Genomic DNA, 245584 nt, shown 5'->3' with positions numbered 1-245584 from the left:
CACATTTCTTTCCTGCAGTTTAGAAAATGTAGCATTTTTCACACTAACTGCTTACCTCATTACCTAGGAGCTGACAATCTCTCAATCAAGACCTTAGGTGTTGATTGACATAAAAACATAGCCCCTCACTTCTTTTTGCCACATGGTAATAGTCAGCATTCGGGCGAGAGACAGCTTACTAACTGGTGCGGTACGTAAAAATGTATCCTGCAATCAAACATAAGCACTTTGAGATTTACTGTATCTCTCTCAAATATGTTTATCTGAATGAATCAGAACACTGTAACTATAAAACTATGATTGGTCTAACTTATATTTTACCCCCAGTGTAGCTAATTATGTTATACTTGATATTATTTAGAAGTCTTTTCACAAAGATGTTTTTTACCACGCACCCTTAATAATGCTGAGTTAAAAGTAACCCAATTTGGGTTAAAAAGTGGCAAAGTTGTTTTGCACAAAACAACCCGACAAAATTTGGTTCTTGTTTTTGCAAAACAACTGAAAGTTTGGGACTCAACTTCTTGGATCAGTCCAATTTTTAACCCTGCAGCTTTAAGGGAGTGAACAAGGGATACACAGTAAGCCATCAAAGAAATCTTATCCCGTACCATTAGAATATTTTAACATCAACAAGACTAAAATAGTTTAACGTTTTTTTTTTTTCTTTCTTCATGATCAAGTGAATACAGTCAAATCATTGCAATTTAAAATTGATGAATGTTGAGCTTTGGGGATTTGTTTACTGTAGATGAAAGTTGCAGCATATTTTGTATCCGACAAACAAAGCTAGCGGCTGCAACTACAATGAGTAAAATGATTCTGTTGCCTAGGCTAGGGATCTTCATCTTGTTGCATTCTATAGTACTCGGTTCATCTGTGGGTAATTCCTAAAAATGTCCAATTATCATGAACCTTTGTATATAATACAGGAGTATTATTTCTTTTCACATTCTGTCTGATTTATCAAAAACAAAAATGTCATGCTTACATTATTTTATTACAGACAATCATTTTGCTAAGAGGCAGCGCTAACTGGCTTTGCAGTGGTAGGGAACACGTTACACAAAATAATTTCTTTATCACTTTTTCAAACCTTTTTTTTGCTGCAGCACGTACAATTGTCACACAAAAATCAAAATGAACAAAAATGCCATGTTTCTGTGTATCTATGTTTCAGAGTTGCACCTTTTCTGATTTTATTATGTGCTACTTTTGTGAAGTACTTTACGATACGATGATCATCTAATCTCCAGTTTAGAAGCCACAAGGACCAGTAGTCCTTGAGAAATTAGATAAATATAAAAATATTACAAATGGACCAAATCATTAGAAGGTTTGAATTACATACATTTTATGTTTTCTGTATTTTCCTGGACAGATTCCTCAACTAGTCTTCAAATCAACAATGCCTTCAAAATTATTTTGGATTCTCAAAACTGAAGGACAATTAAATTTCATTTCCCACATACCCAAACAAGACTTTGACACTTTACAACATTTACAGGAAGAAAATTACAGAAGGGTAATTTCCTCATTTCATATTTTTAAAGTTAAAGTCCCAATGATCGTCACACACACATCTGGGTGTGGTGAAATTTGTCCTCTGCATTTAACCTATCCCCATGTGATTTTGATCCATCCCCTGGGGGAGAGGGGAGCAGTGAGCAGCAGCGGTGCCGCGCTTGGGAATCATTTGGTGATCTAACCCCCCAATTCCATTCCTTCATGCTGAGTGCCAAGCAGGGAGGAAATGGGTCCCATTTTTTATAGTCTTTGGTATGACCCGGCCGGAGTTTGAACCCACAACCTTCCAGTCTCAGCTGAATGTTTAGAAAAATGAAATCCAATTTAAAAATACTTGAAATATGAACAAAAATACATGGTGCTATAGATTTTTCACCCCCTCTTCTGATTTCTGTATTAAGTTGCTACGTAGAGGATAGCTCAGGTCAATAGTGTGAACATGATAAGAACACAAGTGAAGGTAAAATCAGACTCATTGAGTGCATACTGGTTGGATAAACAAAGTGAGAGCATAGAAAGGGCTCAATTTCCTGCTACCGTAGGGGCTTTATACCTTCGAAATGTAAAGTTCTATGTTTAATGGGGCTATGTTGTTGGTATCTCTCTCTCTCTCTCTCTCTCTCTCTCTCTCTCTCTCTCTCTCTCTCTCTCTCTCTCTCTCTCTCTCTCTCTCTCTCTTTCCATATTTTATATATATATATATATATATATATATATATATATGTATGTATGTGTATATATATATATATATACATATATATGTAAATATGTATATGAGCTGCATGGAAGTCATAACTAAAGACAGTGGGCCTAACTCTGATTTATTTATTTGGATTCAACCTCCAATATGCTAATATGGACCAGTAAATCGTTTTCAGCAGTATTTCAGTAATTCTTTAGTTTACTAACTGATCAAAGGTTGTAATACATAGAACAAAGCATATATTAAGACAAAATGAATCCTCAACCCACTGCGTTGCGTATAAAAAGCCAGCATAGGCTCTGTCTTCTTTGGACCCAGCATTGGATTATCTATTTCACCCAATTTGAGTTATGATTTTATGACCCAGCAGTTTAAAAGTGTAATGCAAGTGATTCGCTGTGGTGACTCCTGATAGGTGAAAGTTGCGTCTTCCGCTCTGAAAATGTTGGTACGCTATTAAAACAGTTTGATAAATAAATGTGGGTCAAAAATGGATGACTTACAATTCAATTTGGTTACAAGGTCAATTTGACCTTTCTGGATCGTTTCGCACAAACTAAAATGACACAGAAAATGGTCTGTCCATTTTTTTATGTATTTTATTTTATTTATTTAATGGAAATTGGTATCCCATTAATTGGTAGCTTGAATGCATCAGCATGGGTAGTTTTTACCCCTTTGGGTCAAAATTTTAATCCTACATGTTGTATGAAATCACCACTTGAATCAAATAAAATGAATAACGAAACAATGGCTTGGCACCTTTCGGACTCAGTGCTGGGTTAGCCATTTTACCCAAATTGGATTACTTTAGACGCAGCAGTTTTAAGTGTGTAAGCACCATTACAACGGCAATTATACTCACACAGACCCTAGCCAAGTTTGAAACGTTAGCAAAAATAGGAGTAAATCGTCAAGTGTAGAATACTTGTTTGAGCAATTTTTTACAAATTTCAACAAATCATTTGTCCAGTGTATTTTGATGTTCTCTGATACGTATCTGAGCAGAAAGTATTCCGACTAGCTAGGCCATCTTCCGTTTTCTTGACGTTCGTATCTTGCAGTTCGGTGAAGCGAGGAAATAATCGGATCTGGTGGAACAATAATATAGTCAGTTGTCAAGAACAGCTTTAAAAGTTGGGTTATTTGTTACAGTTAGTCCCGATTGGTGTAAGCACAGTTGAATGGGTTTGTTGTGTTTGTTGTGCTGTCTTTTAAGAGTGTGAAGAACATTTTGGTGAAGGATTATATGATACATTTATTTATTTTCATACAAGTGGAACTATAGAAAGTGAAACTCTAAGCACAATGTCATAGAAAAGTACAGATTGCAATTTACTTATTCCATTAACAAATTAGTTGAAATTAGTGAATTTGGTTCCGAGGCAAGTTGTAAAACATGCTTTTGCCAATAATTAATGCAAAGATTTGTGTTCATTTTCTAGTGACTAGAACATGAATTTCTTGAAAATTGCCCTGGAATCTGTTGCTTGAATTACAAATATGCTTTAAAAAAGCACTTTAAATGAAAGTTGCACTTTTTGTGTTCTACTGTTTTGTAATCAGTTAATCTAGTGGGACTACTTCTATTCATGTCTTGCCAACCATGGATCTAAAACTGTAAGACTCTGATGAGCTGCTCTTTAAAACAACTGTATTCTAATTTGACTCAATAGAATTTCCCCATTTTGTGTAAATCAAATTAAATAAGAGTAGAAGTACATTTGGAAGACATATATTAAAGCAGCAGATAATGTGACTTTACATTCATTAATACTATTTCTTATTATTACCGTATTTTCCGCACTAAAAGGCGCACCGGATTATAAGGCGCACCTTCAATGAACGGACCATTTTAAAACTTTGTCCATATATAAGGCGCACCGGATTATAAGGCGCATAAAATAGAAGCTATACTGCAACAAACTGAGGTTGACTAGGGTTGCGGTATGCATCCACTAGCCAATAACCAACGAGCCCTCTGTAAACAATCGCGTTTCTCAAACGATCTCCTATAAAATGATCGGAAGTGACTAAAGTTCGATCTAACGCATTGGTACTACTTACCTATGTTTCCCTTCCATATCGATCCGTAGATTTACTCGAAACATTAACAGAGCAGCCTATTTTGACATGAAATAGCCTGGTACGTATAGCAGCTATCGTTATAGCATTAGCCATCCGCAAAGTCCCACGAGCCTCAGCTCGCAATCTCCCATGAGCCTCAGCAAAGTGTAAACAATCGCGTTTCTCAAACGATCTCCTATAAAATGATCGGAACTGACTAAAGTTCGATCTAACGCATTGGTACTGCTTACCTATGTTTCCCTTCCATATCGATCCGTAGATTTACTTGAAACATTAACAGAGCAGCCTATTTTGACATGAAATAGCCTGGTACGTATAGCAGCTATCGTTATAGCATTAGCCATCCGCAAAGTCCCATGAGCCTCAGCTCGCAATCTCCCATGAGCCTCAGCAAAGTGTAAACAATCACGATGCGACCTTGTAATTTACTAGTCGTACTAAAACGTACTGAAACATTTTGGCAGAGCACTGTGTACAACCAGTATGGATCAACAAATTCATCAATTGATCCATATATAAGGCGCACTGGACTATAAGGCGCACTGCCGGCTTTTGAGAAAATTTTAGGTTTTTAGATGCGCCTTATAGTCCGGAAAATACGGTAGATGTCATAATAAAAAAATAATCCAAATGTAATAATTATATTTGTGAACTGATCAACTAAGGTAACTTCTTATCATTATGAATTAAAAGTGTCTGCATTGTTACTTGGCAAAATACTGCTGCCTTTTGAATGTTTTTTTGTCTTTGTCTTTAGAGGGAGGAGACAGGGTTAATTCTTTGTTTTATGCGGTTCATGCTTGTAACACACATCTTCCAAGTGCTCGAAAGCACCACATATGTAAATCAATGTGGACTACCTCAAGACTTCAAAGGACAACATTACATTTTTACCGATGAGCATGTTGAATGGTGTCCGAAACCATAAGCATATTCGTCTTTGGAAATGGCACTGCATGTGCTGCTTCCTGTAAAAAAAATGAAAAGCGACACAGCTACTTCCAAAGCATGCCGTAAGCAGTCTGATTTATTTTGGTTTTCCTTTTACTATTTGGCTCAAGAAAAACCAAAACTTCATAAAGCTTATACTGTATAACAATCAAGTGTATTAAAGAATGTGTTCAGCTACAAATAAGTAACAAATGCATACAAAAAGAGCAGACTACTAATAAATGTGTGACACACTATGAATATGCGTTTCATAAAATGTCTAAATATGGTCCTGTTAGAGATGATTCATCCCAAATGACAGCTTCTTCTCTCTCCTACTGTGTTTATTCAGTACTTGACAGTTTTGTTTAGTTGTGTTTACACTAAATGAGTGATAATAACAATCACTGTTCATTTATATAGGTGTGAAAACTTGAAATATTTTGTTTGAACACTAATGACTATACTTAAGGGTGCAATGAACATATAGAATACGTGTCAGTGACATCACGAATGCTAGATAAGATGAGTGATGCAAAGGACTCAAAATTAGTGTTTGGTTAAGGCCAGAAGGGACAGAGATCATTCTTAAGGTATCAAGATTCCTGTTGGCATTATGATCACAAGATTTTCAGACTGTGATGAATAACTCAAAGGAAAATCTGGACTTATAACAAAGATGTTTCCAACCCCAATGCCTTAAAGTACCTTCACAATGCGACTGTATAATTGATTTTCAATGTGTGTTTTTTTTTTGGTTTGGGAACAATGAAGTCCACTGAGGTATATTGTTCTGATTGTGTTATTTCTATGAATTTGGACATGACCATGGTATTTTTGGATGAAAATGATCGTCTAACAAATTACACAAAAAAGGTACAGAGGTGGGACAAGTGGTGACAAAGTGTAAATGTATTTGTGCTTGTCATGTGAATGTTTGTGTACTGAAGAAGTGATAGTTTGCTGTTTCATTTTGCTCTCTCCGCAGTTCTGGAGTAAAGAACTTAAGAGATAAGTTGGGGTTTTGTTTGAAAGTCAAATGACCTGAAAAACATGGTAAGCTGTGTACATTTTAGGTAATTGTTACATATATCAGTGTGACCTGTTGTCCTTTAGAGTATGACATAAAAAAAAAAAAATCTAACTAGTTTTGTACTGTACTAGTTCATCAACTCTATGTAAGGTACTTTATCAGTAATCATTACTTGCCTTGTAATGTTTGAAATAAAGCTATGTTTAGAAATGGTAACTGAAACAGCAAAGTTTTAGAGTGTATGCATGCCATTGGTTGGGTCCTAGTATAAAAGAAAAATTATATGGGGGAAAAAATGGTGCTATATTACATATATAAAGGTGCTTATTTGGACCCAAGCTAAATGCATGCCAAGAGGAGCTATCAGACTAGAAAAAAATAATTTGATGTCTCACTGCTGTTTCCAAATAGTCACATCCACATCCCAAACATTTGTATTTGAAAAGATCAGTTGGAAGTTGGAAGTTTTTCGGCCGTAAGGTTAAATGTTGAAAACAATGACATGTCTACTTAACAGTTGCATAGCCTTTGTGCCTGCAGCCTAGAAGACAGACAATCTTGTATTTTTTCTGTTTATATTTTTTAATGTTCTCTATTATTTAGATGGTTATGTGTTGAAGTATGGTTTAATGTAGCAAAATATAGGAAACATTAAATTCGTCTTATCATTGTTCTTTGAGTTGGGAAAACAAAACAAATGTGGAAAAAAACTACATATTTTTATTGGTTTAACTATTCTTTTCTTCAATAAAACGTTTTCCTAAAGTATCCTGTGCTTAGATTGCTTTTGTGTCATCCTATACGATGTGCTGCACATTCAAACAAACTAGGTCTAATTATTTGAATCAACACTCACGATTTCTCATAAACAAAATCTCAAATTTTCGACCATCTCTTTTCTATAGTTTTAGCTCAGGGATTCTCACCCTGCGGCTTTGCCTTATGACAGTCTGTTCGGCTTAATGCCAACAAACAATGCAAAACGCCTTAGATGCGCAAAATATTACCTTGACAAAAACTAAAACGCATTTTGGTGTAGTATAATTGGAAAGTGAATGAAGTACCCCGTATCTCAAATCGGAAAGGACTTAAAGCAAGAATTTGCAAACCGGAGGATTGGAAAGGAAATGTAGTGAAGAGCGCAAACGAGTCGTAGGGTGGCGGCAATGCAACGCAACAGCCGCTGTTAAACACCAAAGAGGAAGAAGCAGAAGAAGAAGAAGAACAGCGATACAAGACGAAGGAAAAAAGAATAACGATCATAAGCAGTAGATGGATGGAGGACGAAGGAGGACATACACACATATGTAGGAAGCATATTTGTACTTTCTAAGACTGGTTACTCACTCGTTTACTGTACTGTAGTTAGTCAGGGCTGCCACAGTCTAACAGTTAAATTGAGACAAACTGAAGATACCCGGGAAGGATGTCATCATTGTAAACATCGGTAGGTTTAAGCATGAACATATTTTGTGTTTTGTGTCCCTCGAAGACTTCTTCTTTAGTACTGTACTTTTATTTTAAATGCTTTAGCTCGTCTCAGACACAAAACACATTATCTTGATTTTCTCCACAAATCTACTACAGTGATTGATGAACAGTATTGGTTATATGGTTGAATTTAATTTTAAGCAATCAAATTGAGACAATACGTTTTTCCATTGTCACGTGGTGACTGGCCTGTGTTCCCGACACTAGCTAACGATCATTCGGAAAATTAGTTTTGACTGTTAGGATGGGAGTGTATTGAACCGAATGCTTCCACTCTCAAGATATGTATCAATTTATCATTTATTTGGGGGATACACACCACTTGTAAGGTTAGCATAACGTCATGGTGCTGGTTTATTTGTGAGCAACTTGGATCTATTGTATAACGTTTTTATAATTTGCAAAAGTTGCACAGAAATTTAGCGAATAAAGAGATGACATGCTATTGTGTCTTGTTGTGGTGCCACTGGTAAATTTTAGTTGGGTTTAGTTATTTAACTAATCAGTATCCTGCTTTAGTGTGTTGTTTTGAACTCCCTAAATTATTTTCTGTGACTGAAGTTATAGAACTTAGAATGCAACAGAAAACTGCAGTTCCTTATTGTACTGCACAAATGTGTTATTGTTCCTCTGTGATATTTGATGCCATAATGCCTTGTGGTCAGTTGTTAACTTTATGACATCTTCATCCCAGTCAGGTGATGGTAGTTATCAGGACTTGACTGTCTCAGGTATCATGGAGAACGACAGCAGGCCTCTGCTGAGCTCGGAGCAGGCTGGAGAGAGCTTCTCGCACAGAGGTTCCACAGACTCACTGGAATCCAGAGGGAAAAGGTACGTTTCACTGAGCCACAGTCCATCGGTATCCTCTTATTACCAGCACTGCACTTTTCCTCTCAGAAAAATACTAATACGAGATAGGTACACACATTCTCCATCCTCAACAGTTAAAGATAAATGACTTGCATTTGGAAGTTGCAAACCATCTCCACACCGATTGTGTTTTCAAAACAAAATACTATCACATATTGCCATATGATTGAAGGTCTATATTTTTTTAAGATGTCACTTGCTCGACACTGAGTTTGACATGTATGTATGTATGTATGTATGTATGTATGTATGTAAAATGAATACAATTTAGACAACCATAACTACCATACAGGTAAAGAAATAAAATATTTTGCTAGGTTGATGAAGGGCCATGGTCAGGACATAAGCAGAAAATATATCAAAATATTAATTTATCAAAATTAACTTTTTAATTAACTTTTTATGCATAACTTTGCGACATTAAAGAATATGCTGTACTCCACTTTGTTAGAATTCCTCAGGGTAACATTATTCTGATGTATACAAATATTGGTTGATTGTTATATTTATTTTTCTTGAACATGCATCCCTAATTACCGTTTTGGCCCGAATATAAGACAATGTTTTTTGCATTGAAATAAGACTGAAAAAGTGGGGGTCATCTTATATTCAGGGTCTAGACCAGGCATGGGCAAACTACGGCCCGCGGGCCACATCCGGCCCACGGGGCCGTTTAATCCGGCCCGCCAAACCTGAATAAATTGTATTACCGTGATTTCCCATGCATAATGCGCAAAATTTAACTAATTTATTGTCCTAAAATCTGGGGTGCGCATTATGCATGGTACAACAATTTTTGAAGAAAATCTCCCTCGAAATAAAACTTGAAATCACCTTTCTTCTTGTTTGTTGTCAATCGCGCATCGCATTCAGCCATCCTGCCCAACACACTTAGTCAGTAAAATTCATAATTGACGACACATCGTTTGATGCGATGGTGCAATCCTTGATGGTGTGTTATTGTCAAATATTGTTTTTTAATCTCCATCGCAAACCGGATATCATACGGAGGCCGCCATTACAGATGCGCAGAACGGATGCGCAAGACACGTCAGCTATATAAAGAGCGAGAGTTCAGTTCTAAATGCGTATTACAGGTAATATTTTATTTCACAACACTTTGCCTTGTTCCTTTCTTCTCTGCTGTTCACTTCAAACACGCTCCATACGAACACAATGCTCTCGTATCAGACGCTTGCTCGATCACCTGCTCGTTTGCTGTCACAATGTACCCTGCACAAATCCGAAACATTTCTCCGCTATCGAGTTTGCTAGCGCATGCGCAGTGATACTGACCGGCAGAATAACATCCGGTTGTTCCCGAAGATGATCTTTTTTCTGAAATAATTTTACGTTTACGGACTTAAGAGTCAAAATTTGGGTGCGTATTATACATGGGTACAGGCGTTTTTCCAGCATCGACATGCCTTTTTCAGGGTGCGTATTTTACATGGAAAATTACGGTATACATTTTTTTTGGGGTCATTTTCCCTGCAATTACTATGTTTCCCCAGTAGATGGGGAAGCGCCCGCCTGCGCATTTACTCCCGGGAGCCGTGTCAGAAAGCTCGGTGCACACTCGCAAGTGCGTGTGCGTACTCAGTAGTACGTAGTAATTTCATCTATCAGTGCCGAATTTCGAGTGGAGGCTGTGACGTCAATATTCTCGTAATTCGCGCGCTGAGCTTTCAGATACAGTTTTACGCTAATGCCACCCACAAACCTTCCCCTGGAATCCTTCCATTAAAATGAGTGGCCCGAAGAAAAGAAAGGTGGACACTGAGTGGCGAATGTTAAAAAACAGTGGACAATTTGGCTCGACCTGCGTGTGTGAGAAGACGTTCAGCCACATGAACGTCAACAAAGCCCGTCACAGATCTAGGTTAACGGACCGACACCTCGGCTCTATCCTAAGAATTACCACAACAAATTTTACTCCAGACTATGATGCACTAGCAAAAAAGGGAAACCAACAATACTATTGATTTCTTTATTACTTTATTTAGATGTATTCTTTCACTGATTCTTCAAGATGATGTATTTGGTCAGAATGTTTGCCGTTGGATGTGATTTCGCCTCATTAGATAAACATATTTCATAAATCTGACCTGCAGGCGCTGAAGTGATGGAAAATGTTATTCATCATAACAGTGTCGTATTTAATGAGAATCACAGAGTAGTTTTTTGGTGAAATATTTTTTTAATGCTGTTAATGAATGCAATTGTTTTCAAAAAGCTTTTTTTGAATATCCATGCTTTACTACCTACTAAAGGCCAAAACCTTTTATGCAATGACCTTTACATGTCATTTATATTACTTCACACAAACACTACATCCATCTGCTCCTGGTTCGGCCCCCCGGTCAAAATTTAGAACCCAATTCGGCCCGCAAGTCAAAAGGTTTGCCCACCCCTGGTCTAGACACTATACCGATTTTCACTTGTGCGCAGCGGTAAATTAAAGGTTGCTGGTATCGACTGAGTATGTTGCTGTGATCGTGCGTGTCAAAGGTGAGTATATACAGTACATTTCATTGTTACTACTGTCCGCTGTTGTGCCGTTTGTCCGATCGCGGTTTGCTTCGTGTCCGCGCTGTTTGATTGACAGCTCCAGCGCGCTCCTTTAAGTTTGCCTCGCATCGTACGAGTAGCCGTTACGCAGCGGCACGACAACTAACTGTCGCCAGCAAATGTACCGTAATTTTCGGACTATAAGTCGCACCGGAGTATAAGTCGCACCAGCCATAAAATGCCCAAAAAAGTGAAAAAAAAACATATATATGTATATAAGTCGCTCCTGAGTATAAGTCGCCCCCCCACCCAAACTATGAAAAAAAACCGCGACTTATAGTCCGAAAATTACGGTATTTTGTTGTCTCGATCGATGACTTATGTTTGGTGTGTTGCCGAGAGTATTTCATTTATGGTTATTTATTTATTTATTTTTTCCAATAATTCAGTAAAACAATCAAAACTGAACCACGTCTTCTGTCCTGTGTTCTGACCGACACCAGGGGGCGAAAAGAGCATACCGTATTTTCACGTTCAAAAGGCGCACTGTAATAAAAGGCGCAGTCTCAGTTGTGTGTCATGACTGTGTTTAACACACACATAGGGCGCAACGGCTCATAGGGCACGGGTTTTATATATACAATCCACGCCCACACTTAGCCCTTTAACGTCCTCATGGCGCTCTCAACTACGTCCGCCTTACAACAGCACGCACGCACGCACACACACACACACACACACACACACACACACACACACACACACACACACACACACACACGGGGCCAGCAGACATGGTAGCTTTACTTGTTTTACATGTTTACTTTGAACGGCTGGTTCACACCGATGTCCAGCGGTTGGAGTTCCTTTGTCGTGCCTCCCGGAATGACAGCAAGCTCGGCGCTCATTGCTTCAATTGTTTTTTTCACATCGGCTGTGACAACAGCACACACACACACACACACACACACACACACACACACACACACACACACACACACACACACACACACACACACACACACACACACACACACACACACACAGGGCGCACTGCAAATCCACGCCCACACTTCCCCAGTAAACGTTCTCATGGCAACAACACCACACACACACACACACACACACTAGCATACAAGTGTGCGTATTTAAAAATGAAGCGGGAGCAAAACTGAGTTTGGTGTTCACATTTTGATTACAGGTAATGGTCATCAATTAAACCAATCGAAGTCCTCATCCTCTGTTTCCGAATTGAACAGCAGCGCTAAATCTCCAACTGACATGCCAGGTTCACTTTCTTCACTGTCAGAGTCACTTTCCGTGCCATGTGGCTCCTCGAATATGATGCCGGCTTTTACGAAAGCTCGAACAATAGTGCCAGCAGACATGTTAGCATGTTAGCAAGCTCGGTGTTCATTTGCTTCACTTGTTTTTTCACATCGGCTGTGAGATGGGCACTCAGAGTCATAGATCAACAGCGATGGTGATGAGTGGAAAAAACCACCTGGTCTCCTTACATATGTTTGTGTGTATATGTATAGATAATAATGAGACAGAGGACGACAGCGAGTGCTCAAGTGTGTGACTGTATTGAACCGACGCCCGTGCGTCATGACGTAACACAACACAGCAGTGCCACATTGCATGTGGGGGCGGGGGGTTTTCCACTCCCTCTAACATCTCCCCTTTTATAGATAGTACCTTATACATTGCTTCAAGCTCCCGCAAAAAATATAAGAAACAAAACTGGTGCAGACCAAATTTAAATTCATTCATACTGCAAATCCACACCCACAATTCTCCCTCTAACGTTCTCATGGCGCTCTTTAATACGTCCGCCATACAACAACACACATAGGGCTGCATCATAGGGCGCGCCGCACATTTTGAAGAAAATCTTAAGACTTTTATCCGCGCCTAACAAACGTGAAAATACGGTAACCATCCAAGCCAACCCCCTATACCAGGGGTGGGCAAACTTTTTGACTTGCGGGCTGAATTGGGTTCTAAATTTTGACCGGGGGACCGAACCAGGAGCAGATGGATGTAGTGTTTGTGTGAAGTAATATAAATTGAATAAAAGGTTTTTACTTTTAGTAGATACTAAAGCAGGGGTCACCAAACTACGGCCCGCGGGCCGGATACGGCCCACGGGACCGTTTAATCCGGCCCGCCAACCCTGAACAAATTGTATTATTAAACTTTTTTTTTTGGTCATTTTGCCTGCAATGACTGCGTTTCCCCAGTAGATGGGGAAGCGCTCGCCTGCGCATTTACTACCGGAAGCCGTGTCAGAAAGCTCGGTGCACACTCACAAGTGCGTGTACGACGTACACTGTACGTACTCAGTAGTACGGACATGGCGCACTCGCGCTCTATTTGTATCAGTCCCGAATTTAGAGCGTGGGCTGTGACAACAGCATTCTTGTAATTCGCGCGCTGAGCTTTCAGATGCAGTTTTGCGCTAAAGCCACCCACAAACCTTCCCCTGGAATCCTTCCATTAAAATGAGTCGCCCAAGGAAAAGCAAGGTGGACACAGTGCCGAGCGTTTAAAAGAGAGTGGCCAATTTGGCTCGACGTACGCGACGTGACGTTCAGCCACATGAACGTCAACATCAAACCGTCACAGATCGAGGTAAACGGACCAACACCTCGGATCTCGCCTAAGAATTGCCACAACAAATTTTACTCCAGACTATGACGCACTAGCAAACTTTAACAAAAAAGACAGCGGTGTCTACAAGCCTACTGGAACCTACAAAAGGATTATAAGGAAGGAACACAAGAACTTTAAGAGACTGCTCATATGTGTCAGAGAGATTCTGCTCTGACAACTGAGCTGAACTTTTATCTGTTAAGATTGTGCATGGCACAACAGAAAGTTAATGTTCCATCGCTTTTTTTTTCTATGAGGAACCCAGAGAGAGTTATTTAGTTATTATTTATTTCCTGTTTTTTCTGTGAAGAACTCAGAGAGGGTATTTAGTTATTATTTATTTCATTAATAGTGTTATTATTTGTTTCCTGACTTTTTTTCTGTAAAGAACCTGGAAAGGGTTATTAAATAACCGTTATTTGGTTATATGTGGCTTTCTGGAAAACAATAAATTTTTTAAGCTCCCCTACGATCGTCACACTTTTTCTGTTACAAACTGACACCGGCCCCCCATCAGAGAAGGGAAAAGTTATGTGGCCCTCACAGGAAAAAGTTTGGGGACCCCTGTACTAAAGCATGGATATTAAAAAAAAGCTTTTTGAAAACAAATGCATTTATTAACAGCATTAAAAAAATATTTCACCAAAAAACTACTATCAGTGATTCTTATTAAATACGACACTGTTATGATGAATAACATTTTCCATCACTTCAGCGCCTGCAGGTCAGATTTATGAAATATGTTTATCTAATGAGGCGAAATCACATCCAACGGCAAACATTCTGACCAAATACATCATCTTGAAGAATCAGTGAAAGAATACATCTAAATAAAGTAATAAAGTAATCAATAGTATTGTTGGTTTCCCTTTTTGGCTAGTGCATCATAGTCTGGAGTAAAATTTGTTGTGGTAATTTTTAGGATAGAGCCGAAGTGTCGGTCCGTTAACCTAGATCTGTGACGGGCTTTGTTGACGTTCATGTGGCTGAACGTCTTCTCACACACGTAGGTCGAGCCAAATTGTCCACTCTTTTTTAACATTCGGCACTCACTGTCCACCTTTCTTTTCTTCGGGCCATTCATTTTAATGGAAGGATTCCAGGGGAAGGTTTGTGGGTGGCATTAGCGTAAAACTGTATCTGAAAACTCAGCGCGCGAATTACGAGAATATTGACGTCACAGCCTACACTCGAAATTCGGCACTGATAGATGAAATTACTACGTACTACTGAGTACGCACGCACACGCACTTGTGAGTGTGCACCGAGCTTTCTGACACGGCTCCCGGGAGTAAATGCGCGGGCGGGCGCTTCCCCATCTACTGGGGAAACATAGTAATTGCAGGGAAAATGACCCAAAAACAATTAATACAATTTATTCAGGTTTGGCGGGCCGGATTAAACGGCCCCGTGGGCCGGATGTGGCCCGCGGGCCGTAGTTTGCCCACCCCTGCCCTATACAGTCCTCAGACTCCCCAACAATAGCGGTAGCAGTTTGCAATGTTGCAATGTTTTTCCTTATTCAGATTTGTTTCAAGACTACAGTTAGACTTCACTTTGATGGTTAATGCACTTATTGCAATTTTGTTGTTTTATCACAGTAGATTGGTTTATTTACATTTCAAAAATCAGGAAGGTCGCTTGAGGCTGAGCAGTCTTTGAGAGACTACTTTGGGTCTACTGATTGGGATGTGTTGCTGGGCCACACATTGAGGACGTTGAGGAGGCTGTTGACCGTACCACTGAATGCTCCCTGCACATTAAGTTTATTATGGTCGTCGCTGAGATTTTTACATGTTTGTATGTTTGCAGAGCTCCGTCATCTCTGTCAATAAATGTTATGCTAATAAAAGGTATGCGTCCCCAAAGAACCATCTCTTTGTGTGACAATGACAATAAAGATCTATTCTATTCTATTCTATTCTATTCTATTCTTTCCTGACAATCTTCTTTGTGTATATTATCCATCCATTTTCTATACTGCTTGTACCCACTGGAGTCGTGGGCGTGCTGGAGCCTATCCCAATAGTCATCGGGCAGTAGGCGGGGGACACCCCGAAACGGTTGCCAGCCAATCGCAGGACACACAGAGCACTCGCACTCATACCTAGGGGCAATTTGGAGTGCTCAATCAGCCTATCAAGCATGTTTTTGGGATGTGGGAGGAAACCGCAGTGCCTGGAAAAAACCCACGCGGGCACGGGGAGAACATGCAAACTCCACACAGGAAGGGCCGGAGGTGGAATCAAACCCGCACCTTCATAACTGTCAAGTCAAGTTTATTTATATAGCCCTAAATCACAAGCAAGTCTCAAAGGGCTTCATATATACAAATAAAATTGACAATTACAGTCAAACCTCGGTTTTCGAACGTCCCGGTTCTCGAACAAATCGGAATTCGAAAGAAAAATTCGAGATTTTTTTTGCTTCAGTTGTCGAACAAAATTCGGAGGTCGAACCTCGCGAGATGAGCCGAAAAGACCCGAGAAAACCTGACCGCGCGGCCCGGATGCCGACTGACTCCGTTCGTTATTGTATTTTCATTACTTTGAGGATTGTATTAACCCCTAATCTTGCCTCCAAAGAAAGCAAGTGGGAGCAATAAAGCCATCCTAAAACACAAAGACGCTCTTAAAGCAATGCGACAGTGAGCGCCCGGCGCGCTGCGGTTGCGCGATCGGACCAAATTAAGCTCCCTGCGCACTGAGGTCCACTTAAATTTTGGAAAGTACATCAGGACTTTAAAAATATTTTCTAAATTTCAGCGATGGCTCTGTCACAATAATGCGACCAGCGCGGTGCAGTTGCGCGGTGCAGTTGCGCGGTGCAGTTGCGCGGTCAGCGGCGCGCTACGGTTGCGCGGTCGGCGGTGCGCTGCAGTTGCGCGATCGGTCAAAAATGCGCAAATGAAAAAATGCTTAAAAAAGGCGTTCTTTTTAGTCTTGGAACGGATTAAGATTTTTTCTATTATTTGTAATGGGAAAAATAGATACGGAATTCGACCGATTCACTTCTCGAACCGCCTTCTGGAACGGATTGTGGTCAAAAACCGAGGTTTGACTGTATTCTCAAACATCCCCTGATCTTAAACTCCCAGGAGGGCAAGGAAAGCCTCGAAAAACCCCTACTAGGGGAAAAATGAGAAACCTTGAGAAGGGACCACAGATGGGAGGATCCCCCTTCCAGGATGACCAGGCAGTAATGGATGTAGAGAGGGCACATAGAATACATAATATAAAAAAATCTAAGAAAAAGTGGATATCCAATTCAAAGTGAAGAGCTGCAGGAGGTGAGGCAGACGTGCTAACCAGTGCGTCACCGTGCCACCTGTGTATGTTATACTCTTACAAATGGTAATTAAACACACACACACACCTTCTGCTTATAGTCCGGTGTGTGGCGTATATATGAACAAAACAAGATTTCCCCCTAATTTTAGCTGGTGTAGCTTATAGTCCAGAACAGGGGTCACCAACTCCGGTCCTCAAGGGCGCCAATCCAGCCTGTTTTAGGTGCAGCCCTACAACAACACACCTGATTCAAATAATCAGGATCGCTATCAGCCTTAATAGAGCTTGCTGATGAGCTGATCATTTGAATCAGGTGTGTTGTTGTAGGGCTGCACCTAAAACAGGCTGGATTGGCGCCCTTGAGGACCGGAGTTGGTGACCCCTGGTCCAGAAAATACAGTAGTCAGGAAGGCTGCTGGTAGCCGCCAGAGACACTGATTGATCCGCAGAAATGATGGATGAGATGTCCTGTCCATCGGTTGGTGCTGCATTATTAAGGTGGTGATGCTCGGTATCCTGGCTTCCTCCAGAACGCTGATGTTTGTGCGTCTGTCCTCCCATTTGATCCTGAGTATTTTCCTCAAGGTTCTCTGGTGGTGTTGTTCAAGAGCTCTTAGGTGCCTGCTGTAGGTTGTCCATGATTCTGTCCCATAAAGTAAGGTAGGGAGAACCACAGCTTTGTAAACCAGGAGCTTGGTGTCAACCCGGAGGTCTCTGTCTTCAAAGACTCTTTTCCGGAGTCTGGCGTACGCTCCACTGGCACAGCTCAGGCGATGGTTGACCTCAGAGTCAATGTCCGCTTTGGAGGAGAGAAGGCTGCCGAAGTAGGGGAAGTGGTCAACATATTCAAGTGCAGTGTTGTCCACACTTATAATGGGCGGAGTAGATTGCTGGTTGGGAGGGGGTTGATGTAGCACCTGGGTCTTCTTGATGTTCATGGTCAGACCCAGGGCTCTGTATGCCTTAGCGAAGGAGTTCAGGATGTCCTGGAAGTCTTCTGCAGAGCGTGCAATAAATGGCATTATCGTCTGCATGGTTTTGGCTTTGAACCTGTTAAGGTTGAAGAGCCTGCCATTAGTTCTGTACCAAATTGGGATTTCCTGTGTTAGTTCTTCGTCAATGAGCTGGAGTATGGCGGCAATGAAGACGAGAACAGGGTGGGTGCAATGATGGATCCCTGTTTGACCCCTATCTCTACAGTGAAAGGCTCAGTCAAGGATCTGTTGTTGAGCACTGGCTGTCATTCCGTCATGTATTAATCGCAGTATTCTGACGTATTTATCCGGGCAACCATACCTCTGAAAGATGCTCCATAGGGCCTGGCGATCCACCGTGTCACAGGCCTTTGTCAGGTATATGAAAGCCATGAACAAAGGCATTTCTCCTGAAGTTGGCATGCTGTAAAAACCATGTCTGCAGTGCCTCTAGATCAGGGGTGGGCAAACCTTTTGACTTGCGGGCCGAATTGGGTTCTAAATTTTGACCGGGGGGCCGAACCAAGAGCAGATGGATGTAGTGTTTGTGTGAAGTAATATAAATGACATGTAAAGGTCATTGCATAAAAGCTTTTTACTTTTAGTAGATACTAAAGCATGGATATTAAAAAAAAGCTTTTTGAAAACAAATGCATTTATTAACAGCATTAAAAAAATATTTCACCAAAAAACTACTATCAGTGATTCTTATTAAATACGACACTGTTATGATGAATAACATTTTCCATCACTTCAGCGCCTGCAGGTCAGATTTATGAAATGTTTATCTAATGAGGCGAAATCACATCCAACGGCAAACATTCTGACCAAATTCATCATCTTGAAGAATCAGTGAAAGAATACATCTAAATAAAGTAATAAAGAAATCAATAGTATTGTTGGTTTCCCTTTTTTGCTAGTGCATCATAGTCTGGAGTAAAATTTGTTGTGGTAATTCTTAGGTTAGAGCCGAGGTGTCGGTCCGTTAACCTAGATCTGTGACGGGCTTTGTTGACGTTCATGTGGCTGAACGTCTTCTCACACACGTAGGTCGAGCCAAATTGTCAACTCTTTTTTAACATTCGCCACTCAGTGTCCACCTTTCTTTTCTTCGGGCCACTCATTTTAATGGAAGGATTCCAGGGGAAGGTTTGTGGGTGGCATTAGCGTCAAACTGTATCTGAAAACTCAGCGCGCGAATTACGAGAATATTGACGTCACAGCCGACACTCGGAATTCGGCACTGATAGATGAAATTACTACGTACTACTGAGTACGCACACGCACTTGTGAGTGTGCACCGAGCTTTCTGACACGGCTCCCGGGAGTAAATGCGCGGACATTATACTCTTTCATCACAGCAACGTCTTCATTACAAATCAAACAGACACACTTTCTGTTGATTTCTTTGAAGAAATACTCATTTTCCCAACGTGTTTGAAATATTCTACACTCACTTGCTATTTTGCGTTTCTTCGGTGCAGCCATTTCTGGGGACTCGTGGTAAAAGTTTTTCTTCGCTTGATTTCATTTGTGTGGCGGGCTCCATCTAGTGTTGAAACTGAGAGGTGCAACAGAGTTGAGCTCAAGCTTCTTGTGCGGGCCATATTCAATTATGTTTTCAGAATTTGCTGCGGGCCAATAAAAACTGGAGCGCGGGCCGCAGTTGGCCCGCGGGCCGTAGTTTGGACACCCCTGCTCTAGATGGATGAAAACCGCACTGCGATTCTGGGAGAACTTCCTCAGACAGTGGCAGTAGGCCAGGGGTGGCCAACCAGTCAGAGACTAAGAGCCACATTTTTTACTGTGTCATCGCAAAGAGCCACATCATACACATGAGCACACATGCACACAAACACGCACGCACACGCACGCACACACACACACGCACACACACCCCTCTGCTCAGCCAAATTTATTGTGTGACATTATTATGTCACGCACCAACATGATAATGACAAATTGACTCCTACAGTACTAAAACCACAGACCAAAGACCACATTTTCAACAATGAGCATTGTGTGCATTGTCTCACACAGACAAACTCTCAGTTCAACAAATTCCACAAACAAAAATATAATAAGTTTTTTCACTTACTATGTGTGGCGGGACATTTCGGGACCATTCGTTTTAGTTTGTCGTTTTCAGGAGACAAAATTTCAATAACGTCACTGAGGCATATTTTAACGAACACTTCATTGTATGGCTTTTTAGCCCGTGCAATGTTCCAAGCCAGTTGAAACAATGCAAGTGTGACAGTCTCTGAGTGCTTCGTAATTTTTTTGAAAAACTGTACCTGTTTTTCTGCCTGACTTTTCAAAGTCTCCAAACTTGTGCTTGCGAAATTCAGTCCCTTTTGCAAAGTCCTTATCGATATTGGCATGAAGTGAGCTGAAGTGGCGCTGACCATTTGAAGCTTTTAAATGCGCCAATGACGTCCGACATATCAGGCAGAATGGCTTGCCATAGCGTTCAACAAAAAACAACTTTAACTCTGTTAAAAACGTCCTGTGTTCATCGTCATATATTCGTTTAGCTGTGTATTTTTTCCTTGCCATTTTGGCAAGCGTCTTGTCAGCCTTTCTGGACCTAATGGGCCCCCGTAGTCACAGTCGCCATTCATAAAAAAAGCGGGCAAAACCAATTCACCTCACGCGCATGCGCGTTTGACCAAAATACCATATTGAACTCAAGCGAAGCAAATACGCACGAAAAATAAACACAAATGTTGATATGAACGTAAAAGAGCCGCATGAAACTAGCCAAAGAGCCGCATGCGGCTCGCGAGCCGCGGGTTGGCCACCGCTGCAGTAGGCGATTGGTAAGAACACGAGCAAGTACTTTGCCAACTGTTGAAAGGAGCGAGATGCCCCTATAGTTTCCGCAATCCGCTTTGTCCCCTTTCTTGAAAATGGTCACTATCAGAGCGTCCCTGTGCTCCGAGGGGAGTACTTCTTTTTCCTAGACCTTCAGAAGGAGGGAATGGAGGTGGCGCTGGAGCTCTGGTCCACCTTCCTTTAGGACCTCAGATGGGATCCCATCTGGCCCGAGGCCTTGTTGTTCTTCAGGCTCCTGATGGCATCTTGGACCTCTGCTAAAGTGGGAGGTTCACCTATGTCTTCCCTGATGGGACTCTGAGGGATGTGACTGAGGAAATCTGACTGAGTTGTGCTGTCACGGTTGAGGAGTTCCTGAAAGTGCTCTCTCCACCAGTTGTTTATGGACTCATTGTCCTTCAACAGCTCCTGCCCGTCTTTAGAGCGTAGGGGGTTTTGGCTGCGATGGCTTGGGCCGTAGACAGCTTTAGTAGCGCTGAAAAAGCCTCTGGTGTCACCAGAGTCTGCCAAACTCTGGATTTCCAGTGCCCTTTCTGTCCACCAGGAGTTTTTAATCTGTCTCACCAGGCTCTGGACGTCAGCCTTGGCTCTGGAGTGAGCCTGTCTCTTTGCTTTGCAGGTGATGTCATTTTGCCAGACACGAAAGGTTTCCCTTTTCTTGGAGATGAGCTGTTCTATCTCTGTGTTGTTCTCATCAAACCAGTTCTGATGCTTTCTGGACTTGAGAGTAGCACTGCAGGTATCGATGATGGAAGACTTGAGCAGGCTCCAGTGTTCTTCAATGTCCTCAGGGTATTTCTGATTGAGGCTTTCTCCAAGAGAGGCCTGAAACAGCTGCAGGGCGGCAGTTTCGTTCAGGGTCTCAAGGTTTAGTCTCTACCGGCTCAGCTTCTTTTGCAGTCTGCTCTTCCTCTTGAGTCTGATGGACATCGTGGATCGTATCAGGCGGTGATCTGTCCAGCAGGCCTCTGAATCCATCATGGCTTTTGTGATGCTCACGTGGCTCTGACAATGACATAGTCCAGGGGTGGCCAACCAGTCAGAGACCAAGAGCCACATTTTTTACTGTGTCATCGCAAAGAGCCACATCATACACATGAGCACACATGAACACCCCCCCCCCCACACACACACGCACACGCACACACACACACACACACACACACACACACACATACACACACACACCCCTCTGCTCAGCCAAATTTATTGTGTGACATTATTATGTCACGCACCAACATGATAATGACAAATTGACTCCTGCAGTACTAAAACCACAGACCAAAGTATGGCTTTTTAGCCCGTGCAATGTTCCAAGCCTGTTGAAACAATGCAAGTGTGACAGTCTCTGAGTGCTTCGTAATTTTTTTGAAAAACTGTACCTATTTTTTTGCCTGACTTTTCAAAGTCTCCAAACTTGTGCTTGCGAAATTCAGTCCCTTTTGCAAAATCCTTATCGATATTGGCATGAAGTGAGCTGAAGTGGCGCTGACCATTTGAAGCTTTTAAATGCGCCAATGACGTCCGACATATCAGGCAGAATGGCTTGCCATAACGTTCAACAAAAAACAACTTTAAGCTTTCCTGGACCTAATGGGCCCCCGTAGTCACAGTCGCCATTCATTAAAAAGCCAGCAAAACCAATCGCTCTGTTTGTCCCTCCTCCTTTGCGGGATTTCACCTCACGCGCATGCGCGTTTGACCAAAATACCATATTGAACTCAAGCGAAGCAAATACGCACGAAAAATAAACACAAATGTTGATATGAACGTAAAAGAGCCGCATGAAACCAGCCAAAGAGCCGCATGCGGCTCGCGAGCCGCGGGTTGGCCACCGCTGACATAGTCAATAAGATGCCATTGTTTAGAGCGAGGGTGTCTCCATGAACCCTTGAGTTTGTTCTTCTGGCAAAAGATGGTATTGGTGATGGTGAGGTCGTATTGAGCACATTTGCTAACAAGCAAAACCCCGTTGGAGTTTGTTTCCAATGCCTTCCTTTCCAATGGTGCCCTTCCAGAGGTGGTGGTCTCGGCCCACTCTGGCATTGAAATCTCCCAACATAATAATCTTGTCCTCCTCGGGGATTTTTGACAATACCTCATCCAGACAGGCATAGAAGGCCTCTTTTTCTTCCTCATTGGAAACGAGGGTAGGTGCATAAGCACTAAGAACTGTTGCCGTCTGGTTGTTGGCCAGCACCAGACGGAGGGTCATCAGGCGCTCACTGATTCCCATAGGGAGTTCAGAGAGCTGACTGATCAGTTGGTTCTTGATGGCAAAACCAACCCCATGAATCCTAGGCTCATCTGTGTATCCACCCTATTCCTCCTTCAGATGACCTTCCTCTGCCCGTCGGGTTTCTGAAAGAGCAGCTATGTCAGTCAGGCATCTTCTCAGTTCCCTGGCAATGATGGCGGTTCTCCTCTCTGGCCTATCACTGGTTACACTGTCCATTAGTGTCCACACATTCCATGCTCCAAAATTCATGTTTCTGTGTTTTTGACTGCATATTGGTGATCCCTCTGAACGCGGTAATCCAGTCGGGAGGTTTGAGGCAGGCTATGTTTAGGGCACCTTTTCTAGCCCCTTCCCCGTCAGGGGTGAGCCGAGTGGATCTTAAAAAGGGCTGCTCAGTCGTGGATGCAGCTACCACAGAGCTCTTTCTTCCTCGGTCCAAGAGCCCAACGATCATCTAACATCCACCGCCTGATGTGCCAGCTTGTGACTAGGGGCTTCCAGACTTCACAATCCTGCCCCCGTTGCCACTTACTGGTCGCCACAGGACTTTAATCCGGGATGTAAGGTGGATTCCCTGAAAAAGACGCCTGTGCGTGACTTTGTTTAAAGTGGGGAGACTGGTGCACAGACAGTCACCACACTGTCCTTGACAGATCGGGGTCAGAATCCAGTGGCATGGAGACCAAGACGACTGGTGACCCTTTTCTGCTGCAGCCTTCATCCGCCTTCCCAGCCGTTGTGACGCCTCCCCTTAGGTCAGCCATCATCCTCTGCCTGGTCCACCATTGAGGTCTTCACTATTTACCCATAGCTGGAGCTGTTTACCCAGTGGTTGATGGGCAGTAGGGCGCAGAGATGGGGACTCGAGTCACTGTGACTTGGACTCGAGTGGACTCGAGTGGACTCGAGTCGCTGTTTTGATGACTTGTGACTTGACTTGACAAAAATAAAAAAACTTGAGACTCGACTTGGAAGTTAAAGACTCAGGACTTGACTTGACTTGAGACACGATGACTTGAATGACTTCAGTGTTATTTAGTTTGTTTTCAGTTTGAATATAAAATTAATAATACATTTAAAAAAGTAATATCGATAACACGGTAGGAGCGCAGGCTGAGAATGGCGTTGTCATGATTGGATTGCTACCCTGTCAATCAATCAGTCGTGCCCTCTCTACCTACCTAACGTGTTTATTGGAGAATCACGCCCCTTTATATCAGACATGCACAAACATGTCAGCGGGAGAGGTACCTTCGGCTATCGTAATTACCTTTATGACGGCAAAAGACGGACAGCACAGTGCAAGCTATGCAACAGAAACATTTCAGACAGCCAGACGACTTTGTCCGTTTGAAGTTTATAGAGCTCTGGTGTCTCCAGATGTTACAGATGAAACATAAAATGTTTCTAATGCTCTTTAATGTGTTTCTTCTTTCAGATTTTTTTTCAGATTATTTTTTCATATTTGCAACTCAAATGTGTCAGACACTGTCGGCAGACGTTCATTTGTTTAGATTGAGCTGTCAATCATTGTATGAGGTAATTTCTTTTTTGTTTGATTCCATGTGTATTTTACTGAATATCAGTAATTACAGTGCAAATCCAAATTATTGTCATATTTTTTAAACAGGTTAGACACATTGGACAATGATGGTTACTTAAAGTTACTTATATCTTGTCTTTTCACGTTACTAAGATCATATTCTGCGGGTAAAATTGCAATAATAAGGTGACTTGACTTGGACTTGACTTGACCTATTTAAGGACTTGACTTGGACTTGACTTGACTTATTTAAGGACTTGACTTGACTTGCCGAAGAAAAAAATGACTTGGGACTTACTTGAGACTTGAAGGTTAAGACTTGAGACTCACTTGAGACTTGCACATGTGTGACTTGGTCCCATCTCTGGTAGGGCGTGTCCACACACCGGTGGGCCTACATGCCACATCTCTGGGGCCCACTGCTGCTCCGAGATCCTGCACAACTTAACCTGGGACCGCAGGGTGCCAGTTGCCGTGTGTGTCCACGAGGAGGCGTGTGTAAGTCTTGGCAATGGAGAGGCTGTGTACCAGCTGAGGAGGCTTATGCACTCGGCTCCTCTTTTCACCCCCAGAAACAGAGGGCTAGCCGGTGGCGGTAGCTGAAAGCAGAAAAGAGGCAAGCAGAGGCAGCATGCAGCATGCACAAATTACAGGCACTACTAATCCAACACTACTGCACCGACGCATCACATGCCCTGTGTGCTGATGGAAAACACACACACGCACACACAATATTAATCAGAATACTATATTCAGACTAGTGGTGGGGGAAAGGTTATAACAATTATTGTAAAGAAATATTTCAACTTGACTCCATTATAAGATGGTGTGCACCCCTGCTACCACATCTACTTTTTTTTTACTTCTCTAAAATATAAATTTTTAGGTTATAGGTCACATTAATGGTGGAAAAAGTTCACATGATTCATCTTGGTCTCTGTTTTTTTTATATCACAAAAACCTGGCACATAAGCAGTGGTGTGTGACTTCAATCTATTGTAATTTCAAGGGAAGAGGCAGCTTTGGTAATGTCGTGACACGAGGGGAAGGAAACATTCAGTCATCTTTAAACGACATTGCTGAACTAAGAAAACTATCCTCTATTTTTCAGTCTAATGTTTTTTCAAGTTTGTGAAATGAAGAAGTAGAATACTTTTATATCACTGATTCAAAAATCAGTAGATTAAGACTACTTTCATGCTGTAGCTCAATTCACATTTTTTTTGCCAATATGCAACCTGTGTCGGACAGTCTGAATGGCTCAATTTCAATTTTTTTTTCTTTTTTCAAATCCGACTGGGGCCCCTTTTAATAAGTGGTTCTAGATCAGATATTTTGGACTGCAGCTGCTGTCTGAATAGCCCGATTGCGTAAATCCAACCAAGATATCATCATTCAGGCAGACAGACTGCTTGGCAGGGAGATTGTCTTGTTTTGCGTAGCATTATTGACTTTATATTTTATTTTATTTTAATCCTTCTTGAAACATGAAGCATAAAGTGGACATTTGTGGTGTTAGTAGCCATGTAAAACACGACAATGATGTGATGTCATTTTCAGTGACGTCATTTTCAGTGACGTCGCCATGAAATGCGATCGAAAAGCTTTACCTCACGTTCCCTAAATACCGTATTTCCACCGCTTCCGGAATCACTCCTCTGTGGATATGAGATAATAAAAAGATAAGCCCATGGCGCATTCTGGTTAGCCCAAATTTACTTCCTCAAGTAAACTGTGTTGCAAATGACTTTGTCTATTCTGTGCTTGCGGGTCTTTTTGGGGACTGTCTATCAAATCTCACAAGATATTTCCTCATAATCCACAAACCTATACAAAGTAGATGGCCTCTCACTCCTCCGGAAAGGCTCAGCAGTTTTCTAAATCAGCGTTTTACTTGAATTTATTGCGTACCTTTGAGGAAGTAGTACTTGTGACAAACAATAGCAGACTGATGACCTATGCTGTCATCAGCAGTATGCTGCATGTGGCACTGAGCCCTCCAACATTTTGCTTTGCTATACCTCATTTTGTGCTACATTGTTTCTATAGTTATAGGAAACATGTAAACTTGACTTTCCATTGTTTGTATACAATTAGTTGAGAACCTAGTATGCCTGCCCATCAAGTGAGAAGTCCTGTGCATTTTGTCGTCACAATTTGGTTCATTTACATAATAAACTGCCCAACAGCTTTCACGCACTAGACTGTCTCTAACAGTGTCAAAGCCGAAAGTCAAGCTGAGCTGCATTGGCTTTTTTGGAGACGCACAGATAAGCTTTTGCTTCTGATAAGCCGCAGCCCATATTGATTGCAGGGTAAAGCTGTCAATACGGTGGGGTTAGCTGGTATTGGTGTCGGCTGCATGCGTACTGCATGCGTACATCAATTGACAAACGCACCCTGCGACTGACAGAACCATGTTATACATCTAAAATCTGGGGTGCGCATTATGCATGGGTACAACAATTTTTGAAGAAAATCTCCCTCGAAATAAAACTTGAAATCATCTTTCTTCTTGTTTGTTGTCAATCGCGCATCGCATTCAGCCATCCTGCCCAACACAGTCAGTAAAATTCATAATTGACGACACATCGTTTGATGCGATGGTGCAATCCTTGATGGTGTGTTATTGTCAAATATTGTTTGTTTTTTAATCTCCATCGCAGACCGGATATCATACGGAGGCCGCCATGACAGTATGCGCAGAACGGATGCGCAAGACACGTCAGCTATATAAAGAGCGAGAGTTCAGTTCTCTACCTATTAGTTTCAATTCACAGTTTAATTAGCAGTTTCAATCAGCAAATAACAAAATGCGTATTACAGGTAATATTTTATTTCACAACACTTTGCCTTGTTCCTTTCCTCTCTGCTGTTCACTTCAAACACGCTCCATACGAACACAATGCTCTCGTATCAGACGCTTGCTCGATCACCTGCTCGTTTGCTGTCACAATGTACCCTTCACAAATCCGAAACATTTCTTCGCTATCGAGTTTGCTAGCGCATGCGCAGTGATACTGACCGGCAGAATAACATCCGGTTGTTCCCAAAGATGATCTTTTTTCTGAAATAATTTTACGTTTACGGACTTAAGTAAGAGTCAAAATTTGGGTGCGTATTATACATGGGTACAGGCTTTTTTCCAGCATCGACATGCCATTTTTAGGGTGCGTATTATGCACGGGGGCGTATTTTACATGGAAAATCACGGTATATATACACACACACACACACACACACACACACACACACACACACACACACACACACACACACACACACACACACACACAGTCAAATCTCGGTTTTCGACCACAATCCGTTCCAGAAGGCGGTTCGAGAAGTGAATCGGTCGAATTCCGAATCTATTTTTCCCATTACAAATAATGGAAAAGATTTGAATCGTTCCAAGACAAAAGAAACATTTTTCAACAATTCAAAAAATGACACTCTATGTACAAGACAATATTTCCCAATTTTGGCTCGATCGCGCAACTGCAGCGCACCACCGACCGTGCAACCGTAGCGCGCCGCCGACCGCGCAACTGCACCGCGCTGGTCGTATTATTGTGACAGAGCCATTGCTGAAATGTAGAAAATATTGTGCGCAGGGAGCTTAATTTGGTCCGATCGCGCAACCGCAGCGCGCCGGGCGCTCACTGTCGCATTGCTTAAAGAGCGTCTTTGTTTTTTAGGATGACTTTGCTGCTCCCACTTGCTTTCTTTGGAGGCATGATTAGGGGTTAATACAATCCTCAAAGTAACGAAAATACAATAACGAACGGAGTCAGACGGTATCCGGGCCGCGCGGTCGGGTTTTCTCGGGTCCTTTCGGCTCATCTCGCGAGGTTCAACCTCCGAATTTTGTTCGACAACCGAAGCAAAAAAATCTCGAATTTTTCGTTCGAATTCCGATTTGTTCGAGAACCGGGACATATATATATACAGTAATCCCTCGTTTATCGTGGATAATTGGTTCCAAAAACCACCTGCGATCATCTGTACATTTTTTTTGTGTCAATAAATGTATATGGGCGGCTCGGTGGCGCACTGGGTAGCACGTCCGCCTCACAGTTAGGAGGGTGCGGGTTCGATTCCACCTCCGGCCCTCCCTGTGTAGAGTTTGCATGTTCTCCCCGGGCCCGCGTGGGTTTTCTCCGGGCACTCCGGTTTCCTCCCACATCCCAAAGACATGCTTGGTAGGCCGATTGAAGACTCCAAATTGTCCCTAGGTGTGGGTGCGAGTGCAAATGGTTGTTTGTCTCTGTGTGCCCTGCGATTGGCTGGCAACCGGTTCAGGGTGTCCCCCGCCTACTGCCCGATGACGGCTGGGATAGGCTCCAGCACTCCCGCGACCCCCGTGGGGACTAAGCGGTTCAGAAAATGGATGGATGGATAAATGTATATGAAACCATTTAAGTGCATATTTTATCATTAGAACATTAAATAATTTTTCAAACATGTAAATAATACATTAATAGTACAAATAACATACAGAAAATTTTGTATAAATATACGGAAAGTTACTTATATCTTGTCTTTTCACGTTACTAAGATCAGATTCTGAAGGTAAAATTGCAATAATAAGGTGACTTGACTTGGACTTGACCTATTTAAGGACTTGACTTGGACTTGACTTGACCTATTTAAGGACTTGACTTGACTTGCCCAAGAAAAAAATGACTTGGGACTTACTTGAGACTTGAAGGTTAAGACTTGAGACTCACTTGAGACTTCCACATGTGTGACTTGGTCCCATCTCTGCTATCAGACTAAACATGCTAACACATACAACAAGCTAACAGGGAGTGACCGTGCTGATAAAGTGAAGCAGCTCCAGGCTGAACTGGCATCACAACAGCAATTCTTCACGCGGGGCTGTGAATCAAAAGCAAATATTACTAAAGCAAGCTTCAAAGTGACCATGTTAATACTGTTGATGTTATGAACCTGTACTTTTGCGCTATATTCTGACTGTCTGCTGTATGCACACTTGCTCCGTTTTGCTCCTCTTATTTATTTATTGTGTTGTTTGTTTATTTATTATTTATTCATCACTCTTATTATTCATTGTTTGTGCCTTCTTGTTTTTATTTTGTGTTGTTTGCTTGTATGTATGTCGTGTACTATGTCTTGTCACCGTGGGATAGTGGAAACGTAATTTCGATTTCTTTGTGTGTCTTGGCATGTGAAGAGGTTGACAATAAAGCAGACTTTGACTGTAGACGTGACACAAACTATTACTTTCTGAAAGATATTGCAAATGATAAGAGCGAAATTCCTCAGACTCCCTGGTAAGGTCTATTCAGTGGTGCTGGAGAGGAGGGTCCGTCGGGAGGTCGAACCTCGGATTCAGGAGGAGCAGTGTGGCTTTCGTCCTGGCCGTGGAACATTGGACCAGCTCTACACCCTCGGCAGGATCCTCGAGGGGGCATGGGAGTTTGCTCAACCAGTCCACGTGTTTTGTGGACTTGGAGAAGGCGTTTGACCGTGTCCCTCGGGAAGTTCTGTGGAGGATGCTTCTGGAGTACGGGGTGCCGAGCCAACTGATAAGGGCGGTTCGGTCCCTGTATCACCGATGCCAGAGTTTGGTCCGCATTTTCGGCAGTAAGTCGGATTCGTTCCCAGTGAGGGTTGGACTCCACCAAGGCTGCCCTTTGTCACCGATTATGTTAATAATTTTTATGGACAGAATTTCTAGGCGCAGCCGAGGCGTTGAGGGTGTCCGGTTTGGCGACCTCAGCATCGCATCTCTGCTTTTTGCAGATGACGTGGTGCTGTTGGCTTCTTCAAGCCATGATCTCCAGCTCTCACTGGAGCGGTTCGCAGCTGTGTGTGAAGCGGTCGGGATGAGGGTCAGCAGCTCCAAATCAGAGTCCATGGTCCTCGGTCGGAAAAGGGTGGAATGCCCTCTCCGGATCGGGGATGAGATCCTGCCCCAAGTGGAGGAGTTCAAGTATGTCTTGTTCACGAGTAAGGGCAGGATGGCGCGCGAGATCGACAGGCGGATCGGTGCAGCGTCGGCAGTAATGCGGACTCTGTACCGGTCCGTCGTGGTGACCGGTCGATCTACGCTCCTACCCTCACCTATGGTCACGAGCTATGAGTCGTGACCGAAAGAACGAGATCCCGGATACAAGCGGCCGAAATGAGTTTCCTCCGCAGGGTGTCCGGGCTCTCCCTTAGAGATAAGGTGAAAAGCTTGGTCATCCGGGAGAGACTCGGAGTAGAGCGGCCTTGGGATCCCCAGGGATGAGCTGGATAAAGTGGCTGGGGAGAGGGAAGTCTGGGAGTCCCTCCTAAATCTGCTGCCTCCGCGACCCGACCCTGGATAAGCGGAAGAAAATGGATGGATGGATGGATGGATGAATGGATGGATGGACAAGAGCAAAATTCACTTGTTTTAAGTCTTAATAATAAGAGACAATTCAGCATTACTTATAACACCTGTTTAAAATGTTCATGAGGCAAAAATAATTTTAAACTCATGTAAATTTAAGTTATTTCATACAGTTTGTTCAATGTTATGTGACTCTTCAGATATGAATAATAGGCATAATTTGTGTTTTTAGAGTTGTTCACATATGCCTGAGTGGCTTATATTTGGATATTTTGTCATTTGAAAAATAAAGACAATTGTTACAATGAAATTTGTATTATAACAGTGTGTATTTGCATGAAATTTCTGTAGTTAAAAAATGTCCAATTTAAACTATTGGCCCCTTCACTTCATCAAATCTGGCCCTCCTTGCAAAAAGTTTGGACACCCCTGGTGTAGGTGTTGTATTACAGAAAGAAATGTGTGAATTACCCGAGCCAATTATTGTTATTATTATACATCAATTTTTATGTAATTAATTTTTTTGGGAGGGGCTTGTGTAGTTGTATTGTTTGATGTATATGGGTTGTTTCCACGGGATGTTGTAATATAGAGGAAAATGTGTGCGTTGCCGTTGTCGACATTACCGTGTGTTTACTTGATTGTTTTTTGTCTGGTGTATTGTGAGGTGTATTGCTTAGTTATGTATGAACGGAAAAAAACGGATCAGTGTGTGTGTAGGGGGTGGGGAACGATTCATTGAACGATTCGTTTGAACGTATTTTTTGAGTGAACGGATTCTAAAGATTCAGTTCACATAAAAGAACTGGAATGCACATCACTCACATGAACGTAAAACAGGAAGTGGTATCGCCTGAAAACGGCCTTCAAAATAAATCATTCTACCTCAAATCAAAGCACGGCTGAATAACATACCGTAATTTTCCATGTAAAATACGCCCCCGTGCATAATACGCACCCTAAAAATGGCATGTCGATGCTGGAAAAAAGCCTGTACCCATGTATAATACGCACCCAAATTTTGACTCTTACTTAAGTCCGTAAACGTAGAATTATTTCAGAAAAAAGATCATCTTCGGGAACAACCGGATGTTATTCTGCCGGTCAGTATCACTGCGCATGCGCTAGCAAACTCGATAGCGAAGAAATGTTTCGGATTTGTGTGGGGTACATTGTGACAGCAAACGAGCAGGTGATCGAGCAAGCGTCTGATACGAGAGCATTGTGTTCGTATGGAGCGTGTTTGAAGTGAACAGCAGAGAAGAAAGGAACAAGGCAAAGTGTTGTGAAATAAAATCCAAGATGGCGGCGCCCCAGTTGGCCGCGGCCGCTACGCGTCTCAGCAATCGACGAGGATATTCACAAAATATGTCGCCTAGGACACTACAAACAACACAAAGTTTAGTTTATCCATCCAGTAGAGTAGTGTACGATCGCCAGCGCCTGCTGGAGGTACGGTCATCGAGTGTTTTCGGACTCGTAGCCACAACTACCCTAGTCTGTTTGCGTAGCCTCGGAGTGCTTAGGGCGCTAGCCCCAGGAGCTCACGACGCAGCGGGCTCGCCGGGCAGCACACGCCGGAGGAGGAGTAAGCGTAGGCGGTGTGACCGGCGGCGAAAGCGCGGCTGTCGAGGTGGGCTAACGGCTAAGCTGAGAGCTAACCCCTACAAACCGCCGCTTCCATCCATCTTCCTCTCCAACGTCCGCTCACTGGATAATAAAATGGACCATCTAAAACTGGAACTCTCTTCAAAGAGGGAAGTTAGAAACTGCTGCGCTCTCATCCTGACGGAGACATGGCTGAACTCATCAATGCCGGACAACGCCGTTAGCCTGGAGGGGCTCGCTACATTCCGCGCCGACAGAAACAGCGAGCTAAGCGGTAAATCCCGAGGAGGTGGGCTGTGTGTCTACATCAACAACAACTGGTGCAAAAATGCTAGATCTGTCGCCAGCTTCTGCTCTTCGGACATCGAGCTTTTGACTGTTAACTGCAGACCCTTCTACCTGCCCAGAGAGTTTACTGTTGTTAGCATCACGGCTGTGTACGTGCCTCCTAGCGCTAACACTAAAGAGGCCATGAGGGTTCTCTATCGGACAATCAGTGAGCTGCAATCCACGCACACAGAGGGGGTTTTCATCATTGCTGGGGACTTCAACCAGGCTAGCATGAAGACTATTCTCCCTCATTTTTACCAACACGTGGATTTTCCAACTCGGGGAGAGAACACTCTGGACTTGGTCTACACAAATATAAAGGATGCATTCAGAGCAGCCCCCCGCCCCCACCTCGGCTCTTCAGACCACCTATCTGTTATGCTAACCCCTGCATACAGGCCCCTGCTGATCAGAGCAAAACCCACAGTGAAGCAGGTGAGGGTGTGGTCTGAGGGGGCCATGGAGGCACTCCAGGACTGCTTTGAGTGCTCTGACTGGGACATGTTCAAATCAGCAGCAACATATGACAATCAGATCAACATTGATGAGTACGCCATGACTGTGTCAGCCTACATCAACAAATGCTCCGAGGACGTCAGCACCACTAAGAACATCATCACCCGAGCCAACCAACGACCCTGGATGACTGAGGATGGACGTCATATGCTACGAGCACGGAACTCAGCCTTCAAGTCTGGCGACAAGGAGGCACTGAGGACAGCGAGAGCCAACTTGAACCGTGCCATCAGGCTAGCGAAGCGAAGCCACAGTCGGAAAATTCAGGATTTTTTCCACGACGCCAATAACACCAGGAGTATGTGGCAAGGCATACGGGCGATCACGGACTACAACTCACCCTCCCCCCCGGTGGGTGAGGTTGATGCTGACTTCCTAAATGGTCTAAATAACTTCTTTGGGCGTTTTGAGGCACTAAACAGCACTCCGGCAGTTAAAACTGTTCCCCACCAGGAAGAGGAGGTCCTCTGCCTTGACTCAGCCGACGTGTGGAAGACTCTGAGAAGAGTCAACCCACGTAAGGCCCCAGGCCCCGACAACATACCTGGGCGGGTGTTCAAGGAATGTGCAGGCCAGCTGGCTGGTGTCATCACAGACATTTTTAACATCTCGCTGGACCAAGCCAAAGTGCCAGTGTGCTTCAAGGCTGCCTCCATCATTCCGGTGCCGAAGAAACCTCAAATCACCTCATGGAATGACTACAGACCTGTGGCACTGACTCCCATCATGATGAAGTGCTTCGAAAGGCTGCTCAAAGATCACATCGTCTCCAGACTCCCCCCAACATTCGATCCGTTCCAGTTTGCCTACCGGCAGAACCGCTCCACTGAGGATGCCATCTCCTCCGTTCTTCACCTGAGCCTGGCTCACCTGGAGGAGAGGAACACCCACGTGCGGTTGCTGTTCCTGGACTTCAGCTCAGCGTTTAACACCATCATTCCACAACATCTGGTGGAAAAACTGGAACACCTGGGCTTCAGCACCCCCCTTCGGAACTGGCTGCTAGACTTCCTCACCAACAGACCTCAGTCAGTCCGGGTCGGACAGAACACCTCAGATGTCATCACCCTCAGCACAGGCTCCCCTCAGGGCTGCGTCCTGAGCCCCCTGCTGTTCACCCTGATGACACACGACTGCGCCCCCAGGTTCACCACCAATCACATCGTGAAGTTTGCAGAAGACACAACGGTGGTGGGCCTCATCAGGGACAACAACGACCTGGACTACAGAGAGGAGGTGGAGCAGTTGGTGGGCTGGTGCAGAGAAAATAGCCTGATCCTGAATGTGGAGAAGACGAAGGAGATCATCGTCGACTTCAGGAAGAACCAGCCTCACCACGCTCCACTGATCATCAACAGCTCAGCTGTGGAGGTGGTCAGCAGCACTAAATTCCTGGGAGTCCACATCACAGACGACCTCACCTGGACTGTGAACACCACAACACTGGTCAAGAGGGCACAGAAGCGCTTGTACTTCCTGCGGAGGATGAGGAGAGCCCACCTGCCCCCACCCATCATGAGGACGTTCTACCGAAGCACCATAGAGAGCATTCTGACAAGCTGTCTCTCGGTGTGGTGTGGAGGTTGCAGCGCCTCCGATTGGAAGAACCTGAGGAGAGTGGTGAGGACAGCAGAGAGGATCATCGGGGCTCCTCTTCCCTCCATTCAGGACTTGTCATCCCAGCGCTGCGTGTCCCGAGCCCGAAATATTATCAGTGACCCATCACACCCCCACCATGGACTGTTCTCCCTGCTGCCCTCTGGGAAGAGGTTTCGCAGCATCCGCTGCAGGTCCACCAGGTTCTGCAATAGTTTTTTCCCTGCTGTCGTCAGACTGTTGAACATTCAAACGTAGCATTCCTCTGCACACTTGTAAATACTGCTTTTGTCTCCTGCACTGTTCACATACTTTATCACTGCTGCACTTTGTACTTTATAATTATCTTATTTCATATTTTTATATAGAATGTCACTTTTTTTAACCAGCCGAAATACCTCTACATTGCTGAAAGCCGTATGAAACGAAATTTCGTTTTGTACACACCTAGTGTTGACAAAATGACAATAAAGTTCTGTCTAAGTCTAAGTCTAAGTCTAAAATATTACCTGTAATACGCATTTAGGTAGAGAACTGAGCTCTCGCTCTTTATATAGCTGACGTGTCCTGCGCATCCGTTCTGCGCATCTGTAATGGCGGCCTCCGTATGAGATCCGGTTTGCGATGGAGATTAAAAAACAAACAATATTTGACAATAACACACCATCAAGGATTGCACCATCGCATCAAACGATGTGTCGTCAATTATGAATTTTACAGACTAAGTGTGTTGGGCAGGATGGCTGAATGCGATGCGCGATTGCCAAAAACAAGAAGAAAGGTGATTTCAAGTTTTATTTCGAGGGAGATTTTCTTCAAAAATTGTTGTACCCATGCATAATGCGCACCCCAGATTTTAGGACAATAAATTTGTTAAATTTGGCACATTATGCATGGAAAATCACAGTAAATAACATGGAGAATTGTTAACACATACTGTAAATATGTTTTTAGAACATCTTTTATTATTATAATTTTTTTATAACAAGGTACAAGTGTACATACTGTAAATATGTTTTTGGAACTCTATTATTATAACAATTTTTCTATAACACACTGTAAATATGTTTTTAGAACTCATTATTATAACATTTTTTTATAAAAAGGTACAAGCTCAAGGTACAGGCCTAGTCCGACCTGAGACTGGAAGGTTGTGGGTTCAAACCCTGGCCGGTCATACCAAAGACTATAAAAATGGGACCCATTGCCTCCTTGCTTGGCACTCAGCATTAAGGGTTGGAATTGGGGGGTTAGATCACCAAATGACTCCCGAGCGTGGCACCGCTGCTGCTCACTGCTCCCCTCTCCCCCAGGGGATGGATCAAAATCACATGGGGATGGGTTAAATGCAGAGGACAAATTTCACCACACCCAGATGTGTGTGTGACGATGATCATTGGGACTTTAACTTTAAGTGTACACACTGCAATTGTGTGGGCACTCCCTGCCTTCTGCTGGCCTGTGGGCAACTTTCCATAATTCCCCAAATTAGAAGTTTTATTTTGAATTTTAATTAGTTTTTTAATTTGGAAAAAAAATCCGCGATGTAGTGAAACCGCAATAAACGAACCGCGATGTAGCGAGGGATTACTGTACTTATTCAACTTCTCTTAAGTAAAAACTACGATTTCTAAAAAGTACCCACGCATGAGAGGAAAATGTAAAGAAAAAAAATTAAATCAGTCTTGGAACCAACTTCAAACCATTTTAAAACTACTGTAGTATATTTTTTAAATCATAGCACTTGGTGACACAGCTGTGGGGTGGGGAGCAGTCTCTAGGTGCCCACTTCCTGGCACAAATATACTACTTCTGCTATGTCGAGACTTGCAAATTCACCCTTTTTGTGGATTTTGTAACATTATTCTGTATTATAATTGTTTTATTTAATTTTTAATTCTATTTATTGTTTAAAAAAATCAGTTTATAACAAATTATAATATTATATTTTTATTTTTATAAAAAAATATTATTTTTATAAAAAGGTACAAGTGTACGCACTGCAATTGTGTGGGCACTCCTTGCCTTCTGCTGGTGTGTGGGCACGTTTTGTGCCATAATTCCTCAATTTAGAAATTTTATTTTGACTTTTAAATTTTTTTAAATTTGAAAAGAAAATCCGCAATGTAGTGAAACCGCGATAAACGAACCGTGATGTAGCGAGGGATTACTGTATATACACACGACTGTACAATTTTCTTCCCTCCAATGCATTTCATTGGGCCTCAGTTTTACATGGATTTTCGCTATTTGCTCCAAATTCGCTGTGAATAGTAGGGGTTCCACTTTTTAGGACAAATAGAAGTAAAAAGTAGATAAGACGAAATGCTTACATAATACTTATGTTGTATATCTGTATAGTATCTGGAAAATCAATGAAAACCATGTTATCCAGACATTGATTCAGACAAGCTTATGTTTACTCAGGATTATCTTTGTGAAAAGTTAAGTCAATGACGAAGCTCAGGCAAGGAATGGACCCCAGATAAGTCAAGTGACCGTACATGACCATGCACGTCTGGCATTTCCTATAGTGTGTGCTAAATAATAAATTATGTATTTTCTTCGAGTAGGTCTTCCAGGAATTTAGTTGACATGCAATTCCTAATGTGCTTGTTTGACCAAATCAATCACAACCGCTTTAACTCTCTCTAGAATTTTAATCCAGTTGGGAATTTCACAATGACTGACTAAATTTCAAAACACCTTCTTCGAATAAGTCACATTAATGTGCCAATGTTGGCCATTTGAAACTATGTGTGTGTGTGTGTGTGTGCGTGCGTGCGTGCGTGCGTGCGTGCGTGCGTGCGTGCGCGCGCGCGCGTGCGTGCGTGCGTGCGTGCAAGATTGCCAGTACCTGCATTGGCCACACAGCCCCACAGCATGTTGGAACCACCACCAAATTTGACTATGGGTAGAAAGTGTTTGTCCTGGAATGCTGTGTTCTTCTTCCACCATGCATATCACCCCTTATGTCCAAATAACTCAATTTTAGTTTCATCAGTCCACAGCCCCATATACCAAAATGATGCTGGCTTGTCCAAATGTACTTTACCATACCTCAAGCGACTCTGTTTGTGGCATGTGTGCAAAAAGGCTTCTGCCGCATTACTCTCCCATACAGAATATCCTTGTGCAAAGTGCGCTGAATAGTTGAACGATGCACAGTGACACCATCTGCAGCAAGATCATGTTGTACAGGACTGTCTCAGAAAATTTGAATATTGTGATAAAGTTCTTTATTTTCTGTAATGCAATTAAAAAAAACAAAAATGTCAAACATTCTGGATTCATTACAAATCAACCGAAATATTGCAAGCCTTTTATTATTTTAATATTGCTGGTTATGGCATACAGCTTAAGAAAACTCAAATATCCTATCTCAAAATATTAGAATATCATGAATAAGTATACTAGTAGGGTATTCAACTAATCACTTGAATCGTCTAATTAACTCGAAACACCTGCAAGGGCTTCCTGAGCCTTGAAAAACACTCAGCTTGGTTCAGTAAACTAAATCACAAGTATGGGGAAGACTGCTGATCTAACTTCTGTCCAGAGGACCATCATTGACACCCTCCATCAGGAGAGTAAGACACAAAAAGAAATGTCTCAGAGCAAGCTGTTCACAGAGTGCAGTTTCAAAGCACATGCACAAAAAGTCTGTTGGAAGGGGGAAATGTGGCAGGAAACGCTGCACAACCAAGAGAGATGACCGCAGCCTTAACAGCATTGTGAAGAAGAGTCGCTTCCAGAATTTGGGGGCGCTTCAATGACAGTGGACTGAAGCTGGAGTCCAGGTATCAAAAGCCATTGTTCACAGACGCGTCCCGGAAATGGGCTACAATAGCTGTATTCCCATGGTCAAGCCACTGCTGAACTCAAGACAACGGAAGAAGCGTCTGACTTGGGCTATGGAAAAGAAGCACTGGACAGTTGCAGAGTGGTCCAAAGTCCTCTTTTCAGATGAAAGCAAGTTTTGTATTTCATTTGGAAGTCAAGGCGCCAGAGTCTGAAGAAAAGGCTGGAGAGGAGCAAAATCCAAGTTGCTTGAAACCCAGTTTGAAGTTCCCACAGTCTGCGATGGTTTGGGGAGCCATGTCAGCTGCTGGTGTTGGTCCACTGTGTTTCATCAAGTCCAGAGTAAATGCAGATTTTAGAGCACTACATGCTTCCGTCTGCTGAAAAGCTCTATGGAGATGATGATTTCATTTTCCAGCATGATCTGGCACCTGCCTACAGTGCCAAAACCACCAGTAAATGGTGTACTGACCAAGGCATTACTATCCTTGATTGGCCTGCCAATTCCCCTGACCTGAACCCCATAGAGAATTTGTGGGGTATTGTGAAGGAGAAGCTGAAAGACACCAGACCCAACAATGCAAATGAGCTAAAGGCCGCTATTGAAGCATCCTGGGCATCCATAACACCTCAGCAATGCCACAGGCTGATTGCCTCCATGCCACGCCGCATTGATGCAGAAATCCGTGCAAAAGGATTCCCAACCAAGTACTGAGTGCATCAATGGACATTTTCAAATGTTTGATTTTATTTTGCTGTTAAATCTTTTTTTTTACTTAGTCTGAGGAAATATTCTAATATTTTGAGATAGGATATTTGAGTTTTCTTAAGCTGTAAGCCATAAACAATAGCAATGTTAGGCAAACCAAGAGAGTCTGTCGGGCAGCTGAAAGAAAATGGAGGAAAACTAGACTCACAGTTCATCGTGATATATACAGAGACGCCATGACTGCTTATAATAAAATAATATGTCTGGCAAGAAAGGATTACTTTTCTAAGATTATTTCAGAGAACACTGGAAACTCTAGAATATTATTCTCCACTATTGATCAACTACTCAACATTGCCTCCACACCCCCACAGTTCTCTGCATCAAAATGTGAAGAACTCGCATTATTCTTCACTAGTAAAATAACTTCAATTAGAGCCAGTATTGTTGCCGATATAAACATAGATGATCTCAGTAAATCCTATAAGAATTGTGTAACCATGGGAACATTCACCTGTATTACATTGAATGAGCTTTGCAAGACTGTCACTGAGTGTAACTCCTCCACTTCAAGTATTGACCCTGTACCGACAGCATTCTTTAAGCGGGTATTCAACAGTGTTTCAAGTCATGTCCTAAACATTATAAACACATCCCTTCAAACAGGCATCTTCCCAGATGCCTTTAAAACAGCTGTGGTAAAACCTTTATTAAAGAAGCCCAACCTAGATGGAAATGTACTGACCAGCTATAGGCCGATATCCAACCTTCCTTTCATTAGTAAGATACTTGAAAAGATAGTTTCAGTGCAAATAAACTCGTTTCTGAAAGAAAACAATATCCTGGAGGAATTTCAGTCAGGCTTTAGAACATACCACAGCTCTGAAACTGCTCTTACTAAAATAATCAGCGACCTCAGATTAAACTCTGATGAAAACAAGGTGTCGATTCTTATCCTCTTAGACCTAAGTGCAGCGTTTGATACCATTGAGCATGATATCCTAATCAATCGTCTTGAAAGGTTAGTCGGTCTTTCGGACTGTGTGTTAAACTGGTTCAGAACATATATCAAAGGGAGAAAGTTCTATGTCAGTTTAGGAGAGCATGTGTCCAACACACATGACAGTCGCTATGGGGTTGCACAAGGCAGCTGCCTTGGTCCACTATTATTCTCACTTTACATGCTGCCGCTTGGCGACGTCATCAGAAAGCACAATGTATATTTCCATAGTTATGCGGATGACACACAATTGTACATATCTGCAGAACCCAATGAGGCTACACCTATAAACTCCATCACCAACTGTCTTCTGGCTATAAATAAATGGATGAGCAACAATTTCTTAAAGTTAAACGAGGATAAAACTGAAATCTTGCTAATCGGCCCTAAAACTAAAAGAGAAATGCTGTTTAATAATTTGGGGAAATTAACTCCCTGGATTAAATCCGAGATTACAAGTCTTGGTGTTATTTTAGATTCAGATCTAAGCTTCAGGTCCCACATTAACAAGGTTACCAAAACATCATTTTTCCACCTTAGAAATATAGCCAAAGTAAGAGCGTTCATAAATCAAAATGATGCTGAGAAACTGATTCATGCCTTTATTTCAAGCCGGCTTGACTACTGTAATGCACTCTTTACTGGTCTCCCGAAAAAAACCACTGATAGACTTCAGCTCATCCAAAACGCTGCAGCTCGCCTATTAACCAGGACCAAGAAGAGAGAGCACATTAGACCAGTTCTAGCTGCTCTGCACTGGCTTCCTGTAACATTTAGAATTGATTTTAAAATCCTTCTCCTTCTATACAAAGCCCTCAATGGGCAGGGACCAAGCTACATTGCAAATTCTCTTGTTAGCTATATACCTCCAAGAACCCTGCGATCATCTGCTGCTGGTTTATTGGAGGCTCCCAGCAACAGCAGAAAGAAGATCGGTGATGCAGCCTTTGTTAATTACGCCCCCAAACTATGGAACACACTGCCAATAGGTATCAGGGAGGCCAGGTCGCTAGATATTTTCAAAACAAAACTTAAAACTCATTTCTTTACCCGAGCATTTAACTAATTACGTTTTATAAATTTCATTTTAAGCCTAATTTTATCTTTATTTTATTTTTACCTTTTCTTAAAGATATATTCTTTATTTTATTAAAGCGTGCTCCTATTTTAAACTCACTTATTAATTGTGTATGCATACATTAATGTTTTGTTTTTATGTATTCATGTTTTTCTTTCATTGTTGTAAAGCGCTTTGAGCTGCATTTCTTGTATGAAAGGTGCTATACAAATAAAGTTTATTATTATTATTATTATAATCAGCAATATTAAAATAATAAAAGGCTTGCAATATTTCAGTTGATTTGTAATGAATCCAGAATGTATGACATTTTTGTTTTTTTAATTGCATTACAGAAAATAAAGAACTTTATCACAATATTCAAATTTTCTGAGACAGTCCTGTAGGTCTTTGGAGCTGGTCTGTGGGTTGATTTTGACTGCTCTCACCATCCTTCGCCTCTTGCTTATCTGAGATTTTGCTTGGCCTGCCACTCCGGGTCTAACTAGAACTGTGCCTGTGGTCTTCCAATTCCTCACTATGTTCCTCACAGTGGAAAATAACAGCAGAAATTTCTGAGCTAGCTTTTTGTATCCTTGCCCTAAACCATGACGTTGAACAATCTTTGTTTTCAGGTCATTTGCCAGTTGTTTTGAGGCTCCCATGTTGCCACTCTTCAAAGATGCAAAGAGGAGAAACACTTGCAACTGGCCACCTTAAATACCCTTTCTCATAATTGCCTTAACAAGTGTATGTAGATCAAGGGTCAATGAGCTTACCAAACACATTTTGTGTTCCAATAATTAGTGCTTAATAGGGGTGTAACGATTCATCGATACACATCGATTAATCGATTTAATGCTCTACGATTTATTGGCATCGATGCTAAACGTAAACATCGATTTATATCGCCGTGTTTGACCTCGGACATTAGACGCGACTTTATTTTGAAATCCAGTTCATTGTTGCTTGCTTCCTCTTTCCGGGAGCAGTACGCAGCGTGTTGTGTTGTGAGCAGAGCAGAGCAGGCACGTGAAAGGGGAGCCGACAACTACGCGGCTCCTGGGCTGGTGCTATGGCTAGTGTCCAAGAAGACGAGGAAATTCGCTCCCCTTTGGGCTTCAAGTCATTCGTTTGGAAGCACTTTGGATTCCAAAGAAAAGATGGCTCAACGGACAATTAAAATTATTGTAAATAAATAGTTCAGTAATGCACTTTAAAGTTAATGGTATTACAAAAAAAGAAAGAATATTTTTCTCTACTTATATGAGAAAAAATATAGGAATTTGATAAAGTTCAGTGTTAAAATAAGCACTTTGTATACTACAATACTCTTGTAATTTCCTAAATAAAGAGTTTGCAGTACCTTGTTGATTTTGCGTATGAATTGTTATAAATCAGGATATTGTATTATATATAAAAAAAAAATAAAAATATCGATCGTGGAGCACTATATCGTGATGTATCGTGAATGAATCACAGCAGGCTTTAAGATATCGGCAAATATCGTATCGCGGTTCTTTGTATCGATATGATATCGTATCGTGACAAAACCCGCGATTTACACCCCTAGTGCTTAAGGTATTCAGATCAATAAAACGGGTGCCTAAATTTCTGCATCTGCCTAGTTTTGTTTAAGTAATGATTGCACACTTTCTGTAATTGTCAAATATCACTTCAACCGAATGAATGTGTGTGTGTGTGTGTGTGTGTGTGTGTGTGTGTGTGTGTGTGTGTGTGTGTGTGTGTGTGTGTGTGTGTGTGTGTGTGTGTGTGTGTGTGTGTGTGTGTGTGTGTGTGTGTGTGTGTGTGTGTGTGTGTGTGTGTGTGTGTGTGTGTGTGTGTGTGTGTGTGTGTGTGTGTGTGTGTGTGTGTGTGTGTGTGTGTGTGTGTGTGTGTGTGTGTGTGTGTGTGTGTGTGTGTGTGTGTGTGTGTGTGTGTGTGTGTGTGTGTTGAAGTTGGGAAATTGTGTAAAATGTAAATAAAAACAAAATACAATGATTTGAAAATCCTTTTCAACCTATATTCAATTGAATACACTACAAAGACAACATATTTAATGCTCAAACTCATAAACTGTATTTTATTTTTCAAATAATAATTAACTTAGAATCTCATGGCTGCAATACGTGCAGTAGAAGTTGGGAAAGGGCATGTTTACCACTTCGTAACATCACCTTTCCTTTTAGTAACACTCAATAAACATTTTGGAAAGGAACTAATTAGACTAAAGAGACTAATTCTCTTAGCTTCTCATGTGGAATTCTTTCCCATTCTTGCTTGATGAACCGCTTCAGTTGTTCAACAGTACGGGGTCTTCCCTGTCGTATTTTACACTTCATAATGCACCACACATTTTCAATGGGAGACAGGTCTGTACTGCCAGCGGGCCAGGGGAGAACCTGGACTCTTTTACTTCGAAGCCACGCTGTTGTAACACGTGCAGAATGTGGCTTGGCATTATCTTGCTGAAATAAGCAGCGAGGTCCATGAAAAAGACGTCGCTTGGATAGCAGCATATGTTGCTCCAAAACCTGTAGGTACTTTTCAGCATTTATGTTGCCTTCACAGAAATGTAAGTCACCCATGCCATGAGAACTGATGCACCCCCATACCATCACAGATGCTGGCTTTTGAACTTAGCGTTGATAACAGTCCGGATAGTCCGCTTCCTCTTTGGTCCGGAGGACACGACGTCCAGTGTTTCCAAAAACAATTTGAAAAGTGAACTCATCAGACCACAAAACACTTTTCCATTGTGCATCAGTCCATTTTACAGGAGCTCGGGCCCAGAGAACCCGACGGCGTTTCTGGATGTTGTTCATAAACGGCTTTTGCTTTGCATGGTAGAGTTTTAACCCGCACTTACTGATGTAGTGACGAACTGTATTTACTGACAGTGGTTTTCTGAAGTTTTCCTGAGCCCATTCGGTAATATTCTTTACACACTCATGTCGGTTTTTAAGGCAGTGCCGTCTGAGGGATCGAAAGTCACGGTCATTCAGTCTTGGTTTCTGGCCATGGCGCTTACGTGCAATGATTTCACCAGATTCTCTAAACCTTTTGATGATGTTATGGACCGTAGATGTTGAAATCCCTAAATTACTTGCAATTTTGCTTTGAGAAATGTTGTTCTTAAACTGTTCAACTATTTTCTCACGCAGTTGTGGACAAAGTGGTGAACCTCGCCCCATCCTTGGTTGTGAATGAGTGAGCATGTTTGTGGAGACTCCTTTTATACCCAATCATGGTACCCAATTGCCTGATCACATGTGGGATGTTCCAAATAGGTGTTTGATAAGCTTTTCTCAGCTTTCTCAGTATTTTTTGCCACATTTCCCAACTTCTACTGGAAGTGTTGCAGCCATGAAATTCGAAGTTAATTATTATTTCTCGCTTCGACGCTCAGAACAGCACTTGCCCGCTGAAGGCCACTCCCCCTTCCCACGAGCTGCCCCTGTGCCTCTCCGCCGACAGCGTGAGGAGGACGCTTGCCGCTATCGACATCCGTAAGGCGGCGGGCCCGGACAACATCCCGGGTCGAGCGCTGAAGGACTGCGCTGGTGAGCTGACGGGTGTCTTCACGGACATCTTTAACACTTCCCTGCAGCAGGCCATCGTCCCGTCGTGTTTCAAAGCTGCCACCATCGTACCTGTGCCGAAGAAGCCTGCTCCGTCCTGCTTCAATGACTACCGCCCCGTGGCACTTACGCCCATCATCATGAAGTGCTTTGAGCGGCTTGTCTTGGAGCACATCCGGTCAGTTCTCCCCCCCACCATTGACCCCTTCCAGTTTGCGTACCGAGCCAAACGGTCCTCTGAGGATGCCATCTGCTCTGCCCGCCACTCGGCCCTCACCCACCTGGAGGGGAAGGACTCGTATGTGAGGTTGCTGTTTGTGGACTTCAGTTCTGCCTTCAACACCATTGTGCCGCAGCGTCTCATCAGCAAACTTGACAAGCTGGGCCTCAGTACCTGCCTCTGCAACTGGCTACTGGACTTCCTCTGTCAGAGGCCACAGGTGGTACGTGTTGGCGACAAGATCTCCGCCAGCATCACGCTGAGCACAGGGGCCCCCCAAGGCTGCATGCTCAGTCCGCTGCTCTTCACCCTCCTGACGCATGACTGCGCTGCCACCTGCAGCGGCAACCGCATAGTGAAGTTTGCTGACGACACGACTCTGGTGGGTCTCATCACCAAGGGAGACGAGACTCAATACAGGCTGGAGGTTGACCTTCTGACCGCGTGGTGCAGGGACAACAACCTCCTGCTGAACGTCGACAAGACCAAGGAGATTGTTGTTGACTTCCGGAAGGGTCACGCCCAACACCTGCCGCTGACCATCGATGGTGCTGTGGTGGAGAGAGTGAGCAGCGCCAGGTTCCTGGGGGTGCACATCAGTGAGGATCTCTCCTGGTCCACCAACACCGCGTCGCTGGCGAAGAAGGCCCAGCGCCGCCTGTACTTCCTTCGGAAACTCAGGCGAGCGGGGGCTCCTCCGGCCGTCATGACTACTTTTTACCGCGGCACCATTGAGAGCGTCCTCTCCAGCTGTATTGCTGTCTGGGGTGGCAGCTGCACTGACCACGACTTGAAGGCCCTGCAGCGCATAGTGAAAACGGCTAGTAAGACTATTGGTGCTTCTCTCCCCTCCTTGAAGGACATTTACACCTCCCATCTCACCCGCAAGGCGACCAAGATTGTGAGTGATGTGAGTCACCCCGCTCACTCTTTGTTTGAACTTCTGCCCTCTGGGAGGCGGTACAGGAGCCTGCGCTCCCGCACCACCAGACTTTCCAACAGCTTCGTACTCCAGGCTGTTAGGATCCTGAACTCGCTCCCCCTTTCAGCGTAGCGTCCTGTTCTTGCTGTATGCACACTGGCTCGGTTTTGCCCCTCTTATTTAATGGGTTATTGGTCTGTTATTTATTCATCGCTCATTTTATTTTATTTATTATTTATTATTTATGGTTTGTGCCTTCTTGTTTTTGTTTTGTGTCGCCTACTTGTATGTCTCGTCACCGTGGGATGGAGGAAACAGAATTTCGGTTTCTTTGTGTGTCTTGACATATGAAGGGATTGACAATAAAGCTGACTTTGACTTTGACTTTGACTTTATTTGGCAAAAAACAATTAAGTTTATCAGTTTGAACATTAAATATGTTGTCTTTGTACTGTATTCAATTGAATATGGGTTGAGAAGGATTTTCAAATCGTTGTATTTTGTTTTTATTTACATTTTAAACAATTTCCCAACTTCAACCGAATCCGGGGAGATATATATATACTATATATATATATATATATATATATATACACTATATATGTGTGTGTATAGTTGTGTTTATTTATAATTGAAATTTAAAATTAGCTTCCTTTTTTCAACATCTAGCCAAAACCCGTAAAATATAAAGATAGATTTTACACCTTTAATTGTACTCATCTGCTAAATTTGTCATTATAATCAATTTATAATCTACTGAAATTGTCAAGCAGGCCTCTCTAGAAAACATCTGTGAATCTGCATTAACCGTTTTCTCACGTACTACTCTTCCCACAAAGTCAAATTTGTTGTTATTTTTTTGCCTAATCCTGCTCACAAAGAGACATAATAACAGTAAATCTAATGAATTTCGCTTTTTGTCCATTACTTCCAGACCATTCTACGTGGAGCCTAGAAACATCATAGATGATGAACCGCAAGAGCGCGTGTCAGCCGAGGCTGCCATCCTCAACAGCAGAGTGCATTACTATAGCAAACTAACTGGTTCTTCTGACAGGCTGTTGGTAGGTCTCATCCATCATCTTGCACTTCAATACAGTAGTTGAATAATCATGACATACACAAACTGCATACAAGAAACTGGCTAATCTCTTAAATCCTCCCAAAGGTCCATTCACAAGAAAGAATAAATAACTTGCATTATTTCCATTTCATTTATCTGAGCCTGAATAGTCTTTTATTTTGTAAAAGGGACCGGATTCTCTGCTGCACCTCGGTGATGTGAACATAACATTACTCACGTTATGTTGTTGGTGCGATGTTATGTATGAGGACGCTGCTAGTAAAGTTGCATAGGAGTACAAAATGGATTCACATTTATTATTGTATTATACCATTATCTTTATGCCGGTGGTGTAATTTTATTTTGTTGTATTTATCTGCCACACCTTAAAGGCCAGGCTGTGAAATTATTGTCTGTCACTAATCCGGTCCGCCATTAATTGGGGACCGCTGATCTAGATGGTAGGTGGCAGGTAAGATCCTTTTATTCAATAAGAATTATAGAATATTGATATGATTTTCTTTTTTTCCCCCCTTCCTATCCTCTAGAGTCCGCCAAACCATGTCATCCCCAGGGCAGAGGAAATCTACATCTACAGCCCATTGGGGACGGCATTTAAGATGTCGGGAAAGGATCACATGACTAAAAACCCCAGTATCATTACCATGTAAGCATCTTGAGTCAAATCCAACCACTGTTCGAGCTGATGTCATTATTTTGGTCTGCGTTTATTTCTGTCATCTTGCAGATTTGCAATATGGAACACAATGATGGGCACATCCATACTCAGTATACCTTGGGGTATAAAGCAGGTAAAACAAGTTAATTTGACATATTACCAAACAAATAGTGTATGTCTGTGTATGTTAAATATTGTCCCAACAACAGAAAGCCTGTGATTGTTTTTTTGTGATTGTTTCTTAGGCTGGTTTCACTCTTGGGATCCTCATCCTTATTTTTGTAGGCTTGCTTATGCTGTACTGTTGTTACATTGTCCTCAAATCACCAAAAGCAATACGTGAGTATCACAAATTGAAAGCATTACTTCAACTATGCGTCTTTGTAATCTGCTGAGGCAAACTCAAGATTTTGGAAATGCTAGAACTCAACAGTAACACAAGTGAATTGCTTTTGGCCAGTCTTTTTACATCATTTTCCCTACAAGCCTCTCTTTTCCCATATTTCATTACAGCCAATTTATTAGCTTATTTACTGGCTAAACTGTAGTATATGTGAACATAACTTGACATTCTGTTAATATTGTATTTATTTCAGTTCTTTGCACTTTATTGCATTCCTTGACAAACTGGGTTGTACTGCCAGAGGTATTTATTTGTCAACTGAATCTTAGTTTTTTTTTTTTATTGTGTATTCATTATAAAATCTCTTTTTAATCCAACAGAGAAAAATACAGAAATTGCTTTTAATTTAATTACATTTTAAGTAAAAATTCTATTCATTCTTAAATTATAACTATTGTGAAGTATTTTTGTAAAACCCCAAAATGTATTTTTATGTGAGAAATCTATCGTTTACTGTCATCCTCCACAAACTATGAACACAACACAATTTTAGTTGGTTTCTCTAAAAATCAATTGAAGCCATTCATTAATCAACTCAGCCATGGTTTGCAGATGATGCAAAATTTTAGCATAGAATACGGGTGCGCTGCTGTAATGCCATTTTCCCTACTTGAGTGGACGTGTAGCAACCATGAAGCGGGTAGATACTTCAATAATGCGAAAATGATTCACGCCACAACACCAAATTCTGACCCCCTATTTTACTAGGCATTTTGCCAGCTATTACATACAATCGACAAACCGCATTTACAGTGATCCCTCGCTACTTCTCGTTTCGTTTATCGCAGTTTCACTATATCGCGGATTTTTCTTTCCAGATTAAAAAACATTTAAAAGTCAAAATAAAACTTCAAAATCGAGGAAACATGTTTCTAACCTCTAGGACGGGGGGTAGGCAATTCCGGTCCTCAAGGGCCGGTGTCCTGCATGTTTTCTGTCACACTGTTGCAACACCCCTGATTCAAATGGTCAGATAATTGGCAAGGTCTGCAGAAGCTGAATAACAATCCTGATCATTTGAATCAGGTGTGTTGCAGCAGGGAGACCTATAAAACATGCAGGACACCGGCCCTCGAGGACCGGAATTGCCCACCCCTGCTTTAGGACAATGTAGTATTGCTCCAAATGTTCGTTTACGTTCCTTTAGAAGTCCGTTTTCGCATGTTAGCCGATCGCAAATTAGCATCTTTCCGCTAACTCGTTAGCCTGCCCAGTACTTCTTGTTGGTGACCGTACTTCGCGGATTTCACTTATCGAGGGTGGTTTTTGGAACTAATTATCCGCGATAAACGAGGGATTACTGTATGCGAAATTGTTTGACTCTGATAAAAGAAAATGTGGGTTTTGTATGCCAATGAACAACTATGTGTTAGTACCATGAAATATTTGTCACCCCTCTGTCTTTGTCTTGTGCAGCCTATGTGGACACATCCGACTGGGAATTTCCTGATGTTTGTCGGTACTACTTTGGCAAGTTTGGCCAGTGGTCCAGCTTATTCTTCTCAATGGTGTCTCTTATCGGAGCCATGGTGGTTTATTGGGTCCTCATGTCCAATTTTCTCTACAACACTGGGCAGTTTATCTACAGTAAGACAACAAAATTCTTATCCAACCAGAAAAGCATTTTAGACCCGTGCCGTGTAACCTAAATCTTTGTTGAAATTTTGTTGCAAGCTACTTTCTTCTTTCGTTTTATTGAGTTTTCATAAAAGCTAGTGACCGAATACGACTACACACGGATGTGAGAATATGAAGGCCATTAGTTTTAGTTTTTGTAGAGTTTACAATAAATGCATTTATAAATTTGCCTTCATTCATGGATTCCCTCCTCCTGTGTACAGACTATGCTCATAATGTTAACATGTCAGATTGGGAGTTTGGAACCAATGGGACAGATAGAGGTAAGTGAGAGATTACATTTTTATGTACAGTACATATTAGAATCACAAATCGCAACAAAAGATGTCTGATGACCCCTGGCTTTCATATCATCTCACATTTGTATACAATGTAGGAATAGTCCGTGTTCATTTATTGTTACTGATGATATTGATTAATAGCGGGTTTTAAGTTAGATGAGAGACAAGCACCCATGTAGCATGGCTGAGCTCCCATTAAAAAATGGTGTGTTCATTTGTATGCATGTTTAATCATGGTAAAAAATATTTTATTGAAACTATTGGATTTTCCAAGTAAAAATTATTGTTCATGTTAATGAGGAATATAAAGGATATAAAAACTCATACATAATAACACCCCCATTCAAAAGATGAGACCAAGACGAATCATTTCAACTCATCATTACAACTCAGCTGTTGAAAAATGAAATGGAAATGGAATTAGAAATAAATGACTAAACAAACAAGCGGCAAAAAAACAACAACAACTGATGTAACATGGTAGCTCAAAGTCTGCATAATTTCACAAAACCAAAACAATATCTCAGCCTAGATTGAACTTTTTAGCGGTAAAATATAAATATAAAAAACGTCTCTGCTTCTGGGTCCACTGTCCTGCTATTTTGTGGGGTTTTTTGTACAGTTTTAACTTTTTTATTCTTCCTCCTGTTTATTTAGGGTATAATTCCACTGACTGCCAGCCACTAGTAGGTGATGGCACGCTATTATATTTGACAATAAATTTGAACGAAGAGTGAAAACAGGCCGGTCCTAGAGAGCCAATGTCCTGTCAGTGTCCTTCACACAAATTACGTTATGTAGAAGCCTTATAACGTCCATGATGATTTGAATCAGGTATGAAGGAGGTGGCTCTCGAGGACAAGACTTGCCTACCCTCTCAATCACTATATAGTCCCGCACTATAAGCAGCACTAAAATGTAGTTCCCGCTCTTTGTTTGGCGACTGTAAACAATGTTATAACTTTTTAAATACTAATGTGTGTGTGTGTGTGTGTGTGCGTGTGCGTGTGCGTGTGCGTGTGCGTGTGCGCGTGCGTGGGTGGCTGGGTGGCTGGGTGTGTGTGCCTCTGTGTAATACAAGTATATATAAACATTCACATAAATATTTATTTTAGTTTATAAATTTGGAGTTAGAATTGCAATACCGTAATTTCCGGACTATAAACCGCACCGGACTATAAGCCGCGCCAGCTAAAATTCGGGGATATTTTAGTTTTTTTTTCTTATATAAGCCGCACCGGACTATAAACCGCACGTGCACACGAGTTTTTTTACAAAGAAAGACAGTACACAGAAAGCCTTTTTAAAGTTTTAATAACATATTTTAACATGTCTTTCTAAACATTGCCTGTGACGCGGCAGTAATACCGCAGCAACACGGAAGTAACACAGCACTAATAGGGTTTGATGAAATAAAAAATACCGGTAAAAGTCACTGAGACGCGGCGGTAACACAGCAGCAACACGGTAGCACAGCACTAACAGGGCTGATTAAAAAAGCATACAAGTAAAAGTAAAAAAAAGAGCTTCATCGTCTTCATCTTCCTCCTGTGCATTGAAACCATCGAAGTCTTCCGATTGGAATAGCGTTAGTTATCCTTTGCCACACACGTTCTCAGTATCTCTTTCGTCGTCGGTTTTATGCATTTCTTCTAGCATTTTCCATGATGAGGGTCTGTTCATGCTAATTTTATTCATGCACGAAGCGCTAAATTACATTAAACTAGCGAGCGACACGTATAGCTCCAGAGTAGACGGGACCACGAAATAAAGAAAAGGGTGATGCAACACAATGTCATCAACATCGACTGCCTTTAGCTTAAAAGCGGCATCATATGCATTTCTTTTGTCCCCCATAACGACGGTTTGTGTATAAAAGCTTCCTTTCAGTAATGTCCGTCTTGATCTCGTTCTGTCTCTTCTTTGTGTGAATTATACGGCACTATTTGCCTGGCGGATGGACATGCGATCAACACACCATTTTTCTCCCCAGTGACCGTGTCCATATATCCCTCCGCCCAACAAAGCGGTGCCGCACAACAGCGGTCCACAGCCTTTTTACCAGTGTATAAAAGTGATCAAGTCATCACAAAAATCACGGAAATAATCATATATAAGCCCCCCATAATGATGGTTTGTGTATAAAAGCTTCCTTTCAGTAATGTCCGTCTTGATCTCGTTCTGTCTCTTCTTTGTGTAAATTTTACGGCACTATTTGCCTGGCGGATGGACATGCGACAACACACCACTTTTCTCCCCAGTGACCATGTCATATCCCTCCGCCCAGCAAAGCGGTGCTGCACAACAGCAGTCCACAGCCTTTTTACGAGTGTATAAAAGTGATCAAGTCGTCACAAAAATCACGGAAAAAATCATATATAAGCCCCCCATAATGACGGTTTGTGTATAAAAGCTTCCTTTCAGTAATGTCCGTCTTGATCTCGTTCTGTCTCTTCTTTGTGTGAATTATACGGCACTATTTGCCTGGCGGATGGACATGCAATCAACACACCATTTTTCTCCCCAGTGACCGTGTCCATATATCCCTCCGCCCAACAAAGCGGTGCCGCACAACAGCGGTCCACAGCCTTTTTACGAGTGTATAAAAGTGATCAAGTCATCACAAAAATCACGGAAATAATCATATATAAGCACCCCATAATGATGGTTTGTGTATAAAAGCTTCCTTTCAGTAATGTCCGTCTTGATCTCGTTCTGTCTCATCTTTGTGTAAATTTTACGGCACTATTTGCCTGGCGGATGGACATGCGACAACACACCACTTTTCTCCCCAGTGACCATGTCATATCCCTCCGCCCAGCAAAGCGGTGCTGCACAACAGCAGTCCACAGCCTTTTTACGAGTGTATAAAAGTGATCAAGTTGTCACAAAAATCACGGAAAAAATCATATATAAGCCCCCCATAATGACGGTTTGTGTATAAAAGCTTCCTTTCAGTATTGTCCGTCTTGATCTCGTTCTGTCTCATCTTTGTGTAAATTTTACGGCACTATTTGCCTGGCGGATGGACATGTGATCAACACACCACTTTTCTCCCAGTGACCGTGTCACATATCCCTCCGCCCAGCAAAGCGGTGCCGCTCAACAGCGGTCCACAGCCTTTTTACGAGTGTATAAAAGTGATCAAGTCATCACAAAAATCACGGAAAAAATCCTATATAAGCCGCACCGGACTATAAGCCGCAGGGTTCAAAATTTGAGAAAAAAGTCGCGGCTTATAGTCCGAAATTTACGGTACTTTGTTTATTTCTCCACCAGTAATTTGTCCATACCCAAACACCGACTCTGGAGGGAACCACAATTTCAGCACACATTACATCAGTACCAGTGGAAATGATACATCTGATGTCAATTCCTTTGAACACTGGTGGAGCAAAGCCAATACTGTGCCATTCTTCCTCATTGTTCTACTGCTGCCATTACTTTGCTTCCGATCAGCCTCCTTCTTTGCAAGATTCACCTTCTTGGGTAAGTCTGAATGTGTATGTTTCCAAGCTGACTGTGTCTTAAAACTACTTTAGACATGTTCCATTTAGCTATTGTATGTGTTAGATAAAATCGTATCAAGGTGTAATTTCACTTGTTTTCGCCTTCAGCCCCCATCTTATTCAAACATCTTATTTTCCGATTTTGTCAATGTTGAGAAATATATAATTACAATGAATTATAAACCAGAGTGTTTTACTGTTGTTACTGCATGAATATAAGATTAAAAAAATTGTTTAAGGGAAAGACAACCCCAAAATCTACATTGTAATATGTTCTGTGCAGGCCAATTTGTCCGAAACACAGTGTTCTGATTAATGTTTTGTTCGTGGAACATGGATTAAATAGGCAAATTCCACCTGTTTTTGTCCATCTCGGGTGTAGGGGGGGGCAGTCAAATCCAATTTATTTATATAGCCATTGATCACAAAAACATCTCAAAGGTATTTACAAGCCCACAATTGACAATTATTCTCAACATCCCCTGATCTTAACCCCCAGGAGAGGAGGACAAGTAAAAGCTCAACAACCCCTTGCCATTTTTCAGCTGTTGATTGAAAATGAAATCACAGTTGCCAAATCTAAGGTCACCGCTCACCAGATTCCTGAAGCTGAGCCTTGATTGGTTGTGATGTGAGACCTGGCAACTGTGATCTCATTTTTAGTTGACAGTGAGTGGCAAAATGGGTCGATAAAAATGGGGGAATTTAGCTACTTAACTTAAATTTCACAAAAGCAATATTAAGAATGCAGTGGGAGGGGGGGCATACAACATATTATTATAAAGAAAATTTCAGGTTTGTTGTCCCCTTTATCATTTTAGATTGTGATGCATTGAGTACAATCACTGAAGCTCTGTCATTCATTGTCTAGGCACCATATCAGTGATCTACCTAATTGTTCTGGTCACAATCAAAGCTGCCCGTCTTGGTTTTCACCTTGAGTTCCACTGGTTTGACAGTACTAGCATCTATGTTCCAGGTAATCCTAATACGTACCTTCTTCGTTGTGCATTTTTCCCCTCTTATGAATCTCGTTTTCTTTTCATCCCATCTTATTACTTTCTGTAAGTGCTCTGTTCAGACTATTCAACTCCAGATTGTAAAGTGCAAAGTTAAAATATGGTGGGTAATCTCTTGGCACTTTTGAAACCGTTTTTTCCCCCTCAGACTTTTTGTGTCACAGAAACATTTGAAAAAACACAGGTAAATGTAGACTTTCTATATACATTGGATACGTTTTCACGTGTCACTTTGTGTTGGTCTATCACATGAAATATAGTGTGTTGGCAGCAACAATCTCAAGTAGGTGCTTCCTCTTTTGGGGTTGTTGTCCTGTTGCATCACCCACCCTCTATGCCATAGAGGGTGGGTGATGTAACATAGAGTCTACGGTGTTTTAGCTGCCTTTTTTTTTGTTATTTAGTATTTAAATGATCATCCTCCTGAAGCAACAATTCTGTAATATTTAACAGGCGATGTTAACCACACAGCAAGTGGTATGTAGTCAATATTGATGAATATTTAGTTCAGTCAAAGTGAATAATGTTTATTTATATATATGTTTATATGTTTGGGGTCATTGTAGAATTTCTGCTGTATTGAGTTCTGCCTATAACCTCAATCTCATGCTCCCCGCTTATAAGAAACCATGTCTGGTTTTGACTGATTTAAACAAGTGCTGCAAGTAAGGGGAGATGCATGGTATCTGTATGATTTTTGTTCCTCCAGAATTGCGGCTGCTCTTCCCTCAACTGACGGGTGTCCTTACGCTGGCTTTCTTCATTCACAACTGTATCATCACATTGATGAAGAACAACAAGCATCAAGAGAACAATGTGAGCCTTTGTTATTCTCGTTTATACTGCGCTTCATGGGATGTAAACATACCTTGATCTCTGGAAGCTCATACTAGTTCTGAGTGAATCATTGCTCACTGGGGTTCTAAATTCCACCCTTGACACGAGAAAGAATCCGCAGTTGCGCCATTCAGTTACTCCAACCTTTGTTTTCCTCGAATACTCTCTGCTTGACTTAGAAGCACAATGTGACTGAGTTTTGCTGCTTTCAGGTACGGGACCTGTCTGTGGCTTATCTCCTTGTTGGGCTGACCTACATCTATGTGGGCGTGTTGATCTTTGCAGCTTTTCCATCACCCCCTCTCAGCAAAGACTGCATTGAACCAGTAAGACTGAAAAATGTTCTGTACATACTTGATTGCAGAGAGGTTGTGCTTTTGTGAAACAAATTCACATTTTCTCATGTCGTGTTTTAAGACAAACTAGTACATCATTTGGCATCAAATTTTTTTGAAACTCAAAACATACCTATTGCTGTACCTCTCTCCTCAGAACTTCTTAGACAATTTCTCCAGTGGTGATGTGATGGTGTTTGTTGCTCGGTCCTTCCTGTTGTTCCAAATGATCACAGTCTATCCTTTGCTGGGATACTTGGTGCGAGTCCAGATGATGAGCCAGATATTTGGCAATCATTATCCCAGGTAAAGCAGTTCATTATGCATACACTTGCAATGCAAAATAATTCAGGCTGAACAAATAATAGAATTCAGATAGACATGGCATTGAAGTAGAATAATGCAATTTTTAAATCACAAATGCTGCAATTTAAAGAAAAATCATACTGTTGACAATATTGATAATTACTTACTTTTTGTGTACTTATTAAATAATACCTTTAAAATAAAATTGCATAGATATCAAAACATAGAGCCTTTACTGACGAATTTAACATGGAGTCCTGCGATGGTCTCTTTGTTAAAGCCCCGATCACAAAGTGACACAAACATTGACGAGTCGCACTCACGCAATAAGAAGAGAGTAAAAGAGAGCTATTGTAAACAATCGTTTACATTGATACGCTTTTGGGACATTATTTCCAGGACTATGGCTCTTCTACCATGGTGAAGCACGTTTTGTGTTTATATAGTGTTATTTTCTCATGTTTCATTCATTTCGAGCTCGTTTTTTGCCTTTTAAATGTCCAACACATGCCAAGCTATGTAGTTAGCTGAAATGGATGGTCTGTAGGTTGTAGATATGTGATGTTTTTGTAAATAGCAGAACTTTTTTCTTATATATATATATAAATATACCGGATCCACCTTGTACGCCGACCCCCAATTTCCTGTCTGAGTCGTGTAATCTCTTCAGCTTCATGATAATACGCTTGGAACATCCGGAAAAAATAGAAAGAGTCCGGATGGCGAGCGAACGGCAGCGGCGCACTGTAGCCAGTGTGAGTTAACTTGTTGAGTCCAATACTGTCTAGTCCTTTCGGCGTTCGGTGGATGACCGCGCCGCATCCATTCTGCATCCGGTGTGAGTGAGGCACAATTCATCGAATCATTCAATGCTTCATAGTTGGGTTTATAATAAAGGACTTCTGTATTCATATATTTCTTTCTATCTCTTTAGTTTCTTCCATGTCCTCATCCTGAACATTTTGATTGTTGGAGCTGGTGTCCTGATGGCAAAGTTTTATCCCAATATTGGATCCATCATTCGGTATATTTTGTCTGTTTTTATGCATTTCATCTTTTAAGTTGTCTAAACTTTTTTGCAGCAAAGTTCTCAAGGACCTATTGTTTATTTATTGCAATGTCTTGTTGCAGGTTTTCCGGAGCAACGTGCGGCTTGGCCTTAGTGTTTGTATTCCCCTCCTTGATTCACATGATCTCCTTGAGACGACAGGGCTCCCTCCGCTGGCCGTCAGCTGTCTTTCACAGTTTTCTTATCTTGTTGGGTATGACCAACCTGGTGGCTCAGTTCTTCATGTAAATTCACACCTTCCCTGGCAGGGTTTTGATTATGTGATGGACCTTTAAAATGATTACCAAAAAAAGACATATAGAATAGAATAGATCTTTATTGTCATTGTCACACATGTACAACATCCACCAGGAATGTAATGACATTGTTATCTTCTGTCGCCCAGCGAGTGGGATTGTGATGTGATAAAAGGTTCTTTGATGGTAACTTTAGATGTTTGATTACTCCTGCTCAGACGAGTCGTAGGGATGTATTTGACTGCGGGTCAAAGGGACTATAGGCTATAAGGGATGCATAATTATACATTTAATGTTATCTTTCCTTGGAATCAATATGTATGGCTTTACAGTTGCATTTTGTCATCATTTTGTTGACTGAATGCTCTTGGTGATTATACCAACTGTATGCATTGTAAATGGCATGTTGTAATTTTTAACCAAATTTGCCATTTTATAACCCATCTTCAGATAATTCTGATATTCTGTATTCGGTGCTCGATAAGAAGATACAAAGGGAACCTGAGTGGAAATAAATCTCAGGTAAAAAGAAGTGTGGTCTTTTCATTTAAAAAAAAAAAATCAAATGAGATGAAATCAAGTACTGTATATTTCTCAAATATATACAAAAACGTGAAACGTAACGCTAACCATTTTGCACAGAATAACTCCTAGCTAGCATAAAAGACTGACAGTCACCATGCAGCATGATCAAGCAAGAGGTTAAATGTGTTAGTTGGATGAAGCCAACATTAAAAACATTTTATTTTGAATGAATGTTTGGTTCAGAAATATTGCAATTACTCAGTATGATCATGGTCGTGGGAGCATCATGTTTTGGGCTTGTTACTTTTATTTTTGTTTTACATTTATGGTGGGCCTTTAGTCAAAACTTTTCAAAAAGGGTTGTGTTTACTGTTGTCCTTGTGTCAATATCAAATCTTAAACAATTTAACAATCTATTGATTCATTATAAAAATAGGAAAACCTCCCCAGCATTTTTTATTTGCCTTTGTGACAAATGGCCTCTTCTAAACAAAAAAAAAGTGAACGAAAATGCTGAGTATAATCAATATGCGGGTTTCTAATTCAAGGGCCTGACAGGAAGTCCTCTCCCACAGATACCATTACTGGTATTAATTCTGTCTGAGGATTGGAAAGGGTCACCACAGGGTCAGCTTTCCGTGTGGAGGTTACCTGACCTTTCTTCATCTTGTTTGGGCCCTCGAGCCCCAGAAGTCCTTGGATTGCTTTGGAAGCCACTTACCTGATGTCTTTGGGTTATATACTTAATAGTTTTAATGGTGGTCTGGTAAACCTTTATAATGCTTGAAGGGGCTCTTGACGTTTACGTCCTGTTATTTGTCCCTGTAGGACAAATGTCTGTTTCAATCCAGATGTTAAGGAATCACTTCTTAAAATAGTATATATATAACAGAATTAATGCACCGTCGATGATCAAAGCACCATCTTATTCATTACCATTATTGTCTGTGTTATTACTCGGTTACTTGAGAGGACAGGAGCACACTGGCTCTATCCTCCTGGGATGGATCATATGTCTGCTTGCTTGGCTCTTTCCCCTGGATACAAAACACACCCTTTGGTTTCGGCATAATCAATGGGGGCTGCTGTTGGAGGAGGTGGCTGGAGCAGTTGGCTTGCCTGTGATTCGCTGACATGGGCTCTTAATTGGATTAAGGAACTTGCTTAGCTTGATGCTTTGTGCTGGGATTGGGAGCAGCCTGCACAAGAGCGCACGGACGCAGTGGCAAGACAGGAAGTGAAGGAGAGAGAGGAGGAGGCCTGCCCCGCTCACCACTTTAGTGAGAGAGGAGGGGTGAAAGAAGAAAAAGGGGAGTAACCCATCTTCTTTGCCCTAGTGTGCTGCTGCCGCTGCTGCTGCAGCCAGCCTCCCTCACTCCCTCCTGCCCTCCCACCTCCTCTCTATCATTCTCTCTTTTTTCCCTTACTCATCTGTTTCTGTGGTTGCTCTGGAGAGGAAGGACACCTGCCGCTCCCTCATGATTCAGCCATTCTGCTGCCTGAAGCTTCACAGACAGACAAGGCAGCATGTTCCGCCTGCCACTGCAGTGCCTGGCCGTCCTATCCTATGCACTTCAACTACCGCAGCTGCAGACGTCCCATCACGACAACGCCATCTCCTCCGTCCAAGTACTCAGGTGAGTGAGTCTTCACTATTCCCATCATCCTCTCAGACTATGCAGAACCTCCATGGAATTAATGAAATCTTTTCTGTTTTTATCCTGCAGCATATCTGAATATTCCACTTGTAGACACATGAGTACATTTCTTTGAGCGCATGGAACTCCTTTCCGTTGTGCATGGAAGGCCGTCCACATAAACCCCAGACTGTTAACAAGGTCAAAATCAAGAACGTTTCCCCACTTTCCTCTGCAATCCTGGCTCACCTAGTGATGGATAACATACTTAAAGTGACTGGCGGCTGACGCTGTCTTAGTTAATCGTGTTCCGAGACCTGCATCCAGCAGTTAAGATGACTGAAGGAGTGGAGGATTTCTCTGCAGAGCCAGTCCCCCCTTCTGGATTAGCCTCCCCCTCTGGCTCCACCGTTGATACTGGACAAGTCCCAGAGGAGAAACCAGAGGAGACAGAGGCAGCTGGAGAGAACGGGGAGGAGGTTGCAGAGGTAACTGCAGAGGGAGGCGGTGATGATGATGATGGTGGGGAGCATCCGGGAGCTTCAGGAGTTATGGCTTTGTCAGCCACCTGCTGTGTGTGCATAGAGATGGAACAGATTAACAATTGCCTGCACTCTGAGAAAATCTGCATTCTGCCCATCCTGGCCTGCCTGCTTAGTTTAGCTTTGTGCACAGCTGGACTCAAATGGGTCTTCGCCGATAAGATCTTTGAGTATGAACCCCCCACTCATTTAGATCCTAAACGCATAGGGCAGGACCCTATTATCATATCAGTGGACCCCACACTGGGACTAACTATGTCAATTGCTTATTCGTCTCCGTCAACTGTCTCCCTGACCACCACCGCCGCCATAACCTCGGCACATCCTGACGTTTTACTGGAGGACAAGTCTACACGAGGTTCATACGTGCCTCCACGAGGAACCCAACCTGAACCGTCAGTCACAGTTAAATCAACTGCTGAATTTCCCACCATCCCAAAGCAGACACCTCTCCCTTTTACAACAAAAGAAGTGAACGACATATTCATCCCAACTCTCTGTAAGTACATACTTCTCAAAAGAACTGGGAATGGGTTATCTTTTCCTTTCTTTGTTCCATAAATGCCTGCGAGACATCATGATAGGAATTTGGGATAGGCAAGGAGCACTTCATCTGCATCTTGAACTGTGATTTTTATCAACAGAAACAAAAAAGGTGTTTTGTTCCAAAGCAATTATCGGTTCTATCGACTACTGCAGGAAGGAAGTATAGGCTGTCAGGCCTTTGCCTTAGAGCGGGCACGTTGTGACTTGCTGAGAGCACCGTGGAGGTGCATGACTAAGCCTCTGAAATATTGCTCCCCCTCTAGGTATGTGCTAGTCAAACTGACTTCAACATACAACAGTGGCTGAATGTAATTATCATTGTTTCAAGTTCTACACTTAGATTTTGGCACACAAGAATGGATTTAGCTGGCGCTAATTTGCACATCTGCACTTGGAGGAAGCATACAATATTACAGTCCTAAGAAAAAATGAAAATCAATAATGCATGACAAACTGAAACACCAGGCTGTGGGCACAGGAAGACTTCCTGTTCACTGCCAGTGCTTCTTTTCAAGGTCAGAGCTGGCTGGAGGCTAATTGATGTCCCCGACCGGCATCCCTTTACCGCAAGGGGGAAAACACAACTCGCTAATGCTGTCTGCAACATAATGATTCCATGGTAGTCACATATACGTAAGATTTATTGCAATGTTCTTTGGATGATCAATGTAAAGCTAGTGGTGAGGGATGACAGCTCAAGTGTCCAAGTTGGACTCCAGTATATTACTTTCTAGTCTAATAGTGATAACTGTCACGGATCGGAATGGAAATGGAGCAGGGCGACCAAGTGCAGCTTGGACCAGGGTTTATTGACAAACACAAACTAACAGACTCGGTAAACTGACATGACTCACTAACAAAACCAACAACAGAAACTGAACAGAGACGTGAAACAAAAAGACAGAGTGACATTGACAATGATCCGACAGGGAGTGACACACAGACAGGACTTAAATACAAGACGGGTAACAAGAGGCAGGTGACTGAGATTACAATGATTGTGAGGTAACACAGGAGGGGAGGGGCGACGCGAACAGAAACCATGACAACCTACATAATAGAGCAACCCGGGACGAGTCCTGACAGAACCCCCCCCCCCCCCCACAAGGGACGGCTCCCGACGTCCCAAAAAACCAACCCCCCACGGGGCACGCGGGGGGGCGGGGGGAAGCGCACCAGTCCAGACGACCCCACTGGTCTGTGATAAAGACTGAACCGCGCTCGGCGGCGATTGGGGAAACAACCGCTCTCAGCGGCAACTCGGGGAAACGGAACCGCAATCGGCGGCAACTTGGGGAAACAGAACCGCAATCGGCGGCAACTCGGGGAAACAGAACCGCAATCGGCGGCTATTTGGGGACAGAACCGCAATCAGCGGAAACTCGGGGACAGAACCGCAATCGGCGGCAACCCGGGGAAACAGAACTGCAATCGGCGGCAACTCGGGGAAACAGAACCGCAATCGGCGGCTAATCGGGGACAGAACCGCACACGGCGGAAACTCTGGGACAGAACCGCACTCGGCGGAAACTTGGGGAAACAGAACCGCACTCTGCGGCAAACGGAGAGTCAGAACCGCGTGCAGCGGCAAGAGTCACAGCCGCACACACAGCGGCATACAGGAAGCCAGAGCTGCACGCAGCAGCAGGAGTCAGATGCGTGTTCCAGCAGTGGGAGCAGGGTCTCTGATGATCGCGGGTCCGGCATTGTTGGCACGAGGCCCGGCAATGCCGCCTCCGGTGACGCTGGGATGGGGCCCGATGGCGGCCGCGAGTCCGATGACGCTGACAATAACTTTATCAGATGCAAAATTATCGCTCCAACTGTACCACAAAAAAAGTTTCACTTTGAAAATTGCTGGGACAAAAGTAAGACAAATTGGCTGAAATGGCAAACCAAGTACTGGGTCCAAAAGGGAGTGAGGCAATGCTGAGTTATTTAATCCCAATTTGATCAAGATGTAAAAACTACCCATATAATATGGGTATCAATATGATCTTGATAAGTTAAAGCTGCTAAGAAATTGATTGCGAGATCATCAATTTAACAGTGGTGGTTAAATTCAATTTTCTAAGAAGCTGCAACTTCCCCCCTTTCAGGTGTTTGCCACTGTTTTTAACACCAAATGCACTTCTAGATGCAGCCCGCACATTTTTTATGGGTGGACCACCTTAAACCTCTGTGTTAAAACAATATTTAACCCAACCTTAGATAAAAGTAACCCGTTCTACTCGATATCCACGCTACCCAGCAAGTGGGCTAGGAAAGAGTCTTTTTAGTGTATGTCTGTTCAAATGCTCATTAATGTTTCTCAAAACATTATGATGATGATGATACAACATTGACATTTGACATTTTATTCCTCACGACTTCTCAGATTTTTTTGTCACAACCGTGGCACTTTAATAAAGCAAAAAAAAAAAAAAAAGAGTAGTGGTTACAAGAGTTGTTGTTCAAATGAACACTGCATTCCTAAAAGAGGGAGGATTTGTCTCAGCCAACCAGTTAGAAATAATTGTAAATTTGAAAAATTGGTAAATTGTAACGGAATACTGTGAAACATACTTTTATTATAATGCTTATGGTTGGATAGATGAGTGATATAGCATTACACGCTACATGATAATACAAATACTTTTTTTTTTAATTAGCTAGTTATATAGGTGCTGCTAATAACTGTGGAGGTGTGTAATTCTGGATTTCCAAGTTTGTAGGCGGGAGAGCGGAAGTGAGCACTGCTCCCTACCAGCAACACGTTCATTGGTTTAATTCCAGCTTGGATCCCTCTTCAGTCCACTCACCTTAGGGTTCATTGGGACTCCCCATGCCTACAAGGGTTCTCTGTGTGCTCTGGTTTCCATCATAATTATAAATGTGTGAAGTTAATTACCTGTGAGCTTCATTGAACAAGATCTGAATATGGCCCCCAGAAGCAATATGGTTAATGCCCACAACTCCCTGGGGAATAGTGATAAAAAAAAGTACCTTCACCAACAGTAAGCCCAACATTATATGTATGTGTGCTCTAAAAAGGGCAGGATAGAAAATAATAAGATTAAAATATTCATTTAAAATAACACTTTACGGGAAATGAAATTAAATGAAATAAATTAAAAATGAAATTACACAATGAAAAGCACAAAATACACACGCATAAGCGCATGCGCATGCGCACGCACACACGCACGCGCACACACACACACACACACACACACACACACACACACACACACACACACACACACACATACAAATTAAGAACAAGAACACAAGCAACATGAATTTATTATGACTAAAAGCTTACAGCATTGTACGCTGACCATCACCGACTCACGAATCACTGACGCATATTGGAAAAGACGGCATTTATAATGTTACCTTTCTATACCACACCAATGAATGTGAAATAAAACCATCAATACCTATTGGTGGTTTTATTTTAGTGTGTCGTGTAGACTAGGCTTTTCTCAGTTTTTATATTGGCCCTCACCACTCAGAAATTCCACCCATTTTCCATTTGTACAGTAGTGTTTAAAAATATTTGAATAATTAACATAGTCATACTAAATTTTTCAAACTGATGCAGTAAATGGTTCATGCTCTGTTTGGTTTAGATTAGGTGACATCAGTGGCGTAGCCAGGAATTTTTCCAGTAGGGGCGCGCGCCCACAGGAAAAAAAATCGAACATCACCCACGCCGTTCGCTGATCGCTAAAACAACATCCGGGTCCGGGAGGCAAACGGTGAATGGATAACATCGCGCACATAGAATAGCGCAAGCACATTCGCGCAAGACCGAAAGAAAAAAACGGCATGAAAATGAAGAATCGAAAAAGCTCGATTTTTTTTCAACCGGGGCGCAGGGAGTCCTAACCGGGGCGCCGCCCCGGCTCGCCCCGGCTTGGCTACGCCACTGGGTGACATGGCAAATACTCAAATTCTCTCAAGTAGAAATACAGCTACTTGTTTAAAAAGGCAACAACAAAAAAAGTGGTACAGTAATCCCTCGTTTATCGCGGATAATTTGGTTCCAAAAACCACCCGCGATAAGTGAAATCCGCGAAGTAGGATGACCCGCTCATCTGTACATTTTTTGTGTCAATAATTGTATATGAAACCATTTAAGTGCATATTTTATTATTAGAACATTAAATATGTGTTTCAAACATGTACATAATACATTAATAGCATAAATAACACAGAAAATTTATAAATATTTTAAATATAAATATTATACGTGTGCGTGTAACAGTTAACAATAAGTACTGAGCGGAAAGATGCTAATTCGCGATCGTGCTAACGCGAAAACGGACCTCTAAAGGAATGTAAACCAACATTTGGAGCAATACCGCATTGTCCTAAAGGTTAGACATATGTGATCGTTCGTTTCTCTTGTTAGGAGACCCACTTACATCGTCAATGACTGCTGTACCACTGTAACATGCAGGGACGTACGGTCAGAGGAGGCAAGGGAGGCCACGACTCCCCTGCCATCATGAAAAGGGAAAAAACAAATTCAATCGTTTTTATTATAGTCATTTTCCCTTTTAATTTCAATAGTTTTGTATCATTTTGAACCAAAATTGCTGAATTTTTATAGTTATTTTAAAACCGAAGACGATTTGCTCGGAGGAGCCAACTTCCTGTCTAGCCTCCTCTGAAGATTGCGTAATCACACGGCTGCCTATTTTGAAAGGCTATGCAGTTAGACAGAACTGCTCTCTGTCTTTATGTCCCTGTTTAAGTGTTCAAACACTGTGGCTATATTAACTAATTTCCGTAGTTAAGCTGACGTAGTATATAATATCTTGTGTTTTTTGTCATCTGTCTGTAACGTCGTGTTTCTTTAGATCACAGGTGTCAAACTCAAGGCCCGGGGGCCAGATACGGCCCGCCACATCATTTTATGTGGCCCGCCAAGACAAATTGTGTATCAAATTTGTGTGTCATTACTAGAATTGCAAATTGTCTTCACTTTTAATATCTTTTTTTTTTTTAAACATTTGACCAGTTTTTAACGCTTCTGATTTGAAAAAGAGTTATTTGTCAGTTTATTTTGTAGCTTTTACTGTATATAATATGAGGTGCTCATACATTTATTTGGGTTGACAGTCATAATGGCCCTCCGAAAGAAGCTATGACTACAATGCGGCCCGCGAAAAAAATGAGTTTGACACCCCTGCTTTAGATGAACAAAACGGCTTTGAAAATATACCTTACGGAGGCCACAGCCTTATGGCATGGGGTGCTAGTGATCCCGGGATGCTTCATGCGCTTACCTGAAGAATAAGAGATCTCCAGTTCAAATTTACAGTGAACAACTGAGGAGCACTCGTCCATTTCTTTCGTTTTACATTCTTTTTTTTTTTTCTTTCTTTTTTTTTTTTCGTTTTTACATTTCGTTTTACAAGGGAGGATTACATATCCAAACGATTTTCAACTATGGATTTTCGGTCGAAGCCGGAGGTAATCAGTAAAGGAAGAGCAACTCCGGAGTTAAAAGGTTTGATTCGGACAACGGGACTTCGGAACGGAGTGGTACGCACGATCGAAAACAAGTTTTTGATTCCATGTGCTTTATTGAGTGTTTTTATGTGTGAAGACTGCTGATATGAGATTTTAATTAAAATAGTTCAAATTAAATAATGAATAAGCCACACTCGAGCAGCGTTCCCTAACCTTTTTTGTGACACGGTTAGGTGCCGGACAAATTTTACCGGGGGGGAGGGTGTGTGTGACCTCAGTGTCTCCCCAGTCATGAACCTCACCGCACGTCACTAGTAACATGTATGTACACGAACGTGAAACAGGAAGTGGTATCGCCTGAAAACGGCCTTCAAAATAAAGCACCCTACCTCAAATCAAAGCACGACTGAATAACATAACTTGGAGAATTCTTAACACATACTGTAAATATGTTTTTAGAACAGCTTTCATCCATCCATCCATCTTCTTCCGCTTATCCGGGGTCGGGTCGCGGGGGCAGCAGCCTCAGGAGGGACTCCCAGACTTCCCTCTCCCCAGCCACTTCATCCAGCTCCTCCCGGGGGATCCCAAGGCGTTCCCAGGCCAGCCGAGAGACATAGTCTCTCCAGCGCGTCCTGGGTCGTCCCCGGGGTCTCCTACCGGTGGGACATGCCCGGAACACCTCCCCAGGGAGGCGTCCAGGTTTTTTAGGCATCCTGATGAGATGCCCGAGCCACCTCATCTGGCTCCTCTCAACGTGGAGGAGTAGCGACTCTACTCCGAGTCTCTCCCGGATGACCGAACTTCTCACCCTATCTCTCAGGGAGAGCCCGGACATCCTGCGGCGAAAACTCATTTCGGCCGCTTGTATCCGGGATCTCGTTCTTTCGGTCACGACCCATAGCTCGTGACCATAGGTGAGGGTAGGAGCGTAAACCGACCGGTAAATTGAGAGCTTTGCCTTTTGGCTCAGCTCTCTCTTTACCACAACGGACAGGTACAGAGTCCGCATTATTGCCGACGCTGCACCGATCCGCCTGTCGATCTCGCGCTCCATCCTCCCCTCACTCGTGAACAAGACCCCAAGATACTTAAACTCCTCCACTTGGGGCAGGATCTCATCCCCGATCCGGAGAGGGCATTCCACCCTTTTCCGATCGAGGACCATGGACTCGGATTTGGAGGTGCTGACCCTCATCCCGACCGCTTCACACTCGGCTGCGAGCCGCTCCAGTGAGAGCTGGAGATCACGGCCTGAAGAAGCCAACAGCACCACGTCGTCTGCAAAAAGCAGAGACGCGATGCTGAGGTCCCCAAACCGGACCGCCTCAACGCCTCGGCTGCGCCTAGAAATTCTGTCCATAAAAATTATGAACAGAATCGGTGACAAAGGGCAGCCTTGGCGGAGTCCAACCCTCAGAACAGCTTTTATTATTATAAAATGTTTTTATATAACAAGGTACAAGTGTACATACTGTAAATATGTTTTTAGAACTCTTTTTTTATTATAAAAAATTATCTATAACAAGGTACAACACTGTAAATCTGTTTTTAGAACTCATTATTATAATTTTTTTTTATAAAAAGGTACAAGTGACCAGCTCAGTGGTAGAGTGTCCGACCTGAGACTGGAAGGTCGTGGGTTCAAACCCCGGCCGGTCATACCAAAGACTATAAAAATGGGACCCATTGCCTCCTCGCTTGGCACTCAGCATTAAGGGTTGGAATTGGGGGGTTAGATCACCAAATGACTCCCGAGCGCGGCACCGCTGCTGCTCACTGCTCCCCTCTCCCCCAGGGGCTGGATCAAAATCACATGGGGATGGGTTAAATGCAGGGGACAAATTTCACCACACCCAGATGTGTGTGTGACGATGATCATTGGGACTTTAACTTTGTCACACTGCAATTGTGTGGGCACTCCCTGCCTTCTGCTGGCGTGTGGGCAACTTTGGTGCCATAATTCCCCAAATTAGAAGTTTTATTTTGAATTTTAATTTTTTTTTCTAATTTGGAAAAAAAATCCACGATGTAGTGAAACCGCAATAAACGAACCACGATGTAGCGAGGGATTACTGTACTTATTCAACTTCTCTTAACCCTTTGGTGTGCAACATATGCACACCCCCTGTTATGTGCAACATGGGTCTAAAAAGACCTGCATTCATTTCCAATGGTATTTCATGCTGGCTGAGTTTTTATTTGTTCTATCTTTTGAAATCAGTTTATTTTATGATTGAATATTCCAAATATTCTTTAAATATCTTGTACTTTATCACCACTGATCATTATTTCTATTTTTATTTCATACTTTATGAACTAATATAGTTTCTATACTATTACATATGCTATATTTTGCAGGCTGTCTTGGCATATATTGCCGGAACTTGCACCTGCCTGCCTTGGAAAGGTACAAGCTGCTCATCTATGGTGACACAGTCACTGGGGATGAACCGTTTTCTGCAGTTTGCCAGGAAACAGTCCCATACATATCTAAAGGGTGCCATGTGATCTGTGTCCAGTCGCAGAGCCCTGGTCCTCTTGTCATCAAAGCATATAGTGCAACGGAAATCTTTATATCTCCTCAGCCCCATGGTGGCTTTGTAAAGTGGATTCTGCAGGGGATCCAGAAACAGCTCCTGTAAAACCACATCCCAGCTCTTCTCCTTCCCTGCAAGGAGGGTCAAACCCAAAACTGCCAAAAATGCATCTTTATCTACGCTTCTCCACTCTTTCCCTCTTGCTGTTGCTGTTCGTCGTCCCTCTAAGTTGGTGCATTTTAGAACCTCCTCAATGATGTTGTCACTCATGAATATTTCCTAGGCAAATTTTGGTGAAACAGCTGTTGATCCAGGTGTAGGTCCTGGGCTGCTCCTGAGAATGTTATGGCTTCTGGTTCTGCCACGAGTGGGAGGATTCTCATCCCAGTAAGATTGCTTTTTACTCAGTCTGCTGGACTGGGTCTGAGTTTCCTCTTCAGAAGACTCCTTTGATAATACGGACAACACATCTGACTGATGAGTCGTCTGTATTATCAAAGGAGTGGTCTTCGTGAAATGTAGATGAATTCCCAGAAACCAATTCACCCTGTGGCAAATATTCTGGGTCATGATAAGAAACCTCACACTCTAAGTTTGGAAAAATTTCCTCCTCATCTTCCTCATCTGCTTCTTCCTGCAGCATTGAAATACTCAGCCATACATGAAATACCATAGAAAATGGATACGGGTCATTTTAGACCCATGTTGCGCATTAGAGGGGTAGTGATACAAAAACGTTTTTTGTTCAAAAAGTAAAAATGAAAATAAGGATGTAGGGATGTCATAAACTAGTTAATTGAGGCATTCCTTGAGTACCAACCGGTGGAATTAATTTATTGCAAAGATATATAAGATATAAACTCAGCCGGGTCTTTTTAGACCCATGTTGTCCATCAAAGGGTTAAGTAAAAACTACGATTTCTAAAAAGTACCCAAGTATGACAGTAAAATGTAAAGTAAATATTAAATCAGTCTTGGAACCAACATCAAACCATTTTAAAACTACTGTAGTATATTTTTTAAGTCGTAGCACTTGGTGACACAGCTGTGGGGTGGGGAGCAGTCTCTAGGTGCCCACTTCCTAGCACAAATATACCACTTCTGCTATGTCGAGACTGTTGTCCAGTATGTGACTGGACACTTGCAAATTCAACCCTTTTTGTGGATTTTGTAACATTATTCGATATTATAATTGTTTTATTTCATTTTTAATTCTATTTATTGTTTTAAAAAAATCTACTTTTTTGCACTGGTAGGAAAATAAAATAATTTTACATTGGTTAAACCCTTTGCTGTGGAAGGCTGGCTTTTAAACATACTCAGAAATGTATTGTGAAAAATTAAGATATTTTACTGTACATTGATTCAATAAAAACAGACATATCCACGGATTTTGACCATATTTAAAATTACTTTTGGTCATATGCTTTCGAAATGCGTGATGTGAAGTATGTGGTAATTGTAGCTGGCGAAGCGATGCGTATGTGTAGTGTTTTACGCTAAACATCCAAGTATGGTAATAATTACCATTGGGATTTCACATCAGAGTTATCCTTTCAGTTATCCAGTCAGGTGTGGTAGGAGTTCACAACTGTCCATTTGTCACCTCTTTGGAATTTGCTCTCTTCCACTCTTCTGTACCACAACCACCTTTGCAAGAATGAACTTGTCTTGGACATTTCAAACAAGCGCTGTGAACGTTATTGTCTGGTATACTAACATAAATAGTGCCCTAGATTCATTTGTCTAACTTAAACACCCACATTGTGAAACCAGGAGTCATGCAGGAAAATGATGTAGCATTGAAAGATTACACCATGTGTTATGAAGACTAAACATGACAGTTTATCTTAACTGTTCAATATGATTGGCATTGTCTTCTTCCTAGAATACTCCATTTTGCATTGTTTTAAAATGTACTGTCAATACATTTTGAGTGTGTTAATATAAGATTATTTTTTATTTAAAGACATTGTTCCTCTTCATACTAATCTGCTGTCGTTTTTAGACTATACAAATGACAAATTCCAAGACAGAAAAAACCAACGCCTTTTTAAGCATTTTTTCATTTTCGCATTTTTGTCCAATCGCGCAACTGCAGCGCACCGCCGAACACACAACCGTAGCGCGTCGCCGAACGCGCAACTGCACCGCGCTGGTTGCATTATTGTGACAGAGCCGTCGCTGAAATTTAGAAAATATTTTTAAAGTCCAGATGTACTTTCCAAACTTTAAGTGGACCTCAGTGCGCAGGGAGCTTAATTTGGTCCGATCGCGCAACCGCAGCGCGCCGAGCGCTCACTGTCTCATTGCTTTAAGAGCGTCTTTGTGTTTTAGGATGGCTTTACTGCTCCCACTTGCTTTCTTTGGAGGCATGATTAGGGGTTAATACAATCCTCAAAGTAACGAAAATACAATAACAACGGAGTCAGTCGGCGTCCGGGCCGCGCGGTCGTGTTTTCTCGGGGCCCCCTGGCTCATCTCGCGAGGTTCGACCTCCGAATTTTGTTCGACAACCGAAGTAAAAAAAATCTCGAATTTTTTGTTCGAATTCCGATTTGTTCGAGAACCGGGACGTTCGAAAACCGAGGTTTGACTGTACTTTAATAGTAACGGTTCCTGGAGGTAAAATAAAGCCCTTGAAATTTTTCTCGAGGATTACTATCTAACTCACAGGTGTCAAAGTCAAAGCCCGGGGGCCAAATACGGCCCGCCACATCATTTTAGGTGGCCCGCGAAGACAAATTGTGCATCGAATTCAATTCAAAATTTCAAATTGTTTTCACTTTTAAAAAATAGAGATATTGTTAACCGTTTTTATTACCAATAATTTTTAAAAATAATTTCTATTTTCAAATATTTGATTTGATTTGATTTCAATATTTCATTTTTAAATATTTGAAGAGTTTTTATTAGTCTCTGTTTTGAAAACGTGTTATTCATCAGTTTGTTGTGTAGCCTATACCATATATACAATATGAGACGTTCATACATTTATTTGGGTTGACAATTTGAATGGCCCTTTGAAGCAAACTATGACTATGATGCGGCCCACCACGAAAAGAAGTTTGACACCTCTGATCTAACTAGTGGGTAAGCGCAACGGTTCTGTTGTAATATAGAAGTATTATCCATATCCAATGATCCGAGCCTCTTTATCCTCACAAGGGTCATTGGTGTACCGTAGTCTATCCCAGCAGCCTTTGGGCAGTGAATGGGAAACACCCTGAACTGGTCGCCAGCCAATCGCAGGGCACACACACACAAACAACCATTCACACTCATACCTACGGGCAATTCATAGTGCTCAATTTACTTACCATGCTTGGAATGTGAGAACAAACTGGAATACCCAGCGAAAACTGATTTAATTTAAATTAATCAATGTTTAATAAATGTTCCCACTTCAATCGGTTGAATACTTGCTTACAGCTTCTCCATCCTTATACCACTCACTGCTTTATTTCTACTGCATCCTCCTCTGCTGTTGTTGTTTAGGTTACACACACTTGGTGACAAGGTTGAAGGCTTAAATACCGTTTTTTTCCGTGTATAATGCGCAAAATTTAACTAATTTATTGTCCTAAAATCTGGGGTGCGCATTATACATGGGTACAAATTTTTTTAAATTTTTTTTTTTTTTTTTTTTTTTAAGAAAATCATGGTACAACAAAACCAACAACAGGACTGACCGACAATAGTGTGTTTGTACTGTGCTCTGGTCATTTCGTCAAAGAAGGGATAATAGTCCTCTTCTCTTCTTGACTGACAATGAATGTGATAGTTTAATACAATCAGCAAATAACAAAATGCGTATTACAGGTAATATTTTACTTCACAACACTTTGCCATGTTCCTTTCGTCTCTGCTGTTCACTTCAAACACGCTCCATACGAACGCAATGCTCTCGTATCAGACGCTTGCTCGATCACCTGCTCGTTTGCTGTCACAATGTACCCTACACAAATCCGAAACATTTGTTGCGGCTCCGAGTCACGACGAGGGGCAAGTTTTGGTTTCCAAGGGTGTTTTTATTCCTCTTCAACGTCTCTCCCATACAGAGCCGCCTTTTTCACATGTCCGCACGTCACTTTCCTCTCTTTTCATCTGATCGCGGTGGTGCCTTTACGGGCAGTCGGAGAAATCAACGCCAACAAAAAAAAAATACATCCAGCCTAGTTAAGACCATACCAAAGACTATAAAAATGGGACCCATTGCCTCCCTGCGTGTGTGACGATCATTGGGACTTAAAAAAAAAAAAAAAAAAAAAAAAAATTGGGTGCGTATTATACATGGGTACAGGCTTTTTTCCAGCATCAACATGCCATTTTTAGGGTGCGTATTATACATGGGGGCGCATTATACACGGAAAAAAACGGTAGTTCCTTTCACCTTGTCTACTTCATTTTGTTCATTTTGTTTTGCTAATTGTTACTCTCTTCCTGAATCTGTACATGTACTAGTCCAGAAGGACATTTTCTGACCTGCTTATCCTTACGAGGGTAGCGGGGGAATCGTCATTATACTGTATATTTTCATGTTTTTTACAGGGATGAGAATCTTCCGCGGATCCGCGGATTTGTGTGTTTTTTTCCGTCGGGAGTATCATTTTCGTGAATCGTGTAGATCTGTTGAGAAAATTGTTTTTATATGGCTCTGGCAGCAGTATTGTGACAACAGCCGCCTTATTTTCGGCAGCATTTTGGCGCTACTTTCGTCACATCATTTGCCTACTCATTTGCCTAATTAGCAAAGGTTTTAGCCAGCATGGCGAATGTTTTAGAGAAAAAGACAAGGATCGTGCCAGGGAAATAGACAAGTGGAACGGGATCAGGAACTGTTTCAGATGGGCATGGCAGCAGCATCATCTTACAACTCGGAACACAAAGACGCTCTTAAAGCAATGCTACAGTGAGCGCCCGGCGCGCTGCAGTTGCGCAATCGGACTAAATTAAGCACTGAGGTCCACTTAAATTTTGGAAAGTACATCAGGACTTTAAAAACATTTTCTAAATATCAGCGACGGCTCTGTCACAATAATGCGATCAGCGCGGTGCAGTTGCGCGGTCGGCGACGCGCTACGTTTGCGCGTTCGGCGGTGCGCTGCAGTTGCGCGATCGGACAAAATTAAGCTCCCTGTGCACTTAGGTCCACTTAAATTTTGGAAAGTACATCAGGAGTTTAAAAATATTTTCCAAATTTCAGCGATGGCTGTGTCACAATAATGCAACCAGCGCGGTGCAGTTGCTCGGTCGGCGACGCGCTACGGTTGCGCGTTCGGCGGTGCGCTGCAGTTGCGCGATCGGACATAAATGCGCAAATGAAAAAATGCTTAAAGCCTCAGAACGGATTAAAACATTTCCATTATTTGTAATGGGAAAAATAGGTTCGGAATTCGACCGATTCGCTTCTCGAACCGCCTTCTGGAACGGATTGTGGTCGAAAACCGAGGCTTGACTGTATTATATTCACCTTGGTAGCCCACCAAGCAGGAATATTTTTTTAACAAAACTGTTGAAATTGAGTGATGAAATTAATAGTTTTGGGGTTGCTATACTGCCAAAATCCAGGAGTTTCCAGGGAGCTTTTCCCCCCGAGCATGCGAACCCCAGACCCCGGCTACTTTTCAGTGGTTTTTTTAATTTGCCGTTCTCATCCCTGTTTTTAAGCAATGGGAAGGAACAATAATGTTTTTTTTCTTTAAATGGATACAAACTTTTTTCATGCAATTCTATTTTAACCTCGAACTCTCGGGGTCCTTTGAAGTTGCCTGTATTGGTAAGTCCATCCTTGTTGACATCTTGGAGTCTTATGAGGCAGAAAAACCCCCATCTAACTGTATGTACGCAATGTAGTGTAATTTTTAGACTTCTGTACCGGCGATTACTCACAATGCACTCAGGATGTAATTATACTATGAGTCATAATGATGGTCAGTTATGTAGTAAATACAACAAATCCTGACATCAGCTCCCTGTCTTCGGTTTTTAATTTACCAGTATGAGGGGTAAATAGTCAAATATATTAAAAATAGTTAAATAGTAAATAGTCATTATTGACAATAAATATATATATATATATATATTTTTTTTTTTTCCGGTATGGCGCCGTAAGTGGCTGCCTCCCAGCAGTGTTCTCTCTTTTCCTCGTTATTTCCTTCTTTTCGCCTTTTTCTTTCTGACTTTTTGTCCATTCGGTGATGCTGGTGCCTTCTACCGCACCTCGGTATCTCTTCGGATCGGATGTTTTTTATTTATTTTTTTCTTCGTGGGACCGGGATCATCGGTCGGCGTAACTCTACGGCGGCTTCCTGCTTATCCGGCCAGTGATGACCGGGTCCCTCGCCTTGGCCTTGCAGCCGCGACCCCTGTGGGGAGTCCGCTCCCTCGTGCTCGTCGGAACCAACGACTTTCGCCATGCTAGCCCCGTGGTGACCATCTGCACGTGCACCCGACTGGGTGCCCAGGACGCTGCTCACACGTTTGCCTGCTTTGTGATGTTTTTCACCGATTCACGACCACGGTCCATTGGGCGCCGTTGAACTGGACTGGCCTTACACCTGTATATGGACCCCGTGGAGGCTATTTTGTGTGTTTTGGGGTGTTCTCTTGTATTGAGGGGTGCTGGTTGGCCGCTGTTACTTTTTTTCCTTTGTCTTTTAGCTTTGTTTTTGCTTTGATGGCTTTTATCTTGTGCACTTTCTGACTTTCTTTGTGGCGCCGTTGTGTGGCAGCCTTATTGAGCTATTGAGTTGCGCTCATGCCATCTGTGTGTCTTTTGTATACCCACTCTGTGGTATGGATACTGCTGGGGCCTGAATTTCCCCACCCCTGGGGATCAATAAATATTCAATCAAAGGCTAATCTTGAATCCGATTTTTGTTGTTCTTGTTGTTAGCTAATAATTGCTTTCAAATCACAAGTGAGTATTTGAACCACTCTGTTAGTTGTATATTGATTCATAGGTGAACAGGGATACCTGAGTCACTCTACGTGCAGTAATAAGACAATCATAATAGTTTGAATTATAACTGATTGAAATAGAGAGACTGATGTATTCCAAGAATATTTTTGATTCACTAATTTATCACAATAGTCTATGTATTTCAAGAGCAACTGCACACTGTCTCCCCAAATATGGTTCAGCTCGAGCCACACCCCGATACTGCAACAGTCAACGTTGCACTTGCATCACCTCTGTCTGCCACGCTTGCATTCGCATTCTCAATAGTGCTGCACTAGAATGACACTACATCCTCTTTTGCCGCTGACTGCGGCATCTGATGTTCAAATTCCCCTTTGGGATTAATAAAGTTGACTCTTCAAATTGATTAACGGATTCACCATATACGTACTTAGCTAATGAAAGATCACGTTCTTTTTTTGTTGCACAAAGACACATTTACAAGACCTCATATAATAGACGCGAGTGATTGATGAAGTTGGCCAGGCAGATAAACCAGAATGAGCTAGGAATTAAAGAAAGAAATGGCTAGCAACAAGGAAAGGCATATTTTCAAAGGACAAAATGCTCTTTTGTGTAGAGGAATACCAGAGAGTAAAATGGTGTAGAATGATACAGTAGACAAAAAATGCAACCACTTCAAAGGCTTTTTGCTGATTGTGCAGCATACATAAATGCATGGTTCCACGTAGACTCCAGAGAGGAACCATTTGCTTGAAGGCACAGAGAAAAAAATTTGGTTGCGCGAAGTCTGAGGCCACAAAAGATCAAAGTTAGAGAAGTAGGAAGAGACTGTCAGATAAAGCATGCATGCATAGAGATAACAGCTACAATGACAATGTTTAAGAGTACTTAAGTGAACAGGAGTGACAAAGATCTGCGGAAGAAGAAATCATCCTGTTGGGGATTGCGGTTTGCATGCTATCATCGTTTGATGAAGGCAAGGCGTTAGGAATTCCTGGATTGAGAAAATGCATATTTAGCTAGATTAACAATTAAACCTGTAATTGTATGCTAGTTAAAGTCTGATTTGTTTTTACTTAGAAGCGAGTGTTCTCAATAAAGATAATGGAAATGGAATAAATCTATTACAGACACCCTGGGGAGGAAACTCAGGATCATTGAAGGAAGGAAGCAACTATAATAGTTTCCCAGTAGATGAGCTACTAGCTCTATCGATCTCCTAGCTACTATCACATCTGCTCGGGCGTTCAGGTTGACTCGGGGGCCTAAGCCTTTTGATGATGTCACACTACAATGTAGTGTGACATAATCAAAAGGCGTGTCAAACTCATTTTTTTCGTCGGCCGCATTGTAGTCATAGCTTCTTTCGGAGGGCCATTATGACTGTCAACCCCAATAAATGTATGAGCACCTCATATTATATACAGTAAAAGCTACAAAACAAAGTGACAAATAACTCGTTTTCAAATCAGACGAGTAAGAACTGGTCAAATATTAAAAAAAATATATATTAATAAAAGTGAAGACAATTTGCAATTCTAGTAATGACACACGAATTTGATGCACAATTTGTCTTTGCGGGCCACATAAAATGATGTGGCGGGCCGTATCTGGCCCCCGGGCCTTGAGTTTGACATCTGCGCACTACATAATTGTCTAGGACAGTACAGTGACGTTTAAGATTGTGGTTGGTCTGTTTTGCGGAGATGGGATTGTAGTTCAAACACTGACCCTAACCAAAAGGCAGACTACACCTTGAACTGGTTGCCAGCCCGTCACAGGTCACACATAGAGATCTAAAAATAAATAAATCTTACACACTCTTCCTTTAAATTTAATATAGATATTAAACAAATGAACTAGAAAATTTGCAAAATTCATGGGCAGAAAACATTGAAAAGATGCATGTAACTTTTTCGTAAGATTATTATAACATAATGCAAGGCCTTCACTATACAATATTTTCAGTAGTTAGTAAGTGTGGGATGATAGCCACCAAAAGCAATGGACTGCTACTGTAATTTATTTTTAGTATGATGTGTAATATTTTCTCTGGCCTCCGTGAAGACGATGGATTGTGCCCTGAAGTGATTCTCAAACGTTTGTGATGGCTGTATAGCCCTATCTTTGAGTGGCTGTGCAGATGTCACAGATGCAAGTTGTGTGATTTTGGGTACTCTGGGAACCTCCTACCAATCGTTTTTCTCTTTTCTCATTTTGTGCCTGGCTAAGTCGAGTGTCTGTATCCTTTACTCCCTTATGTACAGCATGCCTCCAAGATTGGCGATCTTCTGCTGTGTCCTACCACATGTCTACATCAAAGTCATGTCTAAGATGAGAGCGGCCTTGCTAACGTGTGCCAACTTCTAGCTGACCGTACAACGCAATGCACTGCTACTGTAATTTATTTTTAGTATGATATATATGTATAGTATATGTAATATTTACTAACATAGTATTCTGGGGGATCCTAATGTGTGCTGGAAAGAGTTCAAAATATATTTCCTTGCACAGGGAGTTTAGTATTTGAAGTGTATGTGCACATTTTTCACTGAGAAAAAACGGAAATAATTGAACAAAAAAGATTTGGTAAGCAAATACATCCCATTAAGGGTTAAAAATTGGTTACAGCATGCCAGGTATTTGTGAGTATTACTAATATAGGCTCTGGATTTGGCATCCTGTGCTTCCTACCAAACATGCCAAGTCATAACCTCATTGCTGTGATGGTTTGCCATAATCGTCATCTTGAACTTGAACACCATCCATCTAATGAATGAGAAAAGTAGAATGGCTTGAATGAGTCATCATTTTTTTCCCAAGGTTATGTGAGAAAGTTACCCCCGCAGTCCTCAGCCAGCTAACACAGTGACATGGACAGTAGGGACAGTAGAGCCCTCTTGTGGCTATTTTTGATATTCATTTGGATGAGGGCGTGTCCCTTAAAAATGCTACAGTTCGTCCGTCCATTGACACAGTTTTGACATATGCGCTTGCACTGTGTGTAACCAATGTTAATTGGTGTTTGGATTGAAGTATTATTTTTATATACATTTTTCAGTTCACTTGAACAACTTGTAAATCAAAATAGAATTGCAGTCTTGACAAACTCTGAAAGGGTTAGGATAAAATTACCTACCTTTTCCCCCATGTGTTGCCTTTGACGATGTGTTGAATAGACAAATGTTTTAAGGCCCACATTAAAGCAAGACAAGGACGTCCTTTTAAGAGAAAGGGAAAAAAGCCACAAATTCTCCATGAAAAGAGTCATAACAAGAAGAAGGTGAGTGTTTGAATACTAAAGTTGTCTTGCATTCGATTGAAAACAATAGTACCAAAATAAAGATGGCTTGATGGGTGAATAGAGTTCACAGTTTTTTCGGTTGTCGAACCTCGCGAGATGAGCCGAGAGGACCCGCATGCCAACTGACTCCGTTCGTTATTACATTCTCGTTACTCTGAGGATTGCATCAACTCTAATCATGCCTCCAAAGGAAGCAAGTGGGAGCAGTAAAGCCGTCCTAAAACACAAAGACGCTGCTAAAGCAATGCGACAGTGAGCGCCCGGCGCGCTGCGGTTGCGCGTCGGACCAAATTAAGCTCCCTGCGTACTGAGGTCCACTTAAATTTTGGAAAGTCCATTAGGACTTCAAAAATATTTTCTAAATTTTAGCGACAGCTCTGTCACAATAAGGCGACCAGCGCGGTGCAGTTGCGCGGTCGGCGGCGCGCTACGGTTGCGCGATCGGACAAAATTAAGCTCCCTGCGCACTGAGGTCCACTTAAATTTTGGAAAGTACATCAGGACTTTAAAAATATTTTCTAAATTTCAGCGACGGCTCTGTCACAATAATGCGACCAGCGCGGTGCAGTTGCGCGGTCGGCGACGCGCTACGGTTGCGCGTTCGGCGGTGCGCTGCAGTTGCACGATCGGACAAAAATGCGCAAATGAACAAATGCTTAAAAAAGGCGGGGTTTTTTTTGGCTTGGAACGGATTCATTTTTATTCCATTATTTGTAATGGGTAAACATGATTCACTTTTCGAACAGCCTTCTGGAACGGATTGTGGTCAAAAACCGAAGCTCCGTTATATATATATACATATATATATATAAACTAAATCACAAGTATGGGGAAGACTGCTGATCCTGACTGCTGTCCAGAGGACCATCATTGACACCCTCCATCAGGAGGGTAAGACACAAAAAGAAATCTCTCAAAGAGCAAGCTTTTCACAGAGTGCAGTTTCAAAGCACATCCACAAAAAGTCTGTTGGAAGGGGGAAATGTGGCAGGAAACGCCGCACAACCAAGAGAGATGACCGCAGCCTTAACAGCATTGTGAAGAAGAGTCGATTCCAGAATTTGGGGGAGCTTCAAAGACTGAAGCTGGAGTCCAGGTATCAAAAGCCACTGTTCACAGACGTGTCCGGGAAATGGGCTACAATAGCCGTATACCCATAGTCAAGCCACTTCTGAACTCAAGACAATGGAAGAAGCGTCTGCTTGGGCTATGGAAAAGAAGCACTGGTCAGTTGCAGAGTGGTCCAAAGTCCTCTTTTCAGACGAAAGCAAATTTTGTATTTCATTTGGAAGTCAAGGCGCCAGAGTCTGGAGAAAGGCTGGAGAGGAGCAAAATCCAAGTCGCTTGAAATCCAGTGTGAAGTTCCCACAGTCAGCGATGGTTTGGGGAGCCATGTCAGCTGCTGGTGTTGGTCCACTGTGTCTCATTAAGTCCAGAGTAAATGCAGCTGTGTACCAAGAGATTTTAGAGCACTACACGCTTCCGTCTGCTGAAAAGCTCTATGGAGATGATGATTTCATTTTCCAGCATGATCTGGCCCCTGCCCACAGTGCCAAAACCACCAGTAAATGGTGCACTGACCATGGCATAAATGTCCTCGATTGGCCTGCCAATTCCCCTGACCTGAACCCCATAGAGAATTTGTGGGGTATTGTGAAGAAGAAGCTGAAAGACACTAGACCCAACAATGCAAATGAGCTAAAGGCCGCTATTGAAGCATCCTGGCATACAGATCCATAACACCTCAGCAATGCCACAGGCTGATTGCCTCCATGCCACGCAGCATTGATGCAGTAATCCGTGTAAAAGGATTCCCAACCAAGTACTGAGTGCATTACTGGACATTTTTAAATGTTTGATTTTGTTTTGCTGTTATAAATCTTTTTAAATTTTGAGATAGAATTTTTGAGTTTTCTTAAGCTGTAAGCCATAATCAGCAATATTAAAATAATAAAAGGCTTGCGATATTTCAGTTGATTTGTAATGAATCCAGAATGTATGACTTTTTTTTTTTTAATTGCATTTCAGAAAATAAAGAACTATACAATATTCAAATTTTCTGAGACAGTCCTGTATATAACACTTGAATTCAGTCACAAGATTCTATGGCCTAATTCTCCTTATTACTATTTTGTTTGTTTTCAATGTGGACAAGATTTGCCTTTCTTGAATGGAAATTATTTCTTAAAATATTCATGTTTTTTCAGTGACATGTGAGATGACGCAAGTGAAATATTCCTGGACTTCTGATGCAGTGCATCATGTTTTGTCCTTAACGTGACTTAACAGCAGCACCAGCTACTGCAGCAGACTTGGACCCATCAGAAAAATTAAACCAGTAGCCTGTTGGCTAAGCTCCAACATTATTATGTTGGACCCAATATCAACAATAAAAGCAGTACTATTTGTATGCCTTTTAGGATGTTAAGAATCAACAAAGCAGTCTTATTTTTGATCAGTATAAGGCAGACATGTACATCACATCGGGTGGTCAGGCACAAAAAAAACAACTAACATTCCTGAGTGTCTATGTTATAAAACATTAACAGTATTTCATTTGATTGTAAGTTGATATTTTAATGCATAATGAAAAATTCATGAATACAATCATTTTTGTATTGAGCCTCCACCAAAGTCCACCCATGTCTTTTACAGAAAGTCCAGTGTCAGTTCTCACAAGACATGAATAAATTCCAGTTCAACTTCTGATTCATTCTGTCTTCTGCAGCTTCCACCAGCACCACCACTACAGCCAAGACTTCCAGTCATGTGACACGCTGTAGTGATAGCCAGAAGAACTACTGTGTCAATGGAGGGGAGTGCTTTACCCTTGAAATCATGCCTGGCAGCACAAAGTTTTTGTGCAGGTAAGAAGATGGAACTTAAGACACTGCCTTTGAGTCAAGCTCAAGTGAGTGTGTGATGGTTTTGTGTTTTACTGCGTTCGGTCCCTCAAGCTACTTTGGAAACAATTTCACACATTCCACTTTCTTGACAATGACCCTTAAAGGCAAGCAAGGAAACTCTACAGCACAAGTAGCCTGGAAATCTAGACTCAATGCTGTACCAGTGATTGAGTCCGGCTAATTCACAATGATGCGTTGTGGTGTCTGTACGGAAGACATTTTGAATGCAATGCAGATCGACTGCGGTGCATGTGCGGTGCGTGTCCCAAAATCTGCACAGGCGAGACCACAAGATCACGGAAGTTCACGCAGAAGAGTTGAGTTCACGTGATAACAACCGTGTACATAGAGATCTATCTTAAACAATAGCCATCCTTTCGTTACATTGATACGCCTTTTGAACATTATTTCTGGGACTTTGGCTTTTCTACCATGGTGTCGTGTTCTTTAAATGAACCAATATAAACATGGGACAACTGCAAGGTTGTCGATAGCTTCTTCTATCTTAACTGCTACCACCACCATCATCTGTGTTTGTTGTGTTTAGGTGCAAATCGGTGGGAGTGACAAAGTCCTTAATTGGTGTCATGTGCTCCTCCTCCTGAATATCTTAATATTTTTATCTCATTATCTGACAATGTTTAGGGGATTTAGGGGTTTTGATGCTTACAATCAGCTAGTGTGTAACCCAGATCGTGAGTAACACAGCTGGTGAATAATGTGCTGGAGTCGTCTAGTTTACATTATAAGGTAAGGTAATTTGTCTGATCTTACTTGAACATATCCCCATTGCTACATGTGGGTCATCAAGTAAGAATGTGACTTTTTTTTTTTTTTTTTAATTCACCATACACCAAGGTTTTACTCCCACATCAGTGTTTTTGTTTGTTTTGTTTTTTGTCCATCTTGTTTGTCCCGTGTGTTACGTACTGTTATTCTCTTGTCCTTTCTACCCATTGGCCAGGTGCTTGACCGGATTCACTGGGCACCGATGTGAACAAGCTGTGCTTAAGAAAGTCTCAAACCCAAAACGTATGTGACCACTGTATTCAGTCCCACACGTCATTACTGGTGTTTCACCCTCATGTTTTGAAAAGTTGAGAAGTTCATCTTTCTTTTATGAACAATGATGGTTAAATTTGGTCATGAGAAAGCCATAATTAATTCTGTGATCTGGTTTTGATCGAGGACTGACGTCTTCCTTTTAGAACAGCAATGAACTGAAACTTGCATGATCTTCGACTTCATCACATCCCATTCTGGTGTCCGCCACTGAAAAACAGTCTTTTTTTTTCTTCTTTTTCAAACACTCAACCCACTACTAATTTTTCATTCAGTACGCCCCTCCAACACCAGCGTGTAGGCTAACACTTGCACGTACAATTCTAGATTGTGATTTTTTACAAAGTTTCTGATCAAATGTCTGCCAACACTGGGATTCAAGTGACCACTGGGGGCTGAGGCTCCTCCTTTGGTCTTATGAGTCCTGTGTGTCAGAGCCAATGTATTCCCTAGGTTGGACTTCACCGAAACCTGTATTTGGAAACTACAGAATGGATCAGTCCAAGTGGCTACCTATTTACATGCACATTTCAGTCATCCGCTTGAAGTAAAAAAAAGTAGTAAAAGTAAAAAAGTAAAAATTCCAACTAGACATTTGTCTAGCTTGCCCTTTCTGTCAACACCAGTGATGACCATTGTGGGTTATTCTTCACTTTTATAAACTAACTGCCTGTTTCCTCTTGTATGTTTCTCTTTTTTCCTAATCAGGTGTCCAAATGAATTTACTGGTGATCGCTGCCAAAAATATGTAATGGCCAGCTTTTACAGTATGTCTAATTCCACTTGTCTCTCTTTTTTTAATGTTGCATGTTTAATTAGCTGTGTGTGTTTTGTGACTCCTTCCATGTTATGCTTCACTATAAACCTGCATGGTTTTGCTTCATTATGTTAAAGCTGCATGCAGATTTGATTAAGTACACACACACACACAATTACATGTACATGCACACACACACACACACGCACGCACGCACGCACGCACGCACGCACGCACACACACACATGCACACACACACACGTTCTGTTAAAAAAATAGAAAGGAAGCAACAGGGATGTAAAAAATGATTAATTATGCTAAACTACATATACGAATGTTCTAAAAACGCAGTGCACAAATAAAATCCCCGCTAGTAAACACTTTTACCCTGTGGTACTTCTGATCCAAGTATTCTCAAAACCCTAATTTGAAACCCTACTTTGAAACACTCACCCTAGTGTAAAACTCTATTTTGAAACCCCAACCTTAGTTTGAAACCCTAATTTGATTCAATAATCCTAGTTTGAAATCCTAACCCTACTTTGAAACCCTAACCCTGGTTTAAAATACTATTTTGAAGCCATGAACCTAATTTGAAATCCTACTTTGAAACACCAACACTAGTTTGAAACCCTACAGCATAGGTGTCAAACTCAAGGCCCGGGGGCCAGTGGCGGCCCATCACATCATTTTATGAGGCCTGCCAAGACAAATTGTGGATCAACTCCATGTGTCAATGATAAAATTGCAACGTGTCTTCACTTTTAAAAACTATAGATATTGCTATGAATTTCTATCACTATTCATCTTTTTCAAATATTTGAACAGTTTTTACTAGTCTCTGATTTCAAAGCGAGTTATTCATCAGTTTGTCATGTAGCTTATACTGTATATAATAGAAGGCGTTGACAGTCATAATGGCCCTCCGAAGAAAACTATGAGGACAATGCGGTCCCCGACAAAAATAATTTTATCACCCCTGCCCTACTGCAAAACCCTAACCCTATTTAGAAGCTCTGTCACGTTCCTGCGTCGCCTGACTTCCAGCCAAGCCCCAATCAAGGAATTGCCAGCACCTGCTACAGCTCGGTAGGTCCCCTACTTAACCTCTGTGTATTCTGCCAGTGGTTGTCAGTTCGTCTACTTACCCTGCTCATGACACCACTGCCTTTTTGTCCCCTGAACGATCTCTGTTGCCAACTGCTTCCGTAAACTGACCGACCACGCTTTGATCGCCGCCTGCCCCGACTACTTGCTTGTCCTTTGACCACGCTTCTGATCGCCGCCTGCCTCGACAACCTGCCTGCCTCTGACTACGACTATGCGCTGTGGTCTGCTGCTCAGCCACGCCTGCCAGACCGCAAGTCCAGCGTTCCACTTCCCCTTTCCCCCTTTTTTCCATGAAGGATCGTGCTGCACTTGGTCGCCCTGTCATCTTCCGTGACATCTAAATTGAAACCTTAAGACTATTTGAAAGTCTAGCTGTAATTTGAAACCCTACATTGAAACACTAACCCCAGTTTGACACCGTAAGCCTTAGTTGAAACCTAACTTTGAAATATCGTAGGTGGCCTGGTTGGGGGCGCGAATCACCAATGGACGCACAATTGTGGTTGCAAGGCAGTCTACAATTGCCCATGTCTCAAGTAAATCTGAAGTCATTCAACCCCTGAGTTGAACCCCCCTCAGGAGTTGCATATAATCCATTTTATTAACTTTTAAATATAATTGTCGGTGCTTATTTACCGTGTTTTTCCATGCATAATGCGCCCCCGTGCATAATACCCACCCTAAAAATGGCATGTCGATGCTGGAAAAAAGCCTGTACCCATGTATAATACGCACCCAAATTTTGACTCTTACAGTGCCTTGCGAAAGTATTCGGCCCCCTTGAACTTTTCAACATTTCGCCACATTTCAGGCTTCAAACATAAAGATATAAAATTTTTATTTTTTGTCAAGAATCAACAAGTGGGACACAATCGTGAAGTGGAACGAAATTTATTGGATAATTTAAACTTTTTTTAACAAATAAAAAACTGAAAAGTGGGGCGTGCAATGTTATTCGGCCCCTTTACTTTCAGTGCAGCAAACTCACTCCAGAAGTTCAGTGACGATCTTTGAATGATCCAATGTTGTCCTAAATGACTGATGATGATAAATAGAATGCACCTGTGTGTAATCAAGTCTCCGTATAAACGCACCTGCTCTTTGATAGTCTCAGGGTTCTGTTTAAAGCGCAGAGAGAACCATGAAGACAAAGGAACACACCAGGCAGGTCCGAGATACTGTTGTGGAGAAGTTTAAAGCCGGATTTGGATACAAAAAGATTTCCCAAGCTTTAAACATCTCAAGGAGCACTGTGCAAGCAATTATATTGAAATGGAAGGAGTATCAGACCACTGCAAATCTACCAAGACCCGGCCGTCCCTCCAAACTTTCATCTCAAACAAGGAGAAGACTGATCAGAGATGCAGCCAAGAGGCCCATGATCACTCTGGATGAACTGCAGATAACTACAGCTGAGGTGGGAGAGTCTGTCCATAGGACAACAATCAGTCGTGCACTGCACAAATCTGGCCTTTATGGAAGAGTGGCAAGAAGAAAGCCATTTCTCAAAGATATCCATAAAAAGTCTCGTTTAAAGTTTGCCACAAACCACCTGGGAGACACACCAAACATGTGGAAGAAGGTGCTCTGGTCAGATGAAACCAAAATCAAACTTTTTGGCCACAATGCAAAACGATATGTTTGGCGTAAAAGCAACACAGCTCATCACCCTGAACACACCATCCCCACTGTCAAACATGGTGGTGGCAGCATCATGGTTTGGGCCTGCTTTTCTTCAGCAGGGACAGGGAAGATGGCTAAAATTGATGGGAAGATGGATGGAGCCAAATACAGGACCATTCTGGAAGAAAACCTGTTGGAGTCTGCAAAAGACCTGAGACTGGGACGGAGATTTATCTTCCAACAGGACAATGATCCAAAACATAAAGCCAAATCGACAATGGAATGGTTCACAAATAGACGTATCCAGGTGTTAGAATGGCCAAGTCAAAGTCCAGACCTGAATCCAATCGAGAATCTGTGGAAAGAGCTGAAGACTGCTGTTCACAAACGCTCTCCATCCAACCTCACTGAGCTCGAGCTGTTTTGCAAGGAAGAATGGGCAAGAATTCCAGTCTCTCGATGTGCAAAACTGCTAGAGACATACCCCAAGCGACTTGCAGCTGTAATTGCAGCAAAAGGTGGCGCTACAAAGTATTAGCGCAAGGGGGCCGAATAATATTGCACGCCCCACTTTCCAGTTTTTTATTTGTTAAAAAAGTTTAAATTATCCAATAAATTTTGTTCCACTTCACGATTGTGTCCCACTTGTTGATTCTTGACAAAAAATTTAACTTTTATATCTTTATGTTTGAAGCCTGAAATGTCGCGAAATGTTGAAAGGTTCAAGGAGGCCGAATACTTTCACAAGGCACTGTACTTAAGTCCGTAAACGTAAAATTATTTCAGAAAAAGATCATCTTTGGGAACAACCGGATGTTATTCTGCCGGTCAGTATCACTGCGCATGCGCTAGCAAACTCGATAGCGAAGAAATGTTTCGGATTTGTGTAGGGTACATTGTGACAGCAAACGAGCAGGTGATCGAGCAAGCGTCTGATACGAGAGCATTGTGTTCGTATGGAGAGTGTTTGAAGTGAACAGCAGAGAAGAAAGGAACAAGGCAAAGTGTTGTGAAATAAAATATTACCTGTAATACGCATTTAGGTAGAGAACTGAACTCTCGCTCTTTATATAGCTGACGTGTCTTGCGCATCCGTTCTGCGCATCTGTAATGGCGGCCTCCGTATGATATCCGGTTTGCGATGGAGATTAAAAAACAAACAATATTTGACAATAACACACCATCAAGGATTGCACCATCGCATCAAACGATGCGTCGTCAATTATGAATTTTACTGAGTAAGTGTGTTGGGCAGGATGGCTGAATGCGATGCGCGATTGACAACAAACAAGAAGAAAGGTGTGATTTCAAGTTTTATTTCGAGGGAGATTTTCTTCAAAAATTGTTGTACCCATGCATAATGCGCACCCCAGATTTTAGGACAATAAATTAGTTAAATTTTGCGCATTATGCATGGAAAAACACGGTAACCCATCTTTATTTTGATTTTTGATTTTATCACATTCATAATCAGCAAATGAATTTCATCTAAAAATAATCTACATTCTCCCTGTCACTGCTGCTACATGAACATCTTGGAGTTGAATTTATGGGTATGGACCATTCCTTCTTTAATTCGTTTGAAAATGTAAGCCCTTAGTTAGTTTAGCTTGTCAAATGAAGGGGTCGTACATCCAGAATTGGTAGCACAAATACGATTCTTTAGACACTAAACCAGTGGTTCTTAACCTTAGTTGTACTAAGTTCATTTTATCTTCACTTGTAAATTAGTTGACTGGTTCTTTTATCACAGACAAATTATTTAGGTTGTTTTATTTACCTGACATGTTTCGGCGTGTACTTTCGCCTTCATCAGACTGTCACTGGTGTAGGTGTGACGTGTCTTTATCAGCTGATGAATGAAGGCGTGGCTCACCTGTCATGGATCTTAACCTTGTTGGAGGTACCGAACCCCACCAGTTTCATATGCGTATTCACCGAACCCCTCGTTAGTGATTTTTATTTTTTTATTTTTTAAATTCAAGATATAGATGTTTTTTACTGGTGCACAAAATGAGCCGTGCATGAACATCACCTTGTTCAAAGAACAAAACCAGCACATCGCCTAAACTCACAACAAATTACATACTGGCGAATCAGGATTTACACAGTAAATCGGGTTTGTTTGGACCTCCTCAGTGGAGGCTCTGTCGACCCCCTGAGACCGAGTCACCGAACCCCGAGGGGTGATCGAACCCAGGTTAAAAACCACTGCACTAAACCAATTAAAACAAAAGAACAATTACTAATTGGAATAATTTCCTTTACAAAACATACATATGAAATAGCAGTTGTTTGAACACCAAATACATTCATTTTGAAAATGTAAGTCAGGCAAACATTGTCTGATTTCTCCATGAAAGGGTAATGGGGTTTTAAATATCTGATACCGTATGTTTACATCCCTTCAACTATTTCTTGAAACATATCGTGTTGTCGTGTTTTCTTCAATGTGATTCAATCTTGATACACAACTGTCTTGCTCCTTTTTTTTTCAACCTCATTTCCATTTCCACCATTTCCATCTTCTTTACTGTATATCCCCATTCCCTCGTGCTGCAGTTCTTGTTTTGCTTCTCTTCTACAAACCTTTATGTCCGACTGATGTTTGTACACAAGTGTGTTTGCGTGTGCGTCTGTGTGTGTGTACGTGTGTGTGTGTGTGTGTGTGTGTGTGTGTGTGTGTGTGTGTGTGTGTGTGTGTGTGTGTGTGTGTGTGTGTGTACGTGTGTGTGTGTGTGTGTGTGTCGACGATATCGTATTGACTTTATATGTACCGTATTGGCCCGAATATAAGACGACCCTGATTATAAGACGACCCCCTCTTTTTCAAGACTCAAGTTTGAAAAAAGACCTTTTGAACACCAAATTTAATTTTTATACAGAAAATAATTACAGTACATCTGACACAAATGATTCTAACAACATACTCGAGAGAAAAAGCATGTTATTTTGCCTCATTCAAATCATGCAAAACCTTTCTATCACATCTTAATATCTGAACATTTAAATTTGTAAACTTAAGTGCAATCACATTTGTAAATGAATGGCTTCTGGTTTTTGAAATGTAAATAAACCAATCTACTGTGATAAAACAACACAATTGCAATAATTGCATTAACCATCAAAGTAAAGTCTAACTGTAACTGTAGTCTTGAAACAAATCTGAATAAGGAAAAACATTGCAATAAAATAATGCAAACTGCTACCGCTATTTTTATTTTTCTTCTTCGCGACAGGGGTTCGCCTTGGCCTGGGGAGTTAAGTTCAGCATTCGCTTTGAAGATATCTGGCGCCATCTAGCGTTGTGAATGGGTATAATGTTTATACCCCAAATGTAAGACAACCCCCACTTTTTCAGTCTTATTTCAATGCAAAAAACACCGTCTTATATTTGGGCCAATACGGTATGTGTGTGTATATGTGTGTGACCTGAGTTTTAAAGAATGTACTGTCCTCTTTTTCAGAAGCTGAGGAGCTGTATCAGAAACGTATTTTAACAATAACAGGAATCTGCATTGCACTCCTAGTCGTTGGAATCATGTGTGTGGTTGCCTACTGCAAAACAAAGTACAGTATTCCACATTTTTATGGATGATTTTGTAGAACTAAACAGTACAATGATGATACAATGATGACCCAATAGTTACAATGATTTAATTATAGCAGAGGTGAGCATTGTCAGTGAGCCTCCATCAATATACTATAAGGCCAGCTAGGATGGATATCCAAGTCGTCAGCGACAGCCAAACAGCGTTGAGAATGGACGGCTCGCGCAGGTGTTGCACACCTAACATGCAGCCAAATAAAAGAAGAAATGAAATGAAATGAATAGAATAGAATAGAATAGAATAGTGTTATAAACCTTTCGGTCAATCAAATCACAAATACATTGTCCCATATTCCATCCATCCATCCATCCATCCATCTTCTTCCGCTTATCCGGGGTCGGGTCGCGGGGGCAGCAGCTTCAGGAGGGACTCCCAGACTTCCCTCTCCCCAGCCACTTCATCTAGCTCATCCCGGGGGATCCCAAGGCGTTCCCAGGCCAGCCGAGAGACATAGTCTCTCCAGCGCGTCCTGGGTCGTCCCCGGGGTCTCCTACCGGTGGGACATGCCCGGAACACCTCCCCAGGGAGGCGTCCAGGAGGCATCCTGATGAGATGCCCGAGCCACCTCATCTGGCTCCTCTCAACGTGGAGGAGTAGCGACTCTACTCCGAGTCTCTCCCGGATGACCGAACTCCTCACCCTATCTCTAAGGGAGAGCCCGGACATCCTGCGGAGAAAACTCATTTCGGCCACTTGTATCCGGGATCTCGTTCTTTCGGTCACGACCCATAGCTCGTGACCATAGGTGAGGGTAGGAGCGTAAATCGACCGGTAAATTGAGAGCTTTGCCTTTTGGCTCAGCTCTCTCTTTACCACGACGGACCGGTACAGAGTCCGCATTACTGCCGACGCTGCACCGATCCGCCTGTCGATCTCGCGCTCCATCCTCCCCTCACTCGTGAACAAGACCCCAAGATACTTAAACTCCTCCACTTGGGGCAGGATCTCATCCCCGATCCGGAGAGGGCATTCCACCCTTTTCCGATCGAGGACCATGGACTCGGATTTGGAGGTGCTGACCCTCATCCCGACCGCTTCACACTCGGCTGCGAACCGCTCCAGTGAGAGCTGGAGATCACGGCCTGAAGAAGCCAACAGCACCACGTCGTCTGCAAAAAGCAGAGACGCGATGCTGAGGTCCCCAAACCGGACACCCTCAACGCCTCGGCTGCGCCTAGAAATTCTGTCCATAAAAATTATGAACAGAATCGGTGACAAAGGGCAGCCTTGGCGGAGTCCAACCCTCACTGGGAACGAATCCGACTTACTGCCGGAAATGCGGACCACACTCTGGCATCGGTGATACAGGGACCGAACCGCCCTTATCAGTTGGCTCGGTACCCCGTACTCCCGAAGCACCCCCCACAGAACCTCCCGAGGGACACGGTCGAACGCCTTCTCCAAGTCCACAAAACACATGTGGACTGGTTGGGCGAACTCCCATGCACCCTCGAGGATCCTGTTGAGGGTGAAGAGCTGGTCCACTGTTCCACGGCCAGGACGAAAGCCACACTGTTCCTCCTGAATCCGAGGTTCGACCTCCCGACGGACCCTCCTCTCCAGCACCCCTGAATAGACCTTACCAGGGAGGCTGAGGAGTGTAATTCCCCTGTAATTGGAACACACCCTCCGGTCCCCCTTCTTAAAGAGGGGAACCACCACCCCAGTCTGCCAATCCAGAGGCACTGTCCCCGATGTCCACGCGATGCTGTAGAGACGTGTCAGCCATGACAGCCCCACAACATCCAGAGCCCTTAAGAAATCCGGGCGGATCTCATCCACCCCCGGGGCCTTGCCACCGAGGAGTTTTTTAACTACCTCAGTGACTTCAACCCCAGAGATTGGAGAGTCCGCCTCAGAGTCCCCAGGCCCTGCTTCCACAATGGAAGGCGTGTCGGTGGAATTGAGGAGGTCTTCGAAGTATTCTCCCCACCGACACACGACGTCCCGAGTCGAGGTCAGCAGCACGCCATCTCCACTGTAAACAGTGTTGACGTTGCACTGCTTCCCCCTCCTGAGACGCCGGATGGTGGACCAGAATTTCCTCGAAGCCGTCCGGAAGTCATTCTCCATGGCCTCGCCGAACTCCTCCCACGCCCGGGTTTTTGCCTCAGCAACCGCCGAAGCCGCGTTCCGCTTGGCCATCCGGTACCTGTCAGCTGCCTCCGGAGTCCCGCAGGCCAAAACGGCCCGATAGGACTCCTTCTTCAGCTTGACGGCATCCCTTACCGCCGGTGTCCACCAGCGGGTTCGGGGATTGCCGCCACGACAGGCACCAATGACCTTACGGCCACAGCTCCGGTCGGCCGCCTCAACAATGGAGGCGCGGAACAAGGTCCACTCGGACTCAATGTCCCCCGCCTCCCCCGGGACGTGGGAAAAGCTCTGCCGGAGGTGGGAGTTGAAGCTCTTCCTGACAGGGGATTCCGCCAGACGTTCCCAGCAGACCCTCACAGAACGTTTGGGTCTGCCAGGTCGGACCGGCATCTTCCCCCACCATCGGAGCCAACCCACCACCAGGTGGTGATCAGTTGACAGCTCCGCCCCTCTCTTCGCCCGAGTGTCCAAAACATGCGGCCGCAAATCCGATGACACGACTACAAAGTCGATCATCGAACTGCGGCCTAGGGTGTCCTGGTGCCAAGTGCACACATGGACACCCTTATGTTTGAACATGGTGTTCATTATTGAAAATCCGTGTCGAGCACAGAAGTCCAACAATAGAACACCGCTCGGGTTCAGATCGGGGGGGCCGTTCCTCCCAATCACGCCCTTCCAGGTCTCACTGTCATTGCCCACGTGAGCATTGAAGTCACCCAGTAGAACGACGGAGTCCCCAGAAGGAGCGCTCTCCAGCACTTCCTCCAGGGACTCCAAGAAGGGTGGGTACTCTGAGCTGCCGTTTGGTGCATAGACACAAACAACAGTCAGGACCCGTCCCCCCACCCGAAGGCGGAGGGAGGCTACCCTCTCGTTCACCGGGGTGAACCCCAATGTGCAGGCGCCCAGCCGGGGGGCAATAAGTATACCCACACCTGCCCGACGCCTCTCACCGTGGGCAACTCCAGAGTGGAAGAGAGTCCAGCCCCTCTCGAGAGGGCTTGTACCGGAACCCAAACTGTGCGTGGAGGCAAGTCCGACTATATCTAGTCGGAACTTTTCTGCCTCGCACACCAGCTCGGGCTCCTTTCCAGCCAGAGAGGTGACATTCCATGTCCCAAGAGCCAGCTTCTGCAGCCGGGGATCAGACCGCCAAGGTCCCTGCCTTTGGCCGCCGCCCAGCTTGCAATGCACCCGACCCCTTTGGCCCCTCCCACAGGTGGTGAGCCCATGGGAAGGGGGACCCACGTTTCCTTTTCGGGCTGAGCCCGGCCGGGCCCCATGGGCGAAGGCCCGGCCACCAGACGCTCGCCTTCGAGCCCCGCCTCCAGGCCTGGCTCCAGAGGGGGGCCCCGGTGACCCGCGTCCGGGCGAGGGAAAACGTGATCCATTCATTTTTATCATCATGTCCCATATTGTTTAGTATATTCCACAGATCACGAATCGGTGTGTGTGTGTGTGTGTGTGTGTGTGTGTGTGTGTGCGTGTCTGTCTGTCTGTCTGTCTGTCTGTCTGTCTGTGCGTGTGGTGTTCATTTGAGTTTTTTCTTTATTTCTTTGAGCGTGTCCTGCAATGTGACATGAAAATTACGTTATAAACGCTGATTGGCTGTTGTCACTGGGCCTATATAAGAGCCTGATATTCTGACAGAAACTCACTTACAGACTGACGATACCCACCACTAAAATTTGCAGATTTCCGAAAGGAAAAGAAGAAGATCTGCGCATGCGAGAATCAAGAATTGAAAGAAAAAAAGGCCACCGAATGATAAATGGTTTTATATGATAGTATATACTGTAAGTGTATCTCTAATGGTATACCTTAAAACTAAAAGGCTTTAGCCTTAAAATGACACTTAGTGCACCAAGTGCCATAAATAAATGCAATAACTACAGTATGATGTGTTGTTCCAACAACATGCTGTACGTACACAGTAAAAACATAATAACGCTATTTAATGTAGGGGGAAAATGAATAGTTCAGCTCAGTGGGCTGCCCTGAGACTGGAAGGTTGTGGGTTCAAACCCCGGCCGGGTCATACCAAAGACTATAAAAATGGGACCCATTGCATCCCTGCTTGGCACTCAGCATTAAGGGTTGGAATTGGGGGGTTAGATCATCAAATGATTCCCGAGCGCAGCACTGCTGCTGCTGCTCCCCTCTCCCCCAGGGGATGGATCAAAATCACGGGATGGGTTAAATGCAAAGGACAAATTTCACCACACCCAGATGTGTGTGTGACGACGATCATTGGGACTTTTTAACTTTAACTTATATAGTTTTAGCACATCGTCTCTGAGTAGCATCATAATGTAGTACTGTATGTTTCTTCTAAAACAGGAAGCAGAGGAAGAAGCTCCATGACCGTCTCAGGCAGAACCTGAGAACCAAGAGGAACAAGCTGGCAAAATCAGCCAGCCGACGGCAGGTTTCCAATTTGCCGCTCCAGGATTTGCAGCAGACCAACGTATACTTTAACTCACAGACATGTAATATAATGCTTCAAATGTAATGAATGGTTGATACTAATCACTTACTTTCTTTTTCAAAATGTTTTCATCGTAGTGTAATGGGGCAGCAATCCAACATGCAGCTGAGAAAGAGACAGAGACAACATTCTCCACAAGCAAATATGCTTTATCAACTCAACAAGCTACCACACTCACCAACACCTCCAGCCAAAGGTAAAGAGAGACTTGTTTGTACTGGTATCATGTGGAGGATTCCATGGTTGGTTCAGATGTTTTATACTGTAATGGTCAGGATTGCATTTCTAAAAGTAACAACTGATTCATATTTACTCCATTTCACTTTAGTAGCCGACTTGACAGCTAAATTTATTGCTCATACTCATTCTTATTTTTCCTGAAAGTAAGTAAGAACGAAAGAAAGTCAGAACACATTTGTTGCTGATGGAGAATGTTCCCTTCCCTCAGATCAGACTAAGTAAATTAATCACACAATTTATCTACCAGGTAATATTGATGTATTCATTTTTCTTTTTCATACATTACACCACAGAGCCATTTTTTACGCATGCTGCCAAGGGAGTGATGTTAAGATGAGTTAGATCAAATGTGTTGGCTTTTTAGCTCTTTGAGGGTTTGAAACTGGATTAGACTGAGTTAATGCAGGCATTCTTTACAGAAAATGCAGCCAATGGTACTTTGTACAAGTGATGTGATCTTAATCCTTTGCCATAAAAAATTACTTTGGATGTTGCAGTGTGCCCATAGTGACTTTGTCACTAGACCGTGTCACTTTTGACTCTTGAGCAAGGACCCTTGTCGTTGAAGGCCTGGAATTATCACGCCAAATTTATACAACAGAAATTTTCTTGTGAGCTTGCAAGATTTTCTGGGGAACATAGTTTTGGCATGGTCTTGGACTGATGGAAGAGTAACTGGCTTAAAAGGTGCTTTTTCAGTACCGGTATTGCACATTGATGAATTATTGTGGTTGGAGCAAAAGAAAAGGCATTGTAGCTGTTTTCATTGTGGCTCCAGCTAACCTTTTAATTCTGACTTTTAGCATGCTAAGCAGATGATGTTGTAAAAAAAAAAAATGATAAAAATAAAACAAAAAAGATATACAGGGGGTCCTCAGTTTACGACGTCGATCTGTTCGTACATGGCAATGTAAACCGAATTTCGGTTTAAGTCGGAACAGTAATAAAATGAAACAGTACAGTAATGAAAAAAGAGAAAACAATTCAAAGTCAAAGTCTGCTTTATTGTCAATTTCTTCACGTCAAGACATACAAAGAGATCGAAATTGCATTTCCTACTATCCCACGGTGACAAGACATATTACACATTCAAGTAAACAATACAAAAAGTAAAAATAAGAAGGCATATACCAGGGGTCTCAAACTCCAGTCCTCGGGGGCCGCATTCCTACATGTTTTCCAAGTTTCCCTCGTTAAACACACCTGATTCAAATGATCGGTTCATCCTCACGTTCTGCAGGAGCCTGATAATTGAATCAGGTGTGTTTAACGAGGGAAACTTGGAAAACATGTAGGAATGCGGCCCCCGAGGACTGGAGTTTGAGACCCCTGGCATATACAATGAATAAATAAGAGCAATGAATAAATAATAGAAATGTGGTGGAAATGGTGCAATTGTGCATACAGCAGACAGTCAGTATAATAGCGCAAAAGTACAGGAGGAGTAGTGCAAGTGGAGTAGTGCAAGGCAGCCATCGTGGCCCAAAAGGCCAGGACGTCATGTAGCAGAGGGTAGAGGGGGGAGAGAGTGCAGGATCCTAACAGCCTGGAGTATGAAGCTGTTGGTGAGTCTGGTGGTGCGGGAGCGCAGGCTCCTGTACCTCTTCCCAGAGGGCAGAAGATCAAACAAAATGTGAGCGGGGTGACTCGCATCACTCACAATCGTGGTCGCCTTGCGGGTGAGATGGGAGGTGTAAATGTCCTTCAGGGAGGGGAGTGAAGCACCAATAATCCTTCCAGCTATGTTCACTATGCGCTGCAGGGCCTTCCTGTTGTAGTCAGTGCAGCTTCCACCCCACACAGCGATACATCTGGAGAGGACGCTCTCAATGGTGCCTCGGTAGAATGTGGTCATGATGGCTGGTGGAGCACTTGCTCGCCTGAGTTTCCACAGGAAGTACAGGCGGCGCTGAGCTTTCTTCGCCAGTGATGCAGTGTTTGTGGTCCAGGAGAGGTCTTCACTGATGTGCACCCCCAAGAATCTGGTGCTGCTCACTCTCTCCACCACAGCACCGTCGATGGCCAGTGGCAGGTGTTGGTTGTGACCCTTCTGGAAGTCAACAACAATCTCCTTGGTCTTGCTGACGTTCAGCAGGAGGTTGTTGTCCCTGCACCACGTGGTCAGAAGGTCGACCTCCAACCTGTATTGAGTTTCGTCGCCCTTGGTGATGAGACTCACCAGAGTCGTGTCGTCAGCAAATTTCACTATGCGGTTGTTGCTGTAGGTTGCAGTGCAGTCATGCGTCAGCAGGGTGAAGAGCAGCGGACTGAGCAGCCTTGGGGCCCCCCGTGCTCAGCGTGATGCTGCTTGAGATATTGTCGCCAACACGTACTACTTGAGGCTTCTGACAGAGAAAGTCCAGTACCCAGTTGCAGAGGTAGGTACTGAGTCCCAGTTTGTTGAGTTTGCAGATGAGTCGTTGTGGTACAATAGTGTTGAAAGCAGAAATGAAGTCCACAAACAGCAATCTCACGTACGAGTCTCTTTTTTCCTGGTGGGTGAGGGCTGAGTGGAGGGCACAGCAGATTGCATCCTCAGAGGACCGTTTGGCTCGGCATGCAAACTGGAAGGGGTCAAGGGTGGCGGGGGGAATGGATCGGATGTGTGTCATGACAAGTCGCTCAAAGCACTTCATGATGATGGGTGTCAGTGCCACGGGGCGGTAGTCATTGAAGAAGGGTGGGGCAGTTTTCTTCGGCACAGGTATGATGGTGGCAGCCTTGAAACATGATGGGACGATGGCTTGCTGCAGGGAAGTGTTAAAGATGTCTGTGAAGACACCCTTAAGCTCCTCAGTGCAGTCCTTCAGCTCTCGACCTGGGATGTTGATAGCAGCAAGTATCCTCCTCATGCTATCGGCAGAGAGGCACAGGGGCTGCTCGTGTGGAGGGGGAGAGGTCTTCAGCGGGCAAGTGCTGTTCTGAGCGTCAAAGCGGGCAAAGAAGCGGTTCAAATCGTTGAGCAGAGGGATGTTGCTCTCACAGCTCTACGGCGCGGGCTTGTAGTCCGTGATGGTCTGAATGCCCTGCCATAGGCTTCGTGCATTCCTGCTGTCTTTGAAGTGGGCAGTAATCTTGCAAGTGAATGCCTTTTTCGCTTCCTTGATGCCACGGGACAGGTTGGCCCTCGCTGTTCTCATGCCAGCTTCATCCCCAGCTCTGTAGGCTTCGTCTCTGGCCCTCAGCAGCCTGAGGACATCCGCTGTCAGCCATGGCTTCCAGTTAGCTCGAGTGATGATGTATTTTGTGTGGGTCACATCATCAATGCACTTTGTGATGTAAGAGGTTACAGAGTCTGTATACTCCTCTTTGTCTGTCTGATTGTTGTAAGTGGCTGCCTGCTTAAACATTTCCCAGTCTGTTGTGTCAAAGCAGTCTCAAAGAGCATCAGAGGCTCCCTCAGGCCACACTTTTACCTGCTTGCGAACCGGCCTGTATGCTTTCACTCTTTGTCTGTATGCAGGCATTAGCATAACAGCGATATGGCCAGAAAGTCCAATGTGGGGGAGCGGGGTGGCTTTGAAAGTTCCTTTATGCGTAGTGTAGACCATGTCCAGGAAGCTGTCTCCTCGTGTTGGAAAATCAACATGCTGGTGTAGCTTTGGAAAAACAGTCTTCAGGTCTGCATGATTAAAATCCCCAGCGAAGATGGTGAAACCATCAGGGTGCGCCGTCTGTTGTTCACTGACAGCCTGGTACAGTTCACTAAGAGCCGTGATCCTGTCGCTTTCAACGTTGGAAGGCGGGATGTATACCGCGACTAGCAGAATCGCAGTAATTTCCCTTGGCAGGTAAAAAGGACAGCACTTTAAGATCACAAACTCTGCCAGTGGCGAGCAGTGTTTGCATACAACCAGTGTCCCGGCACCATTCGTCACGGATGTAAACACAGATTCCTCCTCCCAGTGATTTTCCACCCTTTACAATGGCCCGGTCTGCTCGATAGCATGCTAGCTGCCCCAGTTGTACAGCAGAGTCCGGAATGTTGACATTTAAGCAAGTCTCAGTGAACACGAGCACACAGCAGTTACTCACTGTCCGGTTCGTAGATCTCAGCAGTCGTATGTACCGTATTTTCCGCCCTAAAAGGCGCACCTAAAAACCTAAAATTTTCTCAAAAGCCGACAGTGCGCCTTATAGGCCAGTGCGCCTTATATATGGATCAACTGATGAATTTGTTGATCCATACTGGTTGTACACAGTGCTCTGCCAAAATGTTTCAGTACGTTTTAGTACGACTAATAAATTACAAGGTCGCATCGCTTCCCAGCATTACGGCAACTGTAGTCAGGGGGCGTCACCGAATAGCTGTTGTACCCGCGAGGCTATTTCCTGTCAAAATAGGCTGCTCTGTTAATGTTTCGAGTAAATCTACGGATCGATATGGAAGGGAAACATAGGTAAGTAGTACCAATGCGTTAGATCGAACTTTAGTCAGTTCCGATCATTTTATAGGAGATCGTTTGAGAAACGCGATTGTTTACACTTTGCTGAGGCTCATGGGAGATTGCGAGGTGAGGCTCGTGAGACTTTGCGGATGGCTAATGCTATTGCGATAGCTGCTATACGTACCAGGCTATTTCATGTCAAAATAGGCTGCTCTGTTAATGTTTCGAGTAAATCTACGGATCGATATGGAAGGGAAACATAGGTAAGTAGTACAAATGCGTTGGATCGAACTTTAGTCAGTTCCGATCATTTTATAGGAGATCGTTTGAGAAACGCGATTGTTTACACTTTGCTGAGGCTCATGGGAGATTGCGAGGTGAGGCTCGTGAGACTTTGCGGATGGCTAATGCTATTGCGATAGCTGCTATACGTACCAGGCTATTTCATGTCAAAATAGGCTGCTCTGTTAATGTTTCGAGTAAATCTACGGATCGATATGGAAGGGAAACATAGGTAAGTAGTACAAATGCGTTGGATCGAACTTTAGTCAGTTCCGATCATTTTATAGGAGATCGTTTGAGAAACGCGATTGTTTACACTTTGCTGAGGCTCATGGGAGATTGCGAGGTGAGGCTCGTGAGACTTTGCGGATGGCTAATGCTATTGCGATAGCTGCTATACGTACCAGGCTATTTCATGTCAAAATAGGCTGCTCTGTTAATGTTTCGAGTAAATCTACGGATCGATATGGAAGGGAAACATAGGTAAGTAGTACCAATGCGTTAGATCGAACTTTAGTCAGTTCCGATCATTTTATAGGAGATCGTTTGAGAAACGCGATTGTTTACACTTTGCTGAGGCTCATGGGAGATTGCGAGGTGAGGCTCGTGAGACTTTGCGGATGGCTAATGCTATTGCGATAGCTGCTATACGTACCAGGCTATTTCATGTCAAAATAGGCTGCTCTGTTAATGTTTCGAGTAAATCTACGGATCGATATGGAAGGGAAACATAGGTAAGTAGTACCAATGCGTTGGATCGAACTTTAGTCAGTTCCGATCATTTTATAGGAGATCGTTTGAGAAACGCGATTGTTTACACTTTGCTGAGGCTCATGGGAGATTGCGAGGTGAGGCTCGTGAGACTTTGCGGATGGCTAATGCTATTGCGATAGCTGCTATACGTACCAGGCTATTTCATGTCAAAATAGGCTGCTCTGTTAATGTTTCGAGTAAATCTACGGATCGATATGGAAGGGAAACATAGGTAAGTAGTACCAATGCGTTGGATCGAACTTTAGTCAGTCCCGATCATTTTATAGGAGATCGTTTGAGAAACGCGATTGTTTACACTTCGCTGAGGCTCGTGAGACTTTGCGGATGGCTAATGCTATTGCGATAGCTGCTATACGTACCAGGCTATTTCATGTCAAAATAGGCTGCTCTGTTAATGTTTCGAGTAAATCTACGGATCGATATGGAAGGGAAACATAGGTAAGTAGTACCAATGCGTTAGATCGAACTTTAGTCAGTTCTGATCATTTTATAGGAGATCGTTTGAGAAACGCGATTGTTTATAGAGGGCTCGTTGGTTATTGGCTAGTGGATGCATACCGCAACCCTAGTCAACCTCAGTTTGATGCAGTATAGCTTCTATTTTATGCGCCTTATAAGCCGGTGCGCCTTATATATGGACAAAGTTTTAAAATGGGCCGTTCATTGAAGGTGCGCCTTATAACCCGGTGCGCCTTTTAGGGCGGAAAATACGGTAATCCATTTTTTGCCCAGTGATCGAACGTTCGCCAGAAGAATGGAAGGTATGACCGGGCGAGTTGGGTCGGCCGCTAGCCTGGCCCAGACGCCTCTGCGCTTGCCCCTCTTCTGCCTCCTCGCACACCGCTTCCGACGCCTCCTATTCGGGGGAGGAGTAACAGGCGAGTCCGGTGTTATTTCAGGCCGGAGTAGTCCGAGTTCCTTTAATGTCTCTGTTTCGAAGTTCAGAACGTTGCAAAACTCGCTTTTGCCAATGTCTAGTAGAAACTGCCTACTGTACTTGTACCACGACGTAGTAAGACGAGACGAACACGTAAAACTGCCGACAAACACTTCTTAAATGAACAAAACACTGATGTTTTCAAAATCATGTTTAAAAAATTAATTAAAGAGTATTTGTTAGCTATGGAAATATAATGAAGGATAAGTATAAGCGTATAACATCTTAGAACAGAAACATATATAACATTATAATGTTATTGCTGTCAAGTCTGTATTTGTTCTGGGCCAGATTGATCTAGAAATTATGATGGTAAAGTATATATACCGTATTTTTCGGACTAAAAGTTGCTCCGGAACATAGGTCGCATTAGCCATAAAATGCACAATAACGTGAAAAAAACCATATATAAGTCGCTCCGGGGTATAAGTCGCATTTGGGGGGAAATTCATTCGACAAAATCCAACACCAAGAACAGACACGAATGAGCAACAACAGGCTAAACGATAGGTATGCTAACGTGACATAAACACAAACGAAGAGCTGAGAACGGGCCTGACGTAACATTCAGAGTTATTCAAAAAACTATTACATAAATAACACGTTTATAAAACCATCTGTGTCACTCCAATTCATTAAATCCATCGATCGTCCTTTATGTCAACAATGGGTGCACGCCGCTGACGGCGCTTGCACTTCAAAATATTCCACAGGCCCATATAACGATATATAAATTATATATCAAATAACTATTATATAAGCAATAATATTATCAAACCATCTTTGTCACTCCAAATCATTAAATCCATCGATCAAATTCCTCGTCCTTTGTCAACAACGCCACGCGTGTGCCTTGACGTCAGCCTCGTCGTTATTCCACAGATCTAGTATATAACTGTATTGAAGCGTTAACAAAATACAAGGAAAGACGTGGGTTTGGTAAACGCCCCCTTTTCAGTTTTTTATTTGTTAAAAAAGTTTAAATTATCCAATAAATTTCGTTCCGCTTCACGATTGTGTCCCACTTGTTGATTCTTGACAAAAAATAAAAATTTTATATCTTTATGTTTGAAGCCTGAAATGTGGCGAAATGTTGAAAGCTTCAAGGGGGCCGAATACTTTCGCAAGGCCTGTATATATATATACTATATATATAGTATATATATATACAGTCAAACCTCGGTTTTCGACCACAATCCGTCCCAGAAGGTGGTTCGAGAAGTGAATCGTTTGAATTCCGAATCTATTTTTCCCATTACAAATAATGGAAAAAAATTTAATTCATTCCAAGACTAAAAAAACGCCTTTTTTAAGCATTTTTTCATTTGCGCATTCTTGTCCAATTGCGCAACTGCAGCGCACCACCGAACGCGCACCGCCGAACACGCAACTGTAGCGCACCGCCGACCGCGTAACTACACCGCGCTGGTCGCATTATTGTGACAGAGCCGTTGCTGAAATTTAGAAAATATTATTATAAGTCCTGCTACGGTTGCGCGTTAGGCGGTGCGCTGCAGTTGCGTGATTGGACAAAAATGCGCAAATGAAAAAATGCTTAAAAAAGGCAGGGTTTGGTTTGTTTTTTTTGCTCGGAACGGATTAATCTTTTTTCCATTATTTGTAATGGGGAAATATGATTCGGAATTCGAACGATTCACTTCTCGAACAGCCCTCTGGCACGGATTGTGTTCGAAAACCGAGGCTCCACTGTACACATATATATATATATATATGTATACACACGCACACACACGCACCCCCCCACACACGTGTGTGTGTGTGATATATGTATATATGTATATATATATATATATATATGTATATATATATATATGTATATATATATATATATATACATATATATATATATATAGACGGGCAGACGGCAGCTTAAGGTCTGCAATACCAGCAATATTATCCCTGGATTTGTTCTGAAAAATTTTAAACAAAAAACTGAACCTTTATTATGTTGTTCCGTGTAACTTGTAATCGCGACACTGACCAAAACCAACTGGGGTAATAGTGAATCTAACAACTAATGTATAAAAAAAAAAGAAAAAAATTATGCAAACTGCAATTTTCCCTCCAAAACAGTGATGTCATTTTAAAGAAGCCTGTCTGAGAGCTGTCTACATATAAATATCCCCCTCCCTGTCTCCACAGCTGGAATAATGACTGGAGCAACAGTGTTGTGTCTGACACTGATTCTGTCTCCATGATGTCAGTGACGGAGAATAGCCAGCATGCCACACAAGCCCGTAGGGGTCGACTGAATGCCACTGGTGGCATCAAAGACCTAAGTGCTTATTCAAAGAAGAGCAGAGACATATGCAACTCCAACAGGGATGTGCCTTAAAGTAAGGTAACCGATTAATTTCAACTTTGCGTCACAAACAAGACCAGTTGGACCAATAATAATTCCAAGACTTTTCAGAAGAAGCACAAAAGAAAATCCAAATGTAAAACATCCTCAAATAAAACAACAACATAATAATATAATCCTGCTAGCCTAGTGGACGACTGGTTAACACCTCTACCTCACAGTGCAGAGGTTTATGAGTTTGTACCTGTGCTCGCAATTTCCTGTGTTGATATTCCAAATAGTCCTGTGGTGTGAATGTGAGAAAAAATGGTTGTTTCTCTATAATATACTGTATGTGCTCTGTGATTGGCTGGCACTCAGTCAACGGTGGCTCCTGCCTCTTGCCAGAAGTCAGCTGGGAGAACCTCCAGCACATCTCTGATCTCAATGAGGATAAACGGTGTAGTAAATGGATGGCTAGATATTAGAATTTTAATCAATATATATACATTTAAAGTTCCTGTAAAGTGATAATAAATGTCTTCTAAAGTTGATGCATCACAGAGAAGAGTGTTGTGAACAACATTGACAAATTTGAAGTAGGTTTATGTGTAAGTGTTTAAAATGAGGGCTTCAGAATTGGGAAAAATCAAGCATTTCTCACCCCAATTGAAGACCGAATGCGTGAGCTGAATGTTCAGAAAGCACTCCTGCTCAACTTAGTCAGGCATCTTCCCTATGACTGTGTCATTTAAATGTATGAGCCACAAAAATGTGTGTGCTAAAACGGATGAGTTTTTTGCAATTTCTCCATCCCAAAAGGCATAACACACAAACATTGAAAGCCCATAACTTGAAAACTGTTTGAGCTAGGATGCGCAAACTTCACATTAGGCATGAATATAATTAAAATACAGTGGAGCCTCGGTTTTCGAAAACAATCCGTTCCAGAAGGCTGTTCGAGAAGTGAATCGTTCGAATTCCTAATCATATTTTACCATTACAAATAATGGAAAAAAATTGATCCGTTCCAAGCCAAAAAAACCCACCTTTTTTAAGCATTTTTTCATTTGCGCATTTTTGTCCAATCGCGCAACTGCAGTGCACCGCGAACGCGCAACCGTAGCGCGTCGCCGACCGCGCAACTGCACCGCGCTGGTCGCATTATTGTGATAGAGCCGTCGCTGAAATTTAGAAAATATTTTTAAAGTCCTGCTGTACTTTCCTAAATTTAAGTGGACAGCAGTGCGCAGGGAGCTTAATTTTGTCCGATCGCGCAACTGCAGCGCGCCGCCGACAGCGCAACTCCAACGCGCTGGTCGCATTATTGTGACAGAGCGGTCGCAAAAATTTTAAAAATAATTTTGAAGTCCTAATGTACTTTCCAAAATTTAAATGGACCTCAGTGCGCAGGGAGCTTAATTTGGTCCGATCGCGCAACCGCAGCGCGCCGGGCGCTCAGTGTCGCATTGCTTTAGGAGCGTCTTTGTGTTTTAGGATGGCTTTACTTCTCCCACTTGCTTCCTTTGGAGGCATGATTAGAGTTGATGCAATCCTCAGAGTAACGAGAACGTAATAACGAACGGAGTCAGTTGGCATGCGGGTCCTCTCGGCTCATCTCGCGAGGTTCGACAACCGAATTTCGTCCGACATCCGAAGCAAATAAATCTCGAATATTTTGTTCGAATACCGATTTGTTCGAGAACCGGGACGTTCGAAAACCTAGGCTCCACTGTATGTTAATTTGAAGAAGTTACATTTGGGAGGGTTTGTGACTTAACATGGAGTGCAGTCAGTATGTTCCTGGTATCATTCTCCACAAACTATTGCACACATGAGGATTGTTTAAATATAAATGACCCCGCATGAGAAGTTAATTGTGTTCTTGTTGGTTTTACAAGCTGTGGTGTCCTTGTACTGTGCACAAGATGATCAACATATCAAACCTGCAATCAAGTCTTCAGTGAATGAATAGAAAATAACCTACAGATCTTTATGGCACACTTTGGGGGCGGAGCTTGGTTGGGACAGTCTTCAGCTTCCCGCAAATGTAAGCATGGATAACCAGTATAGAAAATGGATCAACAGAGGAAAGGGCTTTCTTTTCAAATTTATATAAAACAACAACAATAAATACATTCAGAAGTACTCACAGCATTTGCCACCAAACTTAAAATTCAGATCAGGTACGTAATATTTCCAATATTTAATTGGAATCCACTTGTGTTAAATTCAGTTGACATGAATTATTTTACACTCACACATCTATCAATATAAGGTCCTGCAGGTGACAGTGCATGTCAGAGCACAAACTCAACTTGAAGTCAATGGTACTGTCTGAAGACCTCAGAGACAGGATTGTCTCGAGGCACACATCTGGAAAAGGGAACCAAAACAATTATGCTACTATGAGGGTTCCAATGAGCACAGTGGCCTCAGTGATAAGTAGAAGATGTTCAAAACACCAGAACTTCTCAGAGAATTTACTGACTGTCTAAACTGTGCAATCTGTGGAAAGGGGCCTTAGTCAGGCAGGTAACCAAGAACCTTATGATTGCTCCAGCGATTCTTTATGGACAGAGGAGAACCTTCCAGAAGGCCATGCATTTCTGCAACACTCAGGCCTGTATGGCAAAGTGGCCAGACGGAAGCCACTTCTTTGTAAAAGGCACACTCTCAGATTATTACAAAGAAAATTCTCTGTCTGGTCTGAGTGAATTATTTGGCATGAATGCCAGGTGTCATGTTTGATGGAAACCAGGCAGCGTTCATCACCTGACCAATACCACCAAGAATGTTGGAGGCAGCATCATCGTGTGGGGATGTTTTTAGAAGTCAGAAATTGGAGCAGGTCCGCCGCTTGACAAATTGTGGCCTGGTGCACGATTTTATTTGTTACGCCCCCCCCAACAGCCTATGAATTTATTCCATTTTGGGAATATGTTGTAACCTAACAAAATGTCTAAAAGCTCACTACTTTCTAGAGGTGCATTTATCATCATTTTTAGAGGGGTGTCTGTCCACCATGTCTTCTTGAATGCTCCTGCTAAGATGAGCATCGCTTCAACTACTTTAAGTATTTACTATTTCCTTGTTTGTTTGACATGTTCTTGTGTTGTTTTTTGTGTTGTAGGCATCCATCAACTGAAAAAACCCTGCCTCATCTGTCTTCAGTTTCCTGCAGCACTCCTGGAACTCCAAACTCTCCTCCCTCAGAGATGTCTGCCACTCTTTCCAGCCAAGCCATCTCTGTCCCCTCTGTGGCTTTAAGCCCCTCTGCTGAAGAGAAGCGCCCCCTGCTGCTGTCAAAGGCACATCAGCCATCTAAGTCCTTTAGCCGTGATGAACTAAACAGGACCTCTGCACATTACAATCATGGCCAAGAAGCACATAGCTTACCACCTAGCCCGCTCTGTGCCATGGAGAATAACTACCAAGTCACAGTCACTATTGCAGCTAGCCATATGATCTCAGCATCTACAGAGAAGCTAGTTAATGCAAACAACACTATTAATAACCATAGCATCAGAAAAGCAACGGTTATGAATGGTCATGTGCTGCATAATAAAGAGTTCAATATTGACAGCATGTTGGCCAGTGAACCAGAGGATCCAAAGGGGGATCACACACCATTCATTTCGATAGAGAACGCTAAAGCCCTGCTTTTAAGGGCTAAAGATAGCAGTAGGACTACTGCAACATCACGAAATGGTGACCTGCAACTCATGTCATCCACCAAACAAGACCCAAGAACTGTGTAAAGAAGGGCAGAAAGTTGCTTGTTTAGAAAAAATTACACTCACTACTTAACCTTTATTTTCTACTAAATTATTCGCAGCAAAAATACTTTTAATGATAAATGAAAAGCAAGACTTTTATTTTAATGTTGTAGTGAATAGAGAGTTTTATAAATTTAAAATAATGTACAAAATTGATGATGTCCTGTAGATGAAGTGCCATACACGAGTATGTAGTAGTGTGTGAAAATATACTTGTATATAGTAGCGTGTAAAAATATCAATCGTGCCTTTTTGTTAGGTATGCTTAAGGGAACTGCAAATATAACAGGGCCATATATTCACCATCCTAATTTTCTAATCAAGAATAACATGCAAACTGCCTTCAATGTCTCATAGTTTGAAGTGAAGAAGCTCAAATATTTCATTTTGGTAACAAATTTTAAAATGCATGCTACATCCTGTCCTGGAACGACTGCGTGATTTTGTGTCATAAAGACATTGGATCTGTCCAGTCAAATCATCAGTGTTGTTGTCCATTGTGTCCTGAATGCAATATAAAACCGCAACAGAGACTGGACTGATTTGGATGATTTCATGTCTATTTTAACGCAATGTTTGTGATCAGAATATGTAGAGATGTTCATACTTGTCAGTGGATTACATTACAGGTAACACATGCAAGCAAAATGCAGATGTAATCATTGAGTTCTAAGAAACACTAAACACTAAGAAACACGATCAATAGTCTCGTCTTTGTCAAGTTTCCTTCAACCTTAATGTCAGTTCATCAATGAATCAGTAATGCACGAGTGTGAAATTTTAAAGGATGACATCGGGTTTCCGATTCAAATATCCAATACGATTTCCCGGGTTTGGTGATGATGTCATCGAAGGCAAATATCTAGTTTGTATGAAACATGAATAAATACAAGGCTCTTGATTTAATTTGTAAAGACATCAATGTGACTTGAGCAATGCTTTTTTAGAATAAAAAAAATATGCACCATATGTATACGTACATGTTTTGACTCATCTATTTGCTCCATACCTTGCATTTCTATCAACTTTCAAAACCTAAGTGGGGATGAGAGGTGTGGATCTCAGCAACAGTAACATGGAAGTTGAGCGTTTGCCTCGAGAACTATTTATTATTTTGCATCACCTTTCTATTCTATAGTTGGCCGTTGGCAAAACTGGAATGTGAGATTCTACTTAAGCCTGAGATTTTAAAATTGTCGACTTCCAAACTATGAGAGACTCCACATTGGCTGGAAAAAAAAATCACAGGTATAACAGTTTTGAACATGACGTGTGCTGCCTAACCACGTGGCAAGAGCAACAAATCACACTCGAAGGGATTTCATTCACAAATATTCCCATGTCAGATAAGAAATCTCGCTAATCCTCCCGAAATTGAACGTGACTTCAGAGTAAACAAACACGACAGACAAAGAAGTGATTTGTTTCTAGCAGAAAAAAAGGAGTCAAAGGAGTGAAGACAGCACGAGCACGGTATTTCTGTTGTGCCATGACTGTTTTGATTTTGGATTCCCCACCGCGCTGCACATCACTTTCAACTGGCTGCATGCTTGTTTTTTTTTGTTGAGCTGCATGCTTGTTTTTTTTCTCGAGCTGCATGCTTGTTTTTTTTTCTCGAGGGACACCATACACGGTGTGAAGTCATTCCATCCATCCATCCATCCATCCATCCATCCATCCATCCATCCATCCATCCATCCATCCATCCATCCATCCATCCATCCATCCATCCATCCATCCATCCATCCATCTTCCGCTTATCTGGGGTTGGGTCGTGGGGGCAGCAGATTTAGGAGGGACGCCCAGACTTCCCTCTCCCCAACCACTTCGTCCAGCTCATCCTGGGGGATCCCAAGGCATTCCCAGGCCAGCTGAGAGACATAGTCTCTCCAGCGCGTCCTGGTTCATCCATAGGGTCTCCTACCTGTGGGACATGCGCGGAACACCAGGAAGCATCCTGATGAGATACCCAAGCCACCTCATCTGGCTCCCTTCAACGTGGAGGAGCAGCGGCTCTACTCCGAGTCTCTCCCAGATGACCGAGCTTCTCACCCTATCTCTAAGGGAGAGCCCGGACACCCTGCAGAGGAAACTCATTTCGGCCGCTTGTATCCAGGATCTTGTTCTTTCGATCACAACCCATAGCGCGTGACCATAGGTGAGGGTAGGAACGTAGACCGACCGGTAAATTGAGAGTTTTGCCTTTTGGCTCAGCTCTCTCTTCACCACGATGGACCGGTGAAGAGTCCGCATTACAGGACAGCCCCACAACATCCAGAGCCTTTAAGAACTCCGGGCGGATCTCATCCACCCTTGGGGCCTTGCCTCCGAGGAGTTTAACTACCTCAGAGACTTCGACCCCAGAGATTGGAGAGTCCACCTCAGAGTCTCCAGGCCTTGCTTCCACAATGGAAGGCGTGTTGGTGGAATTGAGGAGGTATTCGAAGTATTCTCCCCACCGACTCACGACGTCCCGAGTCGAGGTCAGCCGCACACCATCTCCACTGTAAACGGTGTTGACGGTGCACTGCTTCCCCCTCCTGAAACGACGGATGGTGGACCAGAATTCCCTCAAAGTCATCCGGAAGTAATTCTCCATGGCCTCACCAAACTCTTCCCACGGCCGGGTTTTTGCCTCAGCATGCTTATGCTGCGTTCCGCTTGGCCATCCGGTACCTGCCGGTACACCCTTATGCTTGAACATGGTGTTCATTATGGAAAATCCAAGTCAAGCACAGAAGTCCAATAATAGAACGCCGCTCGGGTTCTGATCGTGGGTGGGGGTCGTTCCTCCCAATCACGCCCCTCCAGGTCTCACTGTCATTGCCCACGTGAGCATTGACGTCACCCAGCAGAACGATGGAGTAAAGAAGGAGCGCTCTCCAGCACTTCCTCCAAGGACTCCAAAAAGGGTGGGTACTCTAAGCTGCTGTTTGGTGCATAGACACAAACAGTCAGGACCCATCCCCTCCACCCGAAGGCGGAGGGAGGCTACCCTCTCTTTCACTGGGGTGAACCCCAATGCGCAGGCGCCCAGTCGGGGGACAATAAGTATGCATACATCTGCTCGATGCCTCTCACTGCGGTCAATTCCAGAGTCCAGCCCCTCTCAAGAGGGCTTGTACCAGACCCAAACTGTGTGTGGAGGCAAGTCTAGTCGGAACCTTTCGGCCTCGGACACTAGCTTGGGCTCCTTCTGTGCCAGAAAGGTGACATTCCATGTCCCAAGAGCCAGCTTCTACAGCCGGGGATTGGACCGCCTTTGGCCTCCGCCCAGCTCACTTTGCACCCGACCCCTTTGGCCCTCCCACAGGTGGTGAGCCCATGGAAACGGGTAACCATGTTTCCATTTCGGGCAGTGCCTGGCCGGGCCCCATGTGGAGTCAAGCCCCAAAAAAATTCAACATGTTGAATATCCGGGCGGCACGGTTTATATATACCGTGATTTTCCATGCATAATGCGCAAAATTTAACTAATTTATTGTCCTAAAATCTGGGGTGCGCATTATGCATGGGTACAACAATTTTTGAAGAAAATCTCCCTCGAAATCAAACTTGAAATCACACCTTTCTTCTTGTTTGTTGTCAATCGCGCATCGCATTCAGCCATCCTGCCCAACACAGTCGGTAAAATTCATAATTGACGACACATCGTTTGATGCGATGGTGCAATCCTTGATGGTGTGTTATTGTCAAATATAGTTTGTTTTTTAATCTCCATCGCAGACCGGATATCATACGGAGGCCGCCATGACAGTATGCGCAGAACGGATGCGCAAGACACGTCAGCTATATAAAGAGCGAGACTTCAGTTCTCTACCTATTAGTTTCAATTCACAGTTTAATTAGCAGTTTCAATCAGCAAATAACAAAATTCGTATTACAGGTAATATTTTATTTCACAACACTTTGCCTTGTTCCTTTCTTCTCTGCTGTTCACTTCAAACATGCTCCATACGAACACAATGCTCTCGTATCAGACGCTTGCTCGATCACCTGCTCGTTTGCTGTCACAATGTACCCTACACAAATCCGAAACATTTCTCCGCTATCGAGTTTGCTAGCGCATGCGCAATGATACTGACCGGCAGAATAACATCCGGTTGTTCCCAAAGATGATCTTTTTTCTGAAATAATTTTACGTTTACGGACTTAAGTAAGAGTCAAAATTTGGGTGCGTATTATATGTACATGGGTACAGGCTTTTTTCCAGCATCGACATGCCATTTTTAGGGTGCGTATTATGCACGGGGGCGTATTTTGCATGGAAAATCACGGTACACTCCGGTTTCCTCCCACATTCCAAAAACATGCATGGTAGGCTGATTGAGCACTCTAAATTGCCCCTTGGTGTGAGTGCGAGTGCAGATGGTTATCCGTCTCTGTGTACCTTGCGATTGGCTGGCAACCTGTTCAGGGTGTCCCCCGCCTACTGCCCAATGACGGCTGGGATAGGCTCCAGCACGCCCGCGATCCCTGTGGGGACAAGCAGTATAGAAGATGGATGGATGGATGGATGGATGGATGGATGGATGGATGGATGGATGGATGGATAGATGGATGGATGGATGGATGGATGGATGGATAGATGGATAGATAGATAGATAGATAGATAGATAGATAGATAGATAGATAGATAGATAGATAGATAGATAGATAGATAGATAGATAGATAGATAGATAGATAGATAGATAGATAGATAGATAGATAGATAGATAGATGGATGGATGGATGGATACAGTGCCTTGCGAAAGTATTCTAGATAGATAGATACAGTGCCTTGCGAAAGTATTCGGCCCCCTTGAACCTTTCAACATTTCCGGCTTCAAACATAAAGATATAAAAGTTAAATTTTTTGTCAAGAATCAACAACAAGTGGGACACAATCGTGAAGTGGAACAAAATTTATTGGATAATTTAAACTTTTTTAACAAATAAAAAACTGAAAAGTGGGGCGTGCAATATTATTCGGCCCCCTTGCACTAATACTTTGTAGCGCCACCTTTTGCTGCAATCACAGCTGCAAGTCGCTTGGGGTATGTCTCTATCAGTTTTGCACATCGAGAGACTGGAATTCTTGCCCATTCTTCCTTGCAAAACAGCTCGAACTCAGTGAGGTTGGATGGAGAGCGTTTGTGAACAGCAGTCTTCAGCTCTTTCCACAGATTCTCGATTGGATTCAGGTCTGGACTTTGACTTGGCCATTCTAACACCTGGATACGTCTATTTGTGAACAATTCCATTGTAGATTTGGCTTTATGTTTTGGATCATTGTCCTGTTGGAAGATAAATCTCCGTCCCAGTCTCAGGTCTTTTGCAGACTCCAACAGGTTTTCTTCCAGAATGGTCCTGTATTTGGCTCCATCCATCTTCCCATCAATTTTAGCCATCTTCCCTGTCCCTGCTGAAGAAAAGCAGGCCCAAACCATGATGTTGCCACCACCATGTTTGACAGTGGGGATGGTGTGTTCAGGGTGATGAGCTGTGTTGCTTTTACGCCAAACATATCGTTTTGCATTGTGGCCAAAAGGTTCGATTTTGGTTTCATCTGACCAGAGCACCTTCTTCCACATGTTTGGTGTGTCTCCCAGGTGGCTTGTGGCAAACTTTAAACGAGACTTTTTATGGATATCTTTGAGAAATGGCTTTCTTCTTGCCACTCTTCCATAAAGGCCAGATTTGTGCAGTGCATGACTGATTGTTGTCCTATGGACAGACTCTCCCACCTCAGCTGTAGTTATCTGCAGTTCATCCAGAGTGATCATGGGCCTCTTGGCTGCATCTCTGATCAGTCTTCTCCTTGTTTGAGATGAAAGTTTGGAGGGACGGCCCGGTCTTGGTAGATTTGCAGTGGTCTGATACTCCTTCCATTTCAATATAATTGCTTGCACAGTGCTCCTTGAGATGTTTAAAGCTTGGGAAATCTTTTTGTATCCAAATCCGGCTTTAAACTTCTCCACAACAGTATCTCGGACCTGCCTGGTGTGTTCCTTTGTCTTCATGGTTCTCTCTGCGCTTTAAACAGAACCCTGAGACTATCAAAGAGCAGGTGCATTTATATGGAGACTTGATTACACACAGGTGCATTCTATTTATCATCATCAGTCATTTAGGACAACATTGGATCATTCAAAGATCCTCACTGAACTTCTGGAGTGAGTTTGCTGCACTGAAAGTAAAGGGGCCGAATAATATTGCACGCCCCACTTTTCAGTTTTTTATTTGTTAAAAAAGTTTAAATTATCCAATAAATTTCGTTCCACTTCACGATTGTGTCCCACTTGTTGATTCTTGACAAAAAATAAAATTTTTATATCTTTATGTTTGAAGCCTGAAATGTGGCGAAATGTTGAAAAGTTCAAGGGGGCCGAATACTTTCGCAAGGCACTGTAAGAGTCAAAATTTGGGTGCTTATTAGCATGGGTACAGGCTTTTTTCCAGCATCGACATGCCATTTTTAGGGTGGGTATTATGCATGGGGGCGCATTATGCATGGAAAAACACGGTAAATAAGCACCGACAATTATATTTAAAAGTTAATAAAATGGATTATATGCAACTCCTGAGGGGGGTTCAACTCAGGGGTTGAATGACTTCAGATTTACTTGAGACATGGGCAATTGTAGACTGCCTTGCAACCACAATTGTGCGTCCATTGGTGATTCGCGCCCCCAACCAGGCCACCTACGATATTTCAAAGTTAGGTTTCAACTAAGGCTTACGGTGTCAAAGTATAAATTATCCAATAAATTTCGTTCCACTTCACGATTGTGTCCCACTTGTTGTTGATTCTTGACAAAAAATTAAACTTTTATATCTTTATGTTTGAAGCCTGAAATGTGGCGAAATGTTGAAAGGTTCAAAGGGGCCGAATACTTTCGCAAGGCACTGTAGATAGATGGATGGATGGATGGATGGATAGATAGATAGATAGATAGATAGATAGATAGATAGATAGATAGATAGATAGATAGATAGATAGATAGATAGATAGATAGATAGATGGATGGATGGATGGATGGATGGATGGATGGATGGATGGATGGATGGATGGATGGATGGATGGATGGATGGATGGATGGATGGATGGATGGACGGAGAGAGAGAGAGAATGAGAGAGAGAGAGAATGAGAGAGAGAGAGCGATAGATAGATACAGTATGTACACACATACACACTCAAACACACACACACACACACACACACACACACACACACATACACACAGTGGAGCAAAAAAGTATTTAGTCAGCAACCAATTGTGCAAGTTCTCCCACTTCCAAGATGAGAGATGCCTGTAATTATAGGTACACTTCAACTATGAGAGACAAAAGGAAAAAAAAAATCCGGAAAATCACATTGTCTGATTTTTAGGGAATTTATTTGCGAATTATGGTGGAAAATGAGTATTTGGTCAATAACAAAAGTTCATATTAATACTTTGTTATATACTCTTTGTTGGCAATGACAGAGGTCAAACATTTTCTGTAAGTCTTCACAAGGTTTTCACACACCGTTGCTGGTATTTTGGCCCATTCCTCCATGCAGATCTCCTCGAGAGCTGTCGCTGGGCAACACGGACTTTCAACTCCCTCAAACGATTTTCTATAGGGTTGAGATCTGGAGACTGGCTAGGCCACTCCAAGACCTTGAAATGCTTCTTACGAAGCCACTCCTTTGTTGCCCAGGGGGTGTGTTTGGCATCATTGTCATGCTGAAAGACCCAGCCACGTTTCATCTTCAATGCAAGGGCATCCATGGAAGTTGGTTTTCACTCAAAATCTCACGATACACGACCCCATTCATTCTTTCCTTTAGACCAGGGGTCCCCAAACTTTTTCCTGTGAGGGCCACATAACTTTTCCCTTCTCTGATGGGGGGCCGGTGTCAGTTTGTAACAGAAAAAGTGTGACGATCGTAGGGGAGCTTAAAAAATGTATTGTTTTCCAGAAAGCCACATATAACCAAATAACGGTTATTTAATAACCCTTTCCAGGTTCTTTACAGAAAAAAAGTCAGGAAACAAATAATAACACTATTAATGAAATAAATAACTAAATAGCCCTCTCTGAGTTCTTCACAGAAAAAACAGGAAATAAATAATAACTAAATAACTCTCTCTGGGTTCCTCATAGAAAAAGAAGCCATGGAACATTAACTTTCTGTTGTGCCATGCACAATCTTAACAGATAAAAGTTCAGCTCAGTTGTCAGAGCAGAATCTCTCTGACACATATGAGCAGTCTCTTAAAGTTCTTGTGTTCCTTCCTTATAATCCTTTTGTAGGTTCCAGTAGGCTTGTAGACACCGCTGTCTTTTTTGTTAAAGTTTGCTAGTGCGTCATAGTCTGGAGTAAAATCTGTTGTGGCAATTCTTAGGCGAGATCCGAGGTGTTGGTCCGTTTACCTCGATCTGTGACGGTTTGATGTTGACGTTCATGTGGCTGAACGTCACGTCGCGTACGTCGAGCCAAATTGGCCACTCTCTTTTAAACGCTCGGCACTGTGTCCACCTTGCTTTTCCTTGGGCGACTCATTTTAATGGAAGGATTCCAGGGGAAGGTTTGTGGGTGGCTTTAGCGCAAAACTGCATCTGAAAGCTCAGCGCGCGAATTACAAGAATGCTGTCGTCACAGCCCACGCTCTAAATTCGGGACTGATACAAATAGAGCGCGAGTGCGCCATGTCCGTACTACTGAGTACGTACGTACACGCACTTGTGAGTGTGCACCGAGCTTTCTGACACGGCTTCCGGTAGTAAATGCGCAGGCGAGCGCTTCCCCATCTACTGGGGAAACGCAGTCATTGCAGGCAAAATGACCAAAAAAAAAAAGTTTAATAATACAATTTGTTCAGGGTTGGCGGGCCGGATTAAACGGTCCCGTGGGCCGTATCCGGCCCGCGGGCCGTAGTTTGGTGACCCCTGCTTTAGACGGATCAGCCGAAAGTTTCCAAATAAAAAGCATCTTTCTGAATGAAATTGAGTTCTACTTAACAGTTTCCTGCAAGACAGGAAATGCATTCGTACATCCTAACCGGGAGAAATATGTCACTTGATTTCCTGTTTTCTGACACACGGCTGTAATTTGAACAAGATTCCCTTTTTCGCGGTTATAAAATTATAGTAGCCGAAATTATAAAAACACTGTGCAAACTTTCGGCGGTTGGCAAAGAACAAAATTATCGCCACCTATCGGTTAGGAGTGTGGACCAGAATAGCCATACAGTATTAAATAACATAACAGTAGCGTTCAAATAAACAAACGTGACATTCAGTGCATACTCAGAGTACCACTAAAAAATACCAAATTCAATGGAAAATAACAATTTAACTGATTATTGGAAATAATGAAATATTCGATCTCGTAATACATTCTAAAACAATTTGGTAGTGATAGCCCTATTACCAATTGCTCCTAGGCGCATGTGTCCTTCCTTGCCAAGTCCACCCAAAAATCCCCCCAAAAAAACAGCCAGGAAAAACAGAACATGACCTCCAGCCGAATATCAGACATAGTCGCCGAGATGTTCCCACGGTGGTCAGTGTCTTTCATAAATATAGATTCTTCTTCCAACTTTACCCTCAGGAACATGAGTGTGAAATAAGTCGGCCATTTTCTTGTAGTTATTGTCCCGCAGAAACAGAGAGATCTCCTACAATATGAAATGCATTGGGTCATTTGTCCGCTTGAGCTTTCTATAAGCCGACAGATGCAACGCCACGTTTACCTTCTCCAAGACGTTAAAGAGAACCAAGTGCGTCGGCTGTGACTGCGCCTGTGGAAAGGAAGTCCGAGCCACAGAAGCGGATCATCGTAGAACCTGTCCGCTTCGTCCACGTGGCCAACTCGGCCGAGATCAGGCGGGCACTCAAGAAATGCCGTCTTTAGTGGGCAGTGGACGTGGCTGCAAGGCGACAGAAAACTTTCAACACTCTGTTCTACGGGGCGTATGACAGAAACATCCTAACTTGAGAATCTTATCTGTCTAGTTGCCGTGGCAATGGCACTTTTGGACCGAAAAGCGTGTTACAGAACAGCGTTTCCTAACTTGGTTTGCTATTTCAAGATAAGAAAAGTGTATTACAGAAGCATCCTAACTTCGAAAAATCTTAAATAAATTGTCCTAACTTTAGGATAACCCCCCTTGCTGTCCTAAGTGGTGTTTTGGGGGGATGAGCACAAGGACAGACAGGCCTCAATAATGTATCAGCTCAAAGGATAGGCCTATATTGTTGCAGTAGTCCAGTGCTTCTCAAATAGTGGGGCGCGCCCCCCAAGGGGGGCGCGGTGCAATACCTGGGGGGGCGCGTGTGACCCTGGGGAACAGGCTTTTTTTTTGGCAGTACTAGAATAAAGTGTAATTGCGCATTTACTACAGTAGGCGGCAGTGGCGCTCTCATTGTTACTTCTGAATATAAATAAGTTATTATTTTTTTAGTTTTTGTAGTTTATTAGTTATTATAATTATTAAATATTTTTTATTGATTTGATTTAATTTTGCAATGGTACAATTAGTTGGTCAAACATGTTTACAGTTCAAACAAGGATTTATTTATTCTTAATTTCAGGCATTGATGCACTTAAAATCTTTTCTGTTGCAGACTTAAAACACGATTTGATAAAGTTATTCTTTGTAAGTTTGACCATATGTCTTTCTTTTTTTCTTTAATGTTAATAAGGATAAAATGTTATGCAGAGATGGATAGTCACGGTGGGGAGTGGGGGGCGCGAATAGTTTTCTTCTTGCTAGGGGGGGCGTAACAGAAAATAATTGAGAAGCACTGCAGTAGTCAGACATACCAAACACAAAACACTGTTCTTGAGACAACGCATACCTTTAAAAAGGCCAAACCATCAGAAAATTGGCACAAAATGTTGAGTGAACCCACTCTATTAGATAGGAAGTGAACCCTTCCGTGAATTAAATAGAACATCTGCAATAATTGAGCCCCCTTAAAAAGCATTACAGTGTAATGCTCAAACTCATTTTTTTCACGGGCCGCATTGTAGTCATAGCTTCTTTCGGAGGGCCATTATGATTGTCAACCCAAATAAATGTATGAGCACCTCATATTATATACAGTAAAAGCTACAAAACAAACTAACAAATAACTCGTTTTCAAATCAGACGAGTAAAAACTGGTCAAATATAAAAAAAAAAGATGTTATTAAAAGCGAAGACAATTTCCATTTCTAGAAATGACACGAATTTGATGCACAATTTGTCTTCGTGGGCCACATAAAACGATGTGGCGGGCCGTTTCCGGCCCCCGGGCCTTGAGTTTGACACCTGTGCTTTACACTGTACTGTAATTGCCAAGAGATGCCACAGGGTGGCGCCAAAAGCTACCAAAGTGTCACATTTGAATAGCTACACCGGATGAAAATGATGAAGCATCACTTCAAAACCTAACCGGCAAAACTCACACTAGAGGCCACCTTCGACATTACCCAAAGTTGAAACCTTGACCACTTTTGAAGGCATACACAAGGAACCGACCAGTGTTGTTAAAGCTTTATTGCAGGTGAGTACTGACGCATCCAATCCAACTTTATGTAGATAGCACTTTGGAAACAACACAGATGACCAAAGTGCTGTTCACAAACGGAAGGGAAAAAGCACAAATGGACAAAAACAATAAAAGGAGACATAAAAATGAAACATAACAAGAGACAACTTAAGCCGATTTAAAAGTCGGTGAGAATAAATGAGTTTTCAGCAGTGACTCAAAAACAGAAAGTCAATTGGCCTGTCTGATGTTCAAGGGAGAGCATTCCACAATTTTGGCACGGCGACTGAAAAGGCCCGATCAGCGTTCAGCTTCCTCTTGCCACAAGTAGAGATACATCTGGCACCAGCAAACAAATTAGTGCTGACGGACGTGCCAAACCATATATCTTTCAAAGCAAACAGGGGAATCCATCCATCCATCCATCCGCCCGCCCGTCCGTCCGTCCGTCCACCCTTCCATCCATCCATCCATCCATCCATCGCCGGGCACACAGAGACGAACATCTATCCGCACTCGCCGGGCACACAGAGACGAACATCTATCCGCACTCGCACTCACCGTATACATTATTTCATTATTTATATCATCTGTACGCATGTTATTAGTGGAAACTTTACACTTATAACATGCGTTATTTACACTGTAAAGGATCGACTCCCAGCATTTTCTTCCTCACGTTTGGAGCTTTGTTGTGACGAATCCAAACAGGAAGTGCTCCTCCTGTTGCGGGTGACTGCGGGAGCGAAGGCCAGAGAGAGGGAGAGGCTGAATCCTACTTGCTGCTGTCAAACAGGTTTGTGCTTAATTTTTTTCATTTTTTTTTTTTTGTCAGTTTGTCGCGTCTCTTTTGCTCACGTATGACACTGTGAATTAGGAAGAAGATCAAATAACTAAAATGAGAGGAATTGAGTTTATTGCTATCGTGAAACGTGCTTAAATCCGGTTCCGCTCTTATTCTACACTGCACTTGCATTACATAATTACATTTACAAACCCATCAATGCGTAGCGGTTATTGATAATTCGCCAGGTTTGGTATGATTTTTATGTTCTGCGGCTTCACCGATTCGTTCACCAGGCCATATATTTGTCCGACAGTACGTACAACAATAAACGTGTTGTGTCGCCCTGCAATCGGATCTAATGGTACTGTGTTCTGGTGTAATTTACACAATGATTATTATTGAAGTCTAGTCATTAAATTGTATGGTCTTCTATTTTGACGGGTTTGCCCCTGTCCAATTGCCGACGTCGCCGCGCCATTGCTTGCCTCTGCAGTGAGTAGCCCTTCTCTCTCTCCCCCTCTGGTTTAGGCTGGTTTTCAACAATGTAACCGTGGCAGTGCAGCAATGCCAACAGCCCACCGGGTGCTGACTGCTTTTATATCAAGTTCTTGACCTTAACAGATCACTATTTTTGTTTATGGTCAATTCAACTGAATTTCTTAGCGTTATATTACAAGGCTAAACCAGAAGAAAAGAAGTGTGGGTGAGCTGGTTAATATATATTTTACACACAAATGCCATTATACACACAATAATGCAGCCTAGTCTATATGCAATTTGGGGACAACATCTGTCGTCTAATGCAGTGTTGCAAGCACATATATTGAAAAGCTCTCACATCACAACACTAACCAAAAATGTCATCTGTGGTTACACAGGTTAAAAAAGGGGCAGTTTGATTTTTCAATGTTCAGTCATTTATTTTAAAAACCTACAATCAATTTCAGTAATATGCAAAAACATGTCAATGTACGTTTTTATATATTATATAATTGCAGGTCTAGTAAAATCTCATTACTCTGCATTGAAATTGAGAACCAAAAATTTTAAACGTTATTAATTCTGGAGGCGGCTCGGTGGCGCACTGGGTAGCACGTCCGCCTCACAGTTAGGAGGGTGCGGGTTCGATTCTTCCCTGTGTGGAGTTTGCATGTTCTCCCCGGGCCCGCGTGGGTTTTCTCCGGGCACTGCGGTTTCCTCCCACATCCCAAAAACATGCTTGGTAGGCCGATTGAGCACTCCAAATTGTCCCTAGGTGTGAGTGCGAGTGCGAATGTTTGTATGTCTCTGTGTGCCCTGCGATTGGCTGGCAACCGGTTCAGGGTGTCCCCCGCCTACTGCCCGATGACGGCTGGGATAGGCTCCAGCACACCCGCGACCCCCGTGGGGACTAAGCGGTACAGAAAATGGATGGATGGATGGATGGATGGATGGATGGATGGATGGATGGATGGATGGATTAATTCTGGAGAAACGTGTTGTTGGTGCCAGTTCCAATATTGTAATGATATTTATGTATGGTATCTAAATTCGAATATTAAATACCAAACCCTTACTACACTACAACTACGACACTTTGACAAAGCTGCAGGAATGTTCCATTTTTTCATTGCCGTTCTCATGTAAAATTACCCGCAGTCTAGTTTCCTGAATGTCAATTTTTTTTGTTTCTCTTTCATCCAATATTACAGGTCTCTAACCATGGAAGTGGATCTCAGTGGAGTGTCGAGGGCTCATGTTTCCATTCTACCTTCAGCTGAGATCAAAGCTACGTTGAAAGCGGAAGCAGAAAGACCTCGTTGCGCCAGCACGCCATGCTCCCCCATCAGAGGTACTGTAGCAGGATACCAGATCCTCCACATGGACTCAAACTATCTAGTGGGCTTCACAACTGGTGAGGAGCTGCTCAAACTGGCCCACAAATGGTCGGAAAACTCCCCTGAAAAGAGTTTGTTATCAGAGGCTGTGGCCAGTCCCATCCAGACGAGTGTCGCTAAATCTTTAGATGTGGGAATCCATCGGTCGTCAAGGATCTTTAAGGCCAAAAATCGCTACTACCAGCCTTACGACATTCCTGCTGCTAATGGTCGGAGAAGGCGGCGCATGCCCAGCTCGAGTGACACCTTCCTCAGGTCTATGACTACAGGAGAACATGGCAGGGGTGTGCACGCACCGCTGCCCCTGTGTCGGCTTAAAGGGAAGAGGACCCAGTCCAAGTCTTTGGACTACCTTAACCTTGACAAAATCACTATCAAAGAGTCATCAGACACAGAGGTGTTACAGTACCAACTGCAGCACCTCACCCTGCGGGGAGAGCGCATGTTCACTAGAAATAAAACTTAAAGGCACAGAAGATGACATCATTTAGACGTCTTTCACACTGGTAGTGGGATATGGGTGCTATTTCCAGCTCAGTTTCTGTGCGCTCAGATGAGAAACAGTTCTTTAATAAGACGGCCTGATAATTGTGCTCTCTTATTAACTGGGATTAAACCCTGCACTGAAAAAGTAACGTTGAAGAGAAGCCTTTTAGTACTCGCACTGTATTGAGATAATGGGGGTCAAAATGTGAATGATATCTTAGCAATAACTGGTTTACTTACTGTATTTATTACAGCTGATACATGCACATATCACAGTGTATCAGCTTTAAATTACAATCATGCCAGTTTTACTGCCTAATGTCATCTATAAAACTTGTTTAATGTGTGATCTTTGTTTTGATATGACTCCTGGGACTACTGTAAAATTAACATGACAAACCACATCTGTTCTATTTGTTTTAGATACTTTGTCTATTTAATCGTGTCATTTAATAATTGTGTTTTTAAATTGATTCCCCCAAAGATGTTTAAAGGTTTTGTGCTACACTATACAGAATTCAACTAACCACTGCTTGAATGTTGTGTGTTAAAAAAGCCTGTTCATCCTCAAACAGATAATAATCAAAATAAATGAATTTGTAATAAAACTAGATAGTATAAATTATTACTGACATAATTGAGCATTTAACACTTTACTGGTGATAAACCAGAGGTGGGCGCATCAGTAAATTTTGCCGGTGCGTCATTCGCAACAGAGTTACCCATTCGTTATCGTAAATCCGTCAATTCAAGCCAAGTGAATTTGTTATCATCAGTCACTATTTAGGGCTGTCAGACCTTTTTGTTTGCCAGCATCGCATCGGCAACAGCCAATCGGTGTTGAGAACGACATACTAGTTACTTGTGACTATTTGGACGCATTTGCAGCATGAGCAGTAAAGAACCACGCCTTGTAGTGTGTCTCAAAGTATATATAATATATTTGCTACAATCCGTCCATCCATCCATTTTCAACACTGCTTCTAAAAATTACCAATTTAAATCAGATTGCTGAATCCTCACTTGAGCCTCAGCTGAGCTTTAAACTCGTTGCACTTATCAAATATTGTGATAACACCCCGTCATTCTACACAGTAAAGACAGATATGACAGTGAAATTTCATAGTACGAATTGAACAGGTCAGATTGGACCAATTTTACATGCTAGAGATAAGTTAGGCGTATTTATGTGGAAAACCACTTTACATCTGTTTAGTACTTGACGCTTTGCTTGCATATACAGTGGGGAGAACAAGTATTTGATACGCTGCTGATTTTTCAGATTTTCCCTCTTGCAAAGCATGTAGAACTCTGTAATTTCTATCATAGGCACTCTTCAACTGTGAGTGATGGAATCTAAAACAAAAATCCAGAAAATCACATTGTATGATTTTTAAACAATTAATTTCCATTTTATTGCAGGAAATAAGTATTTGATACATCAGAAAAACAGAACTTAATATTTGGTGCAGAAACCTTTGTTTGCAATTACAAAGATCAGACGTTTCCTGTAGTTCTTGACCAGGTTTGCACAGACCGCAGCAGGGATTTTGGCCCACTCCTCCAGACAGATCTCCTCCAGAGCCTTCAGGTTTCGGGGCTGTCGCTGGGCCACACGGACATTAAGCTCCCTCCAAAGATTCTCTATTGGATTCAGGTCTGGAGACTGGCTAGGCCACTCTAGGACCTTGAGATGTTTCCTACGGAGCCACTCCTTAGTTGGCCTGGCTGTGTGTTTTGGGTCATTGTCCGGCCGGAAAATCCAGCCGCGACCCTCGGTCTTCCTCGGTCTGGGGCGCCATGCAAGATCTCACCTTGTGGGGCATCAATGATCATGAGGAATGTGTGGAATGAGCCCAGAACTACACGGCAGGACCTGGTCAATGACCTGAATAGAGCTGGGACCACAGTCTCAAAGAAAACCATTAGTAATACACTACGCTGTCAAGGATTAAAATCCTGCAGTGCACGCAAGGTGCCATTGCTCAAGCCAACGCATGTCAAGGCCCTTCTGAAGTTTGCAAATGACCATCTGTATGATCCAGAGGAGGAATGGGAGAAGGTCATGTGGTCTGATGAGACAAAAATAGAACTTTTTGGTTGAAACTCCACTCGTCGTGTTTGGAGGAAGAAGAATGATGAGTACAACCCCAAGAACACCATCCCAACTATGAAGCATGGCGGTGGAAACATCATTCTTTGGGGATGCTTTTCTGCAAAGGGAACAGGACGACTGCACCGTAGACAGATGGATGGGGCCATGTATTGAGCGATCTTGGCCAACAACCTCCTTCCCTCAGTAAGAGCATTGAAGATGGGTCGCGGCTGGGTCTTCCAGCATGACAACGACCCAAAATACACAGCCAGGGCAACTAAGGAGTGGCTCCGTAGGAAACATCTCAAGGTCCTGGAGTGGCCTAGCCAGTCTCCAGAACTGAATCCAATAGAGAATCATTGGAGGGAGCTTAAATTCCGTGTGGCCCAGCGACAGCCCCAAAACCTGAAGGCTGCGGAGGAGATCTGTATGGAGTAGTGGACCAAAATCCCTGCTGCAGTGTGTGCAAACCTGGTCAAGAACTACAGGAAACGTCTGATCCCTGTAATTACAAACAAAGGTTTCTGCACCAAATATTAAGTTCTGTTTTTCTGATGTATCAAATACTTGTTTCCTGCAATAAAATGGAAATTAATTATTTAAAAATCATGCAATGTGATTTTCTGGATTTTTGTTTTAGAGTCCATCACTCACAGTTGAACCTATGATAGAGATTAAAGACTTCTACATGCTTTGCAAGTGGGAAAACCTGAAAAATCAGCAATGTATCAAATACTTGTTCTCCCCACTGTATGTGGGGATGTACATATATTGTATGTGCATTATTTGACACTGGCCCAGCACAGTATAAATTGTGTGTTTTTTTACGAGTGTGTTTGTTTAAAACTTACTTGTTTTCTGTCCCTGATGGCATCGCAGTCAAAAACAGTTGTGAATCTTTTTGTGTCAGCACCAGATCACACACTTTGCTGCTTTATTTAACTTTTGCAAGCCATGGACACACACAGTCCTGGAGAAATGTTTGTACACCTTTTGAGTTTTTGTTTTTCGGCACATTTTATTGTTTTGCTCTGAAATTAAAAAAATATTTTGCCCCACAACAGATCATCTCCAGTGTGGGATGTGATATGCAATATAATTCATAAAATATTCCTTTGATTAAAATAACTCATGAACATTTTATTAATTAACAAACTACAACACATTCAAAGGGTGTACAAACCTAATGGTACTGTGTACTGTATATAAACTCACCTCTTGCATCCCTCTGTTTCCATTCGCCAATCACACATGTACTGTTCACCTGATGTTAACTAATGACTGTTACAGTACTGATTAAAGCTTATTGCAATCTAAGATGACAGGGAAGCTTGTAGTCTTGGGTTTTTCCTTGATAGTAATTATTGACCTAGAAGATTTTAAAGGATTCCTTTAACAGCCTGTTAATCAGCAGTTGACAGTTGTTGATACAAAGGTGGTGTCGCTACTTCAAAAGAAGTGAAATAAAAAATAAAAAGACTGAATGCATCAGGACTATCCACAGGCTTGTTTTGGCGGTCAAGCCAGTTATGTTCACGCCCACAATGGTGCAAAACACCCATTTTAAACTACGTCAAGCTGGGTAAAACACCAAAACAAAGTCTCGCCTGTGCTCGACACTCAAAATCAGAGCCCATGGTCAGAATACAAGAATTACAAATTCAGCAAATGAACTTCAAACTCTTTAAACTCAGCAACAACCTCCTTTGAAACACAGTTTAAAAAAACATTTGCTGTAAATTATATTGAGTATTTAAGAATATTAACAAGAATAATGTAGAGAGAGAACATGCTTGCATGTTGCATGAGTGGGATCCAAGTGGAATGGTGAGGCTACGGGGAGAAGAGCTCCAAAAGGTAGAGGATTTTAAGTACTTAGGGTCAACAGTCCAGAGCAACGGAGAGTGTGGAAAAGAGGTGAAGAAGCGCATCCAAGCAGGGTGGAATGGGTGGAGAAAAGTGTCAGGGGTGATGTGTGATAAAAGAATATCAGCAAAAATGAAGGGAAAGGTGTACAAGACCAGCGATGCTGTATGGTTTAGATACAGTAGCACTGGGGAAAGGACAGAAGGCAGAGCTGGAGGTGGCAGAGATGAAGATGCTGACCCTGAGGGGAAAAGCCAAAAGGAAAAGAAGAAGAAGGAGAACATGCTTCATGCACATCAGACCAGTTAAGATTTAAGATTCAAGAATTTTTATTCGCCATGTTTGAGCGTGCCAAACAAGGAATTTGACTTTGGTACATCACAGCCTCTGTTCAACATTTAGGTGACTAACAACACTCAGGATGTGTGAAAAATGACAAATATTCTCAAACATCCCTTGATCTTAAACTCTGATCTTAAACTCCCAGGAGGGCAAGGAAAAACTCAAAACTCCAACTAGGGGAAATGAGAAACCTTGAGAAGAGACCACAGATGGGAGGATCGCTCTTCCAGGATGACCAGGCTGCAATGGATGCAGAGAGGACACATAGTACAATAGTGTAGACAATTCAAAAAAAGGTTTGGAGAGCAGGATGTTATTGCACAGCAATGACTCTGAGACTCTAAGAGTGATGTGAGCGACAGCCTGGGGGAAGAAGCTGTTTCTGTGTCTGCTGGTTTTGGCGTACAGAGCTCTATAACGCCGTCCAGAGGGGAGTAGTTCAAACAGACTGCAACCTGGGTGAGAAGGGTCTGTAGAGATGTTACTTGCACGTTTCCTAGTCCTGGACAGGTACAAGTCTTGGATAGATGGGAGGTTGATTCCAATTATCTTTTCTGCAGTCCTGATTGTCCGTTGCAGTCTGTGCTTGTCTTGTTTGGAGGCCGATCCAAACCAGACAGTGATGGAGGTGCAGATGACAGACTGGATGATGGCAGTGTAGAAGGTCTTCAGCAGCTCCCGCGGCAGGTTGAACTTCTTGAGCTGTCTCAGGAAGTACAGCCTCTGCTGGGCCTTCTTCCGGACAGAGACTATGTGGCCGGTCCATTTCAGGTCCCGAGAGATTGTGGTTCCCAGGAACTTGAAGGTGTTTGTGGAGAGAATAGTATTACTGCGGATAGTGAGGGGGAAAGTGGTGAAGGGTCTTGGCTGAAGTCCACTGTCATCTCCACGGTCTTGAGCGGGTTCAGCTCTAGGTGGTTTTGGCTGCACCAGTGGACCAGCTGCTCCACCTCTTGTCTGTACGCAGTCTCGTCACCGTCCCGGATCAGTCCGATGAGCGTGGTGTCGTCTGCATACTTCAGGAGCTTCACATCTACCACTCAGTAAGTACACACACAAACGTACGCGCGCGCACGCAAACACACGCACACACGCACACACACGTATACAGACACACACACACATCTTTTTGTACAGTTTATTAGGAAATCATACCTTACCGAATGCAATTATTATTCATACCGTATCGGCACAAAAGCTAAGCATCTAACTTATACCCTTAGATGCATGAGTGGGTCAAAAATGACCCGGTGAGGTTGGTTTTTTAAAATATCTTTGTAATTGAAAACTGTTATTTCATATTCCAGAAATTCCTCAAAAAACATGTATTTGACATCATGCTATTGACATTTTTAACTTACCTATTACCGTTTTTTATAATGCGCAAAATTTAACTAATTTATTGTCCTAAAATCTGGGGTGCGCATTATACATGGGTACAAATTTTTTTTAATTTGTTTTTTTTTTAATTTTTTTCTTTTTTTTTTTTTTTTTTTTTAAGAAAATCATGGTACAACAAAACCAACAACAGGACTGACCGACAATAGTGTGTTTGTACTGTGCTCTGGTCATTTCGTCAAAGAAGGGATAATAGTCCTCTTCTCTTCTTGACTGACAATGAATGTGATAGTTTAATACAATCAGCAAATAACAAAATGCGTATTACAGGTAATATTTTATTTCACAACACTTTGCCATGTTCCTTTCGTCTCTGCTGTTCACTTCAAACACGCTCCATACGAACGCAATGCTCTCGTATCAGACGCTTGCTCGATCACCTGCTCGTTTGCTGTCACAATGTACCCTACACAAATCCGAAACATTTGTTGCGGCTCCGAGTCACGACGAGGGGCAAGTTTTGGTTTCCAAGGGTGTTTTTATTCCTCTTCAACGTCTCTCCCATACAGAGCCGCCTTTTTCACATGTCCGCACGTCACTTTCCTCTCTTTTCATCTGATCGCGGTGGTGCCTTTACGGGCAGTCGGAGAAATCAACGCCAACAAAAAAAAAATACATCCAGCCTAGTTAAGACCATACCAAAGACTATAAAAATGGGACCCATTGCCTCCCTGCGTGTGTGACGATCATTGGGACTTAAAAAAAAAAAAAAAAAATAAATAAAATAAATTGGGTGCGTATTATACATGGGTACAGGCTTTTTTCCAGCATCAACATGCCATTTTTAGGGTGCGTATTATACATGGGGGCGCATTATACACGGAAAAAAACGGTATATATTTTCAGAAATTGTAGTTTTTGTATTACTACCCCAAGTTTCCATAAGTGGGTCAAAAATGCATTTTCTATGAAATCCAGTGGGAACCTTTGATCCTCATCAACTGTGGCTGTGGACCACACAATCTTGTAAGGGATCGGACAGTCCAGCCAAGTGCGTAGCGACAGAGACTTTATTGCGGGTGGGGGTAAGGTGGGAGTAGCTGGAGCTGGCGCTGGAGCGGCGATCTGGCTGGGGAATACAGGCTATTCTGCTGGATCTTCGAATCTTTCAAGGAAGTCAGTTTCTCGTGGACCGGAGAGCGAAGCAACATCACGGGACAGACTGACACTCGGGTCTGCGCTGGCGGCGTTGATATAGCGCTGTCCGTGAGCCTGTGGCAGGTGGCGGCGATTCCGCTGATAGGGGAGGGCGTGGTCCTGTCACAGGTGGCGCCAGTACGTGACAGAACCCCCCCCACAAGGGACGGCTCCCGACGTCCCCAGAGCACTACAACACAAAAAAAACCCAGAAGGCAGAGGAAGGCAACCCCCCGGACGACCAGGCGGGGCGGTTAGTACTCCGTTGAAACGTCCGACTCCTCGCCGGACGCAGGATTGACGGACGCGGGGGCAGAAGACTCCGGCACCAGCGGACAAGGCCGTCCCGGGCCCTCTCCCCCGGGCCCCACGACCCTCCTCGGGCGCCCGCGCCGAGGGCCCGGTTGGTCCGGGTGACAGCGATGGAACTCTGAGATGAGCGAACGGTCGAGAATCCAGCGGCTCGGAACCCAGGAGCGGTGGGCGTCGTCATAGCCCTCCCAATCCACCAGGTATTGGAAGCCACATCCGCGCCGCCGCGATCGGAGCAGGGAGCGTGTCAGGTTTAATTCACTGACTGAATAACTATTAAGAGAAAAGCATCAGCAAACAAACCACAAGTGAGACGGAATATTAGTTCTTTTCTCGCGAGGAGTGCAGTACAGACCGCTTACAACAATCTCACTACACTAAATATCTGTACGCACTCCTGCGCTTTTTATTTGGATTGGCCCTACCCACAAAATGAGATAAAGCCCCTAAAGGGGAGGGGAATAGCACGTGGGCTTTGTCTCGTAAGAAGAAAAATCACAAGGTGTTACATATTAAAAAAGGAACAGTATGATGAGGAGTATGAGTGATCAGCAACCATTCTTTGTGTCTGTGATGAAATCAGGAAACATGAGTGATCACTTGCAGGTTCATTGGGGGGTGCAAGATAGCGATGAGGCATGTTGTTGATCAGATCAAAAGGGTCTTTGTTAAAAAGGAACTGTCTTGGTAGATGTCTTCATTTTGCTGAGTTGTCCGCTGCGACCTGTCGGACCCAGCTGTAACCTCTCTCTTCTGTGGTACAGCAAGGCCAAACAGCAAGCATATATTGCAGTAATATTGCAGTAAAGCATCGATTAGAGAACGCATGATAACATATATATACATTTTTCTAACAATTCCCTCCTGTTTATCATAAGTTCTCAGAGACCATCTTATCACCTAAAAGCGGCCACTTCAAAAAGATTTTCGGCCGTAGGATCACAATTCATAAGAACAAATTTACACTCGGGAGGAGATTGAGCCTTAATATTCAATGTCAGAGTCGGGAAACAATTGGGACAAGTTTACCACAGAAGCTTCAAAGATGGAGCCATTGCTAGAAAGACAACCCTCGTCAGTCACAAAGTCGTCCCCTTGGAGCAACGGAAAAGTCTCAGCTGCTGGAGAGATAGCAGTTGTAATTAATCTGTTAATTAGAGACCGGAGACACGGAATACAACAACATCCACACAAGGTCAAAACAGCAGAAAAAACGGCAAGGGAGACTAGGACCGAGGAAACCAGGGTACGGTATTTTCCGAACACATTTAGCCAGTTGTTCCAAACCTCCGTGTTCACTACACTGTGTTCCTTCATTTTGCCATTCAAGGTCCTCAGGCCCTCAAGAGCCTGGGACAGGCTTCCATCAGCGGCAGTATTATTTGGAATAAACGTGCAGCATTGCTCCCCAAACATGGCGCAGACGCCGCCCTCTTTTGAGAGTAGCATGTCAAGGGCCATTCGGTTTTGGAAAGCCATTAGGGAAGTAGCGGCCAGTTGGGAGTGGACCGCCTTAAAACCCGCCTCGGTCCAATTTCCAAGCCTCTGCACGTTGTAATGGATGTAATTGATCCTGTCGACATTTTTGTTAAGAGTGCACCACCAACACAGGGCAGATTCAAAACCAGCTGCCATCTGATTCACCAGCTTATACTCATCCGGTACTCCTCTAGGAACACCAATGGCATCTATGTACGTTGGATCTGTCGCGCCCTGCCATTCAGCGCTTCGCTTCGTTCTTAACCAGAATTTGGGTACCATAGACTTAACAAAAGATCCCAGATCATAAGGAGTCATGGGTATCAATTGAACAGGAAGCAAAGCGCAAACTCCAGAGCTATTCAAAGGCAACCCATCATAAAGTTTGCTACTATTACACCAAAACCAAATATCACTACGAGCAATGGGCAAAAAAGGGGCGGTAACATCTATCAGGGAAGCACACATTGGTGCAGCTAGAGCACCCAGCTTCACACCGGTACCAGGCAGCTTGATGCACGTGTAAGTACCCTTAGCTACAGTGGAAGAAAAAAGGGGTTTATTTTTCGTCATGGGAGTAACTGGATAAATCCTATCCCATATAAAACAATCATGAGTAGGTGGTATGGATGAGTTCAACATTAAAACAACAGCACACTTTGGAACAACGTTTGCAGGTATAATTTTTAAAAGGGGTCTTGGTCCCATACACACGACGCAACTGGTGTTAGCCATCTTTGCGGCTTGTTCAATCATAAGAAGCCAGTTGTTCGTCTGACCACTTATTCCTGTGGAGGCCATGAAATAGCTATCTATATCAGTGAGGAGCACACTCGTGATCCTCACTCCAGCTGTTTTAGTATAATTCTTCTTCTTCAGGAATGTCCCATATATTTTTAAACTGAGGAAGCCTATAAGGTCTTCCAAAAACGATTTCGTAGGGAGTTAGCCCTGTTGTACTTGTTATATTAATGTACATTTTGACCAAGTCTAAACACTGAGTCCATGGCCGTTTGGTTTCTTCCATACATTTCTTTAGCCTGTTTTTTATAGTTCCGTTAAATCTCTCAACCAGACCTGCAGACTGCGGATGGTATGAGCAATGATTTTTTATATTTATGTGGAACATTTTCCCAATGTTCTGTACTACCTGATTAACAAAATGTTGACCATTGTCACTATAAATTGTTTCTGGAATACCATATCTTGGAATGATATCTTTGCATAAGGCTTTTGCCACTGTGAGTGCATCAGCATGTTTGGTAGGAAAAATTTCTACCCATTTAGAAAACGCATCTATTATGACCAAACAATATTCCTTTCCTTCGCTTTTATTTAATTGGATATAATCCATATGTATTGTCTGAAACGGATATATTGGAGTCGGGAACTTCCCTCTCCGAGGTCTTAAGTTACCTTGTGGATTATGTTTAGCACAGATCAAACATGCCCTACAAAATTGCTGTGAAAAACCCGCAAATCCGTATGCCGTATAAATAGCTTCAACTTGTTTTACCATACCCCCCGTCGAGACATGGGTGACCCCGTGACTCGAAATAGCAGCCCACTTGAACAAGTTCCGTGGCAAAACTGGCTTGCCCAGAGGTCACACCAAAAGGCCATCGTTGTTTTTTAGCGCCCCTCGCTTCTCCCAAGAGAGCCTTTCCTGAGAGGGGCTCTGAGACTGCATGTCAAGCAGCACATCAGAGGAAATGTGCGACATCGAACTAAAATCAGTGGAAGACGAGAGGACATGGAGCAGGCCCTCAGCGGCGGCCTTGGCAGATTTATCAGCAAAAGCATTTCCAAGTGAAACAGGATCAGTCCTGGCAGAGTGAGCAGCACACTTGCAGACAGCCACCCTAGCGGGCAATTGGACAGCGTCCAAAAGTTGAGGCAGCAACGTAGAATGGGTGACGGGCTTGCCCGTAGAAGTTATCATACCGCGGTTGCTCCATTGTTGAGCAAAAACGTGCACCGTAGCAAAAGCATACCGGCTATCAGTCCAAATAGTGACAGATTCGTTAGCAAACATTTTGCAAGCCTCAGTGAGAGCAATGAGTTCAGCGGCCTGTGCCGACATATGGGACGGCAGTTTGACAGCTTGTAAAACCTTAGTAGCAGAAACAATGGCATACCCAGAGAGGGTCACGCCTAGTTCACTTTTCTTCGACGACCCATCAACGAAAACCACATGACTGTCAGGTAAAGGTGTATCTTCCAGATCGGGTCGAGCCTTCGCAACTTGTTGAGCAGCATCGACACAATCATGGAACTCGCCATCGTCAGGAAGGGGAATAAGAGTAGCAGGATTGAGTGTCGTGCACCTCTCAACGGTCAAATGCGGCTGAGAAAGCAACGTAGCCATGCATGACAGATGACGTGCAGGTGACAAAAAGGTCATATTTGTTTGCAGCAAAAGAGCCGAGACCGCATGGGGAACCTTCAGCGTCAAAGGATGAAATAGCACAACACTAGCACTGCTTTCCACAGCCATGGAGGCTGCCACCACGGCCCTCACGCATGGCGGGAGAGCACAAGCAACACTATCCAATTTAGAAGAATAAAAGGCAATAGGTCGAAACTTTGAGCCATGCGATTGTAGCAAAACGGAGGTCATATAATGACCTTTGCAATCAACAGTTTGGACAAACGCTTTGTCATAGTTAGGTAGGGCCAGAGTGGAACTGGAGACCAGAGCCTGCTTGATTAGCACAAAAGCATCCTCAGCTTCGGGAGTCCATTTTAATCGAGTGGACATTGAGATGTTCTCATCATACATCAATTTGGACAGAGGAGCAACAATTTGTGCATAGTCAGGTATCCAGCTTCTACAATAACCCGTGAGGCCCAGAAAAGACATCATTTGTTTCTTTGTGAGTGGTTTGGGAGCTTGCAAAATAGAGGTCATTCTACTGTCTACTATAGTTCGACCGTGGGAACTCAGATTGTGGCCTAAATATTTAATTTCAGTGGACCACAATTGGAGTTTATTTTTGCTGACTTTGTGGCCTTCTTTTGCTAAGTGATGCAGCACCGCAAGTGTGTCTGACTGACAAGAGGCATAATCAGGGGACGCAATCAAAATGTCATCAACATAGAGCAAAATCTGACTCCCCATCGGCGGGACAAATTTTGCCATGCTGGCTGCCATCGCCTGTGAGTAAATTGTTGGGCTTTCACAGTACCCCTGGGGCAACCGGGTAAAGGTGTACCTCAAACCAGCATATGTAAAAGCAAACCAAAACTGACTTTCTTCAGCAATAGGGACAGAGAAAAAGGCATTGCTAATGTCAATCACTGAAAATATCTTCGCATCAGGTGTTAACGAATTCAACAGAGTATGCGGGTCAGGGACACAAGGTGCTCTTTGAATGACAGCATCGTTCACGGCTTGCAAATCTTGCACCAACCTCCAACCGACAGAAGGTAGTGCCTTTTTTACAGGGAAAATTGGAGTATTGCAAGGAGAATCAGGGCAAGGAATGATGACACCTGCCCTTAATAAATCCGAAATAACAGGTGCAATACCCTGCAAGGCATCGGGTTTCAATGGGTACTGTCTCACACAAGGACGGTATTCAGTTTTAGGTCTAATAACAACAGGAAGTGCTCCTTTCACCAAACCCACGTCAGAAGGACCTGTCGACCAAAGTTCACTTGGAACCCCAGCAAGAATTTGCTCGTCATCCGACGACAGCACAAGATTTCAAAATGAGGATGATTTCTCAGAATAGGAGTCAGCGTGAACTCCACTAATAAATGACAGGACCCGGTTCATGTTTTGTTTAAAAAGCTTAGTAGAAGGACTATAAAAGGAGTCAGGCCCAACTTGAGTCCAATCAGAAGCCGACAATGCATCTCTGGCCATAAATCCCAAACTCTGCCATGTGGCCGTGAAAGGCCGAAACAATGAGATGTGGAGCGGAGTGGGAGACATGTGTAAGTTCTGTATCTCAGAGGGAGCCGGCCCTATGACAACACAGGCCCGGCTTTCTCCATCATGCAGGAGGAAAGATGCCCTCAAGGAGGCAGGCGTAACAGCCTCAAGCATGTTTTCGTAGTTGTGATCAGGACCAGGCGTGTCTTTATGCCACATGGTTACGTGCAGGCTGGTTGGGTCCACCGCCTGTTCAGGGCAGCGCAAAAGGGTGCTAGTTTGGGCTAGAAGAGGGGTTCCAAAATGCACAACTTCTGCATCAGTCAAATCCAATGAATAGAAATAATAGCAATGAAACTGGCCAAAAAATCTGCAATTGGTGTCACCTTTTGACAACGATTTTGTCATTAAGGGGCACAAGGGAAAGACCAAGCGCCGTGAGAGCATCTCTTCCTAGCAAATTAACAGGGCAATTGGGCATCAGCAAAATGGGAATGCAACAACTTCCCCCTTCTGGGTCCCGTATCCAGACTGGACGGGACTGGGGTACCGGAGTTGTCAAACCATTTGCCGCTCTCACCCAGAAAGTCTTCCCTCCTTCACGCACATCAGCAGGTATGTCGCGACACGTGGTCACACACGCGCCTGAGTCACACAAAAACGTTATGGGAGTCCCATTTACCATCAAAGTTATCACAGGTTTCTCTACATTGTTCATCAACAAGTCCTGAATATTCAAATCTACATCAGCAGGGGGAGTTGTCACCAGGACAGTCTTTTCAATTTTCTGTTGACCATCGGTTAGTCATAAGGGAGGATTAGCCTGACCCTTATGGGGATTCGGACAGTCCTTTGCTATATGGCCCTCTCTGCCACATGACCAACAAATAGGAAGTCGGGAGCCATATCGCTTTGACTGACCCTGGCCGTTTGGGTCATAATCGAGCGCACCACGATTATACCCTCCTCTGCCTCTGCCACGGAAATTCTCACGACCGCGCCCTCTCTGGCGTGGTTCGAAAGTTCTATTTTGATAAAACACGTCAGATGAATCATCATTTGCAAAAAAGATGGCGGCCACTTTCCCTTTTTCCTTTCCCTTCTTTAAATTGACAACTTTTTCAGCGTGTATAGCATGATCAATAAATTGGGGCAATGTAGAGGTTGGGAAAGTAATCATGTGTTTAGCAACCCAGCTCTGGACTGCTGGCCGTGAATTTGCATGTAGAGCATTTTTGAGCTGTTGGTTATAGACATCAGTTCCAGGCACCAAACCACTATTGGCTTTGAACACCTTCTCCAATCTGTGTCTATAATCTTCAAACAACTCATCCTCTTTTTGTTTGATTCGGCTAATATCCGTATAATTTGCTCTACGTTGAAATCTTATTTTGATCCTACCCAATAGTTGGTCAATTTGAGTTCTCAATGGCACCCCATTATATTCTAATGGACGGCCATGGTCATCAAAAGGATTCCACCCGCCCTTGACACTGGCCCAATCTTTGGTCAAGGTAGCCATAAAAACCTGCTGTACCTCATCACCTCTCAAGTTATAGGAAGCAATGAGGTGTATTATGTCGGTGCAGTATTGTTCAACGTCTTCAGAAGGCAATGCTATTCCCTCTGTAGCTGATTTTACATCAGCTTGTGTCCATGTTCTGTATACTAAAATTGTGGGTCCCCCGTCATCATGAGGATTTGCTACTTGAATCATTGGGTAAGCGTCAGCTACTTCCGCTCCCATGTAGCTTGGGCCGCAGCTTGCCGCGGGAGCCGAGGGAGAGGAAGCTTCTGACTTCACGCGGCTCCGCGTCACCATGGCATGACCAGAATCGCTATATTTTGGAGGATCATCTGCGCTTGGCAATTTGGGGTACAAAGTCGGAAGGGATGGTTCGCTTTGGCGTCCCACAACACCTTTCTTTGTAATTTGATCATCCTTCTCATCTTCATTTATCACACCCTCAGCTACGGCCCTCAAACGAGGCCGCGCTGATGTCGTTTCATCATCTTCCTGCCTATGCAACAACAAGCTCTCTTTGGACTTTTCTTCACCTCCCTTATTCTTCAATTTTTCTTTCATTTGTCCACATTTTCTTTTCTCAGCTTCCAATTCCCATTGTACTATTAAATGATACCCGTCTTTATTCTTTTTATTCGCGCCACACTTGGCTTTAATTGATTGCTTGAGGTCGTTTAATGATTTTGAGCTCAGCTGACCATCAAAACTGTAATTGGTTATCCATTTGTCAAGATATTTTACATTTTCTTGGTCGACCCATTCCATTAATTTCCAATCCTTGCATTTTAATTCATGTCGGGGTAGAGACTTTCGCTTACTACATAAGTTTCCCATGGTTTATTTTCTCTAAATTTTGGAGTTGGTAGTTTGAATGGCACCTACAGTGTCCTAAAACCAACTTTATTCACAGGACAGTGGTTAAAAATTCGATGTGTGGTAAGTCTCCTTTCACCTCCCCGAAGGGAGCGGAGAGTTCTTGCCTCTGCATCCACACAAAGCCACTGTTTACAATCCTGTGTGTTTATATAGAGTAGCGCTCTAATGAGATCACTCTCAGTCAAACCATACACAATCACACCACGCGCGTTTTTTAATAACAGAGGAGCCCGCACTCCTACTGCGGAATTTAACTAACGTAAAAAGTTAGGGGGCTCCACACCGCCCCTGCGGAATTTAACTGTTTCTAATTGCACTTGACAGGGTCTAGAATTCCCAAGGTCTTTAAGTGACTTCTTGTCACTGCTCGTTTCAAGTGACCTCTTGTCACAGCTCATTCATTCCTTTTCAGTAGAATTAATATTCCTACTCACGGTCTGCTGATTCTCCTCCTCGGAAGATCTCGTCAACCCTCCCGGTGTCCAGCCGGACTGATCGAGACAGTCCCGTCAAAGGGCTTTTGTTTACCTCGGCCGAGGATTTTCGCCTGCGTCGAAGAGTCCGCTGGAACCGCCAGGTGTGTCGAGACCCCGGAACGAGCCCCCAATTTCTGTCAGGTTTAATTCACTGACTGAATAACTATTAAGAGAAAAGCATCAGCAAACAAACCACAAGTGAGACGGAATATTAGTTCTTTTCTCGCGAGGAGTGCAGTACAGATCGCTTACAACAATCTCACTACACTAAATATCTGTACGCACTCCTGCGCTTTTTATTTGGATTGGCCCTACCCACAAAATGAGATAAAGCCCCTAAAGGGGAGGGGAATAGCACGTGGGCTTTGTCTCGTAAGAAGAAAAATCACAAGGTGTTACATATTAAAAAAGGAACAGTATGATGAGGAGTATGAGTGATCAGCAACCATTCTTTGTGTCTGTGATGAAATCAGGAAACATGAGTGATCACTTGCAGGTTCATTGGGGGGTGCAAGATAGCGATGAGGCATGTTGTTGATCAGATCAAAAGGGTCTTTGTTAAAAAGGAACTGTCTTGGTAGATGTCTTCATTTTGCTGAGTTGTCCGCTGCGACCTGTCGGACCCAGCTGTAACCTCTCTCTTCTGTGGTACAGCAAGGCCAAACAGCAAGCATATATTGCAGTAATATTGCAGTAAAGCATCGATTAGAGAACGCATGATAACATATATATACATTTTTCTAACAGAGCGGATGGCGTAAGCCGGACCCCCATCGACGAGCTGGGGCGGCGGCGGTGGAACGGGCGCCAGCGCCAATGCGCTCTCAAAGAAGGGCCGCACGCGGGATACGTGGAACGTGGGGTGAACCTTCATGGACTCAGGAAGGAGGAGACGGACGGCGGACGGGCTGATCACCTTCTGAATGGGAAACGGTCCAACAAAGCGCGGCGCCAGCTTGCGGGACTCCGTTCGCAGCGGCAAATCCCGCGTCGAGAGCCACACCCGCTGACCCACTCTGTACTCTGGAGCCGGTGACCGGCGCTTGTTCGCCTGGCGGGCGTAGCCTGAAACAGAGCGGAGAAGAGCGGTCCGGGCCCTCGCCCAGGCTCGACGACAACGGCGGACACAAGCCTGGGCCGACGGGCACACCGTGCCACGTTCCTGGTGGGCGAACAAGGGTGGCTGGTACCCGAAGACGCAGTGGAAGGGCGACAGTCCCGTAGCCGAGCTGGGGAGGGAATTGTGAGCGTACTCCACCCAAGGAAGCTGTTGGACCCACCCACGCCGGTCCCCGGCGGCCATGCATCGGAGGGACCTGCCCAGCTCCTGGTTCAGACGCTCCGCTTGACCATTAGACTGAGGGTGAAACCCCGAGGAGAGGCTGGCCGTAGCGGCGAGGAGTCGGCAGAACTCCGCCCAGAAGGTGGAAGCGAATTGCGGGCCTCGGTCTGACACGATGTCCTGTGGGAGCCCGTGGTGACGAAACACCTCCCGCACCATGATGGATGCAGTCTGCTTCGCGGACGGAAGCTTAGGCAGAGGAATGAAGTGTGTCATCTTGCTGAACCGGTCCACCACCGTGAGGACCACCGTGTTTCCCTCCGAGGGGGGGAGGCCCGTGACAAAGTCGATTGACAGGTGAGACCAGGGACGCTGGGGAACCGGGAAGGGTTGGAACAGCCCGGCTGGAGCGTCCTCCAGCCGGGCTGCTCCAACCCTTGCCGGACGAGTAGACGTCTTACAGCGGTTACAAATTGAGCAGGCTCTGACGTAATCGCTGGTGTCCACTTGCCAGGTGGGCCACCAGAAACGCTGTGCTACCACGTACCTCGAGCGTGCAGCTCCGGGATGACAGGCCAGGCGTGAGTCGTGTGCCCATTGCAGCACGGACGAGCGCAGGCCCTCAGGGACGAACAGGCGACCCTCCGGGCAGTTGCTGGGGCCGGGTTGATCGCGCGATGCGGCTTCCACTTGGCGTTCGATGTCCCATGACAGAGCCGCGAGCTCGGGAGGATAGTGGGAGGCGGATCCTGTCCCCCCTCCCCCCCAGGAAACAAACGCGACAGGGCGTCCGCCTTCGCGTTACGGGAACCCGGTCTGTAGGAAAGAGAGAACTCGAACCGGTCAAAGAATAGAGCCCACCGTGCTTGCCTCGCGTTCAGCCTCTTGGCCGATCTCAGGTACTCCAAGTTGCCGTGGTCGGTCCAGACAATGAACGGTGAGGCGGCGCCCTCCAGCCAATGCCGCCACTCCTCCAAGGCCAACTTGACGGCGAGGAGCTCCCGATTACCGATGTCATAGTTCCGCTCCGAGGCCGACAAGCGGCAAGAAAAAAAAGCGCACGGGTGGAGACGATCGTCCTGGCGGCTACGTTGGGACAACACCGCCCCGACACCCACGTTCGAGGCGTCCACCTCGACCACGAACTGCCTGTCGGGATCGGGGACTCGGAGGATGGGAGCGGACGTGAACCTCCTCTTGAGCTCCCGAAACGCCTGTTCTGCCCGTTCCGTCCATTTGTACGGGGAGGCGGGGCAGGTAAGGGCGGTGAGGGGCGCGGCCACCGTGCTGTATCCACGGATAAAACGGCGATAGAAGTTCGCGAAACCCAAGAATTGTTGCAGCCGCTTGCGTGTCTCGGGAACAGGCCATGACGTGACCGCTTGCACTTTCCCTGGGTCCATCTCGACGGATCCCTCACGCACCACGTAGCCGAGGAACTTGACAGAGGAGGCGTGGAACTCGCACTTCTCTGCCTTCACGTAGAGCGAATTCTCCAGGAGGCGGCGTAGCACCGCCCGAACGTGCTTGATGTGTTCAGGGAGCGAGCGGGAGAAGATGAGGATGTCGTCCAAATAAACGAACACGAATTTGTCCAGCATGTCTCGTAGCACGTCGTTTATTAAGGACTGGAAAACTGCTGGGGCGTTGGTGAGCCCAAACGGAACCACCAAGTACTCGTAGTGTCCGCTCGGGGTGTTGAAAGCCGTCTTCCACTCGTCTCCTTCCCGGATGCGGATCAGGTGGTAGGCGTTGCGGAGATCCAGCTTCGTAAAGATGGTGGCACCCTGAAGGCACTCGAAGGCGGAAGAAAGAAGAGGCAGAGGGTATCTGTTCTTAACAGTTATCTCGTTTATTCCCCGGTAGTCGATGCACGGGCGGAGCGTGCCCTCCTTCTTCTCCACGAAGAAAAACCCCGCTCCAGCAGGTGAAGAGGACAGCCGTATGATCCCAGCCGCCAGGGACTCCCGGATGTATTCCTCCATAGCCCGGCGCTCAGGAGCGGACAGGGAGTAGACGCGCCCCTTGGGGGGGAAGGTGCCGGGCAACAGGTCGATGGCGCAATTGTAAGACCGGTGTGGGGGAAGAGAAGAGGCACTGGCTTTACTGAAAGCCTCTTTGAGTTCGTGATAAACTGCCGGTACAGTGGAGATGTCGGGACTGTACCTGGGCGGGGCTCCACCGAGTGGGCTGGTGGCCGCCCTCAGGCACGTCCGATGGCAGCGTTCACTCCACTGCCGAACCACCCCCACCTCCCAGTCCAGTACCGGGTTGTGCTGCCGCAGCCAAGGGTGCCCCAGAATGAGCTGCTGTCCTGGGAGGGGAAGAAGAAAAAACTGGATGGTCTCGTGGTGATTGCCGGAGAGCAGTACCTTCACTGGTTCTGTCGCGAAAGCCACCTCGCCGATCAGACGGCCATCAATGGCGCGTGCGGGAATGGACGGGCTCAGAGGCAGGAAGTCGATCCCCCACTGACGTGCCAGGCAAATGTCCATGATGTTCCCCTCCGCCCCGGAATCCACCAGGGCAGCCACGTTCTGGTCGCCCGCCGCGAGCTGGACACGTGCCCGTAGCGTGAGCGTACTGGAACTTGGAGAGCCGGTGCCGGTCGAGCTCACGCGGATCCCCCGACGCCGCGTGAGCTCCGGCCTTTTAACGGGCACACCGCCACTCGATGACCCCCCTCCCCACAGTAAAAACACAAGCCCAATGAGAGGCGTCGACGGTGCTCCTCTGAGGGGATCCGCGCCCCACCCAGATCCATGGGCTCGGCGGGTGGTGTGGTTGGCGGGTCCCCAGCCGACGGAGGAAGGCGACCACGCGGGTCCTGCAGGGACCTCCGCTCCCGATCGCGCCGCCGCGTCCGGATCCGCCGGTCTACTCGGGCCGCCAAGTCCATCGCGCCCTTCAGGGTTCGCGGGCGATCGTAGGACACTAGTTCGTCCTTCATGTACTCAGCGAGACCGTTGAGGAACATGCTGACGAGCGCCCGCTCGTTCCACCCGCTGCTGCCGGCCAATGTCTGGAACTTGAGCGCGTAGTCTGCGACCGATCGGCTACCTTGACGCAGCGTCGCCAGTTCCTCGGCGGCGTCTTCAGCGGCAGAGCCCAGGTCGAATAGGCAGAGCAATTCTTCCGCGAATGCGTCGAACGAATCACAAGCCGGGGCCCCCCTCTCGTATTCGGCCAGACCCCACAGCCGCGCCTTGTCCGTGAGGTGGGTTAGGACGAACCCGACTTTGGCAGACTCCGATGCAAACGTGACGGGCTGGAGGCCGAACATTATACGGCAGTTGGTCACGAACGCCCTCACGTGCTTGGGATCTCCGTTGAATTTCTCGATGTTGCCGAGGCGGGGATCCGGAACGTCCACGAGCCTCCTGGCCTCGGTTGACGGGCGGTGTGGGGGTGCCGTGACAGCCGGGGGCGCAGCCACCGACAATCTCTGGAGGGCTTGGGCCATCTCCTGCTGCTGTAGCTGTTGTTGTTGGCCCACCTCGATCAGAGTCCGGATGTCGGCGGACAGGCTGCTAATTGTGGTCTCGGCTCGCTCCAGTCGGGTCAATGCCGTCTCTTCGTTCGCTGGCTGCATAGCGTTGGTCAGTCTGTACTGTAAGGGATCGGACAGTACAGCCAAGTGCGTAGCGACAGAGACTTTATTGCAGGCGGGGGTAAGGTGGGAGTAGCTGGAGCTGGCGCTGGAGCGGCGATCTGGCTGGGGAATACAGGCTATTCTGCTGGATCTTCGAAACTTTCAAGGAAGTCAGTTTCTCGTGGACCGGAGAGCGAAGCAACATCACGGGACAGACTGACACTCGGGTCTGCGCTGGCGGCGTTGATATAGCGCTGTCCGTGAGCCTGTCGCAGGTGGCGGCGATTCCGCTGATAGGGGAGGGCGTGGTCCTGTCACAGGTGGCGCCAGTACGTGACAAATCTATATGAGAAGTGTCACTCCTCACAAAGATATTTTACATAGCAAGAGCTGATACATGTCAGTATTATCTCATATAATATGTACAAGGCCACGATGTCGATTGGGAGATTCGAAGACATTCGCCGTACCTTGTGCTTTGATGATAAAAGGACCAGAGCCTTCCGGCTGGAAACAGACCACATGGCAGCCTTTCGTTATGTATGGGACCTGTTTCTGGTCAATTGCCGACAGCGATTCATCCCCAGTGATTGTGTTGCTGTGGACGAACAGCTTGTGCCTTTCAGGGGTAGGTGCAAGTTCCTACAGTACATGCCAAGCAAGCCTGCAAAGTACGGCCTAAAAATCTTTTGGGTTTGTGATGCACGCATCCCCTATGCCAGGGGTCGGCAACCTGCGGCTCCGGAGCCGCATGCGGCTCTTCAGCCTCCTTATAGCGGCTCCCTTTGGCCTTGACAAAAACAAACAAAAAAAAAGAACATAATAAAGAGTATTTCTTAATTCATTTGTATTCACATATTATTAGTTTATTTTGTTGCGCAGTTATCTTGGAGTTTGAGTTGATACGATCCAATTTTTAAAAAGCTAGACCTATTTCGAATTCATAATTTGTCAACAAAATATAGGCTACGTCACATCAACGTCAACATCCCGCGCCTTTACCTGCTGGCAGCTTTTAGATTGTGTGAACCCGTGCGAACCTGTGTGCGAAGTTGTGAACCCTGAATAGCCATGAAAAAAACCCAAAAAAGGAAAGTTTCGGAAGAAAATAGAGTTTAATTCAGCGTGGACTTATTTATTTGCATTCACCACCAACGACGCTGGCTTACCTGAATGCTCTTTTCCTGTCACACCGCTGGACATCGACCCATCCCTGCTGAACGCAGTTGCATTCACCGGAGTAAGTAAGCCTGATCTAGAAATTGAACTGGCCGACATAGTGGATAAAGATTTATGGGTAAATAAGTTCAAATCACTGACGGCGGATATTGAAGAAGTCGCCCGTCAGAAGGCTACACTCGTTAAAGAGCACAAATGGAATGATATGGAGAAACTCCCCCACCCCGCCAAACTTGTTTTTGAAACATGGAGTGCCATTTAACATGAAAAGAACAAACACCGTTCCCGCCTCGTAGATGAGAGCCTACAGGCCTGTAAGAAGATCCAAGTCACATCCTACAGCCCTGACATAGGGAAGATCTGCAGCGAAGTTCAGACACAGAAGTTGTTAGGGTTTACAGATTATCTTGATCGTATGATTATGTTGGAATGTAACCTGTAAAAATTAACCTAGCTTGTCCTGTCTTAACAAAAGTAGTAGAACAAAGTGCTAAGATCTTTTGAACTGATTGACTAGCTGCAGAGGAAGCAATCAAAGTTGCTTTGTTTACACAACGTCGTAAAAGACCCCCTGCTATGCTTTGATCAGCAGGCCAGGGGCTTCAACCCCATCCTGTCCACTCTCACCCCCACTCTGTTTCTCTCAATAAAAATGCTCCTGCAGGAGGCCTGAGTCAGACCTCATTCGATCATCGCTGTACGCACAGCGACGAATGGACTCTCCACCTGCAGGTGTCAAAAAGGACTTACTTGTCTCCCGTGTGGTTCTTGCAAAATAAGTTAGAGTGAGCACCACCCTAACATTTTGGTGCCGAAACCCGGGACCCTCATACCCGCCATCTGGCTGACGGAGGAGGACGTGCTGCATTGTCGACAAGCCAGCGTCCTTTAGGAGGACCTGGTAAAGAAAGACCTGGGAAGAGAATTTCTTCGCTGGGCCAGCATCTTAGGTCTGCCTTCATATGACAGAGGTGGATTGACGGGATCCGGCAATGCAACGAACCAGGGGACAAGTAAGTTAAGCCCTAACGTTGTGTGATTGTGTTGTTGTGAAACGTGTAAAAAGTTAAAGGTGCACGAGCTATACGGCTTTGGTTTGTCCGAGCCAAATAGGCAGGACAGAAGATTTTAAGTCTTGTGGAAGGAGGGGGTGTTGTAGAGTCCCCCTCCGGATGAAGTGGCTCTTCTGGAGCAGTGGTTCTCAACCTGTTTTATATATATTTTTGTAAAATCTCACGTACCCCCTAGAGCAGTGGTCCCCAACCTTTTTTGCGCCACGGACCGGTTACATGTCAGAAATATTTTCGCGGACCGGCATTTATATAAATAAATAATACATTTATATAAATAAATAAATAATACATTTATAATAAATATATAAATACGATGAAATAAAATGATACGACTGACATAAAAACAAGTACAAATGACAAAAATAAAACTCACCATTACGTTGAATTAGTGGGAGCACTGAGTTTGTTTCTCAGAAACGAGCCGGTCCCATCTAGACGTAATCGGAGACAATGACACCTGAAGTGATTAAGGTTTGTCTTTTATTGCAGGATGCTTGGTCTCCATGTGTTGAAGCAGTTTTGAATGCTTCATTGCCTGGTTAGTTAGCCTGTCACCACATATTAGCTTTGCGGGCTCGACTGGGGAAACATGTCACGTGACCGGGACGAGCGTCTTGACCTGAATTAATTGATCGTCGATAATTTTTTTTTTCTTCTGTGCGGCTTGGCGGCCCGGTACCAAGTGACCCACGGACCGGTACCGGTCCGCGGCCCGGTGGTTGGGGACCACTGCCCTAGAGTACCTCCGTGTACCCTCATTTGACAACCACTGTTCTAAAGAGTACAACTTCGCGTTGGCAGGGCTGGGTAACAGGACTGTTGTCTTTAGTTCCCAGGGAAGGAAGGGGTGTTGTAGAGTCCCCTCTCCGGATGAAGCAGCTCTTTTTTTAAAAAGAGGACTTCGCGTAGGCAGGGATAAGAAACTTGTGTGGTTGAGAGTGTGACTGGTAGGATAAATTGACTAGATGGCAGTTCTAGCATTGATCCACGGCAATAACACAGGCTAGTAATTTGTTGAAAGGTCAATTTAAACCTGCATTGAGGATCCTCAAAGAAAGAAAAAAAAATTTTTGAAAAAAATTGTATAAACCTAAAAAATACCAAATTAAGATGGGAAATAAGAATGATAAATCCCTAGCTCTTGATGGAGATGAGAAGTACATGGTGAGTAAATTTCTTAATACATGCCGAAGTGGAAGAAAAAGTATGGAGTAGAAGGGAAGTTGAAAGTTGACGTGTGGAAGATAGTGGTAGAACCTTTGGAGGAAAATGTGGCTAGGAAGGGACTGAGAAAGGAAATAAAAGAGAGAGAGTTGAATTGTGCTAGAATGTGGTTGAAAGCTTCACAAGAGAGAAGAGAACAAATTCAAAAGACAAAAAATAGAAAGATACTCTCTCTTTTATTTCCTTTCTCAGTCCCTTCCTAGCCACACTTTCCTCCAAAGGTTCTACCACTATCTTCCACACTTCAACTTTCAACTTCCCTTCTACTCCATACTTTTTCTTCCACTTCGGCATGTATTGCATACAATTAAGAAATTTACTCGCCATGTACTTCTCATCTCCATCAAGAGCTAGGGATTTATCATTCTTATTTCCCATCTTAATTTAGTATTTTTTAGGTTTATACAATTTTTTTCAAATTCTTTTTTTTATTTCTTTGAGGATCCTCAATGCAGGTTTAAATTGACCTTTCAACAAATTACTAGCCTGTGTTATTGCCGTGGATCAATGCTAGAACTGCCATCTAGTCAATTTATCCTACCAGTCAATGCCGCCATTCAATTAAGATTTGAAAAAGAATTCTGGGCGCACAGTGGCATCCCATTCAATGATGCAGCTGAGAGTGCTTATCAGCAACATCTTAAAAATGCGCTCCTCACTGGTTTCCCCCCTGACTTAGGCAACTGGGTGAGGAAACACTTGGTGGAAGCGGACACTGCTTGTGTTACAACCATGCAGTGGGCCAGAGACGCTGACAAAGTGATTGAGAAAGGCAAAAGTTCTGATGTATTTCATCTAGATGATGATAATGATCTAAATGAAGATACAACGATCTTCTTCCAAAGTTCCCAAAGCTGCAGAGGAAGACTTAGAGACCAACAAGGTCGCAAGCCACCATTCAAATCAAAACCCCCATCAGATTCTGACAACTGTTGGAACTGTGGGAAACGTGGACACTGGTCAAAAGAGTGTCGTCGTGTAAAACAAAACCAATGAAAGGGCAGAGGAAGAGGCAGAGGAAAAGTCACATTTTCAGCATGACAAGCTTCCTCCCCTTTGACCGCTCAAGCTAATACAGAGAAAGAAAGAATAGATGCCCATATGACAGCAAAACATGTCATAGTCAGATTATTGGAATTTTTTTTATTATTAGAGCTCCTGTCCACACAGGAAGTATGACAATGCTGTTTGTATGCCCAATGACAAATGACCAGAGATCAAATTGTGTGTGTACACTAAAGTTAAAATTTGCAAATCAAGTGGTAAATAAATGCAACTTGCTTCTAGAAGATAAATGAAAAATTAGAATGTGCTGTCCTCGTGTGCGTGGGAGGGACCAGCTCATGATCGACCGCAGGAAATGGCCAGCCTGTGACGAATCATTGGTGCTGGGACCTACCTTACGCGCGCGAGAGCTGTGCATGTGTGTTAAAATGATGAAAATTGGCTAAACTTTTAGTGTAAAGAAATTTGCTAGACTGTGGTCTATCCAATTTGCACCGCAGAACAGAAACGATTTTGAAAGATAAAAATGAGAGGAAAAGAGAGAAATCTGTTTGCGAGCAGAAACTGATCCACACTAGTGCATGTTAAGTGTCAAGCCCTCATGAGAAATTCGAAAAAAAAATAAAATAAAATAACAGAACATGCTTTCAGGAATTGGAAGAAGCAAAATTGTGAATTTAAGACATTGCAATGCTACATTTAATAGAAATAATTGATTGGTTGTGTTATAAGATTATACAAACTTCTATATGCGAGCTGAATCTGAGAGATTGAGTTCTTCAAATTTAAAAAGAAAGAAGAAATTCTGATTAATTTGCCAGCAGTTTTTTTGTGTTGAGTTTTTTTGGATTGGTGGATTGTTCTATCAGGAACCTTGAGTTGAAAATGGTATATGAATGTTGTGTGGAGAGCTTAGATGAATTGGGACCAATGTGATAGAAAGACTCCTTTTTGGAGACTGTGTGTGAGATGCAAATGAGCATTGATGACTGAATGCCTGAATGAAAGGAAAATACAGGTTGAATGGTTGAAGTTATTGGAGACTACTATGGAAAATTAGTCGAGCGACTTTGAAGAAAGACACATTTGTGTAGTCAATTTAGACACAGGTCGAAACAACTTCTTCACCAGTGTGCCACTTGCGCAGCATCTCTTGGATAAGGATCTCACCATTGTGGGGACTATGCCAGAACAAGCCAGATATCCCTCCTCTGATGAAGCCTTCCAAGTCCAGGGAGGTTCACAGCACAGAGTTTGGATTCAATGGCAACCTTACCATGGTCAGTTATGTCAGGAAAAGCTGTTGTGCTCCTGAGCACGATGCACCACGACAAAGTAGTGGATGAAACTAGCGCGAAGAAAAAAAACGAGATCACATTTTACAATAAGACGAAAGGAGGTGTCGCAGTGGCGTAGCCAGGAATTTTTCCAGTAGGGGCGCGCGCCCACAGTAAAAAAAATCGAACATCACCCACGCCGTTCGCTGATCGCTAAAACAACATCCGGGTCCGGGAGGCAAACGGTGAATGGATAACATCGCGCACATAGAATAGCGCAAGCACATTCGCGCAAGACCGAAAGAAAAAAACGGCATGAAAATGAAGAATCGAAAAAGCTCGATTTTTTTCAACCGGAGCGCAGGGAGTCCTAACCGGGGCGCCGCCCCGGCTCGCCCCGGCTTGGCTACGCCACTGAGGTGTCGACACTAGGGGTGTAAATTGCGGGTTTTGTCACGATACGATATCATATCGATACAAAGAACCGCGATACGATATTTGCCGATATCTTAAAGCCTGCTGTGATTCATTCACGATACATCACGATATAGTGCTCTACGATCGATATAGAACAATATCCTGATTTATAACAATTCATACGCAAAATCAACAAGGTACTGCAAACTCTTTATTTAGGAAATTACAAGAGTATTGTAGTATACAAAGTGCTTATTTTAACACTGAACTTTATCAAATTCCTATATTTTTTCTCATATAAGTAAGTAAAGAAAAATGAATATTCTTTCTTTTTTTGTAATACCATTAACTTTAAAGTGCATTACTGAATTACTAAGAGATGTCGTGTTTTTTCTTTAAATGTGCGGCGAGATTTGTGGTGTTCCCTGAATATTTGATCACCGCATGGCAGGATTTACAAACTGCACGTGTCTTGTCCGTTGAGCTATCTTTTCTTTGGAATCCAAAGTGCTTCCAAACCAATGACTTGAAGCCCAAAGGGGAGCGAATTTCCTCGTCTTCTTGGACACTAGCCATAGCACCAGACCAGGAGCCGCGTAGTTGTCGGCTCCCCTTTCACGTGCCTGCTCTGCTCACAACACGCCGCGCACTTCTCCCGGAAAGAAGAAGCAAGCAACAATGAACTGGATTTCAAAATAAAGTCGCGTCTAATGTCCGAGGTCAAAAACGGGCGATATAGATCGATGTTTACGTTTAGCATCGATGCCAACAAATCGTAGAGCATTATATCGATTAATCGATGTGTATCGATGAATCGTTACACCCCTAGTCGACACCACTAACCAGATGGTTAGCACATACACCTGCAAGCGCCAAACACAGAGGTGGCCACCTGAATGCCTACACGTTTTTCACAGCTCAACACCCAGATTTCAAGAGTGGCATCACCAATGCACGACGGCTCTTCCTCAAAGAGCTGTCAAAGGAGCTCGTCACACCACACATGAGGAGTCGGCTGGAACACTGCCCCCAGCTACAAACCCCGATTATGGAAACAATGGAAAGGTGTGGGGTGACAAAACGCACAACCCAGCCACAGGAAAGTAGCAGCCTGGACCAACCAAAGAGGAAGCGGTGTCAGATCTGCCCAAGCAGAAAAGACCGCAAGGTCAGCAATAGGTGTGTACCTGTGTGCAATGATCACAGCCAGAAGATGGCAGTTTGCCTGAACTGCAGGCAGTGATGAGAAAATGAGGCAAAAAAAACACACACACACACACACATACACACACACACACAACAACCTCCTGCTGAACGTCAACAAGACCAAGGAAATTGTTGTTGACTTCCGGAAGGGTCACACCCAACACCTGCCGCTGACCATCGACGGTGCTGTGGTGGAGAGAGTGAGCATCACCAGATTCCTGGGGGTGCACATCAGTGAGGACCTCTCCTGGTCCGCCAACACCGCATCACCGGCTAAGAAAGCTCAGCGCCGCCTGTACTTCCTGCGGAAACTCAGGCGAGCAAGTGCTCCTCCGGCCGTCATGGCTACATTCTACCATGGCACCATTGAGAGCGTCCTCTCCAGTTGTATCGCTGTCTGGGGTGGTAGCTGCACTGAATACAACGTGAAGGCCCTCCAGCGCATAGTGAACACGGCTGGTAAGATTATTGGTGCTTCACTCCCCTCCCCGAAGGACATTTACACCTCCCATCTCACCCGCAAGGCGACCACGATTGTGTGTGATGTGAGTCACCCCGCTCACTCTTTGTTCGATCTTCTGCCCTCTAGGAAGAGGTACAGGAGCCTGCGCTCCCGCACCACCAGACTCACCAACAGCTTCATTCTCCAGGCTGTTAGGATCCTGAACTCTCTCCCCCCTATAAAACAGTCAAGAGACCACAAAACAAGAAGAAGATTGCATTTTGGGGGTTTGTTTTTAAACTTGGTATCCCAAGAAGGTTATACTGGTAAGTACTACAGAGTGACAAATGCAATGATGGTAACAGACTTACCTTCTAATGGCCAATATTGATGAAAATGTTTCATTTGAATAATTGCAGCTCATTCACTGGCCACGTTGACTGTGTGGTTGCACTGCTCCACTTCTTATTGTTACTATTCTCACACATAAAGCAGCTTACTATGTCTAATCTTCAGTGATACCGCAGCCAGTATTGATATTATTAATATTAATTCAGTGCTCATCGTTTCATGCTTGCCAAGATGACGGAAATGATCCAGCATCAAGAAAATTATTTATGTGTAATGACTTTTGATACATTTTAGGATGCTCATATGATGAAAAAAACCCCAATTATAATTGTTCAAATTTTAATATCTTATTATTTATTTATACACTGCTCAAAAAAATTAAAGGAACAGTTTTTTATCAGGGTATGGCATGAATTCAATTACACTTTTCTGATAAGGTTTTGGTCAGGTACGAGGCAGAGGGGGTTGTTAATCAGTTTCAGCTGCATTGGTGTTGATGGAATTAACAACAGGTGCACTAGAGGGGAAACAACGAGATGGTCCCCAAAACAGGACTGGTTTTGTAGGTGGAGGCCATTTGAAGTTCATCCCTCTTGATCTTTTTTAACTAGTTTTCCACAAGTGTTGGCTTTAAGTCAAGTCAAGTCAAGTTTATTTGTATAGCCCTAAATCACAAGCAGTCTCAAAGGGCTTCACATAGACAAAAATTGACAATTATTCTCAAAGCATCCCCTGATCTTAAGCTCCCAAAAGGGCAAGGAAAAACTCAAAAACCCCTGCCAGTGGAAAATGAGAAACCTTGAGAAGGGACCACAGATGGAAGGATCCCCCTTTCAGGATCACCAGGCTGCAATGGATGCAGAGAGGGCACAAATAATACATAATATGAAAATCAAAAAAAGTGGATGTCCAAGTCAGAGCGAGGGGCTGCCGGAGGAGCCCTCTACTATCCTGGCAGTGTCTTCGAGGAGGTTGAGCTGCAGTTCCCCCAACCTGAATTGACCCACGAGAATCCAGATAGCCGCTGTCAGCTTGGGTGCCACCTAACCACCTCCCCGGCCGGGGAGGGGGGGGAGAGAAAACAAAACAAACTCCGGCCGAATCGGCCACTACAGGTTAGTTAAAGGCCATGTCATAGAAATGTGTCTTTAAACGTGTCTTAAATGTTTCTACTGAGGTAGCAGTCCTAATATCCATTGGTAGGGCATTCCAAAGCTCTGGAGCCCGGATAGAAAATGCTCTAGACCCTGCAGACATTTTCTTGGCCCTCGGTGTCGCTAAAAGGGTAGCGTTTTGCGAACGAAGGTTACGAGACGGAACATAAGGAACAACTAGGTCGACGAGATATGAAGGCGCTAAGCCATGCAGTGATTTATAGGTTAATAGAAGAACCTTGAAGTCACATCTTAAATGGACCGGGAGCCAATGTAAGTTGGCTAATATTGGGGTAATGTGATCAAATTTTCTTGTCCGTGAGAGCAGCCTTGCAGCAGCATTTTGTACTAACTGTAGACTTTTGATGCGGGACTTAGGAAGACCAGAGAATAGTACATTACAGTCGTCCAGGCGCGACGTGACGAACGCATGTATAATAGTTTCCGCATCACCGGTCGAGAGGATCGGACGAATCTTTGCAATATTACAAAGGTGAAAAAACGCAATTCTGGTTATATTCTTAATGTGCTTTTGAAAGGAGAGAGTTTGGTCAAACACTACCCCGAGATTACTTACAGTATCGCTCTGAGTGATAGTACGGTTATCTATAGTTATAGCGGTTTCCTTGAACAAGTGTTGAAAACGAGTTGGACCAATTATCAACATCTCAGTTTTATCTGGGTTAAGACGAAGGAAGTTGAGAGACATCCATTGCTTGATCTCCGCAAGGCATGCCTCAAGATTACAACAATCCCGCGGATCCGTCATCGATAACGGCATATATAATTGGGTGTCATCCGCGTAGCATTGAAAACTAATATTATATTTACGTATTATGTCCCCAAGCGGAATCATATAAATATTAAATAGAATTGGTCCGAGAACCGATCCCTGTGGGACACCACACGCAACATTATAGAGCAGTGATCCCCAACCTTTTTTGCGCCACGGACCGGTTACGTGTCAGAAATATTTTCGCGGACCGGCCTTTATATAAATAAATAATACATTTATATAACTAAATAATACATTTATATAAATAAATAATACATGTATAATAAATATATGAATACGATGAAATAAAATGATACGACTGGCATAAAAACAAGTATAAACGACATTAAAATAAAACTCACCATTACATTGAATTAGTGGGAGCACTGAGCTTGTTTCTCAGAAACCAGCCGGTCCCATCTAGGCGTAATCGGAGACAATGACACCCGAAGTGGTTAAGGTTTGTCTTTTAATGCAGGATGCTTGGTCTCCATGTGCCGAAGCAGTTTTGAGGGCTTCATTGCCTCGTCAGCTAGCCTGTCGCCACATATTATGCAGAGTGGGCTTGGCGCGTCATAGTCTTTTAAATGCAACTTTCCTTTTCTTAGAAGTCGTAGCCTCTTCTTCTTCCGTCTCCTCATTGGGCTTTTTTCCCTTTCCGAAGAAGCTTTCCAAACATCTCTGTTTCTTGCTCATTTTTGCTTGCTTCACGGGCTCAACTGAGGTGACATGTCACGTGACCGAGACGAGCGTCTTGACCTGAACCGACGGATGTAATTGGGAGAGAATCGCCCATTTTTTTATATTTTTCAAAATAAATACTTACTCATTTTTGCTAGCTTTGCGGGCTCGACTGGGGAAACATGTCACGTGACCGGGACGAGCGTCTTGACCTGAATTAATTGATCGTCGATTAAAACAATTTTTTTTTTTTTTCTGTGTGGCTTGGCGGCCCGGTACCAAGTGACCCACGGACCGGTACCGGTCCGCAGCCCGGTGGTTGGGGACCACTGTTATAGAGCTCCGAGGACGCATTGCCGTGGACCACTCGGTGCGTCCTATTTGATAGATAGGAATGGAACCAGCCTAGTGCTGACCCTGAAATACCAACACAACTTTTAAGACGCCCTAATAAAATATCGAAGTCTACAGTGTCGAAGGCAGCACTAAGATCGAGTAGTAACAGTACAGATGAAGTGTTTGAATCCATAGCTATGAGGAGATCGTTAGTCACTTTAGCAAGTGCTGTCTCAGTGGAATGATTAGCTCTAAAACCAGACTGAAAAGAGTCATATCGATTATTGACGACCATGTAATCAATAAGCTGCTGTGCTACTACTTTTTCAAGAAGTTTTGCTATGAATGGGAGGTTTGAAACTGGCCTATAATTACTGAGACAGTCCGGGTCAAGATTTGGTCGCTTAAGTAACGGTTTAATGATAGCGGTTTTAAAGGCTGTTGGCACTATCCCAGAGGAGACAGACAGATTGATTATATTTAGGACAGACGGTCCTAAAATTTGAAATAATTCTTTAAGTAGTTTGGCTGGAAGAGGGTCGAGTAAACATGTTGTTTGTTTAGCCGCACTAACCAATTGTGTAAGCCTTTCAAGGGACACGCTATTAAAAGTTGAGAGGGTTGTTGCATGATCATCAGCGTTGGTAAACGGCGGGCTCGACCGAGCGATTGGAATGGTATTCTTGATCTCGTCCCTAATGGATTCAATCTTTTGAGCAAAAAATTTCATGAACTCGTCAGCTGAGTGGAAGGAACTATCGGGGGTCGGCTGGCGTAGAGTCAGCTTTGCCACTGTATCAAATAGGTGTTTCGGATTGTTTTTATTGAGATTAATAACTTGCGAAAAATACCGAGTTTTTGCTAAGATAAGCGCATCTTTATATTTCAGGAGGCTATCCTGCCATGCCTGATGGAAAACCTCAAGTTTGGTTAGACGCCATCTGCGCTCATGCTTTCTACATAATTGCTTAAGCGTACGCGTTTCATCTGTGAACCACGGAGTAGGCAATCTACGGCGAGTTTTCAGACATAACGGCGCCACAGAGTCAATGGCATTTAACAATGTCGCATTGAATTCATTTGTAAGATTATCAACAGAGCCGGTGTATGCGGGAAATATAGCGGTTGCCGGCGACAGTAACTCAGATCGCGCAGTTGCAGTCATGGAGTTAAAATTACGGCTCCTATAATTCCGATTGCTCTCTTGTCTTTGACAAGGAACTAGAATTTCAAATTTTATTAAGTAATGATCAGACAAAACAGTAGTGTATGGCAGTACTGCTATATTTGAGGTTGCAAGTCCTCGGGATAATACCAGATCTATGGTATTTCCATTCTTATGCGTTGCTGCCTGTACGGCTTGCGTAAAACCAAACGTATCAGTTAAAGTCTGAAACGCCGAAGTAAGTGGCTCTGACGGTAAATTCATGTGGATGTTGAAATCGCCCATGATAATTATATTATCCGCATTGGTTACTAGATCAGCCACGAATTCTGAAAATTCATCCAGGAAGCCAGAGTAAGCCCCGGGTGGACGGTAAATAACAGCAAGATAAAATAACGGTAAAGCGGTGGATCGGACAGTGAGAACTTCAAATGTTTTAAATACGTTGATCGAACGAGGCCTAAGTCTAAGCTCGGAATTCGAGATGAGGGCGACACCCCCACCCTTTTTTCGAGGACGCGCCACATGCGAGCTCACAAAATTTGGAGGCGAGGCCTCGTTAAGCGGCAGCAGTTCATTAGGTTTTAACCAGGTCTCGCAGAGACCAAAAACGTTTAGATTATGTTCCGTGATGAGGTCATTAACGAGAACTGCTTTTGTATGAAGCGATCTAATATTCATAAAACCGAGTTTAAGTGTAATCACTTCCTTTACTTCACTGGTTCTTCTATATCAAACAAATGTTTGTATTGTTTGATATAGAAGAACCAGTGAAGTAATTGAAAAAGAAAAAACAAGATGAACCTAGTACAACTATTTAAGTGTAATCTGTCGATCAGGGTGCGTATCTATCGAAGGATATTTAAACGAGATGCGAGTAAGATTGTGTTCTCTAGGCCTGACATCACCTCTCGAATGTTTGTTAGCGCGGCGGGACGATACGACCGTGGGAATCTGATAGTAAATATTTGTTACACATGTAAAATTATCTGAAACAGGCACCGTTTCATCAGCAAAACCGGTCGGGGTGGAGTGATTGGATTTGTCTACTACCCCAGTAGAAAGTGTGTTTATGTGTACTGTAGCACTATTCAAACTGTCACGCTCTAGTCTACACGAGGAGCTATGTGCATGCTGGAAGTCTAGCCTAGCGCTAGTTAACTTTAGCTTAACAGACTCCAAACCCATCCTGACAGGTGGTCTAATCACCTGTGCCCCGGCCTGCTCTAAAGTGACCTGTCATGTGTGGCTCAAACAGTAAAGAAAGAGTGAAGGCGCCTTCACGGTTAGGGTGAAGGCCGTCCTTCCTCAGCAGGTCGGGGCGGCCCCAGAAGGAGGGCCAGTTATCTATAAAATACAGTCCCTGCTTTTTACAGAACCCAGCCATCCATCGATTAAGGGAGACTAATCTACTAAACCTCTCATCAGTGCCTCTCCCAGGCAGGGGGCCAGAGACAAATACTCGATGCCGACTCATCTTTCTGGCGAGATCACAAGTCCTCGCTATGTTTCTCTTTGTGATCTCCGATTGCCTCATCCTAACATCATTGGAGCCGACGTGTATCACTATGTCCGAGTAGCTAGTGTTGTTGGAACTACGCTGTTGACTAGACCTATTGCGAGTCAGCTCCCTAAGATTAGCTTCTATGTCGGGTGCTCTGCCCCCAGGAATACACATTACCGTGGCTGGATTTTTAAGCGTAATATTTCGGGTAATGGAGTCACCTATGACCAAAGTGCGAGGGCCAGTAGACCGAGATGACTTTGGACGGCTATGCGTCTTACCTGGCTCATCGCGATTAGCAAGCCGCTTGGGGCTAATGCTAACTGGGCTAGCGGGCTGACTACAGTCCGCGTCTGTATCCGCCACATCTACTGTTATCGCGCAATTCTGCTCTAACTGGCGGACACGTCCCTCTAGCAGGGACAACCTCTCTAAGAGAAGGGTGCAGTTGGTGCACGAAGCCGTACAAACCTCTTGATCCGCAGCCATACTTTGTGTCCGATGATCGACGGTAGACAAACGGCCACGAAGCCTCCGCTCTCCCAGGCACTCCGGCTGCGAAGTAAAAAAGATCGAACAGTGTAATAAAAAGATTCAAACTTACTTTAGGGTCAGGGAGATGAGTTCCACGCTGGAGAAAACAAAATCGTCCAAGCCTGAAAAGTATTGGGAGTCTGGGCTGAGAAGCTAGAGTCATTATCACGACTGGGAGCATGAGGTGATTTCTTAACCCTCCTGAAGTTGAGCAGATTGTCCAACTCCTCCAGGATGGCACATCCATGCGTGCTGTTGCAAGAACATTTGATGTGTCTCCCAGTACAATCTCCAGAGCATGGAGGAGATTCCAGGAGGCAGGCAGTTACTCTAGGAGAGCTGGACATAGTCTCCGGGCCTGTAGACCAGGGGTCTCAAACTCCAGTCCTCGGGGGCCGCATTCCTACATGTTTTCCAAGTTTCCCTCGTTAAACACACCTGATTCAATTATCAGGCTCCTGCAGAACGTGAGGATGAACTGATCATTTGAATCAGGTGTGTTTAATGAGGGAAACTTGGAAAACATGTAGGAATGCAGCCCCCGAGGACTGGAGTTTGAGACCCCTGCTGTAGACAGTCCTCATGCCATCAGCAGGACCGACTGCTGCTTTGTGCAAGGAGAAACCGGTTGAGCACTGCCCGAGCACTACAGAATGACCTCCAGCAGGCTACTGGTGTGAATGTCTCTGTCCAAACAGTAAGAAACAGACTTCACGAGGGTGGCCTCAGGGCACGACGTCCTGTAGTGTACTGCTCAGCACCGTGGAGCTCGATTGGCATTTGCCATAGAACACCAGAATTGGCAAGTCCGCCACTGGCGCCCTGTGCTTTTCACAGATGAGAGCGGGTTTACCCTGAGCACCTGTGATAGACGTGAAAGGGTCTGGAGAAGCCAAGGAGAGCGCTATGCTGCCTGCAACATCATTCAGCATGACCGGTTCGGTGGTGGGTCAGTGATGGTCTGGGGAGGCATATCCATGGAGGGACGAACAGACCTCTACAGGCTAGAGAACGGCAGTCTGACTGCCATTAGGTATCGGGATGAAATCCTTGCACTCATGGTCAGACCCTACGCTGGTGCAGTAGGTCCTAGGTTCCTCCTGATCCACGACAATCCACCCGGCCTCATGTGGCAGGAGTATGCAGACAATATCTGGAGGATGAAGGAATTGACACAATTGAATGGCCCTCACGATCACCTGATCTAAACCCGATAGAACACCTCTGGGACATAATGTTTCAGTCCATCAGACGCCGCCAGGTTGCTCCTCAGACTTTACAGGAGCTCACTGATGCCCTTAGACAGATCTGGGAGGACATCCCACAAGACACCATCCGTCGTCTCATTAGGAGCATGCCGCGGCGTTGTCAAGCATGCATACAAGCACGTGGGGGCCGCACAAGATATTGAAAATAATTTTGAGTTGCAGAAATTGAATTTAGGCAAAATGGACGAGCCTACCACATAATTTTTTCACTTTGATTTTTGGGGTGTCTATATACTGAGCCCTCTGTAGGCTGAAAACTTTTACTTCCATCAAAAGATGTGGCATCTTTTTGTTCCTGAGACATTAAACTGTCCATATCAGTATAGATATCCAACATTTTTGTTGTCACCATTGAAATCTGATGTATTTTCAAAGTGTTCCTTTAATTTTTTTGAGCAGTGTATATTGATGCATACATCTGAAATAAACATGCTCAAATCATCACTATTATTACCTTTTCAGATTAATCTTTGAAAACACAATCATGTTCATGATTGTCACGCCCGTGCCAGAGCACGCTCGGCAACTTCCCTCAGCCACACCCCTTCATTACCGTTATGTCTGTCACCTGCTCCCTCTTGTTGTCTCATGTATTTAAACCCTGCCCGTGTGCTCCTCCTTGTCGGTGTCTACTGTTGTCTCCCGTCTTTGTAAGCACCTTGTGTTCCTGTCCTGCTCGTCCAGTCCCCCCCAAGTCACTCAAGTAAAGAACAATAGAGCAATCATTGTTTTTCTCTCTCACAGATTGATGTATACACATACATATGTCACTATTTAGATGCAACACCTTAATGAAGAGGATAAATTCCAAATGTAAATGATTTAAGATTGTTGAAAAAAAAAAACACCTTGGAAATCCAAAGACACCTCCATGACAACAGGATGCATTGCAAACACTTTATTACACAAATAACATTGTTACTAAAATAGTACCTTTGCAGCAAAACCAGTGTTACAATAAATATCAGTTCACATGTGACTGCAACATCCTATATCCATGGCATGCTTTTAATACATTAATCATTCAAATGAAGCAAACAGACATGTATTTGGTGGACGGAAATGTATCTACCAAGTAGAACACACAGGGAAAACGTTTTCGCTTGCTTCTTTAGTTTGAGCAAATTTGTTGTTTATTTTCAAACTTAAACAAATTTAGAAGTAGGTCAGTTTAATCCAAAATTATTTATTTTCATTGCATGTTTATTTTTAGCACATTGTCCGTGTTTGTACATCCAAATGAAACCAAATGCACTATTGATTACTGAGTAAGTATGGCCTTCAATTTTGGCTGGCCAAGAATTCAGCGTATACCCCACCTCTCACCCAACGTCAGCTGGGATAGGCTTCACCTCACTCATGCCCTCAGTGATAAGTGGTATAGAAAATGGACTGATGGACTATTGAGTAAATAATTGAAATGAGTGTAACATAATCCTGGACACAGTGCTATGGATGAGGCAGTTCACCAGAGTCTGATCGACCAATTACATTCCCACAAAACAAAACATTTATGAGTAAATGTGTCATTTTTCCTCTGACGTGAAGGAAGAAAAACCAGTAAAGGAGTACAAGCTATAGTAGCAGCAGCAATTCTTCTCTTATAGTACATTTTGTAATGGCAGATGATGACAAAAGGCAAAATATGAAAAGGCACACAATTGCAATCGAAATGTGACTGACTCAAGCCGCGGATGTAAGTTGAATAGAAATATAATAATGTATGGAATTATAATACACAAAGATATTTATCGTTGGAAGGATGTACTTTTACTGTTAAATCTTGCATTAAATTAAAAATATTAAATCTTCTAAATCCAAACATCTTTGTATGCAATCCAAAATCTCATGAAAAGCTTACAGGTCTAACAACACAAATTGTAGAACGTTAAGTCAAAGCTCATGAGCAATTGGGAGAGAAAAAAGGTAACTGTTATTACCAAGCATGTGTTTTTTGTTGTCCTATCCTCATCATTATTATGGAGCAAGCACAACAACCAGCATAAACACTTGTGCCATCTAAACAACACTTAGTCTGGACATATAAAACAAACAAAACAGACAAACTACAATCTGGACATTTTGGAACTTATACTAATGAAGAGCCATGATATAAGTGAAGTAATATGACAGAGCCATGTAGTTTTGTTTTCCCCAACTGTGATCATATTTACCATCCAGATGTTTACATGCTCATCCTGGTTGTAATGCTGCTATAAAATGTCAAATGTGTCTAATAATTCAATGTGAAAAACGTTTGGTGGACTTAAAAAAAACAACAGTACAAAAATTTAATTCAATGAAACTCTAGGAAATAATTTCACTGTAATTTGTTCAAGTTGAGAATCCTAATTTACTGTAAAAACACGGGCACGTTAAATTAAGATAAAATAAATTGATTTAAGTTGTAGTAAATATTTTATGTACAACTCATACTTAAATATATAAACAATAAGGCATCGAACTCAAGAGTTATGATGATGAATGACATGACATACACCTGGCATTCTAAGCAGAAGGTTGTGGTGCTGTCCAAATTTCCTAAGAGGAGGATGGAGGCGGTGGGGGACGAGCCATGTACTCTTCATTCTCAGACTCACTGCTCTCGCCGTTCCTTTCCTGGTCGCTGCCTTCAGTACTGAGTTGGTCAAAGCCCTGTCGACTGTAACCCTTATGGGAGGCAAAGAAGTTTCCAAGGTTCAGGCTGCCGACTGCTTTACCTGACCGGGGGGGGGGGGGATACACCACAAATAATATGACAACATGTAGAGCATATTGAAACTTAATAACACCTTATAAATTGGAGCAACAACTCTGCCTTTAAAACATATAAATCATTCTGTAAAAAAAGGAAAAAAGTTGCATCATTTTAGTAATACTGAATTTCTCTTTGCACAAATGCCTCTCTCTAAGAATATTAGTCCCAATTGAGCTGCCAATATTGAAAGGTGGCTGGGTTGGTTGGTTCATCAGAAAGCATGGAATATGCCTGTATGAGCCATCTGGCCCTCTTGAATCGTTTTTGGGTTGATGTGGTTTACCTCCACGCCACTAGAGGGACTCTCTCGTATTAATTACTTGGGAAGCCTATAAAACCCGGGGTGAATTAGGACACGGGCGCGGTTGAAAGGCGGAAACAGTTTTCGATTGTGCCTAAATGCCAGAAAGGTACGAGATTGTTCTGATCACCGTTGTGTTAAGAGTTATTTACAGTGTCAAGGAAAAGGAAAATAAACCTGCAAATATCTTTTTATTTGTTCCATCAGCAACAGAACTCTCCGCCTGCTTATTTACTTATTTTAAGTGCAAAGGCTCACGTCCTAACGTTCAGCCATCAGCCCCCGGAAGCGACTATACAGGGTTAGTCACTTCAATGCCCAAAATATACACAACTGATTCCTCTCAAACTGATTAGAAGGGCTGCACATCTACCAACAAACAACACATTCAATTTTGATTTTCATTAAAAGGTGTGGACACAATCACTTGATTTCACGTCACTATTAACATCCACTTGAAGCACGGCCCTGTAAGCCAGGTGGCTACCAGATTCAGTAGATATTGCTACAGTTACTGCGCGGCTGGAAAATGTATGAATCACATCAAACAGCTTTGTCAAGGATTTTAAGTCCAATACAAAAAAAAAAAACAAGTGGAGAACGTGAAAAAAAATACAGTGAATAAGCTGTGGGTTCTGCACATAACGGCATATAGGTTAAAAATGAGAGGGTGACACTGCTTCGCGGATTTTCACCTATTGCGGGTGGTCTTGGAACCAATTATCCGCGATAAACGAGGGATTACTGTATATTGGATTTTACCCATATGGCCTGGGCTTTATGTTCTCCTCTCGTAATATTTTGAAATTACTTCACCGAAGTAATTTGAACATGAAGACAGAAGAGCCTAGCTGGATTACATCCAATATGGCAGTAGATGTGGCAGACAAAATGGAAGTGAGAACATTTTGCTTTGAAGCTGTTTTTCTGCAACGGGGACAAGTGTTCTGTGTTAAGCAAAGCATTGATCCCAGTCAATGTGATGCTTTGAGCCAGAACGTCCTTCATCAATGAGAGTGTTGAAGATGAAATGTTGCTGGGTCTTCCATCTTAAAAAAGATTCCAAACACAACGCTCGGGCAATGAAGTTGGGGCAGTAAGAAGAATTTCAAAGACCTGCAATGGCCGCGGCAGTTTCTAGACCTCAACCCGAGAAAATCTGCAAAGGGAATTGCACAGCGACTGCAGAAGAGATCTGCATGGAGGAATGGGCCAAAATACCAAACAGCGTGTCGATCTGGTGATTATCGAAAGTAAATTCTGTAATTGCCCAAAAGTTACTCAAAAGCATGAAATTGAACTTCTGTTAGAGACTTATTTCACTCCATAATTTACAAATAGATTCTTTTCATGTCTCTCACAGTTGAAGGGTACCTATGATGAAAATGACAGAACTCGCTCATCATTTTAAGTGGGAAAACTTGAACACTAACTAAATTGACTCACTAAATTGTATATAAATATATATACGTCAAAGGTTTTTCATAATAATATTTGATGTTCATGTTTTAATTTTTGTCCCTTTCAATGTGCCTCAGCTGGGTGGTAATGTGGTGCCCTAGTTCCCTTTATTTACAGGCCATCACAGATGAGAAATAACTTACCACTGATTTTTCCCAAAATCCCTCCAACAGCACTGGGCTCTGTTTTCACCTCATACCGGTCTGCAGATAGATCAAAGTTAAGAGTGAGTGAAAGAAACAATCTAGCAAAGCAGGTAGTGTGCACTGCAGAAACAACATGCATGATAATCCAATCTATCTGTCATTATGGCCACTAGGTTACTTTGCTTAAAAAAAAAAAAAAATCACACTGAACATGAAACCCCTTTAACAGAGATAACCACAGCGACATAATTGCCTTCCTGTCATACTTACTGTTTTTCCTCCAGCAGATGAAGACTCCTACAGAGATAACAAGCAGAAGAGGGATGAGCAAGAGCACCATGATGGCCACTGGTAGGAAACCATGCTCTTTTTTTGGTTGTGGAACAGTCTTTTTCTTCTCATTTTCTAGTGGCTTAAGATGTTGAGCCACATATGGCTTCTGTTTAACTGCTGCTGTCTTTGAGATGTTCTGCTCTGGAGTCACCTTGGTTTGGATAAATGTCTCCATTTCTACACAGAAAACAATGAAAGTAAGAAGTGTCGTTCACAAAGAAAACGAGATTTTTATTTGTTCTATTTATTTTTTAAGCCGCATGTCTGTGATGTCTGTTTTATATTTACTTGAGTAGTCTTTTTAAGACACTGAAATTAGTTTGATGAACTGAAATGTTTAACCCAAATAAATATGCAAAAGAAAATCCAAAATCAGGAAGGGGGACAATGTTGTATGTATATATACAGAGTGGCTTGCAAGAGTTTTCAGACTTTTTTTTCTCCACATTTGGTCACATTTCAGTCACAAACAAATGTATTTTATTTGTGTCTGGGGTAGCAGTGTGTGATTTCTCATTTTGGCACACAAAGTAGTGCATAATTTGGAAGTGCTTGGAAAATAGGACATTATTTTTGATACCACTTTTTCTGTTTAGGGTCACCAGGGAGCTAAGTCTATCCCAAATGGTTTTAGGCAAAAGGAAGATGTCAAGTGGCGCAGCAAATGGTTGGAGCGGCAACCACTGAAATTTTAAGAAATGCCAATGACCCTGATGAATGATGGGAGCTGCCTTAACTTTTTGTTTTAAGATGTTTACTGTCTAAGATAAAAAAATATATATAAAAATCTGAAAATCAGAAAAATTGTCCAATATGCCAAAAGACTTTTCCGAAAGAGTTCATTTTTATTTTGATGCCAAAGTTTTTTATTTTACTGAAAATTAATATCAGCTCCAAATATTGGTTATTGGCATCCTTGAGTACTAACAATCTGCATTGGCCCAGAATAAAAAATATTGGTCAATTTCGATTCTCTAACAAACCAGGGCTTTGCAGCAGCAGTATTTATAAGAATGTCCCAATAATGTTTTCACTTACAATATGATACAAAGAGTGCAGCCTTGAGTATAAACTGATATTGACATCAATGTGATTTTAATTCAGCATGAACCATAACCTCCTTCTGGGGACTCCATCGTTCTACTGGGTGACTTCAATGCTCACGTGGGCAATGACAGTGAGACCTGGAAGGGCGTGATTGGGAGGAACGGCCCCCCCGATCTGAACCCGAGCGGTGTTCTATTATTGGACTTCTGTGCTCGACACGGATTTTCTATAATGAACACCATGTTCAAACATAAGGGTGTCCATGTGTGCACTTGGCACCAGGACACCCTAGGCCGCAGTTCGATGATCGACTTTGTAGTCGTGTCATCGGATTTGCGGCCGCATGTTTTGGACACTCGGGCGAAGAGAGGGGCGGAGCTGTCAACTGATCACCACCTGGTGGTGGGTTGGCTCCGATGGTGGGGGAAGATGCCGGTCCGACCTGGCAGACCCAAACGTTCTGTGAGGGTCTGCTGGGAACGTCTGGCGGAATCCCCTGTCAGGAAGAGCTTCAACTCCCACCTCCGGCAGAGCTTTTCCCACGTCCCGGGGGAGGCGGGGGACATTGAGTCCGAGTGGACCTTGTTCCGCGCCTCCATTGTTGAGGCGGCCGACCAGAGCTGTGGCCGTAAGGTCATTGGTGCCTGTCGTGGCGGCAATCCCCGAACCCGCTGGTGGACACCAGCGGTAAGGGATGCCGTCAAGCTGAAGAAGGAGTCCTATCGGGCCGTTTTGGCCTGCGGGACTCCGGAGGCAGCTGACAGGTACCGGGTGGCCAAGCGGAACGCGGCTTCGGCGGTTGCTGAGGCAAAAACCCGGGCGTGGGAGGAGTTTGGCGAGGCCATGGAGAATGACTTCCGGACGGCTTCGAGGAAATTCTGGTCCACCATCCGGCGTCTCAGGAGGGGAAAGCAGTGCAACGTCAACACTGTTTACAGTGGAGATGGTGTGCTGCTGACCTCGACTCGGGACGTCGTGTGTCGGTGGGGAGAATACTTCGAAGACCTCCTCAATTCCACCGACACGCCTTCCATTGTGGAAGCAGGGCCTGGGGACTCTGAGGCGGACTCTCCAATCTCTGGGGTTGAAGTCACTGAGGTAGTTAAAAAACTCCTCGGTGGCAAGGCCCCGGGGGTGGATGAGATCCGCCTGGAGTTCTTAAAGGCTCTGGATGTTGTGGGGCTGTCCTGGCTGGCACGCCTCTACAACATTGCGTGGACATCGGGGACAGTGCCTCTGGATTGGCAGACTGGGGTGGTGGTTCCCCTCTTTAAGAAGGGGGACCGGAGGGTGTGTTCCAATTACAGGGGAATTACACTCCTCAGCCTCCCTGGTAAGGTCTATTCGTTCGCCCAACCAGTCCACATGTGTTTTGTGGACTTGGAGAAGGCGTTCGACCGTGTCCCTCGGGAGGTTCTGTGGGGGGTGCTTCGGGAGTACGGGGTACCGAGCCAACTGATAAGGGCGGTTCGGTCCCTGTATCACCGTTGCCAGAGTTTGGTCCGCATTTCCGGCAGTAAGTCGGATTCGTTCCCGGTGAGGGTTGGACTCCGCCAAGGCTGCCCTTTGTCACCGATTCTGTTCATAATTTTTATGGACAGAATTTCTAGGTGCAGCCGAGGCGTTGAGGGTGTCCGGTTTGGGGACCTCAGCATCGCGTCTCTGCTTTTTGCAGACGACGTTGTGCTGTTGGCTTCTTCAGGCCGTGATCTCCAGCTCTCACTGGAGCGGTTCGCAGCCGAGTGTGAAGCGGTCGGGATGAGGGTCAGCACCTCCAAATCCGAGTCCATGGTCCTCGATCGGAAAAGGGTGGAATGCCCTCTCCGGATCGGGGATGAGATCCTGCCCCAAGTGGAGGAGTTTAAGTATCTTGGGGTCTTGTTCACGAGTGAGGGGAGGATGGAGCGCGAGATCGACAGGCGGATCGGTGCAGCTTCGGCAGTAATGCGGACTCTGTACCGGTCCGTCGTGGTAAAGAGAGAGCTGAGCCAAAAGGCAAAGCTCTCAATTTACCGGTCGATTTACGCTCCTACCCTCACCTATGGTCACGAGCTATGGGTCGTGACCGAAAGAACGAGATCCCGGATACAAGCGGCCGAAATGAGTTTTCTCCGCAGGATGTCCGGGCTCTCCCTTAGAGATAGGGTGAGAAGTTCGGTCATCCGGGAGAGACTCGGAGTAGAGTCGCTACTCCTCCACGTTGAGAGGAGCCAGATGAGGTGGCTCGGGCATGTCATCAGGATGCCTCCTGGACGCCTCCCTGGGGAGGTGTTCCGGGCATGTCCCACCGGTAGGAGACCCCGGGGACGACCCAGGACGCGCTGGAGAGACTATGTCTCTCGGCTGGCCTGGGAACGCCTTGGGATCCCCCGGGATGAGCTAGATGAAGTGGCTGGGGAGAGGGAAGTCTGGGAGTCCCTCCTGAAGCTGCTGCCCCCGCGACCCGACCCCGGATAAGCGGAAGAAGATGGATGGATGGATGGATGGATGGATGGAACCATAACCTATTTTATTACATCTTAGAAAATGCAAAAAAAAAAAAAAAAAAACACTAAGGAGGGGAGAGGGATGATTATTAACCTCAGATGTGGAAAACCTCAAGAGGTATGACGACATTCAGAACGACATTTGCATAACAAGTATTTTCAAACTTACCTTCAAGTTCTTGAACTTCAATACCAGCCTTCTTGACAGAACGATGTGCCTCTGGGACAGCAAACAAAAGTATTAACAATGTCAATTAATGTGGAAAGACAAAAAAAGTAGAGTTGTGATAAATGTAGTAGTACTTACTTTCAGCTGTAAATTTGAAAACAGTCATGCTGGCTGCATCCCCCACAAAGACACTACCGTTTTTGGTTACAGCAATGTCGTGAGGCATTTTGAACTCCTGAAAATGAATTTAAATATAATGTGAAACAAATACAATAAACTATATCAACACAGGTATAGCAGATCCAAAGCAGAATGTTATTAGGTTGCATATTATTTTTAAGTTGCTATTATCAACATTTGCTATTTGGGGACATTTTGTTTTGAGTTTGACCTTCAATTTGGTTTGCGGGTTTTAGCCCTGCAGTGTTCCTCATTGTGTTTCCCAATCAAGTATGTACGTACATTTCTGGTTACAGTCAGTGCTACCTTCAGAACTAAATGCTGCAAAAATTCGTATAAAAGCATCCCTCTAAATTTTGTTTATAACGAAGCCAACAAGACTATCACTGGGAAGACAAGCAATGCAATCAAAATAATTTGTGTCAAACTCTCAGGGATCACCTACAGTGTAATTTAATATTACGTATGCTGGAGCAGTAAAATCATAGCATATTTAATAAAAATAAGTTATTTTCCCCTGGAGTTGGGACTCGAAGGCGAGCGTCTGGTGGCCGGGCCTTCGCCCATGGGGCCCGGCCGGGCACAGCCCGAAAAGGAAACGTGTTTCCCCCTTCCCAAGGGCTCACCACCTGTGGGAGGAGCCAAAGGGGTCGGGTACAAAGAGAGCTGGGCGGCGGCCAAAGGTGGGGACCTTAGCGGTCTGATCCCCGGCTTCAGACACTGGCTCTTGGGACACGGAATGTCACCTCTCTGGCTGGAAATGAGCCCGAGCTGGTGTGCGAGGCAGAAAAGTTCTGACTCGACATAGTCGGACTTGCCTCCACACACAGTTCGGGTTCTGGTACAAGCCCTCTCGAGAGGGGCTGGACTCTCTTCCACTCTGGAGTTGCCCACGGTGAGAGGCGTCGAGCAGGTGTGGGTATACGTCTTGCCCCCAAGCTGGGCGCCTGCACATTGGGGTTCATCCTGGTGAACGTGAGGGTAGCGTCTGGCAGAATCCCTTGTCAGGAAGAGCTTCAACTCCCACCTCCGGCAGAGCTTTTCCCACGTCCCGGAGGAGGCGGGGGAGGGGGACATTGAGTTCGAGTGGACCATGTTCCGTGCCTCCATTGTTGAGGCAGCCGACCGGAGCTGCGGCCGTAAGGTGGTCGGTGCCTGTCGTGGCGGCAACCCCCGAACCCGCTGGTGGACACCAGCGATAAAGGATGCCATCAAGCTGAAGAAGGAGTCCTATTGGGCTGTTTTGGCCTGTGGGACTCCGGAGACAGCCGACAGGTATCGGATGGTCACCCGGTATGCAGGATTTCACAGACCATTCGCTTGAGTGACTAATAAGCCCTTCGAACAGTATTATGGCTGGATAATCGGTGTTAATGTGGTTGTTGAAATACAATAAAAGGACGGTGACTTTATAATCTTAACTGTAATAATAAATCCAACAATTTATACATCCATACATACATTTATGTGCGTATAAAGGTTTGTTTACCCTTTTCTTTGGGGCGAAGGTATCCAGAATGTCCTTAGTTCCATAATTTATAGCAAAACCAGTTGGAGGAGGAAAGTTTTCAGACAGAGAGTTTCCATTTACTGCAAAGATTATGCCATCTTCACCTGCAGACAAGCACATTCAAAAGAAAATTAAAATTTCATACCGCAGTAGCTATCTTTGGACAAAAAAATAAGAAAGACATAAGTTCTATTAGAAAAATGCCAATTACTGTATTTATTCTAATTATCACCCAGGGCGATAATTAGAGAAGGTTTATGTCCAACCCCCCCGTTGGCGATTAACACTTTTTGTCCGATCGCCAAGGGGCACTGAAATGGGCGATAATATGTATATTTTCCTTATGTAGTATGCAATACCTGCATCTCACTGGTATTCTTAACACTAGAACAGCAGCTGTTTTGATCTACCTCTAACAGCGGGGTGCATCAATTGACGCTCCACCGATGCGACACGTTACCGTCGCACATCACATGTTGCACACGTCACGTTATTGCGATCGTCTTGTTCGAGCGCACGCCCCGATAACGTAATTGTGTGAGGATACTGTAGCGGAGTGACGAGTGTAATTGTATCATAGTTTATGGAGAAAAGGGACATTCGGCGTGCTGTCAAATCAGTCATATTTAAACTTGGGCAATGACGTCGGCATGCGGTCGCGGAGGAAAACCCAAGTTTTGGGGGGGAATTTTTAGCAGCATGGGCGATAATTAGAGGTATCAATGTTTTTTATTTATGTCATCGCTAACACACACTGGGCGAGTATTAGAATATGGGCGATAATTAGAATAAATACGGTAGTATACCATCCCTTAGTCAGTAAAATTCATAATTGACGACACATCGTTTGATGCGATGGTGCAATCCTTGATGGTGTGTTATTGTCAAATATTGTTTGTTTTTTAATCTCCATCGCAGACCGGATATCATATGGAGGCACCGACTGGCTTACCCTGTGATCATTGTTTTCCAAAATAAATGCAAAGGTTTTGTTTTGATTCAACACAAATATAATCAGTCTAAGGGTTTGGCCAATTTAGTACATTTAATAAATACATAAAAAAGTATCAAAATGCTTACACGATTATCAAAAATCATTATCGATTAGTTTATTAATCAATTTATTGTCAATTAGCCAATTAATTGCCACGCCGCTAATTCTTTGATTTTTTTTTTCCCCGATACCCCTATATGGCTGTCTGACATTGCAGTTTACATAAACCATGAGACCAAATTGTCAATTTTTGCTAAGGACACAAAACATTTGATACATTTGATTTGCGAAGTACAACCAGTGGTGAATATGAGACAAGAGACAAACATTTTCAGTTGCAGTAGTTACTGTCGATTAAGATCTGATACACAACTTAGAAGACAGGGTTGTTATTTGAAGCTGCTCATTATTTTTATACAAGCAAAAGTACAGGAACCACACTTTGCCCAGGTGTGTCCTAATACATTATGTAAACAAATACCATTCAACTTCCACACTCACTTATGTATTTGGATTTTACCGATGAAGACGGGATTTTGATAACAGAAGAGAAATTGAAAAATCAGTCAACACAACCATTTGGAATGTCCTGAAGAGTAAGGGCGTAAAACACAAATCAAAGAAAGCTCTATGTCCCGGTTTGTGAACTCACCTCCAGCCGGACTGAAAGTGATGGCATAGACACTTTCACCAAACTCTTCTTTTTTAATTTCCTTAACAAACTCTCCAGTTTGAGCTATGAAGCACTGGATGCGTCCATTCTCCCGGTCAGCCACACACAATTCATTTTTCTCAGGCAGAAATGCAAGGCTATGTGGGATCCGGAACGGCGTACGCCTTCTCCGGTCTGATGAGCCTAGATGACAGGATTCTTAATGATTATCATGACATCACTTTCCTTTATCAAACTCCGATCCACAGTCAAGGTACTTTACATAAGGACCATTTAAATTGGCAAGGTTTTAGCCCTGCTCCTGATGTGACGTGCCTTGGTAAAGCTTTGTAAATTAAAGAAAGAAAACTGAAACTGACATAGTAACCACAACAGGTCGCTCGCTATTGGTTATGCTTAAATAGAGTCTCAGTACGATTTCTTTCAACTTGAATCCAGAATGATCTGGATTGATAGAACATAATTTTAGCTTGTAAAATACTTGATTTAGCCTTTTACTAGTATTTTGTTCTATTGATACTGTGATGTTCATGTTCTTACCAGCTCCCCACTCTGAAAGGTATCTTCCATCAGCAGAAAATTTCAGTATCCTTGCATTACAGTAGCCATCAGACACAAAAATATTCCCAGTTTCATAATCTACGGCCACATCAGTGGGCTGACAAAAATGGTTATGGTCACTTTCTGGTGTGAAAGCCTCTCCCAGAGACAGCAAGATTGTATCACTACCATCACTGCTCATTTTTAAGACCTAAGTGCAAAGAGTGTAAGAGAGAGCATTTTATTGATTTCTTCTCCCAAAACTTTTCCATTTTTATTATTTGCAGAAAACTATCAAAATAAAACAATCTGATTCTATCACTTTGTTAGAATAACAATTTACTGTAAATAATTAGCATAATAGTGTTATTCAAGGCAATATTTTACGTAAAACGCACTTATGTCCTTTTTTATTCAGCTACATACTAAGTACCGTATTTTTCGCACCATAAGGCGCACTGGATTATAAAGCGCACCCTCATTGAATTTTTTATTTTAGAAATGATTTCATATATAGGGCGCACCGGATTAAAAGGCGCATAAAATAGAAGCTAAACTGCAACAAACTGAGGTTGACTAGGGTTGCGGTATGCATCCACTAGCCAATAACCAATGAGACCTCAGTAAACAATTGTGTTTCTCAAACTATCGCCTATAAAAGTGATCGGAACTGACTAAAGTTCGATCTAACACATTGGTACTGCTTACTTATGTTTCCCTTCCATATCGATCCATAAATCTACTCGAAACATTAACGGAGCAGCCTATTTTGGAATGAAATAGCCTCGTGCGTATAGCAGCTATCATTATAGCATTAGCCACCCGCAAACTCCCATGAGCCTCAGCTCGCAGACTCACATGAGCGTCAGCAAAGTGTCGTGGCAGCCCCCTGTAAACAATCGCGTTTCTCAAACTATCTCCTATAAAATGATCGGAACTGACTAAAGTTCGATCTAACACATTGGTACTGCTTACTTATGTTTCCCTCCCACATCGATCCGTAAATTTACTCGGAACATTAATGGAGCAGCCTATTTTGAAATGAAATAGCCCTGTGCGTATAGCAGCTATCATTATAGCATTAGCCACCCGCAAACTCCCATGAGCCTCAGCTCGCAGACTCCCATGAGCCTCAGCAAAGTGTTGTGGCAGCCCCCTGTAAACAATCACGTTTCTCAAACTCTCTCCCATAAAAGTGATCGGAACCGACTAAAGACTGATTTAACACATTGGTGCTGCTTATTTATGATTCTGTTGGATGTTGATCCGTAAACGTACTCGAAAACATTAACGAAACAGCCTATTTTGAAATGAAATAGCCTCGCAGGTACAACAGCTATTCAGTGATGCCCCCTGACCACGGTTGCCGTAATGCTGGGGAGCGATGCGACCTTGTAATTTACTAGTCGTACTAAAACGTACTGAAACATTTTGACAGAGCGCTGTGTACAACCAGTATGGATCAACAAATTCATCAATTGATCCATATATAAGGCGCTCTGCATTATAAGGCGCACTGTGCGTTTTTGAATAAATTTTAAGTTTTTAAGTGCGCCTAATAGTGCGGAAAATACGGTAGCTGATATGTACATATAGTTTATACAGTTTTCATAGAAAAGCACAAAAGTTAAAGTACATCATATGTAAAACTAACACGAGAAAGTTAATAAAAAGTTTAAGCAAAAGGTTGAATTGCTTTTACCTGATGAAGAGCCACATCAGTTACCCAGTAGTTATTGTCCTTGTCCGTCGTTATTCCATGAGGTAAGTAAAATCTGTAAAATTGCAAAAAACAATTAACCTTTACAAAGTGATAAAATAATACAAATAATCCAAATAAGGATACATTTATGACAGCTTAAATATATATATTGTTCAAAATTGTTCACACAAATATACATACAATTTTCACGTTTTTCAAATCCTACATACATTAATTTGTGATTATCACGTGATTTTTGGATCTACGTACTATCATATTTGTGATTTTCACACGTTTCTTTCCGATGCATGATACAAATATGTGATTTTCAGTTTTTTTTTATTTTTGTCTGTGCGTTTATCATTTGTAAATATTCATGCGTTTGTGAATCAACAAACACGTGTATTCATTTTTGACACAAACATCATGCCGTTTTCAAGAGATCCACACACAGACACAATTCTCAGATATTCACATGTTGAAAGCCAATCTCTCTTCCATCCACGGGGAGACAGAGTCACTGTCTGCATGAACGGGAGCAGGGCGTTTCCCGTTTAGAAATTGGCCATTGAAAAACAGATAAGCCTTTATATGATCTATCATTTGTTTGTTTAACACAAGTCCGGAATAATAATAGAGGGGAACCAGCAATTTTACTCTCGTGTGTCAACTGTAAAATATTCGTTTGACTGCGTGTCAGCCTTGTGGACTGGTGTACTCTCCTTCTCAGTCTGAGAATAATCTGGGACAGCCTCTCGCATTCACTTGACATGATAGGAAGAATCTTACTAAATATTGTTTTAAGTCTCAGTATGACTTACATATTTCTTCCAGAAGCCTTGAGGATGTTTCCATTCTCTCTGTTAACAACCAAAATAGTGGACTGTTGAATAGGGCCAAGGAACCTCTGCTGATATATAGCTTGGCTGTCAAAAGAACTAAAAATAAGATGGACAAAAAAAAAATATCAGTTTCATAGATTCTTCACAAGACAGTATTAGTATTTGCTTCCAAAGGTTCTTGTCAGTGATCATTCAGTCTCAAATGTTCATCTGTACAAGGGAATTTTGAACATGTTCAAAATTTTCCCGGAACATAAAACCCCCCCACTAAACTGTTGGTGCACATTTTTGATGAACCCTGTATGTGTATATACCCTGTATAATATTAGTGGTGTCAGTTAATCGAGTTATTAACGTGTTTAATCCAACCCATTTTTAATGTCATTCATTTTTTTAATCATGCAATTAAGGCTTATTTTGGCCTAAGAAAACTTATACTCTTTTCACGTACTGTTGCTGCAAAAAAACTAACACCTCACCAGATCTTGCGATACCGTAAATAAACATCAAGTATACACCACAGTGGTGAAACTAGTCTTGGCTTGTGCAGACATTTCATCCGTTTTTAGAAATAAAAGCATCATGGCGAATGGTCTGTTGATTCTTTGAGAAATCAAAAACAGGGTTAGTAGGTAATAGTTCAAAACAAACTTTAAAAATGGTTTGTTGCACTATGAGGCTGAGTCTTTGTTTACATTTCGTATGCATGATATATTTTTTTATATTGCCCAAATTGTCAATTCTTAGAATGGACCATTTAGGGGCTGTTTGTGTGACTTTTTATAAATTGAATCCAATTAGATAAAAAATGTGTCCGCATAAAAAAATCAATCCTCTTCTTCGTCTTAAAGGTATCAAAATTTGCTAGAAAAAATGGATCAGAAAAGAAAATGAAGAGATCTTTTATGAGAAATAAAACTTAATCACATCAATCACAAAAATTTTATCAATTGCGATATTTTAATCGCTTGACAGCACTAATATATTGCTTGTTTGATTTTAAAAAAAAACTTACTCTGGTCCCCAGTGGTGATCACCTCTGTGGAAAATGACCAGATTGGAATCTGAGTCAATGGCAAGTCCTGACACCTGACCCAGCTGAAGAGAATTCTGTGGCCATAGTGGGTCTTGCTCCAGATGGACATCTAAACAAATAGTTACAATTTGTAGATAGAATAAAATTACAGACATGAGAGACATTATTATTTTCAAGCTTGATAATAATAATAAGATTACTAAATGTTTTCCCTATACTGGGTTTTCTCAAGCTACCTGTTTTTTGGTTAATTAAAGACTTTAAATAGCTCATAGATGTACTGAGTGTGAATGGTTGATTGTCTCATGTCCTTTTCAATGCAATGGACTGATAAGTCTCAGGTTACCCATCATCCTACTAAGGTCAAGCAGAATAAAAAAAACAGCCTACTGTATTTTCTGGACTATAAATCGCAGTGTTTTTCATAGTTTGGCCGGGAGTGCGAGTTATACTCAGGAGCAATTTATGTGTGAAATTATTGACACATTACTGTACAGTCAAACCTCGGTTTTCGAACGTCCCGGTTCTCGAACAAATCGGAATTCGAACGAAAAATTCGAAATTTTTTTGCTTCGGTTGTCGAACAAAATTCGGAGGTCAAACCTCGCGAGATGAGCCGAAAGGACCCGAGAAAACCCGACCGCGCGGCCCGGATGCCGACTGACTCCGCTATTATTGTATTTTCGTTACTTTGAGGATTGTATTAACCCCTAATCATGCCTCTAAAGAAAGCTAGTGGGAGCAGTAAAGCCATCCTAAAACACAAAAACGCTCTTAAAACAATGCGACAGTGAGCGCCCGGCGCGCTGTGGTTGCGCGATCAGACCAAATTAAGCTCCCTGCGCACTGAGGTCCACTTAAATTTTGGAAAGTACATCAGGACTTTAAAAATATTTTCTAAATTTCAGCGACGGCTCTGTCACAATAATGCGACCAGCGCGGTGCAGTTGCGCGGTCGGCGGTGCGCTACGGTTACGCGTTTGGCGGTGCGCTGCAGTTGCGCGATCGGACAAAAATGCGCAAATGAAAAAAATGCTTAAAAAAGGCGTTTTTTTCGGTCTTGGAACGGATTAAAATGTTTTCAATTATTTGTAATGGGAAGAATTTATTCAGAATTCGACCGATTCACTTCTCGAACCGCCTTCTGGAACGGATTGTGGTTGAAAACCGAGGTTTGACTGTACATCATTTCACCTGTTATTTTCACACTTAACCAAATGAGGGCGCTCTAGGCCTGTGGAATAACTGGAACTGCAACTGACGATGAATCTGACGTACGCCACATAGAAGAGGAAGTGCTGCATCTTCTACTTCCGGGGTTTGCGGAGTTGTTTATAAGTTGGATTTAATGATTTTATAATGTTATAGTTATATATATATATATATAGTTATATAGGCCTGTGGAATAATTGGAACTGCAACTGACAATGAGTCTGACGTCAGCACCACATCTACTTCCGGAGTCAGAAGAGTTGTTTATAAGTGACACAGACGACGAAGATTTCGATGGATTTAATGATTTGGAGTGACGTGGATGGTTCGATAAACTTATTTATGTTCTAGTTATTTGATATATAGTTTAGATATAGTGTAGGCCTGTGGAATAATTGGAACTGCAACTGACGATGAGTCTGACGTCAACATCGCATCTACTTCCGGAGTCAGCAGAGTTGTTTATAAGTGACACAGAGGACTTCGACGGATTTAAAGATTTGGAGTGACACGGATGGTTCGATAATCTTGTTAGCATGTTATTTATGCTATAGTTATTCAAATAACTCTTAATATGTTACGTTAGGTACGTTCTCAGTTCCTTGTTTATGTTTATGTAACGTTAGCATACCACTCCATTCAGCCTGTTGTTGCCTATTCTATTTTTATTTTAAATTGCCTTTCAAGATGACATGTCTGCTCTTGGTGTTGGATTTTATCAAATACATTTCCCCCAAAAATGCAACCTATACACCGGTGCGACTTATACATGTATTTTCATTCTTTATTTTGCATTTTATGGCTGGTGCGACTTATATTTCGGCGCAACTTAAAGTTCGGAAAATACGGTAATACTACCACTACTACTACTACTACTACTAATAATAATAATAATAATTCAAATTTTAATTCATTTAAAATCAAACCACAAAAGCGGAAAATTAACATGCAGTATCATAACATTCTCTTTATGATCCAGGCAGAGGGAAGATGAAAAAGGAAGGAAACAGGAGTGGAAACGAGAAAGATAATGAACATCACGTATTGAAGAGACAAGAACTTTGATTTATAGCACAGTCTCGAAGATATGTTTGAATACTACAAAAGGTATGACTGATTATTTGAATTCCTACACCCATACACCCACCTTGTCTTTGAGACAGCAGTTTGCTTTTTGTCAGCTTGGGCACCGCCTCAAGCTGATGGAATTTGTGGACTCTGTCCCTCATCAAAACAGGATGCCTGTTGGTTTGAAGAGCTAGTGGAGGACCAGGAGAGCCCAAGTTTTTCTTTTGTATTAAGCTATGAATCTGAGACATCAGCTCTGGCTGGACCCTCTGTATCTTACTGGGGTTGTACTTTTGAATGTGTACTACATCCTTGTTTTGGCCTAGCAACTTGGACATTAGAGAATAGAGGTCACCTGCACAAACGGCAAAGGAAAGGAAGGAAATATAAAAAGATAAGAACAGAGGAAGCTTTGACACAGAGGCTTGTTTAGCTTTGCACAGAGGCAGAGGTGTTAGTCAGGTGTTTAAAAATATATATTTTCAATTAATTGAAATGAGAAAATACTGCATAAAACAAATGTTAAATCATTAATTCAATTATTGCAATCAACAGAATTCAGAATCAACCTTCTGACTGCATAACAGGTGCAATGCTGCAGCAACTTAAAGTCCTTTATCACAGGCAGACATTTCCTATTGCAGGTCATGAGGAGATTTATCACATCCTATTTACTGATAGAAAACCAGAGTAGATTCATGAGCCATTTTACGCAAAGGTTTTTAAACAAAAATAGAACAAACTTGACAAAACAGTGTCTCAAATTGGACCCACCCCTAAACTTAGACGCATTATTGTTGCCGTATGAACAGTAGTAAAAAAAGAATAAAAAAAAAAAAAAGAATAAAAAAAAGTTAATTCAGTTTCAGTTTATTTAAAGGAAAGGTCGACATGTAACATCAAAGTTTCATGGACTGGCCTGACTCAGTTCAAGAACTGTTTTACAGCAGGTTCCTATAACATTACATACATTTCAATACAATATATACAATATATATATATATCTTATTGTTAATGGGTGCAAGTTTGGTTTGTTATTAAAAAATATGTGTATAGCCGTTTAAATTGCATAATAGAGGTGGCTGATCTGATTTGAAGGGGTATCTTATTCCAAATCAAAATAGATGTGCGGATAAATGAGTTATGACCAAAATTGTTTTGGTATGCTGGGGTTCGGATGAGGTCCTGTGTAACTGAGCGGGTGATGCGGGCCTGTCTTTCATTACGGCCTGGGATGAGTGAATTAACTATAGGTGGGAGAGAATTTATGTGTCGTTGATGGAAGAGTTTTATTGCCATGAGAATTGTGTAATTCTGGAAGGTTAGTGCATTGGAGCGTGCAAGTGACGTGCAGTGATGGGTCCAGATTGATAGTCTGCCATGTATTTTGTATGCTCTATTGTATAGTCTGGCTATAGGATCCAGAGTTTCTTTTGTGGTGAGAGACCAAATGGGAAGACAGTATGATAGGTTAGACCAGGGGTGGGCAAACTACGGCCCGCGGGCCACATCCGGCCCACGGGACCGGTTAATCCGGCCCGCCAACCCTGAATTAATTGTATTATTAAACTTTTTTTTTGGTCATTTTGCCTGCAATGACTGCGTTTCCCCAGTAGATGGGGAACCGCTCGCCTGCGCATTTACTACCGGAAGCCGTGTCAGAAAGCTCGGTGCACACTCACAAGTGCGTGTACGTACGTACTCAGTAGTACGGACATGGCGCACTCGCGCTCTATTTGTATCAGTCCCGAATTTAGAGCGTGGGCTGTGACGACAGCATTCTTGTAATTCGCTCGCTGAGCTTTCAGATACAGTTTTACGCTAAAGCCATCCACAAACCTTCCCCTGGAATCCTTCCATTAAAATGAGTGGCCCGAAGAAAAGAAGTGAGTGCGGAATGTTAAAAGAGTGGCCAATTTGGCTCGACGTACGCGACGTGACGTTCAGCCACATCAACCCGTCACAGATCGAGGTAAACGGATCTCTCCTAAGAATTGCCACAACAAATTTTACTCCAGACTATGATGCACTAGCAAAAAAGAGAGACCAACAACACTGTTCCCACTGAAAATAAAGGGGAGGCTCTCAAGTTTGTTGTAAAAAAATGCATTTTGAATATGATTTGTACACATAGCAGGTATTGAAACTAGCGACCATTCTCATTTTGAAACAATGCAGGATGCTCAAGGACATTGATGCACCACCTGCTTGCGACTAATCTTAACCTGTAAAGTTCTTAAGGCTTACTTTAAGGAAGTGTTTCCCGTTTCCTCACCTCTGTTACCAGGTGTTTGTGAGTTAAAACTCTGCTCTGATGTTCAGATACCCCTCACCGTGTTGCCGTTTTGATTACTTTATTTGGATGTATGCTTTCACCGATTCTTCAAGATGATATATTTGGTCAGAATGTTTGCTGTGATCTCATAAGATAAACATCTTTCATTAATCTGACCTGCAGGCACTGAAGTGATGGAGACTGTTATTCATAATAACAGTGTCGTATTTTATGAGAATCACTGATAGCAGTTTTTTAGTGAATTATTTTTATTTTTTTTAATGCTGTTAATAAATGCATTTGTTTTAAAAAAACTTGTTTGGAATATCCATGCTTTACTACCTACTAAAGGCCAAAATCTTTTATGCAATGACCTTTACAGGTCGCTTATATTACTTCACACAAACACTACATCCATCTGCTCCTGGTTCGGCCCTCCGGTACAAATTTAGAACCCAGTTCGGCCCGCGAGTCAAAAAGTTTGCCCACCCCTGGGTTAGACAGTATGATAGAATGTAGATAAATATTCGAGACATTATGGGTGAGATATGGCCTGATCTTGTTATAGACATACATTTTCTGTTTGAGCTTATTAGTGAGAGTGTTAACATGTTTTTTGTAGGTGAGGTGGGAGTCTAAGTGCACTCCAAGATATTTATATGTGTTTGTGACTACTAGAGTTTGATCGGATAGAGTAATGGGGACAGTTATGGAGATGTTTTTCCTAGGGGAGTGGAAATACATTATTTCCGTTTTTTTTTTATATTGATCGTCAGATGGTTTACTTTTAGCCAGTCATGTAGGAGCTGAAGATCAGAAGTAAGTTTGGAGTTTATGGTTTCGATGTTCGAATCTGAGGTGAAAATAACTGTGTCGTCAGCATATAATATGATTTGAGTTTGTTTGCATATGTTAGGCATGTCATTGATGTACATAATGAATAATAATGGGCCCAGTATGCTGCCCTGGGGGACACCAGTGGGAGATGGTTAATGGAGTAAATGTGGCCTGACCAATATTAACAACCTGGATTCTACCCGAGAGGTATGATGAGAGCATAGTTAGCATTGACGGGGAGAGATGAAAGGAAGCTAGTTTGTTATGGAGTATTTGGTGATTAACTGTGTCAAAGGCTTTACGGAAATCTACAAAGACTGCTCCTGTGATGTGGCCTTTATTAAGAGAAGTGCGTATATATTCTGTGAGTAGTAGCTGTGCAGATAGTGTAGAACGAGCTGATCGGAAGCCAAATTGTGAGTTGTTGAGAAGGTTGTTTCAAGATGTTCTATAAGTTGTTTTGACAGGGTTTTTTCTAAAAGTTTTGATATAGGTGGGAGGATTGATATGGGACGGTAGTTGGATAGGGTTGTTCGGTCGTCTGATTTAAATATGGGGGTAATTTTTGCTTTTTTCCACGCAGTCGGAAATATGGAATGTCTTATGCAGAGATTGATTAAATGAAGGATTAGGGGTAGGAAGCTACTGGCATGGGTTTTGTAGAAGTCTGTGTTTAGTTCATATATGTCTTTGGCCTTTGAGTTATTGAGTGAGCTGAGAATACTGGATAACTCTGAGAGCGTAATCTCAGAAAAGGTTAGCTTGTCTGATGAGGGAGTTATAGGTGTGGGTGGAGACGGAGGATCAAAGTGTTCTGTTAGTTCTTTAATAGAGGTGATGAAGTAATTATTAAATGCATTTGCAATCTGTTCCTGATCAGTAGTGAGTGTATTTTGTAAAGATATTTGTATGTTGTTGTTTGTATTTTCATAAATTTGCCCAGTGATGGATTTTAGTGTCTGACAGAGGATTTTGGGGTTCGTGGCGGCCTGAGTGACTTGCTTCTGGAAGTAAGTGGTTTTAGCCTTACTTATCTCTAAGGTGCATTTATTTCTAAGATGTGTGAGAGCCGTTTTATTTTCAATAGTTTTTATTGACCTATACAATTTCAGTGCAGTGGTTTTCTGTGCGATTAAATTGAGAATATCTGAGTTTATCCATGGTAATTTATTCTGTCGTAGACTGAGTTTTCTGGTAGTAGTGTATTTTTTCCGTATGGCTTCTATAAGATTCTGGAAATCTGCTAAGATTTGTTCTGGGTCGGTGAGTGCTCGTTGATTGCTCCAATCAATATTCTTTATTTCGGTTTCATACTGTGGTAGCTTAGATCTTGGTATATTTGAAATAGTGCACTGTTGATGATTTTTCCGAGGTTTCGGGTTTTTCCTAACTGTGTATATGAGAGAATGGTCTGATACAGCTACGTGGATGACTCCTGATATGCTATATTTTGCGGGTTGATTGGTGAAGATGAGATCAAGAATAGAGCTGCGAGTGTGACATATTCTAGTTGGTTCTTTTATCAGTTGGTGGAGTCCTAGTTTTTCTGCCATGCTTTTTAGAGGTTTGGATGATTTGTCTTTGTAGTCTAAGTTCAAGTCGCCAATTATGATATATTCCTTTGTTTTTATATTTTTTATAATCCATCCATCCATCCATTTTCTGAACCGCTTAGTCCCCACGGGGGTCGCGGGAGTGCTGGAGATTGGATAGATTTTTAATATAATCTGTGGGGTTTGTGTTAGGCGGCCTGTAACTGGCAATAACTGTGATTGCATGTTGGTTGGTAAAGCTGATGACCAGTTGCATTGTTTCAGTTTCTGTTGTGATTGGGGTTACTGTGTGTGCATATAATTTATTTACTAGTAATAGAATACCACCACCAGGTTTATTTGGCCGGTCTCTTCTGTGTAGTTGATAATTGTCTATGGAGATAAACGAGTCTGGTGTGATAGGAGAAAGCCACGATTCTGTAATGATGAGAAGATGTGGTTTGCCTTGTTCAGTGAGTATTTTTATTTCATCAAGCTTTGATGTGATGCTTCTTGCATTGAGATGGCATATTTTAAAACCTTTAATATTGCTTAATTGGGATATGGTTTGAATTTGTTTTATGTGATACTTATTTTTTAATTAATTAATATGCCACTACTGGCAATACAGCTCCAAAGTGAAAGGTGGAAATTTAAGTGGCAATACATGTCCAGAGTGGAAAGTGGAAATTTAAGTCCAGTGTGGACATACTACTCCACTAACAATCCTCAACTCAAAGATGGAGATACGTATTTCTTAATTGAGATTTTTTTTTGCAGTCTATGTAAAAGTTTACCATTTTAAGAACATTTTGTGATCTGTATGAGAAATTTCATGAAAACACAAGGCGTCATTCTCATGTAAATGTGGTCCAGGAAAACTGGCAGAAAAGGACAAAGATGAATGGAAAAGATACTGTCACTCCAAATTAGAGAAACATTACAAAGCAAGTCATATTCCTGAAAAGAGCAAACTCGTTTTTAATACAAAGAATGTGTGATGAAAATGTATGGTCACAAACGCCAGCGATTGTATCCGGGAGAACCTGTTGGATGTTGGAAGAAATAATTATGTACAGCTTTTCAACCCTCCGAGTTTGGTAGAGTAATTGTTTTATGGAAAATAGCCATAATGTCCAAAATTATTGCGTAACCTTTAAGACAGAAATTGCACAATTCTAAAAGGATGAGTGACTCCCGTGTCATGTTTATTGACACAGATTTAGTAGAATGTGGGATTTCATACATTTTATTACGTCCCGTATTTTCCGCACTGTTAGGCGCACTTAAAAACTTAAAATTTACTCAAAAAACCACAGTGCGCCTTATAATGCAGACCGCCTTATATATGGATCAATTGATGAATTTGTTGATCCATACTGGTTGTACACAGCGCTCTGCCAAAATGTTTCAGTACGTTTTAGTACGACTAGCAAATTACAAGGTCGCATCGCTTCCCAGCATTACGGCAACCGTGGTCAGGGGGCGTCACTGAATAGCTGTTGTACCCGCGAGGGTATTTCATTTCAAAATAGGCTGTTCCGTTAATGTTTTCGAGTACGTTTACGGATCAATATCCAACGAAATCATAAATAAGCAGCACCAATGTGTTAAATCAGTCTTTAGTCGGTTCCGATCACTTTTATGGGAGAAAGTTTGAGAAACGTGATTGTTTACAGGGGGCTGCCACGTCACTTTGCTGAGCCTCATGGGAGTTTGCGAGCTGAGGCTCATGGGAGTTTGCGGGTGGCTAATGCTATTATGATAGGTGCTATACGCACGAGGCTATTTCATTTCAAAATAGGCTGCTCCGTTAATGTTTCGAGTAAATTTACGGATCGATATGGAAGGGAAACATAAGTAAGCAGTACCAATGTGTTAGATCGAACTTTAGTCAGTTCCGATCACTTTTATAGGAGATAGTTTGAGAAACGCAATTGTTTACTGAGGGCTCATTGGTTATTGGCTAGTGGATGCATACCGCAACCCTAGTCAACCTCAGTTTGTTGCAGTATAGCGTCTATTTTACGCGCCTTTTAATCCGGTGCACCCTATATATGAAATCATTTCTAAAATAAAAAATTCAATGAGGGTGCGACTTATAATCCAGTACACTTTATGGAGCGAAAAATACGGTATATATTAAACCTGTATTAACAATACATTGTATTCAGTTTGCATGTTCTCCCCGTGTCCGCGTGGGTTTTCTCCGGGCACTCCGGTTTCCTTCCACATCCCAAAAACATGCTTGGTAGGCCAATTGCCCCCTAGGTGTGAGTGCGAGTGCAGATGGTTGTTCGTCTCTGTGTGACCTGCGATTGGCTGGCAACCAGTTCAGGGTGTCCCCCGCCTACTGCCCGATGACGGCTGGGATAGGCTCCAGCACACCCGCGACCCCCGTGGGGACAGAGCGGTACAGAAAATGGATGGATGGATGTATTCATGTACATCGTATTAATTTATTAATACATATTAATTGATTTATTCCTAATATGCAACAAAGAATACGGCAGTTCTCAGTGATGCAAAGACATTTGAAAGAAAAAAAAAAAAAACTGTTTTGCCTTGGTACTCTTGTATATTTGCTCCTTGTTGTTTATTTGCTTACCCTTATCGACTGGCTGCTCTTCACTAGTTGTACCTGGCATCGATGAGCTATCTTGATGACCTTTAAGGTGAGTTGGTGAGAATGATAAGGTTACTAAGCTTACGGTATTTATTATTTTCAAGAACTGTATGGACAATATGGGTAGTGCCTTAGGAAAGTATTCACAGTGTATGTTGATCTTACAGCATTCTTCATATAAGAACTCTTGATAACATGAAAAAGGTTGTTTAGATGTGTTTTTTTTCCTTACGAATTTATTGAAAAATAAAACATGAATACTGTACAAACACTAAGCATTCCTATCTTTTGCTCACTGCTGTTTGAATATTTTGATGATGCCACATTCGGTTTGGCACACTTACATATGGCCAGGTTTACACATTCCTCTTTGAGGCACCACTCAAGCTCTATAAAGTTGGATCTCTAGCTAGGCTGCCCACAGACATTTACAGAGTTGTCCCGAAGGGCACTCTGACAATGTGTTTTAGTCATTGTTTTGCTGAGAATATTCACCATTGTCCCAGTCTGAGTCAGATCTGAGTCTGATCTCAAACTCCATGGGATCTAACATACAGCCCCTGATTTGTGGATTGCTGCCCTTCTTAATGTTCTCCCCTTTCCACAAATAAACACTGGAGCTCTGACATTGTGACAATGTTCTGTGTTCAACAATCCAACAAAGGCGATTCCTCCCCCATTGGCTTATTTCACAATGGTGACCAGTATTACAAAGAGTTCTAATGGTTCATAATGACTTTCCTTAATGGATATGGAGACTACTGTGCTCACTGGAACAAAAAAAATCATCATCACTGAGATGTCATTATATGGTATTGGGTGTACAATTTAGATTTTTTAATCTATTTGGATGGAATTAGTCTTAATTTAAAATGTGAAAAAAGTGAAGCACTGTGAACACTTTCCAGTTACACTGGAATCACATTTTACCACATGCAGTATTGACATATAAAATTGCAAAGAGTAGGAATGTACCTGTTGAATGTTCCATATGCATTATGGAGTTCATAGTTTCGGGACTAACAGCAATGGGAATATTGGCTTCAGGTGGAATGTGCTGAAACAATTTGGTAGAACCTTGCTTCATGCAGTTCATATATGGGATGGCATGTTTGCTGTCCATGTAGTACATAATATAGAAATTGCACATTTCGTCATCAGAGGAACCCCTGTGGTAGAAATTAGAAAGAAAGAATAAAATCAAATGTAAATATAGTTAGGCATGTTAGTGTGTTATATGAAGAAAAATGTATTGCTGGATTACAAAAGGGAAATGATTGTTATGCAAAATCTGGTGAAAGCATCTCTTCGTGTCTTCTGATTAATTATTGTATGTACACATTACCCATTCACATTAAAAAAAAAATGCATGGATGTAAATAAATCAGCCGATGACAATGTGCATATATATTTGCAGGTCACAGTTAGTGAAATCTTTCACAGGTAAATTATTGTTTTATATCTTGTCTTCCCCATTGTATCGTACAATCACTGGAATGGAATGCAGAGCACAACTTACCCAATGTACGTTTCTTTGCTTCTGCCTTCACCAGTGAACATACATCTGGCTGCGAGCATATCTCCATACTGCACATCCACATCATGGTTTGTAGGATAGAAAGCCTAGAGAGGGTTTTACAGTAGATCATGTGAGTGGTAAGTTATTTTCTTTGTCATGAGAATGATGCACTCAGTGGTGCAGCCATGTGTCAAACTGATTAACTATGTATTTGAGTTGGGGCTTTAATCACCTGCCAACAGATTAAACTGACTTTCTGAACAATTTATCTGAATTAATATATTTTTGAATTCCTGCCAAAACCATTACAGCGGGACAGGGTGGTACATTGTTGTATGTTTGTGTGCGTGAGTGTGTGTGTGTGTGTGAGAATGTGTGTGTGCGCATGTGCCTTGCCTATCAAAAGTATTACCTACCCCTTAACCATTAGAACTCTAACCCTAACCCCAACACCAAGCAAAGAAGCTTATGGCAAACTTCAAACAGGACTTTTTTATGGTTTTCTATGTGAAATGGCTTTGTTCTTGCTATTCTTTCATAAAGGCAAGATGTGTTCAGTATGCGACTAATACGTTACACACAAACAGATTACCTAACCTTAGCTGTGGATCTCTGCAGTTCATTCATAGTTATTATGGGGCTCTTGGCTGCATCTCTGATCAGTGCTTTCCTTGTTTAGGCTAATAGTTTAGTGGGGCGGATGAATCTTGGTAGGTTTGCGGTGGTCTGATACAATCTCCATTTCAATATGACTGATCAAGCAGTGCTCCGGGAGATGTTTACCTCATTCAGTGCCATTGACGGTTATAGACGTCAAATATATTAACTGGGTTGGCAGTGAATGAGTTAAATCTTGTGTATCTTTTTATATCATGATGCGGCTTTAAACTTTAAACACAAATTTACCTCGGACCTGTCTGGTGTGTTTCTTGGTCTTCCTGATGCTGTTTACTCCCCAATATTCTTTTAACAGACCCCTCAGACAATCACAGAGCAGGCGCATTTGTATACTGAGACTTGATTACACAACGATTTACTATAATAATAATAATAATAATAAGTCTTTTAGCTTAACATTATCATTAGGGAACTACTAAATTCTTCACATAAAACAGATTGAAGCCTAAAATGTGGGGGGAAAAAGAAGTGAACTCTGAAGTCAGTTTGCTGCACTGAGAAAATTTCAGATTCCCTACTTTTCAGTTATTTGTAAAAAAACAAACAAACTGTTTTGTGCAAAACTGTTATATACTCTATCTACCGACCGACCGACCGACCTACCTACCTACCTACGCACGCGCGCACAAACGCGCACACACACGTACATCTATCCATCCACGCACGCACGCACGCACGCACGCACGCACGCACGCACGCACGCACGCACGCACGCACGCACGCACGCACGCACGCACGCACGCACGCACGCACGCACGCACGCACACACACACACACACACACACACACACACACACACACACACACACACACACACACACTGTATCGAAATTAAACAGTTGGGCAAATTTGCCATTAAACATGCCAAGTTCCCTCTCGTCATTGTCACGTTGCTCTTCTGCAATGATCCTGGCTTTCCAGAAAGCTCTAATTGTGCCTCATAAGCATGTCACTTTGTCTATGTCATTTTAGAGGGTTCTAATGCTGTTTTCTTTGCACAAACGATAGTTTTTATTTGTCAATGGCAGCGGAGGTACGTACAGTATTTTCTGCACTATAAGGCGCACTGGATTACCTTCATTGAATTTTTTATTTTAGAAATTATTTCATATATAGGGCGCACCGGATTAAAAGGTGCATAAAATAGAGCTACTGGATCAAACTGAGGTTGACTAGGGGTGCGGTATGCATCCACTAGATGGTGCTGTGCTAAATGGAATAAAGGGAATGTCAACCCAGTCAACGAGGTAAATTCCTACTCCCTTTCTGTAGGAAAGTTATACGGTTTGGCTTCTTAGTTGTTCCAGCAACCCTACTCGTTTTTTATGGTCATAAACTTTCTTTAATTTAAAAGAAAAAAGCAAGTGCGTGCGTTGATGCGTAATGCGTTGATTAGCTTTGATGACGGGCTTGCGTTATGTGCTGCGGTGGGGGGGGGGGGTTCACTGTGCTTGTCTCGCGATAGGCTTACCTGTATGTCAATCAAGCGATGGGATTAAAGTGATTTGGTTTGGCTTCTTGGTCCAGCAACCCCACTCATTTTTGCTGGTAATAAACTTTATTTAGTTTAAATGAAAGAAGCGAGTGCGTGCGCGGTGATGCATAATGCGCCCTCTCGAGAGGGGCTGGACTCTCTTCCACTCTGGAATTGCCCATGGTGAGAGGCGTCGAGCAGGTGTGGGTTTTGCCCCCCAGCTGGGCGCCTGCACATTGGGGTTCACCCCGGTGAACGAGAAGGTAGCCTCCCTCCACCTTCAGGTGGGGGGACGGGTCCTGACTGTTGTTTGTGCACCAAACGGCAGCTCAGAGTACCCACCCTTCTTGGAGTCCCTGGAGGAAGTACTGGAGAGCACTCCTTCTGGGGACTCCATCGTTCTACTGGGTGACTTCAATGCTCACATGGGCATTGACAGTGAGACCTGGAAGGGCCTGATTGGGAGGAACGGCCCCCCCGATCTGAACCCGAGTGGTGTTTTATTATTGGACTTCTGTGCTCGACACGGATTTTCTATAATGAACACCATGTTCAAGCATAAGGGTGTCCATGTGTGCACTTGGCACCAGGACACCCTAGGCCGCAGTTCGATGATCGACTTTTTAGTCGTGTCATCGGATTTGCGGCCGCATGTTTTGGACACTCGGGTGAAGAGAGGGGCGGAGCTGCCAACTGATCACCACCTGGTGGTGGGTTGGCTCCGATGGTGGGGGAAGATGCCGGTCCGACCTGGCAGGCCCAAACGCTCTGTGAGCTTCAACTCCCACCTACGGCAGAGCTTTTCCCACGTCCCGGGGGAGGCGGGGGACATTGAGTCCGAGTGGACCATGTTCCGCGCCTCCATTGTTGAGGCAGCCGACCGGAGCTGTGGCCGTATGGTCGCTGGTGCCTGTCGTGGCGGCAATCCCCGAGCCCGCTGGTGGACACCGGCGGTAAGGGATGCCGTCAAGCTGAAGGAGTCCTATTTTGGCCTGCGGGACTTCGGAGGCAGCTGACAGGTACCGGATGGCCAAGCGGAACGCGGCTTCGGCGGTTGCTGAGGCAAAAACCCGGGCGTGGGAGGAGTTTGGTGAGGCCTTGGAGAATGACTTCCGGATGGCTTCGAGGAAATTCTGGTCCACCATCCGGCGTCTCAGGAGGGAGAAGCAGTGCACCGTCAACACTGTTTACAGTGGAGATGGCGTGCTGCTGACCTCGACTCGGGACGTCGTGAGTCGGTGGGGAGAACACTTCGAAGACCTCCTCAATTCCACCTACACGCCTTCCATTGTGGAAGCAGGGCCTGGAGACTCTGATGCAGACTCTCCAATCTCTGGGGTCGAAGTCACTGAGGTAGTTAAAAAACTCGTCGGTGGCAAGGCCCCGGGGGTGGATGAGATCCGCCTGGAGTTCTTAAAGGCTCTGGATGTTGTGGGGCTGTCCTGGCTGGCACGCCTCTACAACATTGCGTGGACATCGAGGACGGTGCCTCTGGATTGGCAGACTGAGGTGGTGGTTCCCCTCTTTAAGAAGGGGGACCAGAGGGTGTGTTCCAATTACAGGGGAATCACACTCCTCAGCCTCCCTGGTAAGGTCTATTCAGGGGAGCTGGAGAGGAGGGTCCGTCGGAAGGTCGAACCTCGGATTCAGGAGGAGCAGTGTGGCTTTTGTCCTGGCCGTGGAACAGTGGACCAGCTCTACACCCTCGGCAGGATCCTCGAGGGGGCATGGGAGTTCGCCCAACCAGTCCACATGTGTTTTGTGGACTTGGAGAAGGCCTTCGACCATGTCCCTTGGGAGGCTCTGTGAAGGGTGCTTCGGGAGTATGGGGTGCCGAGCCGACTGATTAGGGCGGTTCAGTCCCTGTATCACCGATGCCAGAGTTTAGTCCGCATTTCCGGCAGTAAGTTGGATTTGTTCCCAGTGAGGGTTGGACTCCGCCAAGGCTGCCCTTTGTCACCGATTCTGTTCATAATTTTTATGGACAGAATTTCTAGGCGCAGCCAAGGCGTTGAGGGTGTCCGGTTTGGGGACCTCAGCATCGCGTCTCTGCTTTTTGCAGACATGGTGCTGTTGGCTTCTTCATGCCGTGATCTCCAGCTTTCACTGGAGTGGTTTGCAGCCGAGTGTGAAGCGGTCGGGATGAGGGTCAGCACCTTCAAATACGAGTCCATGGTCCTCGGTCGGAAAAGGGTGTATGTAATGCGGACTCTGTACCGGTCTGTCGTGGTGAAGAGAGAGCTGAGCCAAAAGGCAATGCTCTCGATTTACTGGTCGATCTATGCTCCTACCCTCACCTATGGTCACGAGCTATGGGTCGTGACCGAAAGAACGAGATCCAGGATACAAGCGGCCGAAATGAGTTTCCTCTGCAGGGTGTCCGGGCTCTCCCTTAGAGATAAGGTGAGAAGCTCGGTCATCCGGGAGAGACTCGGAGTAGAGCCGCTGTTCCTCCACGTTGAGAGGAGCCAGATGAGGTGGCTCTGGCATCTCATCAGGATGCCTCCTGGACGCCTCCCTGGGGAGGTGTTCCGGGCATGTCCCGCCGGTAGGAGACCCCGGGGACGACCCAGTACGGGCAGGAGAGACTATGTCTCCCAGCTGGCCTGGGAACGCCTTGGGACTTATATGTGAATTTTTTCACAAATTTTCAAAATTCAAAAAAAAAAAAAGACAAAAGTTAAACTGCGATAAACGAACCGCGATGTAGCAAGGGATTACTGTAATTTGAATTTCAAGTGACGTCAGTGGCGCGGCGGTTGTTTACATAAAGGACAAAGATTCGATCACGGGATGACGAAGATGACGAAGGGCCCCGCGGACTACCGGCATCATTAGCGGCTTTGTTTGTAAGTGACACGGAGGATGAAGAGTTTGAAGGTTTTAATGATTTGAAGTGACACAGAAGGTTTGAATAACTATTATGGGTTTTACGCACGCCCGGTCCTACTCTACGGAGCTCTCTTTCACCTTCGTGGATTGAAGTCGGGGGCCGGGGCTCGGCCGGGTGGCTGTCCAGGGACGGTGGATGGGGCTCGGACATAGCTTTTACGCACGCCCGGTCCTACTCTACGGAGCTCTCTTTCACCTCCATGGATGGAAGTCGGGGGCCGGCGCTCGGCCGGGTGGCTGTCCGGGGACGGTGGATGGAGCTCGGACATCGCTTTTACGCACGCCCGGTCCTATTCTATGGAGCTCTCTTCCACCTCCGTGGCTGGAAGTGCCACCTCCGGGGATGGAAGTCCACGCCGCCACACACCTGGAAGTCCACGCCGGTGCTTGGGGCCGTGTGGTGGTGAACTATTTATGTTATAGTTATTTGATATATTTTATTTCGTATCGCAACTTGTATATGTTTTTATCGTTACAGTTCAGTACTTGTTGGCTCGTTGAACTCTTGTTTTGTTAAATAAAGAGACGTTTACCAAACCCACGTCTTTCCTTGTACTTTGTTAACGCTATAATATAGTTATATACTAGATCTGTGGAATAACGACGAGGCTGACGTCAGGGCGCACGCGTGGCGTTGTTGACAAAGGACGAGGAATTTGATCGATGGATTTAATGATTTAGAGCAGGGGTGGCCAACCAGTCAGAGACTAAGAGCCACATTTTTTTACTGTGTACCGCAAAGAGCCACATCCCCCCCCCTCGAATGGGTTTGCCCCTCCTCCTTTGCGGGATTTCACCTCATGCGCATGCGCATTTGACGAAAATACCATATTGAACTCAAGCAAAGCGAACACGCAGCGTTTGACGAAAATACCATATTGAACTCAAGCGAAGCGAACACGCACAAAAACAAACAAACAAATAAACCCACAAATGTTGATATGAACGTAAAGGAGGCGCATGAAACCCGGCAAGGAGCCGCATGCGGCTCGCGAGCTGAACGTAAAGGAGCCGCATGAAACCCGGCAAAGAGACGCATGCGGCTCGCGAGCCGCGGGTTGGCCACCCCTGATTTAGAGTGACACAGATGGTTTGATAATATTATTGCTTATATGATAGTTATTTGATATATACTTTATATATCGTTATATGGGTCTGTGGAATATTTAGAATATTTAGACGTCAGCGGCGCGGCGCATACGCGGCATCGTTTCCATAAAGGACGATCGATGGATTTAATGAATTGGAGTGACACAGATGGTTTTATAAACGTGTTATTTATGTAATAGTTATTTGAATAACTCTGAATGTTACGTCAGGCCCGTTCTCAGCTCTTCGTTTGTGTTTATGTCACGTTAGCATACCTATCGTTTAGCCTGTTGTTGCTCGTTCATGTCTGTTCTTGGTGTTGGATTTTGTCGAATAAATTTCCCCCAAAATGCGACTTGTACTCCGGAGCAACTTATATATGTTTTTTTTCACGTTATTGTGCATTTTATGGCTCATGCGATCTATATTCCGGGGCGACTTTTAGTCCGAAAATTACGGTATGTATACTATATATAGTATATATATATACAGTATGTATATATAGACACACACACACACTCTGCTCAAAAAAATTAAAGGAACACTGAAAATACATCAGATTTCAATGGTGACAACAAAAATGTTGGATATCCATACTGATATGGACAGTTTAATGTCTCAGGAACAAAAAGAGGCCACATCTTTTGATGGAAGTAAAAGTAAAAGTTTTCAGCCTACAGAGGGCTCAGTATATAGACACCCCAAAAATCAAAGTGAAAAAATGATGTGGCAGGCTCGTCCATTTTGCCTAAATTCAATTTCTGCAACTCAAAATTATTTTCAATATCTTGTGTGGCCCCCACGTGCTTGTATGCATGCTTGACAACGTCGCGGCATGCTCCTAATGAGACGACGGATGGTGTCTTGTGGGATGTCCTCCCAGAACTGTCTAAGGCAGGGGTCACCAACTCCGGTCCTCAAGGGCGCCAATCCAGCCTGTTTTAGATGTATCCCCCCTGCAACACACCTGATTCAAATAATCAGGATCGCTATCAGCCTTAATAGAGCTTGCTGATGAGCTGATCATTTGAATCAGGTGTGTTGTTGCAGGGCTGCACCTAAAACAGGCTGGATTGGCGCCCTTGAGGACCGGAGTTCGTGACCCCTGGTCTAAGGGCATCAGTGAGCTCCTGTAAAGTCTGAGGAGCAACCTGGCGGCGTCTGATGGACTGAAACATTATGTCCCAGGGGTGTTCTATCGGGTTTAGATCAGGTGATCGTGAGGGCCATTCAATTGTGTCAATTCCTTCATCCTCCAGATACTGTCTGCATACTCCTGCCACATGAGGCCGGGCAGTGTCGTGGATCAGGAGGAACCCAGGACCTACTGCACCAGCGTAGGGTCTGACCATGGGTGCAAGGATTTCATCCCGATACCTAATCAGACTGCCATTCTGTAGCCTGTAGAGGTCTGTTCGTCCCTCCATGTAAATGCCTCCCCAGATCATCACTGACCCACCACCGAACCAGTCATGCTGAATGATGTTGCAGGCAGTATAGCGCTCTCCTTGGCTTCTCCAGACCCTTTCACGTCTATCACAGGTGCTCAGGGTAAACCCGCTCTCATCTGTGAAAAGCACAGGGGTTCAGGGGCGGACTTGCCAATTCTGGTGTTCTATGGCAAATGCCAATCGTGCTCCACGGTGCTGAGCAGTGAGCACAGGGTACACTACAGGACGTCGTGCCCTGAGGCCACCCTCGTGAAGTCTGTTTCTAACTGTTGGGACAGAGACATTCCCACCAGTAGCCTGCTGGAGGCCATTCTGTAGGGCTCGGGCAGTGCTCAACCTGTTTCTCCTTGCACAAAGCAGCAGATATCGGTCCTGCTGATGGGATGAGGACCGTCTACGGCCCTGTCCAGCTCTCCTAGAGTAACTGCCTGCCTCCTGGAATCTCCTCCATGCTCTGAAGATTGTACTGGGAGACATCAAATTTTCTTGCAACAGCACGCATGGATGTACCATCCTGGAGGAGTTGGACAATCTGCGCAAGTTCAGGAGGGTTAAGAAATCGCCTCATGCTCCCAGTCGTGATAATGACTCTAGCTAAAGCCAACACTTGTGGAAAACCAGTTAAAAAAGATCAAGAGGGAGGAACTTGAAATGGCCTCAACCTGCAAAACCAGTCCTGTTTTGGGGACCATCTCGTTGTTGCCCCTCTAGTGCACCTGTTGTTAATTCCATCAACACTAATGCAGCTGAAAATGATTAACAACCCCCTCTGCCGTGTAAAACCAAACAATGTACACCCAATCTTCAATCACTGCAGCTGTTTTGTTTTTTTTAATACCTGTGGTAGTTGAGGAGACTGTCTCCCAATCAGGCTCCATTTTCCATTTCGAATCCTGTAGCCACTGACCACTTTTCCTATTGGAGAAATGGGTAGTAAATAATGCTGTATGTTTGTAGTAAAGTCATGAATGATTAAGTAAAATACAATAATTTTCTAATTATGTAGTGTTTTCACAATGCAATGGGCTCGTGACCTCTGTAGGTCTTTATACAGTATTATACCACAAAATAATTTGAACCACTGGGTCACAATGCATCTTTTTATTATTGTTTCATCAGCCAAACAATTAAAATTACATCTGCATCAACACTAAATTCATAACAGAATGGTCCCTTTTTGCTGGCAATAGTCGATTTATGTTACACTTCCCAAAAAGCCTCTGACTACATTTTTGTATTCACAACAGTAATGAGAACTCAGAAGCACAGTGACAAATATTGCATCCTTCCCTATTGCCTCAAAGATAAAATGTTCGCGCATATACGTATATGTATATTTTTAAATATTTGGGCATTACTTACCCAGACGATGTGTGTGGGTCCTAAAGGCAAACGGGTAAATTGGATAAGATTTGTAGTCACAGGCGATGTCCGCATTTGTAACTAAAAAGATAAACACAAAGTAAGTAGCAACAGTCTCAACATTTCACAAGAACACAAGAATATCTATTGTAGCTTGAAAGGAAGTTTCCGATTTGCCGATAGACATATCATGGAAAATCCATTTCTTTTTGCTTTTATATTCATTTTATTGTGCACTTGGAGTCTCTATGATTGAAGAAAAGTGTAATCTATACCTCCAGGTGTTGCAGAGATACTTTTATGATCTTTTTGGGGGCTATTCTTTACTCCGTTCAGTTTTCTCCATTTTCTATTATGTATTTTTTAGGGGTGTAAATCGCGGGTTTTGTCACGATACGATATCATATCGATACAAAGAACCACGATACGATATTTGCCGATATCTTAAAGCCTGCTGTGATTCATTCACGATACATCACGATATAGTGCTCCACGATCGATATTTTTATTTTTTAAATAAAAAATATAGAACAATATCCTGATTTATAACAATTCATACGCAAAATCAACAAGGTACTGCAAACTCTTTATTTAGGAAATTACAAGAGTATTGTAGTATACAAAGTGCTTATTTTAACACTGAACTTGATCAAATTCCTATATTTTTTCTCATATAAGTAAAGAAAAATGAATATTCTTTCTTTTTTTGTAATACCATTAACTTTAAAGTGCATTACTGAACTATTTATTTACAATAATTTTAATTGTCCGTTGAGCCATCTTTTCTTTGGAATCCAAAGTGCTTCCAAACGAATGACTTGAAGCCCAAAGGGGAGCGAATTTCCTCGTCTTCTTGGACACTAGCCATAGCACCAGCCCAGGAGCCGCGTAGTTGTCGGCTCCCCTTTCCCGTGCCTGCTCTGCTCACAACACAACACGCCGCGTACTGCTCCCGGAAAGAGGAAGCAAGCAACAATGAACTGGATTTCAAAATAAAGTCGCGTCTAATGTCCGAGGTCAAACACGGCGATATAAATCGATGTTTACGTTTAGCATCGATGCCAATAAATCGTAGAGCATTATATCGATTAATCGATGTGTATCGATGAATCGTTACACCCCTAGTATTTTTATCTATTATGTCACATCCTTTGGGGTGGGACAATCAAACAAGGTAATGGGTGTGGCCAAACGGTTTTGCAAATCTGCCATCTTTATTACTCGGAGAGACTTTTGTAGTCCAAACAACTCAAGGATGCCGAAGTGGAGAGATCATAATCTTCCGTTGTTGGATGCACCAATCCACACAACTCATTGCACCATCCCCCAGCATCAGAATCTCAAACAAGTGCCTGATCATTTTTCAAGCAGTGTTCCCACATCTGTAGGCAAAGTCCTGCTTGTTCAAGGATGAGTGTCTTTTGTCTTTTTTTGTCAGTATAGAGAAGGATTGACCGAAAGACTTTGTTTCATTGATGGTTCAGTTCCTTCAATCTATGGAAACGACGTACACAGTAAAGCAGTAAGCTTGAGATGACAAAAATAATAAATTGTATTTCACTTGTATAATAATATTGCGTGTCTATGCACTCGTTTTCATAGCATTATAGTCAGTCTTTCTGATGATTTTAGAGCTGTGCGCTCTGTTTTCACTTCTTGTGGGTGTATTTTGAGTAGTTGTATCAGATGAATTGCACCAAAGGTGCTGTATTATTCTTGGGGAACACAATAATGTGTTCAATGCATTTGTTAGCTTCTCGCTAACATTACCATTAGCTTACTGGTTAACTTGTCTGCAATGCTTGTTTACGAGACGTGTTCATAAATATTGCGAGGGGATTTATTTTGTTACGTGTTATGTATGTACCAAGTCTTCTGCCATTGACATCTTTTAATCGATCAAAAAGTTTGAGGCGCAAGTAAACGTTATCTCAGCTAAAAAAAAACTACAAATAGGTCAACCGGAAAGTGAAGCGCACATCTTGTGGTCTGGAGGGTGTGGAGTATCTCATTTGCATTTAAAGACACTGGACCAAAACGGCTTGCTCTGAGCCGCACCTCAGAACAAGTATAAAAGAGGGACCTGTAATGCTATCAAAATGAGGAACTCAAATTAAAGCATCGCTGTTCCACTTTATATAGACCACAACTGAAGGAGTAAAACGGAAGAATTTAGAAACGTGATATGTAAGCTTTAAGGTCCCATTCCATCAAAGTGAATCCCACTATTTGACAGGTCAAAATGAGTCTGTGACATGATTTAAGTTTGAAAATTATGTGGTTTGTTGATTTTTTGCAAAAAGAGTGCATCTGATTTTTAAGTCATTGTAATGTGAATTGTCATTATTCAAGTGCCTACCTACTTCATGACTGCTACAGGCCCACTCAACCTGCATCTGCATCACTTGCCAACCATAGAGGTGTTGAAGAATAAACTGCTTTAAATTTATTTTGAGAGAATCCCTCAACCATTTCGGAATGATAACTGTGTCAGTAGAGCAAGGCTTCCTATTAGGGTTGTCACAAGAACCGATACTTCTCATACCAATTCGATACCTGCTTTTTTGTGGTACCTGAATATTTAACTTTCCACTTGGCGAGCTGTCTCGATTCTTACTGGAACTGAAGGGGGCAGTATACACGTGAGAGCAGCACGGAGCAGCAGTCAGCAGCGCTGAAGAAGAAGAAACCTTTTGGTCTTTCATAACAATGGCTTCAGCAAGTGTGAGTGGAAGTCCAACACGCCGCTCTAAGAGTCATGTGTGGAAATATTTTGCATTCGAGGCGGATGCAACTGGAGCAATAATAGATTCGAACAAGCCAATGCGCAAAAAATGATTGAGAGGTTTGAGGCTTGAGAGTCTCCATGCCGCTGCTGCTCTTTTTTAATGTATTGTTGAATATTTTTATTTATATTTTTAAAAGTATTGATTCTGTTGTTTTGTATTTTTTTACCATGGTACCGAATTAGTATAGAGAATTGTGGAAAATCACAGGTATTGGTGAAATTCTGGTATTGTGACAACCCCACTTCCTATAGCTTTCAAACATGCTAAAAATGTATTTGAGGGTTTTAGGCAACAGCCACACATACACAGATATTTGTCAGTCCACGAGCATCACCATGGAGATGCGTTTAAAAAAATGGGAAGCCTTTTACCATATCAGATTAAAGCGAAAACCAAAATAGCATAAAAGATAATGTAAGTTTGGGGGTACATGGGAACTTAATTAGAATAAAATACATTTACAACACTAAATTACCTCTGAATATTGTGTTAAGGTGTATTACCGCAACTTTTGGACTATAAACCGCACTCGAATATAAGCCGCAGCAGCTAAAATTAGGGGAAAATCCCGTTTTGTTCATACTATATGTCACACTGAACTATAAGCCGCAGGTGTGTTAATGTTTAATTTCCATATACAAGAAAATAGGCGCATATCATGCAATATCATAAAAATCATCATAGATCAAATCAAAATCCATAGAAAAGCCGCACTGGATGCAGGCAGTGTTCCCTCTAAGCTGCGCAGTTGCGCATTGGTCGCGCAGTCTTTGCGCACAAGAAACTCCAGGCTGCGCACAAAATAAAATTCAGCATAAACTGATTGATTAATATCTAATGATAGAAGTAATCTAATCTAATTAAGTGGACGAATGATTTTATTTCTGTGCATTTTTGTAGTGTAAATAAGTAATTGACAGGTGTCCAGCCAATGATATGACATGGTTCACTTACGCTACATATATGTATGACACATTTGTGTCCTGCCCATCCGTGCCGTGCAGGTTAGCTAGCTAACGACAGTGCGGCGATGTCAAGCGATGCAAATGCTAAATTAACTAATCATGGCAAAACGAATGAGCAGCATCACATTCACTCGCTAAGCCAAAATAAAGAAGAGATGCGGCAGTTCTTTTAAGATTGGATGGCTGTCGGAGTGTGTGCAACTACAAGAGGAAACGGTGAAACTTCTCTTTTTCAAATGAGAAAGGTCTCCTCTGCAAAACATGCAGTGAAGCCAAAGTGGCGGGCGAGTTCACGGAGGGAAAAATATGGAAGGAATGGAAGTTGGACTACCTCAAGTGTCACATTCAGCAGAAATGTTATTTGAAAGCTGTTGGAATTGTACAAAGACTCAAGATGTGACAGGGGATCGGTACATTATTGCGAGAGAGCGCAAAAGGTCGACAGAAAAGGAACGAGCTGTCACACAAAACAAAATCCGACCCAGAGCAAGTTAAAGTTCCCATTGACTTTATTTATTTATTTATTTATTTAATCTGGTGTTGCACACAGTGGTCCACAGTGTGCACTTGTGCACATGGAGCTTGTGTGTTTGCATAGACACTTGAAGAATTAGAGGGAACACTGGATGCAGGGTTCAAAGCTTGTGCAAAAAGTAGCGACTTATAGTCCGGAAAATACTATCCTTATGTTCTATTTACAAAGATTCAGTGGCCACCATAAATGAGTACAACCCAATTTAGTTTTAAGAACTACTATTTTCTATGGCATACTATGTGATAAAATACTCCCACAAATGTGAGCCATTAATTGCAATTAAGATCCGTGAATGTGCACACATAAAATCATTACAATGTTGCAGATTTCAATAAGTTACAGTCTTATAAGAATTTGCATAGAATTAATTGTTCATTGAAAAATAAGGGGGAAAGCTTACATTTTAAGAGGGAGCATACTCATGTACTATGTTGAACACATTTATAGACTCAATCATTATGAAATATAACGACTGAAACCAACACAAATGACGAGGCAGAAAACAATTTAAACTTCTCGTGCTAGCCGCTGGCTAGCTGGTCAGCGACTAGCAAGCTGCCATATTGCCAATTGTAGTGTTGTGTTTATTTTCTAATTTTAATTATTAATTAATTAATTAAAATCTATTCTCTTCCTCTATTTCGATGTCGTTTTTGTCGTGTCCGATGTTATATTGTGACAAATTTGACAGATTTAGCCATATAGGGATATGACGGGAATTTGTCAGTCTGTAAAACCAAATATTATGCAGAGGTAATTTTGACTTAGACTCAACTACCCTCTAATGGAAAATATAATAATCGTAATTTGAGATGTCGTTTTTGGTGTGTCCAATATTATATTGTCTATCTGTTTATTTACAGTGCCTTGCCGAATAATATTGCACGCCCCACTTTTCAGTTTTTTATTTGTTAAAAAAGTTTAAATTATCCAATAAATTTTGTTCCACTTCATGATTGTGTCCCACTTGTTGTTGATTCTTAAAATTAAATGTTTATATCTTTATGTTTGAAGCCTGAAATGTCGCGAAATGTTGAAAGGTTCAAGGGGGCCGAATACTTTCGCAAGGCACTGTATGTATTCAACTGCTGGCAAATGAATTTCCCCCCGGGGATCAGTAAAGTATTTACCGTTTTTTTCCATGTATAATGCGCCCCCATGTATAATACGCACCATAAAAATGGCATGTTGATGCTGGAAAAAAGCCTGTACCCATGTATAATACGCACCCAAATTTTGACTCCTACTTAATTCCGTAAACGCAAAATTATTTCAGAAAAAAGATCATCTTTGGGAACAACCGGATGTTATTCTGCCGGTCAGTATCACTGCGCATGCGCTAGCAAACTCAATAGCGAAGAAATTTTTCGGATTTGTGTAGGGTACATTGTGACAGCAAACGAGCAGGTGATCGAGCAAGCGTCTGATACGAGAGCATTGTGTTCGTATGGAGCGTGTTTGAAGTGAACAGCAGAGAAGAAAGCGCATCTGTAATGGCGGCCTCCGTATGATATCCGGATGAAAAAATAAAAAAAATAAAAAAAATTGTACCCATGTATAATGCGCACCCCAGATTTTAGGACAATAAATTAGTTAAATTTTGCGCATTATACATGGGAAAAAACGGTATACTCAACTACCCTCTCATGGAAATATAATATAGTTTGATTTCTTTACATTCTTAGTAATGGTCAGGTCTTACATATACAATGTGGCTCACGTAATACTGAAGGTGGATAGTTCCTATTTGATTAAATTGTAGGAGAACAATGTAATACAAGACCATCTCCCTGAGAAAAGCGAAAACAATGCTAGTCAGATAGAACATAGTCCATGTTAAGTAAAGATAGTCAGGCATGGATTACACAAGGGTAAAAGAGAAGCTTAGAAAAGTATTTTTCAAAAACCACTGTGGAAGCTGCTTTTGCTGTATGTTTATTGTTTCTTTTTGCAAAGATAGGTCATCTTTGAAGTTCTTTAAAGTGTGAAGTAAACTTGATCAACCATATTTTAACAGATGAAACTCGATCGATCAGTCGGTCTGTCTGTCTGTCTAATAATCACTGGTTAAATTCTGTTTGATGTTTCATTTCTCATTGGTGCAAGGTTATAGCAGTTCATGCATCGAGGCTAGTTACAACAGCTGTAGCCTGGGTTTTGTGTGGAAACTTAAGTACTTAATATCCAAATTGGGACTAGGCTCCTAACTACAAAGGGTATTATATTTTGGAATGCAAAGTGACAATTGTTATGATGCCCCAAGGACTGTCAACAAGAGTCTTTAGGTGATGCATGAACTGATCAAGCCTGCTGGGATGGCAAAATTCTAAGACAACCAGTCCAGTCAATTCAATGCCCTGAAATGAAATTACTGGATGGATGAGAATATTCTCTGGAATCTTTTCTATGCCAACTTTCTACAGTACATTGTGTATCACAGAAGCACGTAGTATGTACATACCGGACCATTGGACTGGCAAAACACATTGCTTTGTATTGCAAAATATGATGCAGAGAATTGGAATTTATTAACTTTCCCAAGCACTACCACATGTAGTGGACATCAAAATAGTTTACCTCTTTTTCCTGGCTGGATAACAGTGTCCATGGACATGAGCAGGTATATACCAGCAATAAACGGCTGCCTGCAAACAAAATAACAATTGAATCAGAGGTTACAAGAAGTAATCTGATAAAATATTTATACATTTTCCCCCACAAGCCATTTCTCTCTCATTGTCTCTGAGTGTGAGTGATGAATGAGTCACATAATAAATAACGCTGTGTGTCTGTCTACTCTCAGATTTGGGTTTTGTTGGACAAGACAACATTTAGACAAGTTGAAGACACAGGTGACCAAATGGTCCCTTCGTCTGTCACTGAAGAACGCCCGTTATGCGGACGAGAGACGAGAAAGTTCCAAAAAGGACGGACAGAAGTGTCATCAATCATCCCTATCCGCGTCAAGTGCTGACCAACCTCTCATGCTGTCACTGACGGACGCCCATTTCACTGAAAACTGATGGAAATGGAAACGCTACGCTCAGACCAAATGTGAATGTTAACCTGGAAAAATGGGTGCCCTTAAGTGAATGTGAATAGTAAATTAGCCAACTAATGAGCTTTAAATGGTTATTTATTGTTATGAATTATGAAACCTCTGTGGCTAGCCTCTCTCTCAGGCCTCTCACATGACAAAAGATGAAAGCCGTTTGAGAGAATGTCTCCTCAGCTTAAGATCAGTTTAACACGACCATAGACACACCTTAAGAGGGTCGAATCTACCTTTTCATATCTATAGCTATTGCTTACTCTTGCTAATGCGTTGTGTACTATCTTTTAAACATGCGTTATTGATTTTGTTGCAGCACAGTTGATTTTGTCAAGCTCTTCTCTTTGGCATCCAATCATAACTGTGATAACAAGGGTCGCAGGCCAACCTCATGACTCATTAAACTGACTAGCTGCACACCAATCATCACCCCTTCCAAGCACCAACGAGGTCAGTCTGGTTAAAACTTTGAAAAAAAAGCTAACTGTAGTATGCTGGATGTTTTTAGGCCACTCTCCCCTTTATTACATCAAGGTTCCACTTTACCGTACTTAAAGGGATAGTGCATGTATTTAGCAATTTTCACCAATATATAGGTAATATTTTGTTGACAATTTCATTATTTTTCATGTACATTTAAAAACGAATTTCACCACTTACTATCAAATGAAAATAACATCAGGCATTAAGCAAATGGCATAACACATTTTCAAATGTATTAAGTGAACAAGAAAAATAATATTGTCAAATGAAATTAATGATAGAAAAAATCAAACTTTCTTGCTGGAAATGGCAACGTGAACTCTTTTAGCAAACCATTATTATTGAACGTAGCATAGCTTACAATGTAGTTTGTAAAAAAATAAAAATAAACAAATCCAATACGCACGGGGTGGATGTTATTCTTAGAGTGACACCTGAGCAATCTTTGTGATGATCTGTAGAAGGAAGAAAAACAATTACTGAAAAAGATTAATTGAAAAAGCAAATAATACAGCAGAGATACAATACAAATTGAGTTATAAATATAATAAATGGTGTTTTTTTAGTTTTTTTTTTACTTTGTACTAATACGAATAACCAAGACTAGAATGTTACAATACTTAAGTGTTAACAATACCTTATTTTTCGGACTAAAAGTCGCTCCGGAATATAGGTCGCATTAGCCATAAAATGCACAATAACGTGAAAAAAAACCTATATAAGTCGCTCCAGAGTATAAGTCGCATTTTGGGGGAAATTTATTCGACAAAATCCAACACCAATAACAGTCATGAACGAGCAACAAAAGGCTAAACGATAGGTATGCTAACGAGACAAACACAAACGAAGAGCTGAGAACGGTCCTGACGTAACATTCAGAGTTATTCAAATAACTATTGCATAAATAACACGTTTATAAAACCATCTGTGTCACTCCAATTCATTAAATCCATCGATCGTCCTTTATGTCAACATAAATGCGCACCGCTGACGGCGGTTGCACTTCAAAATATTCCACAGGCCCATATAACGATATATAAATTATATATCAAATAACTATTATATAAGCAATAATATTATCAAACCATCTGTGTCACTCCAAATCATTAAATCCATCGATCGTCCTTTATGTCAACAATACCAGCCGGGTGCGCGCCGCTGCACTAGCATTTCAAAATATTCCACAGGCCCATATAACGATATATAAATTATATATCAAATAACTATTATATAAGCAATAATATTATCAAACCATCTGTGTCACTCCAAATCATTAAATCCATCGATCAAATTCCTCGTCCTTTGTCAACAACGGCGCGCGTGCGCCCTGACGTCAGCATCGTCGTTATTACACAGATCTAGTATATGACTATATTGTAGCGTTAACAAAGTATAAGGAAAGACGTGGGTTTGGTAAACGGCTCTTTATTTAACAAAACAAACTTCCAGGCATGTGGCGGCGTGGACTTCCAGCCACGGAGGTGGAAGAGAGCTCCATAGAATAGGACCGGGCGTGCGTAAAAGCCATGTCCGAGCCCCATCCACTGTCCCCGGACAGCCACCCGGCCGAGCACCGGCCCCCGACTTCCATCCACGGAGGTGAAAGAGAGCTCCGTAGAGTAGGACCGGGCGTGCGTAAAAGCCAGGTCGGAGCCCCATCCACCGTCCCCGGACAGCCACCGGGCCGAGCGCCGGCCCCCGACTTCCATCCACGGAGGTGAAAGAGAGCTCCGTAGAGTAGGACCGGGCGTGCGTAAAGCCATGTCCGGGCCCCATCGACCGTCCCCGGACAGCCACCCGGCCGAGCGCCGGCCTCCGACTTCCATCCACGGAGGTGAAAGAGAGCTCCGTAGAGTAGGACCGGGCGTGCGTAAAAGCCATAATAGTTTCTCAAACCTTCTGTGTCACTCCAAATCATTAAATCCTTCAAACTCTTCGTCCTCCGTGTCACTTACAAACAAAGCCGCTAATGATGCCGGTAGTACGTGGGGCCCTTCGTCATCTTCGTCATCCCGTGATCAATCTTTGTCCTTTTTGTAAACCGCCGCGCCACGCCGCTGACGCCACTTGAAATTCAAATTACAGTAATCCCTTGCTACATCGCGGATCGTTTATCACGGTTTCACTTTTTTCTTTTTATTTGAAAATTTTTGAAAAAATTCACATATAAGTCGCTCCTCAGTATAAGTCGCCCCCCCACCCAAACTATGAAAAAAAACGTGACTTATAGTCCGAAAATTACGGTATGTATGTATTAGGGATGCACCGAAATAAAAATTCTTGGCCGAAACCGAAAACCAAAAATGAGGAAACCAAGGCCGAAAACCGAAAACCGAAACACCGAAAGAAATGATTATGCCAGTTATTAGAACCACAGCATTTATGGCTACATGTGTACTAACCTCACTAAAATCAAGGCATTGCAATAAACCAGTTACAAAAGTATGAAAATATTTATTTAGCACTGACATTACAACAATGCACAATATAAATTCAAATTCAAAAATAAAATGAAATAAAAATAAAATGTTTAACTTGACCCCACTCATGTGTACATTAAATAATAATTTACAGGCTTATAACTGACTGGCCTGCTGAAAGACTGTAAAATTAAATATGTTCTCTTGGCAGAATCACTGGAGAACTTTCTTGCCTTTTCAAAAACGCTTGCCACAGACGGAGTGGGCGTGCTCGGTGTCAGTTTCCTTTTCTGTGTCGCCTTCTTCTCATATTCAGAATGGCGATCGGGATGTTTGGATTTCAGGTAATGAATTAAACCCGACGTGGAGAAACTTTTTGCAGATGCACCCCTCTTGAAATTTCAGCATTGCATGTTTTGCAAATCGCTATCCGTGGGTCTTTCTCTGAGATAGTGAAATCAGTCCACACCGCAGACATGCTGGCTCTTATCCCGTTTTCTCGCGTGCTGGCTGCGCTGTTTGCTCACGTCATCAAAAGTTTCGGCCGTGTTGTTTCTGTGATTTAGGTCTTTCGGCCAAAAACCGAAAATGCACTTTTGGGTCATTTTCGGCCGAAAATTTTCGGTGGCCGAATTTTCGGTGCATCCCTAGTATGTATGTATGTATATGTATGTATATTTTCTGGAATGCAATTAAAAAAACAAAAATGTCATACATTCTGGATTCATTATATTGCAGGCCTTTTATTATTTTAATATTGGTGATTATGGCTTACAGCTTAAGAAAACTCAAAAATCCTATGTCAGAAAAATGGAATATTTCCTCAGACCAAGTAAACATAAAAGATTTAAAACAGAAAAACAAAATAAAACATTTGAAAATGTCCATTAATGCACTCAGTACTTGGTTGGGAATCCTTTTGCACGGATGACTGCAACCAATGCGGCATGGCATGGAGGCAATCAGCCTGTGGCATTGCTGAGGTGTTATGGATGCCCAGGATGCTTCAATAGCGGCCTTTAGCTGATTTACATTGTTGGGTCTGGTGTCTTTCAGATTATTCTTCACAATACGCCACAAATTCTCTAATGGGGTTCAGGTCAGGGGAATTGGCAGGCCAATCGAGGACAGTAATGCCAAGTCAAGTCAAGTTTATTTGTATAGCCCTAAATCACAAGCAGTCTAAAAGGGCTTCACATAGACAAAAATTGACAATTATTCTCAAAGCATCCCCTGATCTTAAGCTCCCAAAAGGGCAAGGAAAAACTCAAAAACCCTTCCAGGGGAAAATGAGAAACCTTGAGAAGGGACCACAGATGGAAGGATCCCCCTTTCAGGATCACCAGGTTGAAATGGATGCAGAGAGGGCACAAATAATACATAATATGAAAATCAATAAAAAAAAAAAATGCCATGGTCAGTACACCATTTACTGGTGGTTTTGGCACTGTGGGCAGGTGCCAGATCATGCTGGAAAATGAAATCATCTCCATAGAGCTTTTCAGCAGTCGGAAACATGTAGTGCTCTAAAATCTGCATTTACTCTGGACTTGATGAAACACAGTGGATCAACACCAGCAGCTGAAATGGCTCCCCAAACCATCGCTGACTGTGGGAACTTCACACTGGATTTCAAGCAACTTGGATTTTGCTCCTCTCCAGCCTTTCTCCAGACTCTAGCAAGGCGCTAGAACTCAAGGAGAGTTCCAAATGAAATACAAAACTTGCTTTCGTCTGAAAAGAGGACTTTGGACCACTTTGCAACTGTCCAGTGCTTCTTTTCCATAGCCCAAGTCAGACGCTTCTTCCATTGCCTTGAATACGGCTATTGCAGGCCATTTCCCGGACACGTCTGTGAACAGTGGCTTTTGATACCTGGACTCCAGCTTCAGTCCACTGTCTTTGAAGCTCCCCCAAATTCTGGAAGCGACTCTTCTTCACAAGGCTGCGGTCATCTCTCTTGGTTGTGCAGCGTTTCCTGCCACATTTCCCCCTTCCAATAGACTTTTTATAGATGTGCTTTGAAACTGCACTCTGTGAACAGCTTGCTCTTTGAGAAATGTCTTTTTGTGTCTTACCCTCCTAATGGAGGGGGTCAATGATGGTCCTCTGGAAAGCAGTCAGATCAGCAGTCTTCCCCATACTTGTCATTTAGTTTACTGAACCAAGCTGTGTTTTTCAAGGCTCAGGAATCCCTTGCAAGTGTTTCGAGTTAATTAGACCATTCAAGTGATTAGTTGAATACCCTACTAGTATACTTTTTCAAGATATTCTAATATTTTGAGATAGGATATTTGAGTTTTCTTAAGATGTATGCCATAATCAGCAATATTAAAATAATAAAAGGCTTGCACTATTTCAGTTGATTTGTAATGAATCCAGAATGTATGACATTTTTGTTTTTTTAATTGTCCATCCATCCATCCATCTTCCGCTTATCCGGGGTCGGGTCGCGGGGGCAGCAGCTTCAGGAGGGACTCCCAGACTTCCCTCTCCCCAGCCACTTCATCCAGCTCCTCCCGGGGGATCCCAAGGCGTTCCCAGGCCAGCCGAGAGACATAGTCTCTCCAGCGCGTCCTGGGTCGTCCCGGGGTCTCCTACCGGTGGGACATGGCCGGAACACCTCCCCAGGGAGGCGTCCAGGAGGCATCCTGATGAGATGCCCGAGCCACCTCATCTGGCTCCTCTCAACGTGGAGGAGTAGCGACTCTACTCCGAGTCTCTCCCGGATGACCGAACTTCTCACCCTATCTCTCAGGGAGAGCCCGGACATCCTGCGGAGAAAACTCATTTCGGCCGCTTGTATCCGGGATCTCGTTCTTTCGGTCACGACCCATAGCTCGTGACCATAGGTGAGGGTAGGAGCGTAAATCGACCGGTAAATTGAGAGCTTTGCCTTTTGGCTCAGCTCTCTATTTACCACAACGGACCGGTACAGAGTCCGCATTACTGCCGACGCTGCACCGATCCGCCTGTCGATCTCGCGCTCCATCCTCCCCTCACTCGTGAACAAGACCCCAAGATACTTAAACTCCTCCACTTGGGGCAGGCATCCCCGATCCGGAGAGGGCATTCCACCCTTTTCCGATCGAGGACCATGGACTCGGATTTGGAGGTGCTGACCCTCATCCCGACCGCTTCACACTCGGCTGCGAGCCGCTCCAGTGAGAGCTGGAGATCACGGCCTGAAGAAGCCAACAGCACCACGTCGTCTGCAAAAAGCAGAGACGCGATGCTGAGGTCCCCAAACCGGACCCCTTCAACGCCTCGGCTGCGCCTAGAAATTCTGTCCATAAAAATTATGAATAGAATCGGTGACAAAGGGCAGCCTTGGCGGAGTCCAACCCTCACTGGGAACGAATCCGACTTACTGCCGGAAATGCGGACCAAACTCTGGCATCGGTGATACAGGGACCGAACCGCCCTTATCAGTTGGCTCGGTACCCCATACTCCCAAAGCACCCCCCACAGAACCTCCCGAGGGACACGGTCGAACGCCTTCTCCAAGTTCACAAAACACATGTGGACTGGTTGGGCAAACTCCCATGCACCCTCGAGGATCCTGCTGAGGGTGAAGAGCTGGTCCACTGTTCCACGGCCAGGACGAAAGCCACACTGTTCCTCCTGAATCCGAGGTTCGCCCTACCGACGGACCCTCCTCTCCAGCACCCCTGAATAGACCTTACCAGGGAGGCTGAGGAGTGTAATTCCCCTTCTTAAAGAGGGGAACCACCACCCCAGTCTGCCAATCCAGAGGCACTGTCCCCGATGTCCACGCAATGTTGTAGAGACGTGTCAGCCATGACCGCCCCACAACATCCAGAGCCCTTAAGAAATCCGGGCGGATCTCATCCACCCCCGGGGCCTTGCCACCGAGGAGTTTTTTAACTACCTCAGTGACTTCGACCCCAGAGATTGGAGAGTCCGCCTCAGAGTCCCCAGGCCCTGCTTCCACAATGGAAGGCGTGTAGGTGGAATTGAGGAGGTCTTCGAAGTATTCTCCCCACCGACACACGACGTCCCGAGTCGAGGTCAGCAGCACGCCATCTCCACTGTAAACAGTGTTGACGTTGCACTACTTAAGGAAGTAAGATGGCGGCGCGTGCACACGCTGCGGCCTCTCTCTGTCCCGAACGGTGTTTTGTTTTGTCGTTTAATGTGGGTTTGTCCGCCAGTTTTGTGTGTTCGTCTCGTCGTACCGGGTTGTGCTTCAAGTGCGGCGGGCTGGTTCTGCTCGACATCGGCGAAAGCGAGTTTTGTGGCGATCTGCACTTTGAAGCGGGGACATTAAAGGCGCTCGGTCTGCGCCGTCCTGGAGCGTCGCCGGACTCGCCTGCTATTCTTCCCCCGGTTGGGCGTCCGGGCCTGGCTGGCGGCCACCCCAGCTCGCCCGGCCGTGCCTTCCATTCTTCTGGCGGACGTTCGATCGCTGGACATCAACATGCCTGCTGAGTTCTGCGGACCGGACAGTGCGTAGCTGCTGTGCGTCTGGAGCGGATGGCGCGCTATCGGGCGGACCGGGCCATTGTACGAGGGGGAACATCGCGTAGAGGTGGACTGTGCGTCTACATCCGTGAAGAATGGTGCCGGGACTTTGTTGTGGGATGCCAGCACTGCTCGCCACTGGCGAAGTTTGTGATCTCCGGGCTGTTGGGGTCCTGAACTCTCTCCCCGTTGTTTTACTTGTGTGTTAATCGTGTGCTGTGTCTCGTCACCGTGGGATAGGGGGAACGGTATTTCGGTTTCTTTGTGTGTCCTAGCATGAAGGAATTGACAATAAAGCTGACTCTGACTTCCCCCTCCTGAGACGCCGGATGGTGGACCAGAATTTCCTCGAAGCCGTCCGGAAGTCATTCTCCATGGCCTCGCCAAACTTCCCCCACCATCGGAGCCAACCCACCACCAGTTGGTGATCAGTTGACAGCTCCGCCCCTCTCTTCGCCCGAGTGTCCAAAACATGCGGCCGCAAATCCGATGACACGACTACAAAGTCGATCATCGAACTGCGGCCTAGGGTGTCCTGGTGCCCTTATGCTTGGTGTTCATTATAGAAAATCCGTGTCGAGCACAGAAGTCCAATAATAGAACACCGCTCGGGTTCAGATCGGGGGGGCCGTTCCTCCCAATCACGCCCTTCCAGGTCTCACTGTCATTGCCCACGTGAGCATTGAAGTCACCCAGTAGAACGATGGAGTCCCCAGAAGGAGCGCTCTCCAGCACTTCCTCCAGGGACTCCAAGAAGGGTGGGTACTCTGCGCTGCCGTTTGGTGCATAGACACAAACAACAGTCAGGACCCGTCCCCCCACCCGAAGGCGGAGGGAGGCTACCCTCTTGTTCACCGGGGTGAACCCCAATGTACAGGCGCCCAGCCGGGGGGCAAGACGTATACCCACACCTGCTCGACGCCTCTCACCGTGGGCAACTCCAGAGTGGAAGAGAGTCCAGCCCCTCTCGAGAGGGCTTGTACCGGAACCCAAACTGTGCATGGAGGCAAGTCCGACTATATCTAGTCGGAACTTTTCTGCCTCGCACACCAGCTCGGGCTCCTTTCCAGCCAGAGAGGTGACATTCCATGTCCCAAGAGCCAGTTTAATTGTATTACAGAAAATAAAGAACTTTATCACAATATTCTAATTTTCTGAGACAGTCCTGTATATACCTTATTTTTCGGACTAAAAGTCGCTCCGGAATATATGTCGCATTAGCCATAAAATTCACTATAAAGTGAAAATATAAGTCGCTCCAGAGTATAAGTCGCATTTTGGGGAAAATTTATTCAACAAAATCCAACACCAAGAACAGACAGCAACAACAGGCTAAACGATACGGTATGCTAACGTGACATAAACACAAACGAAGAGCTGAGAACGGGCCCGACGTAACATTGACGTTATCCAAATAACTATAACATAAATAACACCTTTATCAAACCATCTGTGTCACTCAAAATCATTAAATCCATCGATCGTCCTTTATGTCAACAATGCTGGGTGCGCGCCACTGACGGCGGTTGCACTTCAAATTATTCCACAGGCCCACATAACGATATATAAATTATACATCAAATAACTATTATATAAGCAATAATATTATCAAACCATCTGTGTCAGTCCAAATCATTAAATCCATCGATCGTCCTTTATGTCAGCAATGCCGGGTGCGCGCCGCTGACGGCGGTTGCACTTTAAATTATTCCACAGGCCCATATAACAATATATAAATTATATATTAAATAACTATCATATAAGCAATATTATTATCAAACCATCTGTGTCACTCCAAATCACTAAATCCATTGATCGTCCTTTATGTCAACAATGCCACATGCGCGCCGCTGACCGCGGTTGCACTTCAAATTATTCCACCGGCCGATATAACAATATATAAATTATATATCAAATAACTATTATATAAGCAATAATATTATCAAACCATCTGGGTCACTCCAAATCATTAAATCCATCGATCATCCTTTATGTCAACAATGTGCGGCTGCGGCCGGGTGCGCGCCGCTGACGGCGGTTGTACTTCAAAATATTCCACAGGCCCATATAATTATAAACAACAATTTTATCAAACAATCTCTGTCACTCCAAGTCATTAAATCCGTGATTGAATCCTTTGTCCTTTATGTAAAACACCGCCGCGTATGCGCCGCAGTTGCAGTTCAGATTACAGTAATCCCTTGCTACATCGCGGTTCGTTTATCGCGGTTTCACTACATCGTGGATTTTTTAATTTTGAAAATTTCACATATAAGTCGCTACTGAGTATAAGTCGCCCCCCTCACTTAAATTATGAAAAAAAACGCGAGTTTTAGTCCGAAAAATACGGTGTGTGTGTGTATACATATATGTATAAAATCATAACCTACCGGTGTGGCATAACCACTAACTAACCCTAACTATAATTAACTACCACACCCTGTTTTTCAGGTTTCAGCCTCATCCCGCGATCTGACACTTTCACCCTCAGGATATTAATTTTCCTTTAACATAACCCCTACTCGGCGGGTCGGTGGGGCACTGGGTAGCACGTCCGCCTCACAGTTAGGAGGGTGCGGGTTCGATTCCACCTCCGGCCCTCCCTGTGTGGAGTTTGCATGTTCTCCCCGGGCCCGCGTGGGTTTTCTCCGGGCACTCCGGTTTCCTCCCACAACCCAAAAACATGCTTGGTAGGCCGATTGAGCGCTCCAAATTGTCCCTAGGTGTGTGTGCGAGTGCGTGTGGTTGTTTGTCTCTGTGTGCCCTGCGATTGGCTGGCAACCGGTTCAGGGTGTCCCCCGCCTACTGCCCGATGACGGCTGGGATAGGCTCCAGCACGCCCGCGACCCCCATGGGGACTAAGCGGTACAGAAAATGGTTGGATGGATGGATAACCCCTACTCCATTTCTCTTCCAATCTATACCGTAGCAATCGAAACTCTGCCCCCGAAACGTCTGGCCTTACTACCTGTCCACCTAGCAGAGATGGGGACTCGAGTCACTGTGACTTGGACTTGAGTTGACTCGAGTCACTGTGACTTGGACTCGAGTTGACTCGAGTCGCTGTTTTGATGACTTGTGACTTGACTTGACAAACATAAAAAAACTTGAGACTCGACTTGGACTTGGAAGTTAAAGACTCGGGACTTGACTTGACTTGAGACACGATGACTTGAATGACTTCCGTGTTATTTAGTTTATGTTTTCAGTTTGAATATAAAATTAATAATACATTTAAAAAAGTAATATCGATAACACGGTAGGAGCGCAGGCTGAGAATGGCGTTGTCATGATTGGATCGCTACCCTGTCAATCAATCAGTCGTGCCCTCTCTACCTACCTAACGTGTTTATTGGAGAATCACGCCCCTTTATATCAGACATGCACAAAGATGTCAGCGGGAGCGGTACCTTCGGCTATCGTAATTACCTTTATGACGGCAAAAGACGGACAGCACAGTGCAAGATATGCAACAGAAACATTTCAGACAGCCAGACGACTTTGTCCGTTTGAAGTTTATAGAGCTCTGGTGTCTCCAGATGTTACAGATGCAACATAAAATTTTTGTAATGCTCTTTAATGTGTTTCTTCTTTCAGATTTTTTTCAGATTATTTTTTCATATTTGCAACTCAAATGTGTCAGACACTGTCGGCAGACGTTCATTTGTTTAGATTGAGCTGTCAATCATTGTATGAGGTAATTTCTTTTTTGTTTGATTCCATGGTGTATTTGACTGAATATCAGTAATTACAGTGCAAATCCAAATTATTGTCATATTTGTTAACCAGTTAGACACATTGGACAATGATGGTTACTTAAAGTTACTTATATCTTGTCTTTTCACGTTACTAAGATCAGATTCTGCGGGTAAAATTGCAATAATAAGGTGACTTGACCTGGACTTGACGACCTATTTAAGGACTTGACTTGGACTTGACTTGGCCTATTTAAGGACTTGACTTGACTTGACTTGCCCAAGAAAAGAATGACTTGGGACTTACTTGAGACTTGAAGGTTAAGACATAAGACTCACTTGAGACTTGCACATGTGTGACTTGGTCCCATCTCTGCCACCTAGTCTCATGGACACACGATATACTTTTCACCTAATCATCAAATCAACTAATTCCAAACAATTGATCTGGTGAATGATATATAATCTATTTCACAGAAGGGGAAGTCAGACAATAAGTCATGTACATCTGCATTAAAGTGTAGCATAGCAATCTAGCAATTTTTGCCAACAGAATTTGAGTACTTACCACGGAAAGCATTGACATCTCCATAATGGATTTGTAGCACAAAGTAAGACACTCCTGAATTCCGTCCAACTTCAAACCCAACATCTATCAAGGAACAGGGGCAAATTAAAATGAAGGAAAACAAGAATACAATTTTATAATACAGTTCACTATCAAAACAAAAACATAAAATTATTGAATTTGTCTTTTGGTATCTTAATTGTACATGAAAGATAATGCTATTAAATTAATTATAGACAAAATATTTATTTATTTAACCATAATCAGCTGAAAAAATAAAGTCACATTTTAAAAAATTAATGTTTCACTTTGGTTGTCATGACAGTTATATTTTTAACTGAAATTCTGAAATGTACTACAGGTTGCTTTCAAGTAAAATGTATCATGCAGTTAAACGTCAGCAATTACAAGTTCTTACTTTAAAACTTGTTATACAAGTGTTTTTGTAGAATAATGTTGAATTAAAGTAGCCTACATGTTCAAAACAATTCCAAGACCTAATGGTACCTGTTTTGGGTGCCATTATTGGGTGTATCCCTACTAGGTGGTTAAACTCCCCTTAAAAACCGGTTGTTCAAAAACAAAGGTTGCAAAGACTTTAAATTGAGGTGTATTGCTTCAGGCTTAAAAGGTGCAAGGTAATCTCACCACACAGTGTGTTGCCATCTCAGGACTCAGACCGGCAACTCACTTTGCAGTGAAATAGTTGCTTTAGCAGTAAAAATCAAATGTGTTTCATTGAAAAAAGAGAGAAGACAGATTGCATTTGGCTTCTCTGGGAAATGGCTGTACATTTAAGTGTCTTGTATGAAAGTTATTTTGAAATAGTTTGGGAGTTGGCCTGAGCATTCAGACAGATGCCTCTCACTGTTATTCCCAAGACATTAAGTAAAATGGTGGAGCAGGCAAGTGGTCAATAAACTAAATCGCTGTATCGCTGTTTGGGGTGGTAGCTGCACTGAATACAACATGAAGGCCCTGCAGCGCATAGTGAACACGGCTGGTACGATTATTGGTGCTTTACTCCCCTCCCTGAAGGACATTTACACCTCCCATCTCACCCGCAAGGCGACCACGATTGTGAGTGATGTGAGTCACCCCGCTCACTCTTTGTTTGATCTTCTGCCCTCTGGGAAGAGGTACAGGAGCCTGCGCTCCCGCACCACCAGACTCACCAACAGCTTCATACTCCAGGCTGTTAGGATCCTGAACTCTCTCCCCCCTTCTGCGTAGCGTCCTGTACTTTTGCGCTATATTCTGACTGTCTGCTGTATGCACACTTGCTCCATTTTTGCTCCTCTTATTTATTATGTTATTTGTTTATTTGTTATTTATTCATCACTCTTATTTATTCAATGTTTGTGCCTCCTTGTTTTTATTTTTTTTTTGTGTTGTTTACTTGTATGTATATTGTGTGCTATGTCTTGTCACCGTGGGATAGTGAGAACGTAATTTCGATTTCTTTGTGTCTTGGCATGTGAAGAAATTGATAATAAAGCAGACTTTGACTTGACTAAAAGGATTCTCAAGCAAGTCTTTACTATAGTGACATTTAAATTGATCCTGGGCCAGGTCATGACATACTCTGAGGGTGAGGCTCATGTACATTCATACATGCTGCATGACAATATTTCTTGGAAAATGTACCTTTGGGTAGATTTGTTGGTGGTGCATTTCGAGCCCATGCATACAAAATGGATGTTTCATCAACACAAGTACCCCGTGTAGTGCCACAGTCCCTTGAATGAAAATGTCAAAGTCAGTCATTCAAAGACAACAGACTCACACAACAAAAATCTGCTGTGTTGGTACCCTTGAAGAAAAATTCACAGTGATGCCTAAAATGTCTTGAAAGCAACAAAAGCAAAACATTATTTTGAAATGAGTGAAAATCAGGCATTATGTTGTTGTGTTTGACCAAATGAAATGTTTAAAAAATGGAAATGAAATTGGCCTGGACAATAACCATTGCACCCTTCAATTGGTGCACAACCTATTCAAGCCACCATTGCAAATTTCTACAACTCATCAGACAGCACCTGCCCGTACTATGTATTTTGTTATTTAACAAAATGCACAGGGTCCCATACTGCAAGTATGACCACTGTGGGCAAATACATTTTCAATGGGTCATGGAGCTCAACAGTGTAAAATATGAATAAATATGAATTTAATGTATTTTATAAAATATATTATATTGTTTTAATAAGCTGTCACTGTGTAACGCTTGTATTTATTGTTGTAATGACAAAATAGAGACCAAGAAAAAAATGAAAAAAGTTCATTAATATTAAAATGACATCTTTGAGAAGCACACCCAAATTGTTATGTTCACCCCTGGCTATAATAATAAATATACAATGAACATGTGAAAAACTAACACCATGTTAGGTATTACCAGTAGTTGGTGATGGAAACGGGGGTCTTGCAGCCAAACAGCAGCATGTGATGGACTGTGTTCATACTGGCCTGAGGCATGAAGTCCACTGAGAAGGAAAAACATTTGGTTAGAATGATTAAATAGGAATATGTACTGTATTTTTCAGAATATAAGTCATGTTTTGTTTTCATAGTTTGGGTGGGGGGGCGACTTATACTGAGGAGCGACTTATATGCGATTTATTTCACAAATTTTCAAAATTAAAAAAAAAAAAGAAGTGAAACCGCAATAAATGAACCGCGATGTAGCAAGGAATTACTGTAGTTTGAACTGCAAGTGACGTCAGCGGCGCGGCGCGGTGGTTGTTTACAAAAAGGACAAAAGGATTCGATCACGGGATGACGAAGATGACGAAGGGCCCCACGTACTACAGGCATCATTAGCGGCTTTGTTTGTAAGTGACACGGAGGACGAAGAGTTTGAAGGATTTAATGATTTGGAGTGACACAGAAGGTTTGAAAAACTATTATGGCTTTTACGCACGCCCGGACCTACTCTACGGAGCTCTCTTTCACCTCCGTGGATGGAAGTCGGGGGCCGGCGCTCGGCCGGGTGGCTGTCCGGGGACAGTGAATGGGGCTCGGACATGGCTTTTACGCTCGCCCGGTCCTATTCTATGGAGCTCTCTCCCACCTCTGTGGCTGGACGTGCCACCTCCGGGGATGGAAGTCAACGCCGCCACACGCCTGGAAGTCGACGCCGGTGCTTGGGGCCGTGTGGCGGTGAACTATTTGTTTTAGTTATTTTATATATTTTATTTCGTGTAGCAACTTGTATATGTTTTTATCGTTACAGTTCAGTAGTTGTTGGCTCGTTGAACTCTTGTTTTGTTAAATAAAGAGCCGTTTACCAAACCCACATCTTTCCTGGTACTTTGTTAACGCTACAATATTGTTATATAATAGATCTGTGGAATAACGACGAGGTTGACGTCAGCGGCGCACGCTCAGCGTTGTTGACAAAGGACAAGGAATTTGATTGATGGATTTAATGATTTGGAGTGACACAGATGGTTTGATGATATTGTTGTTTATATGATAGTTATTTGATATATTTTATTTCGTGTAGCAAGTTGTAAATGTTTTTATCGTTACAGTTCAGTAGTTGTTGGCTCGTTGAACTCTTAGCCGTTTACCAAACCCTGGTACTTTGTTAACGCTACAATATAGTTATATACTAATCTGTGGAATAACGACGAGGCTGACGTCAGCGGCGCACGCGCGGTGTTGTTGACAAAGGACGAGGAATTTGATCGATGGATTTAATGATTTGGAGAGACACGATGGAGGTTTGATAATATTGTTGTTTATATGATAGTTATTTGATATATACTTTATATATCGTTATATGGGTCTGTGGAATATTTAGAATATTTAGACGTCAGCGGCGCGGCGCATACGCGGCATTGTTGACATAAAAGACGATCGATGGATTTAATGAATTGGAGTGACACATGGTTTTATAAACATGTTATTTATGCAATAGTTATTTGAATAACTCTGAATGTTACGTCAGGCCCGTTCTCAGCTCTTCGTTTGTGTTTATGTCACGTTAGCATGCCTATCGTTTAGCCTGTTGTTGCTCGTTCATGTCTGTTCTTGGTGTTGGATTTTGTCGAATACATTTCCCCCAAAATGCGACTTATACTCCGGAGCGACTTATATATGGTTTTTTTTCACTTTATTGTGCATTTCATGGCTAATGCGACGTATATTCCGGAGCGACTTTCAGTCCAAAAAATACGGTACTTATACTGTATACATAGCATACAATTTTAAAATAATACTGATTAACCAGATTTTGCATTAAACGCATTTGTTTTTCATGGCGCCTTGATCCTACACTCATAAAGAACATAATTCATTAGAGGACTGATATTTAGACACCAGTCTCTTCAAATGGGAAAGCATGAAAAAAAGAACACGGTTAAACAGAGATGCTAGTTGAAAAAAAAAATAAAAATTCAAAGACATGAATGCAAATTTAAAAAAAAAAAGATCATATAATGATCATATTCATTTAGTGTTTCTGGAAGATAATCTTTAATATAAATACAATTTGCTGTGGTGGTAAATTACTCTCATCAAGAGTGGATATATATAATGGATATAAAACACGTATTCTGATATACAAACAGTATGAGGCGGCGCAATTTTAAAAAAAAAACTTAATGTGGTTGCGCAAGGGTGCACACGAATGTAGGCTATGAAATTCACCAATTACATTCCAATTCATGTTAAATGGAGGTTACCACCACACACCTGCCAAAATTTAAAGTGCCTTTCATTAACACCAAATAAAGTTCAAGAATTCTTTTCTGATCATAATTCCCTACCCCTTGACTAAGGACCCCAGATACAGGTGAAGAAAAACAGCCCCTGAGAATGGCGCTACCATCCCTATGCTGTAGGTTTGGTCTTCTTTTGGTAATAAACAGTTTTGTGTTTGTAATAAACATAGCTTTTGATAATGGCCCAAATGTTCAACCTTGCTTTCAGCAGACCAAAACACATTTGACAATGAATTTACTCACAGTCAGTCACTAAAATAAAATGGGTGTGTGAATCGCAACTTTTAATTTGGAATCCCTGCTGTGATATGATGAAAATCCTCTATTGAAACAAACCTGAACTTGGCCTGGCAGTAAAATGACTTTGTAACAACATTAGATAATTATTTTCACATCATGATGTCATACCTTATTGCACCTTATTATTATATACCTTATTGCACTGGTTTGGATACAGCGCTATATAAGTGAACTCAATTTCCTATTTACTATTGGTGTAATTTGTAATGCATGCATTTATAAAAATGTAATGCTGAGCAAGGGCTACAAAAGGGATCAACTAAAGTCAACCAGTAAAACAACATTTTTGAGTAGATGTTTGATAGGAAAGATACTCACCGACATATGCAGCACGACTCCCGGTAGTTGGCACAGGAAATGACATGCAAAGGTAAGTGTCGGACTACAAAAATAAAATAAAAATAAAATCATACATACGGTACATATACATATAGACACACATAGTTATTGTAAATCTTGCATGAAGGAGCTAAAGAGGCTTCTCTAAGCTTTATTCCATTTTGGCAACAGTTTTTGTGTGTGTTAAGTGCATGTAAAAAGCAGTAGTAAACTGTCTCAGAGTGCTCGCTGGCTGGCCGCGACATTGCGAGGCATGAAGGAGGAAGGAAAATAAATATCAGCCAGTGAGATCAGTGCATTGTGCTGCTGTGGCTGCCTCACAGTTCACTGTCAGCGACAATTCTGCTAGTGCCCCAATAAATTTGAACAGAAGCAAAGGACGGTAAAATCGTACTATCCCGCAGCAGGCACATACTTGATTGACAGCTGAAGTTGAGCCTAAATGGACACACCTAAGCAGGTTTGCAGACGAAGACGGGCTCTATTCTTTATGATTTTGGAGCCTTATATTTTGGTTTTATTCATTAAAATTTGGCAGGGTTATTAATAAAACTTTTATTTGTGGTGTGTCAAATTTACAATACTTTTTTTGTCATGTTACAGGGTCTTTAATCAATTTACTGCAAAATCGTTCATCAACCAATCTCTACAGTTCATGCAGAATTGAAAGTGAAAGTTTATACAGTTGGGTTTTTCAATTCAGCATGCCTACCTTAACTGGGATGACCCCAGGCATCCGAAGAGCCATAGAGAAGTTGGGAGAGTCTGAGGAGATCTGTGGCCCATTTGCCCTTGGCAAACAATCACTGAAATCTGATCCAGCACTTTCCTGAATCCTTATGGACATACAAATGTATCGGATTTATATCTGGCTAATACATATTAGGACACCTACACATTTTGAATTTTATACATGTTTAATGAAGAATATCCCAATTACAGTTATGTAGTGGACATTTACAAAGCGCAGACTCTCAGTTTTCATTGAAGGTATCCACAATCAAATTAGAAAAAGTTTAGTTTCTTAGCATAAGTAGCTTATTTTTCTGACCATAAGGTGCACGGGATAACAAAACACAGTCGCAATGAAAAGGTCTATATTTAGAAATGTCCATACATAGGGCACACACTTATAACGCGCATCACTGCACATTAAAAGAGCTGTATCATGCTATTTTAAGTATTCCACAGATAACTATAGTCATGTACGTATATGGTTATACATTACTTTTGGAAAAATGGCGATCTAATTTCTTATGAAATACAGTATCTCACAAAAGTGAGTACACCCATGTCATTTCTGCAATGTTTTAATTATATCTTGTCATGGGACAACACTGAAGAGATGACACTTTGAGACAATGTTAAGTACCGTATTTTCCGCCCTAAAAGGCGCACCGGGTTATAAGGCGCACCTTCAATGAACGGCCCATTTTAAAACTTTGTCCATATATAAGGCGCACCGGATTATAAGGCGCATAAAATAGAAGCTATACTGCATCAAACTGAGGTTGACTAGGGTTGCGGTATGCATCCACTAGCCAATAACCAACGAGCCCTCTGTAAACAATCGCGTTTCTCAAACAATCTCCTATAAAATGATCAGAACTGACTAAAGTTCGATCTAACGCATTGGTACTACTTACCTATGTTTCCCTTCCATATCGATCCGTAGATTTACTCGAAACATTAACAGAGCAGCCTATTTTGACATGAAATAGCCTGGTACGTATAGCAGCTATCGCAATAGCATTAGCCATCCGCAAAGTCTCACGAGCCTCAGCTCGCAATCTCCCATGAGCCTCAGCAAAGTGTAAACAATCGCGTTTCTCAAACGATCTCCTATAAAATGATCGGAACTGACTAAAGTTCGATCTAACGCATTGGTACTACTTACCTATGTTTCCCTTCCATATCGATCCGTAGATTTACTCGAAACATTAACAGAGCAGCCTATTTTGACATGAAATAGCCTGGTACGTATAGCAGCTATCGCAATAGCATTAGCCATCCGCAAAGTCTCACGAGCCTCAGCTCGCAATCTCCCATGAGCCTCAGCAAAGTGTAAACAATCGCATTTCTCAAACGATCTCCTATAAAATGATCAGAACTGACTAAAGTTCGATCTAACGCATTGGTACTACTTACCTATGTTTCCCTTCCATATCGATCCGTAGATTTACTCGAAACATTAACAGAGCAGCCTATTTTGACATGAAATAGCCTGGTACGTATAGCAGCTATCGCAATAGCATTAGCCATCCGCAAAGTCTCACGAGCCTCAGCTCGCAATCTCCCATGAGCCTCAGCAAAGTGTAAACAATCGCGTTTCTCAAACGATCTCCTATAAAATGATCGGAACTGACTAAAGTTCGATCTAACGCATTGGTACTACTTACCTATGTTTCCCTTCCATATCGATCCGTAGATTTACTCGAAACATTAACAGAGCAGCCTATTTTTAAATGAAATAGCCTCGCGGGTACAACAGCTATTCGGTGACGCCCCCTGACTACAGTTGCCGTAATGTTGGGAAGCGATGCGACCTTGTAATTTACTAGTCGTACTAAAACGTACTGAAACATTTTGGCAGAGCACTGTGTACAACCAGTATGGATCAACAAATTCATCAATTGATCCATATATAAGGCGCACTGGCCTATAAGGCGCACTGTCGGCTTTTGAGAAAATTTTAGGTTTTTAGGTGCGCCTTTTAGGGCGGAAAATACGGTAGTCACTGTAGAGCTTGGATACCAAAGTAAATGTATTGTTACTTCAAAGTAACTCAAAATACAATGATGAATGTGTAAAATGCTGGCAACAAAAGTGAGTACACCCCAACTGAAAATGTCAAAATTGGACCCAAATGTCAATATTTTGTGTGGCCACCATTATTTTCCAGCACTGCCGTAACACTTTTAGGCATGGAGTTTACCATGGAGTGTACTCACTTTTGTTGCCGGCATTTTACACATTCATTGTTGTATTTTGAGTTACTTTGAAGTAACAATACATTTACTTTGCTATCCAAGCTGTACAGTGACTACTTAACATTGTCTCAAAGTGTCATTTCTTCAGTGTTGTCCCATGGCAAGATATAATTTAAACATTGCAGAAATGAGAGGGGTGTACTCACTTTTGTGAGATACTGTATGTTATTTTGGTGGCTATTTGGAGGTCTTGTTGATTAAACGAACCAGGTAGTTGCTGTAACATTAAAGTTAGCAAAGTCCAATGTGACAGTCAAGTGTAATATTACTATTTTTTTATTTTATTTTCTGAAAACGGTTTGACGCACTGACAAAATATAATTTGACAAAAAACGATTTCCATAGAGAGGGTATTTAATTTCTTTTCTACTGTGAGATGAAAAAGTAAGAGGCTCTTCTACGATGTCCGCTGCCAGTCTTAAAAGGCATGGACCTATCATGGTTTTTTTAAGCTTTAAGAAACAAAATCAGTCAAGTACTACGAAATAGATCCTCGCAAACATGTAAAATAAGAAAAAGAGGTTTTACCTACCTTTTAGACCTATTAAGTGGATTTAATGCTTCCTGGCCATAAATGTTCCAAATGAATGCGAGCAGTATCACACATAAACTAGGGTAGCCCATCATGGTTTGTGGTCCTAATGCCTGTAAGAATGGAACAACAGCTGTCAGCCATGAACTTTGGAAAGGGTGAAACTGAAAAACAAAGAGAGATTCTGTCACAATGACAGTACCGTAAATTTCGGACTATTAGCCGCTACTTTTTGCTCAAGTTTTGAACCCTGCGGCTTGTAGTCCGGTGTGGCTTATCTATGGATTTTTTCATGATTTTTGTGAGGAGTTGATCACTTTTCTACACTCGTAAAAACGCTGTGGACCGCTGTTGTGCGGCAACCGCTTTGCGAGGCAACCGCTTTGCGAGGCAACCGCTTTGCGAGGCGGAGGGATACATACAGTGCCTTGCGAAAGTATTCGGCCCCCTTGAACTTTTCAACATTTCGCCACATTTCAGGCTTCAAACATAAAGATATAAAATTTAAATTTTTTGTCAAGAATCAACAACAAGTGGGACACAATCGTGAAGTGGAACGAAATTTATTGGATAATTTAAACTTTTTTATTGCACGCCCCACTTTTCAGTTTTTTATTTGTTAAAAAAGTTTAAATTATCCAATAAATTTCGTTCCACTTCACGATTGTGTCCCACTTGTTGATTCTTGACAAAAAATTTAAATTTTATATCTTTATGTTTGAAGCCTGAAATGTGGCGAAATGTTGAAAGGTTCAAGGGGGCCGAATACTTTCGCAAGGCACTGTATGTGACACGGTCAATGGGGAGAAGAGTGGTGTGTTGATCGCATGTCCACCAGGTAAATAGTGCCGTCTAATTCACACAAAGAATAGACAGAATGAGATCAAGATGGACATTACTGAAGAAAGGAAGCTTTTATACACAAACCGTCATTATGGGCGACAAAAGAATTGCATATGATGCCGCTTTTAAGTTAAAGGCAGTCGATGTTGATGACATTGGTGTTGCGTCACCCTTTTCTTTATTTCCCGGTCACGTCTACTCTGGAGCTATACGTGTCGCACACTAGTTTAATGTAACTTAGCGCTTCGTGCATGAATAAAATTAGCATGAACAGACCCTCATCATGGAAAATGCTAAAAGAAATGGATAAAAGCGACGATGAAGGAGAGACTGACCAAGTGTGTGGCAAAGGATATCTGACGCTATTCCAATCGGACACTGAGGAGGAAGACTTCGATGGTTTCAGTGCACAAGAGGATGTTTTTTAACCAGCCCTGTTAGTGCTGTGCTACCGTGTTGCTGCTGTGTTATCGCCGCGTCACAGTGACTTTTACCGGTATGTTTTTTTTTTTTTAATCCAGCCCTATTAGTGCTGTGTTACTTCCGTCTTGCTGCGGTATTACTGTCGCGTCACAGGCAGTGTTTCGAAAGAAATGTTATGGTATGTTATCAAAACTTTAAAAAGGCTTTCTGTGTACCGTCTTTCTTTGTAAAGAACTCGCGTGCACACTTCCGTGTTGCTGCGGTACTACAGCTGCGTCACAGGCAGCGTTTAGAAAGAGATGTTAAAGTATGTTATTAAAACGTTAAAAAGGCTTTCTGTGTACTATCTTTCTTTGTAAATAACTCGTGCGCACGTGCGGCTTATTGTCCGGTGCGGCTTGTATAAGAAATAAACTAAAATATTTCCGGATTTTAGCTGGTGCGGTTTATGGTCCGGTGTGGCTTATAGTCCGTAAATTACGGTATTTACCTAGTTGACTTTGCTTGAAAAGTCAGGAGACGAGGGAAGCGCATCCAAAGGTGGAGGCACTCACTCTATTACTCCATTGGCATGTTGAGCTGTTTGTTGGTTGAGGCTCCACCAACTAGGCAAGAAGATGCACTTAGTAATAGCCATTACTCCACATCACACAGTCGAGGCAATGTCAATCGCATAAATGTGTTGTACTTCAAAGATTGGACGGATAGTTGGATGATTATGAAACATTTCCAGCAGACATTGCTGTGCAATAACATCCTGCTCTCGATGCTTTATCTTTGAATTGTCTATATTATGTGTACTATGTGTCCACTCTGCATCCATTGTAGCTTGGTCATCCTGGAAGAGGGATCCTCCCATCTGTGGTCTCTTCTCAAGGTTTCTCATTTCCCCAAGTAGGAGTTTTGAGTTTTTCCTTGCCCTCCTGGGAGATCAGGCGATGTTTGAGAATATTGTCAATTTTCGCACATGTCCTGAGTGTTGTTAGTCACCTAAATGTTGAACAGAGGCTGAGATATACCGAAGTCAAATTCCTTGTTCGGCATTCTCAAACATGGCCAATAAAAAATTTTGAACCTTGAAGGACATCCGTTGTTTGTTTTAAAACGGTTTGAATATTCTCCAGAGATGGAACACTGGTTGTGCGCTTATGTATGCTTGAATGATGGTGAAATTATTTTTTCAAGTAAATATTTTCTCCCTACATAAGTGCAGCTAGATACACCTATGCTTTTCCCAGCACTATGCGGGTTCCTCAAATACATTTATATTTGAATTAAAATGTCATGAACTCATTATAATGTTTGCTTTTTTGAGGTATCACAGCACTAAATGAAACCAGTTTGCTTGCTGAGAAGAAAACAAACTGAGAAAATTAATGATGGTATAACTTTCAAACTAATTTGGAGAACAAAAACTAAACACTTTACATTGGAATTACAAAGCTTGTTAATTGTCGCACATTTCACTATATACAATAATACAACCATATTAGGCAATATGCATAATATTGATCACCTGATTTGAAATACAGTACCATAATTTTCGGACTATAAGGCGGTTTTTTCATAGTTTGGGTGGGGGGGCGACTTATAATAAGGAGCGACTTATATGTGGGGTTTTTTTCAAAAATCTTCAAAAAAAAAAAAAAGTGAAACCGCGATAAACGAACCGCGATGTAGCAAGGGTTTACTGTAATTTGAATTTCAAGTGACGTCAGCAGCGCGGCGCGGTGGTTGTTTACAAAAAGGACAAAGATTGATCACGGGATGACGAAGATGACGAAGGGCCCCACGTACTACCGGCATCATGAGCGGCTTTGTTTCTAAGTGACACGGAGGACGAAGAGTTTGAAGGATTTAAGGATTTGGACTGACACAGAAGGTTTGAAAAACTATTATTGCTTTTACGCACGCCCGGTCCTACTCTACGGAGCTCTCTTTCACCTCCGTGGACAGAAGTCGGGGGCCGGCGCTCGGCCGGGTGGCTGTCCGGGGACGGTGGATGGGGCGAGCTCGGTCATGGCTTTTACGCACGCCCGGTCCTATTCTATGGCGCTCTCTTCCACCTCCGTGGCTGGAAGTCCACGCCGCCACACGCCTGGAAGTTTGTTTAGTTAAATAAAGAGCCGTTTACCAAACCCACGTCTTTCCTTGTACTTTGTTAACGCTACAATATAGTTATATATTAGATCTGTGGAATAACGACGAGGCTGACGTCAGGGCGCACGCGCGGCGTTGTTGACAAAGGATGAGGAATTTGATCGATGGACAGATGGTTTGATAATATTATTGCTTATATAATAGTTATTTGATATCTAATTTATATATCGTTATATGGGCCTGTGGAATATTTTGAAGTGCAAGCGCCGTCAGCGGCGCGCACCCATTGTTGACAAAGGACGATCGATGGATTTAATGAATTGGAGTGACACAGATGGCTTTATAAACGTGTTATTTATGTAATAGTTTTTTTGAATAACTCTGAATGTTACGTCAGGCCCGTTCTCAGCTCTTCGTTTGTGTTTATGTCACGCTAGCATACCAGCTCAGTGACCTAGTGGTAGAGTGTCCGCCCTGAGACTGGAAGGTTGTGGGTTCAAACCCCGGCCGGGTCATACCAAAGACTATAAAAATGGGACCCATTGCCTCCCTGCTTGGCACTCAGCATTAAGGGTTGGAATTGGGGGGTTAGATCACCAAATGATTCCCGAGCGCGGCACCGCTGCTGCTCACTGCTCCCCTCTCCCCCAGGGGATGGATTAAAATCACATGGGGATGGGTTAAATGCAGAAGACAAATTTCACCACACCCAGATGTGTGTGTGACAATCATTGGGACTTTAATCTTTTAATCTTAATCTTTAATATTCCGGAGCGACTTTTAGTCCGAAAATTACGGTAAATACCTTTGATAAAGTTTTCAGCAGTAGCCCTGTTTTTAGATTTCATCATGATATGCTTTACAGGTGAACCTGTGTTATTTTATACTTAAGTTTGTTTGAGCAAAGACTAAAATTCATGAACTTGTAATTTTTTCATTTTGCACTTTTGTTTCAAGATTCAAGAATTGTTAATTTATTACAAATGACTTCAAAATCAGAGTGAGTTGTTTGTATTTTATTTTTAGCTTAATTTCTGTTTTACAGAGGGACAGTCCTGCCTTTTAACAGAAATAAACGCAAGTATTTCTTAAAATTTTTCCGTCATTGGTTTAATACATATTTTACGTATCAAAAGCGCAAAAGGTATGGGTTACTTGGTAATGGTGTTAGTGAGTTCTCATGAATTGATGAAACATACTTGTATCAGTTTGACAAAAATGTGGTATCCTCCTTAATTTTAACCAGGTAAAACATTTTACTTCCTGGTTTCTCAATTCATTATAACAGCTCAATCTACAGAGATACAGTAAAATGTTTAACTCATTGGATTATCTATCCATCTATTATCCATTCATCCCTCCCTCCTGTATAGAATTTACAGTATAAGTGTATTAATTGCTGAATCTTTGTAAAGATAACTTTAAGAAAATATATCTTTACAAAGACAATGATGCTCAGTTTGGAGTGACAGATGGGTATTTATGTAACATGATTATTATCCTCGTTTTATTTGGCAGTGTTTTATAAATGCCACGGTACCAAAAAATACACCTTTAGATTAAAGGCAGGTGTTTTTTTTTTTGCAGCGCAATTAGAGCACAACGTTGTACTTAATGTGAGTGGATCTGTATTTACTGCGTATGTAGAGCTGGTGGGGGGAAAAATGTGTGTTTTATTTGTACGCTATAGCTCAGTACAAGTGGTTGTGGTAATTGGTAATTCCAGCAATTGTAACAAAAGTGATCAATGGACGTACAAATGAATGCGACATTTTCGACCAAACCCACTGATAATAGCAATAATCGACGAAGCACAGATCAGCGTGACTCACTGTGTGACTCATCCCTAACAGTGAAGTGGAAATGAAGGGTAGGAGGAGACTGAACCGCACAGTATGTTCTGACATCACATTCAAATGGGAGATGACGGGAGGAAACTATGGAAACAGAGCTGAGTCCGATCATGGAACACAGCACGTAGTCCACGAGTAAACACAATCACAAACCTACCGATTACACACTCTACAAGCAAATTATCACGCCTGCATCTCGATGGAGAAGGACTGTGGTTCAATTTCGTGCTAAAATAGTACATAGCCGAGCAAACATGTAGCTAACCTGAAAATGCAACCGGTTACAAAATAAACAACAAATTATATTGGCTGAGCTAGTCATACTTTCAATATTAAACGCTTTGTTTGGTTTAAATTGAATTTGTTAACCAGTGATGATGTATCAATTGCAAATGCTATTTCTGACATGATGTCACACCTCAAATAAACAGGACGGTACTTAATGCTACAAAATAGCCATCTTTAATTCTTGCAACATACCCGCTAATAAACCCATCCAAACCCATCGCATGGGCGTGTAACCTGATAGAAGCAATGCCATTTGAAATGCGATTAATAAACCAAGTCGATGTAACTTCTTATGATGGTAGACAAAATAGCATTAGACAGGTTAAAATGCCATAACAGCCTATTATTAACATGTAATCCATCGTTGGCCACATAAGAATCCTTCTGTGCTAGGTCAGACAGTTTTACTAAGGTTTTGAAAATACGAATGGTAGCTTACCTACACGCCGATATCCTCCAATCGACTGTATATTATGACGGTAAATCGGCAACTTAGGTCATGCCCATCAGATTTAACTTGACAGTAAGTAAACATACACAAATCTGCCCGGGTTCCTACAATTTCAAAATAAAAGCAATGTAAAACGCAAACACCCATTTGAAGTCATCGGGATCTGCTGTGGCGACTCCTCACGGGAGCAGCCGAAAGAAGATGTACATATGTTATTTGTACATATATTTTTGGCCCTAACACGCCTGTCCCAAAAAATCAAATAATAATCCTTAAATGTTAGCTCTTGGCCCAGTTATGCTCGCTATACAAATAGCTATGACCAGAAGGCTGCCTTCTCAGTTTAACTATTCAATGTATGCCAGAAAGATCGATACACAGCTTTTTGGAGCGAGATTGCAGAAGAAGGTCTAACTCCCACTTCCAAGGTTTCTATTGTTTACTACTCTTGGCCACCCTCCTGCAAGGGAGTGACTGCCAAGCCTGTGTGATCATGTGTGACCTTGTAGTCTGAACTGAAATCAAGTTCTACATGTGTGCAAAGAGTGTCATAGAGAAGGGAAGTCCAGTAAAAGCAAGAGAAATGTTACAGCGCCATAAAGGCATAGTTCAAGCTACTTAGCGAATCACAAGTGCCAAAGAGGCCTATTCTAACAAAGAAATCCCCCACCAAAGGCGAAGCCATACATAGCTTTTGGTTTTCTTGTGAAGGTTTTACGGGAAATTGTGCTTTATTTCCGGTTTCCTGTCAGTGGAACGCAACTTTTCATAAACGCTTCAGTGTCAATAGTTACCAAGTGGGTCGTACGTAGATGTTTTTCCTGTGTTGTGAGTACTATGTAACACAACGGGATTCTAGGTAAGTTAACATTTGTGTGGAGTTACGTCGGTTACCGTTCTGAAACTGTGCTAATTCAAGAAGGCAGTCTAAAGTCAGATCATTGGGCAGATGATTGGGTTTACTAGTTTCAGCACACGTATTTTGGTTATATTGCTCATAGCACATCGCAGATAGATCTGCTCTATCTGATTGGGTTTACAAGTTTCAGCACACTTATTTTGGTTCTATTGCTGATAGCGCATCGCAGATAGATCTGCTCCATATTTTTCAATGACTGCATGAGTTACTCCGTTCTCCCGTTTCCCCCCTGCGTTTTGTTATCTTATTATAAGTTAGGCTCTGAAACTGGAAGCTTGATTTATCCTTTAAACATAAACTAACAAATTATAATAAAAATTCAAACGTTAAACGTTAATATAAATTGATATATTGCAAAAGCTAACCACGAGCCATATAGTTCCGTTTGTTTTGGCTAGCAATTGTAACTGTTAGCATTACACAATTTGTCTGGTGTTGTAGAGTTTTTCAAAACCACTGTTCTTAAAGAATACCTTCACAACAAATTAAATCCCAACATTTTATAAAGGTTTGTTTGGCACATCTACACTTGCTCTTTATGATGCTGCAGCTTATTGGAAGTTTGAATTTGCTCCATCTTGTTATTTATTTCTTTGTTTCCTTGTTTGATTGCAGTGCAACATGGGGCGTCGATGCAACACTTCATTGTACCAGAGTACTCCTGTGGTGGTGATCTGTCTTGCAGCTTTACTCCTCAGCAACGTCTTGATCTATCTGTATTTGGATTCTGTGTATCAGTCAGGTGGACACCCAGTCACTGCCCATACGGGTTGTGTTGCTCAACACTTTAAAATGCCAACGATGAAGAACTGCACCCCTTGGCTGCACTGTCCCCTCATAGAGGCGGAGGTTCGCAAACTAAAACTCATCGGTCAGGGAGCAGTGAAGAAGGTACAGTAGTAGTTGAAACATTTTGTCTCTTTTATTGTGTCAACTCACTTGCCATTTAACCAATAATCTTAATTCATTTCATTCAACACTCTCTTCCAAAATTAATTGGCAACTATTTCAGTATAGAGCAGGGGTCACCAACCTTTCTTAAACCTCTTTCTTAAGTGTGACAAAGAAAACATCCAGGACACCGGCCCTCGAGGACCGGAGTTACCTACCCATGTTAGGAACCTGAAATGATCCTGATACTATTTTGAATTAGGTGTGTTGCAGCGAGGCATCTTGGAAAACAGGATACGGCTCTTGTGGGGCCAGGGTTTCCTGCCCCTGGTTTATGACCATTGTATAACCCTGAAATTGTCCAAATCCTTTTAGTTCAGCCTCTCATCATAATCATAAACATTATGATTTCTGTAGTCCTTTATGAGAGCAGACTTATGATGTAAAATAATACAATACAAAATAAGACACTTGAAAACATCTGTTTTTACAATGACCAAACTAGTGTGCCACTGTGCTGCCCTGTAATATACAGTGCTTCCTAAAAATTCCTCTAACCACATTCCTAAGAAAGAAAGTCTTCCCATAGTATTGACGCTATTATATTTGCGAAGGCACGATAAACCCTATGGCTTAAGAATGGGATGTAATTTAGATTAACAAAAATAGGTGAGTGAATACTTGCGCAATTTTGTGTACCATATTTTCCGCACTATGAGGCGCTTCGGGTTAAAAGGCGCAGACTCAATTCCGGGGGCTTTTCGGTATTTAGTGCATGCCATGAATTACGGGGGGGGGAAAAAAAAAATCACAGGAGCAATGCAGTCAGTTCTGTTGTACTTAATTCTACTACTTAATCATGTACTGTATTGTACTCGCATTGTTAATTGATATTAATACCATCAAAATCCTCAACTTCTGTATCCAAATTAAACAATTGGGCAAGTCCGCCATTAAACATGCTACGTCCCCTCTCATCATTGTAAAGTTGCTCTTTTGCAATGATCCTGGCTTTCCAGAAAGCTCTAATTGTGCCTCGTAAGCATGTCTCTTTGTCTATGCCATTTTAGAGGGTGATAATGCTGTTTGCTTAAATAGTATTTATTTATCAATGGCGGCCGAGGTACGTACTCTACGTGTAATGTATAGTCCTCTGATTGGTTTAACGCCCCGATCTACATCAGGTCTACACATTACGCCAGTGTATTACGTCTCTGTGTGGCGGAAGCCACACAGACAACTTTACAGATTTGCACAAACGATAATATTTATTTATCAACGGCGGCGGAGGTACGCTCTACGTGTTGCGTACAATCCTCAGTTTTTTTTGCCCTGATGTACGTAAAATTGAATGTCCTCTGATTGGTTCATCGGGTCTACATATTACGCCTGTATATTACGGAATCCACACAAAACAACTTTACAGATTTTGGAATTTTGTCCACACAAAAGGTGCACCTTATTAAAAGGCGCACCTTCGTGATTTGAGGAAATTAAAGGCTTTTAAGTGCACCTTATGGTGCGGAAAATACGGTACATTAAAATCCTAGGTCCCATACTTCTTCCAGTATCTCATATCAGACAGACAGACAAATATTCATATGTTGGGGAACTGCAGATAATTCTAGACTAAACGTTGATGTTGATCAGTAATCAAACAAACGCAAGTTCTGTTATATAACATACATGGTAGTCCCAAACTCTTACATGTGGGGGGTTTTTTTCTCCCCCTTAGGTCTACTTGGCAGAATGGAAGGGACAAAAGGTTGCTGTGTCCAAACTGTCGTCTCTGAATTACTCTCAGGATTTTCTCCACGGATTCTTGATGTTAAAGGCATTGCAGGGTCCCCTGGTGGTACAGTTGGTAGGCTTTTGCCTTGAAGACCATACCTTTGTCACAGAGTACCATCCACTGGGCTCACTTCTAAATTTGAACGCAGTTCTGGCCCAGGAGCAGCAAAAACATCGCAATATTTGGCAGACGCGGCTGTTGTTGGCGATAGACTACGTCTCCATCCTCCATTACCTCCACAACAGTCCAGCTGGTCTGAGGGTAATGTGTGATTCCAACACCCTGGAGAAAACTCTCTCCCAGTTTCTGCTCACAAATGACTTTCGCCTGGTGGTGAATGACCTGGATGCACTACCTGAAGTGGACGTATCCAGGGGTTTGCGGGTCAAATGTGGCCACAGGGAGCTTAGTGGTATTTTTGTGGCTCCTGAGCAGCTATGGCCTTTCAATAATATAGGGAAGCCTTTTTCAGATGATCTCATGCATGAGTATGATGAAAAGACAGATATCTGGAAGATCCCAGATGTGGTACAATTCCTGATAGGAAGAGTGGCTGGAGCGGATTTGATCCACTTCCATCTTTTTCAAATTCATAAGGCATGTAAGGCAGAAGACCCTAAACTTCGACCATCAGCCCTAGACGTGGTGATGGTTTATAAGGCAGTTTACAGCAACATGGCCAAAGATAGCGCTGGGCTCAGAGAAATGCTTTAACATCTCATTCTAAAATTAATGCAGGCCGACACGTATTAACACGCTATCATGCCAGAGACTAAACAGTTACACTATTAAAAATAAGTACTCACCCACCAAAACACTTTTTTTCTTGCGGATAAACCGTATAAATGGGTGTTTACTAAAACTCTACATGTCTTCATCGTTATTTCGGAAAAGGTACGTTTATGGAAAGCTTGAAGTTTGAAGAAAAAGCTGTCTGTGTGGCGCCATCATCAGGTTAAACACTGCAGCGCACGTGAATCTCCTGATTTGAGTTGCAGGGACTCTTGACGTATCTTTTTCTTTAACATTGATTGTCATAGACTATATTTACATGTAGTCAATATTTGGGTTAAAATCAGAATCTGGGTGTCTGGAACTATTGAAATAACCTGTTTACATGTCTCAACAGACAGAGTTACTCACGTTTAAATATTCTCATTGAACCTGCGACCCACATCGATGTCACAGTGTAAATAGACGTCATTTCCGCTTTTTACTTGTGACTCAGCACGGAAATAAACGGGTTTCGCTCGTCGCTCCTAAGGTGTGCTTTTCTGCCAGTTTTCGATCTCCACTATGATCGTTCTTTGGCTTTTGACTGACTTCGCTTCGATCTGCAGGGATGAGAATTTTCCGCGGATTTACGTGTTTTTTTCCGTCTAAAGTATTTGCGTAAATCGTGTGAATCCGTTGAGAAAATTATTTTTTTTATATATATGGGGGGGAGCGGGCAACGTTAGCCTCGGTGACTCTCGCGGGCATTCCCCCGCCCGCCGCGACAGCGTATATCCCCCCCGCTACTTTTCCGTGCTTTTTCACATTTGCCTTTCTCATCCCTGGATCTGTCCTTTTTTGAAAATTTATCATCTTGCGTGGTGCCTCGCTAGCGCAGTGGTTAGCATGTCCGCCTCACAGTTTGGAGGGTGCGGGTTCGATTCCACCTCCGCCTCCCTGTGTGGAGTTTGCATGTTCTCCCTGTGCCTGCGTGGGTTTTCTACGGGAGTTTTGGGTAAGGTTTAGTAGACAAACAACTATTTGTGCTCACACATAGACAATTTGGAGCGGTCAATCGGCCCACCATTCATGTTTTTGGAATGTGGGAGGAAAGTGGGTATCCTAGAATAAACTATTTTTACATCCACATGACATTTTTTTTTTACCTCATCTAAGAATACCGTGGCCTATCTGTTAATTTAAAAAAACCAAATGTAACATTTAAGATGGAGTATGTAAGGCAAAGTAGCTTTATTTAGTATATACTGTAGCACATTTAATACACAAGCCACAAGGTTACACAAGAAAAGACAACATCTAAAAGCATTCACCAACAGAACAATAATATTCAGAAACAAAGGAGACAAAGTAAAAGTTGTTTACCAATATTACTAAAAAATGTACAATGACAACATTTAAAAACCAAAGAAATGCTCCCAACTCACTAACACTCGTGCTCGGAGGCACGCAAAAAGCAGCTACATTACATTACTTGCATGACATGCTCATGGTTTGATGTTGTTTTTTTGTGGGGGGGGTAATAGTCAGAGATGGGACCAAGTCACACATGTGCAAGTCTCAAGTGAGTCTCAAGTCTTAACCTTCAAGTCTCAAGTAAGTCCCAAGTCATTTTTTTCTTGGGCAAGTCTAGTCAAGTCCTTAAATCGGTCAAGTCCAAGTCAAGTCCTTAAATAGGTCAAGTCCAAGTCAAGTCACCTTATTATTGCAATTTTACCCGCAGAATCTGATCTTAGTAACGTGAAAAGACAAGATATAAGTAACTTTAAGTAACCATCATTGTCCAATGTGTCGAACCTGTTTAAAAAATATGACAATAATTTGGATTTGCACTGTAATTACTGATATTCAGTAAAATACACCATGGAATCAAACAAAAAAGAAATTACCTCATACAATGATTGACAGCTCAATCTAAACAAATGAACGTCTGCCGACAGTGTCTGACACATTTGAGTTGCAAATATGAAAAAATAATCTGAAAAAAATCTGAAAGAAGAAACACATTAAAGAGCATTAGAAACATTTTATGTTTCATCTTTAACATCTGGAGACACCAGAGCTCTATAAACTTCAAACGGACAAAGTTTGAAGTTGTCGTCTGGCTGTCTGAAATGTTTCTGTTGCATATCTTGCACTGTGCTGTCCGTCTTTTGCCGTCATAAAGGTAATTACGATAGCCGAAGGTGATGACTCGCGGTACCGCTTCCGCTGACATGTTTGTGCATGTCTGATATAAAGGGAGGCGGCTCGGTGGTGCACTGGCTAGCACGTCCGCCTCACAGTAAGGAGGGTGCGGGTTCGATTCCACCTCCGGCCCTCCCTGTGTGGAGTTTGCATGTTCTCCCCGTGTCCGCGTGGATTTTCTCCGGGCACTCTGGTTTCCTCCCACATCCCCAAAAACATGCTTGGTAGGCCGATTGAGCGCTCCAAATTGACCCTGAGTGTGAGTGCGTGTGCGGATGGTTGTTCGTCTCTGTGTGCCCTGCGATTGGCTGGCAACCGGTTCAGGGTGTCCCCCGCCTACTGCCCGATGACAGCTGGGATAGGCTCCAGCAAGCCCGCGACCCCCGTGGGGATACAGCGGTACATAAAATGGATGGATGATATAAAGGGGCGTGATTCTCCAATAAACATGTTAGGTAGGTAGAGAGGGCACGACTGATTGATTGACAGGGTAGCGATCCAATCATGACAACGCCATTCTCAGCCTGCGCTCCTACCGTGTTATCGACATTACTTTTTTAAATTAGTATTATTAATTTTATATTCAAACTGAAAACATAAACTAAATAACACTGAAGTCATTCAAGTCATCGTGTCTCAAGTCAAGTCAAGTCCCGAGTCTTTAACTTCCAAGTCCAAGTCGAGTCTCAAGTTTTTTTATGTTTGTCAAGTCAAGTCACAAGTCATCAAAACAGCGACTCGAGTCGACTCGAGTCCTCATCTCTGGTAATAGCATACAATCAAGTAAAGCAAGAGAGGCGATCGATGGGAACGGTCACATCTGCACTGGTGGTTGTAGCAACTGCCTGCGCCTTAAATACCACCTTTATATCACATGAAGTCGAGAGCTTTAAAATTCCTTCTTTTTAACTTTCTTTGTTAACTGGAGTCAAATAAATGACCAACAAGCTTTCAAGGTCTACTTTGCCAGACCTCCATGTCCCCCCAAGCCCCCCCCCCAAAAAAATCATCTGTACAGTATAATATAGTATTCTACTGACGTTTAACATACTGTGTACTGCATGACAAAAATGTGTTTTTTTTTTCTTCAATCATTGCAAAGTCTACCTTTAAGTACAACAGTTTGCCTACATGTCTAATTGTGAGAAAGCTGCGTCCCATTTCCTTGGTGGTGTGGTATGGGATGTTTGTGAAATGTAGTATGTGCATTAGATATTGACAGAAAAAACTGTTTCTTAGCTGTGTATGTTCTACCTTATTTAGTGGTATCCCATAAAAAGATTATTTACTTTTATTTTAACAAATGTGCAATTGCACATTGGTGATTGATTCATGATGGCATTTACAGTGGGCTACTGATTTAGTTCTATGCATGCAGTCTGTCTAATCCAAATCCTTGGTATGCAATTACTGTTTTGTTGTCATATTTCGTAAAAACCCAAACAAGAACGAGGATATAAACCAGCTAAGGTTGGTGCTTTTTTCTTTTGGGTTTGAATTACATAGTTTGTTTGGCTTGTTAAATAACTGGCATTTTACGCAGCCAATAATAATGGGCCATATTGAACGACTACAACACATCCAACCAATGGAATCGTGAGGGGGCGGGATTCATGGGCTAGCTAACGTACGCTCGTTAGTAGGAAGAAGAAGCCGATTCTGGAAGCCATTACGTTGCGCATATCAATTGAGTACTATTTTTGCGTATAGTACGCAAACTACTCCAAACTCTGACTTTATGCAATTATGGTCTCGGTCGCAAAAAAGAGAAAAATGAATTTCTCGGAGAGAGAGGTTGAAATTATTGTGGAAGAAATAGAGAAACAAAAGCACACATTGGTTAACCACTTCAATGCTGGAGTCTCCCACATGGCAAAGAACAACGCATGGTTGGAGATCCTCAGAAAGGTGAACGCTGTCACAACATGTCCGAGAGAGTTGCCTGAGGTCAAGAAAAAGTGGTCCGATATGAAGACGGAGGTTCGAAGAAAAGTGGCGCAGGCGCGGGCTGCGATAGAAGGCACGTCCACCGACTGCACTCCCGTTCCCGTCCTTCTCACTGCCATGCAGCAGAGGATCTGTAACCTCCTTGGAGAAGCCACCATCATCAGTTTACCTGCAGGAGACTCGGATGCTGAGATCACTTTGCCTGTCACGGCAAACTCCACCACCGTCACACTCACAGAGCGTAAGTTGGCAAATGTTTGCAAACCCAAGGGTCGGTGCAGCCTTATTTTCTGAATGCTATTATAAATGAAGATGAGTGATGAGTAAATGTGCTGAATTTTTTTGGGCGACTGAATTATATAATGATTTTATGATGGTGAGCACATAAAAAAAATACTTTAGTAGGCCTACTGTGCCAAAGTCCCAGTTTTACACAAAAATAGGATTTAATGCATTTGTCACTTTCTTGTAGCTTACTATTTAAGACTCTTTCCATAAGTTGTATCATAAGATTTTGTTCATGTGTTATTTGGACAGCTGTTTACCTTTCGATTACACGGTACACAAATGATCATCATCTAAGTACGTCATCGTACTTTTTTGAAGAGCAAAGTAAAGTTCACAACCTTGAACTGAGTTTGGCATACAAACGTCAGCTCGGAGTATTTTGTAAATGTTCATAAAAACATTTTTAGTCTCCAATGCCATGCATTGGGTCATTTGACAAATTACTGATACAAACTTGTAACATAATTGCAGTATATAAAACAAATCATAAATAAATAAATAAAAAGTCAATATCACATTAATTATACAGTTTATTTGTTCGATTACATTCTTCCACATTAATTTACGAAAGGCCAACTCAGATTTGTCTTAGTGGCAATAGCCACTTTTATCCATGAGAGGACAGTCAAGATGCATGTTCCATCACGCCAAAATATTTTTGTTTGCGTTTCCTGTGAAGGAAGATGGATTACATTATTATTGCAGTTGGTGGACTGAAGGTTCAAAATACAGTAGTGTGTTACAAATTACCAATTGTGCCCGGGTCAATCCATAACACTATTCAATATACTTAATCTAGAAAGCAGTGATACCTAATCAATAGAGTGCGCTAAAACACCGCCCCACAATTCACAGCGAGGGATCACCACATTGTTTTGAACAATGCAAACAATAATAATAATAACGGTGTATAATAATAGTAAGTAATAAATGTGTATTTGCACATTAATCCAGTTCACTTTGTTCATAGGGCATCTGCAGCAATTGGACTTTTGTGGTTATAGAAAACGTTTTGCCTCTCACTCTAGCAGGCCTAATGACTTCATGCAACAAGGTTTAGTTAGGACTGTACTATCCTGTCCTGAGTTAGTACAGGAAAGACTCAACTATTTCAGTTCGAAGTGCATGCCCCGCAACCAAAAATGATATAATTCTTTTCGAGTGCAAAAACGACAGTCATTTAGATGCTTAACAGAGACCTCTGTCCATTTACAAGAGCCATTGGGGGAGAAACACTCTCATTAATATTACATTTAGCTGTGAAAATGTATTGGAGCTGAGTCAAATAGGCAAAAGAGAGTTTTTTTTTTTTTTTTAAGGCAAAATAATTTCGTTCTTTGGAATGGGTGAAAGGATGACCTCCAGGGATGGCACTACACCGGGGCTAAGGGAGGCTATAGTCCCGTCAGAAATCTGTGTAGCCCCAGTTAAAGCGCTCCAGCATTTTAATTGATTGTGTGTGTGTGTGTGTGTGTGTGTGTGTGTGTGTGTGTGTGTGTGTGTGTGTGTGTGTGTGTGTGTGTGTGTGTGCGCGTGTGTGTGTGTGTGCACGCGCGTGTGCGTGCGTGCGTGCGTGTGTTTGCGCGCCAGCGGGTGGGCGGGCGGCATTGTGTGTTGTGATATGATGACACCGATACTGTATAAAGATGGTTAATTGGTAATGAAATCATCGTATCTTTGTAGCCTAAACAATTTTAAGGGAATCTGGACGGATGGATGTTACTTTTATTCAGTGTTTTCACGATTTTATTTTATTTCATTTTTCAGGGAGTCATCACTTTATTGTGATAATTTGTTTACTCTCCTCTTTCTATCTTAGCTCTCCCAGCAGTTTCAGTAACTGTTTGTCATGAAGCAAAAACACTGAATGGTAAGTGTATTTTTGCTTCCGTTATCTGTATGCCCCTGTATTTTTATATTATTATTGTATACTGTATTTTTCGGACTAAAAGTCGCTTCAGAATATAGGTCGCATTAGCCATAAAATGCACAATAACGTGAAAAAAAACCATATATAAGTCGCTCCGGAGTATAAGTCGTATAAGTAACTCATCAGCTTCGTGGTCATCATGATTCTCAACATGCTATTATTGTTATAAGTAAATTATTCGACACAATCCAACACCAAGAACAGACATGAACGAGCAACAACAGGCTAAACGATAGGTATGCTAACGTGACATAAACACAAACGAAGAGCTGAGAACGGGTCTGACGTAACATTCAGAGTTATTCAAATAACTATTACATAAATAACACGTTTATAAAACCATCTGTGTCACTCCAATTCATTAAATCCATCAATCGTCCTTTATGCCGGGTGCACGCTGCTGACGGCAGTTGCACTTCAAAATATTCCACAGGCCCAGATAACGATATATAAATTATATATCAAATAACTATCATATAAGCAATATTATTATCAAACCGTCTGTGTCACTCCAAATCATTAAATCCATCGATCGTCCTTTATGTCAACAATGTGCGGGTGCGGCCGGGTGCGCACTGCTGATGGTGCTTGCGCTTCAAAATATTCCACAGGCCCATATAACGAGATATAAATTATATATCAAATAACTATTATATAAGCAATAATATTATGAAACCATCTGTGTCACTCCAAATCATTAAATCCATCGATAAAATTCCTCGTCCTTTCAGAGTCAGAGTCAGCTTTATTGTCAATTCCTTCATGCTAAGACACACAAAGAAACCGAAATACCGTTCCCCCTATCCCACGGTGACGAGACACAGAACACGATTAACACACAAGTAAAACAACGGGGAGAGAGTCAACAACGCCACGCGTGCGCCCTGACGTCAGCCTCGTTGTTATTCCACAGATCTAGTATATAACTATATTGTAGCGTTAACAAAGTACAAGGAAAGACGTGGGTTTGGTAAACGGCTCTTCATTTAACAAAACAAGAGTTCAACGAGTCAACAACTACTAAACTGTAACGATAAAAACATATACAAGTTGCTACACGAAATAAAAATTTTCAAATAACATAAATAGTTCACCGCCACACGGCCCCAAGCACCGGCGTCGACTTCCAGGTGTGTGGCGGCGTGGACTTCCATCCCCGGAGGTGGCACTTCCAGCCACGGAGGTGGAAAAGAGCTCCATAGAATAGGACCGGGCGTGCATAAAAGCCATGTCCGAGCCCCATCCACCGTCCCCGGACAGCCAACCAGCCGAGCGCCGGCCCCCGACTTCCATCCACGGAGGTGAAAGAGAGCTCCGTAGAGTAGGTCCAGGCGTGCGTAAAAGCCATAATCGTTTTTCAAACCTGTGGCACTCCAAATCATTAAATCCTTCAAACTCTCCGTCCCCCGTGTCACTTACAAAGCCGCTAATGATGCCGGTAGTACGTGGGGCCCTTCGTCATCTTGGTCATCCAGTGATCGAATCTTTGTCCTTTATGTAAACAACCGCCGCGCCGCACCGCTGACATCACTTGAAATTCAAATTACAGTAATCCCTTGCTACATCGCGGTTCGTTTATCACGGTTTCAATTTTTTTTTTTTGAATTTTGAAAATCACATATAAGTCGCTCGTCAGTATAAGTCGCCCCCCCCCACCCAAACTATGAAAAGAAACGCGGCTTATAGTCCGATGGGACTCATCATTCAATTGTCCCCAAGCAAATCACAGAAACACACAACATACAAAAATAATTAGCCTGCTTAAAACAAGCAAACAAAAAACTGCGTAAACTAGCAGAATGTTTGTTGTTTCCATCCTGATCTATGCTGTTGCTGCCAAGGAAATTGTAGCAATTTTTATTCACCCACAGAGTAACTTCCATATATTACTGTACTGACTACATTGATTTTGATTTGATTGGTTTATTCTAGCAAGTACATTAACAACACACTTATTACAGATTCATCTCACATTTGTTTGACATGACATTGACAATTGAACAGATTATTGTGCATAAGATGACTTGTGCGACAAAATTATGCTGACATGTTTTGGAGAGAACTACCATTAGACTGAGAATCAACTAATACCCAGTAAGATTAGCAACTTTAGAAAAGGTGTTAAATGTGGGCTCATTGTGCTAACTGTAGGTTACTTGTACATATATGCAAACATCCACAAGACCTACAATAAAGCATTTGATGAAATCAATAGAAGTCTTTTACAAACCGGATTCGGTTGAAGTTGGGAAATTGTGTGAAATATGAATAGAAACAAAATAAAATGATTTGAAAATCCTTTTCGACCTATATTAAATTGACTACAAAGGCAACATATTTAATGCTCAAACTCCTAAACTTTATTTTTCAACTAATAATTAACTTAGAATTTCATGGCTGCAACACGTGCAGTGGAAGCTGGGAAAGGGCATGTTTACCACTTTGTTACATCACCTTTCCTTTTAAAGCGTATGTAAAGGCACCTTTAACATGCTCTAAAAACCACTCAGAATGTTCGATTATATTCAACAGTCCGGATGGTCCGCTTCCTCTTTGGTCCGGAGGCACGACGTCCAGTGTTTCCAAAAACGATTTGAAAAGTGGACTCATCAGACCACAAAACACTTTTCCATTATCAGTCCATTTTACTTGAGCTCGCACCCAGAGAACCCGGCGGCGTTTATGGATGTTGTTCATAAACGGCTTTTGCTTTGCATGGTAGAGTTTTAACCCGCACTTACTGATGTAGTGACGAACTGTATTTACTGACAGTAGTTTTCTGAAGTTTTCCTGAGCCCATTTGGTTATATCCTTTACACACTCATGTCAGTTTTTAAGGCAGTGTCGTCTGAGGGATCGAAGGTCACGGTCATTCAGTCTTGGTTTCCGGCTGTGGCGCTTACGTGCAGTGATTTCACCAGATTCTCTGAACCTTTTGATGATATTATGGACCGTAGATGTTGAAATGCCTAAATTTCTTGCAATTTTGCTTTGAGAAATGTTGTTCTTAAACTGTTTAACTATTTTCTCACGCAGTTGCGGACAAAGTGGTGAACCTCGCCCCATCTTTACTTGTGAATGACTGAGCATGTTTGGGGAGGCTCCTTTTATACCCAATCATGGTACCCACCTGTTCCCAATTAGTCTGATCACATGTGAGATGTTCCAAATAGGTGTTTGATGAGCTTTTCTCAGCTTTCTCAGTATTTTTTGCCACCTTTCCCAACTTCTACTGGACGTGTTGCAGCCATGAAATTCCAAGTTAATTATTATTTGGCAAAAAACAATTAAGTTTATCAGTTTGAACATTAAATATGTTGTCTTTTTTGTGTATTCAATTGAATATGGGTTGAGAAGGATTTTCAAATCGTTGTATTTTGTTTTTATTTACATTTTACACAATTTCCCAACTTCAACCGAATCCGGTTTGTAGTAAATGGTGCAGTCGCTGAAAATTTTGGAGCCAAGGCTGAGATTCAATTATTATAGAATTAAAGATCACCAGATGGAAAAACACATTTAAATGTGGTATTGTTTCCACATTTTGCTACTCTACTACTTTTAAGTGGGAAAAAATACCTCCCCTCACCAAGATGAGAAAAAGATCATCTTTATTTGCTTTGATTTCCAGCTGAAACAGCTTACCATGCATTAGAAGACGGAGGCGTAGTGGAGTACTGCACCACAACCGTAACCGATTCAACCCCTGCTGTGGTTGCAACGGTTGAGGGTCCAGTGGAGGTGTTGGCATCATCCTCAGCTTCCTCGCCACCGCCACCTCAGGCTCATTCTAAACCCCAAGAGCTGAAGAGCCGCATTGCCCTCAACTCAGCTCGTCTTCTACAGGAGCAGAGAGTCACCAATGTCCATATCCGACAGATTGCCCAGCACCTGGAGGGTCAGAACCAGTTGCTACAGATGATGCGTCACTCTCAGGAGGCCCAGGCATTTGCACAGGAGCGCCAAGCCCAGGCCTTGGAAGGAACTCAAGCTGCACTGCTGGCACTGGTGCAGATGCTCAGGCCAACTCTAAAGGACCTCCGCAAATTCCTACAGAGTGGGACTGAGGTCACAAACTTGCACAGCGCAGCAGCAGGAGTGACACCTGATGGGGCATTAATAGAGGAACAGAGCAAGCCAGCGACACCACCACCTGCTCCCCAGCACACAGAGGAAACACAATAGAATCCTTAATTTGGTTGGCACCATAAAACTGACTCCACATTTTCCTGAGAAATCCCTGCACATAGATTTCAACAAGCCTTGAAAACATTTTATAAGTTGCCTTAGGAAGCGCATATGTATGATTTTAGCTTTGCATTAACATCAGGGGGGTTCAGAAAGCAGGTTCAACATACTCTGAGTCCATCCCTGAACTCTGCGTTGACTTACTCTGCGATGGGAGACTCTGGGTATTCGGTTCCAGAAAGGCTGATCTGAGTTAGTTCAATCAACTCTGAGTATGTTCACCTGGAGTTACACGCGTGCACAACTCCTATAAAAAGCCATTATCAATCAAGCCCCGATACCACGAGTCACCATGACAACTGAGGAAAAACATCACCTTATTTTACTTTATTGGTCCTTATGCAGGCCTACGGCGAGTGTGAACGTATTTTCTTGCCGCAAATCTAGTACGGCTGCAGCAGCGAAGAAGAGAAAGACGTCATGGGAGGAAATTGCTGCTCGATGCGCAAGTTTGAATGTACTATTTCATTGATGTAACATCTAACCATAACATTGTAGCATAGCCTATAGTTATGAATTAAAGTAGGAATGAAATCTCATTTTTATTTAGGTGCAATTCAACAGGAGAAAGAAATGACTTGGAAGTGGCTCAAAATAAAACATGAAAACATTAGTCAAAAAGGTAAGGTATGTTTTGCTAGGCTGTGATTGCACCTCACTTTGATTTTAATTTTATTATTTTAAATGGACTCACACTACTAAACAAGGTCAGTATTAATTTAAACTAAAATATTAATTCAGTGGCTACTTCAAATATTTTAACCCCCAAACAAAATGTTTTCCAACGTCCTGAGTTAATTCTACACTTTGTGGAATAATACTTGACACAAATGCAGTTATGTTTTATACCTATTATAGTCATTTAAAATGTGACGCTGTAGCCTATACCAACACTCATTAAAATACTATTTTAAAACAAACGCTGTTCTGCTCAGCCAACAGAAAAAAGGATTGCTCTGCTTCCCCGATATTATAAAGAAAATGCCGTTTGCAAAAAAACAGTGCTATGCATAAAGGTTGCACTGATGTTAGTGCTCGTTCGGGGTGAGTGGGAATCGTACTCATGATGCCCGCATACAAGACAGGTGAGTGTACTACTACACCATCAGGAATCCCACGACCAGCGAAGGTTATTGAGATAAATTATACTATTCAAAGAAAGCAGTAGCGCTCGAAAAGCTATTCTTGTAGAAATGATAAAACATTTAATCTGGGTCAAAAGATTCTCTCGCGACGTAAAGCGTTACGAATTATTGCGGTTTCCATGGTAATCGGATTTTGAATTAACGGCTAATCCATGATTAACTGCTTTCTTTGTGTGGGAGGCGACAGATTGAAACGCTAGGTCTCTTATAGTATACCTGCCAGCGAGCAGGTCATGTTCACAGAGTAAGTTACCACAGTAACTGACCCAGAGTTTAAGTTACCTCTCTTTCTGGAATGGATAACTCAGTTTCCCTCGTTTCCGTGGTAACTTACTCAGAGTTTTCACATAACCCGCTTTCTTGAATACCCCCCAGACTGCGACTTTGGATTTGAATTGACATTTTTATGTAGAATACCACTGGTCATCTCCAACAAGTCTCTTCTTTACATGTTCATTAGTCACGAACAAACAATGAGAGGGAATACATTTTGACAAAAGCTAGTGTTTTTATTAAATGAGAACAGTTCATCTCTACCAATCGGGAATGTACCGTAAATTCCGGACTATAAACCGCACCGGACTATAAGCCGCACCAGCTAAAATTGGGAGATATTTTTGTTTTTTTCTTATATAAGCTGCACCGGACTATAAGCCGCACGTGCACACGCATTTTTTACAAAGAAAGACTGTTCACAGAAAGCCTTTTTAAAGTTTTAATAACATACTTTAACATGTCTTTCTAAACATTGCCTGTGACGCAGCAGTAGTACCGCAGCAACACGGAAGTGTGCACGCGAGTTATTAACAAAGAAAGACTGGACACAGAAAGCTTTTTTAAAGTTTTAATAACATACCTTAACATTTCTTTCCAAACACTGCCCGTGACGCGGCAGTAATACCGCAGCAACACGGAAGTAACACAAGACTAATAGGGCTGGATTAAAAAAAACATACCCGGTAAAAGTCACCGAGACGCGGCGGTAACACAGCAGCAACACGGTAGTACAGCACCAACAGGGCTCGTTAAAAAACATACCAGTAAAAGTAAAAAAAGAGCTTCATCGTCTTCATCTTCCTCCTGTGCACTGAAACCATCGAAGTCTTCCTCCTCAGCGTCCGATTGGAATAGCGTTAGATATCCTTCGCCTCACACTTTCTCAGTCTCTCTTTCGTCGTCGCTTTTATGCATTTCTTCGAGTGTGATAAGCTAATTTATATAGTTCATGCTAATTTTATTCATGCACGAAGCGCTAAATTACATTAAACTAGCGAGCGACACATATAGCTCCAGAGTAGACGGGACCACGAAATAAAGAAAAGGGTGACGCAATGTCATCAACATCGACTGCCTTTAG

At 43.0% G+C, this 245584-nt stretch overlaps 6 protein-coding genes and 3 long non-coding RNA genes across 17 annotated transcripts; 6 read left to right on the top strand and 3 right to left on the bottom strand.

The window, feature by feature from the left end:
• Positions 1-7246: 7246 nt before the first annotated feature.
• slc38a9 (solute carrier family 38 member 9) lies at positions 7247-58288 on the top strand. Its single transcript, XM_037265828.1, has 16 exons — positions 7247-7728; positions 8467-8606; positions 47316-47445; positions 47993-48111; positions 48193-48256; positions 48369-48462; positions 49943-50113; positions 50368-50427; positions 53725-53934; positions 54826-54933; positions 55683-55789; positions 56023-56136; positions 56303-56451; positions 57386-57475; positions 57583-57815; positions 57854-58288. Exons 2-15 carry the CDS (start codon positions 8509-8511, stop codon positions 57746-57748), a joined length of 1680 nt encoding a protein of 559 aa, XP_037121723.1. The 5' UTR covers positions 7247-7728; positions 8467-8508; the 3' UTR covers positions 57749-57815; positions 57854-58288.
• A 1076-nt stretch (positions 58289-59364) lies between these two features.
• Positions 59365-108569, top strand: nrg1 (neuregulin 1). 7 transcript variants are annotated; one of them, XM_037265822.1, is made up of 9 exons: positions 59365-59918; positions 60009-60959; positions 81973-82111; positions 83115-83182; positions 90170-90272; positions 94754-94880; positions 94979-95097; positions 103686-103879; positions 106958-107096. In XM_037265822.1, exons 2-8 carry the CDS (start codon positions 60254-60256, stop codon positions 103876-103878), a joined length of 1455 nt encoding a protein of 484 aa, XP_037121717.1. In that variant the 5' UTR covers positions 59365-59918; positions 60009-60253; the 3' UTR covers position 103879; positions 106958-107096. The 7 variants fall into 7 exon arrangements, with proteins under 7 accessions (XP_037121717.1, XP_037121716.1, XP_037121715.1 ...); XM_037265821.1 differs by having other exon boundaries at positions 103686-103884; positions 106958-107085; XM_037265820.1 differs by lacking the exons at positions 83115-83182; positions 103686-103879 and adding an exon at positions 83921-83979 and having other exon boundaries at positions 59371-59918; positions 90173-90272; positions 106958-108569.
• On the bottom strand, positions 73961-88578 carry LOC119131458. The gene is made up of 3 exons (XR_005099669.1): positions 88392-88578; positions 80145-80156; positions 73961-73971 (listed from the first exon to the last, which is right to left on the bottom strand). It is a non-coding gene; the product is annotated as an uncharacterized LOC119131458 (long non-coding RNA).
• Positions 108570-110350: 1781 nt separating the features above from the next.
• LOC119131453 lies at positions 110351-131229 on the bottom strand. Its single transcript, XR_005099665.1, has 3 exons — positions 130481-131229; positions 116677-116680; positions 110351-110362 (listed from the first exon to the last, which is right to left on the bottom strand). It is a non-coding gene; the product is annotated as an uncharacterized LOC119131453 (long non-coding RNA).
• Positions 119647-122874, top strand: macir (macrophage immunometabolism regulator). The gene is made up of 2 exons (XM_037265907.1): positions 119647-119909; positions 121592-122874. The coding sequence occupies exon 2, from the start codon at positions 121602-121604 to the stop codon at positions 122241-122243; it is 642 nt and encodes a 213-aa protein (XP_037121802.1). The 5' UTR covers positions 119647-119909; positions 121592-121601; the 3' UTR covers positions 122244-122874.
• Positions 131230-144883: 13654 nt separating the features above from the next.
• LOC119131446 lies at positions 144884-146065 on the top strand. The gene is made up of 2 exons (XR_005099658.1): positions 144884-144939; positions 145516-146065. It is a non-coding gene; the product is annotated as an uncharacterized LOC119131446 (long non-coding RNA).
• Positions 146066-158992: 12927 nt separating this feature from the next.
• On the bottom strand, positions 158993-228881 carry pam (peptidylglycine alpha-amidating monooxygenase). Of its 3 annotated transcripts, XM_037265792.1 has the most exons (27): positions 228137-228881; positions 223947-224061; positions 222191-222303; positions 219381-219504; positions 218648-218711; positions 215698-215785; positions 214947-215038; positions 213300-213383; positions 202538-202586; positions 201174-201241; positions 194308-194388; positions 193784-193860; positions 185362-185465; positions 184818-185011; positions 183825-183884; positions 176652-176927; positions 174272-174401; positions 173236-173352; positions 172415-172487; positions 170713-170923; positions 170152-170355; positions 168485-168609; positions 166954-167050; positions 166816-166866; positions 163051-163290; positions 162778-162837; positions 158993-160834 (listed from the first exon to the last, which is right to left on the bottom strand). In XM_037265792.1, exons 3-27 carry the CDS (start codon positions 222283-222285, stop codon positions 160656-160658), a joined length of 2943 nt encoding a protein of 980 aa, XP_037121687.1. In that variant the 5' UTR covers positions 222286-222303; positions 223947-224061; positions 228137-228881; the 3' UTR covers positions 158993-160655. The 3 variants fall into 3 exon arrangements, with proteins under 3 accessions (XP_037121687.1, XP_037121688.1, XP_037121689.1); XM_037265793.1 differs by lacking the exon at positions 176652-176927; XM_037265794.1 differs by lacking the exons at positions 176652-176927; positions 183825-183884.
• Positions 228882-228883: 2 nt separating this feature from the next.
• Positions 228884-233002, top strand: pomk (protein O-mannose kinase). Its single transcript, XM_037265882.1, has 3 exons — positions 228884-229007; positions 229683-229958; positions 231694-233002. Exons 2-3 carry the CDS (start codon positions 229689-229691, stop codon positions 232462-232464), a joined length of 1041 nt encoding a protein of 346 aa, XP_037121777.1. The 5' UTR covers positions 228884-229007; positions 229683-229688; the 3' UTR covers positions 232465-233002.
• A 3247-nt stretch (positions 233003-236249) lies between these two features.
• naif1 (nuclear apoptosis inducing factor 1) lies at positions 236250-244002 on the top strand. Its single transcript, XM_037265880.1, has 3 exons — positions 236250-236857; positions 238724-238774; positions 242466-244002. Exons 1-3 carry the CDS (start codon positions 236416-236418, stop codon positions 243017-243019), a joined length of 1047 nt encoding a protein of 348 aa, XP_037121775.1. The 5' UTR covers positions 236250-236415; the 3' UTR covers positions 243020-244002.
• The last annotated feature ends 1582 nt before the right edge of the window (positions 244003-245584 follow it).

This window comes from Syngnathus acus, chromosome 12, assembly GCF_901709675.1.
Source record: "Syngnathus acus chromosome 12, fSynAcu1.2, whole genome shotgun sequence".
Lineage (NCBI taxonomy): Eukaryota > Metazoa > Chordata > Actinopteri > Syngnathiformes > Syngnathidae > Syngnathus > Syngnathus acus.
Note: the sequence above shows the minus strand (reverse complement) of the source record. Positions and strands in the feature narration are given on the sequence as shown.

Excerpts from the sequence above, each read along its gene's own strand:
- macir (XM_037265907.1), top strand. The coding sequence starts at position 121,602 with ATGGAAGTGGATCTCAGTGGAGTGTCGAGGGCTCATGTTTCCATTCTA.
- pam (XM_037265792.1), bottom strand. The coding sequence starts at position 222,285 with ATGATGGGCTACCCTAGTTTATGTGTGATACTGCTCGCATTCATTTGG. Across the intron at positions 170,924-172,414 it reads CTGATGTGGCTCTTCATCAG|GTCTTAAAAATGAGCAGTGA; the intron begins GTAAAAGCAATT and ends CTTTGCACTTAG. Across the intron at positions 163,291-166,815 it reads TGAAGTTCAAGAACTTGAAG|AAATGGAGACATTTATCCAA; the intron begins GTAAGTTTGAAA and ends TTTTCTGTGTAG.
- slc38a9 (XM_037265828.1), top strand. The coding sequence starts at position 8,509 with ATGGAGAACGACAGCAGGCCTCTGCTGAGCTCGGAGCAGGCTGGAGAG. Across the intron at positions 56,137-56,302 it reads GCAAAGACTGCATTGAACCA|AACTTCTTAGACAATTTCTC; the intron begins GTAAGACTGAAA and ends CTCTCTCCTCAG. Across the intron at positions 57,476-57,582 it reads AATATTGGATCCATCATTCG|GTTTTCCGGAGCAACGTGCG; the intron begins GTATATTTTGTC and ends GTCTTGTTGCAG.
- naif1 (XM_037265880.1), top strand. The coding sequence starts at position 236,416 with ATGGTCTCGGTCGCAAAAAAGAGAAAAATGAATTTCTCGGAGAGAGAG. Across the intron at positions 236,858-238,723 it reads CACCGTCACACTCACAGAGC|CTCTCCCAGCAGTTTCAGTA; the intron begins GTAAGTTGGCAA and ends TTTCTATCTTAG. Across the intron at positions 238,775-242,465 it reads TGAAGCAAAAACACTGAATG|CTGAAACAGCTTACCATGCA; the intron begins GTAAGTGTATTT and ends TTTGATTTCCAG.
- nrg1 (XM_037265815.1), top strand. The coding sequence starts at position 60,254 with ATGACTGAAGGAGTGGAGGATTTCTCTGCAGAGCCAGTCCCCCCTTCT. Across the intron at positions 82,112-83,114 it reads AGCACAAAGTTTTTGTGCAG|GTGCTTGACCGGATTCACTG; the intron begins GTAAGAAGATGG and ends CCCATTGGCCAG. Across the intron at positions 90,273-94,753 it reads GTTGCCTACTGCAAAACAAA|GAAGCAGAGGAAGAAGCTCC; the intron begins GTACAGTATTCC and ends CTTCTAAAACAG.
- pomk (XM_037265882.1), top strand. The coding sequence starts at position 229,689 with ATGGGGCGTCGATGCAACACTTCATTGTACCAGAGTACTCCTGTGGTG. Across the intron at positions 229,959-231,693 it reads GTCAGGGAGCAGTGAAGAAG|GTCTACTTGGCAGAATGGAA; the intron begins GTACAGTAGTAG and ends TCTCCCCCTTAG.